Below are 288,358 nucleotides of genomic sequence, written 5' to 3'. Positions count from 1 at the left end.
TCTTCGTGCCTTGGGGAAAAGGACAGGCCTTGGAAAAGGCAGTGTCAGGAGAGGGGAGGTGGGCCTTCTTGGCCACATTTGGCTACTCAGATGACTTCTCCCCAGCTGGCCAGAGAAATCTCTGGTGCTAGGGTGGGGGGCACAGCTGTTAGGGGCAGGAACTTTCCAGAATTTATGTTGCTGGAAAGTGGAATTAGGGACAAGGAGAAAGTGGAATTTAACTCTTCCCCTTTCCCCTACTAGCTTTAGAAAATTTCAATCTGAGTCCCTTAGGCTTGGGATCATTCAATATTTCTAGTCTGAGATCATATGGATTCCTTTCATATAGTCTAATCTCTGTCCAAATGGCCCTTTCCCACATCTATATCCTTAAAAGCTCAGCCTAGGATGTCTTCCCCTCTGCCTCTGTCCATCCTTTGACATCGTCTTTTTCTTTATTTATTAACTCATTCATTTGTTTTTAACATTCATTTGATAATTTTTAGGTTCCACGATCTCTCTCTTCCTCCCTCAAACCTCTTCCTCCACCTATTGAGAAGGCAAGAATTATGTCATCAATTGTACATGTAAAGTCATGCAAATCATTTCCACATCATATATATTGCACAAAAAACAAGAAAAATAAAGCAAGTAGAAAAAAAAGTATATTTTATTCTGCACTCAGAGTTTATCAGTTTTCTCTCTGAAGAGAAAGTCATTGATTGTATCAATATTGCGGTTACTGTTACCTCCTGGTTCTGCTCACTTCACTTTGCATCAGTTCATATAAATTTTCTCAGGTTTTTCTGAAACCACTACCCTTTTCATTTAGTATAACACAATATTATTCCATCACAACCATATACCACAGCTTGTCGAGCCATTCCCCAATTCATAGGAATCTCATTTTCCTTTTTTTTTTGCCACCACAAAAAGAGCTATTGTAAATATATATATATTTTTTGTTTATATGGATATAGGTATAGTTTTTGTTAAAATTGTTTGGAATATAGGTATTATTAGGTCAAAAGGTATATACAATTTTATAATCCTTTTAGCAGAGTTCCAAATTATTCTCCTGAATGTTTGGATCAGTTCAGAACTCTATTAATAATGCATTAGCATCCCTGATTTTCTATGTACTCTCTAGCAATTATCATTTTACTTTTCTTTTATGTTAGCTATTGAAAGTTATGTTGATTTTGTGACTCATTTTTCTCAGCCCTGTGTGTCAATAAGTGTTGGGTGAGGCTTTGTTGGGAAAGGTGACACCATGAAGCTTTTTGCATTACCTGTTCTTTGTCACACACCTCTTCCTGGAATTATGCTGTACTTCTACCTGGAAATTGTCATGCACTTCTTAATCCTACAGAGAAACTGAGGTTCAAGGGCCCAGCCTCTTTTGTTGACATTTGACTTGTCTTTATCTTATTATGAGAGTTCTCTCAAAAAGCTTCCCCCACCATAAAAGCCATTGCTAATCTTCAGTGATTAGCCTGTCAATCCATTGCTACTTTGATGTGATTTTATTATAGCTTCTTTAATTCTGTCTTGAGTTTTGTCTCATTAATCAGAGCAAAAGCTCAAAGGAAGAATTTTACTTTCAACATAGTCAATCTGAAAGGCTTGAGGTGGTTATCTCAGTTATTTTAATTTCATTAATCATTAGTGATTGAGAGCATGTTTTTATGTGACTATTGATAACTTTGATCATTACTCAACTTTCAAGGCTCAAGTCCAATGTGCCCTCTTTCAGGAAGTTTTCTCTCTCTCTCTTTTTCTCCTGCTCCTCATATTCATAATGACTGCTCATTAGACTTTTTTTTTTTTTTTTTTTTTTTTTGGTAAACATTATGGTGCTCTGTGTGAATTTTTTTCGCAGCACCCTACAATTCTCTTATTATTCTAAATTGTACGAAATTTTTCTATCTCCATATTTTATCTTTTCCTACTTTACCATAAGCTCCCTGAGCTTACAGGACTCTCTCATTTATTTTTCTATTTTCCTTAGCAGCAAGGGAAGTAAATTCTTAATAAATGTTTGGGGAAAGAAGAACTAATAATCCGCAAATATTGTAAAAACATTGTAAAATTTATAAAGCACTGTTTTTGAAGACAGAACAGTGAATAGAGGGCAATTCCAGAAAGAGGGAATAGTATGAGAAAAGGATCCATTTGGAAGATGGGAAAGGGCAGGATGAGGTTAAAAAATGACAGATCAGTTGTTTAGCTCTGATGGAGAATAACAAAAGATACAGATGGAAATATAGAGTGGTATCAGACTGTGGAAAATCTTAAATGAAGCTTAAGAAGCTTGGGACTTAATTTGGTGGGTAATGGTGAGTTGTTGAGGGCTGCTTGATAATGTACTCTCCTCCCAAGGTAAATCTTTTATAATGACTTCTTTTTAAAAAGGGAAAAAAAAACTTAAACACTAAATAAAATAAAATAAATATTTCAATATGCATAGTAGAATAGAAAAAGGAAATATGAAACTGAATCTTTTATGTACAGTTTGCTTCTCTTTTTAAGTATAACATTTTGAACCCACCATAAAAGCCATTTGCTGATCTTCAGTGATTTACTTATTTTCTTCCCCCTGTGCCCCTAGTTCTCTGGTACCCTTAAGGGGTTTGGGGTACCTAATCTCTCTGCCATTGGCCCCAGCCTCACTGATGATGGCCCTCCAAGCGGAGGGGGACAGTCACCTGCACACTGGCCATTTAGCCACTAATAAATTAATTTTTACACAGAAATATTGTATATACACAAATACGCAAACTTATTCCCTCAACACATTGGAAGCACAATCCTCCCTTTGCCTCATCTCAGTCTCTGGGGAGGGAAAGGGGATTAGGATCATAATTTAGCTGTTCCTATAGAGGGAAGTTCCAGTTTCAAGTCTAAAATCCCTCTCATGCTCAAGTACTCTGGACTTCTCAGGAATTTCACACTGTGGCTGTCTCCAAAGTCACTGAAGCTCCAACTCCGGGTCCTGTGGGAATCACCCGGGCACAACAATGCAGAACACAAACTATTTTCCAATCTATTTCCTGGAGCCTGGAATAAGTAAAAAAGGGAGCATGAAAGAAATGTCTTTTCATGGCATCTTCACTGATCATTAACTGGGATCTTCACCCTCGGCCTGCAGCCAATAAGAGAGCGGCAGAAAGAGCAGCTGAAAAAGGTCAATTAACTCTGTCTTACCTGTTTTAAAGTGAAAGAAGCAAAGAAGGCTGCTCCCCACCCAGACCATAAGGGATGCAGACCTCTAGGTTGCCTGAACTGGGCATGCCCACATCAATGCGGCTTCCATAAGTATATGATGAATTTAACACTGTAACTTTCAGAGTTATCCTTGTCTCTGATTCTTCCAGACCTGTCTTTCGTTCTCTACTGTGCATTTAAAAAAATGCTTCAATGACCTTCCCCCTCTTTTCTTTCAATTAATGACTAATTCCCCCCTCTCTTTAACCCAATTAGAAAAAAAAGATGAAACATTTGTACCAAATATGCATAGTGAGTCAAACACTTTGTCATGTCCAAAAGTATATGTATCATCTTGCTCTTGGAACTCTTTACCCCTTCATCCTTCATAAGTGGTTCTCTTGATGTATGGTTGGTAATTATATTGATTGGAGTCCTGAAGTCTTTCAAAATTCTTTCCTTTGATTACACTGAGAACATGGCCTTTTCTTTCCCTTTCTACCCTCCTTGGCTTTATCTGCAGCAGAAAAGTTTGTAAAACACTTTACATTAATTATTTCCACTGGGTTGTGCAGTGGAAAGATCTCTGGATCTGGAGTCAGGAAAACCTGAGTTCAAATTCTACCTCAGACATAAACTAACTGTGTAACTCTGATCAGGTCATTTAATGTTTGGAGAAGGAAATGGGAAACTACTCCAGTATCTTTGCCAAGAAAACTCCAAATGGGGTCACAAAGAGTCAGCCTTGGCTGAAAACACTGAATAACAATTATAGGTCCCATCCTTTTTTATTTCCTGTGCCTTGCACTGGCTAAGTCCTTCTTGCCTTTATTCTACTACTTCTTGGAACGCCCAATTCCCAGCAATATTTAATTCAAGCATCAATTACATCAAGAGACTTTTCCTGATTTTCCAATTTTTAATGCCCCTATTTACTTTTGTAGATATTACATATTACTATTTTAGAATTACATAATAATATATGATATATTGTAGATGTTACATATTACTATTTTAGAATTACATAATAATATATGATATATTGTAGATGTTACATATTACTATTTTAGAATTACATAATAATATATGATATATTGTAGATGTTACATATTACTATTTTAGAATTACATAATAATATATGATATATTGTAGATGTTACATATTACTATTTTAGAATTACATAATAATATATGATATATTGTAGATGTTACATGTTACTATTTTAGAATTACACAATAATATATGATATATTGTAGATGTTACATGTTACTATTTTAGAATTACATAATAATATATGATATATTGTAGATGTTACATATTGCTATTTTAGAATTACATAATAATATATGATATATTGTAGATGTTACATATTGCTATTTTAGAATTACATAATAATATATGATATATTGTAGATGTTACATGTTACTATTTTAGAATTACACAATAATATGATATATTAATTAATATTATGTAATATATTACTGTTTACTTTGTATATAGCCTATTTTTACTCATCTATGAACTCCTAAGTAATTAGGAGAGAAAAGTGTATAAAGTGCTGAACCAGAAATGTCAAATTGAAATCTAGTGTCATATGCTGTTTGGGTGATCCTATACAAGCTGCTTGACTTTTTTTTTTTTGATGTGCCTCAGTTTCCTTATCTGTAAAATGGGAATAACATTATGTTATGAGGATTATTATGAGGGCAAAATGAAACAATATCTGCAAAGGATAAATTTTGTAAATTTTAACATGGTATGTAAATATTATTATTCTTTTTTTTTCCTTTTTGTCAAAAGGTAAATTTATTTGAGGAATAGGTTACAGACAAAAACAAAGGGATACAATAGACAGCAGGAATGATAAATATGAAATAGAATGGGAGAGCATATGAAAGACAAGTTCCTCAATGGAACTCTCAATTAACCAGGAGAAAGGAAATACTCCATGAGATCTGGGTATATCATTTACTGGCAGGTTAGATCCATAGAGGAGTTTAACAGACTAAGCAGAGTTGGTTAGTTAGAGTGAGGAGAAAGGTGCCAGTAGAGGGAAACATTATTCCTGAAAAGAACTTAGCCAAATACTATATCATTTTTAAAATTAAAGCTTTTTTATTTTCAAAATAAATGCATAGATAATTTTCAACATTCACCCTTGTAAAACCTTGTCTTCCAATTTTTTCCCTCTCTTTTCTCCACCCCCTTCCTACATGGCAAGTAATCCAATATATATTAAATGTGTGCAATTCTTCTATACATATTTCCACAATTATCATGTTGAACAAGAAAAATCAGATCAAAAAGGAAAAAATGAGAAAGAAAACAAAATGCAAGCAAACAACATTAAAAAAGATGAAAATATTATGTTGTGATCCACACTCAGTCCCCATAAGCTTCTTTCTGGATGGAGATAGCTCTCTCTCCATCATAAGACCAATGGAACTGGTCTGAATCACCTCACAGCTGAAGATGGCCACACCCATCAGAACTGATCATTGTATAATTTTGCTTTTCCTGTGTACAATGTTCTCCTGGTTCTACTCACTTCACTCAGCACCAGTTTATGTAAGAGACTCCAGGCCTCTCTGAAATCATTCTGCTGGTCATTTCTTGCAGAACAATAATATTCCATAATATATCACAATTTGTTTAGCCATTCTCCAACTAATGGGTATCCATTTAGTTTCCAGTTTCTGGCCACCACAAAGAGGGCAGCCACAAACATTCTGGCCCTTTCCCTTCTTTAAAATCTCTTTGGGATATAAGCCCAGTAGTAATGCTGCTGGGTCAAAGGGTATGCCCAGTTTGATGATCCTTTGGGCATAGTTCTAAATTGTTCTCCAGAATGGTTGGATCAGTTCACAACTCCACCAATAATGTAAATATTATATTCCTAACGTGTCTTATTGTTCCTGCCTTGCCCTTTCTCCCTGTATAAGTTTTTTGAGAACAGGGACTATCTCACCTTTCTATCTGTATCTTTAGCATCCAGCACAGGGCTTGGCACATTGCAGGTGCTTAATAAAGGATTGCTGATTGATTTGATATATGAAGAAGCGGAGTCTGAGAGAAGTTAAAGTGTAGCCAGGAAATGTGAAAGGTGGGATTTGGTCTAATTTCAGATTCAGCACTTTATTCATTGCCTCTACATAGCTAGGTGTTCCTCCATGCTTTAGTACACTTTCTGAAACTATGGATTACAATCTCTTATGGGGTTGCGAAACTGAATGTGGGGCTTGCAAAATTACAATTTATTATCAGTAAATGCCTGCATATTGGTTTCATTTATTTATTATATTTGCATACTTATTTTTTATACCTATATACCTGGGATCATGTAAACATTTCTAGGGCAAAAAGGAGTGGCAAGTGGAAGAAGTTTAAGCAACTGTGCTTTAGTAGATGGCTTTTGCATTTTGTCTCTGGGACCAAAATATCAACACCTGGCAACTAATTCCTCTCTACATTTGACCTTAGACAACTGGAGTCAGCAGCTGTTATGTGTTGGAAAGGGTGAAGGTCCAATACCCTCATTTTACAGATGAGAGCCAGAGACATGAAGGTCATACAAAGAGTGAGGGACAGAGTTAGGATTTGGTTCCAAGTCAAACCCAATTTCCTGAATCAGGTATTCATATTTTTTGCTTGCACCATGCTGCTTTGGGTTGTGGGTCACAAGACTTGGATTCAAATTCTGGATGAGCTTGCTCTGTGACTGGATAAGTCACTTCATTTCCTCAGACCTCAGTTTCCTCATCTGTTAAAATGAGCTCTCTAACTTTAAATTCTGTGATCCTCTTTAACCCTTCAATTGCTAACAACATTTCTCTCCCCAGTTGTGGAATCATAAATCTCACGAGACATTTTTTGGTTGTGGACACTTGAAAGTATTTATAATGTTGTTCTAGTTATTTGTGTTCTCTTCAATGGCCTTTCTCCAATACTGTCCCTCAGGATGGAGGTGACCCTGGGCTCTCGGAGGCTGTGCCAGTGTGTTCTGCCAAACTGACAAAGGTTGAGGACAGGCTGCATGACCCACTGCTGACAGATGGGAAATGATGAAAGAAGGAAAGGGTACAAAAGGCATTAGCTTCTCTCTGGCCAGAAGGATGAGTACCCAGCAAGCCATTTCTTTGGCTTGTACACTTAAAGTGTCAGAGAAAGATAGTAGCTAATTTTTTGTGTCTTGTCCTTTTACTAGACAGATCAGGGGACCAGGCTCATCCAGTGGTATCTTCCTAGTCTGTCATAATGATGTTTTGTGGCTGTTACTCTTGTTCAGTCTTATCTGGCTCTTTGTGACCCCACCTAGGGTTTTCTTGGCAAAGATAATGGAGTGGGTGCCATTTCCTTCTCTAGTTCACTTAACAGATGAGGAAACTGAGGTAAGCAGGGTTAACTGGCTTGCCCAAGTTCACACATCTGGCAAGTGTCTGAGGCTGGATTTGAATTGAGATATTCCTGACTGTAGGTCCTGCACTCTATCCACTGCATCTCTTAGCTGCCCTGATGAAGCTTAATAGATGGTTAATAAACTGATATTGTAATACCATGTGATCATGTGTAATACCAATTGTATTACAATGTGATCAGATCCTAGGACTGCAGATATGTGACCTTCAGCGGAGATATTCACTTCCCCATGCTTTAATCAATTATATTCATAAATTGTTTTTCTGTGGCTGGTCTTCTGGCGATCATCCTCTTCACCTTTATGTAGGCTGGTTCTCAGACTACAAATGGTGCCTTTCTGGGGCCTACTGGGACTAGAGATCCCCTTGGATAAGCCATGATCTCCTCCATGTTCTGATGAGACAATAGAGAAGAACAGTGTCTTTAGCTCAGAATATTCCTTGAGTGACTTTTGGGGTTAGAGAATATTGGGGAAAGCATGGTTAGATAAATTTTTTCTTTTTGGAAATTATGCTTTTTAAAATATACTTTTTAAAAATAGTTTTTATTTACCAGATATATGCATGGGTAATTTTACAACATTGACAATTGCCAAACCTTTTGTTCTAATTTTTCCTCCCTCCCCCCAGATGGCAGGTTGACCAATACATGTTCAATATGTTAAAGTATAAATTAAATACAATATCTCATATTTTTTTAATTATAGCTTTTTATTTACCAGATATATGCATAGATAATTTTTCAGCATTGACAATTGCAAATTCTTTTGTTCCAATTTTTCCCCTCCTTCCCCCACCCTCTCCCCCAGATGGCAGGTTGACCAATTCATGTTAAATATGTTAAAGTATAAATTAAATACACTATATGTATACATGACCAAACAGTTATTTTTCTATACAAAAAGAATCGGACTTTGAAATAGTGTACAATTAGCCTGTAAAGGAAATACAATACGCAGGCGGACAAAAACAGAGGGATTGGGAATTCTATGTAGTGGTTCATAGTCATCTCCCAGAGTTCTTTGCTGGGTGTAGCTGGCTCAGTTCATTACTGCTCTATTGGAGCTGATTTGGTTCATTTAGATAGTTATTTGAAAACTGCATGGGGTTTTAGTGGATTGCAAGTTCAATGAACAAATTACCAAAATTCCGATAATACCATTTTGGGTTTCTTGAGAGGTATAATTTCCTGGGATGCAGAGATCAGAGTCCCACTATATTTAACCCCAGGCAGAACACATCTGGAGTATTGTGTTCAGTTCTGGGGATCTATATTTGGAAGAAAATTGATAAGATGGAAAACATGGAGAGGAGGATAATGAGGTTGGTGGAAGACCTCAAAGTCATGCTACATGATTGAAGAAACCAATGTTCCTTGGGGTATTTAACCTAGGAAAGAAAAAGCTTTAATGTGGGTACAAGGCATGATTACTCAGCCCTGAGACAGGCCAAAGTCTTCAAGTACTTGATATAGTCGAAAGATTTCTGATAGAAGAGAGATCAGACCTGTTCTGTTTGGCCCCAGAATTTTGAGCACTTGGGGAGAGGTTGCAAAAAAAATTAGGTTTGGTATTAAAAAACAACAACAACAATTATAGCTATTTCTGGGGCAGCTAGATGGTTGAGTGGATAGAGTACCAGTTCTGGAATCAGGAGGACCCGAGTTCAAATCTGGTCTCAGATACTTTTTTAACACTTCCTAGCTATGTGACCCTGGGCAAGTCACAACCTCAATTGCCTCAGCAAAAAATAAAAATAAAAAAAAAATAAAAAAAAGAACTATCCCAAGTGGAATGAACTACCTCAGGAGGTTGAGACTTTCCCTACATGGAGATCTTATGGCAAATCCTGGATGATTGCTTAGATATGGTAGAGTGGGGATTCTTTTATGTGCATGTAATGGTCAAAATGGCTGCTGAGGTATCTTCAAAATTCTGTAATTTTGTGATCCCGTGGTCCTGCCCAGTGGTTGGCGATTGGAGTCTTCCATTTTCAGGGTGATGACCCAGGGCATGGAGAGCTCCTTATGGGAAAGCAGGGGATATTTACTAGTGTAATGGTAGATTGTGTATACCCAGATGATATATCCTAAATCTTGCCATCACCCTCAAGTACACCTTCTTCATGTTTGAGAATTCCTATTTATGAGACCACAATATATTGCCTTTCCAAATCTTCCTCTGCTTTCCCTTCCAAGCCCTAGCCTTTGTCCATACCATGAACTCCAATGTCTTGATCTCTGTTTCCACTGAGAAAGGAGAATGTGGGGTTAGATTACGAAGAACTTTGAACACTAAACGGGTGATTTTATATTTGATCTTGAAAGTTATAGGAAACTAAAGTGTAGTTTATTGAGAGAGAGAGAGAGAGAGAGAGAGAGAGAGAGAGAGAGACAGAGAGAGAGACAGAGAGAGAGAGAGAGAAGAGAGAAAGAGAGAGACACACAGAGAGACACAGAGAGAGAGACAGAGAGAAAGAGACAGAGAGAGAGAGAGAAAGAGAGGAGAGAGAGAGGAGAGAGACAGAGAGAGAGAAGAGAGAAAGAGAGAAGAGAGAGAGAGAAAGAGAGGAGAGAGGAGAGAGAGAGACAGAGAGAAGAGAGAAAGAGAGAGACAGAGAGAGAGAGAAGAGAGAGAGAGAAGAGAGAGAGACATACACAGAGAGAGAGACAGAGAGAGAGAGACAGAGAGAGACTGAGAGAGAGAGAGAGAAGAGGAGAGAGAGAGACAGAGAGAGAGAGAGAGAGAGAGAGAGAGAGAGAGAGAGAGAGGAAAGAGAGAAGAGGAGAGAGAGAGACAGAGAGAGAGACAGAGAGAGACAGAGAGAGACAGAGAGAGAGAGAGAAGAGAGAGAGAGAGGAGAGAGACAGAGAGAGAGAGAAGAGAGACAGAGAGAGAGAGACAGAGAGAGAGACAGAGAGAGAGAGAGAGAGAAAGAGAAGAAAGAGAGAGAGAGAAAGAGAGAGAGGAGAGAGAGAGAAAAAGAGAGAGAGAAACAGAGAGAGACAGAGAGAGAGACAGAGAGAGACAGAGAGAGAGAGAGAGAGAGAGAGAGAGAGAGAGAGAGAGAGAGAGAGAGAGAGAGAGAGAGAGCGCTAGTCAGAGCTACACTTTAGGAATTAATTTTAGCAGCTGACTGTAGGTTGGATTGGAGTTAGGGGAGGTAGGCAGACCCACCAGCAGACTACTGAAATAGTCTCAGTGAAGTGATAAAAACAAGCACCAAAATGATGGCAGTGTCAGAGGAGAGAAGGATTTAGATTCAAGAGACGGGTCAAAGGTGAAATCAGTAAATCCTGGCAACAGATTAGAGCAGGGACTATTTTTTGTCTCTTTTTGTTTCCTTAGTACTTCAAACAGTGCCTGGTGAAGAGAAGGCACTTAATAAATGTTTATTCACTGACAGACCTGTGGTTCCAATCCCATGACTTTTTCTGCTATATCACGAGCACTGTTATCACTCACAAGGCCCCTTGGTCCCGGCTCTCAGCTCTTCTGACTCCCCACTCCCCACTTTGTTTTTTTACTCATAAGCTGGTTGGCTATGAACCCAAGGCATTATCGGAGACAAGTTCTATGTTCTGTTCGAGTACCAGAACCTACTGCAGGGGCACTCAGTGGATTAAGTTCTTTTTTTCCCCCTATAATTAATTTTGAATTGGACTTTCAAGGCCTGGTTTTCTTTTCTAGGCTTTCATTTAACCCTAGGCAAAATCTGGTCCTACATATTCTTAGACCCCAGTCTCCTCCCAAGTAGCTTCCAGGTTCTTAATATTTCTAGACTGCCTGATTCCACTGAGCAGCCTGGATAGGCCTAAGAGTCTGGAGAGGAAGGGTGGTGTGGAGAATGTTACTAAGATTACTCAGATTCTTCCCCTCTCCATCTTAGGGAGGTTGCAGTTTTATTCTTATTGGGATTTCTAGGTAAATTCTGGATTCAGACCAAGATTCCGTCCAAGCACCATTCCTTGCTAGTTTGGGAAAGTCATTTAACTTAGTTTCCTCATCCATAAAATGAGCTGGACTAAGGGATAACCGACCACTCTTGTACCTCTGCCCCCCAAATCCTCCAAAGGGGTCACAAAGATTCAGAAATGACTGAAATTATTATCTAATTTTATAGATAAGGAAAGGGAGATTCAGTGACTTGCCCAGGATCAATTAGCCAGTAAATGTCTATGGCTAGATTTAAACTCATATCCTCCTGAGGACAGATCAAAGAACTACTTCGCTACCTCTCACTTAACTTTATAATACTTTATAAATACTATATAAAAATCAGTTTATTTTTATTCCTAGTCATGTGATCATTGGCTAGGCATTTAACCTTGATTATCTTGTCCGACCTTGATTGCCCACCTTGATTGCCTTGTCTGTAAAATGGGGATAAAAATATTTGCTTTTCCTGCTTCACACACTTAAGGAAGAGAGCTTCTTTGTAAGTGTCCAAACACCTTGTAGATAGATGAGGAAACTGATTTTCCTGCTTGGTCTTAAAAGTAAGAAACCAAGACCAAATGGGGGTTACTTTGGGGGAGCCACAAGATCATTTCCAGCTTTAAAATAATCCTATGTGGAAATATGTATAGAAGAATTGTACATGTTTAACCTATATTGGATTATTTGCTGGCTAGGAGAGGGGGATGGAGGGAAGGGAGGGAGAAAAATTTGAAATACGAGGTTTTGCAAGGGTAAATATTGAAAACTATTTTTGCATGTATTTTGAAAATAAAAAAAGCTATTATAAAAATAAATAAAATAATCCTGTGGGAAGGCAGATTTTAGCTCCACACAAAGAAAAATTTGCTAACAATTAGAGCTATCCAGCAATGGACTGTCCTGCCTGAACAGGTGTGCCTTTGTTTAGGAGACCCCTTTCAGCTTTATTAGTAGGTGTTTCCCTGAATCCTATGGAGGGGAGTAGATTCATGCTTTTGGCAGGGTTTGAACTGGATGTCTTCTGTCATTCTAGGATCTTGTGACTCTGAATTTGGAGACAGTGGGTGTACATAGTCACAGAGGGATGCACTTGGTCAAGATCTATCAAATGGAACTGAAAGGGCTGGCACCCAAAAATAGAAAAACAGGTATGTGTATTTAATGCTTAAGTAGATTGTGGTCATCATAAAACATCTTTAAACTGTTTCCATCTCTGAGACCCTGGGCAGGTTTTGTTCTTTCTTCAGCTGAGCCAAGGAAAGAAATGATTGATTGTTTTGTCCATCTTTCTCCAGAGGGATATTCCCAGGTAGTCTCAGATCAGGTCTGGCTCCCCAGGAGCTGAGGGCACCTGTCTCTGGGCCCTGTAGAGTCTATGGACTTGGTTCAGTGTATTCTTCCTTCGGCATGATGGAGATCTGCTAAATCCATGAGGGGCAGGTCCCACTCCCTTTCTCACCCTCTTCTCAGAAGCTAGGAGCGATTTAAGAGTGTATTCTGGATGTCTTCCAGGACTTGATGGTAAAGCTCATCTCTGGATTTCAGTCCATCGATATGCACTAGAGTCAGAAAGAAAAGATATAAGGTCACGGGACCTCAGGGGAACAAAATAATAGAAAGGATATTGGATTTGGAACCAGAAGTTCTGAGTTTGAATTCAGACTCTGCTACTTATTAACTGTATAGCTCTGGGGAAAATCTCATAAAGTCCAAATATAAAATGTGAGTGCTAGATTACATGATTTTAAAGATCTCATCTACTTCTAACCCATTTTTTAAAAAAATTAAAATTTAATTAATAAATTCCAATGATCAAACATTGATTTTCTTTTCTCTCTTCTACTTTTTCTCCAATTGTGGAGACAAAAAAAAAAAAAAAAGCAAAATTTTTGGAATAATTAAGTTTAGTCAAGCAAATCAAATTTGCATATTAATCATTACCAAAAATGTGTCTCATTCTGCATCGTGAAGGTCCAGCCCTTCTCTGTCAGATCCCTTCATCATTGGTGCCCTAGAATTATAGCTAATCATTGTATTGATTTTAAACTTAGTTCTTTCTAGTGAAAGGCTCTCCAGATCTACTAGGTATATTAAGGTACCAGAATTTAGTGGGCTAGATTCTGCATTTGAAATCAGGAAGCTCTGGGTTCAACTTCTATTTCAGATAGTCCACATAACACTAGGCAGCTCACACTCTGTAGTTCCCTCATCCAAAAATGAGGAGATTTGGTTGGAGGACTTATAAGGTCTCTTCTAGTTCTAAATTTATGATTAAGCAGGTTGTTGGATTGGGAGGAACATCCTCATGGCATGAGTTTGAGAGAATAGGCTGGTAGTTATTCCTGGAACAGGTGGGCTTTGATGTGACATGGAAAAAAATGCTTCTAATATAGGATGCTGATTCATTAGCTTTACCCAGTGATAGTGGTGGAGCCTCTGTCCATGGAAGCTTTTACACTACCTTTTGGGTGGTGGGGACAGGTTGCCTGGAGGTTGGGGGAGGCTTAACTTAATGACCTCAAAGCCCTTTTAACTCTCAGGTTTTATGGAGTCCTGCTTAGGGGGTGGACCTCATCTAAACTGGGAATGGGAAAGATATGCATTTACTTAGGTTCCCCAAACTCCCCTTGGCTTTATGTGAGTTCAATGATGATTTGGCTGGTCCTTCGAGTCAAGAAGCCTAAACTAGCTTTTCTAATTATGTGATCTTGGGCAAATCCCACCCCCAATCTAGGTCTAGGTTTCCTTATCTAAAAGGGTTGGGTTACACGAACTCTAAGCATTCTAGCTCTGACAAAACAAAGAGTGCCCCTGAGGTTTAGGAGTGTAACTCACCTACATCCACACCATTGTTGTCCATCTCCTGCCTGTATTTCTGGTACATGGGCCAAACATGGCCATCAAAGAGACCAGGAGGGTCAGGAACTTTATAGTTGCGGGTACTGTAGAGCGGAATGAGATGGAGAGAGAGATTGTGACATCCAGATCCTTCCTGCATGTCTTGGTGGAACACTGAGAGGGGCTTAGAGGGGATGTCAGAATGGACCCTGGCCTTGGACTAAACATTTGGTTTAAAAAATGTTTTCCTGACAACAATGAGTGAGAGTAGGATATGTCAGTATTATCAAAGTGAGAAAAGTAAAGTCGAGATATGTTAAGGGATGTGATACACCTAGTAAGTGATAGAGAGCTGTGTTCTGAACTGGAGGCTTTTGAATGATGTTAGAGAGAGAAGGTATAGGATGGACTGGATGATGGAGTCAGAGGGCCTGCATTCAGATCCTGGCTCTGCTACTTACTATCAGTGTGACTTTAGGCAATTCATCTAATCTCTCTGTCAAATAAGGGGGGGGATAGAGTAGATATCTCAAAGGTTCTTTCTATCTTTAAATCAGATCTCATGACTCCTAAGATTCCTTCCAGTGCTGAGATCTTATGAACCATAAGCCAAGACTCTTATCTTTTCCAAAGCACAGCTATTACTGTGAGCCATGAACCCTCCTTCTCTCTCTCCCTAATCCTTGCTCCCTTTCCACAGATTCCCTAAAGTTCCAGATGGGTGGGAATTTGCCTTTGTTTGGTACTTTCCTCTCTTAGTCTCTGGGCAGCACAGGTCAATCATGGGTTGAGGTTCAAGAATTTTTCCATAGTTGGGCATAGGATTTGGGCTTGGATACTAAGAAACTGCATCCTGACTAATAAGTTTTCAATTTCTCTTTGACCACTGCATGGGGTTCTGACCATAGAGAGCAGAAGTTGGGGGAGGTCTGTCTAATGTCTTAGGGCAGTTCAAGCCATATCTTTTGTGCTGAATTCCTACTCTTTGTGTTCCTTTGCCCCTTTATCACAGAAAGATGATTAGATGAGTTGGCTGTGTCTCATCTGTTGCACTGTAAGCATCTTGCTCTGTTTACAACAGGTATTGGCTAATAGATTATAGGGCCTTATACACAGCATCTTTACACATGTTTGCTATATTGGATTGGGTTGACAAAATCAACCTATTCTTGAGCCAAAATCCTCCTTCTACAACATCCTTGACAAGTGCCCATCAACCACAACTTGGAGACTTCAAGAGAAGGGGGACTCATTACCTTATCAGGAAGCCCATTTCACTTTTGGACAATTCTAATTCTAGATAAGTTTTCTCTTATATTAAGCCCAAATATGCTTCTCTGAAATGTCTCTCCATTACTCCCACTTCTGTCTTTTGGGACCTGGCAAAACAAGTCTAATTTTCCCTACTAGTCTTTCAGATGCATGATGATAGCTGTGAATTGATTGCATTACTCTTCTCCCTTTTGTCTTCAGCTACTGAGGTCTCCTAGGTGACTGTAGGAGCCATCAGGCAAAGTCTCAGTTTACCTTCTTCTTCTCTTGCATTCCTCGTATGGAACAGCCAAAAAGTAACGGCGACTGTACAAATCCAGCAAGGGCCTGGGCAATAGGGGAGACAGAGAGATGGACAGTTAGTATTTCTAATGATGATTGTCTATCACTGAAAAAATATTTTGCTTTAATTGGCTTTTTGGGGAACTGAGATTTGGGCTGACAGTTGTCACTTAACCCCTTTAAGTTCATAAAGTTCTTTGTACACATTATTTCAATTAATTCTGACAACAAATCTGAATAAACGTAACAAAGATTTTCTCTATTTTACAGACAGAATAGAGGAAGTTCTTCAAGGTTAAATGACTTGTATACACTTACACATCAGAGTTATGCTTTATTTGCTATATTGTATTGCCTCTGAATCTTTGGTTGGGTTTGACTAACTGGAAATTTTATGACTCATTTAAAATTTGGTGTGTATAAGTCAATATTTTCAGTGGCTAAAGCTTGGAGCTGATGAGACTGGGGACACTGGTTGGAACTTCCTGTGGGAGAGCTTGCTCTTCACTGCCCCTCCTCCATTACCCCTACTAGGTGCCAGTGATTGTGATGGTATTTGGGTGAAGGAATGTGAATGCTGCTCATTGGCTCAATTCTGCCCATTCTAGTGATGGGGATATAGCTTAGAACATGAGTCCTACACTTAGAGGATAGACTTCCCACCTTTTAGGAGAAAACATATGAGCTATGAAGTTACTTATCAAAAGGGTTCATTTTTATTTAAGCCTTGGGCCAGGAAGGAAATATTAAAAATTCAATTTTTAATCTAAGGTAATTAAATATTTTAGTTACTAGGTTATATATAGGAAACATTAAAAAACAAACAAACAAACAAACAACTCAAACCCACCAAAGGAAGGCCTCTTGCAAATTAAGCAAATTCTCTGTACAGAAAAAATTTGTGGGATAATATAAACAGGGATGGCACAGGATGAGAAAATTTGGAAACAGGCTGGATCTGCCTTATGGGGGAGAATAAACACCGTGATGAGATTATGGAATCCACTCAAGCACTGGAACTATTGGATTCTGCCACATACTTCCTGAATGACTTTTGGTAGATTGATTAACGGCTTTGGAGCTCAATTTCCCATCTTTAACTTTGGTTCTGCCAGCTCCCCAGATTGTGAACTTTCAGTGACAATATCCAAAGCCCTTAAAAAAAATTCAAACCCAAGATGTAATTTCACAAAACTTGAATTAGAGTGTTTGAGGAATCAGGCATTCTGGGTAATTGAAATTTCTGATTGACTAAAGGTTAATTAGGAACCTCATTTTAAAAAGATAGTTGTCCAGAAACATTAATTTACTTCTCTCCTTTACAAAGAATGATGTAGTGAACATGTCCAAGCTGTCTTTGAAGGTATTGAAGGGTGTCTTGTTCTGAACCTCGATAGTGATTGTGAGGTTATAGGCATAGGACAGGAATCTCTTGACAGATAATTGGAAATTATCAGAAAGTCTTTTGGGAAGCAATCAGGGTTAAGTGGCTTGCCCAGTGTCATGCCGCTAGTTAGCATTTGAAGCTAAATTTGAATTCAGGTCCTCCTTGCTGGCACCTACCACTTACCTGCCCCTACCAGCCGTCTTGAAGTATTCCATGAAAGAATTTCAAGCAGGTGGCTGCTACCAGTCCCCTCTTCCTTCATTGGCTGGGACCCCCAATAGGGAGGGAACATAGCTTCTAGTGATTCCCCTTCCAACTGATCCTGGGATTTTACTTACAGCATCACTTCCCCCCTTGAGCCATTCCTTTTTATATCTTGGAGAAATGGGAAATAAATTCATAGAATGTCAAAGATAGAAAGACCTTGGACACAATCCAGTCCAATGAGGATTAGGCCCAGAGAGGGAAGGAGCTTTGCTTAAGATCAGAGGTTCCCCTTCAGTCAGAGTTGGAGGCCGCCCCCTGAAGAGAGGATTGGGATCACATCCATATTATGTCAGGCATCTCTGGAAGTTGTTGAGATGGGGGATTTAGTTTTCAGTAAATAAACTGAGTAGGTTTTTGTTCTTTTAAAGTGGTGGTGATATGAAGGTGCTGCTATTTAGTCAAGGTTTTATGGGCTAATTCTTAATCCTGCCTCAACAGGTAGTTCTCCCAGTTGATGAGTCTTTCCTCACTTAGCAAGGCCAGGTCTCAGCTAGCAGGCCATCACCATATCAGGATCTCCAACCTTTCTAGCTCAGTGGGCCCTGAAATAGGCAGCAGATGTTGCCATAGTGCAGAGAGCACAGGCTAGGAGACAATAAGACCTGAGTTCAAATCCAGCCTCCTAGCTGTGAGACTCTGAGCAAGTCACTTAAGTCTCTTTGCCTCAGTTTCCTCATCTATAAAATGATCCAGAGAAGGAAATGATAAACCACTTCAGCATCTTAGCCAAGAAAAACTCCTAAGGGGGTCATGACTAAACAACAACAGAAGGCCTTGCAGTGTCTGTCTTCATTGGCATAATTTCCCCGAACCCAGGTTTATCTCCATATTAGGAAGAAGCATCAGATCACACAAGTAGTAAGTCTTAGAGGCAAGATTTGAACCCAAGTCCTCTGATTCTCCATTGTACTATGTTATCTCACTGAACAAAGAATCACTTACCTTCTACTCTTAATGACACTAACAAGAATATTACATCATCGTAAGATTTGAAGTGAAAGGGATTTTAAAAAGCAGTCCAAACCCCTTGTATTTTAAAATAATAGACATTTATTAAGCACTTACTGTGGAATTTTGCTAGATATGCACTGGCCACACAAACTCAAAAATGAGATAACCTTGCCCTCAAGGAGCTTATCCTCTACTGGGCAACCCCCTCATTTTACAGGGAAGAAGAAAAAGTTATCAGAGAGGAGAAGAGCTTTTTTTATGGTCACATAGCTAGTAAGTAACACAACTGGAATTTGAATTTGAATCCTTCAACTTTGGGTCTATTCTCTTTCTATTACTATACAGCTGACTCTGATCATCATCAAGTGATCCCTTGACAAAACTGTTGGAGGCAATAGGACTTCAAGAAATTTAAATCACTGACTAGTATAACTTTTTTGGGCACCAGACATTATATAAAGGAGACTTTTTGGGGGGAGGAGGGAAGAAGAGATAGATATCTTGAGCAGTTAAGTCCAGCCTCTGCATTTTACACCTGAGGCTCAGACAGGTAGGTCACTTGTCCAAAGCCACAGAGGTAGGGTGTGAAATTTGAACTCGGGGCCTCTTCTTCCAAACCCAGAACTCTTTCCCCTGTACCACCCAACCACCAACTACATTGTTTTAGAGGACTACATGTCATCAGGACTCCTAGATTCCCAAGCATGGCTTTGGTCAAGAAGGATGGAAGGAGAATGCATTCTGGGAAGAGATTCTTACTTGTAACTATAGAGCAAGAAGCCTTCCAGGATGAGGATGTGGGTATCATCGGAGTTGGATTCCTGGGAGTTCTGTTGGATGTTGATCCCATGTGTACGGGCAAACTTTGTGGGGTTGTTTAGCCATGCAAGGACTGTGTTCAGCATGGCCTCCATGTCCAAAGATTCCAGCACTGGTAGGAGAAAGGGAAGACAAATGGAGGAGAGATAAGCGAAGGTTCTTGGCGACATGGGGCACACAGAAATGTAGAATTTATACCGTTAGCTAAAAACATTTCTACACATTAAAGACAGAAAAAAAATATACTTCCTAGAGCAGACACTGTTCTTACCGTCCCATTGCTTAAAGCCGTCTTCCCCGACTTCTATTTGATCTTGTGGCTGAAATATAGTGAGCAATAAAACATTGCTGCAAACTCATAATTATCAGTCTCCTAAAAATCTCAGGATGACCACCATATCATAAGATTTAGAGCTGGAAGGGATTTTAAAAAGCACCTAGTCCAACCCCCTTGTATTTAAAAAAACCCAAAAAAACAAAAAACAAACAAACAAAAAAACCCTGAACATTTATTAAGCACCTGCTGTGTGCCAGGAATTTTGCTAGATACGCACTGGCCACACAAACTCAAAAATGAGATAACCTTACCCTCAAGGTTATTGGACAACCCTCTCATTTTATAGGGAAGAAGAAAGGGTTACCAGAGAGGAGAAGGGATTTCTTTATCTACTACATAGCTAGTAAGTAATACAGCTGGAATTTAAATTAGAATCCTTCAACTTTAGGTCTATTCTCTTTCTATCAATACACAGCTGACTCTAACCATTTCAAATGACTCCCTGACAAAACTGTTGAAAGCAATAGGACTTCAAGAAAACTAAAGCACTGACTAGTGGAATTTTGGGGGCACATTTATATAAAGGAGGCTTTTTGTGGGGAGGAGGGAGGAAGATAGATGCTCTTGGGGATTACACCTTTAAATGTTTGCCTATTTTAGCCTTGTGTCAGCTTAGCCAAATACCATCCCCCAAACAGAGGAAGAGTGTGTATGTGTGTACAGGAGGAGGTGAGATGCTAAAGGTGCTCCAAGCCAGGAATGACAAGATCTGGCAATGAGTTATAGCCACTGCAGATATAGTCATAGAAAACCTCCTCTCCCTCTTGTAAATTCTTTGGTCCTCTCCCACGATCCTTCTCTTTCTTTCCTCTCTATTGCTTCTTGTCTATAGTTCGTCCTGAGATGGTCTGAGAAATGTGTATGTGTGTGTATGTGTGTTTGTGTGTGGGAGGTATTGGGGGACAGGGTGGGATGTAACTAGGTTATTGAAAGAGAGAGGGACCCAGATACAGTTCTCAAGACATAACATATTAAAGTCCCAGACTGCTTGCAGATGGGAAGCTCTCATCAGATAGATCTGTCCAACCTAGGCTATAATCTAGTTCTGATCTTAGAGGTGTTGTTGAGTTTCCTGTTCAGGTACAGTGTTATCTTGGATGATGGAAAGAATGTTGGATTTGGAGTTAGAGCATCTGGGAGACTGGTGGAACTAGTTTTAGACTAGCACATGAACACGGACATTATTCTAGGAAAGTGAACTATTGTCAATTTTATTCTAATCAGGAAATTGTCGTTTTTCCAATCGGAACAATAACAAATGGCAAATGAAATAATCTATGCAAAGGGCTCCACAAACCTTAAAGGGCTGTACAATATTATTATACATATAATAATACATATAACCTTATTACTACTACTACTAATACTGGTGATGTTCTAGGATGGAACACTGACAATGTTCTAACCTGGAACATTGATGCCATTCTAGACTGGAACATCGATGCTGTTCTAGACTGGAATATTGAAAATATTCTAGGCTGGAAAGCTCTAACATGACTATGAATAGCTGTAGTCCCCTGTTCTTGCTTTTTCTGGACTGGCCAGAGAAACTCTTCTACCCTCCTAGGCTAAAGGGTCTCTGTTCTTTCAGTGACATGGTGTCCCTGTCTAGATTTGGGATGATTACCTTGTAAAAGTCATCTTGGTGGATCACACAGCAGTTTGGTAAGGTTTTGATGAGTCTATTGGTCAGTGTAGTTTTTCCTCCATTGGTCATGCTAGGGAAACAGGATCAAAATCAGGTAATCATAAGGCACTCCAAAATTTTAAGCATTAAAGTTTACAGTAGCTTTAAATTGCACCAAAATTTTCAGGACACTTTGTATAATTTACCCTTGGATGACAGTCATAGGTATCAGTTTCTTTCTAGGAACTGACCATTCATTACAGTCCTGATACCATTCATTCAAGGTCTGTTAAGCTATATGCTGGAGGTGAAACAGATAGAAATGGGCTGGTCCCACCCTCAAGGAGCTTTTTTTTGTTTACCTTTATTAAAGTTTTATGGACATCCGGTACATTCAATTTAAAATGTGTTCACTTTCAAAATTAAGTTACATGGCATTCAACAGAATCAGTCAGAAACCTCAGGAAGGAAAGAGGACATATGGATGCAAAAATATGTTGAAATTAAAGAGAAAATAAATGAAGAGGGCTTCTGGTGCAGTGCTTTAAATACAAACTTTGTCAGATGATGGCTATGTGATCCCGAGCAAATAACTTTTTTAACTTCTCCTCTAGGTAATTATATAAAACTACAGATTGCAGTTCAGATGCTGATCTGTATTGGTGTAAAAAAACAAAAAAAAAAAAAACCCAACCAAAAACCTGTTTGTCTCCTGCAACCTCCTTAGACAATGAAATCATAGGTTTAATAAAAAACAAACAAACAAAAAAGGAAAATGAATAGCTAGCTAACACAACAGAATCTTTTTAGAGTCAAGTGTTTTAAGAAAAATGTTTTTCAGAACAACAATCGCACTTAAAAAAAATCAGTTTCTAATTCTGCTTTACAAATTTGATGGAAAAGAGCACCCCTTCCTTGTCCTTTTCTGACATTCTCGCATTCTGCAATAAAAATTAAGATCAGCTCCTTTCCCTCCTGATTTGATTATACTGACTGGGGTGATGTTAGACTGGATAGTGATATCCTGTACAGAAAACCTGCAGATTGTCCTAGGGAGCTCCATAGAGGATTGGGGGAATAGGTTAGCATATTAATAATCCATGCATTCAGCTGAGACAAACTCCCACTCCCTTTACCCTGTTTTTTACCCCCAGCCCCAATCACTGCCCTTCCCTCTCTTCCTTTCTTTCCTTCAGGGTTTCAGAACATTTTATCTTGATTTCCCTGAATCCAGAAGGAACAAACCTCAGTGAGGAGGACTGATAAAGATCCCCCTCCTGGGATGGGGTTGGGCAGACAGATGGGTCTCATCTCTTTAGGTCTTTTCCCTCTCTATCTGTCTAATGTCATCTTGCTAGGAAAACATCCCCTATCTCCAAATCCCTCTGCTGAATCCTATTTCCCACAAAGGACTAAGGGACACTTCCTTTAACCCCATCCCAGAGAGAGATGGAGATCCCATCACTTCATCTGTCCTTTTTTATCCCTCAGCACCCCTGCCTTCCCCACCTATTATCTTTCATATTCTTCCCACTCTACTTCCTACCCTTTCCTCTTTCCTCCTAAATAGCTCTTTTGATCCCACAGGACCCTCACTCCTCTTGGTATTTACTCTCTCCAGAGAGTCTCTATTCACTGTGATTTTCCAAAATTATTATCACCGATCCGTGGTAGCCATCCTTGTGGGGGGAAACCCCCAAACAACCACACAAGACAGACTGTCCCCGGTGGGATTAATACATTATAATGACATCTCTCTGTAGGATCCTGATGGAGCGCTCTGGATCAGTTTGGCAGGTAACCTTAATTCCAGTTCACATTTCTACTGACCTGCAAGCTTCCCCAGTTGCATTCCTTCTTTCCTATGTTCTTTTGAGATTGAGATATTATCCCCTTAATGTGGATGGTGAAATTGAGTCTTAGAGAAATAAAATGATTAGTTTGGAGAATACAGTTTTTAAGATCATTGAATTTTGGAGCTGAGAGGAGCCTTAGATAGCTCCTGGCAGCGAGTAGGGGTGGGGGTCAGTGGAAAGAAGGCCAGATCTGAAATCAGAGGAAGCTGGATTTGAATCTTGCCTTTGCCACTTAAATTTCCCTTTCCTTCTGAGGAAACCTTCTCATTGAGGGGGTTAGACTAAGATTGTCTCTGGGATTCTCTCTAGTTTTAAATCTATAATCTTAGTTCACCCAACCATTTCATTTTATGGATGAGAAAAATGAGACCCAGAGAGGGAAAGGAATTTAAGTTTAAAGTTTAAGGTTCACAATTAACAAAAGGCAGAGCCAGAACTCAAAACCCAGGCGTCCTGACCCAAATGGACTGTGCCCTAAACACCTTACAAGATTCTCTTCTTTTCTCCTTCCCCCTCTGTCCCCATCCCATGAATTTCACTAAGCCACAGTCATGGACAGCACGAAGCAGGGCCCACCTGAGGCAGAAAGCCCAGGTTTTGACCAAACTCACCCTCCAATGCCAATGATGTACTTCATCTTCTGTTCCCTCTGTGGGTGGGGAGTGGTGGTGGAGACGGCCTGGGTCGGTGCCACGGGAAGGGGAGTGGGAGGCGACCTGAACCAAAGAAAAGATTGTCTGGTTCAGTTTTAGGCTCCCCACTTGGCCTCCTCTCCTTCTCCTTGGCTGCTCTGTGGCCCCCCCTTACTACTTCATTGAGAAAACCCAGCCTGACTTTATAGCTCCAGGAATTTCAACTTGGCCCCCTGGGACGAGGAGATAAGGGGGGCTCCCTTTCTCCTCCTGACCAATCGGGAAGGCCGGGCCATTTCTGGGGACCGGGGAGTGTCTTGTGGCAGCTGCACCTGTTCCTCAGCCCCTTCCCTGGTTAGAAATAGCTTCCCTTTGCCTAAATTAGTCACAGGGCATGGGGGAAATGTCACCCTGGCTGGCTCCTGAGGGAGAAAGGGTGGGGGGATTGGAGCAGGGGGCAGGGCCCAACTCAGTCATCACTTAGAGAGTCTCTGGGCTAGAAATAATATTGGCCTTTCTTGTCCCAAGAGCCCATCTGTGACATTAACATAGTTTCTGTTCTGTTTGCTGCTTTAAAGTGTCAACTCTTACACCTCTGAAAATAGAATGCTTGAGTTAGAGGGGAATCTTAGAACATAGGACACAGACTGTCAGACCATGAAACACGGAATGCTAAACTAAGGGGATCTTAAAACAGAATATGGAATATTAGAGCTGGACTTTAAGTAAAGAGCGCTAGAGCGAGGGGGATCTTAGAACATAAAACACTGAATATTAGAGCTAGACTTTAAAGCACGAGTGCCAGAGCGGGGTGGGGGAGAAATCTTAATTTTAATTTTTTATTAAAACTTTTTATTTTCAAAATATATACACGGATAATTTTCAGCCTTCACCCTTATAACATCTTGTGTTGTAAATTTTTTCCCTCCTTTCCCCCGCCCGTCCCCTAGATAGTAAGTAATCCAATAGGTTAAACATGTGCAATTCTTCTATACATACTTCCACAAATATCATGCTGCAAGAAAAGTCAGATCAAAAAGGAAAAAAATGAGAAAAAACAAAATGCAAGCAAAGAACAACAAAAAGAGTGAAAATGCCATGTTGTGATCCACACTCAGTTCCCATAGCCTTTCTCTGAGTGCAGAGGGAGGGGAATCTTAGAAAGTGGTTAAATATTAATTATCTCGCTTGATCCTGACAACCACTCCCCATGGTAGGAACTATGAGAACACTATCCCTTAATCTCAGTTAACCCCTTTTAACCTCAGAGTTTAAATAATTTACCTATGTTCACAATTACCTTCTCTCTATTTCCACACTTGGTATTGTGGATATCATTGGATTTTAAAGTCAGGAAAGTCTGTCAGTTATTATGAACTACAGGGTCCTGGGTGAGGGACTCCTCAGAGAGATCATATGCCATAATTTATTCTTATACTGTAATTTATTTCATCATTCTCCAATTGATGGGCAGCCACTCAGTTTCCAGTTTCTTGCCACTACAAAAAAGGCTGCCACAAACATTTTTTGCACACTTCCTTTAAGATCTCTTTGGGATATAAGCCCAGTAGTAACACTGATGGATCAAATGATGTACACAGTTTGATAACTTTTTGAGCACAGTTCCAAATCGCTCTCCAGAATGGCTGGATGTATTCACAACTCCACCAACAATGCATCAGTGTCCCAGTTTTCCCACATCCCCTCCAACATTCATCGTTATTTGTTTCTGTCATCTTAGCCAATCTGACAGGTGTGTAGTGGTATCTCAGAGTTGTCTTAATTTGCATTTCTCTGATCAATAGTGATTTGGAACACTTTCATATGAGTGGAAATAGTTTTAATTTCATTATCTGAGAATTATCTGTTCATATCCTTTGACCATTTATCAATTGGAGAATGGCTTGAATTCTTATAAATTTGAGTCAATTCTCCTTAGAGAGATCAAGGAGCTAAATATCTCTGTTCCTCAGTTTCCTCATATGGAAAATAAGTTCCCCCCCAAGCTCACCTTCAGTGTTCCATGTTCTAAGGTCTGGGATTTTACATTCTAAGGAACCTCCCAGCTCTGACATCCCTGACTGGGAATATCCCTTTCAGCTTGGATGGTCCACGTTCTGTGTTTTCAGAACTATTCCAGCTCTGATATTCTGTGTGCTCTTTGAGCCAATCCATTACACTAAAGGAGCAGGCTGGGATTCCATTTTCCGACTCTGACCTCTGACACAGTTATGAAGAAGGGAATGGAATATTGACAGGAGTTTTCCCTGAGAGCCTCTTTTCAAGAGCACGAGGTTTGGGCCATGAGAGACTGCTAAAATTCACGGGCAAATGAAGTCACCAGGATTAGTCAGACTGGTGGAAAAGGCTTCCAAATTCAGAGGCCTGAGGCCTTGGCTGACCAGAAAATAGGGTGGTCTTGTGACATATGTATGAAAGCATGTAAAAAAATCAGAAAGTCCTAAGTGGGTGAGGTATTTGTGGGGATACCAGGTACCCTAAAGGATTAATTGGATATATATGTAATGTTTGACTGAGCTGCTATAATTATATATTAGATTTCATTCGCTGTTATGCAAAAAAGTTGAATTGTCAAGAAGGAAAGGGAATATAGGGTATATAATTTTACATATTTAATTATGCTGAATTAAAAGTGTGACCTCCCTGCTCTGAATCACTTGCTCATAGTATAAATGGAGACTAGGAAGAGCAAAAGGGTTAACGGTTTTTATTAACAGGTGAAGAAACTGAGGCACAGGTGGGGGAAGTTGTGCTCAGATCTAGCAGATTTTAATTGGCAAGAATATAAAGTTAAATTGTGAGAAATGCAAAGGTTTTTTCTTGGGAACAAAAAACTAGCTGTGCACATATAGACACACACATGTACATTATCTGTACACAGTAGACATGGCTATTCAGTAGTTTTGTGTAAAAAAAAAAAAGATCTGAGTTAATAAATAGACCATAAGCTCAATGTGAATTTATTGTGCGACCTTGATAGCCAAAAGAGTGATTAGTATTATTGGCTCTATTAGCAAAAACAGAATACCCAGAAAGTTAAGAAGCTCTCTGCCTTATTTAGACCACATTTGAAGTGTTGGGTTCCATGATGGGTACGTCATGTTTAGGAAGGGCATATATATATATATATATTTTTTTTGGAGGTGTATGTTAAATTCAAATGAAAGACACTGTGGCTCCAAGGCAATCCCAATAAACTTAGGATAGAAAATGCCATCAGCATCAAGAAAGAGAACAACGGAAATTGAATGTAAATCAGCACATACTATGTTCTCTTCTTTTTTTCTCTCTGTTGTGATTTTTCCCTTTTTTCCTGATTTTTCTCTCCTAACATGATTTATAAAGAAATGTGAATTTTAAAAGTTAATATGCATGTATAGTCAGAGAAAGGAAATAATTAATAAAAAGAAAAAAAGAAAGGCAGTATGGAAAAGTGGACTCCAGGAAGATCGTAATTCAAAACCTGCTTCTGACAGTACCCCAGGTAAGACACTTAATTTCCCATTGCTCTAGCTAACTCTCTAAGGCTGTAAGATGCTGAAGAAGTGACACATACATGGATAGAAGGAATTTCCTCATCAGAATGTTTCCAATACCAACAAAACCACAGACCCAGTCCCTTTCTCTATCCCGACTAAAATTAACAGGAGAGTAACCAAACTACCTCTCTTCTCTGCTTACATGCCTGGATCGGGTGCCACCTGGGCTCCCTTCCAGCTCTGCAAATAAGCTGCCTGCATTATAGCTGAATCCCTTACCCCCACCCCCAGTGAATAATGTTTTACATATAGGGGCAGCAGAGAAGCAGGAAAAACAGTAAGGAAATCTATTCTCTGGGCTCATGGGTACACTCCTTTTTAAAAGGAGAGTATGCTTTGGCAAACGGTTCTGCCGGTTCAGGTTGATTGCCAGGTTGAGCCCAAAGGTCAAGGCTGAGCAAACCTTTTCCCTTGGCAGCTCTTCCTCACCCCAGACCCTGTGGAAGGACTTGGTCTTTAGCAGCCAGATCGCCTTAGTGTGGAATGGGGATGGGGCCAGTGGTTTTCCTCTATACCTCTGAGAGCTGCACCCTTGACCACTTTACTGCCCCTACCCCCCAGTTCTGATTGTCCTTCCTGCTGCAAACCCCACAATGAGAGCTGGAAGGGAGACACCCTACAGAGGATTTCCAGGAGGACAAGGACAAAACAACTCTTGTCTAGGAGCACAAGAATTGTACGAGGTGAAAAAAATTAATTTTTATTGTCAATCTAAATTTTTCTCTTCCCCTTTACCTTCTCCCCCACTCATTGAGAAGGCAAGAAATATAACACACATTATCATATGCAATCATGCAAGACATATTTAGGAGGATATATGTTTTCACAAAACAATGACTTATTTATTAGGCTTTTTATTTTTCCAACTTTTTTTGTTATGCATTCAAAGTTTTGTTACTTTTTAGGCAGTCCTAATCTAGGCAATACTATTCTTGCAGTTTAAAATTTTTTTTATTTGATTTTCATCATTTCAGGCAGTCACCAAGCATTTATTAAGCATTTACAATATAGTAGATGCTTCATAAATATTTGTTGACTGACTGACAGATGTGTTAAATGCTAGAGATACAATGAAAAGCAAAAAACAAAAAAAACAAAAAAACAAAAAAACCCACAATACCTAACCTCAAGTACTTTCTAATCTAATGAAAGAGACAACTTGTAAATGACTCATTATGGGCAAGATAGAGAGAAGATAATCTCAGAAGTGAAGATATTTTTAGATGTCTTTATATTTCTTATATTTGAAACTTTGAATGTTATAAAGTTGTTCTATTACATTGACAAATTATGAATTTTTCAGTCATTTCTTAATCATTAGCAATAAAGGTGTTTTTTCTCTTCTAATCATTGGGGATACAGAAAGAAGCAAAAGACGATCCCTGTCCTGAAGGAGCTTACAGTTTAATGGAGAAGACAACAAACAAACATATATATGTATACAGAAAATGCATATTCTCTCTTTATATACACATACATATATATGCATATATATGTACATATATATGCATATATATATGCATATATATATATATGTATAAAACTATAGGATAAATAGAAATGACTAACAAAAGGAGACACTAGTCTCAAGAAGGATTAGAATTCTACCTACTGTTACTCCAACCATTGCCCTTTGGATGATCTATAGCTTAAATCTTTGGAGACTGAGGTATTCTGTGCTTTGCAGATAAATCACTGGAATAATATTGAATTTAAAAAATAGATCTTTGTTTTATGGGAAAACTTAGCATTATTAAAAGCCCTGCTTTGAAAAAGTATTCCAAAGGCAATCCAGTCTGTTCTCCCCTTACTGTTCATTTCTGAGCCCATTTTATTGTCCATTCATAGTGTCTGTCTAAGATATATAAACTGGAGAACCAGCTCATTGGGCTGTCTTACCAATCATAATTGTAGCCTTCCCTGTATCTGAGTATTCTTGGGTGGATAGTTAGATCAATATGATATATTTCCTGTTTATTGCTTAATGAATACTAAAGAAAAACAAAGAAAAATTTAAAACCCATGAGATTTGGTAGAGAACTTTAAAGGTTCTCTTTCCATAAGGAGTCTATTATATATATATATGTATGTATGTGTGTGTGTGTGTATATATATATATATATATATGTTAAGCTCATTACATGATAGATGCAATCATCAAGATAATTTTGTTTAATGACCCTTCTGTGTTTAAACATCAAGTGAAGAATCAGACAGGAAGACACATTCACTAATGTCATGGCAGATATCTTGTGCAAAATTAAAACAGAAGATAACTATTTTAATATTGGAGGAATCTTATAGGCTTCTGTTTGAGAATGAATGGACTCAGCCCCAGAACACTACAAAGTTTTTTTTAGTGAGACCCATCATCACTTAAAAGAGCCCATACAAGAAATCCATACAGGAAAAATCAAGCGGATGAAAAATGCATATTATCTAGATTATTTTAGATTAATTGGACAAGCAAGTAATTCAGTCCATTAATATATGTATGTTAGATTGGTTCTGGTGATGGTCAACGACAAGGGTCCAGAGTTCAATGGGAAAAGGATACCTGGATCATACTTGTAAGTTTGCATTGTCTTTCAATGACCCCAAATTTCTTGTTGTCATGAAAATCCCTCTGAAGATGCTCAAAAGATGCAAATAATAGAATCTTAATATAGGGGGCCCAAAGGCCGATAGAAAAAATGAATGAAGCAACTTCTATATATTACCAAAGATGAATTGTGTGGGGGAAATGATTTTAAAAAACCTCAAATGGAAAAAGGGGTGAACTGATGGGTCATACAGCACTAATCACAAATAGTCTAAGTTAGGGACTGTCTGTCTATGACTGTAATGTAAGTATATTGATAATGAAAATATTAAAAGAACCAGAGAAAGACCTTAGCCATGTTGGTAGATGGTCCATGAATCATCTTTGGAAACCAGGGACAAGGATTGCAGAAAATGAAAAATGTGGATAGATTGTAATGCTCACAGATGAAGCAGGACCTGTCTCAATGAAGTTATGGATCTATCGAGGTATTGGAGCAGAAGTTAAATTCAAGTAATAAAAGTGGGCAATCATGCTGTTAAATTTTTTTTTTTCATGAGACTACTTCTAAATTTTTTCCATGTAATATTAATTCTTGGTTTCAGTAGGTAATTAACTTTTTAAGGAAAAAATTATATTCTCATACTTTAAAAATTTTTTTTAGAAATCATAAATGGGTATTACATTATATTTTGCATTTCTGTGTAATGATATAACATTAATAGTTTTTCTTATTGATATGATTTATTATTTTCTTATTTTTCTTAATTTTGAATTATTATTGAATTTCTAGGATAAGTTGAATTTAGCTGTAAGTATATGTATATATATAATTTTGGAACTAATAATATATTTTGCTTGCTTTTTTTAAACATTTAGTATTCTGTATGTTTTCCATTACTTCTCTATTAAAGAATCAAGAAATAGATGACAGCCCAAGTGTTGTAAAAATATTTCTGAGATATTAAAAGCATATAGTATATATGTATATATTTTTGGACCTATTCATTATGGGAATTTATTTTGTTTGACCATATGTGTTTGTAAAACAGGTTTTGTTTTTCTTCCTTTTTTTTTTAGTGATGATGAGGAGGGAGAAAAAGTGGGAAAGAGAGAATTTAGATCTTTAAAAATAAAACTGAGTTTTAAAAAACATATGGATCCCTTGATATTCTTGACCTTTTGTTCTTCCAAATGCATTTTGTTATTTTTTCTAACTCAAAAAAATAATTTTTTAGTAATTTTATTGGATGGTATTAACTATATAAGTTAGTTTAGGTAAAATTGCCCTTCCTATCAGTGAACAATTACAATTTCTCCAACTATTTTAATTTAATTTTATTTGTATAAAATTTTAAAAATAATTTTATTCACTTAGCTCATGGATTTGTTTTGTTTGATTTTATTTTGTTTGTATCATGATTTTCCTTTACTCATTTTCATTTTTGGTAATTTTAGTTTTTGTCTCTTTTGGATTAAATTTGTTAATCATTAAAAAAAAACATGCTCCAAACTTGGTTGTATTTGTCACTTTAATTGTTCTTTTTGTTTTCTATTTAAGGGGGAGGTCTGGAAAAATGAAATCATGCTTACTTTTGATAATTTCATCCTCTAGAAGACTATATGTGAGCTGAGCAAAGCTTTGAATACCCTGTTTGAAAAAAACAACAGAAATTTTGCTGGGGAGAGTGAATCTTGGGTGTTGAGAACTCAGAGCAGGCCAGGGTCAAGTGTGACTGATTGATGGCCAGGGCTTCTGTAATTAGAGATGGGATCAAGCATGGAAATAACCAGCCTGGAGAGAAAACCAAGTGCTGAGCTGGAAAACTTTAGGTCAAGAAGTGGGGCCTGAAGCTATAGGGAAAATGCCCAACTATAAGTGAGTAGCTAATATACAATTTTCCTTCTAAGCTGGAGAGTTCAAGGGGTTCCTTGGGAATGAGACCAGCATCCCCGTATGGAGAGTGGATACAGTGCTGGGCTTGGACTAAGGAAAAACTGGATTCATTTTTTGCCTCTGATATTCACTAGCTTTGAGACGTGGCCAGATCACTCAACCTCCCAGAATCTCAGTTTGTCATCTGTAAAATGAGAGGATTGGACTAAATATACTTTAAGGCTTCTTCTAGCTCTAGGAATGATATAGGATCATAGGCAAGATAGACAGCAACTACTTAAGAATGAGTGGAGACTTTAATAACTGAATCAATATATAGTATTGCTAAGTAGTTTGTTTAATTAAATGCCTTTGCTTTAAATTGCTGTCTTAGACTTGTGACAGAAATTTAAATATCAATGGGAACTCTTAAGCTATAGGTTTAAATATAGGTATAGTGGGAGGGAGGTCATGTTTTATAGTGGGTGGGGCCCAGGGCTATGTTTATTTTTATTAATTTCTCCCCTCATAATAAAAATTTCCTGTCTTCTGCTTTCATTTCATTTATTTAAATGTGGATTCAATTAATTTAATTTCTCTTTTTAAAAAAAATTTCTTGATTTAGGCATTTAGTGTATAACTTTGCCACTAATTATTGGTTTGATCATATGTGTCATGTTGCCATTTATGTAATTTGTTATTATTTTTACAAATTGTTCATTAATATACTCCTTTGTTGGGTAAATTAGTGATTTCTATATAAGCCAATGCCTTTTGTTTATATTATTTTTGTTTCTTTCTAGTGGAATCACAGACAATCACAGATGAACCACAACAGATGATCCAACAGCTACAGAGAAACTTTTCAGTCATTTTTGAGTCATGTCCAACTCTTCATGATCCCTTTTGAGGTTTTCTTGGCAAAAATATTGGAATGGGCCATGTCCTTCTCCAGCTCATTTTATAGATGAGGAAACTGAGGCAAGCAGGATGAAGTGACTTGCTTAGAGTCACTCAAATGGTAAGTATCTGAGGCCAGATTTGAACTCATGAAGATGAATTTTTCTGACTCTAGACCTGGTGCTCTATCCATTGTATCATCTAGTTGACCTCTGTAGCATGTGAATGCAATGGAATTCAGAGACAACTTGATTTGTACAAACTGATGTGGAGAACAATTTACATGATAACAAAATAACGTAAAGAGAAGCAACATTGGAAGACTCCAACGCTCTGCTCAATGGAAGGTCCTGGTGAAGGGAGGATGCTTTGGGGATCATGTTCCTGCCTCTCAGCACACAGGTGCTGGGTTCCACATGTGGAATGACGCTTACATTTTCAGAGGTGGCTAATATATTGATTTGTTTTTATTGATTCAGCAAAGAAGGATTCTATTAAGGTCAGAGATGAGGTGACAATTACGTAGGAAAAGAACACCAATAAAACATTTTTTTAAAAGACAAATGATGGATGCAAGCAGTTTGTGGTCTTATTACTGATCATGACTTAGAGGGAAGAGTGATATCAAGGGCTCCATCAATAACAGGGATGAGGAGAAAAGGATCTGGCTGATTAGGTAGAGAAAGGGAAGGAAACAGTTGAACAGCCTGATGTACTGATGTCCAAAATATTGAAAAACAAAAAAACAGAAAGAATGCCCTGAATATGTTGGTTAGATCCTCTATGGAGGATTTAAGGGGATGAATAAATGGAAAAAACATTTGTTAAGTTTTTACCATGTGTCAATTGTACGAGGTATAGGGAATACAAATAAAAAGTAAAGAAAGTCCTGCCCTCAAGGAGCTTATACTCTCTAATGGGAAAGACAAGAGTGCTGGGCAGGGAAGAGTTCTTTGGTGTGGGGAATCACAGGGATAGTTAAGGAGGTCTTTTCCAGAAGCAATGGTAATATTAATTTAATTTAATACTGTGCCCAGAGCAATGGATGTAAGGGGGTCCCCTCTGAGTAAGAGGTGAGAGAGTATCCACTGTGGCAGAGTGATGGCAAGATGATGGGTGGATGACTAAATATTATGTAGCACAGAGCCTGGGCCCAATTAGGCAGAATGAGTTAGATGAGCTTGTGCTCACTCATCAATCAGGAAGTCAAACCACAGGACCAAGATCCAAAGCTGGATGGATCAATAGGAAGGAGAGAGGGAATCTGGATCAGCTCCAGTTGGGAAGAAGGGGTACAACAGTAGGGCAGATGGAAGACATGTGATGGATAATGGACAAGAATTGCACAGAAAGAGTAAGAACAGATGGGCTCGATCTTCTCTGGTGGGGGTACTAGCCACTAGCCATTGGATCATGGATTCAATGAATGATTAAAGTATTTCCACTTTGATTTCAGAAGTCTGCAATATACTACATGTCTTGCTTTCTAAATTTATCTAGCACTTCTTATGTGCTGAAGAACATGATTTTTGTGAGCCTTTCAGTGTGTTTTTGAGAAATGTATATCTCCCTGCTTTTTAGATTAAATTTTCTGTCTCTTTCTCTTTCTCCCTCCCCCCTCCCTATTTGTCTTTCTCCCCTGTCTCTGTCTCTCTTCCTTTATCCCTCCTTCCTTACCTGCCCCCTCTTTTTTCTCTATTTTAATCCCTCTTTCATCCCTTTCTTTCTTTTTCTCCCTCTTTCCCTCTCTCATTCTTCCTATATCTTTTCCCTTTTCTCCTTTTCTCCTTTCTCTTGTCTTCTTCCCTCTCCATTTTTCTCTCTCAAATCTAGCTAGAGTTAACAATCTGTTCAAGTTAGTAACATTTCTTATCTATTTTTTTTGTTTGGTTATAATATTCTCATAGTTGACTGCTGAAATCTCAGTTGATTACTTTTTTTTAAATCAATTTCAGTATGTGAAGATGTTATGTTTTTCCTTGACCCAATCCCACAAATTGGAATATAACTTGGTATATAACCAATATATAAATGTATATTTATATATGTGAGAATTGCATTCAGTTCAGATTGAGTGCTTCACTGATACCTCCCAAATATGAACCAGAGTGGATGCTCTAGCATTTTGAATCTCAGAGTCTAGTCTGACTTTGAATTCTGGTTCTGCTACTTATTATCTGTGAAACCTTAGAAAAGCCCCTTAACCTTGCTTGGTCCCAGTTTCTTATTTGTAAATTTAAAGAGTTGGATTAGATGCCTCTGAATCCTTGTCCTGGTTGAACAAAGGTCTGATCTTGCTCTTTAATTGAAGAGTCCATTTTTTCATGAATATGCTATCATCTACCCTAACATATACCCTTCCTTACTTCTGCTTTATTGCTTGCTTGGATAAATATATTTGCTTGATATCTGTGATTGTCATTTGATGAGAGAGGGTTGAGATGGCAAAGTAAACTGTTACCCTTCTCTGTTGAATCATCAAGGGAACTGACTTTATCCTGAACTCTGAAAAGAGTATTCTGTCTCTAAACTGTAAACACCTGACATGGAGTAGATAGATATAATTTGAGACCAATATCTCTCTTGGAAATAGGAGAGTTGAGGAGTGAGTGCCCAGCTTTTCTGCTCTGCCCAAAGCTGGAAATCACAGTTTCCCTGGAGACATGGTAGCCAGATTCCAGATCAGATCATATCTGTCTAAATATATACCTGAAACATGGGCCACCTCAGGTCCCTGTGGTTCAGGTCAGATCTATTAAATTATAATACAATGTTATCATTTATGAAAAGACATGAAAGAATGAGAATGACATAAGATGAGAAGGCATGGAGAAGTCTGTACTAGTGAAGGAAATGCTCATACCAATAAAATTCTGGATCTATTAGAGTATCTGATTTCCTCAAAAATAGTGACAAAATTCTTATCTTTTGGGGGTGTGTTCTGGGACACCAATAATATTGGTGCCACTCCTTCTAATCCTGTTCTCCAGGTACGTGACTTTCCCCTCTCTACTTTTGATTTTTTCCCATTTTTGTGATTTTCTGAATTATTTCTGAGCACCACACTCCTGATGGATGAGGATTTTCTTGAGGGATGAGAACTTATCCCATTTAGCTAAAGCCAGATCCATCATGCTGATCTCCTTCCCTTTTCCCAATGTGCTCCAGAATCACATATACTTTCCTCCCCACAAATTTCCTGGCTTTCTAGCACCTCTACCTCTGGGAACTTTTTAAGTGAATACTTCCATTTTTAAAACATCATGTCAATCAATTGCCCTATGAGGTCACTCATCATTCCTGGGATTTCCCAAAATACCTTTCCCTGGCCACTGCTCACCTATATTTGTGTTGTCTATCCCTATTAAAATGTAAACACCTTGCTTTTTGTATGTGTACCTACAGTGCTTAGTGTAGCATTTGGCCTCTAGTAAAAAGTGCTCAATAAATGTTTTTTCAATTCATTCATTTTCTATTTTGGTTGCATTGTCTATCCATATTTCTCTGTGAATTATTTCAACTTTTTAAAGACAATTAGGTGAAATGTTTCAGTTACAGGTCTGCTATATACTAGGATCATAACATTTAAAAGAACTTCAGAGATCATTAAGTCCCACCCCTTTATTACAGACAAGGAAGCTGAAGATTGGGGGAAGTGACTTGTTCAACTTTACCCATTGATAGTAGAGATTTGAATTCTTCTGATGTCAAGTCCAGCATTCTCTGCCCCTTATACCATACCGCCTTTCCTGTACAATGTTGGGCTTGGTGCTTTTTCCATTTTTAGCGGACTCTTTTCATTCTCATCTGAATTTTCTTAGCTACATCTAGTTCTTTCCACTCAGTGTTTATGTTCAACTATCCTATCCTCCTTGAATTCCAGTTCCTTGAGAGATCCAGTGTTCCATCTCAAACAAACCATTTCAGACCTGGAAACTGGGCAAAGATTGAGATGGGATTGGAGTAAAGGGAAGAGAATATGGACTTTACATAGATGTACAGGGGTCACGATAAGTATGTTTTGCAAATATTCTCTGATTTGATCCTCACAATAATTTTGGGTACTATTATTATGCCCACTATACAGTTGAGAAAACTGAGTTAAATAGAGATTATGTGATTTGCCTGGAGTTACACAGTCAATAAGCAACTGAGGTTGGATTTGAACTTAGGTTTTTCTGGCTTTAGGACCAACACTCTCTCCATTTAACCACCAGCTGCCAATGGGACTTAAGACTTTGATTCTTAAATGAAAGAACAGTTCTCTATCTAGAAAGGATTGGGATGTCCATGGTGTTTGGGGTAAGAGGCTAACATCCTGCTAAATACCAAAATGAAGTTTCTGCTTTTTATCATATCCCATTTACCTCCTGGGTTAGGGGAGTGGTGATGGTCTGCTTTACCTCCTGGATTAGGGAGTGATGATGGTCTGCTTTACCTCCTGGGTTAGGGGAGTGGTGATGGTCTGCTTTACCTCCTGGATTAGGGGAGTGATGATGGTCTGCTTTACCTCCTGGGTTAGGGGAGTGGTGATGGTCTGCTCATGTTTGGATAGGCCTTGGGGAGGATGTGAGGAAAGGAGAGATTTAGGTGCTGATCTGAAGGTTGGTTCCTAAAGCTTTCCTCCTAAGCATTAGGTGTGCCATTCAAGTCAGCTCTTACCAGAGAGAGAGCCTAAGTTGTGATTATGTGCTTGAAAAACAGCTAGACATCCCACAGGCCTGATGAACTGTTTCTTCATTTTGTGTATGGGGAGGAAACGTTCAGTGTAGTAAATGCAAGCGCCAGGCCACCCTCTTCCCTATAGGCTTTAAGGGCACTGCTTAGAATGTTCAGCAAATATTTATTAAGATTTTCTTAACTTGTACAGAAGGAGGCATAAGGAAAGGTGTACAAGAGGTCAAGGAAGTGGAGAACTGGGTCAAGGAGAGGGAAGCTGGGGGAAAGGGAATAAAGATATTTTACTCCTTTTTAGTTTTCCTCATTCTCACTCATACTTGCCAAACTTCTATCTGGACATCTGTAAAATGAGGGAGGTTGGACTAAATGACTTCTAAGTTTCTTTCTACTCTTTCGATCCCGTGATCCCAAGCCTATCACCTTGGGTGAGATGTGAGATGTGCAAATGTTAGAGAATCCTCACTAAATGTTCACACGGACCATTTGTACCCAAACTTCTGCACTCATTTTGGTTTGATTGGCCACAGTTGGACACACTGCAACTTGACTCTAACATAGATTATTATTCTGGCCCTTTTCAAGAACTATGGACAATAACCAACCAACCAATCATTTTGGGTCACTCCGTAACTTTCTTTTTTAACCTAAAAACAGGACAGCCCCTAAATACCTCAATAATGGGTCACTGATCTGACCAAATGTGGAATTTCTAGTACACTTTCTAACTGGGCAGCTATGGAGATCTCACCCTCAGTTTCCTCACGTGTAAAACAGACAATGGTAAGGAAAGTGCTTTTAGACCAGAGAATATTAAAGAAATCTGAGCTAATATTATTATTTGCTCATTTTCATCTGTTGTTTGTTAAGGAGAAGTTTAAGGATATTTAAGTTTCACCACCTACTTGAGATCACTGTCACGAAAGGCAACTCTGGTCTCTCCCACAACCTCTAGTCAAATTATGGAATTCTGGACTATCTCAAATAGATCATGGTTACATAAAAACTCTCAGGTCACTTTAAAATGTCACTTACCTCTCTAGGACTCTATCCTTCTTTGTCAAATGGGGATGAGACTTGTATGACCAAAGTCATATTCTTTTTTGTGTGTGGGAGAAGAAAATAAATGCTTTGTAAACCTTAAAGGGCTCTAATTGTGAGCTATTGTGGAGAGAACCGTAGGCTCATGTAAGGAGGGACCTTGGAGGTCATTTAGTCCAATTTCCCCATTGTACAGAGGAAAAAACTGAGATCAGAGAAAGGAAGTGAATTGTCCAGGATCACATAGGGGGTCGACGGCAGAACTTTGTTCTACTTTATTAATTTTGATTTTGCTACATCTAGTGGAGGGCCAGAATTCACAAAACTTGGATTGGAATCTTAGCTAGACCTCTTACATTTGTGAGCGCCTGGAAAATCACTATAACTCTGACCCTCACTACATGGGGACTAATGAACCTGGCAACCCTTACCTCATAGGTCTGTGGAGGCAAAAAGTGCTGTAAACATTGAAGTGATATAAAAAATGGATACTGTTACGTAAGGACACATTTTTAAAAAAATCATAGGCTTAAGCCTTCCCTTACACATTAGACTTTCCAATATACAGTATATACATTATACAATTGATATTTAAATTCCATGCAGTGACCTATCAACAGGAAGGGGCAGCATGTTGGGGTAGGGTGATATAATTGGTTATGTCCCAATCCAGAGCCAGCTGAGGTGGGCGGGCTTTGTGTTTAGGGGGAATAATTCTGAATGTCTATGGTACTGTGAAAACCCTTCCTCAAAAGTATTTCCCTTGAAGAAGAAGAAGAAATATATACCCAACTATGGAAACCATTGTCTGCCAGCAACAAGAAAACAGCTTGTCAGAGCTGGGAGGGCCGTTAGAACACAGAGTGGCAGAATTGGAAGCTACCTTAGAACACAAGGTGTTGGAACAGGGAATATCAGAGCTAGAAGGAATTTTAGGACCTAGAATGTAGAATGTCATAGTTGTAGAAAGACTTAGAACAGAGAATGTGAGATCTGGAAGGGCCCTTAGAACCCAGGAGGTCAGAGCTGGGAGGGCCCTTAGAACCCAGGAGGTCAGAGCTGGGAGGCCCTTAGAACCCGGGATGTCAGATCTGGGAGGGCCCTTAGAACCCAGGAAGTCAGAGCTGGGAGGGCCCTTAGAACCCAGGAGGTCAGGGCTGGGAGGGGCTTTAGAACCCAGGAGGTCAGGGCTGGGAGGGGCTTTAGAACCCAGGAGGTCAGAGCTGGGAGGGCCCTTAGAACCCAGGAGGTCAGAGCTGGGAGGGCCCTTAGAACCCAGGAGGTCAGAGCTGGGAGGGCCCTTAGAACCCAGGAGGTCAGAGCTGGGAGGGCCCTTAGAACCCAGGAGCTGGGAGGGCCCTTAGAACCCAGGAGGTCAGGGCTGGGAGGGCCCTTAGAACCCAGGAGGTCAGAGCTGGGAGGGCCCTTAGAACCCAGGATGTCAGAGCTGGGAGGGCCCTTAGAACCCAGGAAGTCAGAGCTGGGAGGGCCCTTAGAACCCAGGAGGTCAGGGCTGGGAGGGCCCTTAGAACCCAGGAGGTCAGGGCTGGGAGGGCCCTTAGAACCCAGGATGTCAGAGCTGGGAGGGCCTTTAGAACCCGGGAGACCAGAGCTGGGAGGGATCTTAGAACAGAGAATGTCAGAGTTGTGAGGGATCTTAGAATACAAAATGTTAAAACGGGATGTCAGAGCTTGAAAAGATCTTAGAATCTAGAATGTAGGCTGTCATAGCTATAAAAAGCCTTAGAATGGGGGATGCTAGAGGTGGGGAAGACCTCAGAACAAGGATAGAATGTAAGAGAGTCCTTAGAATAGAAAATGTAAGGGCTAGAAAGGATCTTAGAACACAGAATTCAGTATTCAGAGGGATCTTAGAACAGATGATGTCAAATCTGGGAGAGAAGCTAAAATGTTTCCTTAGAATAAAGAATTCAGAAAGTCACAGAACTAGTCTAGTTGATCCTACTAGATCATTTGCACAAATTAACATTAATTACAATACATACAGATGCTCTAAGCCCTATCCCTTTAGTCACTGTAAAGCAGTGTGGTCCAGTGAAAAGAGCTTCAGATGTGGAGGGTTGGTCTATATACCTGTACCTGTATGATGTTGGGCAGCTCACTCCCCATCTCTGGGCATCAGTTTCCCCAACTGTAAAAAGGGGATAGGTTAGACTAGAAGCCTTTGAAGGTCCTTTTGGTCTGGATGTTCTGTGGCTATGTTCTAACTGAATGTCCAATTCTAAGTCCCATGAGTCTGTACAGTATGGATAGCCTCTAGGACCTGACAAGTTTTATCCTCAGGCCTGAAGATTGCAGAGATCTGTGATTTCATTAGGGTGGATACTTTCTATATGGAGGCAAATTCAGCTCCTCTTTACCATAGCAGGTAGTGTCTAGTGATTTCTGTGGCCATAAACCTCAAATCATAGGTTTTAGTTAGTATTTTGATGGTATCTCTGAGGAAAGAGCCTACAAAATATTCCTTCTTCTCCATCTGGGATGCTGATTCCGTAGCCCATTAAAGTTTCCCAAACATTTTCTCCTTGAAAATTCTGTGAGGTTGAACAATGGCGTGGTGGCACTCACCAGGGCTTGGGGCAGAGGCCCAGCCTCTGAGAGCCCAAGGACACTGGCAGCCATGGCAAGGGAAGGCAGCTTTTGTTTCTGAAATCCTTCAGAATCCATCAGTTTACATTTCCATAAAGTTGGTTAAAATAGTTAGATGTAGATATTTTCATTTATACCAGCCCTGCTATACCATTTTGCTTATAGACCACGGAACATAGAGTCATAGAGTTAGCTATTGAATCCAACTTGACTCATCTTACAGATGGGGAAACTGAGGCATAGGGTCATTTCTAGGATTCATAGCTAGTAAGGTCTGAGGAGGAATTTGAATTCTAGTTTCCTGGACAGCAAGTCTGGTACCCTATCTCCCACACAATGCTCCCTCGATCTGTAATCATATGCATCCCTTCTTAGGATATAGTAGCTTGTGGTCACAAGTTGGACAGTTACCCGACACCGCCTTATCTTTTTTTTAGGCATGTGAGTCCAAGAACCTTAATGAATATTGTTGCCTATCTCATTTTTGGAACCCACAAAGGTTTACTTGCTTAGAGAAGATTAGGAAATGATGATTGCTAACTTAGGTTGCATTTCACTTTGAGTGGAGAGCAATGGCATAAAAAAGTGTCTTGGTTAGGCCCAAACCTATCATTTTATTTAATTGGGTAGTTATTTGGGGACTTATTCCCTCAGAGAGTATTGTGGTTTCTTAAGGACTGGATGGATTTTAATGAAAGTGAGAGACAGGGCTGGTGAATGAGGATCAGATCTATTGAACGTCAGAACTGGGGGCCCTTGAACACAGAATGTGAGAGCTGGGAGGGTCCTTAGAACATGAAATCTGGGGGCCCTTAAATATAGAATGTCAGAATTGGGGGGCCCTTAGAACATGAAATGTCAGAACTGGGGCCCTTAGAATACAGAATGTCAGAACTGGGGGCCCTTAGAATACAGAATGTGAGAGGTGGGAGGGTCCTTAGAACATGAAATCTGGGGGCCCTTAAATACAGAATGTCAGAACTGGGGGGCCCTTAGAATACAGAATGTCAGAACTGGGGCCCTTAGAATACAGAATGTCAGAACTGGGGCCCTTAGAATACAGAATGTCAGAACTGGGGCCCTTAGAATACAGAATGTCAGAACTGGGGCCCTTAGAATACAGAATGTCAGAACTGGGGCCCTTAGAATACAGAATGTCAGAACTGGGGCCCTTAGAATACAGAATGTCAGAACTGGGGGGCCCTTAGAATACAGAATGTCAGAACTGGGGGGCCCTTAGAATACAGAATGTCAGAACTGGGGCCCTTAGAATACAGAATGTCAGAACTGGGGCCCTTAGAATACAGAATGTCAGAACTGGAGGCCCTTGAACACAGAATGTGAGAGCTGAAGGCCCTTACATAACACAGGTCAGAACTGGAGGCCCTTGAACACAGAATGTGAGAGCTGAAGGCCCTTACATAACACAGGTCAGAACTGGGGGGCCCTTAGAACATGAAATGTCAGAACTGGGGCCCTTAGAACACAGAATGTGAGAGCTGGGAGGGTCTGTAGAACATGAAATCTGGGGGCCCTTAAATACAGAATGTCAGAACTGGGGGCCCTTAGAATACAGAATGTCAGACCTGGGGGCCCTTAGAATACAGAATGTCAGAACTGGGGGCCCTTGAACACAGAATGTGACAGCTGGAGGCCCTTACATAACACAAGTCAGAACTGGGGGCCTTAGAACATGAAATGTCAGAACTGGGGCCCTTAGAATACAGATTGTCAGAACTGGAGGCCCTTGAACACAGAATGTGAGAGCTGGAGGCCCTTACATAACACAGGTCAGAACTGGGGGGCCCTTAGAACATGAAATGTCAGAACTGGGGCCCTTAGAACACAGAATGTGAGAGCTGGGAGGGTCCTTAGAACATGAAATCTGGGGGCCCTTAAATACAGAATGTCAGAACTGGGGGCCCTTAGAATACAGAATGTCAGAACTGGAGGCCCTTGAACACAGAATGTGAGAGCTGGAGGCCCTTACATAACACAGGTCAGAACTGGGGGGGCCCTTAGAACATGAAATGTCAGAGTTGAGAGATCCTTAAAACACAGAAGGTCAGAGCTAGGAGGAAGGCCCTTAGAACAGATTGTCAGAGCTGAAAGGAATAATAGTAGGATATAAAATATGGAATGTGAAGTCTGAAAGGGACTTCAGAATATAGATTGTCAGAACTATGAGGGCCCTTAGCAATTATCTGCTCTAGTCTCTTTATTTTATAGAAGAGGAGACTGAGACCCAGAGGGGAAAGTAACAAAGTCACACAAATTATTAGTGCTAGAACAGTATAAACCTTGGTCTACTAGGTTCCAGTCCAAGGTTTTCCAACTATACCATGCGGCTGCAATTCATAGTATCAAAAACATGTTTAAAACTGTGAGATTTAACTCAGCCCAGTACTTTCTCTTTTCAGCCTATTAAATCCCAGAGCTCACATGAACTCACAAAGAATCCTTAAAGGACGTGAAAGCCGATCTCCACATTTTACAAGGATGAAGTGACTTATTCAAGTCCATTCAACAAGTCAATAGCAGAGGCAGGACTATTCCACAGATCATGTAGTTCTCAGTTCCACTGCACAATGCTAGTTTTCTGGGATGGACATGGGTGTTTTCCAGAGTTGCTGACTACCTTGACATTGAATGACAACTCTGGGGGTTTGCGATTCAGGGAGACATGTTTGAACGGGATGCAGAGGCAAAGACCATTTGTCCATTTTGGGAGTTTGGCAGAGTTAGGAATGTGGGTAGAAGGGCATGTCTTGATAATTTTGTTTTCATTTTTCCAAGGGCTAGCTATGTCAAACAACGGGAATCAGAGAATTTGTAGTATAGCCCTACATCCCCCCCCCTTTTTTTTTTTCAAAAGGTATCCTGTCCTTGGGGGGTGGGGTAGGTGAGGAGCTATTGGATGAAGCTAGCAGCATCCCAGGGATACGGCTCCTTGTGTGAGGATGCTAGATTGATCTAGAGTCCTCAGCTAAGATTCCTGGAGCTTGAAGAACAGCTTTAGTTAGAGAAAATTCTGAGTTTGGGTCCCAATCAGTCTATGATCCTTTCAATAACTCCAAGGCCTTCCCAGGCTCCTACTTTTCTCCTGATGAAGAAAAGTGGACAGCCACTATCTGGGTTCTTCTGGACCCCGCATCCTTTCCAGTGAGTATAGAGCAAGTGAGATGCTAGAAAAAGACAAGATAAAGATTCACATGTGCTTGGAGCTCATCAATATTATCTAGACTTGAAATCTCTGCAAGTCTCAGTCTTCCTTGTTCCTGGAGAGAACTCCTTAGCTGTAGTCAGTTTAGAAAAACTTCTTTAGGTAACATTGCCATCCTTTGTAGCAAAGGTAGATGGCCTGGGTTCAGTGGCCTTGGAATAGAGTTATAATGACAATAAGAGCTTAGAGCAAGGGAGCTGCTCAAGAGAGTCCAAAGTAGACCACACATCCATTGCTTAAAAGATCCATTGCTCTACCTGCTGATTGTCTGTCTTGTCTGTCTCTCCTTGAGTTTTTCTAAGCTTCTTAGAACCACAGGTTTTGGGGAAAGATCACCAGAATTCATCTAGTCTTACTCAGCAGCCTTTGCTAATTTCTTTCAGTGACCTAGGGAAGAAGACTCTTCCAGTGGACAGCTCCTGTTGTTACAAAGTTCGCTTTTGCAGTTGAGTTGAGATTCGCTTTCCCATGGGCACCTGTCACTTCTCTGTCCTAGTTCAGACCCTTGGAGTCAAACAAGTTGGCCCCTTCTTCCACGTGACAGCCCTTCAGAGGTCTTGTTCTTGGCTGGAAAATGGAAGTTTTTCTGAACTGTAGGACAGGTAGGCACGAACATCCAATAGCATGGTGTCATGTGCTGTCACCTGCATTCCTAGGATGGTGGCCAACGGATCTGCAGAATCCCAGAAGATTGGGAAGGAACCTTGAAGGTCATCTCATGCAATCTTCTCATTGTACAGAGAAGGGGACTGAGGCCAAAAAAGAGGGGAAGGAACTTGTCAGAGGTCATACAGGGAGTGAGTGGAAGGAGCGAGGTTTTACCTCAGGGCTTCGGATTCCAAGTGTTCCACAGCATTAGGAAATCCTGTTATTCTAGAAACAAGCTGTTGGGGCTGGTTTCTGAGCAGCCGACCCCTGGAGGAGGTTCTTTGTGCATGGGGAGAGCTGAGTTTCTCACTGAGGGCAACATCAAAAGAGAGGCAGTTTATCCCTAAGGTAAGAGGTATCCCTTGTGATCAATTGTCCATTGTAGTGGCATCCATAGAAAGGAGAGGTCTAAGTGGTAGTCTGATCTCAAATCTCTTCTTTGGGACCAGTTCAAGGCTTTTTTTTTCTAGTCCTTTCTTTTCCTTTCCTTCCTTGCTTCCTTCCTTCTTTTTCCTTCCTTCCTTCTTTCCTTCATCTTCCTTCCCCTTCCTTCCCCTTCCTTCCTTCCTGCCTTTCTTCTTCTTCCTTCCTTCCTTCCTTCCTTCCTTCCTTCCTTCCTTCCTTCCTTCCTTCCTTCTTTCTTTTCTTCCTTTTCCTTCCTTCCTTCTCCTTCCTGCCTTCCTTCCTTCCTCTTTCTTCCTTCCTTTCTTTCCTTCCTTCTTTCTTTCCTTCCTTCTTCTTCCCTTCCTTCCTTCCTTCTTTTCCTTCCTTCCTTCTTTTCCTTCCTTCCTTCTTTTCCTTCCTTCCTTCCTTCCTTCCTTCCTTCCTTCCTTCCTTCCTTCCTTCCTTCCTTCCTTCCTTCCTTCCTTCCTTCCTTCCTTCCTTCCTTCCTTCCTTCCTTCCTTCCTTCCTTCCTTCCTTCCTAGATTTCTTTTTAGCTTTCTTTACAGTCTTCTTTTCTTTCTATTCTTCTTTCTTTCTTTCTTTTTTTTTTTTCTGTAGGATGAAATTGTGTGGGACTGGAAGGGTCATTTAGTGCAACTTTCTCATTTTATAGATGAGGAAACCAGGGTCCAGAGAATCAAAGTGTCTTGTCCAAGGTGACCAGGCGATAGATCCAGAGCTCTACATAGGAGCCTCTGCTTTCCCCCAGGTAGCGTTCTTGGGGAGAGGCTTATAGAATAAGTTTTCAGGATCAGGTGACTTACAGCTTGGGTAGATCTGGTTCAGCCTGGATTCATGGCCTGGGAGCACTGAAAAATTAAGCGGCTTGACCATGCTTATACAGCTAGTATGTATCAGAGACAGGATTCACTTTAGGTCTTCCTGACTCCAAGACTACGCTGAGCTGAATCCGTCTGGTTATATCCATTTGGGGAGAGAGATCTATGAAACTCAAGATGAGTTTGTGTGTGGAGCTTGTCAGAGCATAGCCACATCTTGGGGGGAGTGTCCATGTTAGAAACTGGTGGGGTACTTGGCTAAGTACTGAGAGGAAAGCCAGGGGGTCACTTGGTGCCTGGGGCACTGGCTACATGATGCTTAAAAAGAAATGGTCATGGACCAAACAATGAAAGGATTTGATGTGCTGATCTGCCCTTTCATACATCATTTAATTTGGGGCTATAATCAGAATAAGGAATGCAGGGCGAAGGCTACTGGAGATGAGGACAGATCCATTCTATCTCCACTTCTTTCTTCTCTGCTCACATTCCTTTGAGGAATGGTGAGTGGGAAAGGAGGGAGGATTGGAGAGTGACCCTGTTTGAAAAGTGCCAATACTGGACTGTTAAAAAAATAAAATATTTTCAAGCAGCTGTAGAATATATGAGATGTTGGAGACAGATGGGAGGTGGTGCCCTTGGTAGGATGGTTTTCAAAATGAGGGGGTGATGAGCTCTGCTGGGCACCAGGAAGGGTGTGTACAGGAAGCAACTGGTAACTGGATTCCTTCTTTGCTTCCATATCTGGGCTCTTGGATTCATGACATGCTAGAGGAAAAAACATAGTTTTGATTAGTTTTAGAAAGAAGTAAATTACATATTAAGGCCTGACTTGTGGTATTTGCTGATTTCCGAGGTATAAAATTAAATTATAAAATTTAAGTGAAATTTATGAAAATGTAACAATTGGCTCTTGAGTGATGATGTAAGCTGGCTTCAGAATACCTCTGCCTAGGATACTTCTCTTCTTTCCATAATAAGTTTATTGCCTGGTTTACAATCTTCCTCTTCATTCAAACTCCTCCTTTTGTAGTAGGGGACTTAAACATACATATTAATACTCCCTCATACAACCTTACTTCCCAGTACCTTAAACTACTAAATCCGCTGTTCTCCTGCAGCCTACACAGAAATAATCATACTTTTGATCTTGATATCATCATTCTATTCCCATGTTTAGAAACTTCAAAATTCCTTTCCCTGATCTCAATATTTTATCATTTTATCTTTTCCTTTGCCATATGACCTCTGAACCTGATCTTCATTTTCATTGTGTTTGCCAATCTCACTTCCATTAGTGCTTTCCCAGACCATCACCCTAGACTGGATATATTATCCTTTCTTCCCAATTTCACTTTGACTCTCCACCCTTCAATAAGCCTCAAGGGTTCCCCATTATCTCTAGGATCAGGTATAAAGTTGTCTGACATACTACATAGTCCCATTCTTCCTCTTCAATCAATCTACAATCCAGCTACATTGTCCTACTCCTTCTTCATAGCACAAAAGCTTCTTCCCAACTGCCTTTTCAGGATTTGTTCTTCATGATTGAAAACTATCTTTCTTTACTTTTTTTTTCTTATTTTCCTTTAAAAACAGAGCTCAAATCCTACCTACTTCAAGAGACTTATCCCAGTTCCTCCCCATCCCTAGGTGTACTTATTGTCTTTTGAGATTATTTTCCATCTAATCTATATTTATCTTATATGTACATAATTATTTACATGCCATCTCCCCAATTAGCATGTGAGAGTAAAGATTGTTTTTGCATTGTATAACATTTAGCATGGTGCCTGGTATGCAACAAGTACTTAATAAATGCTCATTGATCAATTTATAATATCTCCAACAAGAGTTCAACTAGCCTTTACTTGATGATGAGGAGAACCTCCATTCTCACAATGACGAGAAATTTGCTACTTCTTGAGGCAATCCATTCACTTTGGGACAACTTTCCTTATTAGGAAATTTTTCATTATTATCAGCTCATATTTCTCTCTACAAAATATGCCCCAATTTCTCTTGCTTCTGTTGTCTGGAGCTAGTCCTTTAATGTGACTGTCTTTTAGATACTTGAAGAGTGATCACATCCTTTCTAAGTCTTCTCTTCTCCAGGTTAAATGTCTTCAGTTCCATATTAAGTTTAGACTTATGTGCTATACAAATGTTAGTTATTATTATTATTAATAATACTTTTATTATTATTGTTATCTGTGTATTCACTTAACCTTTAGTAGCCACATTTTCCTTAGCTATAAAAATGAGAAGTTGGACTAGAATAGTATTTATATGGTTTTTTAAGATTGGCAGAGCACTTTGAAAATGACTTATTTGATCTTCATAACAACTTTGGGAGATAGATGCTATTATATGTCCATTTTACCTTTGAGGAAACTGAGGCAAATAGAGGTTAAGTAATTTGCCCAGAGTTGCTCAGCTAGTGAGTGTCTGAGGCTGGATTTGAATCAGGTCTTTCTGACTTCAAATCCAGAGCCACTTAGCTCAAAGGTCCCTTTTAGCTCCTCTGATATCCTTAAGGTTCCTTCTCGCTCTGACATCCAAAGAATCTCTAATATAAAGAACTCAGCCCCGAGTTTTTTTTTCCACAGACCTTGTTTCCTGATCCTCTGTGACCACTGAAGACCTGTTGAGGAGGCAAAGAAAATGACAGAGAGGTGATGACTTTATGTATTGCCATTTCTTCAATACAAGGGTCTGAGATCTCCAGGTGAGCCCTCCCTTTGGCACCAACCAAGACGTGATCCCTCTATGCCTTTGTAGGCAATTCTCCTATACTTGTGGTTGACAAAGACCTTCTCTGTGGTCAGAAATGTCCCCATGCCTAGTGAGGAGGGAGGGTTCTTCTAGAGGCAGATACATTATCTCTGATTGGGCTTATACTTACAGCCTGTCATTCCAAGTAGCACTAACCAAAAGCCTGTGCCCCATTGGTAAAACCCAGGGTACCCTCATGCCCTGATGAATGAGGAGAAAGATAGTCAGGGCGGGAGATGCTCGACAAACTCTGCGTTTCAAATCCACAAAGAGTTACTCAACACCTGCTATGTGTATAATTCCAATTAAGACAACTATGTATGTAAGGAAATGTGGATACAAAGGATGAAAACAAAGCATCTTCTGTCTTAAAGGAACTTATATTTTACTGGTGGGGAAGGAGATTCACCATAGACACAGACAAGTAAATATAAGATCATTTGAGGAAAAGAGATCATTAGAGATTAGGAAAAACAAGGAAGTCTTCCTGGAAGAGGCAGTGTCTGAGCTCCTGAAGGAAGAGAAGAATTTTGAGAGGCAATACATTTCATTTCATCCATGGGAAAGACTGATGCTGCAAATGTTTGGAGGTGGGAACTAGATTGGCCAGTTTGGATGGAATGGAATGTGCATAAAGGGAAGCGTTATGAAATAAGACTGAAAAGATAGGTGGGAGCCAGAGTGTAGAAGGTCTTAAATGCTAGGCTGAGGAGCTTGTGTTTTATTCCAGAGGCAATCGGGAGCCACTGAAAGTTTTTGAGCAAAGAAGTGACATGTTCAGATCCATGTCCTAGGAAAACTCCTTTGGCAAATGTGTGAAGAGAGGATTGAGGGACTGGTGGCAGAGAGATGAATGATTGATGAAATAATAAAGAGTTTTTTGAAGAACCGAAGGAAATACAAGCTCAGGTGTATCCTCTCATTCCAGAAAAAGGCTTTAGGTAAAGGTTCAGCAACAGGTTCAGCTAAGCTGAGAGGGACTTAGGATCTTTCTTCAGTCATATCATCTGGTTCCACTACTGATGAACATAGGAATTTTGACTTGCTCTGATACCAATTTGCCCTCCTTCTGCAGCCTAGTGATCCTCTGCTCTGGTGGGGAGGTGTTCACAATATTAATGTGGAACTTAATGTAGATACCCAATTGGCTTAGCCCCCTGAAACACAGAAGTTCTGAGCACAAGTGATCCATTAAACTCAGCTTCCCTTGTAGCAGGGATCACAGGCATTCCCCACCAAACCAAATTCACCTAGGAATTTTCCTGAGAGTTGTCAAGGAAGGAGGAAGTTTTGCAAAAATGTAGTGAACATGCAACTTTTATGGACTAAGTTCATTATATTTTATTTTGGAAAATCACAGAACCTCAATCTCAGAATGGCAAAGGACTTCAGAGCCCATTCCTGGACAAGTGTCCCCTCTACAATATTCACTTTCCTTTTTAAAAAGTTGATTTTATTGAATTTTTGGGGTAATTATATCACCTCCATTTCTGAATATATCCCTCCCTTCTCTTCTGCCCCTCTTCTTAACTTTATAACAAAGAATGAAAAGAAACAGAAAAAGGCAGAAAAATTAACTAAGACACATTCTGAATTTGAAGTAAATGCAATATTCCACACTTATAGTCCCCTACTTCTACAATCAAGGGAAGGAATGATGACATTTTCTCATTGCCAGGATCAAGCTTGGTCATGATAATAATGTAACATTCAATTTCATATTTGGGGGAGTTACAAGATCAATTTTTAATAATCTATTATGTGTAATTACAGAGTTTCTGCCATGCTTTCTGTTTCTCTTCATCCCTTCCCTTGAAGGATCTTACTCTATACTGATCTTCTAGACTGGTAAAGTCATTTACCATCAAGGTGTGACTGAAAGAAACTAGGATGGAAGAAAAGATTTAGAAATGCAACAATGTCCTCATACATCCTTAGACATTCTACAGTTTAAGTAACTCATTCTGAATTGGGGAAACTGAGGCTTAGAAAAGAGAAGTAATTTGTTAAAATTATGCAATAGGTGAATTATAGAGCTGGCTTTGAATGAATGTCTCCTGTCTCTTAAATTCATGGTGCTATTTGTTATGCCATGCTGCTTCTTGTGAATTTGAGGCACAATAATTCTGCCATTTGTGAACTGTGGGACTTTGGGCATATGATTGAACTATCATGAGCCTCAGTTTCCTCATCTATAAAATGGGGAGAATCATTTTTGCCTGACTTACTTCACAGAGCATGTTAGGAAGAAAGTGATTTTTAAACTTCAAAGTGTCATAGAAATGCAAACTATTTACTGTTATCAGATTTTGTACCACAATCAATTATTTACCTTTCCTCCATCACCTCTGGCTTTTCTTCTGATCTGTAAGGAACCAAACACACTTGTCATCTCAGGACTCAGACATTCAGGGATTAAAATGACTTCAGAGGGCATCTAGACTGCAAACTGACTAAGTAAGAATCCCTCTTCCCCTAATAGATATATATCTCCAACATTTGGATATTTAGCCTTCTCCTGAAAGTCTCCACTTGTCATGTTCCCCAGTGCCATAGGATACTCAGAACCACCTGAGCCCCTCTTAAGGGTATTTTCCTTTGAAAAATAAACCAAAAAGAGTTCCTATTCCCACAACCACTATACTGACCCAAACTGGATCTTAGATAATGGCTCACTCCATGCATGCAGTGTGTGTTTGGGATATAACTGACAAGGTCACAGGCTGACTTCATGCACAGTCTCTCTGACCACTGTTCCTCTTAGGATATTCCCCCCAAGTGTCATGGCTTCTCATCCTCTCTCTCTCTCATCCTCCTCTCTCTCTCTCTCTCTCTCTCTCTCTCTCTCTCTCTCTCTCTCTCTCTCTCTCTCTCTCTCTCTCTCTCTCTCTCTCTCTCTCTCTCTCTCTCTCTCTCTTTCTCTCTCTTTTAGATAGAAATAGCTTTATTTTTTCCACTTAAGTTTCATCAAGTAGAGTATTCAAAAAGCATTTACAAAAGCAATAAATTCACAACATGTAGTTCTCATTTTACATTCAATGAAAATGAATACACTCAAGTAACTACCAATTAAAATAGCATTTTCCAATTATTACTATTCCTTTTTTCATTTCAAGTTGACATTAGTTACTTTTAGTTACCTGGAAATTATAGTCATTTTCCTTCTTTATTTATCCTAAAATAATCCACTACCTAAAAATCAAACCTTAATGTTATTCAGATATTCTGAATAGCCCATTTAAGTCATATATTCTACATTAAACATAATACATGTACTTGATATTATATCAAAATAATTATTAAAAATATACTAAACAGTGTTGAAGACTCTTACATTTAGAATAATTCCTCACTTAAATAACTCATGGCTTCTCATTCTCAATAGCATTCATACATACTCTTAAGTAACATCCTATGCTCCCATTCCAAGTCTCAAAAGCATTATTCATGGATTCCAAGCTCCTAATACATATTTACTTGCTCTATTCTTTCACTGTCTAAACCCACATGCACATTCATAACACTTTCCATGCTATGGCTTTCATAGTCCTTCCAATTAATCTATATCTATTTCTTTATAAACAAACATTTACTGATCACCTAATATACACAAATTCTGTACTAAGTAATAGGGATAAAAAAAGAGGCCAAAGATATTCCTTCTCTCAAGGACTTTACAATTCAATGGGGGAAGATAACATGCAAACAACTATATACAAAGCAAGCTATATACAGGATAAATATGAAATAATTTAAAGGCAGAAAGGTGTTAGGAAAGGCTTCCTGTAGAAAGTGGGATTTTAGTGGGGCTTAAAGGAAGCCAAGGACATGTGTAATCAGAATGAAGGAGGAAGAGTATTCCAGGCCTGGGGGCAACTAGAGAAAATACTGAGAGGCCAGTGCCACTGGATGAAAGATTTGAAGAGTAAAGTGTAAGAATATTGGAAAGTTATGAAGAGTTTTGAATGTTAAACAGAGGGTTTTGTATTTGAGCCTAGAGGCAATAGGAAACCATCTGAGTTTATTGAGTAAGGGGGGACATGATCAGACCTGTTGTAAAAAGAACCAAAATCACATCACTATGTTAGAGTCAAGTTAGTGGGTCTGACTGTGGCTGATCAGACCAGTCCAAGCTCTGAATGTTCCACCACAGGTTGGACACACATAGTCCTTATGAACATTGGGGGAGCTTCTCTAACTTTGCTCATTTCATGTTTCTTTTGGACTAACCCAATTCTGCTTTGCTCATAGAACACAGCAACTTCTCTGATAAGGGCACGTCATGCTGGGTGGTCCTGTGCCAGTGTCTCCCATGCCGTACAATCAGTTCTAAAGTTCTTAAGAGACACTTTGAGAGTGAGCTCTCCCTACTCCAATCTATCCTCTGTTCAGCCAATAATATGATTTTCCTAAAGTATAGGTCTGATCAGAAATGGAAAGCAGCCTTGAAAAGGGCTCAGCAGTCCTTGTTCCAGAGGGGCTAGTTCCCTGATCACACCCTACAGTGCAGGCTATTGTAGCAATCATGAGGGCCTACACTGAAGTGGTGGCAGTGTCAGAAGAAAATGGGGTGTATATTTATCTATTGGTTTGTCTACTTAACTATCATCTACCTATCTGTCTATCTATCTGCCTATTTATCTATCCATCCATCTGTCCATATATCCATCCATCTATCTATCTATCCATCCATTTATCTATCATTCTATCTATTTATCATTCCATCATCTCTCTATTATCTATATATTTCTCTGTCATCTATGTCTATTTCTATTTCTATCATCTCTCTCTTTCTCTACATCTATTTATCTATCATCTATCCTATCTGTTCTATCTATCTATCTATGCATTTACCCATCCATCCATTCATCCGTCCGAATATCCATCCGTCTATTTATCTATCATTCTTTCATCTATTTATCATTTCATCATCTCTCTTTTATCTACATTTCTCTATCATCTATCTATGTCTATTTCTATTTCTATCATCTCTCTCTTTCTCTATATCTATCTATCTATCTATCTATCATCTATCCATCATTTATCTGTCTGTTCATCTGTCCATCTAAATATCTAATCTGGTGTCCCAGAGACTTAAGGAAATGTCAACCTTTTAATAATGGAAAACTACACTAAAACTTTTAGGAGACCCTGTGTGTATGTTTGTATAATATATACATGTGTACAAATATATATAATGTAGTATACATGTGTGTTTATATGTGCATGTGCATACACATGTAAAGTCATTGATAAAAATGTTGCTAGCACAGGCCCAGGACAGATCCCTGGGACTCTCAATCAGATCTCCCTCCAATCTGACATTGACTTTTTTCTTGATAACTCTTAAAGTCTGGTCAAATAAGTAGCTCTACATCTTTTTGAATGTATGTGCTCAGCTCCCTGGATCTCTCCATCCTTTTCATAGTTTCCCCAACATACTCTGTCAAACTGCTGAAATTGATACATGTTAAGCCTCTGGCATTTCCTAATGCTGTCAAAAATGGCAGTGAGGTAGGTCTGTCATTAGTCAGTCTGTGCTGATTCTTAGTCATCACTCTTTCTATTTGTAAATCCCCACACACCATCCTTTTAGTGTTGCCAGGATTCCAAGGTGAGTCCACTGGGGAAGACTTTGCTTTTGTCTCTTTCCTAGAAAATTAAGATAGTTTCCTGTCTCCAGTCATTGGCTGTATCTCAGCAATCACTTACTCCACTTTTGGTTTCCTACGATATAGCTTGTGTAATTCTGGTGACTTGAACTCATTGAAGGCAACATAGGCAGGCATGAAGATAATATATGCATACAGCTAATATATGGATGCCTTTGGAGGGCAGTTAGATACTCTCTCTTCATTTATCTTAGGTTTCAATTTTCTATCAACCATTTTTGTTTCATTGTTCCCTGTCTTGAATTGTTTTCTTTGGCAGAGAAAACAGAAGTTAAAAAAAATCAGATTACATTTGTAAATCATGAGGCACATAATCCAATGTGCCTGGCACATCGGAAGTGCTTTAATAAACATTTATTCCTTACATAAACATTGAATGATTCTCTCTTCTTTCTCACTGATTCCTTTACTCCAAATGGGATTTTATCTTTTCTTTGATCTTCTTGACTCTAACAAAACTAAAAATAATAACAACACCTCCCAAAACTGAACACCCCTTTTTGTCTCTAGAGGCATTTCATAATGTCTAGCAATATTTTCAAGATTTCTTCTGATTGTTATTTGTCCTCATATGAATCATTAGAAGTAATGACTGGTCATCTGGTCCCACAAGTCTTGGGAGGCCCTTCTATCATAGGTAAGATATATGCTGACCTTTTTAATTGGTTCATATCAGATCATTAAACATGAATCTCAGTATCTATTAGTAAAATATTATCATCCATTACTGCTTGTCTTTTCTTCCTCTGTCTCTCTTTCCTGATACTACCTATGAATTCATAGCAGAATTCTTTACCATCAAAAGAGATGCTTTCTTTTTAGAACTTCTGGATTTTCCATCTACAGCAGGGATAAAAATGAAATCCTTTAACAATCTGGTGAAACCTATGAATTTCTTTTCAGAATAATATTTTTTTTTAAATTTTATTTTTTAAGAATAGTATTTTTAAGTGCATGAAATAAAATGCAAAGGAAACCAATTCTATTGACATATGATTATTATGTATATGAATGTATATCTCTCTGTGTATGTATGTATGTATGTATGTATGTATGTATGTATGTATGGGTTATTTAAGTGGCTTGGAGTCAGGAAGACTCATCTACATGAATTCAAATTTGACCTCAAATGCTTATTAGTTGTGTGATCCTGGGGAAGTCACTTAACCCTGTTCACCTCATTTCCTCATCTGTAAAAAGAGCTGGAGAAGAAAATCTTGGCCAAGAAGTATCTTTACCAAGAAAACCCCAATGGGGTCACGAAGAGAAGGATACAACTGAAAACCACTGAACAACAATAATATATATATATATATATACATATCTATATCTATATCTATCATCCCCCTCCCTCTCTTCTTTTTCTCCTCCTCCTCCTCTCTCTCTCTTCTGCCTCTCTCCTTTCCTCTCCCTGTGCTTCTCTCTCTCCTTCTCCTTCTCCCTCCTTCCCTTCCTTCCTTCCTTCCTTCCTTCCTTCCTTCCTTCCTTCCTTCCTTCCTTCCTTCCTTCCTTCCTTCCTTCCTTCCTTCCCTCCTTCCTTCCCTCTTTCCCTCCTTCCTTCCTTCCTCCCTCCCTCCCACCCTTCCTTCCTTCCTTCCTTCCTTCCTTCCTTCCTTCCTTCCTTCCTTCCTTCCTTCCTTCCTTCCTTCCTTCCTTCCTTCCTTCCTCTTTCTTTCTTCCTTCCTTCCTTCCTTCCTTCCTTCCTTCCTTCCTTCCTTCCTTCCTTCCTTCCTTCCTTCCTTCCTTCCTTCCTTCCTTCCTTCCTTCCTTCCTTCCTTCCTTCCTTCCTTTCTTTCTTTCTTTTCTTTCTTTCTTTCTTTCTTTCTTTCTTTCTTTCTTTCTTTCTTTCTTTCTTTCTTTCTTTCTTTCTTTCTTTCTTTCTTTCTTTCTTTCTTTTCTTTCTTTCTTTCTTTCTTTCTTTCTTTCTTTCTTTCTTTCTTTCTCTTTCTCTCCCTCTCTCTTCTTTCTCCCCTTCTCTCCCAATTTCATGTACTTGAAGTTAAGAACCCTGATTTACAGGAGACATCTCATCTCAATTATTTAGAGCTAAGTGTTCAGCAGTCCTTTTTTGTGTCATATTTATCCATTGGTCAACTCTTCACGTGGGTTAGAATACCTTGTCTCTTTATATCCTTTTTGTCTTTATTTTTACAGTGAAGAGCTCTTCTATTTCTTTCCCAAGGAACACTTTTCCTGACAACATGGTAGGTTTCAGGATTTTATGAGTCTAATTTGTGCTCATTCCCTTGGGAGTAGAGTGTGTTGGTTACTAGATTCCAATATGGCCACCAACTCTTCCCCAAACCTCTTCTGCTCACATGCACAAAAGTGTTGCATACCTTTCTCTCCTGGCTTTGATTCTTTCTTCTTCATATCTGAAAGAAAGAAAAAGCAAAAGACATAGCTCATAACTATATGCAACAACACGAGAAGTCCTATATCCTTCTGTTCTGGACCACATTAGATACCCCTAGGTTGAGAATATAGAAACAATTTTGTTTTATATCCTAATAAGATTAAGATATACTGTAAAACTTTTGCGTGCAGTATTGCTCATGTTGGTATAGTTGGAGAGGCAGGGCAGCTACCAGTTGCACTAATGTATGGCTAGAATAAACAAAGACAAGGAGATAAACAGAAATTCTGGGTTAGTGTTCCCCAAACAGGGTCCTTTTATAGTGGCCATAGCGATGATTGCCTGGACAAGAGGGAGAGAAAGAAACCCAAATGGGGCATAGGTGCAGCTCCTGGGGGATCTGATTACACGGGAGAAGCTATTTTCCTTGCATAATGTGTGAAGTTGTAGGCATGAAGAATATCACAGAGGATAACATGAAAGCTAGCAATGACGGGGATTTTGACAACTTTTCTGAATGCTTCGTCATTCACTCAGGTACAGAACCCTGGATGTCAGATGTTGACATTCACTTGGAATTGAAATTAATTAATTAATTAAGTCAAAAGGATTGCTTTTGGTCCAATAGCTTTACTATCTTCCAAATACTTTGGAATCCAGCCACACTGAGCTTTTTGGTATTCCTTGCACACGACACTCCATTTTTCAATTCTGTGCATTTTCCCTGGCTGATCTCCATGCCTGGAATGCTCTTCCTTCTCATAGCAGACTCCTGGCTTCCTTCAAGATTTAGCTCAAATTGTACTTTTTGCAGGAGGCCTTTCCTAGTCTCCCCACTGCTAGTGTCTTTCCTGTGAGTTGACCTCCTATTTACAGGATGTATTTCATCTGCAAATAGTTATTTATATTTTGTCTTCCTCACTAGCATGTGAATTTTTAAGCATAAGGACTTTTTCTTTTTTTTTTCCTTTTTTTTTTTTTTTTGTATTCCTAGTGCTTAGGAATGCCTGAAACTTTAAGGATTTAGTAAATGCTTTTTGACTAACTACAGTCTAAATTTATTGAATAGCTTCAACATTCTGAGAGATAGACACAAGTCTTGCTGTTAGAAGGGATTGGAATCATCAAAATATATGGAGCAGAAATGGGACAAAGGGTAACAATCAAATTTTGATATAAGGATAAATATTATAGCAGTGATTGCTATCTAAAAATGGAATGAGCTGCCTCAGGAGGGTTAATCTCCCATCTTTGTGACTCAGGTGGAGGCCAGATGACTACACTGCTGAATATCAGGGCCTTCTGAAGTTTCTTCCAACCCTGTATTCCCATGGTTCCAATTCTGCTTTCTAGGGTTACAAAACTCACACATTCCTTCTGTATGGTGGCCCTTTACATATATCAACAAGAATCATGTGTTTTGCTCTCTCCCTTCAAATAAATCTTCTCTTCTCCATTTAAGTACTTTTTGTTCCCCTAACCATTCCTCATAAGCCATGATTTCCAGATGCTTTTTCATCTATTTCATCTATTTCCTTTGACCACTTACTCGTTCCAAAGAATTTACTTGCATAGACTTCAAAGGATCTGCTATTTTATTGGTATGGGAAATGCCACCATTAGTCTAGATTATAGCCCTCTCCATCCTTTATCAGATAGTTTCATATGTTTCTATGCCCCTCCTCAACCCAAATTCATCAGAGGGCAGCCAGCATCCTGGTGATGACTGTCACTAGTCCTTCTGATGAGAGATACATCAGTCCAATGTGAAATCTTTCTCAGTTGATGGGACCAGTTTCAGCTTCATTTCCATTGAAATAGAAATTGGAATTACCCCCCAGCCTCAGGATGGAATGGGAAGCAGACCTGAATGCAATGTGGTTCCCAGGAGGGGGCACAATGCTTTTGATGTGCTCTGAATATATGGGAGATGGATCCTGGGAGATCCTGCTGGGGTCTAGCAAGGTGGAACACTTCAGGTTGGATGGCAAAACTGACACTTACTGTTGAATGCAGTCGGGAATCTGCACGTGTTCCATGGGGATGAGCTGTTCCAATTCTTCCAGGCTGTGCACATACTGGATCTTACTGATGAACTTCACACTAGGAAGAAAATATGATGGAGATGCAGGTTAATTGGTCACAGTGGGTGTGAGGTGAATGATAAAAGTGACCAAAGATTTTAGAGTTTGTGAGACACTGTAGGGATTATTTATAGTCCAGGAATTCTTAACCTGGAGGTCCCTGAACTTTTTTTTTTTTTTTTTTTTTAAGTTTTGATACTGTATTTTAATATAATTGGTTTCTCTTGTAATTTTATGCATTTTATATCATACATTTAAAATATGATTCTAAGAAAGTATCCATAAATTCTATCAAATTTCCAAAGGGGTACCCAGTTCACATTAAATGTTTACAAATGCCTGGTCTAATCTATCTCCCTCGCTTTATCAATGAGGAAATTTAGAAGTAACTTGTCCCTGCTCATGAAGCTAGTGAAGGGACAGAGAATGAATGAATGGACCTCAGACTGGAAATGACCTTAGAGGTCATCTATATCTTGCAGCATTCCTTCTACAGTTGATAGATGGTCATCCAGCTGTCACTTCTAATCGTCCCTCTCATCTCCAGGGAGGATGATAATTCTCTCTCTCTCTGTCTTGTGTTTTAAGACGTATATTCATTATCTTACAACAGAGGCTGGGGCAGGCCCTCTTTAATACCCAAGGGAGATAATTAATTGAATCAACTCTAGAAGGAAGTTCAGAGACTGTCTAGCCCACAATTTTTTTCCTTTTACATTTGCGAAAGTGAAACTCAGCCAGAAGATGGAAAAAGCACATTACAATGGAAAGAGTCCCATATTTGGAGTCAGGAAACCTGGATTTTGGGTCTACCATTTCTTACCTGTGTAACTTTGTCTCTGTGGGCCTCAGTTTCCTTAATAAATTGGACTTGATGGTTTTTATAGTCCTGTACATCTTTAAATCTATGATTCTAAGAAACTTGCTTAAAATCACACAACCAGTAAGTGGCAGAGCAGGGATTTGTCTCTAGGGCCAATGTTTTTATACTATGCTACACTTCCACTGCTGTTCAATTCAGCTGCTTTTTGGTCCTGTGTGTGGGGAGACCAGGGAGCTCTATTGGAGAGAGTTCTCTTTATTTCACCCTTCTGACCCACACTGGTCAGAAAGTTTCTTGCTTACCTGATGAAGGGCCTGGAAATGGCCAACACTGTTCGAATAAACCAAGATGGGTGAACAATGATTAAGGATTTTAGGTTTTTCCGAAGCCTGTTGGGGAAGGCAAAAAGGAAAAAAAGAAAATTCAATCAACAAACATTTCTTTATCTTCCCCTCCCTTCTCTTCTTCCTTCCTTCCCTCCCTTCCTTCCATCATTCTTTACAATTCTGTCCAGGCTTCAAGTGCAGGATCCATTCACTGCTCCAACCCTACTGATGATCAATAAAGAAGCTTTAAAATACCTTGGTTCTCATGTTGGCCAGTTTGCCCCTCCTTAGGCAGACTAGTGGCCCCTGCTTCTTGTAGATCAATATATTGATGTCAGATTTAGTGCAGACATCCAATCAGCGTAGCCCATTGCAGCTCAGAACTCGAGCTAGCTATACTTCCAGCCTCTTAGGTAGCAGGGATCACAGGTATTTACCAGAAAACCCAGCACTTGACATACAATTTTTTAGTATCTACCATGTGTTAGACATACTGCAGCTATGCATTGAGGAAGTTGGTGCAGTGGATGGAGTGCTGGATTTGCAATTAGGAAGAGTTAAAATTCAGCCTTGGACACTCAGATTCCTCATCTGTAAAATGGGGATAATAATGGCACCTACCTCCCAGGTTATTATGAGGATGAAATAAGAAAACAGTTGCAAAGTGCTTTGCAATTCTTAAAATGCTATATAAATGCTAGGTACTGTTATTATTACAATGCTCTAGGGAATATAAAAGTGAAGAAACATTTAAATTCTGCCCTTGAATATGGGCAAATCACCTAACCTATCTGTCTCTGGAGCAATTCTTTTAGATCTATAGATTATAGACAGATGGTGATCTGAGTTGGTAGAGGGAGTTTCCATAACCAATGAAATCACACAGTCTAGATGTATTGACATAATACCTAATAGTAATGGACAAAAAATGGCAGATCTAGAAGGGTTCTTATAACAAAGAAATGGCAGAACTGGAAAGGCAATTAGGTCTCATGCAAGAGAATTTTGGAGTGGGGTGGACTTTGGAAAATGTCTAACCAGGGGTTATTAACCTTTTCTATGTTATGGACTCTTTTGGCAGTACTGGTGAAGCCAATGGGACCTTCTCAGAATAATGTTTTTAAATGCATAAAATATCATAAAGGGGGAAGAGGTGGGGGGAAGAGTGGGAGAAAAATTTGGAACACAAGATTTTGCAAGTTTAAATGTTGAAAACTATCTTTGCATGTATTTTGAAAATAAAAAGCTAATTTTGTAAAAAAAAAAATGATCATAGAGAAAATTAAGTCAGTGAAGATAAAGCTATTTCCCCATCCAAGTTTAAGCTCTCTCATTTAGATCAAGCCAAATTCTCTCATTTAAAGATGGGGAAACTGAGTCACATAGTAAGTAAATGATTTGTTCAGGGTCACATAATGCCTCAATTGAGCAAGCCTTCCTTGTTGACCTCAAATTCAGTTCTTCCCCCATAACACTATACTACTTCTTCTGATACTCACCTTCTGTCAATCATCTGATAACATTTCTTCAGCCAGCCAATACCCGGCATTCTCCGTCTTGGGGTAGCTCCATTCAGATACACAATCATATAATCTTCAGCTACAAGGAGCTCTAAACTGCTAATGACATACCTGGGAACCAAAGTCAAGAGTCTGAGTATGGGGGCCCTGTTTTCTGTAACCAAATATCCACTTCAGATGCTGTTTCCGGAGACTCTCACGACCACTTTCCACTTTGGGAAGTCATTGTGCCCAGTTCTGCTGAGGGGGATGGTCACCTGTCTTTTGCCTACCCTACAAAGGGCTCATGAGATTAGCCATCATGTACACACATGATTACCTTCATTTTCTAGATAGGGAAACGGAGACAAACAGTATTAAGTGACTTGCTCAGAGTCACAGATTAGAAAAAAAGCCTGAAATAGGATTTGAACTCAGTCCTTCCTGATTCCAAATCCTGTACTCTATTTATTCACTGCATCACCTAGCTCCCTACCTCATCTATATCCATTCTGTCTTATTTGTATACATGCTACATTCCTTCCCACTTCTCATTAGACAATAAGCTCACTGAAGTCAGGAATAGTAGTGGGCTTTTTGATCTCTTTAGCCCTAGAATCAAGCCCAAGACCTTGCATATAGAAGATATTTAATAGAAGTTTATTGTATTTTATTGAATCTTTCTTTCTAAAAAATTTCTCTAGTTTTATGTGTGAGAATAAAGTGTCCCTTTATTGAATCTTTCTTTCTAAAAAAATTCTCTAGTTGTATGTGTGAGAATAATGTGTCCCTTTATTGAATCTTTCTTTCTAAAAAAAATTCTTTAGTTTTGTGTGTGAGAATAACGTGTCCCTTCACCTGAGGATCCGGATTCAGCTGCATGGTTGGTCAATGTGCAGGCCTATCACTTACCAAAGAGCATGGCCATAGCTACCACATCCACCAAAACATCCAAAATGCCAGCAGGGCATGGGGCTTGGTTTATATCAGACTATCTTTAGTAGTGAACGCTATGCAAGATAACAGGTCCTCCTGGTGGCAAAAATTAAATGGCAAAAACGGAGATAATAATACTCTTAGAATGTTAGAGCTGGGAGGGACCCTAGGAACATATAGTCTGACCCTCATTTTCATTGATAAAAAGTAACTAGGTGGGTAGAGGGGTGAGCCTCAAGATAGGAAGGCCTGAGTTCAAATCTAGGGTGAATAAAATATGTTAAGTGTTTTATAAATCTAAAAGTGACATGCAAATCTTTCTTATTCTAGTTATTGTTATCATGAGGCAAATGAGAGTCAACTAAATACAATGAAGAATTTGAGGAGGAAGATATCACTTTCACCTGAGCAGAGATCAGGGAAGGCTCTGTGCCATGTATTAGGCTTTAGGGTAAAGGGGGACACTTCATCAGATGGAAGTTCTTAGAATCTATGCCATATCCCCCAAATACATTTTGCCCTCTATCTCCTCCCTGTCTTAGTTTACAAAGAGTTGGTCCTTTTCACTTCTAAAACTTAGTGATTATGTCATACCCATGTAATCTTGCTGAATTTCATATCTTTAAAAAGAAAGGCTTATACCAGATGACCAAAGTCATTTTCCAGCTCTAAAGCTATGATTGTATGAAAGTCAGAGACCCAAGAATTCAAAATTCTTTATTGTTCTCTTGTTCACAGGGGGAAAAGTTCAGATTCCTTGCTTGACACTCAAGAATCTTTCCAATCTTATCTCATCTGACTTTTTTCCATATACTCTATGACTCAGTTATCAAAACAGTTTTCTGTTCCCTGAACTCACCTTGAGCTTTCCTACCTTCATGCCTTTGTTCATGCTGTTGTCATGTCTGGAATGCTCTCCTTTCCCTTCTTTGCCTGGTGATCTCCTAATTATCCTTCAAAGCCCAACTTTAATAACAATAAGGGATGATTACATAGTATTCTACATATAAGATTCTTTTTGATCCTCTCAACAATCCTGTGATATGTCTTTTATCAGACATTTTAAACCCATTTAACAATTGAGGAAATTCAGACTCAGAGATTAATTTACCTGACTATGATCACCCAGAGAACATCAGAGGTAGACTCAGGTCCCTCCTTTAAATTCAACCAGCTTATTACTACATCACGCTTCCTCCTTTACTTGCCAAAGAAGTCATTTAGACATTCTTCTTAGCTTCCGGAGAGCACTTTGACATCTTTCTATAACAGACTTAAAATATTATAAAATGCAGTTATTTATATTTGTCTTATTTCCCTAGTAGACTGTGACTCCATGAACATAGGGATCAATCAAATTTTGTATTTCCTTCTATACCCAGTTGAGTATTCATCATAAAAGTAACTTCATTCCTAGACAATTCTGCACCCCTGTACCAGAAGGCTTCTACGAGGCTGAAAGCCTCTTCTTCATGACTCAACTTACAAGAAGAGGTTTTCCATTATGTAATGGTAATCTGGAGAGTTACTGTCTGGGAGATAGCAGGCTGCAAAGACGATGATAGCATTCAGACCTTCACCGTAGTATCCTGGGAGAAAAATAGACAGTGAATTACAGAGTGAACACCATTGGCAGATTCAATACCCTTTGTGGTCCTTCCAACTCTTTGATTTTATTATCTCAAGAATTTGAAGCAAACCAGTACTTCCTGCCTTCTTTCCCTCCTCCCCATCTTGTGGCATTCCCCAAATATTTCTTCCCCCTGGAGTTTGCAATGTCTCTTTTACTACTGGAATTTTGAAGGCCCATTGAGCTGAAATAAATCCAAATGCCTTCAGTTAGTGAAATTATTATTATTCCATTTTGTTTTCGTGAATGTTATTTAATGACCAGACTAAGTTCTTCCCATGAATGCTAGTACACAGACATTACCCAGAGTTCCCTAAGATTTGCAAGCTTTTTATCTTGGAAAGAACTTTTATCCTCTGAGAAGCCATGTAGAGAGATGGAAAAACAAGGGGATGGGGAGACTAACTGATGTTGCTTTGACAAAAAGCATGGAAAGCAAGCAAAGTTGAAATTTGGCATTGCAGTTGAAGCTGCATGAAGGGGGTGAGGAGTGATCCAGTAGCTTGAAGTATAAAGCAAATTGAAGTTTTTGAGTCTACTAGAATTCAGTCCACAGCACCTGTCCTTTCTGCTTTTCTGCAGTGATGCTTTCCTTTACTACTTCACTTCCCAGTTTCCCTCAAACTGGTGAAAGGAGAGATAGAGACAAAGAGATTGACCTTGACCCTTTGGCTGCTTTTATCATAGTGTGCAAATAGTGTGAGAGAAATTATTATTAATAAATGAGAGAAAAATCTCCTCATTTTAGGCCCAGTCCCTATTAAAAAATCAATTTTTAAAGGATTTGGGGAAAAAAGGATTTTCAAAAAAAGACTTTGAAGGCTGATTGATGAGATTGCACTAACTCTTAGGGAACATGCTCCTTAATCTTGATAGACCATATCCAATTAGGGGACCTAACTTTGGTTTCGAGTATAAATAGAAACAGACAAGTTGTTGCCCCAAAGAGAACAGTACCTTGTATCTCTTCATTAGAATTTGGAGTGACTTAGATCATGAAGAAGAAAGCCAACCAGACAGTTCTAAATGGAGATTGATTTCCGAATCTAGATTGCTTAAGATGGCTGTCTCACAATCAAACTACATTTTCAACAGGAGGAGCTGAAAACTTCTGACCTACCTCCCCATTAAATATCCACCAATCAAGGTTGATTTTTACTTATCAGGATGCATTTCCTTTCAAAAAATATTTAAGACTTTCAGCATCTCCATGTTTTTGTCTTTGCTTTTCCAAGAGAAACCACTGACCAGCAATTTATTGGTTATTAGCTAGCCTAATTAATAAATTGATTAGTAATTACTCAGAAACTATCTCTTGGGTTGTTTCATTAGTTACAAGTGATCATTTAAATATCTGTTTTACTCAAAGTTTTGATTAAAAATACAGCCATCTAAAATGATTTCTGCCAAATAGGTGATTTCTGAATTATACATAACTGCTTATGAATCCAGAGAAAGATTTAATAAGGAAACAAGTCAGGAAAGAAGCAGTAAGAAGTAGAAGCTATGCGTTTCTTTAGATAACTGCCCTGCACATGATGTTCAGCCAATGTCCCACTGGGCTGTGCTTTGCTAATCCAGCATCTGTTTAGAGCCTTCCAGTGACAAGTAACTCATTAGTTATGAAGACAACCAACTCTACTTGTGGAGAGCTTTAATTATTAGGATGGAGACAGGGAGGTGGCTCATTGAACTGAGCCTTGGGCCTGATGTTAGGAAGCCCTGAGTTCAAATCTGCCCTCAAACACTCACCAGACATATGACTCTAAGTAAACCCACTTAGCCTCTGTTTTTCTTAATTCACTGAAGAAGGAAATGGCAATCCATGCTAGCATTTTTGCCAATAAAACCTTATACCAGCTCATGAAGAATCAAGTATGACTGAACAACAAAATTATTAGGAAGTTTATTTTTTTTAAACTAATGTTGAGCTTCAATCTGCCTCTGTGACTTTTACCCACTAGTCTACTTTCTCCTCATTATAGTCTTGAAAAGGCAAGAATTTTTATCTCTATTTAACTAATGAGGAATCTGAGGATCCGAACAATAAAATAAATAGATTAGGCTCATATACCTAGTAGGTGGCAGAATTGGGATTTGTTCTAAATTTCCTAACTCTCATATTTCTCATATGAAATATCCTAAGAACAGTAAAAAAAGAAAAGGAAAAAAAAAGAGGAAATAAAGGAAGATAAAGATGTGTAATGTATGGGAATTTGTTTCACCATCTCTCTCTTTGGGTCTCCCAAGGACCTAAGTGAATCAGAGAAGGAAATTAGATTCTGAGAAATCTCTGCACTTTAAAATAACACTTTTTTTTTTTTTTTGCATGTGACCTGGCCAAGGTCACACAGCTAGGAATCATTAAGTTTCTGAGGCTGGATTTGAACTCAAGTCCTCTTGACTTTAGGGCTGGCGTTCTATTCTCTGAGCCATCAAGCTGTCCCCATTTCTGGTCATTAAAAGGTTACTAGTGGGGAGGTGGGGAGGACTGTGCTAAATAGAGGACCTCCTGTAACAGGGAACATTATTGATGGAGGTGAGGTCACTGGCCAAGCCTGAAGATACAGATATAGATATATAAGAAATATAGGCAGAGTTTGTAGAGCATGAAGAAGAAAAACGCCACCATGAGCAACTTTGTCCAGAGCTTTGGAACTATGGAACAGCTGCAATGAATTCAGCCTCTGCTTCGATCAGACTAGGTGAGTTAATAAAAATTTCTGCTCTTTTGCTATCCTTTGCCCCTGAGAAATGTTGCCATCCTCCACCATTCCCTCAACCCATATGAGCCACAGAAGTAAATGAGGAGTCTCCAGCATGGAAGAATGAAAGGGGTTGAGAAGCCTATCTCAGCTAAAGTAGCTTACAACTACATGTTGAGGAGAGCATTTCCCAATTTGTACATTAATTTTTTCACAAATTAAACTGTCTTGATTTGTTGGACTAGAGGAGAGAAATTCAGAGAAAGGATGATTCTTAGGGATGGGGGCTGAGCCAAGATAATTGAATCAACGACTGATGATTAAAGTCTGCATCATCCCTTTGACATAATCTTGGAAGGTAGCACTGTGACATGGGAAAGCAGCTTTTGGCTACTGAAAGCCAAAGGCAAATTAGCTCCTTTTTTTTTAAAAGGAACAGTTCAGGTTCTGAGTGTCCTCTAGTGTCCATGGGAGATAATGCACTAGACATTGATGGTTTTGTGCATTAAGCAGATGAGAGAATAGTTCAAGCAGAGCACCACCTTGTGACTATTTTAGACGTTACATTTTAAATCATTCCAAATCCTTTCTGCTCAATTATATGCAAATTATGGATGTTTAAGCCAAAATGTCACAGATGGAAATAAAGGCGTCCAAAGCTTCCTCAGCACTCACCTCCATGAGTCACCACTTTCATATAAGGTTTGATCATCTGGAGATCAATTCTGTGCTCCTGCTCACCGATGATGACCGTTCTCCACAGGCGCCCATTGGCAGCGCCTCCTTCTTCAGCTGCCCCATCCCCAAAGAGGTCTGCACTGTCACCGGGCATGTTCTTAGCAGTGGCCACAGGGGTGTCATCTGAAAGCAAGACAGGAAAAGTCCTTATTTTTGTCTTCCTGGCAGCAGAGGATTAAAGAGTTCTCATTTATCTTCAAATCCATCATTCAGTGAAAATTCATTAATTTCATTTATTAAATTCTATATGCAGAGCACTGTTCGGTGAATAAAAGGTTTGGAGAGACACAATTTCTGTCCTCACAGAATTTAAAATTTATTCGATGCCTATTGTGTGCCTAAGACTGTGAGGGATATAAAGATAATTTCTATCCTGGAAGAACTTGACAGCATTTGGGGAAGATGAGACAATAACAGCAAGGATAGTTCCCATTTCTAATAGCGCTTTTTTCCCCCCTGAGGCTGGGGGTAAGTGACTTGCCCAGGGTCACACAGCTAGGAAGTGCTGAGTGTCTGAGACCAGATTTGAACTTGGGTCCTCCTGAATTCAGGGCTGGTGCTCTATCCACTGCGCCCCCTAGCTGCCCCTCTAATAGCGCTTTAATCATTGTAAAATTCATTTTTTACAACCACCCTATGAGGTAACAAGTGTAGATTTATTTTAAAAAATCTCTATAATACAGATGAAGAAGCTAAGGGTTCTAGTTAGGTGGTTTGCCCAAGATCCCACAAGTATTAGATGGCAGAGCAGTGACTCAAATGCAGCTCTTTTCATTCTGCCCACTGGGATCAGACTGGGTATACTGGAAAGTCTTTGATCTTCTGCCTTCCTTCTTCTTTGGCTAATGGTGTCAGAGCCCTTGCTGCTTCTGTTCTCTTACAAGCCAGGGGAATTGAAAGAATTCTTTCATTGGAGCAAAAACTATAGCCTTTCCCTGCCTCAATATTCAATTCATGAGATTCTGTGATCAAAATACTGATATCTTTGGTGATGAGCATTTTCTGTGCAAATCATTTATCTCTCTGAACCTCAGTTTCCTTCTCTGTGAAATGGAGAGAGGCAATATGGTATGACAGAAAGGTTGCTGTTTTTGGAGTCAAGAGACCTGGGTTTTGAATCCTGGCTCAACTATTCAATACTTGCAAATCCTTTCCCCTCCTTGGGCCTCAGTTTGCTTTTCTGTAGAATGAAGAGGTTGGACTGAATTATTTCTGAGATAATGTGATAGGGATACAGGACTAGATGGTCTATAAAGTCTGTTATAACACTAACTCTAGGATTCTTGAAACAGTTCCTTCTTGGACTTGTGAGGAAAGGGCTTCAGAAACTTGCATACACTTTAGAAATAGGAGTGATTATTTTTCTAGCCTTTTCTAGATTCTTGCACCTTACTCTGAATCATATAGCTTAGAATTCACTTGTGTGCTGTCTTGAGCTATTCAATACTGTGGGTATTAGTGTCACCTCCCAAACCAAGGACAACGTCTCACATCATTTCTTTGTCCCTAATTGTATCTAGTATAAGGCTAAGCATGTTTGGTAAATGCTCGAGGCTGATTATTCCTTAGGCCAACCAAGGGCCTACTGTAATCAGAGGTCAGTCACTTTCTTATGCATAGATTTAGTCATGTTTATTTTCTGCTCAAAAACTTTCAGAGACTTCCTTTTGCCTACTAAGCAAAATTCAAATTACTTTGATTGGGATTCAAGGCTTATGGAATCTTTCATATTATCCTCCTCCACCCTGTGGCCTAGTCAAACTATAGGACTCTTGTCTGTCTCTTGAAACTCTACTGATTGTTCCTAAATAAATCTGGGAAGGAATTTAGAGAAACCACTCCAATATCTCTGCCAAGAAAGTCCCACAATGGGGTTACAAAGGGTTGGATGTGACTGAAAAATGACTGAAAAACAATTTCTGACTCCAAATCCCATGTTTTTTCTACTTTATAATGCTGCCTCCCTATATTGGGCATGTTCTCTATTTCTTTTTCATCTATTGAATCCCCACCCATCATTAAAATCCAACTCAAATGCCATTTCCTTCAGGACTCAGCCAAATTTTGTATCTCTCTCAGCACTGAGCATAGGATTCTGTACACATAAGTGCTTAATAAATGTTTGCTCAACAACTTCAGCTACAATGAATAAATAAAAGGATGAATGTACTTTGTGGTGTGACCAGCTCTTTACCTGAAGGTAGCTTTGTAAATAGCTACTTGTCAAAGACTAAGATTAGCCTGGTTACTGACTTCTTCAGACACTGAAACCAGTATTTTTTAGCTTCAAGGACCCTGGGAGTGGGGCAGAAGCAAAGTCAAGAGGGGCCTGGAAAATCTTTGTCTCTGGGGATTAGTACAGTAAACAGGTCATGAAATGGGGGTGGGGGGGTTTGAGGATAGGCTGAGGCTGAATTCGACTTTAAAATGGACATTGTGGAAATTTCTTCATCCTACTCTTAGCTCAGCCACTTACTAGGTGTGTGAACACATTAATAGCTCATTTAACCTTGCTTTCCTCATCTGTAAAATGGGGATAATTCTCCCTGCTTTATAAGGCAACTATGAGAAAGTGTTATAAAAATAAACCTAGAGAAATGTAATTATTATGACAATTATTAAAGTCATCAGAACTAGTCTTAGAGACCAAAAAAAGATCAGAACTAGGAGTCTTGTTTAGAATATAGAATGTGACAAAACATAGAACATTAGAACCTTGAAAAGTGAAAATCTAGAACCCTAGATTTGGAGAATGAAGAGCTAGATCCTGGCTCTTCTATTTGCTAATTCTGAACAAATAGTGATATTTTTGAGCCTCAGCTTTTTCAAATGCCAGAAATCATCTATGAATATAGAACACCGAGCTGAATGGAATGTTTGAAATCATCTAGTTCAATCCCTTAATATTTTGGATACAGAAACTGAGCCAAACTCAAACCCAGGTTTCTCAACTCCATTGTACCATGCTCTCTCCCAATATTTATTGAGTTTTTACCCTCTGAAATTTCACATTTTTGCCTTTATCTGTCTCAAGTTAGGGACCCAATGAGTCAATACTTGTTACTAGTCATGATGTAGTAGAAGGAACATTGGAGGTGAAATCAAAAGATCTGACTCTACTACTTATTCCTTGTATAAACTTTTGAAATCCTTTCACGTCTTTGGGTCTTAGTTTCTTTATCTGTAAAATGAGGGCGTTGGACTAGATGATATTTAAGGTTCCTTTCAGCTCTGAGATTCTATGTTCTAAGGTTTCTTTCAGCTCTGATAATTGCATTCGATGTTCCAAGAGCCCTTCCTTTCAGCTCAGACATTTTGTGTTTCTTGCTAACAGAGTTGAGCTCCTGATGTTGCTTTAATACATATATGGAGAATTGAGGAGGTCCAAAATGTCACTCAGCCCCCCAAATAAGATAATTTGGTAAAATAATCCACCAAAGAAACCTTGAGAGGCCATGTAAGGATTGAAACAGGTTCCATGACATTATTTTGTTATTGTTGTTTTTACAATGTAGCTAGCAATAAAGAAATGAATTGCTCTTTTAAATCTTCCCCCAAGACCTGGCTTATAATCATTGATGAAAAAAAGGACATTTATGTGGGGTAGTAGTACTTTTAAGTTTTCTAAGTACTTTATACTCATGATCTCTTTTGAATCTTGTAAGAACATTATGAAATAAGCATTAGAATTATTATTCCCATTACATAGATGAAGGGACTGTGATTTAGATATTCTGATTTTTCTAAGGTCAAACAGCTATTATATTTCAGAAGCCCATATAAATACAGATTTTTCTAACTTTAGTACAACATTCTTGGAATTAAAGCCAAAAAAACTGGGCTATTGGCTAGGACAAGACCATTACCTTCCCACTCTAGCTCATTGCCATTTCCGAGGAATTCCAGGGAATCTGTCTCATCTGGGGTTTCAATGTCGTCCACGTTGATGTCCAGGTCATCAGGGGTGTCCAAGAAATCATCAGACAAGACGGAGCCCTCACTTTGGTCCAGTGAAATGTTGATTTCAGGAGCAACGAGTGTCTTTCGTTTACGATGAGCCCCATTGAAGTTTAAAGTGTTTGGAGGAGCTGGAGGTAAATTTAAAAACACAATAAACATTTATTAAGGCCTTATAATGTGCAAGATATTGTATTTAGTGTTAAGAATAAACAAATGGAAAGAACATAGTGCTTGCCCTCATGGAACTTACATTCTTCTGAGGGGCTAGATTGAGATGGATATGCAAATAACTATGTTACAAGTTAGAATAAGAAAAGGGAATGCAAAGTAGCAGAGGCAGGAGAAATTAGAAGAGAGATCCCATCCAGCAAGGGGGTTCAGGGAGGGGCTTGGGAGAAAGGTAGACCTGAGCATGTCATTGAAGAAAGGAAAAATGTTTCATAGGTGGAGATGAGGAGGGAGTGGGTCCCCCGTTCTGGAGGAGAACCTGCACAGATTTACAGAGAGCAGAAGGGAGGGGCAGGACTAAATCCGACAAAAGTTAGTAGTAGTTTGATTAGAATGCCATGTGTCTAATGAACTATCAATGAAGCTGTAATTGTGTTCAACCTTTCTAGAAAGCAATTTGCAATTATGAAAATAAAATGGCTAAAATGTCCATGACCTTTAATCTGCTGCTAGCCCTGTACCAAGGAGGTCTCTGACAAAAAAGAAAGGTTCCATATATGATAAAATATTTATAGCAGCACTTTTTGTAGTAGCAAAGAATTAGAAAGATACCTATTGCTTGGGTATATTATTGTGATGGAAGAAACACTCTAAGAAATGATTAATATGATGCAGACATGGAAAGAGAATTGATGCAAAATGAAATGAGTAGAACAAAGAATACAATATACATGCTGATTAAAACAATGTAAATAGAGAGAACCACATCTACAATTATTATATCAATTACAATTATTATATTAAATTTAAACCTGCCCTTTTATAATTCTTACCTATTACTCTTTGTTCAGTCCTATGGGAACAATTTGAACCAATGCAATCTCTCTTCTATGCTGGAGTGATATACTTGAAGTATTTGAAGAACAAAAGTTACAGACAAATTGCTGATATATATTAGAGAAGGGAGTTTCCACACTAGAAGTTCCCACACACAGATGAAACTATAGATTCAGCAAACAAAAAACTCATAGCATTTATTCTCATTAATTTTTCTGTGCACTTTTCTGTTCTTTTAAAAATAATAATAGTTTTCTAATTTTAAATACATGCAAAGATAGTTTTCAACATTCACTCTTGCAAAACCTTGTGTACCAATTTTTTCTCCTTCCCTCCTCCATTCCCTTCTCCTCTGGACAGCAAATAATCCAATATAGGTTAAACATGTACAATTCTTCTAAATATATTTCTACTTTTATTATGCTGTGCAAGAAAAATCAGATCAAAAGGGGAAAAATGAGAAAGAAAAAACCCCAAGCAAACAAACAGCAACAAAAAAAGATGAAAATGCTATGCTTGTGATCCACATTCAGTTTCCATAGTCTTCTCTTTGGATGTGGATGGCTCTCTTTATCACTAGTCTATTGGGATTGTCTTGAATCAGCTCATTGTTGAAAAGAGCCAAGTCCATCACAGTTTATCATCACATAATCTTATTGCTGTGTACAATGTTCTTTTAAACCTTCTGTTCTTTCTCAGATGAACTTCTAGTATAACTACGCCTCTCCTCTTTTATGCTGATAAAATTGACTTTTTGAAACCACTCTAAGACTTTATATTTTTTCCTATTAAACATCTTTAAATTTTTTTATTAGTGTGTTTTGCTTTAAATTTGCAAAGTTTCAATTACACCTCACTTCAAGGGAGATCTCTTAGAACAAAGTAAAACAAATAAAACCAAGACCTCATCTGAAAGTGCATTCCTCATCTGTAACACATCTGACTTTCTATTTTTAATTTTTCAATGAATAGAAATCTACTTTTTTTCTCTTCTACCTCCCATCCCTTTAGAGAAAAAAGAGAAAAAATAAAACACATTCCTTATAACAAAATATGCATAGTTAAGCAAATAAAATTTCTTCTCTGAGTGTATATAAAAATGTTTATTTCATTCTGCACCCTAAATCCATCACCTTTTTGTAAAAGAAAGTGTATTTCATCCTTAGTCATCTGAATCATGGATGTTCATCATATTGATTATAACTTTTTATAGCTTTCAAAGCTGTTTGCCATTATAATGCTGTTTTTAGTAAACATTGTTTTCCTGGCTCTGCTCACTTCACTTTGCATCAGCTCATAGAAGTCTTTTCATGCTCTTTAGAAATATATTTGAACATTTTGTTTTTTATAATGATAGCTTTATTTTTATTTATTTATTTTTAACAATTTTCAATAGTATTTTATTTCTCCAAATACATGCAAGCAACATTCATCCCTGTAGGACCTTGTGTTTCAAATTCTTCTTCCCTCTCTGCCTCCCTCCCCAACATAGCAAACAATATGATATAGGTTAAATATGTTTAATTAAAAAAAATTTCTATATTTATCATGTTGTGAGGGAAATATCAGATTAAAAGGGAAAAAGCTATAAAAAAACCAAACCAAACCAAAAATATTATGCTTTGATCTGTATTCAGTATCTATAGTTCTCTCTCTGTAGGGGGATGACATTTTCCATCTCAGATCTAATGGAATTTCCTTGAATCACTGCATTGTTGAAAAAAGCCAAGTCCGTCATCACATTATCTTGTTGTTACTGTGTACATTGTTCTCTTGGCTCTGCTTCACTCAATATCAGTTCATGTAGGTCATTTCAGGCTTTTTTGAAATCAGCCTGCTCATAATTTTTAAAAAAACAATAATATTCAATTATATTCATATATTCATTCCATCCATTCATCCATATTCAGCCATTCCCCAAATGATGGGTATCCACTCAATTTTTAGTTCTTTGACACTACAAAAAGGTTGCTAACAGACATTTTTGTTTATGTGGACCCTTTCCCTTATTTTAACACTTCTTATAACATAATAATATTCCAGCATAAATTGTAACTTATGTAGTCTTTCTTCAATTAACGGGCACCTTTTTCATTTTCAAGTTTTTGTATTCCAGAAAGAATAGCTATGAATATTTTTGTATGTCTAGGATCCCTTTCAGCTTTTTGGGGAAATTTAAAAATTATATATTTGTAAATAGTATAGCTGGGTCAAAGGACATGCACTGGTTAAAAATTGGGTGATATCAACTCATTAATTATTAAATTAATTAATGAAAAATTATTGAATAGTTAACCATTAAATTTTGTTATTAGAGTTAGATGAACATACATTCAAGCCTATCAGGATTTTCTTGTATCTCAAATCTGTCATCCAACATGTGAGCTATTCTTTAATATTAACTTTAATATTAGAATTCACTATAATTAAATTAAATAATAAATGTTGATTCATTAATGTAATTAATAATAATAATAATAATTAATCTCTTATCTAGATCCTTCATTTTAAAAAACAGGTCATTCATCAATTTTACTACCAAATATTCTCAATTCAAAGTTCAGCCCAGCTGTTATGTCATGTTGTTGCTATGCTAGAGCTAGCTATCTTACCAGCTCTTTTCTTGTATGTGGTTGTTATGTGTCAGGAAATACTCTGGCCCATTCTGTGTGTGAATCTGTGTAATAGATTATGTTCAAACAGGCTTTTGCTTCACTTTACAAAGATCTATGGAGCCACTTGACAAATGGGAAAGGGTCCAAGATTCTTGCTCATGCAGGTCTTTGGAATTGATCAATGGCAGACATAAAGGTAGAATTGGGTAGGGCTACAGTTATATAATACTAACTGCTAGGGATGCAGTTGCTGACTAGAAATGATATTGTCTATCCACTGTGTTAGCTCTTGTTCCCTTCTACAGTCATACCTTAAGGTACTTTAAGCATGACTGGCCAAGAGAATGACAAGATGATCCTCCTAAAGGTTGGATGACCCTCCTGTGACAGTTTTATAGGAAGACATGAATAAGAGTTCCACCGGATGGGCATTGAATATGGAATTTCCACAATAGCAAATTAATAAAAAAGTTTGCTAAGTGTTTATTAGATTCCAAGCCCTATGTCAAGTGCGAGGGATACAAATAGAAAAAGCAAGACAGTTTCTTTTCTTAAAGGGATTCATACTCTAAACAGGGGAGACAATGCATAGAGGGAAAGTTAGTTGCAGGGTATATAGAAAGCCCCAGTGGTGCCAGTGTAGATGGTTGTTTACAAATCTATTATAGGATAATGGACAGAGTTTCTTAAGAAAATTCATGAGACTAATTAGCACCTGTGGTTCAATGATTGATAGAAATGTTCTATTAATCATGGGGTAGCACCTCTGAGAGGGGGACCTCTTGCTGGTTATAATGGGAAGAGCATGCATTTGGATTCCTCTTCTGATTCTACTCTCAGGAAGGGAAGATACTTGTCTAAGGTTATAGGTGACAGAACCAAGACTCAGATACAAATGTTCTAATATTCAATCTCCTAGGATTACAAATCAACCAAAATCCACTTCCATTACTGATAAAACTCACAAACTGTGTCCCTGAACAAACCCAGATAGGCAAACTCATGTAGCTACTTACAGGATGTGTCTTCAACAGGGCTGCCAAGAGTGTCCATTCCTGTCTCTTCTGGAAGGGGTCTGTCAAACCAATCCAGGAAGCATCCGTCATGGCCAATAGAAGAAGCCAAGGACAGAGCCAGGAAGGTGTGTTGAGCAAAGTGGATTCAGAAAGGTATATCCGGGGAAGGAAAGAAACAACATTTTCTCTCATCAGTCAGTGTTCAACCAGTTAGTTCATTTTTCAACTGGCTTGAAATGTCATGGAAATATAGCACTGCAAGCTGGGAAAAATCTTCTAACTTTAGCTTATTAGTCAAAGCCTGCTGTTATCAAAGAGTGGGCATTTCAGTGTTTGAAAGGCTATCAGGGAGGGTTGGGTACCTAAGCAGGAATTCCCTTTATGACACCCCAAGGGTTGTCCAGCTTTTGCTTGGAGACTTCTAGGCAGAGAGAACTTGGTACCTGTTCTGGGAAGTTTTTCCTCCTATTGAGTAGAAGTCATCTTTCCTGAAACTTTCAACATTAGGAAAAAACTCAGAGGGCAGCTATTCTATCCCACACGTGAACAAAAACTCCCCGCTACAGCATCCTCAGAAAGCAGTCATCTAGCCTCTACTTCAATAGCTCTAGTGACAGGAAACTGCCTAACTTTCCCTTACAGAGAGATAGCTATGATTGTCAGAAAGTTTTTTTCTAGTCAACTTCAAATCTGCCTTCATAATTTTTACCTCTTTCTCCTAGTTCTTTTCTCTTGGGCTGAGCAGAGTCTCATTCCTTTTTCAAGTGATGGGCTTCCAAATATTTGAATACAATTAACATATCTCCCCAGATGGAAGAGGGACTATGTTTGCTTTCTCTTCCATATGTCTGTGTTATGTAAACAAGTGTTTGTTTTCATATACTATCCCCCTGTTCTTTAATTACTTCTTAGGTGTGCATCTTGCCTCTCCAATTGAACTGTCACCTTCTCCAGGGCAGAGACTCAGTGTCGTCTGCTTCTCTTGAACCCCCACTGAGCCTAGCACAGGGTTGGGCATGAAGCTTCTTATTTGGGAAAGATTTGCTGGCAGATATCTCAGTATCATATTCCAGAGTTTTGAAGCTTTGTCTAAACTCTTAAAAGTTCAAGATGGATGCAGCACATAAGTCTAGTGTTCATGAGGAAGTTACAAGAATAGTAGATGCTAAAGAATTGGGCCACAAGGTACCCCTAAACTCACCTGTCCATTCCTGGGAGAGGTCTGTCAACATGGACAGTTGAACAACTGTCAAGTTGTTCATTAACTATGTCTAATAAGGCCTGGATTTTATCACTTCTTAAGGGCCACTGTTCTACCCACACTGGTGAATCAGTCTTCCACTGAATAGGAACTGGTGAAAGTGCAGGGAGGCCTTCAACAGCAGCCCTGCCTAAAAAGCCGAAGTGCTTATTTGTAATCCTATCTGCTGTAAAATGTCTCTTCCCCACAGATTGATGGGGATTTTTCCAACCACAAAAGGAGTAAAAACTCCTGTTTCACCTTCAAATACCCATCTCAAAGGCCTAGCACTAACTTCAGCTGTTATTGATCCTCCTACCCCAGACATGTAGGTGTCTGCCTTAATCTTTGGCCAGTGACTGGGCCAATTGGCACCTCTAAGTGACAGGATCTGGGTTTAAAACTAATTTCTGCATCATGGTTCTTGGGGGAAACATGAGCAAGTTGTTTACTCATCCCCTAATCCCCACCCCTGGACCTCAGTTTCCTTGACTGATAAATAGAGCAAGTTGGTTTTAGATGATTCCTGAGGTTGATCCTCCTAACAATCTTATAAGGGGGGCAGGCGAAGGATTCTCAATCCCCTTGTATAGATAAAGGCTCAGTTAAAGGGAAATGTTTAGAAAGTATTCTGCTATATTTCCTCCCCACCTCAGTTCAGAAGTGGATGCCCAGAAGGTTAAGTACCAGGTTACCAAGCTCCAAATGTATTTAAAAAGATAGGCCATGCTACACAGTGCTACATAGCACAAAACATATCCAGAAAGAGATGCAGATTTGCAAAACATTTTACATATATCATCTCATTGAGTCTTCTCAATAACTCTATGAGGTAGGTTTTCTAAAAAAAATTGTTTTTATTTTACAGATGAGTAGATTCAGGCTGAGAGAGGTTGAATGATTGACCCAGGTTCATACAGTCAGTATTTCAGAGTGAGGTCTTGAAGACAGGCTTTCCTGAGCTCAGGCCCAGAGCTCAACCCGTTGTATTTGTGTGTGTGTGTGTGTGTGTGTGTGTGTGTGTGTGTGTGTGTTTATGTATGTGTGTATATATTTGTAAATTGAGGCAAACAGGAAAAAGTGATTTGCCCAGGATTACACACCAAGTAAGTGTCTGAGGCCATATACTCTATCCACTGCATCACCTAGTTGCCCTGACTGTAATAATAGCTAGCATTTATATAATACTTTCAGGCTCACAAATATCTCATTTTATCCTCACAACAACCCTAGGAGCAAGGTGCTATTAGAATTTCTATTTTGCTTAAGAGGAATCTGAGGCATACAGAGATTAAGTGGCTTGCCCAGGATCACCCAACTAGAAAAATGTCTGAGATCAGATTTGAACTTAGATCCATGGGACACCTTAGTGATTACTAGTCCCCATTTTACAAATGATAAAACTGAAGTTCAGAGAACAGAAATGGTTTGGCTACGGTCACACAGCAAAAGTAACAATAACTTGCATTTCTATAGGGCTTTAAAGTTTATAAAGTCTGTTCCTCACAACTCAATGACACTGCAACAATGGTACCAATATTATCATCCCCATTTTACATGTGAGAAAACTTAGTTGTAGGGAATGTATGATTTGCTTTAGATAATCCAGAACATTATGCTTCAGAAACTAGCATCTTATATGAATCAGTCGGTCAGTCCACAAGCATTTATTAAAGCATTTACTACAAATGAAGATGTTGGGGATGATACAAAAAAAGACAAGAACAGTTCCTGAGTTGAAAGAGCTCACATTCTGATGAAACAAACAAAATTACCCAAAGAATTAGAGCTGTTGTTGACATGAATGGAACAGATTTTCTTACTCCAAAGTTATGAATTTTGGAATCAGAAAACAGAGGTTTATATTTGAATTCTGCTATTGATTTCCTGTGTGACCTTGGGAAAATTATTTTATCTCTCTGGACCTCAGTTTCCTAATCTGTAAAATGAAGGGGACTAGATTAGATGATCTCCAAGGATGCTTTTAGTTCTGCTCCTCTGATGCTATGAGAGAATGCTGCTTCTCCTCCCCCCCCTCTAGTCAGAGCTCCTCTAAATACCCCAGTGATTTGCACAGTGCACCTGAAGGCTGACAATGTATGTCAGAGGGTTTTTTGAACACAGGCTCTATCAAGAAGTAAGAAAAAAAATCTTCCTTACCTTTTAAGAGGATGCTCAGGCAATCCTCCCTTTGGGATCTGGCTCCTCTTGTTTAAATTTTACCTGGATCCTGAGTTTCTCTCCCTTTCTGAATTTCCTGAATCAGGGGAGCTTGTTTAAGGCCCCAACCCCACCATTTTGGTCTGTTCTGGTCAGATGATGCTGAGCTTCACCCTATAAGATACTGGCTCTCTGGCAGTGAATGAGTTCTGACTAGGAAGATGCTGGGGACCCAGTGAGCATGCTCCAGCATCTTACTCCTCCCTCGGGCATCACTACAGCATCGATGCAGAACGGGAGATGCACCAGCACACCAAGCCTTTAGCAGAAGGACACACCTCCAGAGAGGAAAGATGCTTATCTCTCCCTCTCCAATCAGCTCATTGCCTTCTTGGCTTACACTAGTCTAATGCATCCCTCTTTCAGGGCTGGATTCATAAAACCAGCTGCCTTCACTATCCTGTGGCTGTCCCTCATATCTGGAGGTCAAACCATATATGGGCTCGGTTTGATCTCCCTCTGCCCTGCCTGTAGCCCTGGCCTGGGACTGACCAGACCAGTGGATGAAGGACAGTGTGCTGCAGGGGGGTTCAGTGAGGCAATAGCATTGGATTCAAAGGCAAAAGATCTGGGTTCAAGTTTTAATTGTAATTCTTAGTAGCCATAAAGCTAGGATAGGCATCATGTTGCAAAGAAAGGGTGCTGGAGATTGAGTGAGAAGGTTTGCATTCAAGTCCCAGCTCTGACACTTGCTACCTGTATGATGTTTATAACAAGTCACGTGGCCTGTGCATCTCTAGTGAGATTATAGAATCTTTAGACTTTTTCAGCCTTTTCAAGTCTAGCAATCACTTCACTATGCCACTCACTAGATTTGTCCTGTTTTTTTCAAGCCTCTGTACATTTGTGGAGCCCCAAACTCTATGATCCCTAGTAGCGGTGTGGTAGAGCCAGGTTAAATTGGCTTAAAGAGCTGATTGTTAGATTTTCATTGTGAGCATTTATACCTCAGACACTGGCAAATGTTACAAACATTTGATTGATTGATGTATTGTTTTGTAGCTTGTCTAGACTTCAGGAAGTGATGGAGGGAATGCTGATCATGCATATTAGACTTAAATCTGTTACATGCAATTCCCCCTAGAAAGCCAGTTGTTAAATATTTACCAGCACACCAGTGCTCCTATGTCTAATTTCCTTAATTGTAAAATGGAGATAATGTGTTTCCTACTTATCTCTATACCCTTGGTTCATATTACTTCCCTCCATAATAACAACATGATCAGCCAGCAATTATTTGGAGCCTACTATGTGCCAGGCATTGTGCTGTCTTTTGCAAAAATGACCGCATTTGATCTTCACAGCAACTCTGAGAGAGAGGTGATATTATATTATCCCCATTTTACAGATGAGGAAACTGAGGCAGACAGAGGTTAAATTTCTTGTTCAGCTAGTCAAACAGCTAGTAAGTATCTGAGACTAGATTTGAATTCAGGTCCTCTTGATTCGAGGTTCCATGCTCTGTGTATTCTGGTACTCCCTAGTTGTTCCTTATTTTACATATTTTAAAATTTAGTATTTAAACAATAATATTTATGTATTATACATAAATATATCAAATAAAAAGTAATAAAAATTAATATTTAAAATATTGTACTTATTTATGAAGGATATACCTTCATACTTTCCAACCACAAGATCCCAAGTTTAGATTTGGAAATAACCTTGGAGGTTACCATTTTACAGATGAAGAAACTGAGAGTGGGAGAAAGTAAATAACTTGTCTAGGATCATTCAGCTAGTAAATGTCTGAGGCAGGATTTAAATGCAGCTCCTCCTGACTCAATCTAGCACTCAATCACTAAATCATCCACCAAACTTGTCCTGTATTTTCAAGCCTCTGAATTTATGGAGGCCCTCTCTCAGGATTATACTGCCTATTCATTTCAGCCTATTGAAATCCATCTCTTCTTCAAGATCCAGCTCAAGTATGACTTTGTTCTATAAAATTTTCTCTGATTCCCTTAACTTTCCCTGCTCAGATTTTTGTAGGACACTTTGCCTTAATTTCTCCTTTGCTTCTCCCACAAACTACTAATTGTAATTTTTTGTATGTGTTTAGGCCATAACCTCCTATTAGATTAGAAGTTCCTTGAGGGCAGGGACCTCAAGGATTTTTTTCCCCCTCTTTCTATTCTGGGTACTGAGCATGAGGTTTTGACAAAGTAGGTGTTTAATAGATATTTGCTGGATGACTTGAATTTAAAAAACCTGGTTCTAGAAGCCACCTTTGCCACTTATTAGCTACATGATTTTTGAGCAAGATGCCATTTCCTCTGGCTATCTCCTGTGTTGGGAATGCCCACCCTTCCTCATTTCCGTCTCTTTCTTTTTCTGGTTTCCTTCAAATCTCAGCCAGTCTGCAAAAAGCCTTTCCAAGACTTCCTTAATCTTAGTACTTTCTCCCTGACATTTTCTCCAATTTATCCTGTATATATTGTTTATATATAGTGTTTCCTCCATTAAACTATAGGCTCCTTGAGAGCAGAAACTTTTTTTTTTTGGCCTTTATATCCCTACAATCCAGCACAGTGCTTAGCACACAGTAGGCACTTAATAAGCACTAGTTGAACAAGTGACTTAATGGCTCTGTACCTTAGTTTTCTCATCTGTAAAATGGAAAGAATGATAACATTTGCACTATGTCTGTTTAAAGAAGAATTGTGGAAACCAAAAGAGATAATGTGTATAAAACGCTTGAGCTTTATTAAACACTTGGCAAGCTGTGTTTTCAACTGCTATATCAAACCATTACACAGATGTCATTATGAATAGTTCAAGTTTTGAAAAATTGGTGATGGACTTCAAGCCATTTTTCTACTCTTACAATCATGCAAAGAGATAATCACCCAGAAGACTTCCATTCAAATATGAATCTTAATTCAGCTACTTCTTTTATGACCCTGGAAATGTCACTCTATCCCTTTAGTCCTCAGTTTTCATATCTGTGAAATGAGGGGGGTTGGAATAAATGATCTTTCACCTAAACATCCCCTTTGAGTATTCCCAAGAAGGACTAACGAACTAGGTCAAATAGAATTCCTGATCCTGTCAAAGCAGACAGACAGTGATACCAACAACAAGCTTGCAGCTGGAACCTTACTATTAGGAGTTAAGCTCATTTTGGAGAACAGGGAAACAAAAGCTCTTCTTAATTTCAGACTGAATTGGCAAAAAAAGATTCCACTTAGACCACAACTTTACAAGAAGCCCACTGTCCTCCAAACACTGAGTTACTTACATCCAAGGGGCCATTGCTGCAGCTGCCACCAGGCAAATTCACTTGGGCACTATTTTCCCTCCCACCTCCCAAGTGTCACTTCACAATATAAACTTTCTGAACTGGTTCTCAGTGTGCATTTACAGATGATCTTGTTCTATCCAGTTACCATAGAACTAAGGCAAAGTGTTGCCTGGAAACCTGCTTTTGATGGATTTGAATCTGGGCAAATTAATTCTGTTTCCTAATCTGTAAAGATGGGACTAATCATACTTGCCCTACCCTACTTCTGAGGACAATTGTATAGAATGCCTAGAACCTTAGATCTAGACTTTAGACAGCATCTGATCCACTCTCCTCAGTGAATATTTGGAGAAACTGAGGCTCAGAGAGGTTGTGTTTACTGGTGGTCATACAGGAAATAAGTGATAAAACCAAGATCCCTTGACTCCTAATTTAGGATTCTTCACTGCATCATGCTTCATTTTACTTTTAAAATTTCAATTAATTAATTAAAATGATAACAAATTAATAAAAAATAAAAATTTAAATTTTAAAATAAAATTAATACTTTCAAAACACTCCATAAATAAACTTAACAATAATAATAAAAGCAGAGAATCATAGAATTGTAGCATCTCAGAGCTGAAAAACAGCTTGAAACTCATCAGATTTAGTTTCTTTATTTTATAGTTGAAGAAACTCACTTGAAGGAAGGAGGCTAGCCTAAAGTAACACAATTAGGTAGGGTCCGAATGAAACTCACATATGGTGTTTTTATTTGTAATATATTTCATATAATATTTGTTAAATAGAAATTTAATGATGATGATAATAATAAATAATAATAATAATAGCAATAGGTGGAGGGGATTACATTAATCAAAGAGCATCTAAGTGATGATTATGTGCTAACCACTTACTAGATGCAAAAGTTACAAAGAAAAATGCCAAATGGTCCTTGCTTTCAAGAAACTTACAATCTAGTTAGTCTAATGAGAGATCGGAAGATTATAAATTTAGAGCTAAAAGGTTCCTTAGGGGCCTTAAAGTTGCCTGGCTCCCACTGTTATAGATGAGAAAATGGAGACATTGCCATGGTTCATGTAGCTAGTGAGTATCTGAGATAGGATTTGAAAATTGGTTTTTCTGATTTCAATATTTCCTGACTCTATATATCCAATTTCCTGAGCCATTGTATATTTTGGAAAGGATAAGGAAAGGCTTCATGCAGAGTAGCACTTAAACCATCCCTTGAAGAAAACAAGGGATTCTAAGAGTAGAAGTGAAGAAAGAAATATTTCAATTTAATACAAAGGAATGGGAATGGGAATTGGATTACTTTGCATGGGAATCATTTCTTTACTCCAAGCATCTTTTTTTTTTCCCTTGCTCTTTTAAGTCCCATTTAAGACCCTACCTTCTACAGGGAGCTTTTCCCAATTCCTCTAAATTTCTAATGTCTTCCCTCTCTTAATTATTTCCTATTTCTTATATATAGCTTGTTTGTACATTTCTTTTCTTTGTTGTTTCCTCTGTTAGATTGTGAACTCTTTGGGATCAGGCACTGTCTTTTGTCCTTCCTTATATTCACACTGCTATATAATAGGAGCTTAATAAATACTTCTTGATTAACCTAATGATTAACATTTCTAGAAAAGTAAGATAGGGCTGAGTTGTGAAGGTCAAACACAGGAATTTATATTTGAGCCCTTATATAAATGACACACTTAGCAATGTATTCCCTTATCACATTAATATTCATATGTATAGGAAAGATTAAACTCAATGGTATCAAGAAGAAGGAGAATGAATGATGTGAACTTTTGGCATTCAAACACAACCCTAGAAGTCCATGACCGGGATGAAAAATTTAAACTATAGGAAATCAGAAACACCCAAAAGGAGCTCAGAGAAGGGTCTGTGATTTTCCATTGACTTTTGATTTCAGGTTTTCCCTAGAACTTGGAGCTTAAGCATCTCAGGCCAAAGGAATTCTTCCCAGTGTTGGCATAACTCCTACTTCAAAGACATGACTATTATACATTTTCCTTTTATGCCATGAGTATACTGTGCTAAAGGGGATTAAATATTGCTTTTCAAAAACATCTGATTTTACTCAGGGATCTGACTCAGTTTTCTGATATAGATTTTTTCCTCTTAAGGAACTCCTAACTCGCTAGGTGAAAGTAGCTTTCTCTCCCCAAATTTCCCATAGTGCTTTCCCTGGACCTCTTTCTTGCATCATACTGTTTTTGAATCTATTCTTCTTTATTAGATTGTTAAATCCCTTGAAATCCGGATCTATCATGGAGTCAGAAGACCTGAATTTAAATCCTCTGCTAACCTTCTAGTTATCTGATGTTGGGCATAATAATTAATAACAATTAACATTTATATAATGTTTATTATAGGCATGTCATTTAATCTCTCTGGACCAGAAGGAATGGGACCAGTTGACCTCTAAGTTCTCTTCTAGCTCTTTATCTGTGATCTTTTGATTTTTGTATTATAGTACCTTATACAGAGTAGAACTTTATAAAATGCTTCTTGGGTTGAATTGAATTTTCTGACTTTTACTTGTACCATGGAAAGAAGGATTAATGATACAACTAAAGGTTTTAGATGAAAAAAAGATCAACTAAAAAAATTGGTCCAAAGAAAATGTATTTAAAATTTTTTAAAAAATATTATTTTATTTTCTCCAAATTATATATAAAAACACTTTTTTAGCATTCTTTAAAGTTTTGAGTTTCAAATTCTATCCCTCCTTCCCCTGTTTCCAAGATAGTAAGCAATCTGGCATAGATTATACATGTGTAATCATATAAAACATTTCCATATTAGTCATTTTTTTGCAAGAAAATTCAAACAAAAATTAAAGTGAAAAATAGTATGTTTTGGTCTATATTCAGATTTGGTCTATATTTCCTGGAGGCAAGTAGTATTTTTCATCATGAGTTCTTTGGTCTTGCATCATTGTATTGCAGAGAATAGCTGTCACTCAGTTTTTCATTGTACAATATTGCTGTTATTGTATACAATGTTTTCCTGATTCTGCTCACTTCACTTTGTATCAGTTCATATAAGTCTCTTTAGGAGAGATAGCCTGAGTGTGATCAAATTCAAAAATAATGGCAAATGGATTGGAGAAATGTAGACAACTAGTCTTGCCAACTAGGATCATATAGGATATTGGAGCATGGAGAGCTCACATAGGAGCTGTTCCAGGTGCTATTGCTGTTAGATCTAATTTAAGCTCAGAGCCTAGGGTTTGGAAAGCCTGACTTACGAGAGAGATAGTGTAATGTAAGAGAATGAATGGTAGACCCAAAGTCAGGAAACTTGGATTTATATTTTGGTTTCATTATTACTAACTGTGTTACCATGGCCAACTCTCATTCTCTGAGTCTCAGGGAATTTCATAAACCTTAAAATGCTAGAGATTCATGAGCCTCCAAACTATTGTTATTCTCTGGAGAAGTAGTCTACATGGTTGAAATATTACATTTCCTGCCTCTCAACACCTTCAATTCTGAAGCAGAGCTTGGAAGACATACCTGGGGAAGTCTTCATCCTGCCATTCCTCCTTTACATCCACATTTCCCATTCGCAGGGTTGCTTCTGTGGTCCCCATGATGATAAATCAAGGATGAAGAAAGCTTGAGGCAAGGAGGGTTCTGAAATGGAGGATGGAAATGGGGAGAAAATAATTATTATGAGCTTCTGTGGCATCATCATCTCGTCAGTGTTGTAGCATCAGAGAATGTTAGATCTGGAAGGATCCTTAGAGATTTGATGGTTGAATCCCCTTATCCTTTGGAAAATGAAAGAGATCCAGAGTGATTAAATATTATGCTTGAAATAACACAACTAATAAATAATATTTGCCACTCCCCTCTCTCCCTTTCCTTTCGTTTTCGATAGGTCATGTCATGAGTCCTACATTTATCTTCTTTTCTTTAGTTCTACTGACATCACCCTAACATCAGCTCTTGCTACTACTTGATGTATCTATTGCAGTAGCTTGCTCAAATTGCAATGGCCAGGTCAAAATACTTCCTCCCTTAGGAAGTTTTCTCTGATTTCTCCAGTTAGTAATTATCTTCCCCCTCAGATCTGACATAACTTTTTATTTGTGCCTTTCTAATGTATATATCATGTAATATTTTGCATTATTATTTTTGTTTGTGTATTTATTTTATTTTTGGTATTTATTTATTGGTATATTTTATTTTATTTGTTACCCCACAACCATAATGTGAGTACCATGAGCACAGGGAAAAAGTCTTATTTAAGCTTTAAATTTCCTTCACCATCTAGCATAGTAGCACACATCTAGCTCTACCCATAGTAGGTGCTTAATATATATTTGTTAAAACACTGAATAACAGTTGGAGTTTAGAGTTAGGAGGCATTTCAATTAAATTGAACAAATATTGGTTAAATGCCTCCTATGTGTAAAGCACCTCATCTAGCCCATATATTTTAACAGATGAGCAAAACTGAGAGGAAGAAACCTTGTCTAAGGTAGAAAGTAGCAGAGTCAGGATTTGAGCCCAGACCTTTTGACTTCCAAACTAGCATTCTTTCCACTATGCCTTTTCCACAAGGTCATTTTAAAGAAATCATTTATGTTGAGCTAGATATGGACAATCTGTGACTACATTTTGAATGATTTTCAATAGTATTGTTTGTTGAAGAACCATGGACAAAGCTCTCACATCCTTTTCTTTTGAGTCATGTAACCTCCCCCATATAGATTTCAGCACCTTACTATTACTGAAAGCAGTGCTTCAGGAACTCATTCAGCGCCATTCATTCTCAGCCTTCCAGGAAGGCAAGTAGATGTCTCCCCAAAGCCCAAAATTTTTAGCTAAAAAACCTGGGCTCACATCTCACCTCTTATTTTGTTGTTGAGTGACTTTTTAGTTGTATCCCACTCTTCATTGATTCTATTTGGGGTTTAATTGGCTAAGACATTGGCATGGTTTCCTTCTTTTTTCCTTCTCCAGCTCATTTTACAGATAAGAAAACTGAGGCAAACACAGTTAAATGACATGTCCAGAGTCACGTAGCTAATAAGTATTTGAGGCCAGTTTTGAACAGAAAGATGAGTCTTCCTGACTCCAGGTTTTACACTCTACCTACTGTGCTATCTAACTGCCATCATCTCTTATAGTTGCTTATTATATTTGTACCCAATCTGTGATAACGTCTTCTGAACTCATATTGGATTGATCAGCCACAGCCAAATGCACAATACTCTGACTCCAACACTGTGATGTCATTGGTCTTTTTCAAAAATGAAGGATGAACAACATCAATACTAGAAATCTTGGGAAGCCCCTGTCTGGTCCTTGGTTTCTTTTTCTGTAAAAAAAGGTCTCTAGGAAGTTTATCCCTTCTTGTTTACAACCCATGATAATATTTAATGTGAGAACCTCTAAGGAAAAGCCAATCAGCTTCAAATAGACTCTGGTGTGAAAAGAGATCCAAGACTGACTTTTCCTTTTGAGAATCTGATCATTATTTATGAAGAAAGTCTGTGAAGCAGTATAATCTATATATACTACTTGCAATCTGACTACTGCTGGAAGGTAGAAGGAGAATGTAGAGGGGGAAGAAGCATCAAAATAAAAATCAATTATATGATCCCTCTTCTCCTGCAGCTGTTTTTAGGGGAAGGTTTAAATAAATGAAAAATTCATTTCAAGTCATGGGGCAGTAACCTCCATTTCAGCTTCCCTGTAGCAGACACCGTGTTTCTGTCTCTGTTTCTATTTGATATAGTGTCACAGGAAGAAAGTGCTAAACCCTTCCACAAAGAAAGCCTTTCAGTCCCCACATCTGAAGTTGTCTTCACTTCATAGGGACCTGTGTCACCCCAAAGCACAGTGTCAACATAGAATACAGCCAATCACGACATACATCATGTATCTATGGGTGCATTCAGATCCAGACTTCAGGATGCAGTAGTCCAATGTGGGTTTCATCTAAGAAAGGAACATATGGCATTGAATAATTAATATATTTTAACCTCCTCCTATATAACTAATTTTTGGGGCAGTTTCCAAACCCTCTCCCCCTCAGTTTTCTTTGTAAAATGAAGGGGTCCAGCTAAATACTTTCTGAGGTTTCTCTGAACTCCAATAATAGTAATAGTGATAATTCACACTTACATGGTGCTTGAAAATTTGCAAAGTTCTTTATCTAGATCTCATTTGAGCTAACATTCTAACACTGCAAGACAACATGGAGTAGTAAATAGAGGATTGTACTTGGAGTTAGGAACATCTAAGTTGAGATACTATTTCAGACATTTAACCAGTGTGACCCTGAGCAAATCACTGAGCTTTATCCTCATTATATATGTAAAGTGCTTTGCCAACCTTAAAGTATTATATATCTTTATTTACTATACTCTAGTTGTTATCACCTATTTCAAGGATTGTCCATTCAAATGAAATTTTGTATGTAACATGCTTTGTGAACTTTAAGATGCTAGAGAAATATCAGTTATTATTTTAAAGTCCCTTCCCAGTTCTGGTATCCTAGGTTCTCAGGTTTCTTTCAAGTCTAGTATTCTATGTTTTATGTTCTAAGATCCCTCCCAAGGCTAGTATTCTATATTCTAAGCTTCCTTTCAGCTCTGTGATGCATCAGTTAGGCTAACCTGGGTCCCTTCCCCACTTAACCACACACCCTATACAAAGCTGAAAAAACCTGTTTGTATGCTTTTGTGAATGTCCAATTATTTCAGCTTCTGTTGTCCTCTCAATACAATATAGCATTAGGGGAAACCACATTAATCTGCAATCTATTTTGGGGAACACACGTCCTTTCTTTTCTTTTTGTTTTCTCTTTCTGGCTTAATGCACCTCCCCCGTCCTATCCCCACGCTATCCCCACCCCCATCTCTCCACGAATACACTTTCCAGTAAAGGGCTTGTAAACAGTAGGCACTTAATTTACCAAATTGACCAATTTAATTTAAAAGGCAAATAATTATCTCTTTGTGTTTCTTCGGAGGAATCATTCTTTAAACTGCCTCCTCTCTTCCCCTCAACCCTCCCCCTTCCGGGGGGAAAAAAAAATTATCCTCTTAAAATCCGCTTATGATGGCTTTTAAAAAAGACTTCACTTGTTCCAAATAGAAAATGGATGGAGACAGAAGCATCATGTAGGCCTCCCTTTCTAGGGAACGATTCAGGTATTAAGCGAACCCGTAAATCCATCCCCCAAATGCGGCAAATTTCGCTCTCTCTCTTTTTCCCCGTCCCTGATTTTTAGCAGAGAATTGATTTGGGCTAATGGCTTTTCCTTTGGTTCTGCTAGCTGACTGATGTCTGCTCTCCGAGATGCAGAGGATGCGATCCATCTTTGCCAGAGGATGCGATCCATCTTTGCCAGGGTTCCCCGGCCACCCGGGAAGAGGCAGTGGTGGAAAAATAAAAGGGCGGTAGCCAATAAACATCTCCAGACAGCTTTCCTTCCGCAGCCCCGAAAAGCTGGAAGGTGTACTCACCGCCAGGCGATCTCTCCTCCTTAGGAGCAGACAAAGGCAAGTCCTCAGTTGTGCATCCCTCCCTTTCTGCCTCGGGATGGCAGTTCCCTCAGTGGGAATGGGGATGGACGGGAGACATTCCTTCTTCTGTGGCTGGGCTCTGTGTCGTCCAGGAAAACCTGACAACCGAGGGTCCGCTGCTTTTGTCTGCAAAACTGGGGACCCTCAATCATGTTCTCCTAATGTCACTGCTCCTGCCGCCGCTGCTTCCGTAGCCATCGCTGGGGGGCCCTGCCTTCAAGGTATTTGATTATTCTCAGCTCACAGCTGGCTGAGGCTTAGGGCTCTTAAGACAGTTAATTATGCTGCTTGTGTGTGTGTGTGTGTGTGTGTGTGTGTGTGTGTGTGTGTGTGTGTGTGTGTGGTGTGTGTGATGTCTGATACAACAGTACATCCCCCTTCCAGTATCCATTCCTTTCTATTGGTTAGAAGAGGAGTAAATATTGCTGAAGCCTCTTCATAGGCAGAGACAGAAGAAATGATTCTTGGATGGGGTATTGAGAGCTAGAACAGTAGTGGCCTTATTCTTAGAGACTATTTGGGCTGGAAACGGCATGAGGATAAAGAACATTGACTGGCAGAGCAGAAAGAAACTTAGAACACAGTGTTGGGGTTGGAATAGATCTTGAAACACATTGGCAATATCTAAACTGACAGGGAATTTAGAGCATAGAATATAGAATGTCAGGGGTGGAAGGGACCATAGAACAAGGGATGTCTGAGCTGAAAGGGAATTTAGAGAATAGAAAATAGAATGTCAGACCTGAAATGTAGTTTAAAATGTAGCATAGAGAACGTTAGACCTGGAAGAAGACTTTGAGGGGAGAACATAGAATGTCAGAGCTGGAATGTATCTTGGAATATAGAACACACTGACAGAGTAGCAAAGGATCTTAGAACACAGCACACAGAATGTCAGACTCGGAAGGAACATTAGAACAGAGAACAGAATGTCAGAGATCAAAACCTCCTCAGTTTTCAGAGGAGGGATTTGGGACTCAAAGAGAGGTAGTGATTTGTAAAGGTAACACAAATTCAATTCCTCAAACTTTTATAAATTATCTATTATGGTCACAGCATTATGCTAGGCATTAGAGAAACAGACCAAATCCAAACCAAAATCTAAATCAAACAAAAAAGTCCTTATCCTTAAGAAGCTCATATTCTACTTGAGGTGGGGAGTGGAGAAGGATATTGTATATTTACAAATAAATAGTATACAAGATAAATTGAGGAAGTCAACAGTACTTGGGGGAGATGAGAGAGGAAATCAAGACAGGTTTCTCAGAGGAGGTGACATTTGAATTGAAACTTGAAGTCAAGAATGCTGAGAGGCAGAGAAGTAAGAGGTGGGCAAGAATGAGGGTTGTTATACACAAAAATTTGGAGGTGGGAGTGAGATTTGGGAAATAAGATGTTGAGGTCAAGAAAAAGCTAATAGTTCAAATGAGTCGAGAGAGTTTGTGACATGATCTAAACTAGAACACAGGGCTCTTGGGATTTCATCGTACCATGATGCCTCCTAATCGAAGGAGAAACTGATCCCACAGATATATTCTCTAATAGAAATGACTAGCTTCTCTTCCACCTTTCCTAAAGAATCGGTGCCACAAGAAAGATGTTGAGTAATTCAATGAACATTTATTAAGTATTGATTGTGTGCACAGCCTTTTGCTAGAGGTGGGGTGGGGATGAGGAGGGAGATACACAATTTAGACAAGACCCAATTCCTGCCCCTATGGAATCCAAAGTCTAAAAAAGGAGACATCACACATGCAGTTATAACATGAAATGATACATGTGCACATCGGAGATGTATAAGCAGTTTTGTGTTAGTTCCAAGTAGGAAAAGGCTGAAAGGCTTCCTAGAGGAGGTGGCCTTTGGGCTGGACTAAAAGAGGATAATTAGATGTTCAACAGGTAAGGGGAAAAGGTAGAGCACAAAGGCCTAGTCATAGGAAAGAGATATCTGATGGTGCAATGAATTGAGTGCTAGACTGAAAGTTAGGAATATTTGAGTAAAGTTCCTGATACTATATACATGCTTATTTCTCTCCTCCCCACACTGAGCTCTGAATTGAGTCAGAGGACTTTGAATTCACTGTAGTTCACTATGTGATCTTGAGCAAATTAAAACTTCCTCTGGTTTGTTTCCTTTTCTGTAAAAGGAGGGAGGACTTGGACTAGATGGTCTCTTCTGAATCTTGATCTCTGGTTCTAAAATGGTTTGGGTTTAAATCCTGAATTCTTCATATTCTCTCTGTATATGGGAGTAGGGTGAGCATGAGGAGGGAGATGCAAATCCTTTCCCCTTTCTGGGTTTCAATTTCTTCATTTACAAAATGAAGAGATTGATTTATGTAATACATCCTTTAGTGGTACTCCTTTTTTTCCAAATTAAAAAGAGTTAATTATAAAGTACACCAAGGTAACAAGGAGATCAACCATTTAAAGATACTCTACCAATCTCCACTCACACTGGTAAGTTTAGTCCTAAGGATTCTGGTTACTACTTCCCTTTAGGAATCTAAAATTTCCTTGGGGAAGGTGGATAGTGGTGGTGGTGGTGTTAGAATTTGTTAAAAAAAAAAGTGTTCTATTAGCCCCTACTGGTATACTTTTTCTCATGATAATCAATTTATATCAGTTAGCTAGTCTGGATTAGCTTTTAGAAAAGGGTTTACTAAATTGGCATCTTAAGAACATTTGGTATAAATAATTTCTTCCAAAAGTATTTGAACACTGCTATGTACATATATGTATATAGAGAGGAGAGGAGACAGAGAGAAAGGAGAGACAGAGAGATAGAGAGAGATATACAGAGAGAGAGACAGAGGAAGACAGAGAGAGAGAGAGAGAGACAGAGACAGAGAGACAGAGAGACAGAGAGAGACAGAGACAGAGAGAGAGACACAGAGAGAGACAGAGACAGAGAGAGACAGAGACAGAGAGACAGAGACAGAGAGACAGAGAGAGAGAGAGAGAGAGAGAGAGAGAGAGAGAGAGAGAGAGAGAGAGAGAGAGACAAAGAGGGGTGAAGAAGAGGTGGGGAGAAGGAGAGGGAGAAGGAAAGTTCAAACTTAGAGTCCCAGATAACAGGCATATATTTCACTCCTACACCCAGATTAGGTGCCCGATTACTATGGTTATCATCTTTTGGTAACTGGTAAACTCTATCTGTTTCCTAGCTCATAGTGCCCAAATAGCAGGTGGTGATGGGGAGATGACTACTTATGGCCTAAGAATAGAAAGCATAGGATGAGCAAAGGAGCAGTGATTGCTTTTAATGTATTCTAGTTATTTTGCCAGTTGATATTTTTGTGATAAAATGGTGCTTTCTATTTTAAGTTGTTGTTCTCACTGTGATGGGAGGCCTTGTGAATCTTGACTGAATCAAATTAGGTATATTCAGTGAGTAGGTATATATAATAGGGTCAGCTAAACTGTGTCTGCTTATACTGTTGCCTGTAATAGTTTATGGTTATCATATGCCTTTTAACAATATAGATAAAGATGTTTACTAAACAGGACTTTTGTAATTGATATCTTTATCTTTCTGTGGTGAATGTGAATGCATTGGTATGACTTGCTAGAGAATATTACTTCCATGTACACATTTATATGCATCTCTATTGATAAGCTGAGGCCTTTTCTTTCTAAAATTAGGACACTGAAGTTTTTTTCTCTCCTAGGATGTAGGCTAGCATTTATATATGTAATCTCCTCTATAAGATGTAACTCCTTTAACTGGGGGCTCTATTTATTGTCTTTTCACAAAAAATACATGTTTTGAAATCCTGGAAAGATGACAGAATCAAGTGTTTAGTAGCTCTTCCTTCTTCCCACCAGAAAAAAGACATTAAAAGCCCCCAGCAATGGGGGATGCGACAAGCAAAAGTTCATCAAGGAGTAGAATTGGAACTCAAATTTGGGGCATGAAGTATATTTTCTAAACTGCAGAACACTTTCTATCTACATTATTTCCACATAATTTCATGCCTATAGGAAAGACACATCAGGAAACAAGGGAAAATGAACTAAAAGCTATTGGTATCTTAAGTATAGTTAATACAAAAAGGTAATAAAGTAATATTTTGGAGATTTCAAACATTATACTCCAGCTTTAACTGTTTGAGGAATTATTATAGAGATTATAAAGAAATATATAATCATATAGAACACAAATCAGAGAATGTAATTTCAGGACATTTAGGAAGGGAGAATTAATGAAGGGAGTAAAATAAAGAAATGTTTAGAAAAGGAGGCTGAAAAATTCTAGTGAACTAAAAAAACTGGAGGGAAGGAGAAGAGAATGAATTTGAATTTGGGCAAAAGGAAAGGGAAAAAGGGAAAGAAATAGAAAACTAAATAAATCAATAATTTAAGTAATACCCCAAGTTTAGGGAAAGAATTGATTAATAAAGATGGTTGGGAGAAGAGAGCTTGTGGGAATAAGGCTACATTAAAGTAGTTTAAGTAAAAGAGAGTAGCAGAATGCTTATGAAAAAAGAAGTGCTATAGTCTGTTGCTTCCAAGAAATATATCTAAAAAAGCAGAGACTTACATGGAATCAAACTGAGCAAAACAAATCAAAATTAGCTGTGTATTAAGTGAATACAAAAACCAGGAGTTTCAATTATATTTTCAAACAAAATAAAAATAAAAAAAGTTTTTTTAAATTTTTTTTTATTAATTTTTATAATTATAACATTTTCTTTGACAGTACATATGCATAGGTAATTTTTTTTTTTACAACATTATCCCTTGTACTCCCTTCTGTTCCGAGTTTTTCCCCTCCTTCCCTCCACCCCCTCCCCTAGATGGCAGGCATTCCCATACATATTAAATATCTTCTAGTATATCCTGTGCAGAACCGAATTTTGTTGTTGTTGTTGCAAAGGAAGGATTGTATTCGGAAGGTAAAAATAATCTGGGAAGAGAAATAAAACAAAACAAAACAAAAAACAATGCTCACAGTTTACACTCATTTCCCAGTGTTCCTTCTCCGAGTGTAGCTGCTTCTGTCCATCATTGATCAATTGGAACAGGATTAGATCTTCTCTGTGTTGAAGATATCCACTTCCATCAGAATACATCCTCATACAGTATCATTGTTGAAGTGTATAATGATCTCTTGGTTCTGCTCATTTTACTCAGCATCAGTTGATGTAAGTCTCTCCAAGCCTCTCTGTATTCCTCCTGTTGGTCATTTCTTACAGAGCAATAATATTCCATAACCTTCATATACCATAATTTGCCCAACCATTCTCCAATTGATGGACATCCATTCATTTTCCAGTTTCTAGCCACTACAAAAAGAGCTTCCACAAACATTTTGGCACATACAGGTCCCTTTCCCTTCTTTAGTATTTCCTTGGGATATAAGCCTAGTAGTAGCACTGCTGGGTCAAAGGGTATGCACATTGTGATAACTTTTTGGGCATAGTTCTAGATTGTTCTCCAGAATGGTTGGATTCTTTCACAACTCCACCAACAATGCATCAGTGTCCCAGTTTTCCCATATCCCCTCCAACATTCATCGTTATTTGTTCCTGTCATCTTAGCCAATCTGACAGGTGTGTAATGATATCTCAGAGTTGTCTTAATTTGTGTTTCTCTGATCAATAGTGATTTGGAACACTCTTTCATATGAGTGGAAATAGTTTTAATTTCATCATCTGAAAATTGTCTGTTCATATCTTTTGACCATTTGTCAATTGGAGAATGGCTTGATTTCTTATAAATTAAAGTCAATTCTCTATATATTTTGGAGATGAGGCCTTTATCAGAACCTTTAACTGTAAAAATGTTTTCCCAATTTGTTACTTCCCTTCTAATCTTGTTTGCATTAGTTTTGTTTGTGCAGAAACTTTTTAATTTGGTGTAATCAAAATGTTCTATTTTGTGATCAATAATGGTCTCTACTTCTCCCTTGTATACAAACTCCTTCCTCCTCCACAAGTCCGAGAGGTAAACTATCCTATGTTCCTCCAATTTATTTATGATTTCGTTTTTTATGCCTAAATCTTGCACCCATTTTGATCTTATCTTAGTATGTGGTGTTAAATGTGGGTCCATGCCTAGTTTCTGTCATACTAATTTCCAGTTTTCCCAGCAGTTTTTGTCAAATAATGAATTCTTATCCCAAAAGTTGGGATCTTTGGGTTTGTCAAACACTAGATTGCTATTTTTATTCACTATCTTGCCCTGTGAACCTAACCTATGCCACTGATCAACTGGTCTAAAATTTAAAAAGTAGTGGCATTAATAGAAATAAAGAAAGTAGCATTATGCTCAAAATACCATCAACAGTGAACCAATATGAATACTAAATACATATATGTGTACATGTGTGTATGTATGTATCAAGTGACATAGTTCTAAATTCATAAATGAAAAATGAACTATATTAAAAAAAACATAGATTGTAACTCAGTAAGAGTAGAAAGCTTTAATGTTCCTTTTTTTCAAAGCTGGGCAAATCCTGTAGAAAGATAAATGAAAGGGAAAGTATAGAAGTGAACAAACTACTGGAGAAATTTAGAAGTAAAAAAAGCTAATGTTGCTTTCTGAATGGGACAAAAAATATGTTTATTTATCAATACCACATATCACTCTTAAAAAAATACCATGTTTTTGGGACAGAATAATTACCATATCAACTAAATCATAGGTTTAATACCTAACCTAAAATGGCTCTGTTTAGCCTTTCTGATTTTACTTTTTTTTTTTTTTTTTTTTTTGGTCAAACTCCCAGGTGAGAAGGCTACTTCTACCTGTGCAAGTCATCACTTCCTTTGAAACATATATTCTTAGAGATGTGACCAGAATCAAGCATCATGTATGTGGCAGATCTAGGACTTGAACTAGGTCAGCTCTCTGGCCACTTGGCCGTTCTACCTCTTATAGATAATGATACAACAAAAACTGTAGAACCAGATGCTACTCTTAACAATCCATTTCCCATTACCCATTTCTAGGTCACTGTTCTAGGATGGGGAGGAGTGATTTTTAGTTGAAAGGGATCAATGACCCTACCGGGGTACAGGGAGAAAGGGAATTGTAGGGGCCCTGGGTAAGGACCAGAGCACAGACTAAGAGTGAAATGACCACACCTTTTTCCAGATCACATTAATGTGGATCTAATGAAAGCTGACAGGTCCCCTAGAACTAACTATAAAAATTCCACAGTGAAAAAGTCTTACACTCAGGACAATGATCCCCCCACCTTTCTGAGGTAAGCAGAATCTAACTCTACCATAATGTCAAAAGTCAAGAAACAGAACGGAAAAATGAGAAAACAATTACAAAGAACCTGACCACAAAAAATGACTGCAAAGACTGGGAAGCTCAAGATACATATTCAGAAGAAAATAATGGAAAATCATCTGTAATTTAAGCCTCAAGGAAAATTGCAGGTCAGTCGAAAGTATAACAAGAATTCCCATAACAGCTAAAGAGATTAAAAAAAAAGAGCAAAAAAATTTAAAAATCAAGAGTAGTAGAGGAAATATTGATGAAAGAAATGAGAGCAATGCAAGAAAATTATGAAAAGAGAATTAATATCTTTGTAAAAGAGGCATAAAAACACAGGAGAAAATAACTCCTTAAAAATAAAATTGGCCAAATTGTGAAGAGGTACAAAATCTCATTGAAGAAAAGAAACTGAAAAGCAATAGTTGGCCAAGTGGAAAAAGAGGTACAAAACTTCAATGAAGAAAATAATTCCTTAAAAATTAGTATTGATTATATGGAAGCTAATGTCTCCATGAGACATCAAGAAATACTAAAACAGAGTAAAAAATGAAGTATAGAAAAATATGAAATATCTCTTTAGAAAAATAACTGACCTGAAAAATAAATCAAAGAGATATAATTTAAGAATCAATGAACTACCTGAAAATCATGATTAAAAAAGTCTAGACATCACATTTCAATAAATTATTAAAGAAAATGCTCAGATATCTTAGAACCAAAAGGTGATATAAAATTTTAAAAAATTCACCAATTACCTCCTTCAGGAGATCGCAAAATGAAAACTCCTAGAGATATTTAGCTAAATTTCAGGGTTCCTAGGTCAAGCAGAAAATACTGAAGAAAGCAAGAAAGAAACGATTCAAATATTATGTAGCCACAATCAGGACCACACAAGTTTTAGCAGCTACCATGTTAAAGAGAAAAGAATTTAGAATATAATATTCTAGAAGGCAAAAGTGATAGTATTACAACCAAGAAAACCCTATCAAGCAAAAATGAGTATAATCACATAGGGAAAAATATTCACTTAATGAAATAGAGGACTTTTAGGCATTCCTGATGAAAAGACCAAAGCATGATAGAAAATCTAATGTTTAAAAACAAAACCTGAAAGAGCAATAAAGTGGTAAATATAAGAGAGAAATCATGAGGAACTTCCATAAGATTAGATTGTTTATATCACCAAATGGGAAGATGAAAGTAATTTTCAAGAACTTTATCATCATTATGATCAGTTAGAAGGAATGTGCTTAGACAGAAGTCTTATGTATGAGTTTATTAATTGGAATAATTTCAATAAGAAAAATGAAAGCCTGACCTTATGTAAGAGTTTGAGCTGAATTTTGAAGGAAGGTGAGGATTCCAAGAAGTTGAAATGAGGAGGCAGTATTGTCTAGGCTTGATGATAAGCCTATGAGAAGTCATGGAGATAGCAGATAAAATGTTGTGGGTAAAATATAATGGTAAATATTTAACAATGGGGCGCTTTTACATACTTTTAAATTTAATTTACATTATTAACATTTTCTTAAGTCTAGACAGTCAACAAAGCAGTAAGTCAAGCCCTAATTTGTAGTGATTGCCTGTTTCTGAGCTGTCAGTGCTTACACCGAAAATTAATAATCTAGTTCTTGGAAAACCGGAGAGCTGGCTCTAGCATACTTTTGGCTCTCTGTGAGATACAAAGAATATGAAGAATTCAAAAAATTAGGAGCCTTTGTATGAACTGCTACTGAATGAAATAAGCAGAGAACAATATACATAATGACTACAACAATGTAAATAAAAGGTTTACTAAAAAGAAGTCAAACTCAGTAAGTGAAAAATCAATGAATACTCCAGAGAAAAGATAATGAAGTATATCTCTTCCCTCACATCAGAGCTGTGGGAGGATATGAAGGCAGAATATTACATATATTGTCAGACACAATCACTTTATTGAATGTTTTTCATTTTTTTGCAAACGAGTGTTCAATATAGAGATATATATGAAATGACTGATGTAAAGATAAAAGACTTCTTTAAAACATTAAGAAAACTAATGTTGCCACGAGACCATTCCCTGTTGGCAGGATTCAGAGTTATCTGGAGATAAAAAAAAGATTCATTAGAATACTCTGTTAGATTTGAGTAATGCTCTATATTCTTAATTAAAAAATAATGAAGTTGATAAATATTTCTCCATCTTAAAAGAAAAAAAAAAACAACTCCCATACTCTTAACTAATTAACTTATTATCATGTAATTTACTAGTGAGTTTCCCTTCATTTTTTCCTCTAGCATCCCAAGGGCCCTCAACAAAATTTGTATTTCCTTTCTCTGGTGTAAATTATAGGTTGATTAAACTGAATGATATAAAATTTTTTTATAAAGAATATCTTGTTGAATTCAATTTCTCCTGAGAGTTTAATTTCCTGTTTACATGTGCAATTTTTTGTTGATCATTATTTTGATATAAACTCTTAAATTTCTGAGATCTCTCCATTTTTAAAAATTTGGATAATGCTCAACATACCCAATGAAATTTTTGTTTTTGTACTATTGTAGTTTCTATAGATAGTGGTCTCCAAAATGTTATGCATACACTATAGGAGGTACACAAAAAGAGTCACTGAAGTGCTGGGAGAAAATGTTAGTGCTTTGATTCTACTTAATTTTCATCTTTAAAAATCAGAAAGAAATTACACTTTACATATGTATACATACACACACATATATACATATATATTGATTTGAGACTACAGGCCTCTGTGATGAATAAATAGCTGGTAAAGACACAACTTAAGATGCAGTGGAAGCACAGTAGTACCATCTTATCTCCAACTCTCCAAAGAACTCTATTAGTTATAGAGAATACTTTTCTCTAAACTTTATTAATACATATAAATTCTGTGCGTGGTTTGTGCTTTTTTACTCCCAGTAATGGCAGTCACTTTATCATAAAAATTGTTCATTTAGAGCCCAATTACTATTAAATCTAGTTAGCAATATGGACAAGAGAGTCTAATCAATTCACTTCTTAAAGTATTTTCTGTACCTTCCCTTCCTTGATCCCAAATAATATTAATTTAATTCCATCTAGCTATGGGTCACAAAATTAACTTCTTATCATTCAAATCAATTGACTAACATTTATTAATCACTTGCTTTGCCAGACATTATGGAAAGGTGCTGGAAATACAAGTACAAATAAATGAGACAAAATTCTTGGTTTTTTTTTTTTACAGTTATCAAAATATTTTTATTTTTTATGCATGAGTAATTTTAATTTTTTTTACAACATTATCCCTTGTATTCATTTTTCCAAATTTTCCCCTCCCTCCCTGTACTCCCTCCCCTAGATGACAGGCAATCTCATACATTTTACATATGTTACAATATAACCTAGATATAATATATGTGTGTATATACCATTTTCTTGTTGCACATTAAGTATTAGATTCCGAAGGTATAAGTAACCTGGGTAGAAAGACAGTAGTGCAAATAGTTTACATTCACTTCCCAGTGTTCCTTCTCTGGGTGTAGTTATTTCTGTCCATCATTGATCAACTGGAAGTGAGTTGGATCTTCTTTATGTTGAAGATTTCCACTTCAATCAGAATATACCTTCATACAGTATTGTTGTTAAAGTGTATAATGATCTCCCAGTTCTGCTCATTTCACTCAGCATCAGTTCATGTAAGTCTCTCCAAGCCTCTCTGTATTCCTCCTGTTGGTCATTTCTTACAGAACAATAATATTCCATAACATTCATATACCATAATTTACCCAACCATTCTCAAACTGATGGACATCCATTCAGTTTCTAGTTTCTAGCCACTACAAAAAAGAGCTGCCACAAATATTTTGGCACACACAGGTCCCTTTCCGCTCTTTAGTATTTCTTTGGGATATAATCCCAGTAGTAGCACTGCTGGATCAAAGGGTATGCATAGTTTGATAACTTTTTGGGCATAATTCCAAATTGCTCTCCAGAATTTTTGGATTCTTTCACAACTCCACCAGCAATGTATCAATGTCCCAGTTTTCCCACATCCCCTCCAACATTCATCATTATTTGTTCCTGTCATCTTAGCCAATCTGACAGGTGTGTAGTGGTATAATGAGACAAAATTCTTGAGTAACTTATTTCAAATGAATCATTATTGTAAAGTTTTTTTCTTATTTATTTAAAACTTAAACACAAAATTGGAAAAGAAAAAAAAAACATTGTTATATGTATAGCAGAACATAAGAGAGAATTCAAAATATAAAGCAATAAATTTCCACTTCAAGAAAGCCTATATAATAAATAATACACCTTGTACTCATAGCTGTTTTTTTTTTTTTTTTGCTTCCTTGTAGGTTTTCTTTTGTTTTTTGCTGTACACATTTTACTTTATTTTTTCCCCTCTTTTCTCTCCTTTCCCCTAAGAAGACTACAATAAGTATGGTGATACACACTCACATATACATAAATATATATAATATATATACATATATGTATGTATATATACATATATGTATGTATATATATACACACATAATAATAACATATGTACAGAAGGTAACAAATTATAAATCACTATGTGCAAACTAAAGATATAGACAGGACAAATTGGAGATAATCAACAGAAGAAAGAGATGAGTATTAATGGGATTCAGTCCAGTAATCTGGGCAGTAGCGTTTGTGTAATATTTTATATTATACAGAATAGGATATGTCACCAAAGGCACACCATTTGGAAGATGATAGCCAAATATTGTAGCAGCTGCCCACAGGGCAGAACCCATTATCTAATTAAAAGTACAAGCACAGCTTTAGGTAGGCAGTATGCCATTACCCAATTGTACTTCAGCCAGAGCATAGCAGGATATCTACAATGCCAGACCTGCCAGATGACAACCACAAGTGGTCAGAACAATTGCATTGGAAGAATGCCATATTCTAAGTCACTAACATGATTTCATTCAGCACCTATGGTTTCACATAATTTATAGTTAAAGCATTAAGCACTACTCTTGCTTAATATAGGGATGAAGATAAGGGAGAAAAAAGCCAAATAGTTTGTGGCACTCAACATACAACTTCTGGAAGAGTTATTCTGATAAATGAAATAGGTAGTTACTCAGGGAAGAAGGGACAGTGCTTTCAACATAATGGAAAGAACTCTGGATTTGGAGTTGAAAGATTTAAGTTCAAATTTTCCTTCTAACCATTAAAATAAATACAGCTCTGGACAAAGTCAATTACCCTCTTTCCCCTCATTTGGATTATTCAGAGGCTGGGCTAAAAGATCTTTCAAAGTTCAGAGATTTATAATGTCTCAAGAATTGGAAAGGACCTTAGAGTAATTTCATTTACTATGTAGTTAATGGTTTTCTGATAATGTAGGAGTTTTAAAGGGCAGTTAGGTGGTACAATGGATAGAATGCTGGGCCTGAAGTTAGGAAGATTAATTTCAAATTTGGCCTCAGACACTTACTAGATGTGTAATCCTGGGCAAGTCACTTCGCCCTCCTTACCTCAGTTTCCTCATCTGTAAAATGAGCTGGAGAAAGAAATGGCAAATTTGTCCAGTATCTTTGCCAAGAAAACCCCAAATGGGATTATGAAGCGTGAAACATGACAATAACAATGGAATTTTTAAAAGCTCTTTTAAGCATAAGGAAGAAGAGTTGGAGAGAATAGTATCATAGTCGTGACAGGTGGACTCTGCATATTATGAACAGACCAAATTAGGCCTAAAGTCTGTTTTTCAATGGCCCTTGTGCTAAGAATATTACTTACATTTTTCCTTTTTTGGCAAGGCAATTGGGGCCCAGAGTCACACAGTTAGTAAGTGATATTGATATTGCTATTTATTTATTTTTAAGTGTTATTTTTAAAATAAAGTTTTATTTATTAAAAAATGTGAAAACCTTTTTTAGCTCAGTGGTGGTACAAAAACTAATCTTGTTAACTTCAAGCAGAGATAGTTTTATTTAGAAAACTCTAGAGAATCAACAACAAAAAAAAAAACTGGATGAAACAACAACTTCAGTAACATTTCGAGATATAAAATAAACCCACATACATTATCAGCATTTCTTTATACCACCAACAAGACCCAGTAGCAAGAGAAGTTCCACTTAAAATAAATGTAGATAATATCAAATATTTGCTAAGACAAATCCAGGGATTATAAAATACAATTACAAAACAATTATCATAGAAATAAAAACAGTTGAAGAAATATTAATTGTTCATGGGTAGACCAAGACAATATAACAAAAATGACAATTCTACTATGTTAATTTACTTATTCAATATTATACAACTCAAACTACCAAAAATTATTTTTAAGAGTTAGAAAAAGTAGTAATAAAATTCATCTGGAAGGACAAAAGGCCACGACTATCCAAGGAATCAATGAAAAAAATGTGAAGGAAAATGGCCTAAAAAACGATCAGATTTCAAATTGTATTACAAAGTGGTAATCATCATAGCTAAGAAATAGAGTAGCTGATTAATGGAATAGATTAAATACATAATATACAGTGGTAAATGACTATAGTAATCTAGTGTTTGATAAACTCAAAGATCAAGCTTTTTTTTTTTTTTTTGACAAAAAATTTCTGGGAAAACTGAAGAATAATGTATATAGTAACAGAAAAAAGATTTAATTACTCTAATCAAGATAATGACCCAAGATAATTCCAAAGGCCCCACATGAAAAATGGTATCCATTTCCAAAGTAGAGAACTAATGAATTCTGAATGTAGATTGAGACATTTTAACTCTTTGTTTTTATTGTTTTATTCTGTTTGTGTTTTCTTTTGCAACATGGCTAATATGAAAATATATTTTGCATGACTTTACAAGTATAATTGGTATAAAATTACTTGCCTTGTCAAGAAGAGAGAGGGACAGGAGGGAAAAAATCTGGGACTCAAAATTTAAAAAAATATTGCTAAAATTTTTTACATGAAATTGGAAATATTTAACAAAATAAATAAAATAATTTTTGAAGTGTAAAAATATTTTTTGGTTCAGGAGGTGGCACACAACTTGATTTCATTATCTTCAAGCAGGCAAGTAAGACAATCTAGACAAGAGAAGACAAGCTAGACAGCAAGCAAACTAATATATATAATATATAATTTTTAGGATTTCAAATTCAGTGTTTAATTGGGGATTTTAAATTTGTTCTTTTCCTTATTTTAAATTGCATACCTACTTCATTGTTTTGCTCCCTTTTTTGGTTGAAATAAACATTTAGAGATATACATTTCTCTTTGATCATTGCTTTTGCTTTATCACATGGATTTTAATATGTTGCTTCACTATTGCCATTTTCTTTAATGAAATTACTGGTTGTTTTTTTCCTCATTATTGTCCTTCTCAGCTACCTCCCTATTCCACATTCTTTTAAAGAATCTTTCCTTTATCCTCTCCTCTTATCCTCTTTTCCTTGTTTTTTACTCATTCCTCTAAGAATCCTTCCCTTTTCTTATTTCCCCCCTCCTAAATCTTAATCTACACACCCTTCTAAACATCCTTCCTATCTTATTCCCTCACCTTCATATATCTTTATAAATTTAGAATTGTGTATCCTTCTAGATGTATATGTTGTTCCCTATTTAACCCAGACCTGATAGAAGTAGGGTTCCAGCATTACCGGCCCTTCTTGTGGTAGCAAGGAATTAGAAATTGAGTACATGCCTATCAGTTGGGGAAGGGCTAAATAAATTATGGTATTATGGTATATGAATATAATGGAATATTATTGTTTTATAAGAAATGATGAGGAGGATTATTTCAGGAAAGCCTGGAAAGACTTATGAACTGATGCTGAGTAAAGAAAGCAGAATAAGAAAACATTCTACACAGAAACAATATTATGTGATGATCAACTGTAATGGACTTAGTTCTTTTCTTCAATGAGGTGATAAATAAGACAATTCCAATAGACTTGATATGGAAAATACCATGTGCATCCAGAGAGAGAATTATGGAGACTGAATGTGGATCAAAGCATAACATTTTTACCTTTTTGTTTATTTTTTTTCTTTTGGATTTAATTTTTCTTGTGCTGCATGAGGAATATGAAAATATGTTCAGAAGAATTGCACGTGTTTAACTGATATTGGATTGCTTGCTCTCTTGGGGAGGGGATAAGAAAGGAGGGAGGGAGAAAAATTTGGAACATAAAGTTTTGCAGAGGTGAATGTTGAAAACTATTTTTGCACGTATTTGGAAAAATAAAATACTATTTTAAAAAGAATAACATTCTAATTTCTCCCTATGAAGGTTAGGCTAGTTTTGACTCAAAAGCCATTGAGAAATTTCCTTAAGATTAATTGGCTTGGGGCAGCTGGGTGGTGAAGTGGATTGAGCACCAACCCTGAAATCAGGAGGACTTGAGTTCAAATTTGACCTCAGACACTTAACACTTTCTAGCTGTGTGACCCTGGGATAGTCACTTAACCCCAATTGCCTCAGCAAAAATAAACAATAATAATAATAATAATAATAACAATAAAGATTATTTGGCTCTAGAGACTAAGGTCTCAGATTGTTGTCACTTCTTTATCACCTGGGCCCAAATCAGCCACTCTTAGATGCTTGGTTCCTGGCCTTTGCTCAACTTCAGGGATTCTCAATGCCAATTCTAGTTGAGTTTCTTCTGCTATCATTAAATGAAACTCCATTGTTAAGGGCTGAATGACCTATAATATCTCATTTGTTTTAAAATAAAGTCTAAATTACTAGAAGCCTTGGGTGTGTCAGACCCAATCCAGAATAATTCTTTATTTGTATTTATTGAGTGTATAACCTGAAAGAATTTCTTAACTTTCTTTTTCTACAGAGATCTTCTGGGCTGAAGGAAATAATTTGGAGGAAATCCTGAGATTCTGGTCTTGGAAAAGGACTACTTTTCCCTCTTGGAAAGTCATAATGATTTTGGAATAGCACATTAAACTAAAAGTACGCCATCTACCCTTTGGATTGTTTCTCTTCCACACCACTTATTTTCCTATTTGAACCTCTTGGGATGAAATGACAATACCACGGATGAAATATAGGTTCAGGCTTCAAGGAGCATGAGCAGAAATCATGACTGAAGGGTGAAGCAGACAAGTCCCCACGTAGGTAGGTAAGATTCTATGCCATAATAAGCAGTATCCAAAATAAATTCATGATCTGCAAATACTACAAATCTTGTAGCTGAGGAGCTGCTGAGTTTTACTACTTCATTTTGAGTTTGAGATAGGAGATTCTACACTCAGAGAATATTCCCAACTGTATTGAAACTTAGGAAGGAGTAGACATAATGGGAAGAATTTTATATATTTTTTTGCATTTTAATTTCATGTTGTTAAAACTATATGATTATCGCTGTACACTTCAATGCTGTATGAAGGTGTATTCTGATGGAAGTGGATATCTTCAACATAAAGAAGATCCTACTCACTTCCAGTTGATCAATGATGGACAGAAACAACTACACCCAGAGAAGGAACACTGGGAAAATATTAGCACTACTGTCTATCTACCCCGGTTACTTATACCTTCGGAATGTAATATTTAACGTGCAACAAGAAAATGGTATTTACACACATATATTATATCTAGGTTATACTGTAACACATGTAAAATGTATGGGATTGCCTGTCATCTAGGGGAGGGGGTGGAGGGAGGGAGGGGATAATTTGGAAAAATGAATACAAGGGATAATGTTATAAAAAATTACTCATGCATATATACTGTCAAAAATTATAAATAAAATTAAAAAAACTATATGATTATAACATATTTGAATCTCTGAATGTGTAGATATTGAGACCCAAGAAAATAAAATATTGCACAGAATTTTCCAAAGAACTAAAAATATACATTGTAAATTCTATATTTTAACCTTTGAATATTTCATCTTCTATATTAGAACGGATTCTGGCATTTAGAGAGAAATGATGAATTTAGCAAGATGCCAAGGTGGAGGAAAAGGGGGGAACAACCTGATTTGTTTATACTTCATTTGCCCATGTGCAGATGTGAAAGATCTAGAGGAACAGCTTGCATAGAGTCTAATTAAACTTAGACATTGCATTCTGAGAAAATGTAGAACCCTTGGCTGGATTTTTATGCTTCCTCACATATAAGCTACTACTCCTAGTATATACCATACCATTGGTATATACTTATTCTCTCCATGCATTTATCCCAGATTCTTACATCATACACGGAATATAGTAAGAAGGCTACAAGTGTTCACATCATCTGTCTAATCTAGACTCATACAAATGTATATGGTGCATATCTACGCACATACACAAACTTTTAAAGGCCTCTTTCATTTTCTGCTTCAGGTTTGACCACTTCTAGATCATATATATATATATATATATATATATATATATATATATATTTTTTTTTTTTTTTTTTTTTTTTTTTTTTGAGCTTAATGAGCATTTCTTCTCCAAGCCAAGCTAAGAACTGGCCTTGAGAGCTCCTGAGGGGAGGTTCCTGGGCGGTCTTGGTTCCAATAAAGGTCTCTAGGGGGTTCTGAGCAAGGAAGGTCTGGCCAGAGGGTTAAGGGGCTGGCCTGAGGGGGGTATTGAGGAAGCACTAAGGAAAGCCTGGGCCTGAGAAAGACGCATCACAGGGAACTGAAAGGATCTTGGCTTTGAGGAAGAGCACTGAAGAAGGGCCGCCTTGGCATTTTGGATTTCCTTCACAGGCTAATGGTACACTATTTCAAAGTCCGATTCTTTTTGTACAGCAAAACAACTGTCTGGACATGTATACATATATTGTATTTAACATATACTTTAACATATGGAACATGTATTGGTCAGCCTGCCATCTGGGGGGGGGGGGAGGAAGGAGGGGAAAAATTAGAACAAAAGGTTTGGCAATTGTCAGTGCTGGAAAATTACCCATGCATATATCTGGTAAATAAAAACTATTAATTAAAAAAAAAAAAAAAAGAAAGAAAGAAAAAGAAGGGCCGGCATTTGGAAAAGGGCGGCTTGGAGAGCGGAAGCAGAGCCGCGCAGGTATGGATGGCGGGTGTTGAAGAGCTGGCTTTGAAAAGGGGTCATTAAAGGGACCCAGGGATGGGTTAACATGATGAACTCAAGGAAGGTCTGACTTTGACAGGGTCTCCAGAGATGCAGTGATATTCGAAGGGAAAGTTTGCTAGGGGAGGACTAGCCTCACGTGGGGGCTGCTAGGGACGAGGATTTGAGGGATATTTGAGGTCAGTCATATGGTCCTCGAGCGAGCTACGGGCGCGTGCCGCGGACGAGAGGCGCATGCGCGCTCCGGGGTGGGGGAGGGCGAGGGTCACGTGCCGAGCGCCCCTTTCTCTATCTTTCCTCCCCCTCCCGGGCCGGCTAGCTTCTGTGAAGACGCCAAGATGGCGACGAGCAACTATTACGGTTTCGCGCCGGGTGCCGGCCCGCAGTACAGGTACCTCCCCGCCCCGCCGCCCCTTCTCCCCGCGCCTCTCAAGGAGCGCCGGCCTTTTCCAGATCTGGCCTCCTCCGTCTTCGGGTCCCGGCTTCTCAGAATGGAGCGGGACCGGGACTGTGGCGTGTGGCGGGGGGAGCTGGAGGCAGCGCTGCGGGCCCGGGGAGGCTGAGGCGCCGCCTTGTCCGGCCCGGCTTGGCTTAGTCCGGCCCAGTCCCAGCCGTTTGGTCCTCCTCTCCTCGGGGGTCCTGGGCCGGCTTCAATCGCAGCAAAGATGGCGGCGTGGGCGGGGGAATATAAATTGGGGGGGTGAGGTATGAGGGAGGGGAGGGGGTGTGGAAGCAGGAGCAGAGCCTGGGATGGGGGGCGGGGTGCAGATAGAAGGGGTTCTGAAGGCAGAATAGAGGGGGACGTAGAGAGTGGTCAAAGCCCAGGACGGGGGCCGGGGGGGGGGGTTGGGAGAACATGGGGTGGGCAGAGTCCTCGATAGACAAGGTAGATTGAACGGATTCTGGGTCCGGGAGAGATAAAGGGGCAGGATGGAGGAAGACTAAGGAGAAGGCAGGAGGCAGGGGATGGGGAGGCGAAGGGCGAGGGGCCGGGAAGGGCTCTTTAAACGGCCTGGGAGAAGCCGACTTTGGGCCGTGGGAGGCAGCAGGGGTGTGGGGGGGACAGAAGAGGTGTTGGGGGGTGACGGGAGGGGAGCGTGTGGGCGGCAGCTCGGGATGTGGAGGGGAGGGTTTCCAGCGCGGCTCGGGAAGGATGCTGGCTGCAGCGCTGGGGAGGGGGAAGCTTCTGGAGTGGGGCAGCCGCGCTGGTGGGGAAGGAGAGCAGGCGTATGGGTGCTCTGGGGCTCGGGGTTGGCTGCTGAGCTCTGAGAGGGAGGGGTGGCGCTGGGGCTGTAAGGAAGGATGGGGGACCACGTATGTGGGGGGGGGGCAAGCCGGGAGTAGGAGCGCAGCTGAAGGAGAGGTGGGGGAGATTGCGTGGGAAGCAAGTGAAGGATGGGAGGGGCTGGAGTGTGCTGCCCACGGAGCTTTGGGGTTAATTGTTGGTAAGAGGGGGATAGGGAAAAGGCAGTAGAAGAAACTGAGAGTTTGAAATCTTAGGGAATAGAAAAATCTGGGACTAGAGAGATGGGGGCAGGGCATGGGATAGGATAGCTTGCGGATGGGGAAATGAGGGAGAAAAACCCTGAGGTGAGGGAGTTTGTGGAAGGATCGGGGAGGAAATGGGAGAACTAGGTATATATAGGGCTACACCCAGAGGGATGAAAAGTCAGGGACTTGACCGCAGAGGGTAACGAGAGGGCTTATCTGGGTTAGGATGGAGATTTGTCGGGCGGTGATTGTAAACAGTTGAAAGGGGGAAGGCAGGAAACTGAAAACCTGGGCAAAAATGGGCAAAGAATTGTGTAGGGAGAAGGTAACTTGAAGAACCTAATAGGGAGGGAAGGCTCTTCCTAAGGATTAGACATTTTCTGAAGTATTTCTGTACACTCAATTTCCCAGCACTCCCTTAGGAATAGTTGTCATTCTTTCATTTTTAGTACCTGCCTGGGAGAAGAGGGAAGGGTTTGTGTGTCTCTGTCTCTGTGTGTGTGTCTGTCTGTTTGCCTGTCTGTCTTTCTGTCTCTTCCCTCTTTTCCCCTCCCTATTTTTGGTTTCCACTGTTTTTCACAATAAACCATGCCATTTACCTACCCCCCCCCCCCCAGTTTGGATGCTTCTTTTTTGCATTTTTTAGCCTATCACATAAGTATCAAGGGTCAAATCCCAGATCACAGAAATGCCTGGTTAGCTATTGGTTGCCAAATATTTTAGGTTCTTGCTCTTTTCATTATAACCTCCGCAATATTTGCATGTCTCCATCCCCTGTATTTCTGTAATTGGGATAGCAATTAGCAACCCTTGCTTATAACACTCTTAGACTATTTCATTTTTCCAACCTTGGGCTTTTTTTTTGTTTGTTAAGGAAACAAAGGCTAAACTTGGATTTGGGGACAATAATTCAGAAGAATATCAATGTATTTATTTAATGTATACAGCACTTCAGGAATTATATTTTGTTGCAGCTGCTGATAATGGATTTTATAAGGAAAGCCATCCTGGCCTTCTGTTTTCCTTGGAGCAGATTACTTAATTTTTGATGTTTTACTCACTTTTATTGTCATCACAGATCTATGATTGTAGTCAGTGTTTTTTTTTTTTTGTTTTTGTTTTTTTTTTTTAAAGGAAGCCTGATTGTCCATTTATATATCTTGTTAAACAGCAGAGAAATGTACCTGTCTACTCCAATCAGATGATGGGGAGAAGGGAGGAGATGCTTGAATGTTGAACTTTCTTTCACAATTAACTTTTGGAGAAAAATTGAATTGTTTTAAGCTGTTTAAAATGAATGCTGCTCTATATGTAAAATATGATTTCCTGCATTTTTATGTTCTGATATAGTTGATGAAATATACCCCTACCTGTGTATGTGATAGTACTGTGAATGAAGGGGTGCTATGTAAAGCAGGATTTTGGGTGTCTTTTAAGAGCATCTGTAATGTACAGCAATTTGACATTTGAGAAAGGGATGAATTTTATTCAGAGCCAAATATGAAGGGAAAATTGATAAATAGAACTTTGACTTAAAGAGAATTAATTCTAGATTTGAAAGATGTTAAGTATTTTCTTTTAAGTTGTTTCTTGACTTCAATGTCTTTAAAATGTGGGTCTTTCATGTTGTATACTTAGTTTAGAGAAAAATATATATCTAGAGAATTAGGTGACAAATCTTTTTAGCTATTTGCTCTATTGAAGTATTTTAGCTAGTAATATTCACCAAGGACATTCTGTAAATAGTGACAGTATTTTTGATATCCTTAAGATTGTGCCTGTTCAACTTGTTAGAATATTTCACAGATAATTGTATCACTATTAATAAACAGGGTACTGATTTGAAACATTTCAGTCACTGGTCAGCAAGATATTATATTGGAAGTTAGTTAGAAAATCTGAAAATAATTTAGATAACATGGTTTTGATTACCATCTTGATTTCCCCCCTTGTTTCAATTGCATTTTTAAATAAAATATCTCATAAGCTTTAGTATTAATACCATAAGCTTTTATAATTAAAGACCAATTCCACTTTGTAGAATTTAATTTCACACTGTTTTTAATTGACATCAAGCATGTTTTGGGCACCAGTGAGTTGGAGAAAGCTGTCATGGAAGTCATATTACAATTCTGCATATACTTAAATTAGATTGCTGATCAAAATGTTGTAATGCTAGCCTGTCATTTTGGAAGCTTATTCTATTAGAAAACAATAAAGTATTAAAAAATAATTTTTTTAAAAGCCTTGGTGATTTTGGAGATTGCCCCATTCGTTGGCTTTCTAGACATAGATTTAAATTTGTGTATAGCCACTGCTATACTTTTATGTAATATTTTATTTAAGTAAAGATGACATTTAGTTTACAAGTCCTTAGTTTAAGAAACTTTATATCTTTTGTACTGAGAATATTAAAGCTTAATGGTCTACTTTGTAGCTTAGCTGAGTAGTTTAATGCTTTAACCTTTTCTTAACTTTATGTAATACTAGCTAGTTGAAGTCTGAGTATCAGTGCTGAGTAGAAGCAATTGTATGGTATAAGTTTTCACTAGTAGTGATTAGATAATAAATGCCTGTGGTCTAAGGTAGGTTTGTGTAGTATTCTCTCAAATAGGCTTCTACCCTCCCATAATGAAGAGGCCAGTAGCATTTGCAGCCTTGATCACAACTGATGTCAAGGATCATAGCCTTTTCTAATGAAGGAACTTCCTTTAGTTTAAGATTACTGCCGTACTGAATGAACCTGCTTTTGTTTTAGTTTGATTATAGTCTGCTTATAATCTTACAGTCTGCTCACCCAAATTGTGGTTTAATATGGTATTTTCCAAAACTTAAAAATCCTCCCCAGAACTGGGAAACTGAGGAATATATGCTAGGATGCCATTAGCATAGTAATGATAACCCCAGCCATATCTCTCAAAAATCTCTCCCAAAGGCGATATATAGATACTGAAAAGCAACGGAATCAAATCGACCTGTGGGGAGCACCACATGCAATCCCAGTACTGGCAGATGGAAGATCACCTAATATCACCGATTGTGGGAGCGCTCTGTCAGGTATGACTGAAACCTGTTTAAAAACGGTCCTGGTCATACCCAGCCTGGCCTCCAGGTGGTGCATTAAGGTCTGGTGATCCACACTATTTGACACTCTCCCTCTTCCCCCCTCCCCCCCATATTACACTTCTACTCTTTCCTTTGTGGTGAGCTACTCCATAGAAAAACTACTTTTAAGGATAGTTTGGCATTAGGTTGCTTGCAGGGAAAAAAAGCTTCCCTACATGGACTCTTTTCTGCTATTCTTAAAAATGTTGGGGATAAGCACATTTGGTTAAAATATAAGCTGAATTTTAATTAGGTTTAATGAATTAATTTACTAGATTACCCCTGGCTATATACTGTAGAGCAGAATCAGTTTGCATTTGAACTCTGCTTATGTATCCCAAAGGAGGATAATCAGAAAGCTTTTGAGAGAGAATTGAAAAGGAAATTTTCCTTGGTTCAGTAGTTTGTTGCTATTTAATATATTTTTTTGGAGAGTCTTTCCAATGTAGACTAAAGTATTTCAGGATTGAGTCAGCTTGTGTAATTTTTGTCATAATTTCTCCAAAACTAATTCTCTACATTGCACTACCCTGAAAATGAAAGCTTAAAGTTTTTGTTGAACATAAATTTTAAAATGAAAGATCTCTGTGCATTTTGATGACAAACAGAATGGTAAGGCTGAATGGTTTGAAATAATATTTTTTTGAGTTTTCATATTAGTTATAGAATCAAGTAATAAAAGGCAGGCAATGGGAAGCCATTTTTCATGAGGTAAAGACATTTTACTCAAAGAAGCAAATTGTCACGATTTTGTAGTACGTGAATGTTTTCAAAACATAGAATGTACTTTTCATTCAAAGTTTTGTCTTCTTTTAATTTCAGAAGCCAGTTTTTGAATTCTCATCTTTTAAAAAATATTTTACCAGTTTTTTTTTTACTCATGCTATGTTTAGAAAGTTTGTATAACTTAAAATTAATACAACAAATATATTGAAAAGAAGGTTTGAAATTTGGTTTTAATTCTTTTTATATGGGTAAACTTTTCATTTCAGATTAATCTAAGACTTGGGTTACATTCTAGATTGGGCTAGATAGTGTGGGGGGAGGGTTGGAATGATGGGAGAGTCCTAGAAATGTAGAGAAAAGTAATTAAAACTATCATTTTAGTCTGTTTAAACTAGTATGTTTAAAATCTTCAAAATTTCAAAAAATTCACAGATTTTTTTTACATTAAGGTATAATGCAAATTGTATTGTCCCCATACCTATGGAACCCAAGGGTAGAGAACCTTTTTTTTCTCCCAAGGGCCATTTGGATATTTATATCATTCAGGTCATACAAAATTATCAGCTTAAAGAACTAAAGCAGTGGGGGGTTGTTGTCCTGCAGAAGTAGTCTTGGCAGGGCCAAAAATGATTTCTCGGGCCTTACACTGTCCTTGGATTGAATGTTCCCCCCTTTAGAGGAATAAATGCATCATAGCCAATAGAGAACCATAATGATAGTAATAATAATAATGCATTTTATAGGGTTTTAAAATTTCACTTAAACTTCTGATTTAGATAACGTGTTTAAGAGTTTCTTACACAAATGAGAAGTCCTCATATCCAGGATGAAGTAATGTTAAATTAAAAATATTTTTATCATGGTTCTGCTTTATAGGGTCTGTCAAGTATTTTATTCATAGAATCATTAAATGTTAGCGTCTTAGAGTTTACTCCCTTATTTGAGATAATTCTACCTTAATTTGAACTAAAAATGTCTTCTAAAAAAACAAAATAAGATATGTAGTTTATTTGTATGTTAAAAGCTTATTTTAGAAATAATCTGTTATTGAATTCCTTATGTCTCCCACCAACTCATAGTACATACAATGTAATTCAATAAGTTTTAAGAGAACATCATGTACAAAATATTGTGTTAAATACTAGAGATATGAAGACAAAAAGAAATAGTCCTTGACCTCAAGGAGTTTCCATTTGACTGGAAATAGTAATATATCTTTCAGGCAGAGGCAGAAAGATGAAGCGGAATCAGTAGACTTGGGCTCCAGGCTCTGCTGTTCCATTAACTAGCTATGTGAACTTGGGCAAGACATTTTATTCCCTTTCCTAGGCCTTTTCTCCACTCGTATGTAAAAGATGTTATTGGACTTGATGACATCAAAAATTCCCTCTCAGCTTTAAGATTCTGTGTGATAATTTTATTTTTTTAATAGCTTGTAGAATTTTTGTAAAAATAAAGTGTTGGTTGGCAGTGTGCCAAACAAACTAAAGCACCCTCTTTTCTTCCACCCCTTCTTACTCCCCTCCATAAGATATCTTGGAATAGCTCATTTTGAAGATTAGTACAACTCCACTACTTGAGAATATTTTGTATTTGAATATTGTGGTTTGTAAGGGTGCCCGAACTATTCTGTGAAAATTAAAAAAAAAATTACCAAAATATTCAGAGTAAGTAAGTCTATGCTTGGGAATATAGCAGAATTTTCACTTTTTGTAGAGGTAAGCAGTGGGTATGTGTGTTTACATTATTTTTAATTTTTTTTTTAAGGTAAGTTGGATTTGGAGCAAATATTTTTTGTTGCATTATTATAATTGAATTCAAAGGTGTTTTTATCATTGACTGGAAATCCAAAAATTGCAAATTGTCATATTTTGTAACTGAGAAAGTCATTTCAGAAAATCTGAATTAGACATTGACTAATTCAGATTAAATTTTTTGAAGAGAAAAGCTTGGGAGAGGAATTGACATTAGTGTTTTATATCATTTGGAAATTAATCTTTTCAAAATTCTAATGATTTCATCTTAGGTTGATAGAATCTTGTGCTGATTTGATGTTCTTTGTAATTAATAAAAAGCTCCAGTTGTTGTTCTTGGTTTTTATGCCAAGTTTTAGAGGTCAACATATTTATTGGCTTATTGTAGACTTGGCTTTGGAAGTTTTTAGTCCCTTTTGTCATCATGATTAGACTTGAATGTCTGAATGAACCAATTGTACATTTTTATTATCTTGGTTTATAATAATAAAAGGAATGTTTATTGTCAGCTTCAGTCTTTTGAATATTTTCCATTTGTACTGCTTAAAAGAAGAGATACAATGTTTTTTATTCAGAAGAATATGTTCTGTATATGCACTTAATATTTTGCTGGCGTTATCATTAATTCAATTGATTTTGACAGCCTCCTAGTGGCCCAAGATGACACATACTTTTTCATTATGAAAAGGAAGCTGCAATTATTCTTACCACCAAATCTTATAAAGACCCAGCTCTCTCAGTAATGAATGAAACTTCCCTCTTCTGGAAACTGTCCTAAGCCACTCTGCTCATTGTAGATGATGGCTTTGAGCACATTTTCCTTAGAGTTAATATGATCCATTAAGTTATTTGGAGTTACATTGTTGACTGCATTTAAATTAAAATGGATATAAAAAATCCTTATAGAGCCTTATAAAAAGAAGGTAAAAGTTGCGTTTATCTTTCTAGGAGATCAAGCTATTTAATCAGGTTAATTATGCCTCCTAGTACATTGGACTGTTTTCTTAAGGTAACAGATAGATTAATTAGGATTCCCAATTTGAAATTAGCATTTCATAGAAATCATTCCCAATACTTATCCTTTAAAAAAGAATAAATATTCTTATTGCTTTGAGCCTTCCAGAATTGTCAAAATTAACCAAGGTGGAGTCAAGTACTGTTTGAATGGATATATGTGTATATACTGTATATTGTAATTGTAATGTATCTTAACTGCTAATAAAGATTTAAAATATTCTTTCTAATGAATGCCTTCAGTGAATCAAAACATGTTTCATGTCTACATATCTGAAGAGAAATTCATGAAATACTTTTAAGCTATGTATCTCAGTTTTCTACTTTTAAATTAGATATAAATGGTTGAATTAGATGATCACTGTGTCCCTTCCCATTTTTAGGATTTGTGATTCTATAATTATGCAAACTGAATATTAACCTGTATTTGTGATCTCAGAGAAAAATTTTTACTTTTTAGTGAAATTTTCTTGTGGAGATTTTGATTATTTATTGTTGCTATAGCATTAGGAAAATTTTTTTCCTTTCTTGTGCCCTTTAATATTACTACAAATGAACAGGATTTCATTTTCAATGGCGAATGAATTGGATTGTGGGACTAACAATTTTAAACCATTTTTCTCTTGGGGAGAGTCCTCATAGAGATGGATCTTTCTTCATTTATTTGAGAGTTAGTTTTGTGTGTTGGAAAAGTTTTGGATTTCAAGTCAGAAGACCTGGGTTTCCAGTTCTGGATCTGCCTCTTGGTAGCTGTTGAGACTTTGGGCACATGACTTCACCACCCCTTTGAGCCTGTCTCCATATCTCTATAAAGGGGAGAATCTTTGCCCTGCCTACCTCACAGGGTGGTTGTGAGAGAAGTGCTTGACAAATTTTAAAATGCTATATATCAAGGTGAGCTATTGTTATTATTTTAAAAAAGAAGTACTGTCAGAAATTTCAATATTATGGTTTAAGAAATAAATATTATTTGTACTTTTTCTCGATAAAATGTTTTATAATTTTGCATTAATATTCTTTCAATGATTCTGTGAAGATTCCATTCAACATATTAATATTGATTACATGCAAATATAAAGGGGATATTATTATGTCCTTCCTCCTGAATGATTTCTAAGTATTATATTACTTGAAATATTTTTTTCATTGGAATGTGCTTCCAGTTAGAATATAAGCATTTTGTTTCAAGCTTATGACGTGTTCACATAAGTGCTATAATATTTAACATTTAAGATTTTTTTGAAGAGTATTGTGCTTCCGTGGAAAGAACATTAGAGTTAGGAGTCAGAAGATCTGGCCAGATTCTAGTTCTGCTTCTGTCACTAATTTGTTTTGTGACTGTGGACAAAGGGAAATACAGTCTTGATGTCAGTTTTTCAATCTTTAAAATTAGGGGATCAGAATAAATAAGTGTATTAGATCCTGTTCATCTCTAAAATGCCATGATGATTCTCTCGAAATATATAGGTAATGTCATTGTTAAAAGAAGTTGATATCTTGACAAAATGAGCTCAGACAGCAAATTTACCATAACATAAAACTATTAAAGGAACATGTACAGTGCACATGTATTTTAAAGACTGGTTTTAACCCTAATTAATAATAAGTTTTAGTCCAGTTTCTTCACTTGAGGATTTTCCTTCTTTAAGGGCTAGCTTTTGATGGCATGGATGATTAAGTAGCTGTCAGCATTTGCCAGACTTCTGGAAGGAGGAGAATTTTTTGAGTGATAGATGGCTTTAAAGCCATTAATTTTAGGCTTTTAATTATGGAAAGGGTGTTTATTAAATACCACTAGTTTTTTGATTATATGATGCCCTTATAGATTAGTTTTGGAAAATGTCAGAGGAAGGAGGATTCAAAATCATGTTATATTCAACTGGATGAACCCATAAGGTAGTTGTATACTCAGATTCCAAATTATATCTTGCTTTTATCAAAGCTACTTTTTTCTCAGTTTTTCTCTTTTAAAAGATTTCCAATGATTTTAAACAAATGTTTATTAAGTGCCTACTATATGCAGAGCTAAGCTAAATGGTTACAAAGACAATAAAGTACTTGCTCTTAAGAAGTTTATAGTCTGATGAGATACAACATGTACACAAATAATTAAATCTTAAGCACTACATATGTATCTGTATGTATATGTGTATATATATATATACATATACATATATATAACACATATACCCACATTATATATGTATGAAATAAATAAAAATTACACCAGAATTCAAGAGGGAAAATAGCAACTAGAATCAGCAAAGGCTACTTCTTGGAAATAGTATCTGAGTTGTGCTTTGAAGCAGGCTAGGGAGTTAAAAGGTAAAACCAAAGAAGCAGGTAGGTGGTACAATGGATAGCTCATTGGGCCTAGAGTCAGAAATATCTGACTTGGACAAATCATTTAACCTTTGTACCTCAATTTCCTTAATTATGAATATAATAATTGAGAGGATCAAAGGTGGTTATATTTTAAAGCACTTAGCACAATGTCTGACATCTAATAAATAGGTAATTGCTCTTCTTCTGTCCCAAAGAGAGAGATATTTATGTTCCAAGCATGAGGGGTCACTTAATCATGGTGATAAGGAGGTGAAGTATGAGTGGAGAGTAGCTGACAGGCCTATTTAACAAGACCATAAGACATAATAATATGAAACATGTATGGAAATGTAGGTGATGGGATAAATACCAGCTTTGTCGCAGAGACAATAAGGAGCCACCTAAGATTATTGAGTAGGTATTTGGAAAAGTACAATACTTTTTAAAAAGAAAAGAAAAAGTATGTGGGAAAAAAAAGATTTGAATGGGAAAAGTGAAATGCTTATATCTCTTAGGAATATTAATTTGGCAGTTATTTGAAGGATGGGTTGGATGGAGGAAGAATATGTAAGAGTGGAGGCCAATTAAAAAGGTATTGCAACAGTTTAAGAGTGATGAGAGTTGGATTTATAGTAAGGGCTTGGTGAAAATGGTGAGAAGGGGACAGACAAATTGTGAAAGAAGATGTGACTGCATTTGGCAACTGATTAGATCTGGAGACAAAATCTTAGGGGAGAGAAATAGTTAAGGATGATTTCAAGGATGTACATTGGGAAATAGGCCTTTCATATGAATAGGAAAGTTTGTAAGAAAGGATGGATGGATTTGTGGGGAAATGAATTGTTTTGGATGTAGTTTGAGATACTGAAGAGGCATACAATTAGAGATGTCCTAAACATAATTGTTTATAATGATATGGAGTTCAGAAGGGATTAGGATGGGATATATAAATTCCGGAGTTATCTGCAATATACATAATGGTGGTGAGATTTTCAAGAAGAACATGTAAAGCAAGAAGATGTCCCAGGATAGAGCATAATGAATGGTCACATGTAATGGCTGATAATCAGTGAGGATGACTGAAAATGAATGCTTAGCTAGGAGTACCAAGAGAGAAGTGTTAATAAAAGGCAAGGGAGAAAAGTATTCAAGAGGAGAAGATTATCAACAATGTCAAAGTCTGTAGATCTTAAGTAAATTCATTACAAACTTAATAAGAGAGAAGCTTAAGATGGGAAGTCAGACTCCAAATTTAGAAAAGAAAATGGCAAATGGGGAAATGAAGATAGTAACTCTAGATGACTCATTCTAGATATTTAACTTGGATAAAGGAAAAAGAAACTTTAGGATGTTAGTTTAAGGAAATGACATGGTTAAGTGAAGGGTTTTCTTTTTTCTTTCTTTCTTTTTTTAAGGATAGGAAGATCTGGCTGTGTTTGTAGTTCTTGGGAAAGAACCAGGAAGTAGAGTTTAAAAAAACAGGGGGACAAACTCCTGAAGGAAATAAAAAGAAATAGAATCAAGAGCACAAATCAAGAGTTGGCTGTGGCAAGAAGGGTCACCCCTGCAGCAAAGATAGAAACAAGGAAGAAAATGGTAGCTGATGATGAAGCTTTTTGAGCTATGGAGTGGGATAGAAGGTTTTTAGGGTAGATGGTCTCTATAATCTTAGCTAAGTAGACTTGAGAGGGTTTGGGAATAGTCACTTTAGAAAGTGCTGAGAGTTAAATCAGGGAAGAAATAAAGGATTGCTGTGCAAAAGTGAGGACCTACTTGAAATTATCACAAATCTGTAATAATTCCATTTGACATAATGGAGTGACTTTTCATCAGATGTGGGGTGGGGAAAGTGAGTGAGGGAGAGAACACAGACTTTAGTGTGCTTGGGGCAAAGGTTTCTAAAGTAACTGATAGTGTATGGTTGAATTTGTCAGCCATAGGTTCATGATTGAAAAAGGAAATGATGTCAGAGCAAAGATGATGAACTGTGAGAACAGGGAAAGATGGGGAAATTGGAGATAATGGTGAGGATAAAAGATAGGTTTAGAAAGGAGTAAGATAGGAAAAGATTGAGAAGTAGGTATATAATGCAAAGGTAGTAAAGTCAGAACCAAACAACAGTTTGGTGGGTTATTTTATATCAAAACAATTGTTTGAAACCACATTATATAAAATGACTAGAATGTTTTTTCTTTGTCATTTTGTCCTTTCAACAATAGCAGTGCTTGTATTCAAAGGCTTGATTTTTTATTTTTTAGTCATTCTTTACCACTAAATACATTTCAAAATCATAAATATATATTTAGTGGTGGCCTCTCAGTAGTTATTTCCTTTTTTATATATATGTGTAAAATGTTTCATAAAGCTAGAATTCTTAAATTGTGTGAAGATAAATTTTTATTATCCTCCAAGAAATTTATTAATTCTTTTTTAAAGAAAAATTCTGCACTTAGAAATAGATGTCTTCAACTAAAAAAAAAATTGCATACAAAGTTAAAAGTTTGAAAAGTTACTCTTAAGTAATCTTATTACACTTGTGATCAAGCTGATTGTCAGGAAAGTTCTTGAATTTTCTTTAAAGTATAATCTTTAAATTCCTTTGTTGCAGATTTGTCTATTTTTCTTACTATTTTGGAAAATTAATTTTGTTCCTATATTAAAAAGCTTTAGAATATAATTTTCGTGACTGATTATTTACTGAAATTTGTTTTATAATTTGTCTCTTTAAAGAAGATACATAAAAATTTGTTGGCACTTTAGGTGGTTTGTTTATGGATTCTACCTTTGTCAGTGCTAACTATATTGGACAAATCATTTAATTCCCCTTAAGTCTTAGTTTGTTGATCTGTGAATGAGTGTAAATTTTATTTATACTCTTTTACTTTACATAGTCATAATTGACTTTATCTTGTTGTCAGAACATTAGCAAATTAATTCTAGCTACACATCATCAGGTGTTTTAGAAGTCTTTGGATTACCTAGCATTCCCTTTTATTGGGAGTTTAAAAGTAGATCTGGCTTTATGAATTTAGAAAATTTCAGTAGAGGGGTAGCTAAGTAACACAGTGGATACTAGCCCTAAAGTCAGGAGGACCTGAGTTCAAACCTGATCAGACACTTAACACTTCCTAGCTGTGTGATCTTGGGCAAGTTTCTTAACTCCAATTGCCTTGGGGGGGGGGGGGAAGAAAATTTCAGTAGTAAAGTTGTCCATTAGCAAGAAAGTAGCATTTATAGTATTTTCTAAAATAAAACAAAACCACAAACTCTCAATGTACTGTGTTAGTTTACCTATATCTATATCTATATCTATAACCTGGGTAGAATTATTACGTTAGTTATACATTAATAATATAATACACCAATAGATCACTTTTAAATTTTGACAGTTTTCCAGTAGTGATAGGTAAAACTATGTAACCACAATGCATTTGTGAATGATTCCATTATCTACTCATTTTTCTTAAGAACCAGTGTTCTTTAAGATAACTTAGAGTTGTGTTTTACTTTCAACAAGGGGTCAAAATAGATTCCAGACTGAGCCTGGAGTCAGAAAGTCCTCAAATACTAGCTGTGTGACCCTGGGCAAGTCACTTAACTTTTATTGCCTTAGATTTTTTAGCTGTAAAATAGGGATAATAAAAATAATATGTCCCAGGACTTTTGTAAGATTGTATGATATAATATTTGTAGAATGCTTAACCCAGTATCAGGTACGTAGTTGGCATTTGACAAATCTCTTCCCTCCCTCCCTTTCTCCCTTCCTTCCTTCCTCCCTCCCTCCCTCTTTCCTTTCCTTCCTCCCTCCCTTCCTTCCTTTTTCTCTCCCTCCCTCTATTCCATCCTTCCTTCCTCCTTTCTTTCTTTCCTTCCTTCTTTCTTTCCATCCTTCATTCCTTCCATCTCTCCCTCCCTCTTTTCTCTTTCCCCTTCTTCCCTCCTTCCTTCCATCCCTCTCTCCCTCCCTCCATTCTTTCCTTCCTTCTTCTCTTTCCCACTCCCTCCTTTCCTCCCTCCCTCTCCTTTCCTCCCTCCCTCTCCTTTCCTCCCTCCCTCTCCTTCCTTCCTTCCTTCCTTCCTTCCTTCCTTCCTTCCTTCCTTCCTTCCTTCCTTCCTTCCTTCCTTCTCTCCTTTCCTTCCTTCCTTTCCTTCCTTCCTTCCTTCCTTCCTTCCTTCCTTCCTTCCTTCCTTCCTTCCTTCCTTCCTTCCTTCCTTCCTTCCTTCCTTCCTTCCTTTCCTTCCTTCCTTCCTTCCTTCCTTCCTTCCTTCCTTCCTTCCTTCCTTCCTTCCTTCCTTCCTTCCTTCCTTCCTTCCTTCCTTCCTTCCTTCCTTCCTTCCTTCCTTCCTTCCTTCCTTCCTTCTCTCCTTTCCTTCCTTCCTTCCTTCTCTCCTTTCCTTCCTTCCTTCTCTCCTTTCCTTCCTTCCTTCCTTCCTTCTCTCCTTTCCTTCCTTCTCTCCCTCCCTCCATTCTTTCCTTCCTTCCTCCCTCCCTCCAGCTGGTCTCTTTCAATACCTTACGTTTATCATTTATGTATTATAAATGAGTTTATATATATATATATATATGTATACATTATATACTTTTATATATATTGTCTGATGTTAGGTTCTTACTAAGTGCTAATGAGATAATAAGATGATAGGTTCTTACTAAGTGCTAAGTCGATACTTAACAATTCTCTAGTTCCGTCCTTTAAGGAGAGTTTAAACCCTTTGAACTTCTGGGGAGGAGCTTAATGTTTAAAAGGAGCAAGTTCATTGGTAGAAGTAATTTTCCCACAAGCCCTTGCATTATCCCACACCCATTCTCTGGGAGGATAAAAGAGGGCGGCACTCTGGAGGAGGAGGAGTCTTTATTCTAGGTCAGAGTTGGTGGCTATATAGGAAGACGAATCTGGCGGAGAGATTGAGTTGAGACAGCAGCTCTCCTCCCAGAGAGCGATGGGCAGTTTCTGGAGACAACAGAACATTATAGTCTGATGGAAAATAAATTCCTTGAGAGCAGAAATTGGTTTATTCATCATATACACATAATGCCTGGCACATAATAGGCACTTAATAAATGTTAATTATGTTTAACTCTTCAGTCTTCTGCCTATCATTATATGTTACAAAATGATAGCAGTTCTTCTGCCCATTGATTCTTTTTGTACTTCTTCACTGTTAGAACCAAACCAGTCTTAGTCTCTTGCTCTCCCTTTCTCTCACTCTCTCTTAAAAGAGATACTTCTTGTTTAATACCACTGACCATGCCTTCTCCATTCACTACTTAGGTATCACTTTAGAAAGATCATCAATTCTTTGGATTTTAATTAGTAAGCCTTCAATAAGCAATTAATATGTGCCACTGTGCCAATTGCATGGCATCCTTAAAATCCTTCAGATACTCTTTTTGTGTCTGGGACTAGGCATTTAAGTTTAGTCTTTAAACCTTTTTACCAAACATCTGTACACTGTCCTAATATCTCTTCTTTCCAGCTCCTAAACAATTCTGAGAAATTTACTGTATTTCTACAATTTTTATACTTGTCTTATGCCACTCTCTATATTGGCTATATATTCTCCCTTTAATCAAAAATTAAGATTTAACTACACCATCCATGAAGCCTTGTTGGACCAACATGAAATCAAGGTGACTGTTAGCTTTCTTCATTTGCCAAGTTGAGCTTCTGCTAATTAAACTGTGAGCACTCAGCTTATAAGTGTAAATATTTTTCATTCATAACTTATGTTCTTGTTGTAATCTTAATATAAATTGTGTTTACTTTTTTGGGTTTGCAGGTATTAAAGTCCAACTGTCTACAATATAGATCTCCATATTAATTGGTTGTAAATTTATAGAGCATAAGAAATAACTATGTTTTAAGTTAAAAGAATAACTATGTTTTATAATGACATTAATGGTTATGTTATTTCCTGGGCCATAAACTCACATTTACATAAAAATTTGTGGTTGACAAAGCACATTTAGGGCAAATATGGCCTAATGGGAATCTGATTAGAGTTTGAAAGGGACTTCAGAGGTGCTCAAAGAAGGAATCCTCTATAATATCCCTAACAAATAATTTTCTATCTCCCTTTTTCAGTTCTAGAGAACTGAAAACATTATGTTACAATGAGAGCCCATTCTGTTTTTAGATTGATTATTAGGAAGTTTTCTCTTATATTGAGTCCAAATCTGCCTCTGCACTTTCCCTCTATTATTTATAATTCTGCCTTTTAAGACCAAGCTAAGCAATTTTACTCTTAATTTAATAATGATAGCAGTTAGATACTTGAAGGCAACTGTCATGTATCTTTTGAGTCTTTTTTAAAATAAATATTCCCAATGGTGTCACCTTTTCTTCATGTAGGAAAGACTTCAAATTCCTTCACCATTCTAAGATCCCTTTTCTATATGAGTTCCTGCTTATTATCCTTATATTAACATTATGTTAAAAATGAAGGCTAGTCTCCTTAAAACATAAGGTGGAGAGTTCAAAGGGCTATGTCTTCACATTCTAGTATTATGAGGAGCAATCAAGGATGTACTAGAACCAATTTGAACTGGCTCAAGCCCGTTGTTAAATTTTCAGTGTGATCAAATTATACCTCTGAAATTAGCAAGTGCTACAAATCAGAGCTTGAAGTTGTTTTATTATCTAATTTAAAAAAATGATGAAGAAAATGTTAATGCAGATTAAACTTGAGTGTATTATATGTACTTCCCCCCCTCACCCCAATACACCAATACACATTATACTATACCAGTGGAATGAAATATATTCCTTTAAAAAATGGAAATAGGACTGGATGAAACTGATATGTCAAAGGGAAAGTTTGACTTGTGTCAAAAAAAAAGTAGAAGAATATAAGAATATCATAAGTGAATAAAAAGAAGAACTATACATTTGAAGATAAAAATCAAAAATTATATATTTTTCTAGTTAGGAAAAAAATGATGCACTTGAAAAGGAAATAGCTGCCTTTATTTTAATAAATAAAATAGACCTATCGATGCTTTCAGGAAAGACTTCATCCAAAGGATCAAAGAAAGAAAAGTAGTGGTGGTTGGTGACTACATGCCCAAGGGCCTGCTGAGGTTGTTTTTTTTTTTTAATTGATCAATAATAATAAACATTTTCTCTCTATGGCATATGTTCAAGACAAAACAGAGAACCTTCCAAGATTTGTCAAAATATATGACTGGGCATTCATATGGAGGACAATTGATACTTCCAGAAGGAACCTGGAAAGCATTACCAGAAGTTATGACATTTTGATCAGGAAACTGAAGATAACAGGGACTTTTCATTATTTTTTTCATATTGACAACAATTAGATGAAAAACTAATTTGAAAAGTGACCAGATGGATGTGATCATAAGATCATAGCTCTAGACTTAAAAGGAACTTAAAATGGCAACTAATACAACTTCATTTCACAGATCATGAAACTGAGGGCCAAGGTATGTTGAATCACTAGCTCAAGGTGATAATTGTCATAGGTGTAACAGTAGATTCTAATATCTGAATAACAGAATCCTGATTAGGGACAGAGTACACGTAAAAATGACTGGTAAAAATGTGCTAGTGTCTTGCAAGTCTAATTTTAAAAAGACCTTAAATCAAAAAGGATGGAGGGAGAAAACTTGACATATATATCCACCAAGTTAAGTACCATAGAGAATAGTTTCAGAAGAAAAAAGGCTGAGAACTGGACTTGTAGTAAAACCCATGATCGCAAATATATTTTACACAGATGCCTAGAATATAAACAGGAAGAACTAGAAGTCCTAATGCAGAAACTCGAATTTGACCTCATAAAACATACCTCCAGTATGAAGACTGGAATATCGCTTTGGATGAGTATATCTTAATTAGAAGTACAGGTTACAGGTCAAAGATTGAGAAAGTTCCTATGTATACAAAAAATTTCTAGAGGCAATTTTTGTTGTGGGAATGAATGAGAAATAGTGGATGCAGTGGCAACAATGGATTTGGGCAGTAGCTAAACAAATTATAGTACGTGATGTATTGAATATTATTGTGTCATGAGAAATTACAAAAGATGCATTCAGAGTAACCTGGGAAGACTTATATGAACAGAACCAAAATAAAATTAACATAACTATAATAATGTAAAGGAAATGAACTTTGAAAGAACTAAGAACCAATAAACTCCAGAGCAGTAATGATGAAGCATGTGTGATAGATTAAATGCTGAATAAGGCTTATGTTTTTAGACATGACCAATGTGTGAAATTGTTTTGCTTGACTCTACTTACTTGTCAACAAAGAGAAGTTTCATTAGAGAAGGGGTGGGAAGTAGGGATTAATGATATTGATGCAGAAAATAAAATGTATCAACAAAATATGAAAAATATATTCAGAAGAGAACTGAAGGTGGTTCACAGATCAGCAGGGCAATGTTGGTATTGTTAGGTTAAATCTGAATTGTATTTAAAAAAATACTGTGTGTAATAGAATCTCAACACTATCATATATAATCCTCTTTAATGATGGAAATGTATATTTGTTAAATTCATAATGCCAAAATTATTTTTAAAAACCCTAAGAAACAATAGATAAAAGTTGGGAGGTAGGATTTTCTGTTAAGACATACTCAAATTCTTTAGTCAAGGCTCTCTGAGACTTGCCAGGGGCAGGGGAGAGAGGGTTTGGAAAGACATGAGGAAATAAATGTAGGTTATATAAGAACAAAACATACTAGAATTTTTTTTGGAAAAGAATATATATTTGTAAGGAAATCCAAGAGCCAAAAAGGGAAACATGGTAGAAAGTATTAGTGTGAAGATATGTGGAAGGAGAAAGAAGCGATTTTGTTACCATAATAAGTTAACAAAGGCCAGCTACACAGGAAGAAGAAATAGGTGAAAAATTTGAAAATTAGATATGACCAGCAAAAGTAATTCTGAAGGCAGCAAAACTTCCAAAGAGAAGGAAAAATAGGATTTATTTGAAGAGTACAATGCTACATAAGGAATGCTACACTCAAGCCAGATTAAAAAAAAATGTATAGAAGATGGAATCAAGGCCAGGTGACAGAGAATGAAGGTGAGACAGTCCTACAAAAATGCTAACATTCAGAATGAGTGTAGGCTGGTAAAGGAAGCTAAGTTCAACATAAAAACTACACTGAAGAAAGAGGAGAAACCTCAAAAAACTAGGATATATGATGAGGTGATGATAATTGACACCAGAGATGGGACCAGCTGCTTAATTCTTACTTGCTTCTATTTTCATTGCATTGGTCTTTTAACCTGGAAAGGACAGAACCAAAATAACTTTGTTAGGAAATTGATACCCAATATGCATAAAAGATGGTAAGAATAGTACCTATTATAAGATAGTACCCTTACAGAATTCAAGTCACTTGATATAGAACTGTAAGCCCCAAATACTAAAGAATTGGAAGATGTGATTGCTGAAACACTAACAGTGATATTTAAATGATTGTTGAAAAGAAGAAAGAGATTGTAAGATTAGGAAAGGAGAAAAAGTTATCATGATATGTGTAAAATGCTTAGCCCAGTATTAGGTACATTGTTGGCATTTGATAAATCCTTTTCCCCTCTTCCTTCTTTCCTTCCCCCTCCTTCCTTTCTTTCCTCCTTCACTTCCTCCTTTTTTCTTCTCTTCTCCCTCTTTCCCTTCCTTTCTCTGTACCTCCCTCCTTTCCACTTCCTCCCTCTTTTTCTCCTTATCTCCTCCTTTCTCTCTTTACTTACCTCCCTCCCTCTTTTCTTCTCTTCCTTCCTCCTTCTTTCTTTCTTTTTCTTCTTCCCTACCTTCATGTCCAAAAGCCATAAGAAACACAGTTACATGGGACATTTAATCTTGCTCATAATTGTGCTTCAGCACACTTAAAAATTTTTTTAAATAGTTTTTATTTACCAGATATATGCATGGGTAATTTTACAACATTGACAGTTGCCAAACCTTTTGTTCTAATTTTTCCCTTCCTTCTTTCCCCCCCACCCCTCGATGGCAGGTTGACCAATACATGTTAAATATGTTAGAGTATAAATTAAATACAACATATGTATACATGTCCAAACAGTTGTTTTTCAGCACGCTTTAAAAATAAATTTTGCAAAATACTATACAGACTTTATTTGATCCTCACAATACAGGTATTTATTATTGACTCCCATATTATTTTTAACTAAATTTATTTTTTCAGTGAACAAATATCCATTTTTCTTCTTCCCTCTCCTGTTAGGAAAAAAAAGAAAACAAATCCTTATAATAAATATGCATAGTCAATGAAAACAAATTCCCACTTTGTTCAGATCCAAAAAATGTGTCTCATTATATACTTGGAGTCCATCAAATCTTTGTCAGAGTGTGAGAATAACTTTTATCATTAAGTTGTCTGGATTTCTGATTAGTCATTGCATTGATCAGGACAGAGTTCTTAAGACTTTGAAAATTGTTCGCTTTTAAAATTTAATTATTGCACAAATAGTTCTGGCTTCTGCTCAGTTTCCCTTATATTAGTTCATACAACTCTTTTATCAGATTATTCTGAAAGTATATCATTTCTTGTAGTTCAGTAGTAATTATATTCATACACTATAATTTGTTCAGCCACTCCTTAATTAATAGGCATTCTCTTAATTTCCAGTTCTTTGCTACTATCAAAAAAGTAGTTTTATTTTTGTGTTGTACATATGTATCCATTTTCTTTTTTAAAAATCTCTTTTAGATCTAAGTTTAATGGTGGTCTTGCTGAATATGTGTGGTTTAGTAACTTTTTTGGACACAGCAAATGACTACACTTTACCAACAACATATTAATGTTTGTATTTTCCTGATACCCTTTCAATATATGTCTTTTTCCCTTTTCCTCATCTTTACTCACATCTCATCAGTCTGAAGGATGAGATACTAGAATATTGTTGCTGTTCAGTCATTTAGTCTTTTTTGACTCTTTGTGACCTCATCCTCCACTATCTCTCTTCTCCTAAGTAGATAGCCTCCCTTATAATCCTAATTTTCCTACACACACAAAATATGTGTGTATGAATATATACAGGAACCCATGTGTGACTATATATATGTGTGCACACATATATATATACACAGAGTTCAAGGTATTAGATACCACTTTTTTCTACCCTTAACTTGATTGTCGGATCATTCCTTCATCTTTTCTGATTCTTCATCTGTGTCGGGCTCACAAATCATGTGTTAGTAATCAAGGTTTGGCCCCTCTTCTCTTTGTTGTATATTATTTCACTTCATGATCTCATCAGTTTCTATAAGTTCAGGGGGTTTACTAGTTAGATTTCTTTCTTAAGGACCATGCCTTAAGCCAAAACCAATCTGATTTCTCATTAGCCATCAACAGGTCCTTGGCCAAGCCCTATTTGGTAATTATTTGGGTTCTGGTTGACTCAGATTGAATATAAAAACCAGTCATTTCTGCTTTGAGCAGAAACCCCGAGGTCTTCCCCTCCCAGGTTCATTCATTCATATATATAATATGTGTGTGTGTGTGTATGTGTGTATATATATATGTATATATATATATATATATATTTTTTTTTTTTTTTTGGACTAGGTGAAAGAGGAGATTCTTTGCTTCTATTGCTACCTAGCCTTAATCACTGAATGGCTGTGGCTTCAGTCAAATTTGAGACCTGTTGAAGACCTTAGTTTAAAAAAGCCCAGGTTTTCTATTTCATCCAGGACCCTATCCAGTGGAACTGATCTATATCTGGCTACTGGACCCAGATGGCTCTGGAGGAGGAAATGAGGCCAGTGATCTTGCCCAACCTTCCCTTCATTAAATCCAATTCACTTGTATGTCATGGCATCCCCCTCCCTGATGTTGTGGTCCTCTTCCAGAATGATGGACAAACATCAACATCTGTATGCAGATGATTCAGGGGGTCAAGATATCCCCTTGATAGTGTCTCTGCTTAGCTACATTCATGTATCATCAGCTACCTTTTGGACTTTAAGAACTGGCTTTCCCATAGGCATCTCATATGTATTATCTGTACCTTCTTATTTCTGAATTACTGTCAAGGGCCCACTATATTTTGAGTCACCAAGGCCTGAAACCTAAGTATCATCCTCAATTCCTTACTTGCTCTCACCCCACATATGCAGCCCACTGCCAGATCTTGTTTCTCCTTTTGCAGCATCTCTCCTATGTGTCCGTTTCTTTTTACTTACCTATTTACCCCTTTAGTTCTGGCTCTCATCATCTTTCACATGGATTTGCAATGGCCTGAAGATAGGTGGTCTTTCTTCAACTTTCTCACCATTCTATTCCATCTTCCATTCAAGTTGCTAAGGTGAAATCTCCCTCCTTTCCTCCAGTGAGTACAGTAACTCACTTTTTCCTCCAGAATAAAATTTAAGAATCCTATTTGGCATGTAAATCTCCTCAAAACCTAGTCCTTTTTATACTTTTCTAATTTTCCTACATTTATTCTTCTCCACATGCACAATAGGCCAGCTACAGAGCTATTCTTGAAATCTCCCTCCTTTCCTCCAGTGAGTACAGTAACTCACTTTTTCCTCCAGAATAAAATTTAAGAATCCTATTTGGCATGTTTGTTTTTTTCAAATCCAGAATTCTTTTCATTATATATATTATGCTATCTTTTGAGAAATAAAATAAATAATCCAACTTCCCTCATCTAAAAACTGGTAGAAAATTTTATGCAAATAATATTTTAAGTAATTCATTGGTCTCACCAGTCAGATTTCATACCAGGGGAAATTGATACATCAACAAAAATCTCAAAGGCTGACTCACATATTGGCCAATGCCCTACCCCAAATACCAGAGCATTCTTCAGTGGTTGATTTGAGATGGATCCTAACTCTTTCTGGGCTCTCTCTGCCCGTACTAAGTGACCCCAAAGCTCTGAACTGTATGTCAGATATGCCAGGATTGGTTTAAAAAATCTAACTTAGTTCCAGACTAGTTCTAGAGATGCCAATAAGTCTCTGAATTTAGATTGATGATCCCAGCAAGATGATTCATAAATACATGTTCTTAATTAGAATTTTTTTTAAGTTCCATATTTCTAGTCATCTGGAGGGCTGTAAATACATCTACTGTCACTTGAAGACTTCTAAGGAGGGAGACTGCAATCATATCTCCTATCTATATCATATCCATATATTGCCTAGACCTTGCCAAGGTCTTTCACTTTATTATCCTCCATGAAAATAAATAAGAAAAAGCCTCAGATCCCAAAGAGGAAAAAAGATGGGGGAGGGGAGGAGAAAGGGAGATAGAAATGGATAATCATGAAGAGAGAACATTGCTCTCAGAAGTTAAGACATAATCAAAGGTGAGAAGAATAAAACTTTCTCTCCGTGTTGTAGTTTAAGAACTAAAATAATGTTTTTTGTTACCTTGAAAAAGGATGAATTACTATTATAATTAAATATACATTTATTAAGCATCAATTATGTGTAAGATGCTGTGTTAGAAACTAGGGACATAAAGCAAACAAACAAACAAAAAAATCTGTCCTTAAGAGGCTTACCTTCTAATAAACAAGTTATATAAGTAGTAGGAATCCATCACAATTAATTTATTAAATTCCTATGTGCAAGATACTTTATTATATTCCATGAATACAAAAAAAAAATTAGAATAGTCCCTGTGCTCAAGGAGGTCACTTTCTAATGAGATAACATTTAAATACCTAGGTATATGCAAAATTTGTACAGAGTGTATATAAGATGATTTTGGAAGGTAAGACTCTAGCAGCTGGAGACAATGGAAAAAATTTCCTGCAGAATGTAGAATTTGAGCTGAATCTTGAAAATCAGTATATTTCAATCAGTCAAACAATTATTAAGTATTTACTTTGTGTAGGACACTTTACTAAAACCTGGGGATACATCCTTTTGAATGTGATCAGTGCAAAAATTTATATTGCTTAACTGACTTGTAACTTGTTTTTCTTTCATTCACAACTAGGAGGGTGAGGAAGAGAAGGCGTATTTTTACTGAATGAAAAAAACCTAATTAAAAATAAAGTAACAGACAAAATTAATATGTATGTACACACACATACACACACAAATATATGTATATGTGTATTTTTGCTTATACTCTGAGGCTTTCACTTGTCTAAGAGAAGTAGACAGCATGTTTGATCACTAATCTTCTGGGCTTGTGGTTGGTTCATACAATAATCAGTATTCCAAATTCTTTCAGAATCATTTGACTTAACTGTATTGTCACTGCTTCAGTTCACTTGATTTATACATCCTTAGATCAAGCTCTCAATCTCAATCTCATTCTCTGTCTCTCGCTCTCTCTTTCTTCCACTGTCTCTGTGCCTCTCCATCTGTCTGTATCTTTCTTTCTCTCTCCCCCTTTTTTCCTTTCTCCTTCCTTCCTTTTTCTAAGACCATCAGGGCATAACAGAATCATTCCCAGTCTTCCAGTCCTTCTGCCTAATTAATTAGACTTCTTCTGTGCTCCTGATAAAGATGAATGATAGAGGGGACACCTCCTCATATTGTACTATATCCTTGTTCCTTATGATTGTTCTTTTTGTATTTTCCTTTTTTGTATTTCTCCAGTGTTACAATTTCAAAGTTTCTATGTCCTGTTTTTTTTATTCAGGAATGCTTAGAGGCCCTTTATTTTTTTCCCCTGTAACAAACGATATTCTTAGTTTTGCTGGGTAAGCTATTTTTGGTTATAATCTTATATACTTTGCCTTCTGGAATATTGGCTTCCTTTATCCAACTAAAATGACTGCTAAAATTATGTGTGATCTTGACTGTGGATTCTTGATATTAGAACCTTTTTTTTTTCTTCTGGCTGTTTGCAGTATTATTCTTTGATCTAGAAGCTCTGGTTTCTAGATACAATGTTCCTTGGAATTTTCATTTTGAGATTCCTTTAAATACATTGGACTGAACAGATATTGAATGGACAATCTAATATAATGATCTATATATAATGATAATATAAATGAGAGATTTCATTTGATTATTCAGTATATGTTTATTTAGTACTTGCAATGTGTAGGGAGGGCATCAGATTAAATCCTATGAGAAAATACAAATAGGAATTTCTAAAAAGGAAGAGTGACTTCTGGAAACTCTGATATAAACTGCTTTTATTGTTTACTTTGGGATATGAATTGAGCCAAAGTAAGACAGGATAGCTGTCTTAAAGTATTTGAAAGGCTATATGTGAAAGAAGGATTGTGCCCATGGGGCAACAAGGAGCAGTTTTTTTAAGTTAACAGAGGCAGATTTAGATTTAATGTCAAGAAAAATTTCCTGACATTTAGATCTGTACAAAAGTAGAATGGGCTTTCTCAAAAAATGCTTGGTCCTCCTTTATCCTACATTGGAAGTCATCAAGGAGAGTGGATCATCAAGTGAATGACTACTTATTAGGTATGTCATAATTATGATAGGAGTAAATGGCCAAAGAGATCCTTTGCAACTCTAAATTCTATAGTTCTTGTATTTGTGACCACTCAAAACATATATTTTTAAAAGATAATAAACTCATACTTCACTTTTATGTCATTCCTTCTCTCTTTCAGGACTGGATGAAGGTAATTATTAATTTAACTTTGGGTAGGTATTTGGCATTTATAAAGTACCAAATTCTGTGCTATGCCCTGGGGATACAAAGATAAAAATGGTGCAATTCCTCCTTCAAGGAGCATATATTCTTTTAAAGAAAAAAAAAAAAAAACAAAAAACCCACTTACATAATGAAATAGATATACAAAATAAATACAAAGTCATTTCGTGGGAGTGGTGGGGAGGGGAAGTGCAGTTTGGGAGGAATGCCTTTTTGGGGGAGTGGGGGAGGAGAAGAACTGGATGGGGAAGGGGAGATAAGAACTTTTGCTTGGGCTGAGTTTTGAGGAAAACAAGGGATTCTGAGAAGCAAAGAAGAGAGTGTGTTCCCCACAGGAAAAAGAAAATGTAGGTGAAGAAGTGGTGGATTAGAAAGAAGCCATAAGGTTATGTTAATTAATCAATAAATATTTATTTATCACTTCTTGTGTAGCAGGTATAGAGGTAGGGAAAAAGTGTTTATTAAACATTTACTGTGTGCCAGGCATTGTGGTAAGAGCTAGGGATACAAAATAAGCATGGAGAAGCTACATTTTAATGGGGGAAGATCTCTCTCTCCCTTGTCTTTGTCTCTGTCTCTCCTGTCTATCTTTTTTCTTCTCTCTGTCTTTTCTCTCTCTCTCTCTCTCTCTCTCTCTCTCTCTCTCTCTCTCTCTCTCTCTTTCTCTCTCTCTCTGTCTCTCCTTTGTTTCTCTCTTCTCTGTCTCTCTGTCACTCTCTCCTTCTCTCTTCCTCTCCCCCCTCCATCCCTCTCTCTTTCCTTCCTTCCCTCCCTCCCTATTTCCCTCTCTCTCTCTCTCTCTCTCTCTCTCTCTCTCTCTCTCTCTCTCTCTCTCTCTCTCTCTCTCACACACACACACACACACACACACACACACACACACACACACACACAGGAATGGGGGTTGGGCAGGGAGAGTGTACACAGATGAAGGTTTACATAGTAGTTAAGTCCAGATGGAAGAAGCATAGCTGACAGAGGAATGAAGCATGGCTGGCTTGGACCATTCCCAAAATGGAGGACGGTGGAAAGGACTTAGCCAGTGGGAAGAGATGGCCAGCATGAGTGAGAGTCCGTGGAAGTGAGGGAAGAACCAGAGTGAAATGGCTGCTGGTGGTGAAATCTAGAGTCAAAAGATTACAGGTACTATATTTAATACTGAGTATATAAAGACAAAAATGAAGCACTTCATATTAACAAGCTTATCTGGTAAGAGACAAGACTAACAAAAGGCATAGAAGATTGCAGAATTTAGATTAGAAGGGACTTCAAATTGTATATATTTAACCTATATTGGATTACTTGCTGTCTAGGGGAGGGAGGAAGAAAAATATGGAACCAGATTTTGCATGAGTGAATGGTGAAAATTGCATGTATTTTGAAAAATAAAAAGCTATTATAAAAAAAAGAAATAAAAAGGGACTTCAGAGGTTATCTAATGCAAGCTCCTTATTTTATATATAGTACAGGTTCTGGCTACCATCTCAATCCTCCATTCTCATTGCAAGGTTGGATCCTCAAAGGTTACATCTCAATCCTTGAGGGATTGGGAATGTCTAATGTTCTTGCTTTTATGAGCACCCCACCTTTATTTATTAGTTGATATCAATTAGCCAGACAGCCTTGATTGGCTTTTAGAAGAAATTCTTTTTTTGAGAAAAATTTATCAATCAGCTCTAATATATTTCCTATTTAGAATCATTTAATACAACAACTAGAAGCAATTTGCTTCTTATAAATTGATGAAGAAATTGTAGTACCTAGTTCAATGCCACTAATTTATTGATACACTAACAATCATACATTTATATACTGATGAGGCCTAGAGAGATGAGGTGATTGACACAGTCACACATAGTAAGTGGCAAAATTAAGACTTAAAACCTATGTGTTTTGACTAAAATTCTCTTTTTATTGTACTGTATATTCTTTTTTTCCACAAGCTTTCCCACTTTACAAGATTTAAAATATCAGGAATTACAGTGCAGAGCAGAGATGTCAAATTTGAGCTGCAGAACTCCCAAGGGTATCTACAAAATTTTACATTCATCCATCCATCCATCCATCCATCCATAGAATATACTATGGCTAATGTTAATTTAGGTCAGTATGTAATATCAGGAGTCCCTTTCTATTTGACACTTCTCCTTTAGATTCTAGATCTGGAAGTGATCTTAGATATTATCTAACTCAACTTTCTCATTTAACATATGAGAAAATTCAGGCCCAGAGAAGTAAGGGATTTTATACAAAGTCACATAAGTTTTAAGTAGCAGAGCTAAAGTGAAACCTACCTCCAGTGTTCTTTCCACTACAACAATTTGAAGGATTTGACTTTAGGATTAAAAGATGGTTAAAAGTGAGAACTTGTATCTTCATTTTCTTCTTCTTTGATGATACTGTTTTATGACAAATTATTTTCTTTTTACAGAGTAATTCCTTGCATTCCTTTCTAGATGACTGGCCTTCAAAAAGAAATTTATAAACACATGAAAAAGGTGCTTACAAATATTCATGATAAATACAATATAGTAAAATGTAATTAAAATCCAAGGACCTGGGAAAATTGATTTATGATAGCTTTATTTGGTACATTTATTAAATAAGAATAGAATAGCTACTTAGCTGGATGAGGAATAGCAGCTCATAGGATTAGAGAATCATAAATCATAGGTTTAAAAAGGATGTGTGAGTTACAGAGAAGTTAAGTGACTTGTTCAAGGTTATATGGTTGGTAAGTGTCTGAGGCAAGATTTGAACCCAAAGCTTATTGACTTCAAATTCAGTTCTCTATCTAGTTACTCACAAATAAATTAGATTCTAAGGTTTTGCACCTTAACAGTACTAGACCTGTGCGTCTGTTTTTCTTTTAATACATGACTTTTTGATAGTCATTTATATTCAAATTGAGGAATCCCTTGACTAAAGCATTAATATAGAGGAGACAATATTCTACAATGAACTTCATCTTACTATTTTGCAACTGACTAAAAGATTTAGAGAATATAAAACCCCACTGCTTATTGTTTGCTAATTATGAAAAAGCTTTTGGTTTACCTTAAAAATTATAAAAGAATGAAGAAAGATTAAAAGAGAACATATACAAGTAGGGTAATACAGGAACTTCTTTGTAAATTTGGAATTTAACCCCCACTTCCCCACAAGTTCTATGAATTATATTAAAAAAATCCAAATGTACATAATGGAAATTCACAGTTTTAAATAATATATGCATATTATATACAATATATATACATACATATGTATATATGCATTTTTCTTTTGTAATATACATGTATTAATATCCCATAGAAGACAATGAAAAGCAACATGTTGGGTATGATCAGTGAGAAATATTAAAAATACCATGCACACATGTTATATACACACACTTGAAGACTCTCCTTTGACAAAGTGTCTCCTATCTTTATATAAAAATAATTAATGAGAGCAGGAATAGCCCTTTCAGTGATTCTCTGTTTGTAAATCTAAAAGATAAGGCATAAAAAGGGGTGATATTTACTTGCCAAAGATGGCTGATAATGTGAAAGCGATCCAGTAGAGTCCAAACTTAAAAGGGATTCTCTGTGGATGATGAGGAACTCCTAATTATTGTTCTTGTGGATGACATCCTGCCAATTGTATAATGCCCTGGTGTTGAAGTCTCTTTCAAGAGATCATATACCGGTGAAAGAAAAAATGAATGAATGAAGAATGTCTGTTGCATTAATAATGATAAGCTATTTCCTGGACGACCTGTAGAGCCACAAGTATGTATGTTTGACACGGTTAGTATAAAAGAACAATTATTTGGGCTGGACCCAGAATTAAATTGGAGAAGGTCAGGCTGGAATGCCTTCAGGAAATGATAAAATTGCTTTAAAGATCCCATCCTTCTGAAAACAAAGACCTATATTTTTAATATTTATATTCTAGTAGTATTGTTATATGGCTAAACAACTTGGAAAACATTGATCTCCAAACAATTGATAATTAATATATGAAGAAAATGGAGAGGCACATGATGAGAATAAAAGATGTCATTACTGAAATGAATAAGGAGGAAGAAAATATAGATTGGTTATAGGGAGGGATGATAGATGGGAAGTTGAAGTAGTTCTATAACAAATTTGGTAGACTCCCTTTGATGAACTTATAGGAGAACATGGGCAATAGTTACACAGGTTGCATAGGCATAGAAATATTGCAAATTATATTTGAGAGAACATCCAAATTAATAAAATTATGAAACTATTTTGAGTGTTGCAGTAATCTACTTTTATTTTTCCTTCAAAAAAAAATCTGAGGGGGCAACTAGTTGGATTGAACACTCTGGAGTCAGGAGTATCTGAGTCCAAATATGGTTTCAGATGCTTGACTCTTAATAGCTGTTATGATCCTAGGCATGTCACTTAACTCTGATTGCCTCTCAAAAAAAAAAAATCTGAATTTAACTTACACCAATCAAAATGAGTACTTCCATATACACAGTAGACCTGAAAAAGGGTATTGTACATGAAACTATAAATTTTTGTGTACAGTTTGTGGGATTATTCTTTTCAAAAAGCAGTGGAAGATCATATCTTTACATTTTTGAAGGGCTATTATATGAAATTCAATTTAGTTCAACAAACATTTATTAGGGACCTACTTTCAGGTACAATGCTAGAACAAAATAGTTCCTGCTCTCAAGGAGTTTGCATTGTCCTGGGGTGAAACATGCATGCAAATAAGTTCAAAGTATGTATCAAATAATACACCCTGTAATATAGCATCCCAATCTCTGGGCTTACCTAGACCAAGTTCTGTACTTGGAATTTAAAGCCCAAATCACATTTCTTTGGCTCATTTACCTTCTTGCAGAGTTTCCCTCGGGAATTTCAAAATATAGTTCTTGTCTGCATTGCTATAAATATGGGTTAAAAACCCAGTTCCTGTCCAAGTAATAGTATATATTAGCTATAAATAGTATATTTATACTGACTCCAAATTCAGTTCAGGGAAATAGTATATATTAGCTTTAAATAGTCTTTGTTATCCCACAGAAAATGCAGGTAATGCAAAGGGTCTCCTAAGAGCCTCTAAACCTAATACATACACACATACATATATGATGGAGAGATATAGGATTCTCCCTCTCTGATTAATAACACTTTGTCATCAGGGACCTATATAGCACTCAGGCTCATGATAGCACTATGTGTTTTGGATTCCCTTTGGATAACAAGATAAATATGAGATTGTTAGGTTCTTCCCAATACCCTTAGACTCTTACCCTGGCCAGTTCTGATGAGTTCCACCTTCACCCCAAGGACTTATTTAGGCTTCCATTATTTAGATTAAAGGTTAAAAATTTCCCATTAAAATTTGGGTTTGCTACAGAGGTAATCTTCATATTTCAACTCCCTTTTTAGTTCCATATGCCCTATCTCTCTCCTTTTTTTTCTCTCTTTCTCACTACTTGACCACATAGTTGCTCTCTCCATAACTGCCATCTCTCTCAAATTGAGATGCCTGTGCCTATGCCTCTCCATAGGTGGGAACAAGAATTAAATATCCAGAAATTTTGTTGGGACCACAATTGGGGCTATAATACTGCTTCTTACTGCCATCTTTCAGGCCTTATGGAAAGGGGATAAAGGGTTAGACTTGTTCTATTTGGCCCCAGAAGGTAGTAGTAGGGCTTGTTGGTTGAACAAGAAATTGAAGAGGATTGTATTTTCACTCAATAAAAGGAAATAGTCCTAAGAAATAGTATAGTCTGGAAGAAGAATGGGCTGCCTTGTAAAGTATTAAGGTCTTTATCATTTCAGATTTTCTTGTAATAACTGATTTCTTGTCAAAGTTATAAAAGATATTCATCCTCAGTGACAGGTGAGACTACTTAAGCCTGAGATCTCTTCTGATTCTGCATTAAAGAATATTAATAGTACTTGAATAGGCATCTTCCTATATCTTCCTATATATTTTGTGATACAGAACCCCCTCCCTTTGGCAGTTTTATCAAAATTATCAACTTCTTTTAAGAATAATGTTTTTAAATGCTTTTAATAAAATACATATGATTACAAAGAAAACTAAAGGTTTGTGAAAATAAAGATGTAATTTTTTTTTTCCATCCCAACTTTGGAAGGATTCTCAGTCCCCTGGACTTCTCTTTCTGATCAGATGGCTTCTCTTGGAATTTCCATTTAAGGAGGGTGCCCAAGTCAACCATGTCTTTATTCCTCTCCAAGCTGCAATCCAGACTTTACCTACTTTACCTCCACAAGCACCTTTCTTCCCTTACTCATTCTATCATCCTCCACATTTTATGCATTGTCTTCTCATGCTTATATTGGTATTCCCAGTGCTTAGTACACTATTTGGCACGCAATAAGCTCTTAATAAATACTTATTGACTGTAATTTACTAATTCCTTGATATCTTTTCACTGTGGACCCTAGATTGTAGCATTAGTCTTAGTGATTTCCTTTTGGAATGTTCACTTTACTTGCCTAAGCTATAATTATTAGTATAGAATTAAAAAAAGTTCTCAGCCATTGTTACTGGATGCATTACAGTGATTAATGCTAGTTGTCCTCTAGAAATTCATTTTAGCATGAAAGATAATATTGACCTAATATTTAATAAAACTCTAGATCAGTGGATGAGTTTGTGTGTGTGTATGTATGTTTATATTTTAATGTAGGCAAATGTGTGCCACATGGTATTTATTGCTTTTTGGGATAATTTTATATCCAAACTTCTTAAGTAATTAAAAAAAAAATGAAATGCACTAAAGAAACCAGCAGAACAAGATCATAAAGGGAACAATTTTTATGAATCATTCTATTTTTGGAGGCCCAAATATTCTCTCTCATTCCTTCCCAATAGTTTGTAGAGGTGCTTCTTTTTTGATAGAGGTGAAAGCATCATAAAATATCATAGATAAGAGCTTGTTTTGCTTCATTGGATAATTCTGTTTCACTGTACAATGACATATTTAGTGTTGTCTTGGCACCATAACTTTATTTAAGGGCTAGAATGGGTGTACTTGTGAGGGATAGAAAATAGCATCTTAATAAGTCAATGTGTTATATATTTGAGAATACTAATTTTTAAAAAGTGAATCAAAATAGAATAAAAATTTACTGATTGGAGTCATCTTTGATTCTTAATTCTCTATTATTCTATGTGTCCATTTAGCTGTCAAGGTCTATCCTTCCTACCTTTGTAATATTTATCAAGTCTAGTGGCTTTCTAAACTTAATATGGGGGCAGCTAGTTGGTGAAGTGGATAGAGCCCTGAAATTAGGAAGACCTGAGTTCAAATCTGGTCTCAGACCACTTAGCACTTCCTGACTGTGTGACCCTGGGCAAGTCACTTAATCCCAATCGCCTCAGCAAAACAAACAAATAAATAAATAAACAAAATAAACTTAATATGACAGCTCTAATATTTTTGCTGTTCAGTTGTTTCAGTTGCATCTGATTCTTCATGGCTTCATTTGGGGTTTTCTTGGCAAAAAATACTGGTGTAGTTTTCCATTTCCTTTTCCAACTCATTTTACTGAGGCAACTCAGTAAGAGAAACTGAGGCAAAATAGGGTTAAGTGACTTGCAAAGGCTCACATAGCAAGTAAGTATATGAGGCTATATTTCAACTCAGATCTTCCTGACTCCAGCCCCCAGCACTCTATATATTATAATCCTTAACTGCTCCAACCCTAATATAGGACTAATTTTTTAGCACTGTTAGAAATTGGTCTAATTGGTTTTCTTATTTCCCTGCCTGAGTAATATTCTGTTTAAAAAAATTAAAGTAAGAATAGTTATAATGTGTGTATTTCACAGTAACAATTTTTGCACAATCAAACAACTAAATAAATAAATAGACCAATTCTGGCATATATTCCTTGGCCTTGGTTGTCTTTTGAGTGATTGATAAACTTAAATTAATATTCCATTTTTTCTCAATAGTATTTTATTTTTTTCCAAATACATGTAAAGATATAGTTTTCAACATTCATTTTTGTAAGACTTTGTGTTCCAAATTTTTTCTCCTCTGTTTCTTTATATCCTTTCTTCCCAAGATAGCAATCTGATACAGGTTATACATATACAATATTTAAAAACATATTTCCATATTTGTCGTATTTAACAAGAAAAATCAAATCAAATGGGAAAAAAGCATGAGAAAGAAAAAGCAAGCAAGCATACAAAAAATAGATGAAAACACTATGCTTCAATTCACATTCAGTCTCTATAGTTCTTTGTAATATTCTCTCCAAAATGTAATGTTCTCTGTTGAGGTTTTCTTGGGGTCTCTGGAGGCAGCCTTCGTTTCTGTTCAGTTATCACCACAAGTGCAAAGTCGAAATCCTTTATTATCTCTTTCAAAGTCCTATCTTCTTCACCTGGGGCTCAGCTAGTTTTCTGGAGACCTTCTGGAGTCTTGGTTTCAGTGGAGAAGCAAAGGAGGAGAGCTTGCCACCAAGATGGTGTGAGATGGGATGAATCTGTCTCAGTCCAAGGGTTTGTGCTCCAGCCTTCAGCCTTCAGCCTCCAGCCTTCTGTCCACTTGTCTCTAAATCTCTTAATCTGCCTGCCTGAGGCTTCTAGTTTATATGCTACATACAGAGTACAAACCAATCATTATATTACTAGGAAACCATTATTTGTTGTGGGATTAAATCAACGCTAAACTAGATTTAACTATTGTCTCTTGAATACCACTTAGTACCTTGTTTCAAGTTCTGGCCCATAACATCTTCTTGTAGGATTAAATCAATCATATTAGATAACTATTGTCTCTATCAATTCCACTGATTTAGTATCTTGTAAGAATCCTTTGTTCCAAGTTCAGAGTTCTGGCCCATAACAGTTCTTTCTTAGAATGTGGATAGCATTTTCCACACCAAGTCTATTGGAATTGTTTTGAATCACCAACATTGCTGAGAAGAGCCAAGTTTATCATGGTTGATCATCACATAATCCTGCCGTTATTGTATTGTATTGTATTGTTCTCCTAGTTCTGCTTACTTCCTAAATAATATTCCTAATGAAATAAATTATTGTTACCTCTTTACTAATAATCCTTCAGCAGCTCTTCTTTGGCTCTTAAATAAAGTATTAAGACCTGACTCAAAGCCTTCCATTGTCTGACTCCATTCTACTTGTTCTTCCTTATATCATATTCTCTTTCACATATTTGATATTTTAGCCAAATTTAGCTTTGTTGCCCATTTGTATCCCACCTTCTCTCTTCTCCATGCTAATACTCAAATCTTCCTTTATCCTTTTCTGCTCCTCCAGTTTTCATCTCAATACAGATGTTACCTTTTTCCTAGGTGAAACTGCTCTTTCCTTCTTCAAATTTTTTTTTATAGCATTTTGTCTAGATTTCTCTTTTGTATTTATCTCACTCTCTAATATATCATTTTGTGTGTGTGTGTGTGTGTGTGTGTGTGTGTGTGTGTGTGTGTGTGTGTGTGTGTGTGTTTATACTTGTCCATATCACCATTAGATTGTAAGCTTCTGAGCAGGCCCTTTGTCATACTTATTTTCACATCTTTAGCACTAGTGTCTTGTACAAAAGTGCTTAATAAATGTTGTTGAACTGAATACTGAGGGAGAATAGTCTGCTACTGATCTTTTGCAGGCTTTCTTCTAAGGGCTTAAATATTTTAATCCATGCAAGCACTGTTTTTATTGCTATGATTATATTTTTAGTTCTCATAATATGATATAATCTTTTTTAGTAAATATGTTCTGATAGTTTTTGCTTTTACTACTCTATTTCAGTTTAAAATGTTATGTAAATAATAGGTTAGATCAAGTTGCTCTTTCTGTAAACTAGTATATCCTATTATAACATCTCTTTGTATGGTCCCAGATCTTTGAGGGGACTACTTAACTGGAGTGGGCAGAGGGGTTATATTATTAAAGTTAAGCTTTCTGTGCAAAGAAAAGTGCCTCAATTTTCAAGAAAACTATGTTAACTTCTAACTCGATTTGAGCTTAAATGATACAGCCAAGGTGCAATGTGAATGGATTTTGTGTATTGAACGGAATTCATATTTAAGCTAACCTGGTGGATTCTTTTGTGTTTATTTTGGTTTCTAGTACCCAACCTGCTACTGCTTATTCTCACTCAAGCACTGCAACAAATTATTCAGTCCAGCCAAGTCCTGGAGTATCCCAGGCTGTGACCCCATCATATGTTCCTACAACCCCAGTACCCCGGCAAATCTCCTCAGTGGGTTTTGGTGGATACCAGGCCCACACAGGTCAGGATTACAGTTACAGTCCTCGTCAGCAGGAACCAACCTCACAGCCTTCCACAGCATTGAATTACCAGGTATTACTCTCAAAAGGGCTTCTGATACCTTTCTTTGACAACTAACTTATTATATTGATATGAATACATGCTGCCTTCAAATATAGATCATACCTCTACAATAAGAACTTTTTAAAAGGAAAAGATAAGTAGATATACCTGAAAAACTATGTAAAACAATTACATGAAATGATCATATTCAAAATTTTATTAATTACTAAGGAGATTTTTTTTTTTAACACTTAAAACTTTTTTTTTTTTTCAATGCAAATATATGAGATGTTATACCTGGAGGAGATCTTGGTCCAGCTGTCTTTTATTTTCTGGTTAAGGAAACTATAACTTATAAATGTAAAATGAGTAGAGGGCCAGGCGGAGAGAGTTTTGAATATGAACTCTTCAAAGTTTATTGATCAGAGAGACAAATATATATACCTCCTGTACTTATAGACTTGATATAAAATCTAACAAGCACAATCTACTGAGATGTAAATGATTAAGCCCTAATCTTGGTTACTTAGACAGAGATGTAAATAGTTGAGATAGATACACATCAAAGTAAACTTATCATATCAATGTCCTCAAGTACCTTTCTCCCAAATGCCTTTAGTCTCCATTGTGAGCTGCTTTTCTTGTCCTAAAATCAAAGCTAAGCCTTTGATCCATTATATTGTAGTTTTACGTTTTGCTTCAGTCACTAGATTTCTAATCTCATAATAACAAACATTTCTCTGCTATTTCAGTCAGAAAAGGGAGTTTTGGTGAGCCATGTTAATGTAAGATTCAAGACCTGGAATAGATTCTTACCTCTTGCCCTTTACAGCTTCAGGCTCCTCTAGCAAATTAAATATGAAGCACAGACTACAATGCTGGACTCAAGTCTCTCCAGCCTTATGCTTCTTCCCTTACTTTATGTTGATGTTTGTCATGACTTTTTGTCACTGATAGAGCAGTGAAGATAAAAATGAACAGTAAATTAGTATAGATAGGTGCTACAGTTGAGTTTTAGAATAGCCCAATCTGGAGGGAAACTTTTGTGATTTACATTGGGCTAATATAGTACATTGAAGAAATTTTAGGTTTTTTCTTTTTTTGCAAAATCAGTAAAATCATGTAACAGCAGAGAAGATAGTATATGGGAGATTCAAACCTCTTGACTCCTAAATTCAGAGTTCTTTCCACTCCTCTCATGCTCTTTGTGGTTGTGGAACTTTTATTTTATGCCAGGGGTTGACAACTTATTACACTCAAGCAAGTACACTGAGCCTGGTCTGTGGGTTTTGTAATGCCAGAGAAACTGAGGCAGAGAAAGATTAGAGAGTTTTTAATTTTTATTTGAATCTCTGAGAGGGAGAGATTGTCTGGGGGCAGATCAGAATCCATTTTTCCCCCAGGGCTGAATTGGACTTTCATCTCAAAGAATTCAGCATCGAATGTGAGATTCCAATGATTTTTATATGGCTCTAGTAATCACGGGAGGCAAAGGCAAGGGATAGAGTCTGAATACTGGTGAGTGGGAATTTCCATGAATGGACCATAAATATGGTTCTGACAGGTTTGGGAGGGTAAGGACCATAATTTCTGATACATTGGGAGTGAAGGGGGTAATCAAACTAGAGACAGGAAGTCTGGAATAAAAGATATGCTTACATATCTCTAAGTAACTTATCTGCAATTTATGCTCTGTGGAATGCTCCCAGCCCTACTTATCTCAGTCCTAATGGTTAGGAAGGGAGGTTGCAACCAGGGAGATCCAGGCAGAACAATTCAAAGGAAACTGAGGCAGGACAATAAAGGGAAACTGAGGCAGGACAATTTAGGGAAACTGTGGCACAATAGGTTTTATGGCTAGACTTAAGAATTGAGGCTTAAGGAAGAAGGAAGAGAGAGAAATGACTATTGATTTTTGAGTCTCTCTGATTAGCTTCAAATTGCTCCTTTCTTTATAAAAAAAATTTTTTTTTTTGGGGGGGAGGAGGGTGATATATGTATATATGTTTGCTAGTAGCCTATGATCAATTACCAAGCATATATGAAGCACCTACTATGCGATACCCCAGGAATACAAATGCCAAGAATGAAATTTTATTTGTTCACAAGGAGCTTACAAGTTTAACAGTGTACTTTAGTCTTCAACTACCTATCAGTCCTCTCCCTTTTCCCCCTAATAAAACCTCATCAGAGTCCATCCAAGGACGTTTTTAATCCCAGGAAGTAAGGTTCTCTCCTCTGGGATCCAACCATTCACTTTCATTTGCTAAAGTTTGATTGGAAGAATTGGACAGTTTATCTCTAGCTACTATTAAACTCAAGGTTTCTGCCTCACAAACATTCTGACCACTATTTAAGTTTATTTAGAGGAGAGTGATTTAGGGAAAACAAGTGTGGCATGCCTTAGAACCAATATGGCATATCAACATAAGTAACTGCTATAATCTACTTCAAAAAATTAGGAAACTTTTGTAGTTTTTTTTTTTTTTTTTTTTTTTTTTTTGGGTTTTGTTTTATTTATTTATTTTTTTGACCAAGATGATTGAATTTATCAGTTAATCAAAAACGTTTATTGAACTATATGCAAGACACCATGCTAAATTATATGGAAGATTTGAAAAAGTATAGGGTGAGCTCACTTCCCTTAATCCTAATGTCAGGTATCATCCGAAAAGCTCCATCCCAGCCCTATTGGTTATTTTGTTATAGTGGAATGAATATTGAATTTTGACTGGGCCCAGAACCTGGTTGTATGGCTTACCACCTTTGTGACTGTGGATAAGTTTATTCCCCACTGGGCCTTTCTCTGTAAAATAAAAAGGTAGACAATATGATCATTAAGGTTCTAGATCTAATGTTAGGCTCTTGATAATGGGCTAGTTCTCAAACTATATTATAATTATAGAGCCTTCTGCAATGATTTTGATACCCTTGGACTTTTCCTCCTAGTATGGTATGGAAACAAACATATAAAAGAGATAACAAATTAATCCTACTTTTTGTTACCACCTTTTAATAAAAGTTATAGAGATCTTTTGTAGAATCTTAGGGTTGTTTTGGACACAGTTTGTAGACTTCTGCTCAAAATAAACTGTTTGTAGCTTATTTGAGAAGTGGAGTTCCCAAAGTGTACTGATCACTAGTGAAGGTTGGTAAAGATTGGAGACTGAAGGAGAGATGCTGGGAATTCAATTCCTGAGCAAGGGAGAGAATATGGTGGCAACTGCACTCTGTTATCAACCAAGAAGTTAAGGGGCACAGTAAATAAAATTCTGGGGCTGAAACCCTGAGTTCAGTTCAAATTAGACTCTTCCTAACTTACTATCTTAGTTAAGTCATTTAACTTCTGTTTGACTCATTTTCCTCAACTGTAAAGTAGAAATAATAATGCACCTAACTCCTAGTATGGTTGTGAGGATCAAGTGAGATAATATTTTAAAACATTGTTAGCACAATAGGTACTCTATAAATGTTATTATTAAATTATCATTAATCACTCTTTTTCTATGGATAATCATGGTTTACCAACAAGAGAGCTTCAATTAGTATTAGTGATGTTTTTTTCACAGTACTCTTTAAAGGATATTTATATTCACCTCATGTAGTTGGTATAGCCTAATTGAGCAACTCCTCTGGTATTTTGTTGTTTTCTAGGTTGATATTTGAGAAGATGCTGAACATATATATCTGTGAAGTTTCATTTTCTTTAGAAATTCATTGATCACTTCCTGGAGATATCTTGAAAGGGAATTCTGTTCTAATGTGGATTCATGCAATCACTTATTTAGACCTTTAGAGTTAAAAAAAAAACTTTCATCCCTTCACTTGATATTTGATTTGGCTGAGGTCCAGAAATGTTAAGGGACTCAAGATCAGAGAGAAAATCAGTGACCATGTGTGACTCTGGTCCTCTGGATTCTAGACCCAGTATTCTTCTATTGTATCATACTGCAACATTCTGTGCAAATGACTTGTCTCTCCAACCAGATTGATAGTTCCTTAAGTTAGAAACCCTGTCTTATACCCAGAACTAAAATAAGGAATACATGCCCCTGAGAGAAGATTTGAAAATTATGTTCTCTATGTTGTTGTCTAGCATAATTAAGCCTTCCTTGTAATACATGATTTAACTTACCACAAAATCTGTCACAGTATTGTGCACATAGATGCTTAATAAGTATACATTGATGGGGCAGCTAGATGGTGCAGTGGTTAGAGCACCAGCCCTGAAATCAGGAGGACCTGAGTTCAAATCTAGTCTCAGACACTTAACACTTATAGCTATGTCACACTGGGCAAGTCACTTAACCCCAAATGCCTCCTCAGCAAAAAAAAAACAAACAAAAACAAAACAAAACAAAACAAAAAAACAACAAGTATTCATTGCTGTCAGTAGAATGTATGCAGTGTGGTGCTTTTTTATAATAAATAATTAAAATATCTAGCTACATGCCTTTTAATCAGTGTTTTTTTTCTGACATTTTATAAAAAGTAACATTAAAATATCTAAAGTACTATACTTGTGTATATTATACTCCAAGTTATAATAATAACTAATATTTATATAGTACTTTAAGGTTTGCTGAATACTTTACATATATAATTTAATCTTCAGGACAACCTTGCAAAGTAGCTGCTACTATTATGCCCATTTTATAGATGAGCCTGTTAAGTGTCTGAGTTAAGATTTGAATTTCCTAATTTGCTTACAGCTACTTCTAGTTTTGCTTATATCTTTTTGCCTTTCCCATGGTACTTTGTATGAGAGGCAGTATGACATAATGGAAAGAACATTAGACTTGGAATCAAAAGACCTTGTTCTAAATCCTAGATTACTAGCCAAATCAGTTAATTTTTTAGTTTCCTTATTTATAAATGGGCAAAAATAACACATCTATCAAAAAGTATTGTTGTGAGGATTAAATGAGCTCATATATGTAAAGTACCATATGAAGTATTATTTAACATAAAGGCAATCTATCATACAAAAAGTTGATTATATATACACATACATTTACATACATAAATGGATTAATTTTAGTCTGAATTGATCATTATTGAACTATATATTCAACTGACATTTGCATCTGTTCTCTGAAATATCTTATACAGGATAGTTACTGTTATGGACGATCCACACCTATTAGCAGTTATGAGAATAAACCATATTATCAGCTTACTGCTACCCAAGCTCAGCACACTGCCACAGATTCTTACTACCAATCAGGTGGGTGGTTCTAGTACCAAGTATATGTGAATGTAAAAACATATTGAGTGCAAAGGATGATAGAGGGATGAATTCATTTTTGCTATTTGAAAATAAATTCCAGTTACACATTGAAAACAGATGATATGAATTTTAGATATTGTATATTATCTCCTAATAGCACAAAGTTTGTAGACATAGGATATTAGATAAAATAAAAGACTGACAACTGGACTTATTAAGAAAGTTGCCTCAATATGTAATCAAATGATGCAATTCTCTTTATCTGGCCATTACCCACAAATGTGCTGCTTTCATACTTCAGAATTCTGAAATCCCTTTGTTTCACATAATCTATTTCTTTCTCTGCCTTCTCTAACCAAACCCTACCGCTCATCTGCACCATAACTTCCAATCCCTTGACTTCTCAATGTTTTCTAAGATCATCTCTGCATTAGTCATTATTTTCTCTTCTCCCTATCTTGAACCTTTGATGAACCAATTTAACTTTCTACTGTCTTCTTCTTTTGATTCATTAGCCTTCTTATTTCACTGATTATGCCCAGCTAAGCCTCTGCCTTGGATTACCCCCATCATTTGCCACTTTTACTCCTACACATATGCTCCTGAAAGAAGATAGATAAAATCAGGCAACTCTTCTGACTGTCCACTAGAAATTTGTTTTACAACCTGAAATAACCATCACTACTGCTAGGAAATTCTTTTATACCATCCTTGTTAACTCACTATTCCTCTCTTCACAGCAACTCTTCCAAACCTTTTCATTCCTCCTCAAACTTCCCATAATTCCCCTTTCCTCTATACTCTCAGCTGAGTGTCTTGCATCATTTTATAAAAAAAAAAAAGGCCATTCAGCAGGAGCTCCTCCTCTCCTCTTCCTAGTCTCTTATCATTCAAGTGTGGTCTGCCATCTTCTCTTTTATCCTTATCTCACACAAAGTAGTGACCTTACTCCTTACTCAGAGACTAACTCTTTTATTATAACTCCTTTGTTATCTCTACTCTCTTACAGTCTTCAATTTCTTCCTGTCTACTGGCTCCTTTCCTACTGCCTCCAAACATACCCATGTCCCTCTCGCCCCATTCTGAAAAATCCTTATTTGATCCTTCCATTCCACTTAACTGTAGTCTTATATTTCTTCTTCCATTTGTAGATAAATTTCCTTGAAAAGGCTTTCTAACTAGGGGTTAAGAAGAGAATGTAAAGAGAGAAAGTGGAGATACTTACTTATTGTAGATAGCCTTTTCTGACCTCATCATTCTCTGAAGCTTCTCTCAAGTTACTAATGATCTCTTTCTTGCCAAATCCAATGACCTTTTCTCAGTCCTCATTTTTCTTGATCCCTCTGCAGTCTCTTACACTGATGATCACTTTTTTCTCTGGGTTTTCATGACATCACTCTCTCCTGATTCTTCTCCCACCTATCTGACCACTCTTCTTTCTCCTTTGTTGTTTGCTCATCAAGGTGATGTCCTCTAATAGTAGATGTCAAGGTTCTGTCCTGGGTCCTCTTCTCTTCTTCCTATATACTACTTTACTTGGTGATCTCTTCAGCTCCTATAGATTTAATTATCATCTTTCTGATGATGACCCTTAAATTTATTTTCCCTGCCCCCATCTCTCTGCTGATCTCCAATTTCACATCACCAACTACCTTTTGAGTTCTTCAAACTGTATATTCATAGATCAATAAAATCAATATTGATAAAAACAGTATGTCTGAAATAGAAGTCATTTCTTTCTCCCTAAATCATTTCTCTCTCCTCTTCTCTTCTGGCCTTCTCTGTTACTGTAGAGGGCAACACTAGGAGTCTCTGGACTCATCACTATCTCTTAACCCTCATATCCAAGCTGTTTTCAAGGCCTCTTGATTTTACCTTTGTAAAATCTCATGAATATGTCCTCTTCACCTCATGTCTGGATTATTCCATTTCAATTTAGCTCCCAATTATCCACTAAAGAGATTTTCCAAAAACACAGACCTGACCATTCCTCCCTTTGCTCTGAATAAACTTCAGCAGCTCCCTGTAGCTTCCAGAATTAGAAAGTTCTGTTTGGCATTTCTTTGTAAACTAACCCCCTCCTACCACTATTCTCTTCTTATAATTCATTCCATAACAAGTTCTCTTTAATCAGTGATACTGGATTCCTAGCTGTTCCATGAACAAGACAATCCATCTCTCAACTCTGGGCATTTTTTCTGGCTATTCCCCATGTCTGAAATACTTTCCCTTCACTCTGACTACTAACCTCCCTGGTTTCCTTATAAGTCCCACTTAAAATCTCATCTTCCACAGAAAGCCTTCTCCAATCCCCCTTAATTCTCACTCAATTATTTCCTGTTTATCTGGTAGATAGTTTGCTCTGTAATATTTGTTTGTATGCAGCCTCCCTCATTGGATTGTAAGTTCCTTGAAAAAGGGACTATCTTTAGCCTGCTTTTGTATCCCTTTTCTTAGCACAGTGCCTATCACATGGTAGGTGCTTAATGAATATTTTTTGATTGTTATCTTGGTAATGACTACACTTAGAGCTGGAAAGAATAATTAAGCTTCATTCAGTCCAAATCCTTCATTTCAGAGGCTTTTGTTTTTTATCTTGATACTAAAGGAAACTTTGATCAGCAAAGCAGAGGTTATAATCAAACTCAGCCCTCCAAACAAGTAGCCTGCCCCTTACTCAAAATTTTCTAGCCTGGTAGGATCTTTCACCATTTATAGTCTACAGCTTAGCCTTTGTGAATCTAGGGTCCTCTCTATAGCATAAGAGTGACTTAGAATAATAGAATTATAGAATGTTAGAACTGGAAGAACTATAAAGTTTGATAGTAGAAAGGAACCTTAGAGGTATTCTGGTTCAATCCCTTCATTTTATTGATGAGGAAAATGAGTAAATGATTTTGCCCCCAGATGAATTGATTTGGGTCAGGGACATTTGGCCATGATAAATATAAAAGGAGTATTTTAGAAGTTTGGTGGTTTTTCATTTTTATCTTTTGGACTGCTTTTAAACTGCCTAAAAGCAGTTTTCAGTGGGAAGATTGAATTTAATAAAAGGACTTTTAACTTGAACCTTTGGGTTATATGATCCATTGTACTAGACGCCTAATAGTAACTGGGGACAACATTGCAAAGGCTTGTATTTGTTTCCTAGGTACTAAAGGAGGCTACAGTCAGTCTAGCAGTGGTTACAGTCAAACTCAGCCCCAAAGACAAGTGACCACAATTAAGCCAGTTCAGACAGTGAGTACCACATCTTCAAGCTATAACTATCCAGCTGTGACAACTGTTCAGCCAAATGTACCTGGTTCCTCTATTCCTTCATACACCCCCTCTTCCTCTTACAGTTCCAATTTGGCATCATATACTGGTAAGGAAAATTGTATGCATGGAGATAATATTATGAGCTGTGACTTAGTTTTTATCAAAGATGAATTTCATAAAAATTGTTCTTTTTTTTCTCTTGTTTTCTAGGATCCAGTTATTCTAGTTATGATGCTTCAGTATATTCTGGAGCTGACACGTACTATCCAACATCACAACAGCTCCAGCAGCCGCTTCAGGCCCTGCCTCAACCTCAGCCCATTACACCTCAGCAACAGCATCCACAACCTCCACCACAGCCTCTGCAACCTCCTCCCCTGCCAAAGCCCACGGGGCCATCTCCATGGGCCAACATGGGGTGTGGAACAAATACCAGCTCTGTCAGTAGCTTCCCCAAGAAACCAACTTTTCAGAACAAGCAGCTAAAACCCAAAGGCCCTCTGAAACAACCCCAGTTATACTACTGTGACATCTGTAAGATCAGCTGTGCTGGTCCCCAGGTCAGCAGAAGTTTCCTTTGCTACATATTCATTCATTCTTTCATGAAATCCCGGAGTTCAAAGGGCTTTCAGTGGTCATCTCATCCAAACCCTGCCTTTGCAGGAATCTCCACTATATTCCCAACAAGTGTTCGTCTATTCTCTGCTTCATTACTTCTGGGTAACAGGATATTAACATTTTTTGACAGTACATATGCATAGGTAATTTTTTTTACAACATTATCCCTTGTACTCAGTTCTGTTCCGAATATTTCCCCTCCTTCCCTCCACCCCCTCCCCTAGATGGCAGGCATTCCCAAACATATTAAATATGTTATAGTATATCCTAGGTACAATATATATATATATATATATATATATATATATATATATATATATATATATATATATATATATATTTTCATATATATATGCAGAACCGAAGCTTGTTGTTGTTGTTGTTGTTGTTGTTGCAAAGGAAGAATTGGATTCGGAAGGTAAAAATAAGAAGAGCTTATTTTCAAGGACTAAATCTGGTAAATTTTTTGGCAGATTTGGATGAGTGATAAGTACATAGTAGAGCTCATAATTTAAATATTATCTTCAGTTCCTCCATTTTTCTCACCCCCATCTATAATCTATTGTCAAGGCTTGCCAATTTAACTTTTGAAACATTTTTAAAATATGTTCCCTTCTCTTCTCTAATATTGCAATAACCCTAGTATAGGCCCTCATTACCTTATGCCTGGACTATCTTAATAGTCTCTTGATGATTCTGCCCACTGCAAATTTCTGCCCACTCTAGGCCATCCTCCATTCAGCTGTAAAGTAATTTACCTAAAGCTGCAGTTCACCTATGTCATTTCCCAACTCAGTAATCTCTAAATGCTCTCTATTACCTCCAGAATCAAATGTCTCTTGTTTGGTATTCTTGACTTTCATAACCTGTTTTCCTCTTTACCTTTCTAGTCTTTTTACATGTTATAGCTGCCACATACTTTTTGATCCATTAATACCGACCTCCTTGCTGTTTCCTGAATAAGACAATACACATATCCACTCCAGACATTTTCCCTAGCTGTTTCCTATGCCTAGAATGTTCTTGTAGCTCATTTTGGTTTCCTTATTTCCCTGACTTCTTTTAAGTCCTAGTTAATGTCCTATCTATTTTCCCAATCCATTAATTGTGTTGCCCTTTATAAATTATTTCTCATTTATCCTGTATATAGCTTGTTTGTATATATCTGTTTGCTGTTATCTCCCCCAATAAACAGTAGTTCTTGAAGGCAGGGACTTGTCTTTTGCCCTTTTTGTATCCCAGTACCTAACAAGGTGCCTGGCATATAGTAGGTGCTTAATAAATGCTTATTGATTGACTGACTGTATGTAGCAACTAACAATTAGTTGGTCAGGTAACTTGTTTTACTTTAGTGATTCATGTCTGAGATACATATGCCATAAAGAATCTTGGCTTACGATTACTCCTTGAGCTTTGGTCAGTAAATCTCTGCAGTACTTGTTTAAAAGCTGAGGCTCTGATAGTTTCCTGCTTAGTGAATCCAGAGAAACAGAGAAAATATATGAGAGGGAAAAGTGTAGCTACAGTTTGACAATGACAAATAACTTTAAAACTTTTTGAAGTTTAAGTGATACTCTTTTGTTTATATACTATACAAAAGAATTTCCAGTAGCTGGTTATGGCCTGATAGGGCTTCATTAATGAATTTGAAAATCATAAGATGATGACAAGTGATTATGTTAAGGATTGGAATAGTGTGGGACAAGAGAATTAATAACTCATTATAGTTTTCCTTGGCAGTGAATAGTCCTTCCATTCATTAGCAGCTAAAAAAGGGAAACATACTTCATGTTATTTCAGAAGATATAGGCTGCCTTTTTGTCTATGGACAAGTTTTGAAAAGACTGTAGTGGTTTAAATCCTAAGTAAATTTTCTTAAGTTGTTGCCTTCTTAAAAAGTAAGACTATTTTTGAGAATGAAAGGAAACTGATTTTCATCTACCTATATCTACATCTACATCTATATATTTGTCTGTCCATTCATTTATCTATTATTTTGTCTGGTGATACTGAGTCTGTTAGTTGTGGTTAATCGGGTTATACATACACATGGAAACTCACAGATAATGAATGGAATAGACAGTTCCTAGGTGTTAGTTATCAAGCTAATGATGAATGGATGATCAATGAATTGTGTTGAAAAGGTGATATTTGGCTGATCTCTATGCAAACCTTGAGATAAGCTTTATTTTGTTCTTTGATTGCAGACTTACCGGGAACATTTGGAAGGACAAAAGCACAAAAAGAAAGAGGCAGTTCAGAAGTTGGGTAACCAATCAAACATTGGCCTGCGTGGAGCTCAAACACAGCTGCATTGTGAGCTCTGTGATGTGTCTTGTACAGGAGCAGATGCATATGCAGCACATATCAGGGGATCCAAACATCAGAAGGTATGAGCTGCTTCTCTGTGCCCTATTTCTCCTGCTTACACTGATTTTCCATTGACCCTTTGTTTCTTTTATCTCAAGATCTCTGCCCTTTGAATATCTATTCTGAGTGACCTTAAGCTATAAAGCAGCATATCACTTTGATTCTTTCATTATTTAATTTTTTTAGTCCCTTGATTAGAAGATGTGAAAATGAAACTAAATAAACTAATTGGAATGGCACATTAGATTTGAGATTGATTTCATATATATATATATATATATACATATATATATGTGTGTGTGTGTGATATATATATATATATATATATATATATATATATATATATATATATATATATGTATATGTATAACAGGTTATAAGAAAAGAATGCCAAACAAGAGTTGGGAAATGACATAGGTGAACTGCAGCTTTAGGTAAATCACTTTACAGCTGAATGAAAGATGGCCTAGAGTGGGTATGTGTGTGTGTGTGTGTATATATATATATATATATATATATATATATAATAGAAAGTTAAAAGATTAGGTGTGCATTTTGATGCCCTACTAATTGGTGTGGCACATGAATTTGAGACTTATTGTAATATATTATCTTTGAACAGGATATTAAAAGAGTGTGTGTGTACATTTTTGATGCCCTCCAAATATACATTCACAGAGAGAGACATATTCTTAAGTGTGGGTGGGTAGGGAAGTATGTGTGTGTGTGTATATATATATATATATATATATATATATATATATATATATATATATATATATATATATATATATATATATCCTAGCTGTGTCAAGCACAATATCAGTGACTAAATTTAACCTCTGGATTATTAATTTATATCTGTGGGACAGAAGTGAATTATAGCATTCTCATTAATTTTCAGGGCCAGGGAAGATTTCCCCTACTTTTCCGAAAGGACAATTGGAAACATGACTGTCTTTTAAATTGCCACAGGTTTTGCTAATATATAACATACTGTTGTATCTTTACTTAGCCCCATAGTTTGCTTTTAAACTGTTGGTCCTCATCTTTCATTTTCCAGTCTCTCTTGAAGTCAGGAAGATCTGGGTTCAAGACCTGCCTCTGACATATACTGGATGTGTGACTCTGGGCAAATCACTTAACCTCTCAGTATCTCAGGCAACTCTCTAAAACTGTATGTTGCCAGTCTGCATTGCTGACGGGCATTGCCTCCCTGAAGTTCCCTATATAAATGAAATTACAGATCCGTTCCCCCCCCTAAAAAAAGGTAAATTATGGTAATCATCCTGCCATTCACTCAACTTCAGTTAAGTGAGCACCTATTAAGTGAAAAGCACTTTATGGTATTAAATGATGAGATAAAATATAAAAAACACTTTTCAAAATTAAGATACTGTAAATATCAATTAAAATTATTAGGACATGCCCCCTTCACTCATGAAGCTTATGATTTAGCAGGAAAATAACTAAAGCTGTAGCTTGAATTGCTTCTTAAGTATATTCTTTTAGAAATATTTTCCTTCCTAGGTATTTATTAGGAGTAGCTGTGCGTAGTGGTCTTGAACATGTTCTCCTTGACAGTTGTTATATGGTGTATTTCAGGTTATTAAATTACATACAAAGTTGGGGAAACCCATCCCTTCCGCAGAGCCAGCATTAGTGAACTCTGTTCCTACCAACATAGTGAATAATCTGGCTCCCCATATCACTACTACTGCCACAACTTCTGTCACACCAGCTAAAGCAGCAAATGTAGCCATCACCAACAGCACAAGCTACCCAAGAAGGCCAGTACTGACCAAGAAACCATTTACCTCAAAGATAACATATGTGGGTATGTCTCTTTAAACTTCATTTTAAAGTCAGTTAATTGTTATTGAAACAATGCTTCATTTCTCTGCATTATTACCTACTTCTTTTTTTGAAATGCCTATTGAAGGGATGCTTGCAGGTCTCCTACACTTTCAGACTCAGGAATATTATATAGATTTCAGAAGCAGTTTTTAATTTTTAATTCAATTCAGATAACTTTTGTTTTCATGGTTTCACTGACTTAATGAGAAGTTAATTTTAGTTGATATTTTTGTTTATAAACATTCTAAGAAATAAAATAAAATCTCCTGGGAAGAGTTTGAAATAAGAATGTGAGGAACTGAGTTATTTTTCCTCCTTTGCTACTGACTTAAAGAACATTGGTATTTCCCCTACCAGGAACTAAGTGATTCTAATAGTCTGCTTCAAGGAGTTCTTGGAAGAAATAGACAACAGATTCATTTCTCCCCTTTAATCTTAGGAAGGATGCAGTGCCTCTATCTCATGGGTCCTAGAAAAATGGTTACCATTCTAGCTGTATGTTCAGCATCCCTATTACTGAGAAAAACTTCCTTCTGATACTGTTTTAGAATGAACCATTTTGGCTTCTGAGATGTTGTAGGGGAAGTGGTGCGCTAAGGCATTTCTATAGTTATACATTTCTTGCCCTGGCTATCTATATGCCCTTTCTCTCAGGCCTAGGAAACATATAGAAAGAATAACTATAGATCCAGAAGAAAGAAACATGCCAAAAAGTCTTTTTCCTCTATTATCTGTATTAACAAATATTTATTGAGCAAACATGTAGTACAGTTATCCCTTCCACATTGCAGGGGTTAGGGATGTAACACCTCTGGGATCTAGAAAATCTTTGTAAAAATTTTTGGCCCTCCTTTTGTACCACAGAAGGAGTTTAAATTATTATGGTATTAAAAGAAGAATATATTGATATTAGACAATACTATACATATACTTTATGCATTTCTGACTTCATAAACTTTTTCTGTGTCATCTTCTGGCATATGTGTCATTTGTGGTTTCCATAAAACTCTCCCAAATTTCCCAGTTAATTTCTTAAGCTGACTTGTGATATGTTGAAATTGTTATGAGGAAGGTTGTGATATGGAAGGGATAACTATAAAAGCTTTAAGTGATTTTAATAATATCATACTCTTTATGTGTATATTTCCTAAAGCAAAATCCTATATTCTTCAGTTATTGGGTAAAAACAGTAATTATTAAAGAACTTCATTGGTGAGTAATTGATAGCTTTTGAGTTACTGATTTATGATAACTTATTATACCTCTTTTTGTGAGAATTGATTGCTTAAAATAACTATGGGCTTGGCATTTCTTTGGGCATATTCAGAATCTTAGCTTAGAAAGCTAGAAAAGTTGTAGGATTGCCCATCTGGGAGTTGTTGTTTGATAATGTTAGAAGGAGAATTAATGCTATAATGGATTTGTAACATAGTCCCTGATGATGGGATAAAGATGATTTTTAGTGGGGCAGCTAGGTGGTGTAGTAGATAGAGCACCAGCCTTGAATTCAGAAAGACCAGAGTTCAAATCTGGTCTCAGACACTTCCTAGCTGTGTGGCCCTGGGCAAGTCACTTAACCCCAGCCTCAGGGGGGAAAAAAGAAAAAAAAAAGATGATTTTTTAGTTTTAGACTTGGAGGAGGTTATAAGTAATTCAGTTTTTCTCATTCAGGAACAAATAAGCCACAAGCAGCTGGCAACAGACTTGAAGAGGGAATAATGGTCCAGTCAAAATCAGAGCTACCTAGTGAACGGTCCACACATGAGAATTCTGGGGATGCTTCTGTAGGCTTGTTTGATGTGCAGCCAGTAGGACATGACTATGTGGAAGAGGTATTATTAAATAGTGTTATTATTTGAATCAATACAATATCAACCATATACCATGAGACTTTCAATGATCATAACCAAGAAATAAAAATAGATTTTTTTAAACTAGGAAGACTTGTTTTCATGAGAAGTTTTAAAATTAACCTATCATTAATTTTACTAACACAACTTTATTTTAAAAGCATAGAATATCCCTTAGAAGAAATTTTTAAAATCTTAGAAAATGGAGCTGGAATATTGGAAATTGACAGCAGGGAGACCATGCAATGAGAAGGGAAGGTCGCTGAGTGTTTTTCTGCAGGGTAACTTTACTTCTTTCACCTCTATTTTCAAGATAAAACAATGGAGAGAGCATTCATAGGATATTAGAGCTAGAAAGGATATCTTAGATCATTGAATCTTTCCCTCTCCTTTTACAGTTAGCTAAACTGGGATTCCAAAATCTTATCCCTTCATTTTATACTAAAATAACTTATTCCTAGAGAGCTGAAGTTACTAACCCATGATCAAATAGAAAGCTAGGATTTTAATCAAGTTTTCTTATTTCTTCTAATTTTTTTTGGCTTAGTGTTACATGTTACAATTAGTGGCAGAGCCAAGACTAGAACACAGGTCTTCTGATGCCTAGGGTAGGACTAATTTCTGCTTTACTACATTACTTCAGTTCAGTATTATTTTTATGTAAAACATGTAATTTCTGAACCTTCATATGAAACTATTAATAGTTTGAACATGCCAAGTAAAGTTTTCCACTGATAATATGTAAAATTGTAAGCTTGGACAGACCTTTTTGTCTAATAATAATAATAATATGTTTATATATTAATTAGCATTTATGTATTTAAGGTTTAAAAAGCGTTTTCCAAGTATAATCCCACTTAATCCTTATAACAACCCTGGGAGGAAAGTGTGTAATGGCTGGGCTAGCTTTCTGGAAGTCTTTAGGACCAGCCTTGATTTTAGTGCAGGAATGCAGAAGGCAGGACAGCCACCGCAAGGCTGGTCAAAGATGGAATGTCTCATTTCCAGTCCTTCTCAGTCCTTATATGCCTTAGTACAATTACATCATTACAGCATACTATGTATGTGTGAACTAGAGAACCATTATATCACCACACTAACTACTAAGTATATATGTGAACTAGAGAAATATTGTTTTAAATGTTGACAATAATTGTAAAGGCCTTTGGATTTTTAAAATTCTACTTGTTTTAATTTTAATTTTGGTGTTTTTTATTGAATCTATCTATCTAGCTATGGTTTTATTGCATTGGTACCTACTATGTTCTACAAAATTAAGAAGCTATAAGATAGTCCCTTTCCCTGAAAAGTCTGAAATCCTAACAATAATATCTTGTTTCCACACTTGAAAAATCAAAGAACATCATGACATAGTACTGAGTGAAGGGCCAAAATTTATATTATGTATTATTGTTAGGCCCAGAACAAAAAGGGAGAAGATGTGTCCAGTTTTGGTGGGGAATGAAAATGTGATTGGCATGGGTCCAGAGAAAGGCCCATCAATAGACTGTGACTCTTCAGATTCCAAATTAAGAAATTTTGCCATCATGTCACATTGCCTTTCTTTACTTTGCCTATATTCCATATGAACAGAATGTGAGAAGTCCTTTTGGTGATAGTTATATTGCTGAAAACTGTTAAAGTTCTAGATCAGATACTAAATGAGAAGGAAAGCCCCAATTTTTATTCAATATTTAATCTATAGTTATTTTTAGAGTGTCTGTTGAATTGGTAGATGAACAGCATTCTATGGTGACTTTAGAGTCAAGAGGATCTGGGTTCAAGTCTCCTCTGTCACATACTGACATTATGACCCTGGACTAATCATTTAACTTCTCAGTGCCCCAAGGCAACTGTCCAAGACAATACTTTGCCAAGCAGAAGCCATTATGCAGTAGTAGAGGGAATTTTTCACTGAGTGTTCTCTATGCTGTCAAAAACAAAAAGCTGGTTTAACAAATAGCAGCAGAGCTAAGTCAATACTTAGTTGACAGATTTAAATTTTTCCTTTATGGGATTATATGTAGTAAAACATTATGCTAATCAGTAGGACGAGAGAAAATTTAGAAGAAACATGGCCATTTCTATCATGGAGCTTATGGTCAGGTAAAGGAATCAGATGCAAAAGAGATCATTATTACAACATAAAAGACTAGACAAACTCTTTTGAAATAGGTAAAATAAGTGCCAATTTTAAAAGTTTGCTACTAATCTTGGTCACACATGAAATAACCACCATTTTGGACCTTCCAGGAGTATTGTGATGCCATTAAAAAACGAACAAACAGTGAATAAGGCTCTAGAAATGATATAGTAAATGTAATCGTTAGCTTTTTTTTTTCTTTTTTTTTTTTGTTAAAAAAAAGGCACAGTATCTGAAATTTAAGTAGTTTAGGAATTCTTATTATTTTTCAAGCTAAATGTAATTATTAAACTTTGATGTCTCAGGTGCACAATGATGAAGGAAAAATGATTCGCTTTCACTGCAAGCTGTGTGAATGCAGTTTCAATGATCCTAATGCCAAGGATATGCACCTGAAGGGACGTCGGCACCGACTACAGTACAAGGTTCGATATTAGCTATTCTTTAACAGTTGTACTCCCTCAGAATAAATGCTGTTAGATGAAGGTGACAATTGCGATGGTCCGGCCTAGCTCCTCTGAAAGGCTCAGAATAAGTCCTTGTCAGGATAAGCAAAAGTCCTTGCCCCACGTTGTGGACGCCAATTTGTAACGTGCTGTTGTCTCCAGAAGCTGCTGATCACTCTTTGGGAGGAGATCTGCTGTGTCAACTCAAATCTCTCGAACACCGTTGTCTCCAGACAATTACCGCCAACTCTGGTCCAGAGAAGACTCTCCATCTCTCAAGTGTCACCCTCTTTTATCCTCCCAGAGAATGGGCGTGGGATAATGCAAGGGCTTCTGGGAAAAATTATTTCAACCAATGAACTTGCTCCTCTTATTGCATGCAAGCTCTTCCCCAGAAATTCACAAGTAAAACTCCAGTCATGGCTGGAACTAAAGAATTGTCAAGTACCAACTTAGCACTTAGTAAGAACCTAATATCTCATTATCTCATTAGCACTTAGTAAGAACCTAACAGGTGACCATTTCAATAAATTGAGAGAGTGAAAATGCCTTGGTTTATTTAGTCTATTAGTGCTAAAGCTTTTTTGTTTTGTTTTGTTTTTTTAATTATTTTTAAATAGTATTTTATTTTTCCAAATACATGTAAAGATAGTTTTCAACATTCATTTTTGTAAAACTTTGGGTTCTAATTTTTTCTCCTTTCCTTCTTTGTCTTTTCCCTCCTCAAGATAGCAAGCAATCTGATATATCTCAAATATATGCAACCTTTAAAAATATATTTCCATATTTGTCATGTTATACAAGAAAAATCAGACCAAAAGGGAAAAAAAAAACATGAGATGTAAACAAACAAACAACCAAAAAGGTGAAAAATACTATGCTTCAATATATTTTCAGTCTCCATAGTTCTCTTTCTGGATGAGACTGATATTTCCATCCCCAGTCTTTTGGAATTGCTTTGAATCACTACAGAAGAGTCAAATCCATTATAGTTGATCATCACATAATCTTGTTGTTACTGGTTCTTCTACTGATTACAGTGTTCTCTTGGTTTTACTCACTTCACTCAGCATCAGTTCATGTAGGTCTTTCTAGCCTTTTCTGATAATCATTTCTTATGGAACAATAATATTCCATTACCTTCATATAACCATAACTTATTTTATTCAGATATTCCCCAACTGATGAGCATCCTCTCAATTTCCAGTTCCTTGTCATTACAAAAAGAGCTATTACAAATATTTTAGTGCTAAAGCTTTTTGTAATTTGAATGGCTTACTAAAAATGTGGTCCTTAAAAAAATCTTCTCCCATTCTGTTCTAAGAAGGAAATTCAGTTCAACAAGTGTATAGTAAATACCTACTACATGCAAGGCTGTCCTGTGCTTGAAGCTAGAGACAGAAGATAAAAACAAAGCAATACCACTCTCAAGCAGCTTCCATTTCTACTGGGATAATGGACCGTTTATGTGTATTAGTAAATGTAGATTATATATAGAATAACATAAAATAATTTCAGGAGGGAGATAGGGTTAAATATCCAGAGATAATTAAAAAAAGACTTCATGTAGGAGGTGGCACATTAAAAGAAATTAGAAATTCTAGGAAGACAAAGTGATGAGGAAGAACATTCCAGACAGGAGAAATGCCCTGTGCAAAAGCATTGAAATAGTTCTCTGTCTTCATTCTGGATGTGGTAGGGAAGAAGAGGTCTGACTCATACCTGAGTCCGCTGTGGTGGTTGGTTAGTCCTGGTCACTGAGGAGAGGAATGTAGATCTAGTTATGATTTTGGTCTTCTAAGGGATAGAAAGATTGCTTTTGTAGTGGATAAACCTTACAGTGGGCTAATCCACAAAATGACACCCCAAAATGTACTGTTATGTCAGGTATAAACCCAGAAGAAAAGAATATTTCCAAAATTTCTATATGAAGAGCCTCTACAAAAACCACAACTTGGCTACAGAATCAATTACAATTCCTAGAAGAAATTATGCAAGAGCTTTAAAAAATAATTTAAATTTTCACATAAATGAAATGAGAACAATAAAGGAAAAAAAGTGGGGGAAAAGGAAAGCTATTTAAGAGAGACTTTAAAATAGAATTAGTGGCTTAGCACAAAAGGTTCATTTCTCAAGTAATGAATTCCCTGAAAATTAGAATGGACAAAACAGAAGCTAAATATTCCATGAGAAAAAAATATTAAAAGAAAGTCAGAAAATGAAAAATTGGAGGAAATGTAAGGTACTTTATTTAAAAAAAAACTAATCTGGAAAATAAATTAAGGAGAGTTAGCTTAAGAATCATAGGACAAAAAAGAAAAGAAAAGAGAAAAAAAAATAATTGGACTTCCTAAAAGCCCTGACTAGAAAAAGAACCTGGATATCATATTTCAAAAAGTCATGAAAGAAAAATTACCAGATATATTTTTTAAAAAGAGGACAAAGTAAAAATAAAAATAAAATCTACTAATCACTTCATGAAAGAAACCTTAAAATGAAAATTCTCAGGAATGTCATAGCCAAAATCAAGAGCTTTTAAGTCAAATTAAAAATGATGATTGTTTGGTTGTTGTCCTTTGTTTTTGATAAAAACCAAAATGACATCATTATGTTAGAGTCAAGTTACAGTATGTCCTACTGTGGCTGATCAGACTAATATGAGCTTGGAATGCTCTGCCATAGGTTGGACACAAATAGTCCCTATGAATATTGGGGTAGCTTCTCTGACTTTGTGCATCTCTCATTTCTTCTGAGCTAATTCAATTCTGCTTTGCTCATAAAGCACAGCACTTTTTCTGATGAGGACACACCATGCTGGGTAGTCCTGTTCCAGTGTCTCCAATGTCATACGATGAGTTCTAAAGTTCTTAAGAAAGATCTCGAGAGTATCCTTGTTTCACTTTTGCTGACTACATTGTGAGTGTTGGTCCTGTGTGAGTTCTCCATAAAACATTCTTTTTGGCAAGCATAAGTTTGGCATTTGAACAATGTGACCAGCCCAACAGAGTTGCATTCTCTGCAGCAGAATGGGAATGCTTGGCAATTTAGTTCAAGAAAGGAACTCAGCATCTGATATCTTATCCTACTTAGTGATCATCAGAATTTTTGTAAGATAATTCAAGTGGAAGTGATTCAGTTTCCTGGCCTGGCACTGGGAGGTTTTAGGATTAGGTTTAGGTTTCATAGGCATACAACAATAAAGTCAGCACAATGGCTTTGTAGACCTTCAGTTTGGTAGCCATACTTTCTTTTCTGACACTTTCCTTTGGAGCCTCCAAAGTACTGAGCCAGCTCTGGCAAGGCCTGTGTCAACCTCATTATCAGTGTGTGCATCCCTGAAAAATAAAGTGCCAAGGTAAGTGAACTTATCCACACCATTCAGAATTGCTCTATCTGCTGTAACCAGTGATTTCACATATGGATGGTGTGGTGCTGACTGCTAGAGCATCTGTGTTTTCTTGGTGTTGATTGTTAGGACAGAAGTAGTGCAAGCAGCAAAAAATGAATCCATACTTTGTTGCATCTCAGCTTCAGAGACTCCATTGAGTGCACAATCATCTGCAATCATGCACCAATATCCCTCCACTTTTAGTCTTGGCTTGTAGCTTTTTCAAGTGGAATTTCCTATCAGTATGGTAACTGACCTTGATGCTGTGTTCATCCTCATTGAAAGCGTCTTGACAATATGGCTGAAAACATTATGCTAAGAAGTATGGGAGCAAGCACACAGCCTTGTTTCACTCCATTGGTGACTAGGAAAGCTCAAGAGCATTTTCTATTATCTAGAGCCCAGGTAAGTATGCTGTCATGAAACTGATGGACAATACCAATGAACTACTTCATACAATCAGATTTTGCCATGATTTCCCTCAAGCTTTCATGACTGTAGGTCAGATTGACAAACATTGTCTACAGACTTCTACTTTGATTTGCTCCTGGCATTTCTCCTGGAATTGTTGGGCAGCAAACACCATATCGTCCATTCTTCAGCCCTGACTCTCAGATAGATGACTATCTTCCAAGTGAAGGATTAGCCTATTGAGGAGGACTCTGGCAAGAATTTTTCCAGCAATAACTATGAGAGAGATTTCCTTGTGATTGTACTTTTATAAAAACGAAAAGTAAAGGCATCTTTGAATGTTACCATGATTTACCATTTTTTGAGGGGTGAGGGACAGAAGGGTGACCAGTTTTATAATTTCATTTATATAGGGAAGCTCCAGGGAAGAAGTGCCCTTCAGCATTGCAGATTGGCATGTGCTTTGCAACATATAGTCTTAGATGGTTGCCTGGGTCACTGAGAGAGGTTAAGTGTCTATATATCAGAGGCAGGTCTAGAACCCAGGTTTTCCTGACTTCAAGGGAGACTGGAAATGAAAGATGAGGATTAAGAGTTTAAAAGCAATTTATGGGGATAAGTATAATAGTCTCTTATATTTTAGCAAATATGTAGCAACCTAAGAATCAGTTTAACAATGTAAGTTTCTCTCCTCAAATCCCAGCTTCTAGTTTTATTCTGGGCTTCACTGCTTTGTCATTGCCCTTTCTCCACCAACCCTAATATTTTTACCTCCATTTTATAGATGAGAAAACTGAAACAAACAGGTGTTAAATGATTTGCCCAAGATCGCATAATAAGTGTCTGATGCTGAATTTATACTCAAGATTTCCCAACCCCAGGGGTCTTGTTCTATTCATTGCATCATCTGGGCAGAGAAGAAGAAATCCTACTAAATTTCTTCTATTATACAAACTTGATCTTGATACCTGAATTAGGAAAAAAGAAAACAATGAAAGACCAGTATTCCTTATGAACAAATTAAAAAAATATATTTTTAGTTATAAGCAGACTTTTGATAAAGCAAAATATAATCTTAGACACTTTCCTTCCACAGGAAATCTTTTGTGCATGTTTTAAGATCATGTAATATTTATTTGATAATAAATAATAAAATTTGTGATAATAAATCACAAAAATAATTGCTTAAAATCTTCTGAATAAATATAAGCAAATAATATTTATTTATATATTGTTTTATGTATAATTTTAATATATAAATATATGCTATATTTCCTACATAATAATATAAATATTGTTAATAAATGTGAATAAATCATAAAACATGCCAACCAAAGATATTCACAATGTATAGCATAGAGAGGGATCTTTTTTGACATAATTAAAAAACGTCTATTTAAGACAAAAACCAAGTATCATTTGTAACTGGGATATAGTAGAATCTTTTTCAATAGTCCTGGGGACAAAACAAGGATGCTCACTCTCCCCAGAATTATTTGATATAGCTCTGGAAATACTAGCAATAGCTATAAAACAAGAGAAATAAATTAAAGGAATAAAGATACATAAAGAAGTGATAAAATGATCTCTGCTGACCATATAATTAATCAGCATATACACTGACAAGAAATTCAACAAAGTTTCAGCCTACAACGCAAATTCTCAAATTCACTAGCATTTCTGCAAATTAAGAATATACAAGAAGTAATAGATAAATCTCAATCCAAATAACTACATAAAATGCAAAATATCTGGAGATCAGTTTCCCAAATTTCACAAAAAAGACTTGTATAGATTTAATTACAAAATATTCCTTAAAGAAATAGAGAACCATTTAAAGAACTGGAGGAATAGTCACTGCTAATGTTGAGGCCATGCAAATGTAATAAAAATAAGAATATACCAACATTAATTTATAATTTTAATGTTATAGCAATTAGATACTTTGTTTTTACAAATGAGTTTTGTTATTATTTAACAAGTTCCATAAAATATCATCTTGATAATTTAACATATCAAGAGAAATAATGAAAAATAAGTATGATGGGGAAATAATAGTTTCATATTTTAAATTACATTATAAAGCTGAGTTTATCAGGTCATCTGATTTGGTCAATGGAATAGAATAGACAGAAACAATAACACTCCATAATCTAGTGTTTGATTAAGTAGAAAATATAAATTACCTAGAGAAAACCTCTCTATTTGATAAAAAATTGCTGAGAACACTGGAAAAGAATCTGGTAGAAATTAGACTCATCCCAACACTTTATATATTCTAAAAAGATAAATGACTTTAAAATGAAATATTATAGTATATAAAAAATAGGACAGAAAAAGATCATATATCTATCACAACCATAGGTAGGAAATGTATTCCTATTCAAACAAGAGATAGAGGCAAGTTATAAATGATAAAACAGATACCTTTGGTCACTTGAAACTGAAAAACTTCTGCAAGACAACATTAGTATATCTAGAAGAAAGAAAATAGTTGAACGGAAAAAAATCTTTTTATCATATTTTTATGATAAGAGTTTGGTATCCAAAATTTGAAACTCTGTATGTGTGTGTGTGTATGATTGGAGGAATTGTAGAAGAATAGGCACAGTTACATATTGTTGGTAGAGCTGTGAAATGTTACAATAATTTTGGAAAGCAATTAAGAATTATGTAAATAAATGCTAATCTGTATCCTTTGAATCAGAAATTCCATTACTGGACTTATACCCAAAAGAAGCTATTGATAAAAGGAAAGTCTCAATATATATCAAAATATTTATAGCAATACTTTTTGGAATAGACAATTAGACACCAAGTAGATACATATCACTGGGGAATGGCTAAACAAATTGTGGTACACAAATTTAATAAAATGTTATTGTACTATAAAATGATGTGTATGATGAATACAGAGAAGCAAAGAAAGATCTATATGAACTTATATTGAACCAAGTAGAGCTAAGAAAATAACATATCCAGTGACCTAACAATATAAATGGAAAAAACAACTATACATCAAAAAATCAAAAGTAAATGTAACAAAATTATAAAGATCATGCCAAATTCAGTGAAGAGAGATGAGAATACATCCCCAAAAAGCCTTGCTTGGAGGTGGGAGACCTATAGATAATATACATTGCACTTATTTTTGGAGTTTTCCAGTGTATTAATTAGTTACCCTGATTTTTTTCTTTTCTTTTTTATTTTGAATAGATACTTGGGCAATTGGGGTTAAGTGACTTGTCCAAGGTTACAAGCTAGAAATGTTAAGTGCCTGAGGTCATATTTGAACTCAGGTCTTCCTGACTTCAGGGCTGGTGCTCTATCCACTGCACCACCTAGCTGCCCCAATTTTTTTTCTTTTCTAAAAAGAAATACTATTTATCATATATGATGCCATTCTGAGAAGAAAAGAGGAAAGAAAACTTGAGATAACTAAAGGATTTAAGAAACAGAAAATATCACTAAAAAGTTACATGACACACAAAATTTATAATTCAGTTACTAAGCATTCTTTACAGAGATAAAAAAAAAAACTTAAAAAAATTAGAGAAATGTATTGCTCTTGTTTGGGTCATGGCAATATAGTAAAAAATATTACATTACTTAAACTGTTTTCCCTGAATCAATGGTATTCCAATAAAACTATCAAAAGGTTACTTTTATGGATTAGGAAAAGAATAATATTCCTTAAAACTATGTCAAGAATCTCATGGGAAACAATGAAAAAAGGAAGATTGCTTAGAACTGTCCACTCTTAAATACTATTTTAAGACATCAGACATTAAAACTATTTGGTGCTGTTTTAGGGAAAAAAATAGAAAAGTTGATCAGTAGGACAGATAATATACCTAGGATTCAGAAGCAAATAAATCTAGTAGTACAGTGTTCAGTAAATCCAAAGATTCCAAATACCGAGGTAGTGACTCATTACTTAAAAACTACTGGCAAAACTGAAAGGCAATCTGGTAGAAATTAGGTTCTAAAACCAACATCTCAACATTCTAATGAGAGAAAAAAGTACATATAAAAATATATGTACAACAAATATAAAGTTAATAAATGCACAAACAGGCATGTACACACACATACACTACTTAGATATAGTGAAAGTTGTTTGGGAAGGAGATCACTAGCAGTTGGAGCACCAGGAAAGACTTCATGCTGAAGATGATGCTTGAGCTATATCTTAAAGGAAGATATTAATTTTTAACAGAGATAAGGAGGGAATGCCTTTTGGACATGAGGAACAGCCAGCATAAAGGCATGGAGATGGAAAATGGAATAACATGTGTAAAGAAAGAGAGAGTTTGATTTTATGCTGAGTATAAATGGAGGAGATTGGGTGGGGGTAGTAATATCTAATGAAGCTGAAAAGATAGATAGGGTCAGGTTGTATAGGTTTTAAAAACTGAGTAGTTTATATTTTATCCTAGAAGCAATAGGAAGCCGTTGGAGTAATGTAGTCAGCTGTATGCTTAAGGGAAAGTACTTTGATAGCAGGAATGATGAGATACTTAAGGTAGCAAGAGATTAAGAAGATATGCATACCAGGTATTGGGATATAGAATGTTATATGAAACAGAATAGTTTTTCTTAATTGTAGTGTGTGGAAAATAATTTGTAGTAAGCTTGGTAGATTGGAATCCAAGAAGACTAAATAATGAACTCTGAAAGCCAAAAGGTTCAGCTTTTAAATAATATACTTGTCATCTAATAAGAGCAGAGTACAACAATTCTGTCACCTCCCTGTTTTCACACATTGTTAGCCATTTTAACCTGCTTTTTCTAGGCCAAAGATCATTTTCCTTGATATAGAAAACGAGCAAAATTAGAATTTAGTTTTGCTTATGTCCAGTCCATCATCTCATCCACCCTGTCTACTTACTTACTTTAGTCTCCTCTTTTCTCCATTATGCCTTCAAAACAAAAACAAAAATAAAACCTTTTTATTCTCTTTTCTTTCCTTCTGAACCTCTTTCTGAGTTATAATATTCTTGATAAAGTTTTTAGGGGACTGTGTCATGCTTTTAAATTCATTTGTTCTGTTGGCTAGCCTTTCTTGCATCTTCTTTTCGTTTCTTTAAAAATCAAGTTTGTTGGTGAGTTCTCAAAGCATGTATATTGGTATTTTTAGACAATATCTATTAGGTTCTTACTAAGTGCTAAGTCGGTACTTAACAATCTCTAGTTCCGGCCTTTAAGGAGAGTTTTAACCCTTTGAACTTCTGGGGAGGAGCTTAATGTTAAAAGGAGCAAGTTTATTGGTAGAAGTAATCTTCCACAAGCCCTTGCATTATCCCACGCCCATTCTCTGGGAGGATAAAAGAGGGCAGCACTCTGGAAGAGGAGGAGTCTCTATTCTAGGTCAGAGTTGGCGGCTCTCTACAGGAAGAAGAATCTGGCCGAGATATTGAGTTGAGACAGCAGATCTCCTCCCAAAGAAGGATTATAATTGAGCAGACGACCAGACCCTCACAATTCAAGAACTTTACATATTGGTGCCCACAACGTGGGGTAAAGACTTTTGCTTATCCTGACAAGGACTTATTCTTAGCCCTTCAGAGGATCTAGCCCGGACCTTCACAATTTGGTGCCCTAACAGGGACAGACACGATTCAGATTCCAGTGGAAAAGCTCCTCCCTAGAAGTTCAAAGGGGTAAAACTCCCAGTAAAGGCCAGAACTAGAGAATTGTTAAGTACCGACTTAGCACTTTAGTAAGAACCTAATATCTCATTATCTCATTAGCACTTCATAAGAACTTAACAAATACCTTTCTTCATACTGTTTGAATCCTTTCTCTTTTTCTCTTCAGAATTAGATTTAAGTTTTCTCATCAAGAAAACAAGTAGATTATTAATTTTTTCCATGCGAATTTTTAAAAACTGTTTTTATCCTTTTGCAGAAGAAAGTGAATCCTGATCTCCCAGTTGAGATTAAGCCCAGCAACAGAGCTCGGAAACACCATGAAGAGAAAATAAAGAAACAGAAACAGAAAGACATGTTGAAGCGATGGCAAGAGGAACAACAGCGTCGTCATAAAGAAATGAGGTAAAATGGGAAGAAATTTTCAAAAGTATGGACAGTTTTTTCCCTCTGAAAGAATATTAATCATTTTCAGTGTCTTCATTTAGAAAGCGGTTATAAAAGAAACATTTTTTCTTTATGTTTGGATTGCTTATTTGACAAATATTTTGAATGGTTGAAGATTTTCTAAATTTTAAATAATTTTGTGTAGTTAGCATAATGAAATCAGTGTTGATTCAATTATAAGAGAATTTCATTTAAGTTCTAGGAATATTGATCTCATTTCTTTCAAAGGATCTAGAGCTAAAAGGACTCATCTAATCCAACCTCTTAATTTTATAGATGAGGAAATAGTCTCCTTGCTGAAGGTTATACAGATAGTAAGAGAGCTGGCCTGTGACTCCCACATTCATCACTCTTTCCACTTACCAGGTGCTTTTGTTAATTCCTGATGAACTTTTGATCAATCAAATAATAGTAATGACAGATAACATAATAATAGAAATGATATTGAGATGGCTTCAGGAGCAATGAATTTGAGTCTCATTTCTACTTATTGGCCATTTGGCCGTGGACAAGTTAGTAAATTCAATGATTTCTTCATCTATAAAAGGAGAAATCTGGATCTGAAGGAGTTTTAATGTGTCTTCCAGTTCCATGATCTTTGCTCTAATAATAACAATGGTTGTTATCTATTTACATTGCCATATCACTTTACAGTTACAAAGTACTTTACAGCAATTAATTATCTTAAACGAGCCTCCGAGAAACCTTGTGAAGTGGGTAGTATATTTATTTACATTTTGTAGATGAGGAAACTAAGGATCAAAAAAGTAGTTTTTGTACAAGTTCCCAAAATAGTAAGTGGCATAGTTGGTTTCAAAGCCAAGTCTCCTGTTTTCTAAACCATTGCCTTTTCTTTATCATAGAATGCATTCAGTTTTTGATTCAACATCAGTTTATTAGCTGTTTGTCATAGGCACTGGGGAAATGGTAGAAATTGGGGAGATGGACAAATCTAATTAAAATATAGTCTGTCCAAACAGAAAACAAATTATTTCTTTGGGGCCAAACTTGGTTATTATGCAGCATTTGATTTCAATTTTGTTGTTGTCATCCTTTTAATTTGTTGCAATACAGTTGTATAATTGTTATAATACATTTACATTGTAATAATTTACATTATTGTAGTCTTGTATGTTATTTTCTGGTTCTGCTTACTTCATTTTGCATCATGTAAATCTTCCTGTTCTTCTTGTTTTCTTCTTATTCATCATTTCTTATGATGCAGTAATATTCTCCACATTCACACACACCCATTTAACCATTCCCAATCAATCTGTATGTTCATGTCCAAACAGAGCTTACAATATTGCATGAGGAATGCTGTAAATCCAACAAAAATAGGTTGTAACCATACAATAAATATAATGCAGAATAGAATATGATAGAAGCACAGGTTATATCCAGACTACTACAGAAGACTCAAGAAAGGAAAGATAATAATAGTAATAATAATATTTATTTATCACTTTATGATTTTCAAAAGTTTCCCTTAAAATCCTATGAGGAAAGAAGATAATTTCTGACTGGGGTTGAAAGGATTGGACAAAGCTTTTGTATAGGAGTTGATTTTGAGCTTATTCCTGAAGGATGATGGGGAGGATCTCATTTAAGAGAGTTCTAGTAATAATGAATTATAACAAGATAGCCACCATGCTCAAATCCAGAAACAGATATAGAGGTGCCTCTGGTTTGTTTCCATGTTCTTAGGGTGGTATTGACATCATCTATTTCTGATTCATGAAGTCTAGGGATTCAGACAGTTAGTTGACAGTTTCTGGTCTCATAGTGTCTTTTTTCTCTATAGCCTCTATGAAGAAGAAATATATTGGAGGCGAGTAGGAAAAGAACATCTGTATTGGAAAGAGCATCAACGCCGAATAGTAACTGATTGGAATCCACCTCCCCTCATGGGCAGACCAGGGGTACCTGTTCCTTCACTTTTGGTAAGTCTTTATATTATCTTCAATTTATATGATTTTGTCTTGATGTATATTAAGATGCCTGACTTTTGTGATAGAGTTAAGAAATAAAGTTCTTTTATTTTTTTCTGAGATGGCTTCCATGTTGTCTTTTTTGTAATAAGTAGGATGTGGCTTATCTGACTTAGTGGATGTTATGTTTCTGACATGGCTATATATTTTCATTTAATGACATTATCCCGTTGACTTCTTAGTATCATTACCTTTCTTGGAAAATCTTAGTCATCCAACTTTATTCTTGAGAATATGATTTTTACTAGATCTTCTTAGAACTAATTTGTCTATGCAGGTTGGGCTCCTGATGTTGAATGGGAATCTTAAATATGAGCCATCTCATGTGAGCCTTGCTGAAGGAAAGAGGCCAATCCATTTGATTTTAAAATCTCTAGATGGGAAATGTAAGAGTTTTGTCAATGGGGAACCAACTAGAAATCAGATCTGTGCTTCCTGCAGTCATCAGGAATCTACTAGAAGTGTCTGGAAAGACAAAGGTACAAAATTAGTTCATCAAAATTTTGGATTTTTTCCCTTCTTTTCCACTTTCTATGTAAGCTATAAATTTATGTGTTAATTCTAATCGATTTTAATTCAGGCAGCTTCTGTCTCCCTCTCTCTTTTTAAAGCATCCCAAACCAAACTTATTAAAATGACTCCAATTTGGTTTTGGCCAGGCTGCCTTTGACTTTCTTTTAATGCTGTTTGTAACATTAAGAGTATTATAGCACTGTTTGCAGTGGCTTTGTTGGTCCAGTAGTTTTGAAGAGTTGTGAGAACTTGGTTATTTTATCCTTTTTTTCTCCTTATTTCCTCTCATCATCTCTATTTGTTTAAATGTGTGTCCTTCCCTCCAGCAGGGTTCAAGGCGTCCTAACACATCTGATGACCGGCATATCATGTCCAAGCACTCTACTATTTATCCCACTGAAGCAGAGCTACAGGCCATCCAGAAAGTGGTTTCTCATTCAGAACGAGCCCTCAAACTGGTCTCAGATATCCTGGCAGAAGAAAAATCAGAACAAGATGAAGAGGGTGGTGAAAAAGGGTAATTTGAGATCATGGGATATTTGAACTGGAAGGGAATTTAGAATATAGGAAGAATATCAGAATATCTATTCCACCCCTCTTTCCTCTCATGTTATAGATGAAAGAACAAGATCTAGATCTCCTGCTTTTCACTCTACTAGTGAACACTCTAGTGTTTTTCCCACTATTACACATACTTGATACCCATACTTTCTTTTGATTATTAGTGATTATTATAGAAAGAAATTTCTTTAATGTAGTGTTTCAAAATCTATCCTTTCCACAGTATGGTTGGTTGTTCCACCAACACAGCTATAGCACATGGATTTTATGAATTGCTGTGTCCATCCCAATGATAATTAGAATCTCCAAACAAATTGGTGCCATACATTAAAACTGCAGAATGGCTAAATAATAAAACTTTCCATTATAAAAACTCTGCCAAATCAGAAGCAAGACTAAACCACTATTTCTGAGCACTATATTAACTAAGAGTTGAATTATAAGCTTTTTAGGAAGAGATGTATATTTTTGTATGTAGAGATGGACAAAAATTTGATGTGTAACATATAAGCTGAAAGAGTCCTTAGAGACCATCTTGATGAACTTTAAATATAATTTAGCCTAATCCCTGTAGGTTAAGGAACTGAAATACATGTAAGTTATGTGATACATGTTTATGGTCACACAACTGTAAATGGCAGAAATGGAACTTGGACAGAGGTCTTCTGACTTCAAGTCTAGAGCTCTTTCCATCATCCTATACTGCCTTGCATTACTCTTTCCTATCAGCCTTTATTGTCTTCTGCTATTTTTGGTATTTTCAAACTGTTTTCTTTTCCTTATTTCTGACCCCATTTTAATTTTTCAATTAGCATTCAATTAACAAGTACTTATTACATTTTTACAACATGTTTTGCAAAATAATTTCAAGTCTGTAAAAGCACATCTAACATGATTTTTTTGATCACATGGGTATAATTGGGGAGGCAATTGTCAGGAAATAACAATGCTCGATACACTACTTTTATTAACTGAGGACAATACATAGCTTTTGTTAACTTTTGTTAACTGAATGCTAATATTATGCCTTAGCATCAGGAAGAACATTTTGAATTTTTCTTGCTGTTGCTTTTCAGAATCTCAGTATTTTTTTTACATCCCCTCCTGTGATTGTCTCCTTAACAGCAAAATAGATTCTTCATCAAGAATACTGAAAGGTGTGATGCGAGTTGGAATCCTAGCAAAAGGCCTTCTGCTCCGAGGAGATAGGAATGTGCACCTCATCCTTCTGTCAGCTGAGAAGCCCACACAATCTCTCCTCCAAAAAATCACTGAGCAGCTACCCAAGCAACTTTTGGTAAGGTCTTTTTTCATCTATTTCCCTTGTAGAAACAGTCTAAAAATGTTTGTTAATATATTTTGTTACATCACCATAATTTCCCAATATATTCCTCTTTTCCTCCCCTACCCAGAGAATGATCCCTTATAACAAAAGGATAAAAAAGAAAGAGAAAAAAAATTCAGCAAAACTAACTGATGCATCAATCAAGTCCCAAAGTATATGCAGTGTTCTACGTACATAGTCCTCTGCCTCTGCAAAGAAGGGAGGGAAGTACATATTGCTTCTTTGGGGCCAAGTTTGGTCTTTATAATTTTGCAGCATTCAGTTTCAATTTTCTTGTGTATTTGTTTACATTGTTTTAGTCATTGTGTATAGTGTTTTTCTGATTCTGCTAACTTCCTTTTTTTTCTCCTTATTTCCTCTCATCATCTCTATTTGTTCATGTAAACCTTTTCATGTCTGCTTATATTCTTCATATTCATCATTTCTATGGTACAATGATATTCCACAGCATTTATATACCACAGTTTGTTTAACCATTCCCTAATCATCTGACACTTTTTTATATACAAATATTTATTAAATTTATACTATGAGTCAAGTACTATGCTAGCCACTAGGGATATAAAAATAGGAAAAAATATACATGATACCCGTCTTCAAGGAGTTTGTAGTCTTTATATATGTCACTGATAAAAAGTAGAATGTGATAGAGGCAAAGGAAAGATTTAAGAAAATTTGAGAACTATTTTCAATTAAATGGTATCAAGAAGACTTCATTGAGAGAAGATAACAGTTTGTCCTTGAAGAATAGAAAGAATTTCAATAATTAGTGAAAAAATAGAATCTCAGTTAAATCTCTTGAAACCCTTACAACTTTCAGGGCCTTCCAGAAATAATGACCTACTGGAATAACCTTCAAAATTTCATGGTCAACATACTATCCCATGAGATTGGTCCTCTTGAAAATCCAACACACAAAGCAAACATTTTGGGGGGGACACAAGTCAAGAGGTAGAATGAATTGGCCTTAATAAAAGCAAGTAGTAAATCTAATGGTACAGTATAGATTTAGGTCCCTCTTTATCCTAAATCATACTGCTTCCTTCATGAATTTATGATATATGGGATTAAGGCCCCTCTGAGGGACCAAAAACCAAAACCAAAACATGAGTAGGAGAAGAATGGATGAGATCTATAATATTAATAACATAATCTGGATATAGGATCTATATTTCTGAATCATAGAACATAGAATAAAGACCATTTGAGTGCTTTAATCTATAAATGGGGTATTAATATTTCAAAATAACCTTGAAGAGAAAAGGCATAAGGAAAAAACCCAAATTAACACTTCTTAGAAAAGAGTTATATAAATTAGTGTTACTTGCATTAAGAGAGTAGATGGGTAGGGGTGGGAAAGGAAAGAATCTGAGCTATACTTTTATCTGGATAGGAAATGGAAGAGTAAGAATTTAGAAAATAATAAAAAAAGAAGAGAAATTAATCATTAAAGTAATCTCAAAGAACTTGGAATAGGACAGGGTAGTGAGAGGGAAAGTAAAGCTGGAAGTGGGCTAGGATCAAATTAGTTATAAGCAAAAGTAATAGAGAATAATTGTTTATTTACAATAAGATAAAAAGTTAAGAGTAAGGCATAAACTTATGTTATAAGCTTTAATATGAATGGATTAAACTCTCAAATGAAAGAGAATCAAAGGATAGATTAAAAAAATAAAGCCTTAACAACCTACTGTGTATAAGAAGCATGTTTTAAAATACTGATTACCTGCCAATTAAGGCAACGAAGTGGCTCAGTGGATAGAACACAGGTCCTAGAATCAGGAACACCTGAATGAAAATCTGGCCTCATACACTAGTTATGTGGCCCTGAGCAAGGCAGTATATACCCTTGCCTACTTCAGTTTCTTCAACTGTAAAATGGAGATAATAGCACCTAATTTCCAGAGTTGTTGTGAGGATCATATGAAATAATATTTGTTAAACTTTTACTATAGTATCTGGCACATAGTAGACGCTTAATAAATATTTAATTCTTTCATTCCTTACTTTCATAATTAATTAAGTACTTAATTTATGGGCCAGGCATGTTAGGAGCACGTGATATAGAGGCAAAAATATAATAGTTTCTACCTTTGAGGAGCTTATATTCTTTTGAGGGATATATATGCATATATATATACATACATATATACATATAGATATATATACATATATCTATATGTATATAAAAACAAACATTTTTATATAAAATAAATGCATGGTAAATTTTTACCTTGGAAGGGCACTAAGAGTTGTAAAATTTGGAAAGTTTTAATATACTTATTAAGCAAAGTTTTGAAAGAAATAAAAGATTTCTTGAGGATGGAGCATATGAATTTCAGGTATGGGGAAGACCTAATGAAATGGCATGAAAATGGGAGATAGGCTATCATGTGTGGAAAAAAAAAAAAAAAAGTAGTTTGGCTAAACCAGAGAATGTGTGAACATGGGTAATATACTATACAATTGGAAAGGTAGATTGAAACCAGATTGTGAAATATTTTAAAGTCCATACAAAGGAACTTTATTTGTCAATAAGGAGCCATTGGAGCTCGTTTGAGTAAAGGAGTTTAGGAAAATCAGCTCTAGTGGCTATGTGGAGAATGGATTAGAGAGAGAAGAGACTTGAGACTGCTCAGAAGGTTATCGCTGTAGAGTCATCAAGGAGAGCCTGAACTAGAGTGGTGACCCCATGAACAGAGATAAGGGAACAGAGTGTTAAAATGTTGTAGAAAGACAATGTTTGGCAATTAATTGGATATATAAGGAAAGGGAGAATGATGAGTGAAGGATAACGCTGAGGTTGTGAATAATGGTGGTGCCCTTAACGAAAAAAAAGGAAAAATGTTAAGAGTTTAAAGGAAAGAAAATTAGCTAAATTTTGGACATGTAGAATTTCAGATGCCTATGAAACATATATTTTGAAATATCCAATAGACTATTGAAGATATATTGCTAGAACTGAGGAAAGACACTAGGACTGGGTATATAGATTTCATAGTCATTTTTCACTGAGATGATCAAATTCATGGATGTTGATAAGAAAGATCATAGAGAGAGAATAGGAAGAGGTCCAGAACATAGCCTTAGGGAACACTGAGAGTTAGGGGCATGATATATGGATGATGAATCAGCAGTGTGTAGGGAGAAGTGTTTAGATAGGTTGGAGGTGAACAGAGAGAAATCATGAAAACAAAGAAAAGATAGTCAACAGGAGTTAACTTCAAGAGGAGAAGACAGAGTAAAATACTGCAGAGTGGCTAAGAAGTATGGAAAAATGATAAAATTTAGACTTTAGTAATGTTGTAGAAAGCAGTTTCAATTGAATTAAAGATATGTAGAGTAAAATACAGAGATAAATACAAATATAGAAAGAAAATAAGGGACTAGAAGAAAATGTATTTTGCAACAGGCAGTTTAATCAATTAAGTAGTATTTATTAAATATGTATTTACTAAGGTCTAGGCATTATACAAAGCATTGAGGATACCAAAACAAACAAATTAATTAATCAAAGCTATTCCTGCCCTCAAATAATTTATATTCTTTTTTCCTATTCCTTGTCTTTATTTTTTATATTATTAAATTTTATTTTATTTTTCCCCAATTACATGTAAAAAATTTTTAAACATGTGTTTTTTAAAACTTTTGAGTTCCAAATTTTCTACTTTCTTCCTTCTCAATCCCCTTATTGAGAAGGCAAGCAATTCAATATAGGTTATACATGTGAAATCATGTAAAATATGTTTTCATATTAGTCATATTGTGAAAGAAAACATAGAAAAAATCCCTCAAGAAAAATAAAATAAAATATGCTTCAATCAGTATTCCGACACCATAAGTTCTTTTCTGGAGATGGATTGCATTTTCTTCAGAGTTGTCTTGGATTATTGTATTGTTGAGGATAGCTAAATAATTCACAATTGATCATCTTACAATATTGATATTACTTTAAGACCTTACATTTTAATGAGGAAAACAATATGTGTATAAATAGGAACATACAAGATAGATACAGAGTAGCCTTAAGTTAACTCTTGAAGGGAAGGCATTCTCTCCTCCTTTTTCTTAGTTCAAGAGTATCAGAAAAGGCCTCTATAGATGAAGCAATTGATTTGTCTTGAAGAAAACTGGTGATTTTTAGAGGTAGAGATGAGAAGGAAGAGCAGATCAAATATTGGTTACAATCTGTGTAGGAGACTAGGAGATGAGTATTGGATGAGAGCAATAGCAAAAAAAAAAACAAAACAAAAACAAAGCAGAGTATGCTTGGTGAAGTTTAATAGGTAAGAAAGTAAAGGGCCTGATTATGAAGAGCTTTAAGTATTTAACAGACAAGTTTATATTTGCATAACTTTAAAAAGCAGAAATTACAGTTATCATTTCATATAAATCAATGATATAAATTCATTATATTGAGAGAGATAAACATGAAAACTACCACGAATAATGAAAGTTGCAAAGATTCAGGTAACTCTGTGATTGCATTCAAATATATATTCTCTCTATTGATGAAGATCACAATGCATCCTGTGTTTGTCTACTCATAAAGCCACAACAGAGAGTTATACTTATTCTAGGGACTTTTATGACTGCTCTTGATATTGTGAGGTTTTATTTAGCACCTTACTACTAGTGCTGTCAATTAATTACCTTGTTTTTGTCACATGACAATAAAACTCATATTTGGCTGAACAGCTAAATGCATAAAGGAAAAATATAATTGAATTATAGAAAGACAAATAGTGACACCTTATTTGTAAGGGACTTTAATGCTTCTCTTTTAGAACTACATAAGTCTAAAAGATTAAAAATAGACTTTAATACTATTGGAAAAATTATTTTTGAACAGCTTCTGGTGTCCTCTCTGATCATGTTAAAGAATATTCATATTATCAATACCATAATAACTTTATAAAAGCACATCATAAATCAGGGCAAAAATAAAAGTTGTAAATAAATGAATCATGTAGAAATAATAAACATAACATTTATTGATTATAATGTAATCAAGTTGGCATTGATACTGAGAAAATAAACAAATGATACAGATCTAAATAAAGATTAAATAAATACACTTTGAATAATAAGTTAGTCAAAGGACAAATCATAGAAGTGGTAAGTAACTGTTACCAAGAATGATGATAAGACAGCTTATCAAATAATTTTAATGCAACTTGAGCATTACAGAGAAAAAAATATATCTCTGAAACCATATATGACAAAATAGAAAGATATTGATGAATTATGTGATTTAAAAAGAAATTTTAGACAATAAGTTGAAAAATCCAGAAGCAAAAGAAGAAACCTTAAAACTAAGGCAGAATATGTTTAACCTATATGGATAGCTTGTTGTCTATAGAAGGGGGAGGGAGGTAGAAGGAAGAAGAAAAATTTGGAACACAAGGTTTTGCAAAGGTGAATGTTGAAAACTAATTTTGCATGTAGTTGGAAAAATAAAAGGTATTTAATTAAAAAAAAAACTAAGGCAGAAATAGAAAAATGAAAAATGAAAAGACCATAGGTGTGATAGAGCTAAACTTTTTTCAAGACTTAACAAAATCAGTAGACTTTATCCAAAACTGAACTCATCATCCCTTCCCTTAAATCCACTCCTTTTCTTTACTTCCCTGTTTCTTTTAACACTACCATATTTTCAGTCATCTGGATGTGTAATCTAGAAGTCCTTTCCCCCCAATCATATCTAATTATTTCCCATATCTTGTTTATTCTGTCTCCTCAGGATCTGATTGCATCTTTTCTATATTCTTCATGATTAGCCTAATTAAAGCTCTCATCATCTCTTATCTGGATAATAACCTCCTTAATTGTTTTTTTAGCATACCTGAAGTGAATTTTTGTAGTCTTCCAAACCCCTTTCCATTCTATTCTTCACACAGTTGCCAAAACGATACTACTAAAAAACCAGCTTTGTCCATATTACTCCCCTGCTGAACAATCCTCAGTGGCTCCCTATTTTCTTTATAATAGAATAGACACTTCTCTTTTTGGTGTTTAAACCATTCAACAATTTGGCTCTAGCTTATTTTTCCAGACTAACTTTACTTTATTTTTATTTATTTATTTATTTATTTTTAGCATTTTATGTTGTAACTAAACTGGTTTATTTACTTTTACAGCATTCACTTTTCTACTCCTATGCTTCTGAATGTTCTATATCTAGAATAGTCTCCTTCACTGTTACTTATTAGAAACTGTACTTTCTTTCAGTTCTAGGTACCATCATCATTTTCTGATTCCCTTAAGTTTTTGATACTCCACAGAAAGACATTTTACACGATATATGTGTTTATATTGTCCATATAGCTAAATACGTATATATGTATGTATGTTTGTATGTATGTATTGTATATCTTTTTTTTTTCCCTCCTGAGGCTGGGGTTAAGTGACTTGCCCAGGGTCACACAGCTAGGAAGTGTTAAGTGTCTGAGACCAGATTTGAACTGGAGTCCTCCTGAATTCAAGGCTGGTACTCTATCCATTGCGCCACTTAGCTGCCCCCTGTATATCTATATAGTGTTAATTTGAAAATTTGTCCCCAAGTAGAATGTAAGCTCTTTGAGGGCAGGGATTTGTATTTGTGTCTCCAGTGTCTAATAAGTATTCAGCATTTAATAAATACTTATTGATTGATGAGCTGACTTGATTAAGAAAGAAAAACAAGATTATCAAGATAAAAAAGTAGAATGAATTCACAGTGACTAGAAAAGAAATAAAAAATTATCAGAAACTACTAAAAAATATAAGCCAACAAACAAAAATCAGCAACCCATCTATACTGCACTAATGAAATCCAATAGGGAATAATGGAAAGAGGAGTCCAAATAATACCAAAAGTTAAACATACCTTAAAGTGAATTTACCAAAGCATGCTCTAGATGTGTGTGAATACAATTATAAAATTTAGTAAACGAAATTAAAAACAAGTCAAGGACCTCTTCTTCTTTTTCTCTATAGTATCTCACTTGGTGATCTCATCAGCTCCTATGGATTCACTTATCATTTCCATGCAAATTACCTTCTATATCTGGAGATCCAGCCCTTGGCTTTTCCTGAGCAGTAGTCACATATTATCTTGAACTCAAGGTTCCATAGGCTTCTCAAACTTAGAAAGAAGCAACTTGAGAGGTATAGTGAGCAGAGAGTGCTGTGGCCTGAGATTCAGAGAGTGACCTTGGGCAAGCCTTTTAACTTCTTTGGGCTTCAATTTCCTCAGATGAAAAATGAGGAGATTGGTTTTACTTTGGCAAAGGTAACAAAAAAAATAAAATGGAAGTTGTTTAAGAACTTTGGAAAAAAATGTACATTCATGTACAATTGTAGAGCTGTGAATTAGTATAGTCTTTCTGGAAGCAATTTAGAAGTATGCTGAAAAAGTTACCAAACTTTGCATCGCTCATACTACTACTAGGCCTCAAAGAGATCAAATGAAAAAGAAAGGGACCCTTGTGCACAAAAATATTTATACCTCTTTTGTAGTAGCAAAGAACTAATAACTAAAGAGATGCTCATCAGTTGGGAAGTGACTGCTAAATGATATATGAATGCAAGTGAATTCTACTTTGCCATAAGAAATCATTAAGGAAATGGTTTCAGTGAAACTTGTGAAAACATACATGAACTGCTACAGAGTAAGATGAGCAAGTCAGTTGAACAATAACATTATAAAAGATAAACAACTTTGAAAGCTTTAAAAACTCTAATCATCCCATGATTCTAAAGGACCAATAATGAATCATGTTATTCACCTCTTGACAGAGAGAAAATATGTCCAGGAACAAAATGTTAATGTTTTTGACAAGGACATTATGGGAATTTATTTCACTTGACTGAATTTCCTGTTCAAAAGGATTTTCTTTCTTTTTTTTTTTTTTTTTAAGTGGTAAGGGTGAAGGAGGAGAAAAAGATTTTTGTTAAGTGAAAAGAATTAATAAAAAAGAAAATGAAGGCCTGGACTTGATGGTTTCTATAGTCTTTTCCTGCTTTAAATCTATGATACCATGTCCAAAACAACTCATTATCTTCTTCCCAGACTCTTTATTATGATCGAGGGCACCATTATCTTCTCAATCACTCAGGGCCACAACTTTGGTGTCAATCTTGATTCCTCAGTTTGGGAAGATCTTGGAAGAAAATGAGGAAAGACTCATTAAAGGATTGGATTAGCTGAAGGAAAATGATCTCAATATTTTCAATGGATTAAATGCCAGTTTTGTAGAGATTTAGTTAAGTTTATAGATCACACTACTTTTCAATAAGGTTTGAGCACTGACTCAAAGAGAAGCAGTCCTAACTTAACATGTATGAAAAAGTTTAGTTTGAATGGAAATAAAAAAGAATATACTTATTTCTTAGCTATGTGTGGCACCTTTACAAAAACTGACATGTATTAAGGAATTAAAAACCTTCTCAACAAATACTGAAAAGCAGAAATATTAAATACTCCTTTTTGTACCATAAGGCATAACAATATATTTAATGTAGGGATTTTGAAGCATAGGTTAAAAATTAATTGGAAACTAAAACTAATCCTAAAGAATGTTTGAGTCAAAACACAAATCATAGGAAGTCATTTGTAAAAGATAATGACAACAAGGACACAGCAAAATTTGTTGGATGTAACCAAGGCAGAATTTTAGCAAGAATTTTAATGATTTAAAATCTTTTATAGGATTTGGAACATTATTATTGAGCATTTTTAAGATTATGCTACTGTTGTTAAGTTATTGAATAACATTACTTAAGCATATCAGTTTGAAGAAGCAGAAGGATAGAAAATACAAAATTATTTTAAAATCAATCTTTTGTAGACTAATAGGCAATGAACAAGTTTTCAAGAACTTGATCAACTGCCTCATACATACAGTAATGTTAGCCCATGCAGACCCACGTAAGCCTCTTGCCATGCGTTTAGATGCCACCTTGCAGAATTTGAAAGGAGTCCTGTACCAAAAAGGTATTAAATATATGAAATTAGTTGCATTACCAGTATAGTCTTGACTAACAGCAAGATCTACATTACATCTATTTGCTGGTGTTTCTATCTTTGAAGTGGAAAGTAACCGAGAAATTCAAGAACTATGAAGTTGCAAGTGTGGATTGACACAATATACTGATATCTTCTGACCTATGTCAAGTTTGATCCTATCCTCCAGAGATGTATATATAACAGCACCAGCCAACTATACTTTCAATGTACTTTACTAACCAGAAGGACTAATTTGGATGTGGATACTCCATTCCCAAATCAAATGATACTGAAAATGTATTCATATTTAAAGAAGTAGTAATAACTATATGTGATATTCATGGCTTTAAATTATAAGCAAATGATAATACCACTAAAAGTTTATAATTTACATACTAGCAGTTTTTGTGAATGTTGCTGCATTAAAATACAGTCTTTTTTCCTTTCTGCCTGTGGATTATTGACAAAGAGAAAAAATGGCTGATAAGGATTGTGTGCAATGATGTAAGTGAAGAAGGAGACATTCCTGGTGAAGAACTCAAGTGGCAGTCACCTGAAGGCACTTTCCTATAGAGGCAATGACAGAAATTGGACTTGATCTATGCCTATCTATTAACTTATGTTTTAGTATCTGTGAAGCTAGAGAGACTTTAGGCACTTAGAGAGCTAGTATATGAAGGAAGCTTCTTGTTGTTCAGTCATTTCCATCTCATGTGACTCTTCATGACCTTATTTGGGGTTTTCTTGGCAGAAATTCTTGAGTGGTTTTTACATTTTCTTCCTTAACTCATTTAAAAACAATAAATAAAGAAAAACAGTAAAGGAAACTCAAATAAAACAAAACAGGACATTGTCATGTTCTCAGCAGAATATCAGGGAGGATTCAAAATATATAACAATAAATTACTAGTTCAAAAAAGGATACATAATAGTAGAAGAATTTATACTCATGAGTGTCCATCTTTGTTTTGCTTCCTTGTAGGTTTGTTCAGTGCTGTATACTTTTTTTTTTTTACTTTATTCTTTTTTTCCTCGTTCATTTCCCTATCACATTCCCCCCAAAACAGGCTATAGTTAAGCTAGATTATATTTATGTATTTATGTACACACACACACACACACACACACACACACACACACATCCACATCTTTCCTATCCCTGCTAACTCTTTGCTTTAATTCTGCTTCTTAATTTGTCTTGCTATTACTTAACCTTCCCCAACTCAGGATTCTTCCCTTGTCTTTTTTCCTTACCCTTTGCTTTCCCCTGGGCCCCATCCCTCCTCCTTCACCGCCAATTTTTCAAATAAGGAAACTGAGGCAAGCAGGGTTAAGTGACTTGCCCAGGTTCAACCAGTTAGTTTGAGGCCAGATTTGAACTCAGGTAGATAAGTCATCCTGACGCTAGAGGCGCACTATATTCACTGTACCACCTAATTACCTTGAAGGAAACTAATCTCCTAACTATGACTTAAGCCCACAAAAATACTGAAGGAAATAAATAATAGCATGATTTCCAAATTCCCTGCTAAGACATTGAGAAAGTAACAGAGTTTTGTTGAGAAATCTTAGAGTTCATCATATAAAAGTCAGCTGACTGATGGAAATTTATTCCTTAGTTTTTGTGTAAAGACCAGGCAGTTTATCTATTTACAAAATAGTTCAGAATGCTGGAGAGATTGAGAAGTACTTTAAAGACAACTAACCACAATCATTTATTGTCAATCAGTGGGTTAGTTGTATTCCCTAATGACTGAGTAGAAACTGACTCCTCTTAGGCTCCCCAGTTTCTAGAATATGAGAATTATATCAGTGACTCTCTGCATATGTTTGTAAGAATTGGATTCATTGACCAGTCTACCATTGCAATCAGAAAACAGCATTTTGAATCATATCAACAAATACGTAATGATATTACTTAATAGATAAAAAAGTTTTGAAATTATATTCTATTTAAACTCTATTAAAACTCTAAAAATCACTGGCAAGAAAGGATCTTTCTTTACAGTGATAAAAAGTATTAATCTAAAATCAAAATTTTAACATTGTTTGCAATGGAGAAACATGAGAAGCTTTTTCAGTAAATATAAGGTTAAGAATTTTCTTCTTAACTATGACTGTGAAAAGAATTGAGATTATTAATAGCTTCAGTAAAGCAACAGGATACAAAATAAAACCACATACCCACATCTACACCCACACACATAAATTAACATTTCTGTAGCGTACTAACAAAACTAGGAAAAAAAGGTAGAAAAATTCCATTCAAAATAACAAGAAAATGTATAAAATATTTGAACATTAACCATTAATATACACTCAAAACTTAAAATGTTAATATATACTTATATAATTTGATGTAGCATTGTCATGTTGCATATATTAATTTTCTTTATTTCTGTAAGAAGTATTTTATAATCATATAATACATATGACATGATATTAAAACATTACAGAAATAAAGCAAGATTTAATTAGGCAATGTCAATGTAATAAAAATGCTTCCTACATTAATTTATAGATTTAGCCGAAATTGGGCACACACATAAAACTATATAAAATAAGAACATTCATTTGGAGAAAGAAATGAACTAAATCTCATGATAAAATAATGAAAAATAATGAGAATGGATAAAGCATAGCATTATCAGGTCTCAAATTATATTTTGAAGTAATGATTGAAACTACTTGTTATGGTTTTAAAAAAACCCACTAAAATATATCAATGGAACAGACTAAATAAAATCCAAAAGCAACTGAGTGTAGCACAATCCATGAAATGAAACTATAGGGGGACGGTATTTCTTTAGTTAAAAACTATTGGAAAAACTGGAAAGGAACAAAAAACTGTATAAGTCAGCATTTTATGCCATATTCGAAAAATACTACAAATGAATATGCTGTCTAAAAATGGGAGTCATAAAAAATTAGAGGAGAGTGGAAGAAGGCGTCTTTCATAACTATGACAAATTTTTTAATAGTTTTTATTTATCAGATATATGCATGGGCAATTATACAACATTGACAATTGCAAAACCTTTTGTTCTAATTTTTCCCTTCCTTTCCCCCTCACCAGATGGCAGGTTGATCAATACATGTTCAATATGTTAAAGTATAAATTAAATACATATATGTATACATGTCCAAACAATTGTTTTGCTGTACAAAAAAAAATCAGACTTTGAAATAGTGTACAATTAGCTTGTAAAGGAAATCCAAAATGTAGGCAGACAAAATTAGAGGGATTGGGAATTCTATGTATTGGTTTATAGTAATCTCCCAGAGTTCTTTTGCTGGGTGTAGCTGGTTCAGTTCATTACTGATCTATTGGAACTGACTTGGTTCATTTCATTGTTGAAAATGGCCACGTTTCATCAGAATTGATCATCATGTAGTATAGTTGTTGAAGTATACAATGATCTCCTGGTCCTACTCATTTCACTTAGCATCAGTTCATGTAAGTCTCTCCAGGCCTTTCTGAAATTATCCTGTTGGTCATTTCTTACAGAAGAATAATATTCCATAATATTCATATACAACAATTTATTCAACCATTCTCCACATAGTTTCCAGTTTCTGGCCTCTACAAAGTGGGCTGAACTATGGCAAATTTTTAACAAGAAATAGAGGTGATCTTAAAAGAAAATATGTTCCTTTCAATTTACTAAATCTGCCTTGTTCATCTTGGTTATGTAAAATTACTAAACTTTTGCACAAATGAGATAATTGTGCAAATTATTGAGTGGGAGAAATTTCAAATCTTTCTGAAAATGTTTTTTATATTAAAGACTTTTAGACAATTGACACAGAGAAGACCATGAGCTATTTTTTAAGATAAGAAGAAACAGTTTGGGGAGAGCTAGGTGGCACAGTGGATAGGGCAGCAGCCCTGAAGACAAGAAGACCTGAGTTCAAATGTGGCCTCCGACAGGTAACACTTTCTAGCTGTGTGATCCTGGGCAAGTCAGAAAAAAAAAAGAAGAAGAAGAAGGAAAAAAAAGAAAGTTTGTAAAAGAAGACATTCAAGTAATCATCAGCTATATTAAAAAAGTGTTCTAAATCACTAATAAGGGAAATGCAAATTAAAATAATTGTGAAGTTTCACTTTACACTCAACAAATTAATAGAGATGATAAAAGATGGAAATAACCAATGTTGGAAGAACTCTAGGAAGTTATATATGCTAATACATTGTTGATGAATATTAGTTGGTCTGCCTGTTTTAGGAAATAATTCAAACATGCAAGAAGAATCATCAGAGCATTCATACCCTATTGGGAATATACTCCAATGAAATTAAATAAAGGAAAAAAAGATTTTAAAAAAAGAAAAAAAAAGATATATCAAAATATTACTGTCACATTTCAGAGTAGCAAGAAATTAAAATACCAATATCAATATCCATTGATGAGTAATTGAATAAATTGTAATCTGTGGATATGATGACATTATTGTGCTGTAAGAAACTATAAATATGAAGAATTTAAAGAAATACATAAGTTCTTCTATTGTGGTACAGAAAGCAGAACAATAATTGCTATAATAATATAAATGAAAACATTACCAAAAGATAGCTGAGCTCAGATTATATATGATGATGATCACTCTTGGGCCCAGAGAACAGAAAATGAAATAAACTTCTTTTTTGGTAGAGAAGGAAATAGCAAGTATGGAATGTTGCATGAATGACATATGTGATATTTTGTCAGTTGATATTACTTAACTCTTTTTCTCTATTATAAGTCAGTCAATGGATATTAAGTATCTATGGTATGCTAATACTTGTGGGTAGAAATACAAAAAATTAAACACTTTTTTCTCAAGAAGCTTGCATACTAACTAACAAGGGAGACTTTTTTACTCTGTGTGTGTGTGTGTGTGTGTATAAAACCTATACTGGTATACTTGTATGTTTATACATATATAACATTTTGTAGACATATGTTTGTGAATGCAGATTAAATATAAAAAATAAATACAAGGTAATTAGATAAGGATAGCCCTAACAAATAGGGAATTAGGAAAGGTTTCATGTAGGAGGTGATAACTTAAACTCTTGAAGGAAATGAAAAATTCTATGAATCAGAGGTGAAGAGGGAGTATATTCCAAGCATTATAGATCCAATTCAAAAGGACAAAGACAGAAATAAACAGAAGTGTGAAGAGCAATGCCAGATTAGTTTGAATGGATCAGAGTGTGCAGGTGGCAAGGGACTAGAGTGGCATGGAATAATATATAAAGATACTGGAGAGAAAGATTGAATTTGGTTTTGAAGGACTTTAAAAGCTAATCAGTTGGTGAAGTCAAGTGGCAGAATAACAGAAAATATAGCCAGGCTCTTCCAATAGTATTCCAGAAAGACCTAGAAAACAAACTGAGTCCTGATCAGGTAATTCAGGGTGAGAAAGATCAGTGAATCTTATTTAAGTCCAGGCTGGCATAGGAGACAGAAAGGTCTTCAGATATTGGGGATGGGCCAGAAATATCTTGTGGGAAGCACTTTAGCATGAAGGAATAGAAAAAAGGACCAAAACAATGTACCAGGGCAAGAAGAGGTCCTAAACTCATCCTGGAAGACCTCAACTATGAGTGAAATGCAGGAAGAGGTACCACCTTCTGTGGTTTACTACCTATTTCTGGGTCACAGATCAGGAACAGATTGAGGACAAGACCTGTGCCTAAGGGAGCATTCTAGGCTCAGCAAATATTGAGTATTCAGTTCTCTTAAATTATTCTTGCTTTGTAAAATATTGTACTTGTAACTTCTCTATCTAGTGGTAGCTAATAAATTCTGTGTGATCCCTCCTTTCCCCTCCTTTTCCCTTCCCATCTTGTGGGTTCTTGGTACTTGAATTCCTTTTTTTTTTTTTTTCTTAAGGTACTAGCAATGTTTTTTTTCTTTGACCTCTAGTTCAAAGTTTTGGATGTTCACTAATCTGTATACTGAGCCAGGTAGAAGTTCAGAAGCAAGCAGCAATTATGGGGCTTTGACCACGAGTCACGTGGAGTTTTAGTTCCAAACTACATCCCTGTCTGAAACCTCCAGTGAAATAACCAAGGCAGGAATTTATACCATATGAGAGTCTGCAGGTCTATCACAGTAAACTTGTAGGACTTTCCAGGTGACTAATAGTGGCTGAGTCCAGCACTAGTCTTATTGGGACTTTCAGACAGATGTAAGCCAAAAGAAGTGTTTCACAGATCCAAATTAGGATCAGGAAGTTGCAGAGCTTAGACCAGAGGAAGCAGCAATCAGACTTTGTCTTGGATCAGACTACTTTGGGAGCAGTGAAAACCTATTAATCTACAACTTGAGCTCTCCTTGAAATTCCGGAATAATACAACATTCTGTACCTTAAGAAGTCAACAGTGACCTTGGGCAAATCACTTAACCCCAATTGCCTCAGCAAAAAAAAAAAAAAAAAAAAAAAAAAAAAAAAAAAGACAGAAAGAAAGAGAACCCCAAAAGATAAAAACTAATTCAGTATTCTCCTCAGAAGTGTATAAAGCCCAGTCCTAAAGTGAAGTCTCATGTCAACAAGTAGACTGGAGCAAGCAAATAAATAATTTTCCCATAAAGAACTATTGTGGTGATAGGAATGCTCAAGACACAATCCCAAAATATCTGTAAGCAAAGCATCAAAGAATAACAAAGAATAATCAAAGAATAACACAACTTGGGCAGAAATTAATTTATAATTCCTGGAAAAGATGAAGAGTGTTTTTTTAAGAGTTTAAATGTTTTTATAAATGAAATGAAAGCATTCGAAGGGAATATTAGGGGGGAAGTGAGAATTATGGAAGAAAGAATGGGAAAGGGAATTAAATGAATATACCTTGCACAAGAAATTCAAAATTTTATACAAGCAACAAACTCCCTAAAAGTTAGAATATGTCAAATAAAAGAGTAACTTCATGAAACCAGAAATATTAAAACAAAACCAAAAGACTTGGGGGAAGAATAAAATGTATCTCTTAGCAAAAAAATAAAAAATAAGAAATAAATTTTAAAAAAAGAAACTGACTTGGAAACTAGATTGAGGAAGAGAGAGAATTTGAGACTCAGACCATTTTAAAGCCATGGCCAGAAAAAAATAGCCCAGGTATCACATTTTAAGAAATCATAAAATTATCCACATCTCTTGGAATGAAGAAATAGAAATAGAATCTTCTGGTCACCTACTAAAGGAAACCTCAAAATGAAAACTTCCAGGAAGATCATAGAAGTCACAGGAAAGGAAAAATCCTTCAGTCAGAAAGAAATAATTCAAATACCAATGAGTCACAGTCAGGATTACAATGATTTAACAGGCAAAGGAGATAGCCTTATATTCAAAAATAAGTTATCTGGCAAAAACTGGGTTTATTTCTATAGGATAGAAAATGGATTATTAATGAAGTAGAAGATTCCTAATTAATTCCTGATTAAAAGACCAGAGCTGAATAGAGATTTTGAAATACAAACACAGGATTGAAATAATTAAAAGAATGAATAAGGAATTATAAACAAAGATAAACTGGTTATATTCTAGTATGGGGAGATGATAATGTGAACTCTATTATCAATAGGCATAGAAGGATTCTAATTAGAGTGTCTGGGAATGGTTCTGGTATGTTTTGAGGATCTTAAGAAAATTAATGGAAAAGGAGAGGAAAAATAATATGTGGGAGGGGGGAGGAATAAGAATTGATTCTAAAGAAAATTATCTTACATAATCCAAGTGTGCAGATAGAGGTCTATACAAACAAGGAGTAAGGGCTAATTGGAAAGTGGATGACACTTGAAGCTTACTCTCATCTAAACTGGTCAACACATAGAAATGAATATAAAAATACATTTTACTCAGATAAATGGGAGAGAAAGGAAATGGGGGACTTAAGGGGAAGATGGATTAAATGAGATGTTATCTTAAGTAAAGTAGACTCTAAAGCAGATAAATTTCAAAGAGGAACTTAAAGGATAATAACTTGTTATAAGTCTCTAAGTAAGGGAAATGGAATAGAAGCAGATGATCCCAAAACTAAGCACTCAGTCTAAATACTGAGTTCATTCCTTTCTCACCACCCTCTTCTTTTTGTTAAAGAGGGGGCAGAAAACAAAAGGAAAAATATAAGAGACTATGAATGTGAAAGGGATGAACATTCTCATAAAATGGAAGAGAAAAGCAGACTGGATTAGAAAGAAAATCCAACAATAATACTTTATTTACAAGAAATACACTTGAAACATAAAGATGCACATACAGCATAGACAATGAGCTGGAACAAAATCTGTTATCTTTCAGTTCAAATAAAAGACAGTTGCAACAATCATAAACTCAGAGAACAGCAAAAAATAGACCTAGTTAAAAAAGATAAACGTGAGATGAATGAAAAGGCCAAGATATAGGGTTTCTGGGTAATTTATTAATTAAATTAGGTGATAATAAATTGATGGTCTGTGGTTTTGTTAACCAAGACAAAACCAAGAGAAAAGGGAGATGACTAGTGCCTTTTGAACTACTACTAAGTTCTATCATCATATTTATAGCCAAATAGGTTGCTAATCCTTGTTATTAGAAGACCTAAATCACCTAGACTGTCTGCACATGCTCAGACCTCTCTGTAGCACTTCCATTACATGTCATCATACCTTCCATGTGGGGAATTGCTTCTGCTTCATTTTGTTCATGCTTATGGGGACTGAACTCAGTGGCCTTTATTGCAAAAATAAATACTAAAAATATATATCTTGTCTTTAATGAAGTCACAATTTAATGGTGACATGGAACAAACTGTATATATTAATATAACATATACAATACAAAAAGAAGGTAATCCCAGAAGGAAGACACTAGCAGTGGAGTAGAGGGAGAGACAGTAAGAAAGAACTATAGAAAATTGGGGTTTAAACTAAATATTGAAAACAGGCAGCAAATCCAAGAGATAGAGGTGAGAAGAGAAACAATTCAAGGCATGAGAGTTAGCCAGCAAAAAGGCACAATCAGAACACAGTGTTGAATCTGGAAGAAGAACAGGTTGCTAGATTATAGAATATTTGGAAGGGAAAAAGTCTAGGAAGTCTGGAAAGGTAGGAAAGAGTCAGCTTGTAAAAGGATTTAAAAGCCAAATAGGAGATATTATATTTGATCCTAGAGGTAATAAGTGCCTGGAGGGGTGTGTGTGTGTGTGGGGGGGTATAATGATCATACCTATACATTAGGAAGATCACTAGATAGTCAAATGAAGGCTATAACAGGAAAAAAAAGAAAAGAGAAACTGCAATAATACAATAAGATGGTTGTAAGTAAAAAGAAGGGGGCATGTTAAAAAGAAGTGAAGGTAGAAACTATTAAGACTTGATAAGAGGTTTGATTCATGGGGTAAATGGGTGAAGAAAATGAAACAAGCCCTGTCCTCAAAGAGCTTACCTTCTGTTTGGTGGTAAGGAGAGGGATACAACATGTATATAGGTAAATAATAACAGCTAAATTTTATATAGCACTTTAAGGTTTTCAGAATGGTTTATGTAATCTTAGTTAATCCTCACAGCAAATTTATGAGGTAAGTACCATTATTAACCCCTTTTTGTTGATGAAAAAACTGAGGCTAAGAGAAATTAAATGACTTGCCCAGGGTTACATAGCTACTTAACATGTCTGAAGGAGAAGTGGAACTCAGGTCTTCTTGATTCCAAGTATGCTTTAGTACACCACTAAGTTCTATTGATTTCAAGAGGGAAAGAGGGTACTAACATTTGCGGGATTAGAAAAGACCTCATATGGGAGAAGTTACCTGAATTGTACTTTGAAGAAAATTAATGATTTGAAATTAAAGATTAATTAAGGATCTGATGAGTAGACTAAGTTTGTTCCTGAGAGAGAACTGGAAAAAATTGAGGGACTTTAAAGAATAGTGAAAGAAGATATGTTTTATTTTCTTCTGCAAAATAAGTGAGTTGGCTTAGATCATCTCTGAGTGTCACTTCAACTCTGATGCTGAATGTTTTCAGGTCCTTGCTAGGTCTTATATTGTATATTCCAGCTCTAATATATTGTGATCTATGTTGTAATCATAGCATTGGTTTAGTGAATACAAAAGGGACCCTCAGATTTGATTAAGGAGGGAGAAGTATATTTTAAATTGAGGGACTGCTTGTGGAAAGACATGGAGGTAAGAGATGGAATATCATTTATAGGAAATAGCTAGTTCCAGTTTACTTAGAAAAGCAGTTGAAGGGAACTAATAAGAAATAAGACTAATAGATATGAGCTAGATTCTGGAAAGTTTGAAGCATAAGATTGAAAATTTTATTTATCTTAGATGCATTAAAATGCCACTAAAATTTTTTGAGTAGGAGAGTGATATGGTAATACTGTGTTCTAAATTTGTCTGTTATAAATAGGATGGATTATAGAAGGAAGAAAATAGAAGAAGGGATACAAATTAGAAGGCTATGCAATAATGCAGGTGAGAAATGATGAGAATTTGAATTAAGATGGTGGCTATGTGTATGGAGAGAAGGGGTCTGATATGAGAAATGTTGTGAAGGTAGAATTGATCAGACTTGATAACTAATTAGATATTGGTTATTGAGTTAACATATGAAGAGTTTAGGAAGATTGAGATTGCAAACCTGCGTAATTGGAAGAATGGTTTTCCCCTCAATAGAAATAGAAAATTGGGAGAATAAATAGGTATAGGGAAAATACATGGTATGATGAACTCCATTTTGGAAATGTTGTAATTAGAGATATCTATAATGCATTTAGGTGAAAATGTCTAGTAGGGAGTTGGCAAGAGAAATAGTAGAATTGGATTTAGCAGCTATTTGTAGAAAGATGATAACCAAATCCACTGGAAATAATGGATTCACCAGACACATGTGAAAAGGGAAGTGTACCTAAGATAGAGCTTTTTGGCTTAGAGTTAGAAGGTCTATAGAAGATCCAACAAGAGATTGAGAAGGAATTATAAAGACAATCAGGAGAAGTCATTGTCATGAAAACCAAAGAAGGGTAGTTTTATCCAAAATTAGATGGTGGTTTACAGTGTGAAAAGTTGGGGATAGATTAATGGCAGATTCACAAATCCACTAAAAGAGACATTTCTGATTTTAGATGCTGTCATTATTAACTTGAGTCCCTTCCTTATATAGTATTATTTTCCCCTTTGTAATTTACATGTTCTGAGTTTATACGAGAATACAAAATAATTTTGGAGGGTAGAAAAAGTTGTCATATTAAGCCTTTTTTGTGACAATTGTCTATATCACTGAAGTCATGGAATATTTTGACCTTTTAACTACTTTATTTGCTATTCTTCACTTGATGAAATCCTGGTTCAAGGGACAAACTGTTTTACATTTAGAATCTCTTGTGAGTAGAACTATACTCTTCATGGAATCATCAGGGTCCTGGGCTGTTGTTGGTGAAAGAGAAAATTGGATGAAGTAGAGCTTTAAAAGGTGATGATGAATAAGAGCAGATCAAGAAGAAAACATAATAGTATATGAGCAGACTAGGTTTGTTCCTGAGAAAGAATTGGAAGACATTGAGAGACTTTAAAGAATAGTGAAAGAAGATAATCGCTTTATTTTCTTCTTCTGCAAAATAAATGGGTTCTCTTAGATCATCTCTGAGTGTCACTTCAGCTCTGATGCCATATGTTTTCAGGTCCTTGCCAGGTCTGACATTATGTATTCCAGCTCTAATATGTTGTAATCTATGTTGTAATCATAGCATTGGTTTTGTGAATATGAGCCTTTCTGGTGGGATAAGACAGTCTTCTTATATTTTATTTCAAACTTATAGACAGTAACCGAGGATAAGTATGAGGTTTCATCTGACACAGAAGAAGCAAATATAGTTATTGCCTCATGCAAGGAACCAAAAATGCAGGTTACGATTTCTGTCACATCGCCCCTGATGCGAGAGGATACTTCCACAGACAAAGGTGAGGCATATGCTATTTCATTCATAAAAATCACACCATCTTTCCCTTAAAATTCTTTATTATGTAATTTTTCAGAATACTAAAATAATTCATAGTATTAATTGAAAGAGATGTGAAGTCATGACTCAGTTTGAAACTTATTAGCTATATGACCCTAGACAAGTCACTCAATTAGCGTCTCACTTTCCTTATCTGTAAAAAGAGGACACTAATAATATTTGTATTATTTCAGAGGATTGTTGTGAGGAAAACATCTTGTATGTCTTAGGAATCATATTTACTGTGTCCAGTGAGAGGAAGGAAATATGATGTAGTGGAAAGAACTCCTGGAGTCAGAAGATTTGAGTTTGAGTTCCAGCTGTACTATTTATTGCCTGGTTGAGTTTGGACAAGTCATTTAACCTCTTAATCTCAGTTTCCTCATCTGTAAAATGGGAATAATACTTTGTGAGAAATCAAATAGTGTTTCAATGTATTAATGGATCTATGTTCTCATGACTAAGATATTCCCTCTAGTTGTGCAGGTTGTACAAGGCCATTACATTTTTTATATTTGTAAAAAAGCACGAATATATTTATTGTATACATACTTCCAAAGGGGATAAAGGTGGTATATACAATGTACTGGAAGCCTTTTTGAAGGCTTTTGAGAATATGTTGGTACCAGTATAGCATGTGCAGGCTGCCCAAGTGCTATTGCTTGTGTGCTCTCTTGTTTGTTCTCTCTCCCTCCGTGTGTGTGCTATGTACTGTATATATTCCCATCGCTCTTTGGGTTTTGTTCTGATGCTTTTTAAAAGTTTAAAATTTTTATTGAGAAATTTTGTTTCAACACATCACATAGATCTTGAATTTCTCTCAATTGTATATACCTCACAAAATACATTCCTCTAAAACTCTGAAGTAAAATAACATAAGGATAATTTCAACTGATAGTACTTGTAACCTTATACATAGTTACCCATTTATTAAAATAAAGAACTGGTGTATACTTTATAAGTTAGTACCAATGTTGTCCAATACTTTATAATCTCAGTTTTATTTCCAATTAAAATTGCCCTTGTTTTTATAGTTATAATGACTATGTATATTTTAGTGCCTTTTTGTTCACTTTGAATGAAATTTTATCCTTTGGAGATTGTAATATTTCATAATTCACAACTATACTGGAACAACAGAAATGATGTTAAAAAAGAGCTGTTAGAGATGTGAACTGGTCCAACTATTCTGGAAAACAATTTAAAACTATGCCCCCAAATCTATTAAATTAGTCTTGCCTTTTGACCTAAAAACTGCTTACTAGAGTGATATCCCAAAGTGATCAAAGAAAAAAGGAAAGGACTCTTGTTTAAAATATTTGAGCAGCTATTTTTGTGGCAACAAAATTGGAAACTAAGATGGTATTTCATCAGTTGGATAATGGTAAATGAATGTGATAGAATGATGTTGCACTGTAAGAATTGATGAAGGGGATGCTTTCAGAGAATCTTAGGGAAGATTTATATGCTTTCATTGAAACTTAGAGAATAAGTAGAACCAGGAGGGCAATTTATAAGGTAACAATAACATTGTAAAGTTAAACAACTTTGAAAAATTTAGGAACTCTAATCAATACAATGAGTAACCATAATTCTAGAGGACTCATGATGAAACATGCTTCCTGTCTTCAGAAAGGTAGTTGATTGACTCAGAGGGCAGGTTGAGTTTTTTTTCTTTTTGGACATGGCCAATCAAGGAATTTATTTTGCTTGATTATAAATGTTTGTACTGGGTTTGTTTTTCTTGTTTTTCAATGAGAGAAATAGGAAGTAGGAAAGAGAGACTACAAACCTAAAAATAATATTTTTAAAAAATAAAAAGCAAAAAAAAAAATGCCAAATAAATTAAAGGGCAGCCTTTTGGGTTTCAGGAAATATATTTGATAAGCTATGCAATTCCTTAAAAGCAAATGAGCCTGTGACTTGTCTGCTTTCTAATTTTCAGACCCAACTTAGTGTCCATTTTTAGACTGTTCAAAAGACACATATTGATGCCTTATCAGCATCTCAACTGGATGTTCATGTAACTATATAACAATCTAGTCAATGGACTGTCTTCATTTAAGAACTTTTTCTGTCTGGATTATTAGGTTAAGTTCTGTTAAAGTATTGGAGTTTTCATTGAGGAGTCATTGATATTTGACAGCTTAATACAATCATCACAGTGATATCCTAAAATAGGAGATTCTGGAAGACCTCATTAGTTATAAGAAATCCCCCCTCCCTTTTTTTTATTCTGGGCTGAATGTTTCCCTAGACAGTAGCAGATACCTTTGGAGAGCACTTTACCTTTTTTATGCCTTTCTTGATATTATAGAGAAAAAAAAAAGTTTTATCTATTATTACATTTATGAGAAAATCCCATATGTTTTAAACATATACATGGTGGAGATACAATTTTGGAAAAGAATATATAAAGTTGAATTTTGTTTTACTAACTCAAATATTTTGTCATAAGCAGTAAGCAAAATAGGATCTTTGTGCAAAGTATTCTTTGCCCCCTCAATCATTTATGTAGTTGAGAATGAAGTCTGCTATAGCCCACCATTGCTTAAAAAAAAAAACATGTGATTCTATGTACGTTTTATATTTTCATCAAGGATACCCTGGGTACAGGCTAGACCATTCTCATAAAGATTTTATAGAAATATGAGATTGGCTTTTAAATTGTTAGTTACTAACAACCTCTTTCTGGCTTTTTTCCTATTCAGTCAACCATAAGGCTCTATGTAAAATAGGTACTATTATCTTTTGATAATATTAGAATCTCATAAAACTCTACTCTTTTTTTTTATTTTTATTTTATTTTATAATTATAACATTTTTTGACAGTACATATGCATGGGTAATTTTTTACAACATTATCCCTTGCATTTACTTCTATTCAGATTTTTTCCTTTCCTCCCCCAACCCCCTCCCCCAGATGGCAAGCAGTCTTATATATGTTAAATATATTACAGTATATTCTAGATACAATATATGTGTGTAGAACCGAATTTTTTGTTGCACAGGAAGAATTGGATTCAGAAGGTAAAAATAACAGTTTACATTCATTTCCCAGTGTTCCTTTTCTGGATGTAGCTGGTTCTGTCCATCATTAATCAATTGGAATTGGATTAGCTCTTCTCTATGTTGAAGAAATCCACTTCCATCAGCATACATCCTCGTACAGTATCATTGTTGAAGTGTATAATGATCTTCTGGTTCTGCTCGTTTCACTCAGCATCAGTTGATGTAAGTCTCTCCAAGTCTCTCTGTATTTCTCCTGTTGGTCATTTCTTATAGAACAATAATATTCCATAACATTCATATACCATAGTTTACCCAACCATTCTCCAATTGATGGACATCCATTCATCTTCCAGCTTCTAGCCACTATGAAAAGGGCTGCCACAAACATTTTGGCACATACAGGTCCCTTTCCCTTCTTTAGTAGTTCCTTGGGGTATAAGCCCAGTAGTAGTATGGCTGGGTCAAAGGGTATGCACATTTTGATAACTTTTTGGGCATAATTCCAGATTGCTCTCCAGAATGGTTGGATTCTTTCACAACTCCACCAACAATGCATCAGTGTCCCAGTTTTCCCACAGCCCCTCCAACATTCATCGTTATTTGTTCCTGTCATCTTAGCCAATCTGACAGGTGTGTAATGATACCTCAGATACCTTAATTTGCATTTCTCTGATCAATAGTGATTTGGAACACTCTTTCATATGAGTGGAAATAGTTTTAATTTCATCATCTGAATATTGTCTGTTCATATCCTTTGACCATTTATCAATTGGAGAATGGCTTGATTTCTTATAAATTAAAGTCAATTCTCTGTATATTTTGGAGATGAGGCCTTTATCAGAACCTTTAACTGTAAAATTTTTTTCCCAATTTGTTACTTCCCTTCTAATCTTGTTTGCATTAGTTTTGTTTCTGCAGAAACTTTTTAATTTGGTGTAATCAAAATGTTCTATTTTGTGATCAATAATGGTCTCTAGTTCTCCCTTGGACACAAACTCCTTCCTCCTCCACAAGTCTGAGAGGTAAACCATCCCATGTTCCTCCAATTTATTTATGATTTCATTCTTTATGCCTAAATCTTGGACCCATTTTGTTCGTATCTTAGTATGTGGTGTTAAACGTGGGTCCATGCCTAGTTTCTGCCATACTAATTTCCAGTTTTCCCAGCAGTTTTTGTCAAATAATGAATTCTTATCCCAAAATTTGGGATCTTTGGGTTTGTCAAACACTAGATTGCTATTTTTATTCACTATCTTGCCCTGTGAACCTAACCTATGCCACTGATCAACTAGTCTATTTCTTAGCCAATACCAAATGGTTTTGGTGACTGTTGCTTTATAATATAGCTTTAAATCAGGTACACTTAGACCACCTTCCTCTGACTTTTTTTTCATTAGTTCCCTTGCAATTCTCGACCTTTTATTCTTCCATATGAATTTTGTTGTTATTTTTTCTAGGTCATTAAAATAGTTTCTTGGGAGTCTGATTGGTATTGCACTAAATAAATAGATTAGTTTGGGGAGTATTGTCATCTTTATTATATTCGCTCGGCCTATCCAAGAACACTGAATGTCTTTCCAATTATTTAAATCTGACTTTATTTTTGTGGCAAGTGTTTTGTAATTTTGCTCATATAATTCCTGACTCTCCTTTGGTAGATATATTCCCAAATATTTTATACTATCGACTGTTATTTTGAATGGAATTTCTCTTTGTATCTCTTGCTGTTGGATTATGTTGGTAATGTATAAAAATCCTGAGGATTTATGTGGATTTATTTTGTATCCTGCGACTTTGCTAAAATTCTGAATTATTTCTAAAAAACTCTACTCTTATATGTGTTTAAAACACTATTTATGTGGCATAGTGAATAGACCACTGGACTTGGAATCAGGAATACCATATTTAAATCCCACTTCACACATGGATTTGAATCCTATGTGACTCTAGGCAAATTATTTAATTTCTTTGTTTCAATTTTGTCATCTGTAAAACTAGAGGATGGGATTTGATAGTGTCTAAGATTCTTCACTTCTAATACTATAACTCTTCTTCAAAATCATGATGCTACATTCTGTCAGAAAGGATTATTTCTATTGTTTCCAGTTCATGATGAAAAAGTAACCCATTTCTAAGGCTTGTACTAATGGATTGTGGTGATAGTGGCACCTGATGATTAGGTGTATGGATGTTATTTATATGATCATATATATAAGCAAAAGAATATCTATAAGTGACTGAAAACTAGGATGGGGTTTGAAACTTAGGAGTTTATATTTTTTGCCCTGAGGAAAATTTGTTATGTCAACATGTAATAATCACAGGGTCATTATAGGGATTTTAGCAATCATCTAACCTAATTACCTAAGGTGGAGAAACTGAGGCCCAGAGAAGTGATAACCTGTTTAAGATCTCATAGCTAGTAAGTAACATAATTAGATTTTGAATCTAAGCCTTCTGAATTGTATCTTCACAATGTGTGACCTTCCATAGGTATAAAGAAAAAAGCCTAGGATATTTCAAAGACTTGAGATGAAAACTCAGCAGGAAATAATGTGTTCATTTTTGTACCTTTTAATCTTGAAATATCTATGGAACATCCATTTCAAAACACCTACTATACCATTGATCATACAAGACTGGAACTTAGAAGAGCCAGGGATAACCATACAGATTTAGGAATAATTACATAGAGATGATAGTTCAATCCATGATTGATAAGATCATTGAGAGAAAGAGAGAATGTGTGTGTAAAGGCACATGGAAAGAGAAGAGGATCTAGGGCAGAGCCACTGAGTACACCATAGTTATTGAATGTGACATGTATGATGAACTAGCAAAAGAAATTGAGAAGAAATAGTTGAACATGTACTTTAAGGTGCTTTAAAGTTTGCAACAAATATAATATCATTCTGTCCTTTTAATATTATGAAATGATGCAATCATCACCCACAAAGAGAAATATATGAAGGATCTCTCCATCTATCATTCACTTGGACCATGAGCCAAAAATTTGGTCTGTTGTAGAAAATCACCTATGATGGAGTTGTGAACAGATCCAACCATTCTGGAGAGCAATTTGGAACTATGCCCAAAGGACTACAAAATTGTGTATACATTTGATTCATCAATCTCACTACTTAGGTTTATATCCCAAAAAGGTCATAAAAAGGGAAAAGGATCTACATGTGCAAAAATGTTTGTAACAGACCTTTTTTGTAATGCAAGGAACTAAAAAATGAGTATACCCATCAGTTGGGGAATGGCTGAATAAGTTATGGTGTATGAATGCTATGGAATATTATTGTTCTATAAGAAACGATCATCAGAATGATTTCAGAGAGGCCTGGAGAGACTTACATGAATTGATGCTAAGTGAAGTGAGTAGAACCAAGTAGAACATTGTATACAATGGCAACAATATTATATGATAATCAACTGTAATAGACATGACTGTATTCAATAATGAGATGATTCAGACCAATTTCAATGGACTTGTGATAAAGAGCCATCTGCATGGACTGTGGAGTATTTTCATCTTTTTGTTGTTTGCTTGCTTTTTTTCCTCTCTTTCTCATTTTTCCCCTTTTTGATTAATTTTTTGTACAGCCTGATAAATATGGAAATATGTATAGAAGAATTGGATATGTTTAACATATATTGAATTATTGTCTAGAGGAGTGGGGGGAAAAGGAGGGAGAACACAAGAGTTTTGTAAGGGTGAATGTTGAAAACTATCTTTGCATGTACTTTGAAAATTAAAATTTTTTTAAAAAGAAAAAAGAATATCACCTGTGAAAATATGCATTTCCTTTGTCCTGTCTTTATCAATGATATGCTTGATATATTTGTGGATAATTGTTTCAAACATTTATGAAGAAAAGAAGTATATGAGTCTGGGAAAATGAAAGACTGCTTTGTTTGAATAGTGATATTCATTATTTTTTTTCCATTCAACCTTCCTAAATTTGTGCTATTTTTAATTCCTTATATGATAAATTAATGAATTATTAATGAGGTAGTTACTGATATTTATTATCAAAAATTATAGAAATGCTAAAAAACATTTGTTCTATTTTCCATCTTCTTGTTGTCATACTATTTTCATCTAGGAATGTGCTATAGGCAAAATGCTTTAGTTACATCTTTTTTTTTTTTTTCCTGAGGCAATTGGGGTTAAGTGACTTGCCCAGGCTTCACACAGCTAGGATGTGTTAAGTGTCTAAGATCATATTTGAACTCAGGTCCTCCTGACTTCAGGGCTGGTGCACTATCCACTGCACCAACTAGCTGCCCTTAGTTATGTCACATTGTTGGATTGTTGTTGGATTTTTTTTTACTCCACTGGTTTTTGTTGCTTTATTAGACAACATTACTCAGAAACTTCTGCATATCTCTGAAGTGTCTTATGAATAGGTTGATGTGAGGGGTCCCTGCAAATCTGGGAATGAATGAACAAATTATGAAATATGACATAATGGAATACTATTGTACTATAAGAAAACAGGAAAAGGATTCAGGTTTCAGAAACCTAAGAAAACATGTATGAAATGAAGCAGAGTATATTGAGCAGAATTAGGACTCTAAAACTCTGTAAAAAAAAACAGCTTTGGAAAATTCTAAGAAATCTGCTAGGTGCAGTGTGATCAACCATGATTTCAGCAAAAGTATGCCTTCTCTCTCTGCAACCCTTCCCTCAGTGAAAAAGAAAGAAAATTAAGACCCCCTATTATACCTAACATGTTTAGTCAAAGAAAACAAATTTCTTCATTACCATTCCTCTGGAATCATGGTTTATCATTATATTGTTAAAAGTTCCCAAATCTTTCAGAGCTTGCTTATGTTTACAGTATTGTTGTCATTGTATAAATTCTTCTCTTGGTTCTGCTCTACATTGCCTCATATGAATTTTCCAAATTTCTCTTAGCCCAACTCCTTCATCATTTCTTGCAGAACAATAATATTCTCTCATATTTGTACACTGTAACTTACTTAGCCATTCCCCCAATTGATGAGTACCACTGCAGTTTCCAATTCCTCTTAACAATTCTTTCTTCCAAAGCTCTCCTTTCTTTTTTCTTTTTTCTTCTATTTTTTCTTCTTTTTTCTTATTTTATTTATAAAAATTTTTTAGCTTAAAAAAATTCTTACATCATCTCAGGAATTCTAGTTGAATTTCCCAAACTATGTTTTACTTTGTGTTTTGGGGTCACTCTCTTCTAATGGATTTGTATCTTGGGCAGTTTTGTCACTATAAAAATTCTTTATTGTGAGACTCTTTTTGTTTGATCATACTCTCAGTGTCCTTCCTGACTTTGGGCTTCATGTTAGAGTTGGTCTGTATTCATTTCTGGAGGAAATGTCTGGGCTGGTTCTGCTACTGCTTTTGGTGGGTATTGAGCATTATGTTATTTCAATTGTTGTATACAGCTTAGGCTGGGACTTGAAAGCTTTTATTGCTCTCACAGTTCTAAGATCTAGGGCATAGTCCAATTGAGATCTCCCCTTCTCTGATATATGCAAATTCCTGTTGTGGATTTAGGTTTGAGTAATAGGCCTTCCTTGCTTGGAGTTTCAGTAAATTACTGCTAGCCTCCCATACTATCAACCAACTGGCAAGGTTTGTTGTTTTACAATTATAGAATGGGGCATTTCCTTTTGGGCTGGATTCTTTCCCTGGTTATTCCCCTTACTGTTACAGACCAAGTTATAGGTTAGAACTGAAATTCCATTCTGTTTCTGGAGTCACAGCCACATAGTTGCAGTCTGTCTCTGAGCTTGTTTCTTATACACAGCCTACTGATCACAACTACTTCTCATTATGAAAGGCCACCCCCAAGCAGAAGTTCCCATTTCAGTCTGCACTGGATCTATGGCTCAGAAATGGACAATGAGTGGCAGAATTGGTAACTTGAACTTATTACTTTGCACTGCACATGTTTAAGCCCCTCTATTATATGTATTAATATGGCAAAAAAAGGGAAAATGTAGGATGTTGAAGGGGATGTAGGAAAACAGGAATACCATTGTTGGTGGAGTTGTGAACTGATCCAACCATTCTGGAGAACAATTTTAAACTATGCCTAAAAGATTATAAAACTGTATATACCACTGTTAAGTCTATAATCCAAGATATCCAATAAAAGGCAAAAGGACCTTTTTGTACAAAAATATTTGTAGCAGAAGATGGTGGAGAAGATACACGCGACTATGTAAGCTCCTTTCTTCCCTCACAACCAACTAGATTTAATCAGCCTCAGAAATAGCGTTGGACTGATAGAATCCACAAGGACTGGAAGCACGACTTACCAGCTGAAGAGAATCTGGAGTTTCAGCAGGAAAGGTCAGCTCCCAGGGGAGGAAGAAGAGAGGCCAGTGCAGACGGTGGGGTAGTGGCACACTGCGCCAGTCGCGCTGGAGAGGGCTCTGGGATCAGAGAATCCACTGAGATAAAAGAATCTGGCACAGGCTGTTAGCTCTTCTCTGCTTATAAAACAGCAGTTCAGAAGAGAAATATAAGCCACTTTAAAATTTAAAACCAGATTGGATCTTCTGGGATCCGGGGGGTGACTCAGCAGATCTCGGCACTGGTGGGTGTGGCCGACATAGGCAACCCAGGCTTTTACCTCGGGGTAGTTAAGAGATTGAAGAGTGGGCGGGGTGGTAACTCATAGTGCCTGGCTCGGCTGGAGGGGGTGGAACGGAAGTCCTAGAGAAGCGGAACCTTTGAACTAGGGACCGCGATTTCTGGCAGACACTTCCAGTTTGAGCGCAGGGGCTTTTCACATCACCTGCTGCAGACATCCACGTCCCGTCCCACCGGGACGCATAGGCTAGACTTTGAGTTGCCTTTACTGTTCAGTCTCGAACCTCAGGGAAGCCGCTAAAACACAGTGCCCTCAAAGCACAGCAGTGCTGATCACCTCTGAGGCACTTCCAGGGAGGGGGTGGGGAACTCTCTCCCAGAGCTCTCTCTTAGCTCAGGCGCAGGGGCCGCTGCATCCATCCAGTCTGGGAGGAAGCTGGTAAAGAAATAAATAAATAATTTCCTACCCCAGGGACAGACCCCAAAAGATTTTTTAAGTATGAGCAAGAAGCCCCAAAAAACCATAGATTCCTTCTACACAGAGAAAGAGCGGGTATCCAACCCCAAGGAAGTTAACAGCAGAGAGTCAGCAGATAACAACCTAAAGGGGAACGATTCCTGCCCCCCATCACATAACTCTCTTCATGAAGAGACTATTAAAAAGTTAAGAGAGTTTGGAGAAAAATGGGGAAAGGAAAGAGAAGCTATGATAGAGAATAACAACGTTCTGAAATTGGAGTTGGAAAAAATAAAGAATTCACAGGAGATGCAGGGAAACAAAATTAATGAATTGGAAAAGGTAAAAAAATCACAGGAAAGTAGGATTTCTGAATTGGAGAAGATAAAAAAGTCTCAAGAAAATAGGATTTCTGAATTGGAAAAAGAAAATAATTCTCAAAAAAAAATTTAGGGAAATGGAAAAAAATTCAATAGAGCAAAATAACTCATTTAAAAATGAAATTGGGCATTTACAAAAAGAACTAAAAACTGTGAATGAAGAAAATAACTCCTTAAAAGTCAGGATGGAACAAATAGAAATGAATGACTCACAGAGAACCCAAGAATCAGTCAAACAAAACAAAAAAAAAATGAGAAGCTGGAGAACAACGTCAAATACTTACTGGGAAAATCTATAGACCTGGAAAATAGATCTAGGAGAGATAATCTGCGGATCATTGGACTTCCCAAAAACTATGACCAAAAAAGGAGCCTAGATTGTATTTTACAGGAAATTATCAAAGAGAACTGTCCAGAGATAATAGAAACAGAGGGGAAAGTAGATGTGAAAGAATTCATCGAACTCCTTCTGAAATAGACCCTAAAAAAAAGAACACCACGGAATATTGTGGCTAAGCTGCAGAATTACCACACAAAGGAGAAAATCCTGAAAGCAGCTAGAAAAAAACAATTTAAATACCAAGATGCCACAATAAGGGTCACACAAGATCTGGCTGCCTCCACATTAAAAGATAGAAGGGCCTGGAACCTGATATTCCGAAAGGCAAAAGATCAAGGATTGCAACCAAGAATAAACTACCCAGCTAAGTTTAGCATCTTTTTCCATGGAAGAAGATGGTCATTCAATGAAATAGAGGAATTCCATATGTTTCTAAGAAAAAAACCAGACTTAAACAAAAAATTTGATCTACATCCACAAGACTGAAGAGAAACAGAAAAAGGTACACAGAACCCTTGAGAACTATATCTCTGTTGTGGGTATATAGAAAGTACGCATGGATAATTTGATTTTACTGATATAAAAGAAAAAAAAGGAGGGGGTGTAGTAAAGGGAAGGGGGTAGTATCAGAAAAAGGGGAGGGAGTGATAAAAAGAGGGAAACTACATCCCAGGAAGAGGCATAGAAAATACACCATATCTGAGGGAATTTAGAGAGGGGGAGAATCATTGTGTAAATCTTACTCTCATCAGAAGAGGCTCAAAGAGTAAATAATTGTCATATTTGTTTTTCAGAGAATTCTCTCTCACCTCATTAAAAGGGGGGAAAGGAAAAGGGAAAAGGAAAAGGAGAATAAGGGAAGGGACGTGGAGGGAGGGGGGAGGGATACTAAAAAAAAAAGGGAGGGCTGCGCGTCACAAGGGGGGTCTATAAATTGAATATTGGGGAAGGGGTTCAGGGGGGTCAAGGGAAAAAGCATAATCTGGGGATAATATGATGGCAGGAAATACAGAATTAGTAATTTTAACTGTAAATGTGAATGGGATGAACGCTCCCATCAAACGGAGACGGATAGCAGACTGGATCAAAAATCAGAACCCTACAATATGTTGTTACAGGAAACACACTTAAAGCAGGGAGATACATATAGAGTAAAGGTAAAAGGTTGGAGCAGAATCTATTATGCTTCAGGTAAAGCCAAAAAAGCAGGGGTAGCTATCCTTATCTCAGATCAAGCAAAAGCAGAAGTTGATCTAATTAAAAGAGATAAGGAAGGAAACTATATCCTGCTGAAAGGTAGCATAAATACTGAAGCCATATCGATACTAAACATATATGCACCAAGTGGTATAGCATCTAACTTTCTAAAGGAAAAATTAAGAGAGTTGCAAGAAGAAATAGACAGTAAAACTATAATAGTGGGAGATCTCAACCTTGCACTCTCAGATTTAGACAAATCAAACCACAAAACAAACAAGAAAGAAATTTAAAAAGTAAATAGAACATTAGAAAAACTAGGTATGATAGACCTTTGAAGAAAACTGAATGGCAATAGAAAGGAATATACTTTCTTCTCAGCAGTTCATGGATCCTATACAAAAATTGACCACATATTAGGACATAAAGATCTCAAAATTAAATGTAGGAAGGCAGAAATAATAAATGCCTTCTTCTCAGACCACAATGCAATAAAAGTTATATTCAGTAAAAAGTTAGGGATAAATAGACCAAAAAGTAATTGGAAACTGAATAATCTCATCTTAAAGAGTGACTGGGTGAAAGAGCAAATTATAGAAACAATAATTTCACCCAAGATAATGACAATGATGAGACATCATACCAAAATCTGTGGGATGCAGCTAAAGCAGTAATAAGGGGAAATTTTATATCTTTAGAGACTTATTTGAAGAAAATAGAGAAAGAGAAGATTAACGAATTGGGCTTGCAACTTAAAAGGCTAGAAAAAGACCAAATTAAAAACCCCCAACCAAAAATTAAACTTGAAATAAAAAAATTAAAAGGAAAAATCAATAATATTGAAAGTAAAAAAACTATTGAATTAATAAATAAAACCAAGAGTTGGTTTTATGAAAAAGCCAATAAAATAGATAAACCTTTGGTAAATCTGATCAGAAAAAAGAAAGAGGAAAATCAAATTGTTAGTCTTACAAATGAAAAGGGGGATCTTTCCACCAATGAAGAGGAAATTAGAGAAATAATGAGTTACTTTGCCCAACTTTATGCCAATAAATTTGATAACTTAAGTGAAATGGATGACTTCCTCCAAAAATATAGGCTTCCTAGATTAACAGAGGAGGAAATAAATTGCTTAACTAGTCCCATTTCAGAAAAAGAAATAGAACAAGCTATTAATCAACTCCCCAGGAAAAAATCCCCTGGACCAGATGGATTTACATGTGAATTCTACCAAACATTTAAAGAACAATTAGCCCCAATGCTATATAAACTATTTGAAAAAATAGGGAATGAAGGAGTCCTACCAAACTCCTTTTATGACACAGACATGGTACTGATACCTAAACCAGGTCGATCGAAAACTGAGAAAGAAAATTATAGACCATCTTCCAGAGGAGGCCATCCCTGGTCTCATGAGCTATAAAGTACCTTCTCCTTTGAGATTTACCTTCAGGAAAGGGACCTGTATGTGCCAAAATGTTTGTGGCAGCCCTTTTCGTAGTGGCTAGAAACTGGAAGATGAATGGATGTCCATCAGTTGGAGAATGGTTGGGTAAATTATGGTATATGAAGGTTATGGAATATTATTGCTCTGTAAGAAATGACCAGCAGAAGGAATACAGAGAGGCCTGGAGAGACTTACATGAACTGATGCTGAGTGAAATGAGCAGAACCAGGAGATCATTATACACTTCAACAACAATACTGTACGAAGACATATTCTGATTGAAGTGGATACCTTCAACATAAAGAAGATCCAATTCATTTCCAGTTGATCAATGATGGACAGAAATAACTACACCCAGAGAAGGAACACTGGGAAGTGAATGTAAATTGTTAGCACTACTGTCTATCTATCCAGGTTACTTATACATTCGGAATCTAATAATTAATGTGCAACAAGAAAATGGTATTTACACACATATATTGTATCTAGGTTATACTATAACACATTTAATATGTATGGGATTGCCTGTCATCTAGGGGAGGGAGTACTGGGAGGGAGGGAAAAATTTGGAAAAATGAATTCAAGGGATAATGTTGTAAAAAAATATTCATGCATATGTACTGTCAAAAATTATAATTATAAAATTAATAATAAAAAAAGAGATTTAAAAAAAAAAAAAGAAAATTATAGACCAATTTCCTTAATGAATATTGATGCTAAAATCTTAAGTAAGATATTAGCAAATAGACTTCACAAAATCATCCCCAGGATAATACACTATGACCAAGTGGGATTTATACCAGGAATGCAGGGCTGGTTTAATATTAGGAAAACTATTAGTATAGTTGACCATATTAATAATCAAATTAATAAAAACCATATGATCATCTCAATAGATGCAGAAAAAGCATTTGATAAAATCCAACATCCATTCCTACTAAAAACTCTTGAGAGTATAGGAATAAATGGATTATTCCTTAGAATAATCAGGAGCATATATTTAAGACCGTCAGTAAGCATAATATGCAATAGAAATAAACTGCAACCTTTCCCAGTAAGATCAGGAGTGAAACAAGGTTGCCCACTATCACCATTACTATTCAATATAGTACTAGAAACTCTAGCCTCGGCAATAAGAGCCGAGAAAGAGATTCAAGGAATTAGAGTAGGAAATGAGGAAATCAAACTATCACTCTTTGCAGATGACATGATGGTATACTTAGAGAACCCCAAAGACTCTGCTAAAAAGCTATTAGAAATAATTCAGAACTTTAGCAAAGTGGCAGGATACAAAATAAATCCACATAAATCCTCAGCATTCTTATATATCACCAACAAAATGCAACAGCAAGAGATACAAAGAGAAATTCCATTCCAAACAAATGTTGAGAGTATAAAGTATTTGGGAATCCATCTACCAAAGAATAGTCAGGAATTATATGAGAAAAATTACAAAACACTTGCCACAAAAATAAAGTCAGATTTAAATAATTGGAAAGACATTCAGTGTTCTTGGATAGGCCGAGCGAATATAATAAAGATGACAATACTCCCCAAACTAATCTATTTATTTAGTGCTATACCAATCAGACTCCCAAGAAACTATTTTAATGACCTAGAAAAAATAACAACAAAATTCATATGGAAGAATAAAAGGTCGAGAATTGCAAGGGAACTAATGAAAAAAAAAAAGTCAGAGGAGGGTGGTCTAAGTGTACCTGATCTAAAGCTATATTATATAGCAGCAGTCACCAAAACCATTTGGTACTGGCTAAGAAATAGAACGGTAGATCAGTGGAACAGATTAGATACAAAGGACAAAAAAGGGTACATCTATAGCAATCTAATCTTTGACAAAACCAAAGATACCAACACTAGGGACAAAAATTCATTATTCGGAAGAAACTGTTGGGAAAACTGGAAATTAGTATGGCAGAAATTAGATATGGATCCACACTTAACACCATATACCAAGATAAGATCAAAATGGGTCCATGATTTAGGCATAAAGAATGAGATCATAAATAGATTAGAGGAACAGAGAATAGTCTACCTATCAGACCTGTGGAGGAGGAAGGACTTTATGACCAGAGGAGAATTAGAGATCATCATCACAAAATAGAAGATTTTGATTACATCATACTAAAAAGTTTATGTACAAACAATACTAATGCAAACAAGATTAGAAGGGAAGTAACAAATTGGGAAAATATTTTTAAAAGTAAAGGTTCTGACAAAGGTCTCATTTCCAAAATATATAGAGAACTGACCCTGATTTATAGGAAACCAAACCATTCTCCAATTGATAAATGGTCAAAGGATATGAACAGACAATTCTCAGATGATGAAAGTGAAACTATTTCCACTCATATGAAAGAGTGTTCCAAATCACTACTGATCAGAGAAATTCAAATTAAGACAACTCTGAGATACCACTACACACCTGTCAGATTGGCTAAGATGACAGGAACAAATAATGATGAATGTTGGAGGGGATGTGGGAAAACTGGGACACTGATACATTGTTGGTGGAGTTGTGAAAGAATCCAGCCATTCTGGAGAGCAATTTGGAACTACGCCCAAAAAGTTGTCAAACTGTGCATACCCTTTGACCCAGCATTGCTGTTATTGGGATTATATCCCAAAGATTAGCTAAAGAGGGGAAAGGGACCTGTGTGTGCCAAAATGTTTGTGGCAGCTCTTTTTGTTGTAGCTAGAAACTGGAAGTTGAATGGATGTCCATCAATTGGAGAATGGTTGGGTAAATTGTGGTATATGAAGGTTATGGAATATTATTGCTCTGTAAGAAATGACCAGCAGGAGGAATACAGAGAGGCTTGGAGAGACTTAAATCAACTGTTGCTGAGTGAAATGAGCAGAACCAGAAGATCACTATACACTTCAACAACCATACTGTATGAGGATGTATTCTGATGGAAGTGGAAATCTTCAACATAAAGAAGATCCAACTCACTTCCAGTTGATCAATGATGGACAGAAATAACCATACCCAGAGAAGGAACACTGGGAAGCGAATGTAAATTGTTAGCACTACTGTCTATCTACCCAGGTTACTTATACCTTCGGAAGCTAATAATTAATGTGCAACAAGAAAATGGTATTTACACACATATATTGTATCTAGGTTATATTGTAACACATGTAAAATGTATGGGATTACCTGCCATCAGGGGGAGGGAGTGGAGGGAGGGAGGGGATAATTTGGAAAAATGAATTTAAAAAATTGTCTTTATATGTAATTAGAAAAAAATAAAGTGATTGTCTCAAAAAAATATTTGTAGCACCTCTTTTTGTGGTATCTAAGAATTGGAAATCAAAGGGATGCCCATCATTTGGGGAGTGACTAAACAAACATGATTGTAATGGAATATTATTGTGCTATAATAAATGACTAGCAGGGCAATTTCAGAAAAATCTGGAAAGATCTGGATAGAGAACTGATACTGATTGAATTTAGACTGAATCAGCATGCTATTTTTCACATCCTTTCATTTTTTCTTAATTTGAGTCTTTTTTTACAAAATGACTACAATGGAAATGTATCTCAAAGAGAGAGCAAGTGAAGAAGTGAGGAGGGATAGAATTTCAAAACTTTAAATAATATGCTTAAAAATGGGAAAAAATAAATTTACCCATTCTCATCCATTTAAGTTCACTGACATCCAACATATTGATGTTTAATCTTTCCATCTCTTGTTTGACCACATCCAGGTGCTTTGGTTCATATTCTAGGTTCTCAATTCTACGTTCCTATGCAATATTAATTTTTATAACATCACACTTTTCTTTTGTCACCAGTTGCTACTTGGAATTGTCTCCCACTCTTCCCTAGTAGTGTGTTGAACACCTTCTGACCCAAGGGGCTCATCTTCTGATGTTATATCTTTTATCATTTTAATACTATCCATGAGGTTTTCTTGGTAAAGACACTGGAGTGCGTTGTCATTTCCTTCTCTAGTGTATAACCTTTTGTCAGAATTCTCCACTATGACCTGTCTATCTTGGGTAACCTTGCACAGGATGGTTTGTAGTTTCATTGAGCTAGACAAGCCTCTCTGACATGACAAGGCAGTGATCCAGAAGAAGTTATAGTGAAGTTATCAAATATCAAAGTGTACTTTGATTTAGTTTTGAGAAACTTGTCCAATTCTTTGTAGTATTCCTCTTCATTCTCTTAGGACAGATGCTAGTTGATAAATTACTATTATCTTCATGATGATCTTAAATGAATAAATGAAAAATCTTTTAGTATGTGTTTATTATATATCAGGGATACAGTGTGGAGATGCAAATAGAAAAGTGAGTTGGATTCTTGCTTGTAATTTTTTTTAATTGGAAGAGACAGTACATGTAGGAGAGTTCAAAGGATTAGAGGCAATGTTAAGAGGTTGAATAGCGTTAGGGCAGGTGGTAAGGCCCAGGAGCTGGAGGATGTTATAGAAGGACAAATGTAAAGCCTTGTAGTCTTCCATCTTACCAGAGGGATTGTAGTTGTAGATCCAACCTTGTCCAAGTAGGATGAGCAGCATTGCCCATCCTTCAATGTGGGATGTGAAAGGGTAGAGATTGTGAGGTGTGTGACCCATGTCTATTGGGAAGAGTAGAGGGAGGAGAGTAGCCCTGAAGGCTGCAGTATGGCAGCCTTTGTGGGTTTCTTCCCATAGGAATGGGGTTGAGAAATCAGAATTTACCCCTTCCCTCACTCAGGACAAAAAAAGGAAAAAGGAAGCATTGCCCAAAAGATTTGTGGAAAGAGCTTCCCACAACATTAGCACTTCTATGTTTTCTGGCACCCATTGGGAAATAAAGATTGTTTGGGATGAGGAATGGTTCCTAATGGTATTTTCTTATGTTTGTCATAAACACTTTAAACAAGTTGAGCAAGAAGCCTTTCGTGACATGATTTTTATTATTGCCTTTAAGTTCACAATGAGACCAATTCTGTCAACCTTATTATGGGTTTCTCCAACTTAGTTGTAACTTCCTTTTGGTTTCTGGTTTCCATTTTTTAAAGGATATTAATAGTAATATGGTTCAGTTCTAATAATATATTGATTGGACAAAAGTCTCATTTACAGTAGTAAGAGTTAAGTTAATATTTATTTACAGTCTTAAATTATCCACTTTCTGCTTCATCATTTTCATCCTGGATCCAAAACAGGGTAAACCATTCTGATGCCTGGTTTCAAATTTTTTTTTGTTTTAATAGGTGACATTTTTAGTAGCAAAATTCTTTTCCTTTCTTTCCTAATTCTGATAAGCTATATAGATGTTAGAATTTCTTTCAGCAGAATTCAGGTGTCATCAAAATATTTGAAGACCTGGAAGCAAAATAGGTACTTATGCCTTGGGGAATGATTAGACATGAACTTAGTGGAATCTTATCACTCCAGAAAAAGTGATGAATATGAAGAATAAAGAAGCATGAGAAGACTTAGGTGAACTGATGCTTAACAAAGTGATCAAAACCAAGAAAAAATATACACAGTGGATTACATCCATGTAAATGAAAAAAAGTAGCACTGTGTAATTATAATGACTGAGTCTGATCCCTAAATAGAGATGGGAAACTGCACTTTCCTTGTTTTTAGTAGTGTGGACCAAAGATGTGGAACATTCTTGCCAGACTTGTTTGCTATGCCTATTAGTTTTGCTGAATTGCTTCTCCCACTCTTTTAAAAAAATTTTCGTTATAAGGGATGGCTTCCTAGGAATGGACTAAAGTAGGGATATATTTGGAAATGAATGTGATTTAAAGACAAAAGATATCAATACATTTTTAAGCCCTCAATAGAAGTTAATTTGAGATTACCCAGTCAGTGCCTTAAAGGTGACATGGAAAAAGTCCATCAGTAGTAATGAAGACCTGGATTTAAATCCTTCCTCTTTAACTTCATAGCTTTGTGATCATGAACAGGTCATTTAATTTTTCTGAACCTCTCACCTATAAAATAAGAATAATGATTTCCTGTACCAAAATAAAAAAGCTGCATGAGTAGTAGGTAGAAAGCTGGCCTTGAAAATATGAAGACTTGGGTTCAAATCTTGCCTCTGTCATATATTAGCTCTGTAACCCTGGCATTATTCTCCAGATGAGTCAAACTTGAGCCCCCAAAACTCCCAAGTACTACCAAAATAGATTAAAACATAATTGAAAAGTGTTTAATATAATAACTAAAAAATATAATAAAACAATGTTCATTTGTAGTTTTCTAAATCAATATGCTACCGCAGGGATTTGTTTCTATTTGAATTAGACATCACTGGTAGACAACTCTCTAAGACCAAGTTGCATAAATGGTGCTAATTTGCCTTGGTAAAGTTTCCTCCCCCAGAATTCCCTCTTTCAATGAAGCCATAGGTCTGGTCCCTTTACCAGCCACTTTCCCTAACAACAAGAGTTCTTGTTATGCCCAAATGAGATGATTATCGTAAAGTATTTTATGAGTTGTAAACAATTTCACAAATGTCATTTTTTTGATGGATTGTTGGTTTGGTATTTTAATACCATTGGGTATTATTTCCTGTGAAACCAAATATTAAAAAAATGTTCAGCATTTTGTCCAGCAAACAGTTCTTGTGAGCTAGTAAGACAGTATAGATATTTGGATTGGAAAAAAAATATTAGAACCACTTATTTAGAATATTTGGATTACTAAGTTTGGATGTATTTGGATGAAATTTACATTTGTACTATTTATTCTGTTCCTAACACCTTTGCCCCTAAAAAGGAGGTATCTAAAATGATTAACCTTGTAATTTAAGAAACTATTTAGTCACAAAACAGTAAAGACTAATGGACAAGAAAACCACTGGTACCTGCATTTACAAATGCAAGTGTATATTACAAATGATTTTTTGCTATTCTATTACACTAATAGAGTCTATATTGTAAATAGCTAAGTGTAATGAGACTATATTTCCTCAAATTTGTTTTAGCTCAGACTGAGCCCCACTAATCTTTTCTGGGTTAGAGAGGTTTTATTGTTGTGCCCTTGTCTAGAATGTTCTCCCTACACTTTCCTATCTATTAGACTTCCTAGTTTCCTCAGAAGAGTGTCAACTCTTAATAAGAAACTTTTCTTGATCTCTTTGGCTAAGTCTCCCTTTCTCCTCAAAATATTTTGTATTTCATTATTTGTATTATGTATTTTTTATCTCCCATCCTCTCCTCAATACCACTTAAGCAGCTTTTTGAGGGCAGGATCATTTTGTTTGTTTCAGATCTTTTCCATTTTTTGCCAGGTTATCATGTGTAAAATAAGTGCATTGAGTCTCTGAGGTTTCTTCTAATTCTAGGTCAATGATCTTGATTCGGTGCTAGTGGTAGTGAAGAGATGTGAGAATTGAGGTGGGGAATCTCCTCTGGTCTGCACAGGTCCATTGTGAAAGAATTTGCAAACCTGAAAAGTCTGAATGGCAGAAAAGGGAAGTTAATTGTTCACTAAGAAGAAGGCTTTCTTAGTGAACAAAATTCCTAATGAAGAATTTGGCAAAGGTGTGTTAACAGACCCCTGGTTATATGGGCAAAATATTGGCCTGGGGCTGGGAGCTGTCTGGACTAATCAATAAAGGACCATCAGACAGAAATCTCCAATTGAATAAAATCGAAGGCTTTTCCCAGAGTCCGGGAACCCCCTGAAAAGGATCGGGACCACCCCCAAAAGATTTCAGTTTCAATGGAGGGTGATTTGACCAAGATCTCCAATTGAATGAAGCCACTTAACTTGGGAAGGGCTTGCCTGGGAAGGGAAACTTTTCTCAGGGGAGATCCTGAGACCCCAATCTTGCTTCTTTTACAGATTAAAGGGGACACTGTTTCAGGGTTCACCCCCATCAATCTTAAGTGTTGAGTCTGGCTATGTAACAATGTCTGACCCTGAAATGACTTCCACACCCATGACTAGTCATTTCTTATATGTTAAAATGTTTAATCTCTTGTGATATTTAATGCTTACCATATCTATATCCTCCCAGCTCTCTTCTCAAAGAAAATGTTTATAGGACTTGGGTCAATTTTGGTCACTCTTTTTTCTTACCAGAGTCAGAAATAGAAGATGAACTGTTCAGGAATGAGGTCTCATGTTTTTGTTTTTTTGTTTTTATTTGTTGCCATGGCCAAAGAATTCATCTTTGATTGCCAGCCTATTTAGTGATGAGCTTCTTTGAATTTTACCAAGCAGATACTACTAGCAAAACAGATATAGTCTTTTTCTGACTCTATTTAGAGCCTTTCTGTCATGCTGCAAGTCTGTGTGCCAATCTGTATAACCTTCAAGAACACAAGGTTACTTCCATACCATATTGAGTCATTTTCATAAGATTTTAATGCTTTATGGATTATTAACTTGAGGTCTAAGCTAAAGAAGTCCAGCATAAGTTTGTGATAAAGATGGAAATTATCACTGTTCTTCCAAAAAAAAAATCTGTCTGCTAATACATGATTTTGTTTTTGTTTTTCTTTTGTGAAAAACAGAAGAGTCTCGGCCTGATCCTATAGATGTCTTGAGTCAACAAAAATGTCTGGAGTCATTGGCTGCTCTTCGCCATGCCAAGTGGTTCCAGGTAAATGTTTTCTAAGTAGCTGTGAATAATGAATAGGTTAATTCACAACTTTTATTTCTGCTTGAAAGAAGAAAGAAAAGGGAGGAAGGTGATAGTCTTGCTGTCCTGTTGGACAGGTAAGTTCCCTGCTGCAATTATTTGGAAGAGTGATTAGACTTGTCTGAGCTTCAAAACAAGGATTATTAAGATGAAATTATATGAAGGCATATTTTGTCTCATTGTATTAATGTCATTCTAACAAAATTAGCTGGACACTTTCTTTAAAAAATAGAATGAACTCCCACTTAGGAATAATGGATTCCCTTGCCCTTGGGCTCTTCAAGTAGTATCTGAGTAATGCACTTGGAAGGGCTACTATAGAAGTGTTCCAGCTCAATTTTGATTCAGGCTTGGTGGACCTATTTTACCTTCATTTATCATCTCTGGGTCTAAGTTTTTTCATTTGTAAAAGGAAAAGGTTTGGACTCAAAGACTTTCAGTGTCCCTTTGATCAATGAAATTCTTTGTTGGTGGTGGTGCAGTGTTCAGAGAGCTGGCCTGGAGTCAGAAAGATTTCTCTCCCTGGACTCAGATCCAACCTCAGACACTCACTAGCTGGGTGACCCTGGGCAAGTCACTCTACTTGTTTGCTTTGGTTTTCTCTTTTGTAAAATGAGCTGGAGAAGGAAATGGCGATCCATTTTACTATCTTCACCAAGAAAACTCCACATGGGATCATAAAGAGCCACACATGACTGAAAAGACTAATATTCCTTTCATTTCTGAAATTCTATGGTAGCTTCTAGCAGTATGGCCATTAGGAATTCAGAAATGCCTATTTTTAACACTATGCATTGATTTAAATTTATCATACAGTCTTAAACATTAAGAAATAAGTCTTATTTCTATAAATGTACCACTAGAGATCTCCTTTTTAGGAGGATAGTGTACTATTGTCTGACCTAAGAGCACAGACAAGGAATCAAGAAAGCAGAGTTTGTGTTCTGGCCTTTCTTCTTAATAGCCTTGTGATCTGGGGAAAGTCACTTCACTTCTATAAGGCTGTTTTTTTCTCCTTGGTAGACAGAGGTAGTTGGGTTAGAAATACTTTTAATGTTTCTTCGAAATCTAACAGGCAATGAACCATTGAGCAAATGATTTACTTAACATTAATACAATGATCCAAAATGTGTCTTCATATAATTTCATCTTAATAAATACATCTCTCTTAGCCTTGGTTTCCTTATCAGAGAATGTGGTAAGAATTGTGTGAGGTACATGTGAAAGGGCTTTTCACAATGAAGGATCATCCATAACATATCATCAGTCCATCAACAAGTATTCCTTAAGCTTTGTGCTAGATATTATACAGTATGAAGTGAACCTAGAGCTAGTTTTGGAGTCAGAAGGATCCTAGAAGGTGGGGTAGGTTCGGCTTTCAGTCCACTTGTAAAACAGTTTAGTTTAATGTTTGGAGTACTGGATTGGAATCAGGGAGACCTGAGACACATCCTTCGTCATTTACTACTTTATTACCTCTATAACTCTGGGTAAGACATTTAACCTCTTAGCCTCAATCTTTTCATTTGTAAAATGATAATAATAATAGCAACTTCAGGGTTAATGTGAGAATCAAATGAAATAATACCAAAAAGTGCTTTTGCGGAGTTTAAGCATGAGTGATACTGATGATGGTAGTGGTGGTGGTGATGGATTGGGCTTCTTGATAGTCACTTTCTGTGTCTTAAGAAACTAAGACTATAAGTTGCAAAGCAGATGCTGATATGTTCTGGGAAAAGAAGTTTTCTTAATGAGAACTCATTATACCAATGAAATCACAGATCTGGTCCAGAGGTTCTGTTCTAACAGATGTTTAGGACTGCTTTTCAGAGGCTCTTTTTTCATGCACATTAAAGTTTAACAAATGGGAAGTTTCTTATAAGATCATTTAGGAAATGTTTTCTTTTATGGGTTTGTTTTCTATAAGCAAACATTATTGTTTCTTTCCCCAAAGGCCAGAGCTAATGGTCTGCAGTCATGTGTGATTGTTATCAGGGTTCTTCGAGATCTGTGTCAGCGTGTGCCAACATGGGGGGCCCTATCAGACTGGGTAAGGAAATTAAAACTGAAATTCATTTTAAATTCTGTTGTCATTCTAAAGTTAATTTATTCCACTGACAAGAACTCCCCAATATCAGCATAAGAGTCTAGATTTCTATTGGAACAGAAATTTTCTTCTTACTTTTTACTTCAAGTAAATATTATTGTGTCTTTATCAGTTTCTTTATGTTTTTTCTTGTTATTTTGCTCTCTCTTTACCTCTAGGGTGCTTTTAAAAACATGGCTGTGTCTGCCTTAGTATTTCTATATTTCTTAGACCAAGCTAGTAACCAACTTCCTAAGAAAAAGTCCCCAGGACCAGATGGATTTACATGTGAATTCTACCAAACATTTAAAGAACAACTAACTCCAATGCTATGTAAACTATGTGAAAAAATAGGGATTGAAGGAGTCCTACCAAATTCCTTCTATGACACAGACATGGTACTGATACCTAAACCAGGTAGATCGAAAACTGAGAAAGAAAACTATAGACCAATTTCCTTAATGAATATAGATGCTAAAATTTTAAATAAGATATTAGCAAATAGACTTCAGAAAATCATCCCCAGGATAATACACTATGACCAAGTGGGATTTATACCAGGAATGCAGGGCTGGTTTAATATTAGGAAAACTATTAGTATAGTTGACCATATTAATAATCAAATTAATAAAAACCATATGATCATCTCAATAGATGCAGAAAAAGCATTTGATAAAATCCAACATCCATTCCTACTAAAAACGCTTGAGAGTATAGGAATAAATGGACTATTCCTTAAAATAATAAGGAGCATATATTTTAAACCTTCAGTAAACATCATATGTAATGGCGATAAACTAGAACCTTTCCCTATAAGATCAGGAGTGAAACAAGGTTGTCCACTATCACCATTACTTTTCAATATAGTACTAGAAACTCTAGCCTCAGCAATAAGAGCCGAGAAAGAGATTCAAGGAATTAGAGTAGGAAATGAGGAAATCAAACTATCACTCTTTGCAGATGACATGATGGTATACTTAGAGAACCCCAAAGATTCTGCTAAAAAGCTAATAGAAATAATTCAGAATTTTAGCAAAGTTGCAGGATACAAAATAAATCCACATAAATCCACAGCATTTTTATACATTACCAACATAATCCAACAGCAAGAGATACAAAGAGAAATTCCATTCAAAATAACGGTCGATAGTATAAAATATTTGGGAATATATCTACCAAAGGAGAGTCAGGAATTATATGAGCAAAATTACAAAACACTTGCCACAAAAATAAAGTCTAGATTTAAATAATTGGAAAGATATTCAGTGCTCTTGGATAGGCCGAGCAAATATAATTAAGATGACAATACTCCCTAAACTAATCTATTTATTTAATGCTATACCAATCAGACTTCCAAGAAACTATTTTGATAACCTAGAAAAAATAACAACAGAATTCATATGGAACAACAAAAGGTCGAGAATTTCAAGGGAAGTAATGAAAAAAAAAATTAAGTGAAGGTGGTCTAGCTGTACCTGATCTAGAACTGTATTATAAAGCAACAGTCACCAAAGCCATTTGGTATTGGCTAAGAAATAGACTAGTTGATCAGTGGCATAGGTTAGGTTCACAGGGCAAGATAGTGAATAAAAATAGCAATCTAGTGTTTGACAAACCTAAAGATCCCAAATTTTGGGATAAGAATTCATTATTTGACAAAAACTGCTGGGAAAACTGGAAATTAGTATGGCAGAAACTAGGCATGGATCCACATTTAACACCACATACTAAGATTAGATCAAAATGGGTCCAAGATTTAGGCATAAAGAATGAAATCATAAATAAATTGGAGGAACATGGGATGGTTTACCTCTCAGACTTGTGGAGGAGGAAGGAGTTTGTGTCCAAGGGAGAACTAGAGACCATTATTGATCACAAAATAGAAAATTTTGATTACACCAAATTAAAAAGTTTCTGCAGAAACAAAACTAATGCAAACAAGATTAGAAGGGAAGTAACAAATTGGGAAAAAATTTTTACAGTTAAAGGTTCTGATAAACGCCTCATCTCCAAAATATACAGAGAATTGACTTTAATTTATAAGAAATCAAGCCATTCTCCAATTGATAAATGGTCAAAGGATATGAACAGACAATTCTCAGATGATGAAATTAAACTATTTCCGCTCATATGAAAGAGTGTTCCAAATCACTACTGATCAGAGAAATGCAAATTAAGACAAGTCTGAGATACCACTACACACCTGTCAGATTGGCTAAGATGACAGGAACAAATAATGATGAATGTTGGAAGGGCTGTGGGAAAACTGGGACACTGATGCATTGTTGGTGGAGTTGTGAAAGAATCCAACCATTCTGGAGAGCAATCTGGAATTATGCCCAAAAAGTTATCAAAATGTGCATACCCTTTGACCCAGCCATACTACTACTGGGCTTATATCCCAAGGAAATACTAAAGAAGGGAAAGGGACCTATATGTGCCAAAATGTTTGTGGCAGCCCTTTTCATAGTGGCTAGAAGCTGGAAGATGAATGGATGCCCATCAATTGGAGAATGGTTGGGTAAATTACGGTATATGAATGTTATGGAATATTATTGTTCTGTAAGAAATGACTAATAGGAGAAATACAGAGAGGCTTGGAGAGACTTACATCAACTGATGCTGAGTGAAACGAGCAGAACCAGAAGATCATTATACACTTCAACAATGATACTGTACGAGGATGTATGCTGATGGAAGTGGATTTCTTCAACATAGAGAAGAGCTAATCCAATTCCAATTGATTAATGATGGACAGAATCAGCTACATCCAGAAAAGGAACACTGAGCAATGAGTTTAAACTGTTATTTTTACCTTCTGAATCCAATTCTTCCTGTGCAACAAGAAATTCGGTTCTACACACATATATTGTATCTAGAATATATTGTAATATATTTAACATGTATAAGACTGCCTGCCATCTGGGGGAGGGGGTTGGGGGAGGAAGGGAAAAAATCTGAATAGAAGTAAGTGCAAGGGATAATGTAAAAAATTACCCATGCATATGTACTGTCAAAAAAAAGTTATAATTATAAAATTAAATAAAAAAACCCAAAAAAAGTGTTTCTATATTTCTGTTGCAATCTAGGATGTAGTTAATTTGATTAATTTTTATGTTTTATGGTCTTTTTATATATTTTTTATGTTTCATGGATTTTTCTGTTAGTTTCTTAGTATAGTTACAAAAGATGGCTCCAAACAATCATTGGTTTTTAAAAAATTTTTTGTTGGAGATAGGGTATTTTGAATTCAATAGGAAAATAAGTAATTCCCTTTTGATTCTTGGTAGTTCTAAAATAAGATTGGAACATGTTTGCTTAATAGTTTGTTTAAACTGTTATAATAAAGATAATACTTTTTATTTCCATCAGGAAATATTATCTGGAGTTTAGGATGGAGGGAAAGTGCTCTTTGAACTCGGAATTTTTATTTTTTATAACTATATTTTAATATCCAGCCTTTTACACAGACTGGACCATGTAAGTCACTTAACTTCTTAATATCTTTTAGTGGGAAACTCTCTAAAGCTTTAAGTGGTTGAGGTTTTGACCTGCATTGGTAATAAAAATTTCTTCTCCAGGAAGAGAACATTTCCTTCCTCTAGAGAAATCAGAGGTCTAATACCTCTCCTTCCTGTCTTTAGCATTTACAAGGCTCTTTGCATCTGTTGGACAATGCTAGTAACTTTTCACAACAACCCTGTGAGATTGGTAGCACCAATATCATTATGCCAATTTTGTAAATGAGGAAACTGAGACTCAGAGAGATGAAATAATTGTTAGAAATTACAGGGGTGATAGAGCCTCCTTTTCTTGGGTTTTGGAATCAATGCCTTTTTTTTTTTTTTTTTTTTTTTTTTGCTAAGGCAATTGGGGTTAAGTGACTTGCCCAGTCAGGGCAAGGAAGTATTAAGTGTAAATGACTGAAGCCAAATTTGAACTCAGGTTCTTCTGACTCCAAGGCTGGTGCTCTCTTTATTACACCAATTAGCTGCCCTTTGGATCCAGTACTTTTATTCCTAAGTCACAACTGCATCTTCTGTTCATGAGGATTACCTCAGAAACTAGGGTTGTCTATGAATGATCTCATGGCCATAGTCATGATTGTTTGACTATATGGTACTTATAGTCATAGCTCTGACTGCTTCTGGCTACTGTTTAAAGGAGAATACTAGTAGTCACTGAGAAATAATTTTGTTGGTGGCTATCTACCAAGACCTGTATTACTGCTGAAATTCCATTTCAGCATTGGCCATTTTATACCAGGGCCAGCAAAAAACCCTTTCAAACTTTCATCTCATTGTAAACAGAATTGTTAAATTCCTGGGTTCATTTTTTTTCTGTGCAGAAAGAGTTCAAAGTGAATTGAAGCAAAGAAGTATAGAGTCTAAGGCAGTAGCAAAATACCCCAATTAATGGAGGGGTTTGTTGATGCTCTCTCTCTTCAACCGTAATTAGCATTTTTATATTCTCTCCTGTTCTTTCTCTCCCTTCCTCTCTCTCTATAGGCAATAGAGCTTCTGGTGGAAAAGGCTTTGAGCAGTGCATCAGGGCCTCTACGTCCAGGAGATGCCATGAGACGTGTGCTGGAATGTGTAGCCACAGGAACACTACTGATAGGTCAGTGTGTGGTTGGGCTGAAGCCTTATAGTCAGTCACCCCCCCTAGTATGGATGAGGAGCATCTGCTGGATATTGAGGGGTTATAGAGAAATATAACAGGGTCTCACTTTTCAGATGTTTTTGGGGAACAAACCCTCCCACATAAAGTTACTTTCCATTAAAAAAATTGTTTCTAAGGATGTGCAATAATTTTCCTGAAGTGTTCTCTTTATTTCCCTCCACTTTTAAAATAAACCATATTGAACAGAGAGGCAAATAGTGTATTAGAAAGATCTCTGGATTTGGAGTCAGAGGACTTGAGTTTGAATCTCAGCTGTGCTACATACCCTTAATTTATACAAACTTGGGCAAGGAATTTCTCTCTGTGACCCTCCACACATAGCTGCTAAAGTGAATTTTTCTAAAATCCAAGTCTTACAATGCAGTTCACCTTCCCAGTAAGCTACACTGACTCCTTATTGTCTCTAGAATAAAACTCCTCTGTTTGGCATTTAAAGCCCTTCTATCCAAACCATCCTTTCCAGACTTATTACATATTCCTTCCCTTCACAAATCCTTTGATCTGACCAAACTGGCCATCTTATTGAAGGACAGATGAAATGTGACATTTCATTTCTCATTTGCTTGCATTTGTCCCATCCCTGAAGTGTACTCCCTTCTTACTCCTAAGTTTAGAATTCGTAGATTTATTTAAGCCAACAGGGACTATTTCATCAAATGAGATAATATTGGTAAAGTTCTTAGCACAGTGCTTGGCTCATGTAGGCATTATGTAAATGTTTCTTTCCTTTTCCTTATTTTCTTCATCTTTATTTTTGTGTCCCTAATACTGTCACATATAACACACTTATTTATTTATTAAGAAACATAGAGCCATTCACTACTTCTGTGCCAAAGGTTGTATCCTGTAGAACTTTTTGAGTTTTTAATGGCTGCTTTAAAAAAATGTTTTCTGTTTACTTTTCTCACTCTTAGGCCATTATCAGTTGTCAAGGAAGTTGCTACTGTCAGTGGGCCTTTTTGGCAGAAGTATTTTCCCACTCCTTGCATAAAATGCAGAAGTGGAAATACACACACATACACACACACACACACACACACACACACACACACACTTCTAATTCTTTATTCTTAGTGGCTATTGGCTAGGAAGCCAGGCAACCAAACTTGTTAGAATTGTATTAAGAGAGTTTATTCTTGTTTGATATTGTGAATAGGGATTTGAAGGGACATTGTTGAAGTACTATTAGCTTTGTTGAATAGATTCTACCTATTCTGCAAATATTTTTGCTCTTCAAATCAGCTTCTCAGATCCCTTTTGTTGGATTCTTTGTTTACTTTAGTTATTACCTAGTTAGTTGAATTTGCTAGAAAGATGGCTTTGAAATTTTGTAATATTTTGTGGATTAATAATATCATTGTTGTGAGTATTGTTTACCTAATCACAGATAGCTAATGTCCCTCTATACCTCATTCTGTGTAATTTTTGTCCGTGCCATTCTATAAATCCTACAACCATTAAAACTCAAAAAGTCTTACAGGTTGGGACCATTCAACATACAAATAAATAGTCCTTTGTACCTCAGTCATTCAGTCAGTAAGCAAGACCTTGCAATTTCTGAGAGGTTCTAAGAATTACTTTTGTCTATCCTCTTTTTTAGCAATAAGTTAAACTTTTCAAAACCTAGTGAAACATTGTTTTTTTTTAGTAGCAATTGTGAATGAGTTAGAAACTTTAATATCTACCTTTTAAAACAATAACAACAAAATATCTCACAGTGTAAACAATGATAGCAGGTACCTCCAAAGATTAACATTAAAAACAATTCTCAGTGATTTTAGGGAAAGTCAATCGATGTCAATACTTCTTGACCCTTTAGCTGAAAGATTCTTTATACACCAACCATTTGTATGGGGGTTGGAGGAATTTGTTATTTATGTTTGCCCCATTATGTCTCTCAACAATTTCCTTTTTCAGATGGACCAGGACTTCAAGATCCATGTGAGAAAAACCAGATAGATGTGCTGGATGCTATGACAAATCAAGAACGAGAGGATGTCACAGCTAGTGCCCAGGTAGGAGGAAGCAATGCTTCAACATATTTTCTTTGAGAGTCAGCTTATTCATGGCTCAGAGCTTGTAATGTAAATGATTGTATCTGAGATTTGGTTTCTAGAATAGATTCAACATGTAATCTTTTGTTAAGTGCCACTCTTGCACTCAACTACCAATAATCAATCCTGGTTCCTATGTCTAAACAGAGAAACTCTGGTAAATATAATATCAATCTTACCTCTGTTTTAAGGTCTTCAGAAGTCCTCCAGCTGCTATCTTAATACAGATGCGGTTTGAGCACAACAGAGCACCTGAGAGTTTTGGAAAACAAGCTTAGACTTTATTCACATGATTTACACCTCACTCTATGACCTCCTGCACTATCTTGGTATCTTTCCCCAAGACTGAGCTCTAGGTGAAGAAGGTGGAAAAAAAGGTCAAGTCCCTCCTCCTCTGAGCTTATAAAAGGTCTATGAGATGATAGGCACAAGCCAATCGATGATGGAGATTTTAAATCCTGTCCCTGACGCAATTTCAGAGTGATTAGGATTCCCACCATGGCTGGAGGTCCCATCCACGAAGGAAGTTCCTATGTACTCCAATCACATCTTGGGACCTCAAGACCATTGGCCTACTACATCCCAATTGCACTTGCCTGACCTCTCTAATGGACCCTTTTAATCTTTATTGGATTATCATTTAAAACATATATATAGCATTTGTTTCTAATGAATGTTGTTAAATTCTTAGGGATAACTTAGTATATAGGAGGATGCGAGTAGTTTGAAGGATGATTTGCTACAGAGATACGTGGTCAATAAATAAAATATTAAGATCTATTGTCCCTTTCTCCTCCCACTTAGAAAATCAGCTTGGCTTAATAGAAGGGAGTTTTAGGATCAGAAGTCAGAAGCTTAACTCCTGATCCTGAATTTGTTGTGTGACCTTTCTAAACCTGTTTTCTCATCTGTACAGTGAGGTTGGTAATAGTTGGTAATAATAAACTATATATCTTAAAAAGTTGGTATTAGAATAGCATTTTACAAATCTTCAAACTTGAGTATGAGCTTTTATTGGGATTTTATTGTCATCAGCAGGCAAGTATGCCATTGTTTCTTTCAATCACAATCACAAAGATACCATCTAGTGTTTGTCAGGTGACCTGTACTCAGAATGGCAAAGATAATAATTTTTAAAAAATGATTCCCTTTCTTAATGTATTCACCTGTTCCTATTTCTCTCTTGATAAAGAATTTCTCATAGGCTCTCATTTGTGGTTTTAAAGACTAAATTAAAGATTTAGTTCATTCTTATTGTGTAGTTTTGGGGAAGAGAATTAATGCTTTCAAAAAGCTGCCTAGGAAGTCATCAGCACTTGCAATTTAATGAAAAAGAGTACCCTAAATGTTCTTTCTCACCAAAAAAGTCTTTGCTTTAGCCAAGACATCATTGTACTAGGTGCTGGATCCAGTGCCATGTGTAATAAGATGCCCCAGATATGCTCCTTCCCTTCCTGAACTCACAGCTTTGATCACAGATATATATGGGTTATATCATATACTCTTTTTATCTCTACTACATATCTGTTTTTAGGGGAGCAGCTCTTGTAGTACTTATGGCTGGCCAGTGTCATGGCAAAAAGAAAAAAAATTCACTTGTAAATAGGCTAGTAGATCTTTTTTAAAGGAATGTAGAAAATATAGATAGGTGGTCATGGAAGATGCCTGTAAAAATTGCCACCCTCCTCCTCTCCAACAGGGCCTAAAGGAGTCCTATGTACTCCTCAGGATTATAGTATTAGTCTATTAATGTTTAAATTAATAGTATGATTCAGTTAGTTCTAATAGTACTTCTGTCACTATTAGACTTGCAGACATGTTAATTTGCATCTCAGTATTGATGCAGAGCTTATCATTATTGGCCAGAAATAGGAGTGTCTGTTTTTATCAGATTAGAAACAAGGATAGAAGTGAGGAGAGTTCATAAGAACAAGACAAAAGAAAATGTGATTCCTTACTTTTAATTAAAATGGAAGTCAGTTTCTAAAATGGAGTTATTCCTGTTAAAAAAGGTTTTTTTTTACAGGTTTTTTATCTTTTTACCTCCATACTGGGAAATGTGTTTTCTTAGCTTGATGATGTAGTTAGCAAAGTGCCTTGGCCTTAAAATCAGAACATCCAGATTCCATTCTCGGCAATGCAGTTATCTAGGTGACCTTGGACAAAACACTTAGCCTTTTAAATTCAGTGAGCCCATTTATAAAAACATGAGAGGGAGGGAAGGTTGGACTAGATTAGGTTTGAATCTAGGAGTCTTCCCAGCTTTCTCTGAATCTATAAGTAACAACTTGAGTCAAGTCATTTCAGATTTTGCTTGCTGAATAAAATTATAGTGGCCAACTGAAAACTCAGAAAACCAATGTGTAAAGCATGTTCGTAGTCATTTATTTATTTATTTTTGTTTCTTCTTGTTTTTCTCCCAGCATGCTTTACGGATGTTAGCTTTCAGACAAATCCACAAAGTACTAGGAATGGACCCTTTGCCACCACCCAAAAGCAGAGTTGGTTCACGCAGCAAGAAACGGCGAAGAGACGTCAGTGATGCAGTGGAAGGAGAGAGTGAAAGGAAGAAAGAGAGGAAGGAGGATGAAGATGATGCCTGAGCACTTACAACTAAGATAATGTTCATATACAACTTTAATTTTATATGTACATACACATGTGTGCACACGTACTCCTCTACAAATGTGTGTATGTATATATAAGTTGTTGTTTAGTCTATGACATTTGATAATTTTAGTGTTTTCCCCTTGAATAACGTATTATAGATTTGTTTCTCAAATTGTGCTTAAATCATTTTAAAAATTGCATCATTCCAAGATTGCCTTTGGGCAATAGCCCCATTTCATGTTGTCCCTTTCTACTTCTTCCCTGATTCCTGAGGAAACCCTCCCCACAGAAAAATAGATAGAAAGATGCAGGCATATTTTTAAATTCTTGTATTTCTTGAAAGCTTTAAAGATGCATCACAACATTTATAGAGGGAAATACCAGATATTGGTTTTGAACCTTAAAATCATTTCCTTTGGCTGTTCCATCCTCAAACTAGAATGAATGTAGATATACCCGTCTTGGGGTCTGGACAGCAGGAAGAGTGGTTTAGAAGAATCAGGGAGATCATTTAACTCTTCTAAAAGAGAAGAAGAAGAAGAATTAGAAGAAGAAGAAGAAGAATTAGAATTAGAAGAAGGAGAAGGAGAAGGAGAAGGAGGACGACAAAAACAAAACAAACAAAAAACAAAAACAAACTTGTGACAGGTATAGAGCTTTGAGCCAAGAGTCATATAAGGCAAACAAGCCAGTGAAGTATTAACATTTACTTGACATGGGCATTTCTTGCTCTTCATTCAATAAAGTCAACATAAAAAGGAAAACAACTGAAAACATCCAACTTACTTGTTCCTCTTAACTTGTTATCATCTTCACAAGTTATAATGGTCTCTGTTATTGAACTTTGTGAGTGAGAATTTATGAGTTTCTTTTTTGAGAGTACTAAGTGTGTTCCATTAATGGCAGTGATGGTAAAGATCAATGTTACTCTATGAATGGGGGTTGATGATTAAGTGAAAGAGTACATAGTCAGCACTCACTTTAAAAATACCTGTTATTTACTTGAGAACCATTTAACCATAGAAATTTTCCATATACCAATGAGTGCCTTCTAGAGAGAGGTGGCCAAGACTCACATAATGAACAACTTATTTTTAATTTTGATTTGAGGTGAGTTTTTCTTCTATTTTGTTCATTTTATTTATGTTGTACTAACTTCATTCTCATTTTTAATATCATCCAATTCTGAAGCTTTTTTTTTTTCACCGCTCTGAAATAGAAAGGCCAGAGAATTCAGTACTTAGTTGGGCAGCTACCCAGGAAGGCCTTTAAATATGTGTATGTGACAAAATGTCTTTCTGACTTGGTAGAAAGTGGGAAGAAGATTGCAGGTGCTAGTGTTGAGGTGGAACCAAAATAGCAAGGTCAGTGAACTGGGGAGGCCTGTAGCCCCACCCTAATCAGTTTAACCTCTTTCTTTGCAGAGGATTTCTCAATTGGTTGCCTTATGGCACTTACCAAGAAAAAGAACACATTTTATTTAGACAGATGTGCTTTATGGTCACTTGAAAAAATTGTTTTATTTTTCAATGTCTTAAAAGGAGAGCCAATTATGGCTTTAATATTTGAATGTCTTTGTAGTGCTACCTGAAAATTTAAAAATGGAAAAAAATAAAATGAAAATTATGCTTCCATTTTTTTTATATGTTGTCCAGTCTTTTAATTGAAGATATTACATAGAAGAAAAAGTTCTATACCTACATATTATAAGTATGATTTATGCAATATTGCTCTGATCAACATTATTTTTCAGTAATACCATTAATACATTATAATATTTGTGCTGAATCATATATTCTCTCTCTACAACTCTTTCTTGTCGACCTTATCTACTTCCAAAGGTTAAATAATTACCTCTATGAAGCTGACTCCCTAATTTACAATATCCAACCTTATTCTCTTTTTTGAACTATTGTTTCTCACATCAACAACTACCTACTGTATGCCACCACCTGGATACCCTATTATCTCTCAAATTCTTCTTTTCCAAAACTGAATTTGTTATTTTCTTCTCTGATTCATCCTTCAAATCTCCCTGTTTCGGGTAAAGGAACTACAATCAAACATCCAAATAAAAAATCCTGGAGTCATTTTTTACTCTTCTTTCTCATCTCCACATTTAATTGTCAAATTCTATCAATTTTTCAAATTAGATTCTTTTACTAATCACAAAGCCTCCACTGAAGTTCAGACCCTCATTTTTCCTAATTGGTCTTCCTGCTTTTATTATTTCTTCTTTCCATCACTGATACAACTACCAACATAGTTTTCCATGATATTTGTCTGCTAAAAAAATTCAAATGGCTTCTGTTTTGACACTTTGTATTTAATATTTTTGCCTTCCTCAATCAGGTTCAAGCTTATTCTGCTTTATTTCATATTACTTCCACATAATATCTACTTTCCAGCTAAAATGAGTTTCTAATTCTGAGTCACATGAACAAGAGACATTGTCTCTTATTCCCATAACTTCTCAACCTCTCCAAAACAGAAATTATGTACCAATAATAAGCAACTTCAGCTGTTTCTATGGTCTAGAACATACAGAATCTCAAAAAAGACTGTTTAAAAAGGCAACTATCCCAAACCCAGAAACTAACAGTGATTGTGAACTTATTCTGCATATCTCCTTGCCTCCCATGCTACCAGCAGCTAAGTTGTACTAGCAGACACAAAAACATGACTGAGGCTTACTCAAAACCTGTTCCTGCAGCCCAGTCCCTAATCTCCTTTCTAAAGTTGTGAAGACCCAGGCTGAAGGCTGTGAAAGTATTTTCAGGCCTTAACAATCAACTTGGCCACAGTCTTTCAAGAGGAAAAGCCAACTGAGGACTGCAATTCAGAAGCACCAGTGCTTTAAAGAGCTGAATTGCTGAGATCAGAAAAACAGACCAGAGAAGGAATAGTAAGGGTGGGACAGGTCATCAACATAGGACACTATGCATATACGGGGCTGGGCCACATTCCACTAAGCATGAAAAAAGAGTACAGGATTACAGTACCTAGCTGGGGTCAGTTCTAACCACATAAAAGTCACTTGGCTTGGAACCCGTCAGTATGGAGCTTGGGAACCATGAATTGTCCAAGGTGAGAGGAGTCTGAGACACTTTGAGATCCAATCCCTAAGGGGATTACCATCAGAGGGGAGGGAGTCAGGAAGTGAGTGATGAGGAAAATGGGGAGGAGGACTGGGAGGGAAGACTTGAAAGTACCTAAGATTTTAGGAAGAAGAAAACTCAAAGATCTTGAACAGATATATAGGAAAAATAGTAACAGAAGGAAATATGGCCTCAAGATCTAGTAAATGAATTCAGGCATTTGAATATATACTGCAAAATAAAGGAAAATGATTCAACACGATGAAACAGAGAATTCTGTGGAATTTGAAAACATAAAACCACAACATATTGTTTCTGAGTGTTTTAAAAGGAAAATAGAATTATGAGAGCAGAAATAATGAACAAAATAGTAAAACTTGACTCTGCAATAGAAGACTTGTCAAAGAAACAAAAGAGAATAGATTGAGAATGCAAATATAGAGGTGAAGAACAATTGAGGAGAAACAAAAAAAACCCCAATAAAATTAAAAGAAAACGTGCTCACTATGTAAGCAAAAGATACTGTTCTCAAAGGCAGGATACATAGAGTCAACCTAAGGATCATAGATGTCCCAGGACATGAGAAGAGAAAACATCATAATGAAGGAAATGATAGAAAAGAATTGTCTGGAACTTCTGAAAATATAAAATTAAATTCCAGTTGAAAAAGTTCACAGATAGCTTCTAGAAAAAAAAAAAGAAGAAAACAAAACCAACAAGGCCACAAATTCCAAGACACATAGTGATTAAATTTATTTTTATTATTATATATTATTTTTCTCAATTTTATTTTATTTTTCCAAATATATGTAAAGACAGTTTTCAACATCCATTTTTGTAAGATTTTTGAGTTCCAAATTTTTTTCTCCTTCCCTCTCTTCCCTCCCCAAGACAGCAAGCAATCCAATATAGGTTATACATGTATAATCATTTTAAACATATTTCCATATTTGTCATATTGTGAAAGAAAAATCAGAACAAAATGAGGGAAATGGTTAAACTTAACATTTCAATTCAGAAACAAGTTCTGCAAGCTATCAGAACATACTTCAAATATAAAGGAAAGAACAATTGAATAATACAACTGTTCAGTACCCACTAAAAAGGGAGGAATGAAATAATATATTCTGAAAAGCAACAGAACTCAAGACACAGCCTAGGGTGACCTGTCCTGAAAATCTGAATTATATGGGACAGAAGACGGACATTCAATAATAGAGAAGAATTTAAAATAATTTTAGAAATAAAAGCAGAATATAAGAGATTATTTGTTTCTTGAACATCCTGAATATCATAAATTGCAGGAGTGAATAAATGTAGACAGTTATAGCAGCAGAAGGACAACAAAAAGATCACTATTTTTCTAAATATATACAACCAGACGGGAAAGTGGAAATTTGGTAGAGGTAACAGTGGAGAAAGGAATAGGGACCATTACAGACAACCTGGTGACACCCTGCCTACAGATGAATGATGCTTTTGTGGGACTACATTATAACATGGGAAGGTAGGTGAAAAGGGGGATGAGAGCAAAGGGATACAGAGGAGGATATCATATGCTAAGGTGAAATCAAGAGTTAAAAATAAGAGAAGGTGACCTTTGTGGTCTCAAGAGAAGAGATGACAGGGCAGTGAATGAGGTGGAGGGAAAAAAGATGGAAAAGAGGGAAAGGAAAGAGGGGTTACTTTGGAAGTATTCTGATGAATACTTTGGATGAAGAGAAATGGTCTGTGAAGGGAAATGAGGATCTTACATGAGGTGAGGGGAAAAGGGAAGGTTCTTGAAAAGTTCACTTGCCTTTGGAGAAATGGAGGAGTTGGAACCCTTGGGGGCACCTAGTGGTAAGGCATAGATGTTTGGAAATTTCCAGGCAAATATAGAAAAGTAAGAGAGGTATATAATCCATGGAGGCGGAGGAACTCTTCCAAGAAAGGGTGTCGTCTGTGACACCTACAATATTTGGCATTGTTCTGAAAATGAGGCACAACGAATAAGAGAAATCTATAGGGGATTTGTTACAAGCATTGTCCTACAAGTCAGTGAAAGCACCTAGAGGGGTTTCACTAGAATAATTGTATTGTGAACTTTGCAGGAAAAATACAGAAGAAAAAATAGAGAACAGATAATTTTAGAAGTCATAAATCAGAGAATAAGGGTGAAAGATAAAGAGATTGAGAAATCTTTGGGAAGGGGCACAAAAAATGAAATGTAAAAAATTAATGAATAAGATTAGTTGAAAGAGAGAAGAAGAAGGGTGAATCTACTGGACTGAGAGGAAAACAGGGGAAAGAAATATATAATTATATTAAAGCAAGAGAGAAGAATTAATAGAGAAAACTCTAAAGAGAAAGGAATAAAAAATGAGATCTTATAAAATAAAGCCAAGAGAAATCATTTGATAATCTCAATAGATGCAGAAAACGATTTTGACAAAATATAGCACCCATTCCTATTAAAAACATTAGAGAGCACAGGGATAAAGGGAGCTTTCCTTAAAAGATTAAGCAGTATCTATTAAAAACCTACAATAAGCATTATTTATAATGGAGATAAGCTGGACACATTCCCAATCAGATTGGGGGTGAAACAAAGATGCCCATTATCACCACTATTATTCAACATTGTATTATAAATGTTGGCTTTAGAAATAAGAAAATAAAAATAAAGGAATTAAAATAGGCAATGAAGAAATAAAACTCATACTTTGCGGATGACATGATGATATACTTGGAGAATCCAAAAATTTACTGGAAACAATTCACACCTTTAGCAAAGTTGTACGATATAAAATAAACCCACACAAATCATAAGCATTTCTATATATTACTGGCAAAGCTCATCAGCAAGAAATAGAGAAATTCCATTTAAAATTACGGTAGACAAAATAAAGTACTCTGGATCTACCTGCCAAGACAAATCCAAGGACTATATGAATTACAAAACATTTCTCACATAAATAAAAAATCTAAGCAATTGGGAAAATATAAATTGTTCATGGCTAGGCTAAGTTAATATAATAAAAAAGACAATTCTTTCTCAATTGGTCTACTTGGTCAGTGCTATGCCAATCAAACTGCCAAAACATTATTTTATAAAACTAGAAAAAATAATACCAAAATTCATCTGGAAGAATGAAAGGTCAAAAATATCAAGGGAATTAATGAAAAAAAAAATACAAAGGATGGTGGCTTAGCAGTACCAAATCTAAAACTATATTATATAGTAGCAGTAATCAAAACTATTTGGTATTGGCTAAGAAATACAGTGGCGGAGCAGTGGGATAGATTAGATATATATGACACAAGAAGCAAGGCTTATAGCAATCTAGTATTTGATAAACCTCCAAACTCTAGATTCTGGGATAAGAACTCACTATTTGACAAAAATTGCTGGAAAAACTGGAAAGTAATATGTCAGAAAATCAGCATAGACCTACATCTCATACTCCATACTGAAATAAGGTCAAAATTGATACACAATTTGGGCATAAGGGATGATACCATAAACAAATTAGGAGAACAAGGGATAATTTACCTATCAGATCTTTGGAGAAGGTAGGAATTTATGACCAAAGAAGAACTAGAGAACATTATGAAGAGCAAAATGGACAACTTTGATTACATTAAATTTAAAAAGTTTTTGCACAAAACCAACAGAAACAAGATTAAAAGAGAAGTACAAAACTGGAAAAAAATCTGTATAGCCAGTATTTCTGATAAAGGTCTCATTTCTTAAAAAGAACTGTGTCAAATTTATAAAAATACACTTCATTCCCCAACTGATAGTCAAAGGATATGAACAGACAATTTTCAGATGACGAAATTAAAGCCTCTTATAGCTATATAAGACAATACTCTAGAGTCTAAATCACTATTGATTAGAAAAATGCAAATTAAAACAACTCTAAGGTACCACCTCACATCTCTCAGATTGGCTAAGATGAGAGGAAAGGATGATGATAAATGTTTGAGGGGATGTGGGAAAACTAGGACAAATAATATATTGTTGGTGGAGTTGTCAAATGATTCAATCATTCTGGAGAACAATCTGGAATTATGCCCAAAGGGCTATAACACTTGTGCATGCCCTTTCATCCAGCAGTACCATTACTGGGTCTGTACCCCATGGAAATCATAAAGGAGAGAAAAGGACCCACATGTGCAAAATGCTTGTAGCGCTCTTTTTGTGGTAACAAAGAATTGGAAAAGGAGTGGATGCCCATCAACTGGGGAATGGCTGAACAAATTGTGGTACATGAAGGTAATAAAATATTATTCTACAAAAAATTATGAACAAATTGATTATAGAAAGGTCTGGAAAGATTTACATGAACTGATGCTAAGCAAAACAAGCAGAACCAGGAATACATTGCACATATTAACAGCAAGAATATGTGATAATCAACCATGAAAGGTTTGTTTCTTCTCAGTAGTTTAATGATCCAAAGGAATCCCAATAGACTTTGGACACAAAATGCCATCTGCAATTAAAGAAAGAACTAAGGAGATTGGATGTAAATCAACACGTGCTATGTTCATTTCTTTTTTCTGTTTTTTAAATATTTCCCATTTGCTCTGATTTTTGTCTCCTAACATAATTCATAAAACAATGTGTATTAAAAATAAATAAACTTTAAAAAAAATGAAAAACAAAAAATAGGGAGGAAGAAGAATGAAATTCAAAATCTTTTAAGGTAAATTAGTTGAAAGCTAATAATTTAAAAAATGAACGCTTCAATTTTGTAAAGAAAATAATTTTATATGCTCCAAATGCATTTGTATCCAAATTGCTAAGCAAAACATCCGAACTTTAAGAAGACATACATAGTGACAATATCCCTCTCTCAGTTTTTTATAAATCTAACAGGGGCAGCTAGGTGGCACAATAGATAGAGCACCAGCCCTGAGATCAGGAGGACCTGAGTTCAAATTTGACCTCAAACACTTAACACTTCCTAGCTGTGTGACCTTGGGCAAGTCACTTAGCTCCAATTGACTCAGCAAAGGAAAACAAAATCTAACAGAAAGATAAGAAAGAGAATAAATAACTGAAGAAATTGCTGGAGAAACTAGTTAGAAGATTTGTGGCATCTTTTAAATGGTATACAAAAGAATATACATATTTTTAAGACCACAAAGAATGTTTGCAAAAATTGATGATGAAATAGGACAAAGATATTGCAAACAAATGCAAAAAGGTTGAAATAATTAATGCATCTGTTTAATGCAATAAAAATAGAAATTGGTCCAGGGAGCAGAAACAAAAGATACAGTTCTGAATAGAAACTTAACTATTAAATTAAAATAATCATAGAAACTACAACTATTTACAAGAAAATAATAATGATGAAACAACATACCAAAATTTCTGGGATGCAATTAAAGCAATCCTCAGAGGGGAAATTATTCTTACAACCACACATTATAGGGGGAAAAAAAAGATCAGTGAATTGAATTTTTTTAAATTAGGAAAATCACCAAATAATATAAGCACAAAAATAAGAGACATTAAAATTAAAGGGAAATAAATAAGTTGGAAACAAAAATTAGAAATTCTAAAATTAAAAGCTGGTTCTTTGAAAAGCTTAATATTAGCAAACTCTTAGTTAATCTGACAAAAAAAGAGAAGAAATTAGAAAAATCAAACCAATAAAACAGCAAATGAACAAGAAGTTGAAGCAAAATAGAATAGAAGAAATAGAATAATAAGAACATATGTTCAACTGTATGCTAACAAAATTGAAGCACAAAAGAAATAGAGAACTACCTTCAGAAATACAGAATATCCAAAGCATCAGAAGACCCAGATAGAGACCTTAAATAATTCAATCTTAGAGTAGGATATAGATGAAGCTGAAAAGGAATTACCAAAGAAAAAACTCCTGAAACCAAATGATTCACAGGAGAATTTTGCCAAAGTTTAAAGAATAGTATCTATATTTCACAAATTATTCTCAAAAATTGAGAAAGCATACTACCCTAATCCTCTTTTGAGACAAATATATTCCTAATACACAAACCAAGAAAAGATAAAACAAAGAAAATTTTGGCCAATATTATTAGTGAACATTGTTTACTCAAACTTATAAACAAAATCCCATCAAACATATGATAATTTATTCAAGTCATTTATCATGATCATATGGGATTTATATCATGGATGCTTGCAAGGATGATTCAACATGAAAACCAATCAATATAATTAATCATATTAAATATCAAAATATCCAAAATCACATTATTATCTCAATTGATGCAGAAAAAGATTTTGATAAAGTACCACACTTTATGCTAAAATTCTACAAATTATTGGCAGAAACGGACCTTTTAAAAATATCATAAAAAACTTGTATCTAAACAAAAAAGCAAACATCTTATGCAATAGAAATAAATTAAAACCTTTTCCAATAGAGGAATGAAGCAAGGGTGACCACTCTGCCTATTATTATTTGACACACTTCTGAAAATGCTAACAACAGCAATAAGACAAGAGAAATGAATTACGTGAATAAAGATAAATAGACTATAAAATTATCCCTATCTGCTCATGATATGATAGTTTACTTTGAAAACTGTAGAGAAATGGCAAAAAATACTAATTAAGACAATGGCTTCAGCAAAGTTTTAAGTACAATATAAATTCTTTAAAAAAAACAACCACCAATATTTCTACATAAAAATATCAAAACACAGGGGCAGCTAGGTGGCACAGTGGATAGAGCACCAGCCTTGAATTCAGGAGGACCCGAGTTCAAATCTGATCTCAGACACTTAACACTTCCTAGCTGTGTGACCCTGGGCAAGTCACTTAACCCCCAGCCTCCAAAAAAAAAAAAAAATACCAAAACACAAGAAGCAATAATATAAAGAGAAGTCTCATTGCAAATAACTATACAATAATAATTTCTATAGCACTTGCCATATGCCAGGCATTCTGTCAAATGTTTTACAATTATTATCTCATTTAATTTTCACAACCATCATGGGAAGTAGATAATATTGTTATCCCCATTTTACAGATGAAATTGAGGTAAACAAAAGTCAAGTGACTTGCATAGGATCACACAGCTAGTAAGTATCTGAGACTGGTTTTGAATTCAGGTGTTCCTGACTCCAGGCTCAGCCCTCTATTTACTATGCCATCTATTTGCCTATAAATGCGTCAACTTCTTGAGAGAATAAACCTCCTGAAGCACACAAAAGGACTTACAAAGTGTTCCTTGAAGAAATAAGTCACCTAAATAGCAGGAGAAATATTTAGTGTTCATAGCTAGGTCATGCCAATATAACATAAATGATAATTCTTCCAAAATATTTTATACTTTTACCATAATATCAATCATATTACTAATGTGATATTTAATAGAATTTGTTAAAATAATAATAAAATTAATTTGAAGAAATAAAGGTTCTAGAATACTAAGGGAAGTGATGAAAAAAAATAAGAATAAAAAAGGAATTGCACAGAATTCTAGAGCTAAAGTGACAATTATCAAAACCATTTGATATTGGTTAAAGAATAGAGAGATATATGAATGGAGCAAACTAGATAAGTGAGTCAAAAACAATAGAACCCAATAACACAGTGTTTGATAAAGTTTGATGTTACCTAGAGAAAAACTCTCTATCTGATAAAATCTGATAAAAACTTCTGGAAAATTAATCTGGAAGAAATTAGGCTTAAACCATCACCTTATACCACATTTTACAATGCATTCTAAATAGATTATTGATTTTGTTGAGTTGTTTCATTTGTATATGCCTTTTCATGACTCCTATTTGGGATTATCTTAATAAAGATACTGGAGTAGTTTGTAATTTCTTCTTTGGCTCAGATGAGGAACTGAAGCAAAGTAATTTAACCAGTGTCACACAGCTAGTAAGTGTCTAGTAAGGTCAGATTTGAATTCAAGTCCTTCTGACTTCAGGGCCAGCATGCTATTTACTAGGCTACCTCATTTCCCCTTAAATGGATATATGACTTTAAAATCAAATATTTTATTATTTACAAAACTAGAAGAGAAACAGATCATTTACCTTCCACAGTTGTGGTAGGATGTATATTCTTAAAGAAGAGATGGAAGCAATTACAAAAGATAAAAATAGATGATTTTGATTACTTGAAACTGGAAAGCTTCTGCAAAGACAACATTAATACATCTAGGATAAGAAAGAAAGTGGTTGAATGGAGAAAATCTTTGCATCAGATTTCTCTGTGAAGAGTTTGGTAACACTGGTAGATCTATATTCCAAAGACATCCCAAAAAAGGGAGGGAGAGGAAAGGATTTATTTGTACAAAAATACTTATAGCAGCTCTGAAATTGAAAGGATGCCCGTCAATCGGGGAATGGCTAAACAATCTGTGGTGTATGATTGTAATGTAATATTATTGTGCTACAAGAAATGACAAGTAGGATGATGTAAAAAAAACAAAATAAAACCTGGAAAGACTTTCAGGAACTGATGCATAATGAAGTGAATAGAACCAGGAGAATGTTGTATACAGTAACAGCAATATTGTTCGATGAAGAACTGTGAATAACTTAGCTTTTCTTAGCGATACAATGATCTAAGATAATCCCAAAGGATTAATGATAAAGCATACTGTTTCCTTTAAAAAAACCTGATATTATTTGAATACAGACTGAAGCGTTCTTATTTTTACTTTCTTTCATTTTTTAATTTTATTTGAGTTTTGTACAAACTAACAAACTGCAAATGTTTTTCATAATTGCATATATATAACTAATATCTGATTGCTTATCATCTCAGAGAGGAAGAAAGGCAAAGGGAATAGAAGAAAGAATTTGGAAACTTTTAATAAAAATGTTTTAGAATTTAAAAAAAAAAAAGAATTTGAAACAGAACCAGCAACACCCAGAGAAAGAAGACTGGGAAATGAGTATGGACCACAATATAACATTTCCACTCTTTCTGTTACTGTTTGCTTTCATTTTTTTTCTTCTCAGGTTATTTTACCTTTTTTCTAAATCCAATCTTTCCTGTGCAACAAGATAATTGTATAAATATGTATACATATATTGTATTTAACTTATACTTTAACATATTTAACATGTATGGGATTACCTTCCATTTAGAGGAGGGGGTGGGGGGAAAGAGGGGAAAAGTTTTTGCAAGGATCAATGTTCAAAATTTATCCATGCATATGTTTTGTATATAAAAAGCTATAATAAAAAATAAAAAAGAATTTGATATCCAATATATATATATATGTATATATATATATATATATATATATATGTAAAAACTAATCAATATATATAAGAATCATAGCCATATAAGACAGCTAGGTGGTACAGTATGTAGAGGACAAGATCTAGAATCATCAAGATTCATTTTCCTGATTTCAAACCTATTCTCAGACACTAAATGGGCTGGTCATATAACCTATTTACCTCATTTTCCTCATCTGTAAAATGAGCCAGAGAAAGAAATGGCAAGCCACTTTAGTATTATAATCTCATGAAGAGTTGGAGATGATTGAAAATGACTGAACAACAACAAATAAGCCACTCCCCAATAGATAAATGGTCAAAGGATATGAGGAAATATTTTTTAAAAGAATTGCCAAGTATTCACAGCCACATGGGGGGAAAATGCTCTATATCACTAGTAAATGAAAAAAATACAAATCAAAACCATCCTGAGGTTTCGCTACATACTCTGAAACTGAGCAAAAATGACCAAAAAAAAAAAAAAAAGGCAAAAGTCAATGTTGGAGGAGTTATGGAAATACAGGCATACTAACACATTGTGATGGAAATACAAAGTGGCGCAATCATTTTTGGAAACAATTTGGAATTCTGCAAATAAAGTGACTAAAAAATTCATACCCTTTGAACTAGAGGCTCCATGACTGGACTTATACTCAAAGGAAATCATTGATAAAACTTCATATGTTCTCTAATATTTGTAGCAACACTTTTGTGATAGCTAAAAGCTGGAAACAAAACAGGTATCCATCAATTGGGGAATGGCTAAACAGATTGTGATACATGATGTAATGAAATATTACTGTGCTGTGAGAAATAATGTGTGATAAATACACAGAAGTATGGAATAATCTCTATGAACTGATGTAGAACTGCTTACTTCATTCATTCAGAAAATAATATATCTAATAACTACAACAACATAAATGGAAAGGATATGATGAGACACCAAAAAATCAAAAGCAACTATAACAAAATTACAAAGATAAAGTAAGACTTGAAATAATGATAAGACATCTCCAATTTACATCTTTGTGGAAGTGGATTGTCCACAGATGTTATACATTTCACATGTCTGTGGACTTTTTCCAATGTGCCAATCAATTGTGCTGACACTTTTTTTTCCCTCTTTAAAAAATACTACTTGTCATATGAAATGTCTCTGTAGTAGAGGAAAGGGAAGTGATTCATGGGATATTATGGCAATGTAAAATCAGCAAAATAGCAGTAAAAACTTACTTAAAAATTAAATGTATGATTAACTGTTCTCTGAAAAGTGCCATCTCCTCCCTCTGTACATTTGCATAGATTCTCCTCCATGACCATAATGCATTTACTCTTCATCTATGTCTAACAAAATCTTAATCTTTATTTAATGTCCAATTCAGGTACTACTTCCTCCACAAAGCCTTCCCTTGATTCGAATTTCTTATTCATTTATTTCTAGAGGGAGGATATGGAAAGTGGTGATTTATTCCCTTGCAAACACTTCAGTAAAACTTTTTAAATTGTGCCAAAATGAACAATGATAAAACTATAGAGAATTACTCATAGACTCTTCTATCTAGTCTAGCACTGTTCAAAAAGACTGCTAAAATGTTGAAGAAGCCCTGAATGGAGATTAGGATAGATGGAAGGCCAGTTATGAAACAGTCCAATTTTAGCCCTGGAAACTTAAGAGGAGATGGTCTTTAAGCAACACCAAGGACAGAGAAGTCCAGGAGCCCAGGAGAAAGATCCAGAGGAGCATTTAGCTAGGCCATACTCTATCCCTGTATTCAGCCAGTGAAAACCAAGCATGTTGAGACAGACTAGGACTAGGACAGCCCAAGAAAGGCCAGAAAATTCCTGAAATGGGTGGGACCTAGTTTTGGCCACTCCCACTGTCACATCATCATTGTTACTGGAGCAGAGTTTAAGCACAAGTTTCCAAAAAAAAAAAAATTTTAAAAAAATAGAAATATGAGTAAACATAGAAGAATGCTGAACATAATGTACAAATGAGTTGGGCTGGGAGACACTCAAGGGAAAAACCCAGCAGAAAATAATTCCACAAGTCTAAAGAGGATTTTCAGAGAGAAAAAAAAGGTCTGGCCCATTAGTATTACAAGAGATTATGAAAAGTAACAAAACAAGTCATACAAAATGGAATGGTTAGAGAAAAAAAATAATGACAAAGAAAATTGGAACATTGATATTCATACTTGAGAATTTAAAGAATTGAAAATTAAAATGGGCCAAATAGAAACTAATGACTCAATTATTAAATTGATAATTAAACAAATATTATAATCAGATAACTGAAAAAAAACCAAACAAGCCTCCCATAATATAAAAAAGACCTAGGAAACAATTCAAACGTGAGATAATTTAAGAATTGTTATACTACCTGAAAATCATGACAAAAAAAAGAGGCTTCCAAAAAGAAATAAAAAATGAATACTTCTAAGATCTCTTAAAATAAGAGTTAAAATAAAAACATAAAAAATCTACTGGTTAGCTCCTGAAATAAACCTCACAGTGAAATCTCTTAGACACATCATAGTCCAAATACACAACTTTAGATCAATTTTTAAAATGCTGAAAACTAAAAAGAAAGCATTCAAATACCAAGAAAATGGTCAGTATCACAAAATAACTTGGCAACTGCCATTTTAAAGAACAGGAAAACTTGTAATACATTATCCCAAAAAAGTTTTCAACCAAAAATAGTCATTCAGCAAAAGTGAGCATAATCCTACAAAGGAACAAGAAGATATTTAGTGAAATAGAAGTTTTTCAAGCATTCTTGATCAAAAGTCCAAAACTAAGTAGACACTTTGAAATGAAAATACAAGATTCAAGAAAAATACAAAGATGCATATATTTGATTAGTTGGAAGTGGTTTTGTGGGAATAAGTTGCTTATAAAGTAATAAGGAAAGAAGAAATAAGGGTTTCTCCAGAACTCCAATGTCTTCATTAATAAATTCTTCATAAAATTAAATAATTAAATAAGACAGAGAAGAGAGTCCAAGGATAGGTTTTGCTCTGTTTTAATGTAAAAAGATGGAAATGGTAGAGATAAAGGACTATGCTAAAGAGGAAAGGAAAGAAGTGTATTATCTCTTATATTAGAGGTGCAAGAGATAAAGCTATTCATACTTGGAGAAAGGAATAAGACCATTGTGTGTCCTATGAATCTCACTTTCATCTGAATAAGGAAAGTTGGACATATGATGTATGTGTATGAATTTAATTGAACTTAAGAGAAAAATAGGTGGGGACAGTAAATGTGAGAAGGTGGAGGTGTTAGAATTCTTACAAGGTGCCGAGTCAGTTATCTAATTTAGCATGGTACTTAACAGTTCTCTAGCTCACTAATGTACTTAGTGTAAAGTTCTTAAATTGTGAGGGACTGGTCATCTGCTCAATTATAATCCTTCTCTGGGAGGAGATCTGTAAAATTTTTTCCTCTGTGCGCAGGTTTCTTGGGAGCTCTGAATCTCCTCCAACTCTTGTCCTTCCTCAAATCAGACTTGTTTCCTTTCAGCCTGCCTGGAGTCAAAAGTCTATCCCAGAGTAGATTCTCTCAGACCCAATGCACCCCTTCTTTTATCCTCCCAGAGAATAGGCATGTGAGAACTCAGTGGGGCATGGGGAAATACTTCCACCAATGAACTTGCTCCTCTTAGAATTCCTAAGGTGTAAACTCCCTTTAAAGGCCCCAACCAAAGGTCTGAGCCAGAGAACTGTCAAGTCAACCTGAGTTCTCACCTTGTAATTGTCCAGACAACCTGAATTCTCACCTTGTCACTGTCCAGATAACCTGAGTTCTCACCTGGTAATCCTAACAACTTAGTACTTATTAGAATTCCACAAGATTCATACCTTTAAGAGAGCATATATAAGGAGAAGCTCCCACAAGCCCACTAACACACAAGTCCACTCTCAGAGGCAGAGTCACATTCATTCCATATTCCACCTTGTGCTGGCTGGAGATTCGGAGGGAGCAGAGACTGAAGCTGGTAGAGGCAAAAGGACTAGCGGCAGGAACCAAGGAGAGAGCTAAGAAAGCTAACCAGGCCCAAGGAAGGAGACAAGACTTAAAAGGAAACAATAAAGGATTTGGACCTTAACTCCTGGCTGAATTTGAGGTGATTATTACACTGAACTGAAACAAAGGCTGCTCCCAGAAGCCCCTCAAGAAACCTGCTCCCAGAGAACATTACAATTTAGAGAAGAACATTACATGGAGGGAGAGAATTTAAGAGGAAAGGAAAAATTAATCAAATTGCTGGAAGAAACATTGTAAAACTAACCCTTTCACATCTAGATTAAGCTTAACAAAAAGATAAACAAAAAAGAAACTAAAGATCTGAATCGAATTTTAGAAAAATTAAATGGGATCAATTTCTAGCAATTACTGAGTGGAAACAAACAAAAGTTTATTTGCTTCTCAGCTGCCATCACCTTTACAAAAATTGATCACATATTGGGGCATAACTTCTGCCTAATGTAGAAAAGCATAAATGCAAAATATCCTCTATTGATCATGATGCTATAGAAATTATGATTCTTAAAGTGTTTTTGAAGGAAGAATTAAAAATTACTTGAAGACTAAAAATTCTAAATAATTGGTGGGTCAAAGAAGAGATCATAAAAGCAATATAATATTTCAATAAAGATAACAATGAAAGCATGCCAAAATTTGGGAGATAAAGATAAAGCAGAGCTTAGGGGAAAATGTATATCTCTAAATGGCTTCATCCACAAGAAAGAAAAAAAAAATCAATGAATTGGGCATAAAATATTAGAAAACATGAGAAATCAACCTCCTCTACTCAACAAAATATCAAAATAGAAATTCTGAAAATCAATTAATGGATTTACAAAATTGAAAGCAAAAAAAATTGAATTAGTAAATAAAACTAGGGTGCTTTTTTAGGACTCACAAACTAGATAAAAAGCTAACCTGATTTTTAAAAATAAGATGAAAACTAAACTGTTCACATAAGACTGAAAAACAATTCAGAAAAAACTATTTGTATTTCAATAAAACTAATAACTTAGATGACATGGATGAATACTTATAAAAATACAAAACATTCAGTTTAACAAAAGAACAGATAGATTATTTAAATGACCCAATGTCAGAAAAACAAATTGAAGAAGCCATAAATTAACTTCCAAAGGGAAATAATTAAGATCAAATGAATTTACAAGTGAATTCTATCAAACATTCAAAGAAAATTAATTACAAAATTACATAAATTATTTGTGCAAATAGGAAAATAACAGATGCTTCCAAATTTTCTCTATGCTGTAAATATGGTCTTGATGTCTAAATAATAAAGAGACTGAGCAAAAAAAAGAAAATTATATGCCAAAGGTGCATAACTTTCAGAAAGTACATGAATGTGGGCAAGAAAATAAATTATATCTTTATTTTTATTAATCTCTGTCTAAAACTTAGCATTCCTTTAATTAGAAATATTTCAGATATTATTTTGATAAGTAGTCCATAAGATTAATAGAATGTCAGAGGAGTTTATGACACTCTGCTTTGGACCAATATATTTAATGAACATTGTTGCAATAATTTGAAATATTAGCAAATAAACTACAACAACTTATTAAAGTGATTATAGGGAGAATCAAGATGCTGAAATAGGAGGAAATAGTATATCTAAGTTCCCCCCTCATAATAATAATACTAATGATATTGATGATGTTACAACAATAATAGCTAATATTTGTGTTAGTACTTTGCAAATAATTCATTTTGTCTTCACAAACACCTTGAGAAAGATGTTATTATTATCCTAATTTTACAGATAAGGAAAACAGAAACAGGTTAAGTGACTTGCCCACATTTATATAACTAATAAGTGTCTGAGCCTCAGATCTTTGTCACTCCAGATCTGTCTATTGTGCCACCCAACTGCTTGTAGTATTACAACTAATGTAACTATTCCAACAATGATTTAAAATAATGATAGACTAAGTAGTGATTGAGAAATTGAAAGAGAAACTACAATGGATCATCTTCAACTAGTGCCTTTGCAAGCTAGTGCCCCAAATTTAGATTCATAGCCAATAAAAAAAGCTCCTCTTTGCCATGTAGTTAGAAGAACAGAAAACACTTACCAAATGTCTATGTATGCTCCAAAGCCCATATGGAGTCAGCCAAGCACTCTATGTAATCTCATAAGGTGTTTATTGACCCTTCTTCAGTAATGTTTGAAGGGGCAGGTCAATTCTCTGAGAGCCTCCACAGCTGTAAATCATAACACTTGAAGGAGTTACAAAGCAGCCTTTACTGACGCAGATGTTCCTTGTGGATTGAGAATGAAATAAATTGGAGGTAGGAGGAAAGAGGAGAGAGGTCAGAGAATGCAACTGCCTTCAGTCTCCTTGTATCATCATCATCATCCTCTCATACGAAGAGATCCATTCTACATGTCTGAGTTAGACTTCCAGCAGCCACTGGCAAGTGGTTCCCATATTATAACATATGGTGTTCCAACGTGGGATATAAGAAACATAAGAAATAAAGAAGCGGCAGTGCTTGAGAGGTGTTAGTGAGTAGGATCTTCCCAGAGTTCCTTCAGTAACCCACGGGGAAGGAAAGGGAGAAGAGACCCTGGAAGACTTTTTAGATGGGGTAATTAAAGGGGCCAACACATCAAAGGGCTGATCCAGGAGACTGATGAGAGACTTATGAAAAAAGCCTGTTATGACTATAGTTCTCTTCTCCATTTGAAAGTTTGCCTCCATGACAGCTCACAAGCTTCAACACCTGCTATAGTGCTCTTTGCATTCCCTAATATGTGGACTCAGATACCTTAGCATGTGGACTTAGATAACAGTCAATGAATAAAATTACTGACCATGCTGTGGGGGAAAAATAATCACAGTCTCATAAAACAAAAAAGGGGGAATTGTTATGGACCATATCTAAGTGAAGGGGCAGATCAATTCTTCAAGAGCCTCCACCGCTATGAATCACCACACTTGAAGGAGTTGCAAAGCAGCCTTTACTTATGCAGGTGTTCCTTGTGGAGTGGGAATGAACTAAATTGGAGGCAAGAGGGAAGAAGAGTGAGGTTGGAGAACTGCAACTGCCTTCAGTCTCCTCTTCATCATCCTCTCACATCACATCTCACATGAGATCCATTCTTTAGGTCTGAGTTAGACCTCCAGCAGCAGCCACAACATAATAAATTCCAAGGGCTCCCTCTTTTTTCTAGGATCAAAAACAAACCATTTTCTTTGAAAGTTTTTCAAACTTGGCCATAATCTATTTTTCCAGCTTTGTTATTCCCCTTCCTACATTTCAAAGTTCCACCAATTTGACTTCCTCACATGTGGTACTCCATCTGCTAGGTCATTCCCCATTCCAGTAACATACTCCCTCCTTGTCCCCACTTTACAGAATACTTCACTTCTTCAAGACTAATGATGAGGAAATCAACTTCATGGAATCTTTCCTGACCTCTTCCCCCAACTGCTAGTATCCTTCTTCTTCAATTATTTTATATTTATTTTCTTCTATCTATGCTTATATTTGCATGACTTCCTTGATTAAATGTAAAATGCCTTGAGAGACCAGGCATTATTTCATTTTCCACCCTTGTATTCTTAGTATAGAACCTGTTATATATAATAAGCACTCAATAAATGCTTACTGACTGATTCATTGATGAAGGTGGAAATTTGGAACCCAATAATTAAGTGGAGTCAAACCTAAATTAGAATGGATTTCTGTGGGTCATAGGTCAACTTAGAAAACCCATTTTGAGTCTGATCCACAGGGTCAAACCTAATTTTACCACTGGCAAAAGAATTAAAATAAAACTCCCAGAAAATCTGGGGAAAAGACAACCCTTGTGATGGAGTACCAAGAGTTCATGATTTTCCTTCCCACCTTGATAGCTAAATAAGCCCATTGATCTAGCAAAAATTTTAACCAAAAAGTTGGTAATAAATTAAAAAGTTAAAAAAGGTGGGATAGAAGAGAAATTAGATTGACTTCAGAACTGAAAATCTACATATCCATTGTGCAGATGGCTCATTATTGTATAGACCTCATTGTTGTATGCCTGTGAAACCTGGACAGTCTACCAGCACCATGCCAGGAAATGAAATCATTTGCATTTGAATTGTCTTAGGAAGATTCTGAAGATCACCTGGAATGAATAGATATGGGAAACTGAGATCCTTTCTTGAACTAAACTGCCATGTACTCAAACTCTACTGCAGAGGGCACAACTCTGTTGGGCTGGTCACATTGTTTGAATGCCAAATATACTCTTGCACTCACAAGGTGGTCAGAAAAAGTGATACAAGGACCATCTTAAGGTCTCTCTTAAGAACTTTAATCAATTGATTGTTTGACATGGGAGACACTGGCACAGAACTATCCAGTATGGCATGCCCTCATCCATCTCAAATGTTCACATGGACTATTTCTGTCTAACCTGTGTTAGAGCATTCCAAACTTGTTCTGATCTTATCAGTCATAGTCGAACATACTGTAATATAATATTAATAATACATATAATAACTTATATATAATAATACTGACTCTAATATAGTGATGTCATTTTGGTTTTCTTCAAAAACCAACCAACCAACCAACCATACTATTATGTTGGAATGTAAAATGAAGAAAGCAGAGTTAAGAAGACTGCCCATAATGACTACAATAACATAAATGGAATGAATAATAATTATAAAAAAACAAAAATGAAAGTAATTGTGAAATTGAAACAGGAAATATGGCCCCAAAAAAGAGATATGAAAAGACACTTCTCCCCATTTCCATTCCTTTATAGATGTAGGAGGTCCACAGATATGCTATATTGCATATACTTCAGACATTTTTTAAATGCAGTGATTAGTTTTGCTGATTTCTCCCTCTTTATCCTCTTTATTTTTCCTTTAAAAATTCCTTGTTATACATATTTGATATTCGGATGTGTTTTATGGAAAGATACAAAGGGAGAGAGAAATTGAGATGATTTTAAAATAAAAGATGTTGTCGAGGAATTTCATAGCTACGTTAGAATTACGCCAATTAGTGGGTTTATAAGACTGGAGGTTAAATAAAAGGAAGGGATGGAAAGGAAAAGTTGAATTTGAGAATGAAGAAGAGTCCTTCACTCACACACATAAATTTCTCACCTCAATGAAGACCATTTTTCCATGAGAGAGGTGTCTAGGTTGTTATCTTTTCTGTTCATCATATCGAGTCTAGATTTAAGGAGTGGAGTCTCTAATTTGGCCCAGGCGTACCAACCTTGCTAATCTGCAACAAATATATACTGTTAAGCAAAATCAAATCCAACATTGGTCATATTCAAAATGTATATATTCTGGAAAGATGGTAGAGTAGGTCAGAAAGCTTTCAGTTCCAAATTTCCCCCATACACATAAAAAGACAGAATTAACTCTTCCCTCCCTAGGAAGAAATACAAGTTCTAAGGGTTTTACTGATTTAAGCCCTCTTTCAAGACAACCAAAGAAAATCACATTCAAGCCTGACCCGAATGATTGTTCCATAGTGAACATCATTGCAATATAATCTTGTCTCTTAATCTTATTTCTACTGGGAATTTTGTGTGAGTGATTTCTTGAAAAATAGTGTTTAGACTACACTTTTAATTTTTTTCGTGTATCCTAATGATTTTAATTATCTTTTTAGCTCTGGGATTTCTATCATCGTTACTCAAAATTTTTTAACTTTTTTCTAGTTGAAATGACCTTTAATCTTCCTTGATGCATGTTGTATAGCTCCTGCTATTTTAGAGACCAGCATGAGAATTTTATTTCCTATTGATTTTAAGCTTTCAGTCAAATTTTTCATTACTTTCACTATATTGTTGATTTCAATGGTTGAACTACATTATTTCCTTTTTGTAGATGGTGAATGAATCTCTCATGACAAATATCAGATTTTTTTTTATCCAAAGCAAATCCTCCTTAATTTCCTTTGACATCTTTTTAATCCAATTTGATATGTTTAGATTTAATTTTGTTTCTGAAATTAATTTACTTTTTTTCTTTCTGATTTATTTCTCTTCCATGTTTTTTAATTTAATAATATCTCTCCTTATCTTTGCCTCCTAGACTTTTTCCTTTAAAAGGTAGCTATATCATCACTTTCTACATGAAGCTTTTTCTGATTCTCCCCAACTCCAAGTGCCATTCCTCTCATACTACCTTGTGTTAAACTACTTTTTATATTGTTGAACTAATTTTTTAATATTGGTATTTTATGTTATGTATACAGCACATGCCATTTATTCTCATTTATGACTGTGGGTCTCCAGAGTATGGTTTCTACTGGGTCACCCCAGGGTTCTGGACTTGTCTTGGAGGGTTGTGAGAAAAATTTTTTTATCACGATAATTCGTGAGTCCCCACTAATATATGTTTCTTAACATGATTGCTTATTGTCTATTACTTAATAAGCCAGGCTTAATTAGCTTCTTGAAAAACATATTTACTAAGGTCATACAGTAAAAATATTTGGTACAAAACATGGTCCCAAAAGTTGGTGACATAATCTCCTCTTTGTATGTGATAACTACTACTATCCAAAGGTGATGATGATAGGTTAGGAAAATGGGTGATCCAAAATTCTCTTTGAAGCTTGGAAGGACCTTTTCCAGCAAAGGGATGGAGAAGGAGAAAAGAAAGGGACAATTTCTTCTCTCTCTCTTCTTTCACCAAGTCTTTTTTAAAGGCTCTTCAGTCTCCCCTTTGCTGCCAAATATTTGATGTACTCTGATTTTCTATCTGAGATCTCAGTTTATCAAACCACCAGAGTACCCTGAAGTCAGGAGGACCTGAGTTCAAATCTGGTCTCAGACACTTAAAACTTTCTAGCTGTGTGACCCTGGGCAAGTCACTTAACCCCAATTGCCTCAGGGGAAAAAATCCATATTGCCCCTTTATGTCTGTCCATTCCATAATCATAATTATGCCCTCAGCCAAACCATTTTACCTAAACAAATCTACATCCTTAAAAATAGTACTATCTCATTATTTTGACATAAAACAGAGAAAGGACAAAAGCAGTGAAATTAATTTAAAAGTGAAATTAATTTGGCAGAGATCTTTGGCCTTTTTCTTGATATTTGTATATGCAGAAGGATTCTATATGAATTACCTGGGGCTGATGTAGGTAAAGTGGAATTGGGGTTTCATTAGATTAAATGATATCTGAAATACTGCTCAGTGTCATTTACTCAATTAGTTGCAGTGCTTATTTTCCTCAGCTCAAGGCAAGTCATATTTGTCTGCATATCTTGAGTTCTTGTCTAGTGTGTTGCAGACAGTACTTGGGTGACAGAAACATATATATTACTAGAATGTTACATATGAAAATTTACAGAAATGCTGAACCAACCTTGTGCCATGTCAGCAAATGCCAATGTTTAGGGAATAGAAGCAAATCAACAAGAGACTCAAAGTTTTCTTTTGGGTCAAAAAGGATTTAAAGGTGGGGAGTGAGATTAGGAATGACCTTTTCTTCCAGTGATAGCTCTTAAGTATCATGATTCAATATTAAGAGTTTTTTTTTTCTTAAACATAAATCTGGTTAAAGATAGAAAAAAGAATTAAGTGAGGAGTTCAAGTTATGTTTTTCCCCCTGGTGAAACTCAAATAACAAAAACAAATAAGAGTTGGGGCAGAACAGAGGTCCTCCTGGGACAACCAGAGAAGATCTGAAGACCCCAGGATGAAGGTTTGGCTAGTGTGAAGAGTAAATGTCTTCAAGGTAGCTCCACTGAAACAGCAAATAGGAGGCCCTGGAACTAGCTGGGTTTGGAGGTGGTCTCACCCTGAACCACAGGACCTTTCACCTCTGGGACAGTGTAGGGAGTTGTGGATCTGAGTCCTACTGAGCAGCAGAGTTTCTCTTGGTCATAATGAATGCCAGACCCATCTATGCTGTTGAGATACTGCCCTGGTCAAAAAGGAACTAGCACACATAGGGTGCAGAAGGAGTGTTGGCTGTGGGAACTTACAGGAAGAAGGAGTTCTCAGTTTTGGGTTCCATGACAGAGGGGAGATTTGAAGGAAACTTGAAACCACTCCCACTCCAGAACTAGAGGTGATTACACTCACAAGCACTTATTAAACAAAACAAAACAAACAAACAAAAACAACAACAACAACAAACAAACAAACAAACAAACAAACAAAAAAACCCCAGCAGGCAAGAGAGAAAAATCCAACCATAGAAAGTTACTATGGGAATAGAGAAGACCAGAATTTATCTTGCCCTAGGATGCTATATATCAACAAGCAAAAGAATCAGAATTGAAATATTATATCCAGCAAATTAAGTATAATGCTGAATGGAAAAGAAAAGTGAATTGTAAGATTTTCAGGATTTTATTGTAAACAAACCTAAGCTCAATAGAAAATCTGACCTATAAGAGCCAACATCAAGGACTAATTTTAAGGGACTCAAAAAGGACAAACAATTTGTGTTTTATATGTGGAAATATAAACTATATATCTAAGATTGTCATTAGTAATTGGATAGTCCAAAAGAAAAATGGAGATAGAGCTGAGTATGGTGTAATTCTAAAAAATAAAACCATGTAGAAAAAGATAAAAATGGTAATTATACTTATATAAATGAAGTGTGAGAGCAAGAGATCAACACAGAGGAATTAAATGGGGAAGATCTGATAGTTCTGAAATCCTATTCACTTTGGGAATAGATTCAAGAAGGAATAATAATACATATGTATTGTTGTTGTATTATGTCCTTAGAAAGACATAATACCTTTCAAAATCTGTAAAGAAATAGAGGGGGAGAAAATAAGATAAGGTTGGGTATAAAAGGATATGTTGATTAATGGGAGTGGGATATATAAATGTATAGATTGAGGGAAAATTAATAAAAAGGGAGGAAATAGGTGTGTGAGAGGATATAGAAAGGATTCTTGTGTGGATGGAGATTAAGTAATAGCAAACTAGTAGGTAGAAGTAAAGAAGAAAAGTTAATGTGTCTAGGAAGTGAGATAGTGTGTATATATGTGTGTATATATGTATGTATACATATATATATTTTATTTATATGTGTTTGTGTTGATTATGTGTGACTGTATATGTATATATGTGTATATATAAACATAAAAATATCCATACTTAACAGTAGCTTGTTTGGGACAGGTGGGGGAAAGAAAGAGGAATAAAAGGAACAAAGTAAAAAAGGAATAGACAATAGAAAGAAATAAGAAATCAATATCAGGACAAATATCAATATAATTATAAATTAGAAAAAAAATAAAATGATAAATATATGCTAGTTTTTAAAGAACCAACATAATGAATAATTAGCAAGTATAAATTTAAAATAAAATAAAATTAATTTTTTCTGGTTAGCAAGGATTTTTTTCTTTTTTTCAATCTTTCTGCCCTCCCTCTGGAAAAAGAATAAGAAAAACAAAATCTTTGTAACAAGAAAACATAGTCAAGCAAAATTACTATATTTATCGTGTCTAAGGATGTATGACACATTTTTCATTTTCTCTTTCAGGAAGTGGGTAGAATTTGTTTTCTGTAATCACAGGTGATCATTGCTGTCTCCTTAAAGTCCTTAAATCTTTCAAAATTGTTCATTTTTACACTGTGTATTGTAGGATTCTGATTTTTAATCCATTCTGCTATAAATTTTTGGTTTATGGGTTAATCCATCCCATTCATATTCAAAGTTATAATTATTCATTGTATATTTTCCTCCATCCTATCTTTCTTCACTATTGTCTTTACCAGCCAGCCTTTTTTTTTCACCCTATTCCTCTTCTAGTTTATTTCTAATCACTACTTCCCTATTCCACATCCTTTTGAAGAATTTCTCCCTTATCCTCTCCCATTACCTTTTTTCCCCTTTGTACTACCCATTCCTCTAAGAATTCCTCTTTTCTTCTTCTCTCACCCTCCTAAATCTTAATTTACACATTCTTCTACACTCTCACTTTATCCTGTTCCCTCACTGTCATATTTCTTTACAAATTTAGAAGACTTTTTTATAACTATACACACACACACACACACACACACACACACACACACACACACACACACACACATATATATATATATATCTACACATATATATTTCCTTCTTTAACCCAGATCTGATGAGAATAGGGTTCCAGCACTACCCATTCTGCATTCTGCCACCATTCCATTGAATCAGTTTTTCCTTTTGTGCCTCATTTATGTGAGATAATTTCTCTTTTTATCTTTTCCTACACTTTTGCTTTTTAGAATCATAAAACATACTCAACTCTTCCTCAATCTTTCTTTCAAACAACCCAATTACAAATGACAATCTTAAGCATATGGTTTACATTTCAAGATATAAAAAGTTTAAAATTTGTCCTGATTGAATCCCTTGAAATTAGTTTTTGATATTTATATTTCTTCTGGATCTTGTATGTCAATTCACTGTATATCCTTTTTTTTTTTTTTCATTCAAGATTACACTCAGCTTTTCTGGGTAAGTTATTTTTGGCCATAACTCCAATTCTTTCCCACTTCCACATATAGTATTTCAAGACCTGTGATCTTTTAGTGTAGCAGCTGTCAGGATTGTGCAATTCTAATTGTGGTTCTGTAGTATTTGAATTTTTTTTTTCTTATTTTTTTATTCTTATATACTTCTCATTTTTTCCTTAACCTGGAGATTTTGAAATTTAATTATTAAATTCCTGTAGGTTTTCATTCTGAGATCTTTCAGGGGCAATTGGTGAATTTTTTTTTCTATTTCTACTTTCTCCTCCTTTTTTTCCCCCAATAGTAGCTTGGTAGTCCAATGACTCTCATTTTCTTTTCTTGATCTATTCTCTAGAACAGTTGTTTTTCTTATGAGATGTTTCACATTCTCATCTATTTTTTCATTCTTTTTATTTTGTTGTAGTATTGCTTGATAGCTAGTGTCATTCACTTTTCCTTGCCTAATTTTAGTTTTCAAGGAGTTGTTTTCTTCCTTAAGATTCTGGATTTCCTAGTATGGTATAGAGCCATACACCACCATATACCAAGATAAGATCAAAATGGGTCCATGATTTAGGCATAAAGAAGGAGATCATAAATAGATTAGAGGAACAGAGAATAGTCTACCTCTCAGACCTGTGGAGGAGGAAGGAATTTATGACTAGAGGAGAACTAGAGATCATTATTGATCAGAAAATAGAAGATTTTGATTCCATCAAACTAAAAAGTCTCTGTACAAACAATACTAATGCAAACAAGATTAGAAGGGAAGTAACAAATTGGGAAAATATTTTTACAGTTAAAAGTTCTGATAAAGGTCTCATTTCCAAAATATATAGAGAACTGACCCTAATTTATAAGAAATCAAACCATTCTCCAATTGATAAATGGTCAAAAGATATGAAAGACAATTTTCAGATGATGAAATTGAAATTATATCCACTCATATGAAAGTGTTCCAAATCACTACTGATCAGAGAAATGCAAATTAAGACAATTCTGAGATACCACTACATACCTGTCAGATTGGCTAAGATGACAGGAACAAATAATGATGAATGTTGGAGGGGATGTGGGAAAACTGGGACACTAATACATTGTTGGTGGAGTTGTGAAAGAATCCAACCATTCTGGAGAGCAATCTGGAACTATGCCCAAAAAGTTATCAAACTGTGCATACCCTTTGATCCAGCATTGCTGCTATCGGGCTTATATCCCAAAGAAATACTAAAGAGGGGAAAGGGATCTGTATGTGCCAAAATGTTTGTGGCAGCTCTTTTCGTAGTTGCTAGAAACTGGAAGATGAATGGATGTCCATCAATTGGAGAATGGTTGGGTAAATTATGGTATATGAAGGTTATGGAATATTACTGCTCTGTAAGAAATGACCAGCAGGACGAATACAGAGAGGTTTGGAAAGACTTACATCAACTGATGCTGAGTGAAATGAATAGAACCAGAAGATCGCTGTACACTTCAATGCTATATGAAGACGTATTCTGATGGAAGTGGATATCTTCAACATAAAGAAGATCCAACTCACTTCCAGTTGATCAATGATGAACAGAAACAACTACACCCAGAGAAGGAACACTGGGAAGTGAATGTAAATTGTTAGCACTACTGTCTATCTACCCAGGTTACTTATACCTTCGGAATCTAATACTTAACGTGTAATAAGAAAATTGGATTTACACACATATATTGTATCTAGGTTATACTGTGACATGTGTAAAATGTATTGGATTGCCTGTCATCTAGGGGAGGGAGTAGAGGGAGGGAGGGGATAATTTAGAAAAATGATTACAAGGGATAATGTTATAAAAAAAAATTACTCATGCATATATGCTGTCAAAAAATTTTATAATAAAGTGACTTTGTTTTCAATAAAAAAAAAAAGGAAAAAAAAGATTCTGGATTTCCTTTTCCATTTAGTTGATTTTCTTTTCATAGTTTTCTTACATTATACTATGTTTTTTCCCCTAATTTTCTCAATCTCTTTAATTTTTAAAGTCCTTTTCAAGTTCTTCCAAGATCAATTGACATTGCTCTTTGGGGTAGAACAGGCTTTTTTTTTTTTTTTTTCTTCAGTATCTCCCTCTGAACATGAACCTTAGTTTACTCTAACTCTAGTTACTCATAGTAACTGTCTATGATTGGGTTCTTTCTCCTTTGCTTGTTCATTTTAATTTTAATTGTTTTATTTTTGTAGCTTATTCTTATTAATATCTCCAGTCTTGGGGTATAAGCTATGGTATCTCTGGCCTCAGGTTCTTTTCATTGTTATTTGTTGAGCCAACCCTGCCCATATTGCCACTCCTTTCCCCCTCCCTGCCACAACTAGAGCCTCCAGGTACACTATGTTGGAAAATGCTCTTCCTCCCTGAAAAGCCTCCAGTGTCTGTAACTTTCAGTTCTCACCTATGTCCTGGAACTGAAACCAAGAACTCAGCTCTCTTGTTAAGTGCTCACAGTTGGCAGCATCCCTATCCCATGGCTTCTGTACTCATGAGGTGTGTGCTGGTTCCTTCTCAACTTAAGCCCCACTCCCAACCAAGTCTCAGCAACATGACTGGACCTAGCATCTCTCCTCAGAAGAAGGTCCTTCACTGTTCTCCATTCAAATTTCTGATCCCTCACAGTCTATAAGAGAAGATTTTCTTGGCTGTGGCTGTAGCTGAGGCTACCTTCCCATCCCCATGCCCATGTTTCAGTGGAGGTGTTTGCACTTTATCCAGGCTGAGCCTCTGTCCTGAGATCTTTCCTCTGATGTTTTGTAGTTGTCCCAAAAAGACCAACTCTTGTTTATTTTTGCTTCTCTAAGTTCGTCCTGAGGCACTAGCTTGTTTTGTTTATGGAGGAAATTTGGAGAGCTTAAAATTTTCTGATCTACTCTGTCATCTTTCCAAAATCCTCTTTCTAGGAGACCAGTTTTCTAAAAAATATGTTTTAATTTATTATGTATTTTCAAACATTCTTTTCTTTTAAAATTTTGAGATCCAAATTCTTTTTAAATTATTATGTATTTTTAACATTATTTTCTTTTAGAATCCAGCCATTCTGGAGAGCAATCTGGAATTATGCCCAAAAAGTTATCAAACTGTGCATACCCTTTGACCCAGCAGCGCTACTACTGGGATTATATCCCAAAGAAATACTAAAGAGCGGAAAGAGACATATATGTGCCAAAATGTTTGTGGCAGCTCTTTTTGTTGTAGCTAGAAACTGGAAGATGAATGGATGTCCATCAGTTGGAGAATGGTTGGGTAAATTGTGGTATATGAAGGTTATGGAATATTATTGCTCGGTAAGAAATGACCAGCAGGAGGAATACAGAGAGGCTTGGAGAGACTTAAATCAACTGATGCTGAGTGAAATGAGCAGAACCAGAAGATCACTGTACACTTCAACAACAATACTGTATGAGGATGTATTCTGATGGAAGTGGAAATCTTCAACATAAAGAAGATCCAACTCACTTCCAGTTGATCAATGATGGACAGAGGTAGCTACACCCAGAGAAGAAACTCTGGGAAGTGAATGTAAATTGTTAGCACTAATATCTGTCTGCCCAGGTTGCATGTACCTTCGGATTCTAATGTTTATTGTGCAACAAGAAAATGATATTCACACACATGTATTGTACCTAGACTATATTGTAACACATGTAAAATGTATGGGATTGCCTGTCATCGGGGGGAGGGAATAGAGGGAGGGGGGGATAATTTGGAAAAATGAATACAAGGGATAATATTATAAAAATATATATATAATAAAAAATTTTTAAAAAAAGTTTTACAAAAAAAAACAACATTATTTTCTTTTAAAATTTTGAGATCCAAATTCTTTTAAAATTATTATGTATTTTTTAACATTATTTTCTTTTAAAATTTTGAGATCCAAATTCTCTCCCTTTCTCCCTTTGCCTCGCCCTTCCCTATCACCTGAGAAGGCAAGCAATATGATATTCATTATACATCTGAAATACAAAACATATTTTCATATTGCCACATTTTTTAAAAAGTAAGAAAAATAAAGTGAAAAAATTATATTCAATTTGCACTGAGTTTATCGGTTCTCTCTCTAAAGGTAGATAGCATTTTTTTTTTTCGTCATGAGGCCTTTGCAATTATTTTGGATTATTACATTTGATCTGAATAATCAAGTCTTCCACTGTTGACCATCATTACAACATTGTTATTTCTAAATAAAATGAACTTTTTATCCTTGCTTCATTTTACAACAATTCACAAAGGTATTACTATACTGTTTATTAAAACATTCCCTCATCATTTCGCAGTATTCCATCACAATCATATGCCATAACTCATTTAGTCATTCCCAGCTGAAGAGCAGTCTCTTGATTTCTAACTCTGTCACCACAAAAAGAACTACTATAATATTTTTGAACATATAGGTTTTCTTCCTTTTTCTTTGATCTCTTTAGGATACAGACCTATTAGGTATTACTAGGTCAAAGGGTGTTCCCAATTTTTATAGTACTTTGAGCCTAATTACAATTGTTCTCCAGAATGGTTGGACTAGTTTACTAATCCACCAATAGTTCATTAGTGTGCCTATTTTTCCCTCATCCCATCCAGCATTTGTTACCTTTGATAGATATGAATAATTTTAATGCGCCTTTCTCTAATCAATAGTGATTGAAAACAGTTTTTTTTTTCATATAACTATAGATGGCTTTGATTTCTTTTTCTGAAAACTGCCTGTTTATATCTTTTGATCATTTATCAGTTGGAAAATGGCTCTTATTTTTTATAAATTTGATTCATTTTAAACAATATGTATTTGAAAACAAGGCCTTTATCAGAGAAACTTGATGTAAAAATTTTATTATTACTTTATTGTCTATGGAATCTTTTAGCAAAATGTAGTTTCCTTGATTAGCCTACTTCTAATTAAGTCTATTTTTACTTTTGTTTTGTCTGAGATGCTTGCTATCCTAATGGTTTTTTTTTAGTTCAGCTGAAACAGATTAGATTCTGCTCCATCCTCTATTTTACCATGTTTTAACTGTCTCTTGTAAATAACATATTGTTGAATTCTGATTCATATTCCATTATTCTCTTTTATTTTATGAGTGAGCTCAACCCATTCACATTCACAATTATGATTACTAACTGTGTGTTCCCCTCCATCTCATTTTCTTCTGTTTCTTCTTCTCACTCTCTTTTTATTCTGTCCCTCTTCAAAAATTTATTTTGCTTTTAACTACTGCCTTCCTTACCCTAACTGTTGTCCCTTTAATCATCTCCACCTCTTTCTCTTTTCCCTTCCATTTCCTTATTGGGTATGTTACATTTCTATCTATTCCTGAGTGTGTGTATATAATATATCCAATTCCAGTGAGAACAAGGTTCAAGCATTGCCTGCCATTCCCCTATTTTCTCCTTCATTATAAAATTTCTTCCTTGAACACCTCTTTTATGTGAGAAAATTTCCCCATTCTACTTCTCCTTTCTCCTTTCTTCAGTGCATCCTTTTTTCTTGCCTCTTCTTTTTTTTTTTTAGATCTTTCCAACATAATTGATTCATATCCATGTCCTCTGTGTTTGTAAATTCTTTTTAACTGCCCTAGTAATGATAATGTTTTTACAAAATTACAGGTATCATATTTTCATATAGGAATTTAGTTTAAATTTATGTCACTCTTTCATGTTTGCCTTTTTATATTTCTCTTGACTCTTCTGATTGAATGTCAGATTTTTTATTTGGTTCTGATATTTTCATAAGGGATCTTTAAAAATATTTCATCAAATATCCATTTCTTACCCTGAAAGATTTAACTCATTTTTACTTGGTAAGTGATTTTTGGTTATTATCCCACCTTCTCTGCCTTCTGGAACATCATATTCCAATTCTTCACTCCTTTAATGCGAAGGTTGCTAAATCTTGTATAACCCTGACCATGGCTCTCAGATATTTCAATTGTTTGTTTCTGGATGCTTAAAGTATTTTCTTTTTGACCTGGGAGCTCTGAAATTTGGCTATAATATTCCCAGGAATTTTCATTTTGGGATCTTTTTCAGAAAGTGATTAGTTTGTGCATACCCTTTGACCCAGCAGTGTTTCTACTGGGCTTATATCTTAAAGGAGGGAAAGGGACTCACAAATGCAAAAATGTTTGTGGCAGCTCTTTTTGTAGTGGCAAGAAACTGGAAAATGAATGGGTGCCCATCAATTGGAGAATGGCTGAATAAGTTATGGTATATGAATGTTATAGAATATTATTGTTCTGTAAGAAATGATCAACAGGATGATTCCAAAGAGGTCTGGAGACTTACATGAACTGAAACTAAGTGAAATGAGCACAACAGGAAATCAATATACATGGCAACAACAAGACTATATGACTATCAATTCTGATGGATGTGGCTCTCTTTAACAATGAGATGATTCAAAACAATTCCACTTGTTCAGTGATGAAGAGAGCCATCTACACCCAGAGAGAGGATTTGGGGGAACCAAGTGTGAATACAGCATAGCATTCTCACTCTTTCTATTATTGTTTGCTTGCACTTTGTTTTCTTTCTCCTTTTTTTTTCTTCTTGATCTGATTATTCTTGTTCAATAAGATAACCGTATAAATAAATAAATATATATATATACATACATAAATATATTGGATTTAACATATATTTTAACATCTTTAACCTGTATTGTACTACCTGCCATCTAGGGTAGGTGGGGGGGAAGAAGGGTATAATTTAGAACAGAAGGCTTTGCAAAGGTCAATGTTGACTATGCATATGTTTTGTAAATAAAAAGCTTTAATAAAAAAAAAGGAAAGTGATCAGTTTTTCAATTTCTATTGTACCATCTAAATTTAAGATATTGGGTAAGTTTTTCTGGATTATTTCTTGAAATATGATGTGGCTTGATTGTGGCTTTCAGGTAGTCCAATAATTCTTAAAATTTCCCTCCTTAATCCATTTTCCAGGTTATTTGTTTTTTACAATGAAATATTTCATATTTTCTTCTTCTTTTTTTCATTCTTTTACTTTGCTTTGTTGTTTGTTAATGACTCATGGAATCATTAGCTTCTATTTGTCCAATTCTGTTTTTTAAAGTGCTAATTTCTTCAGTATTTTTTTTTTGTGTGTGTGTGTATGTGCCTCTTTTACCAAGCTGTTAATTCTCTTTTCATAATTTTCTTACATTGCTCTCATTTCTTTCCTCAATTTTTCTTCTAGCACTCTTACTTTTTTATTTGACTCTTCTAGGAATTCTTGCTGGGCTTGGGTCCAATTAACATTTTTCTTTGAGGCTTTTTTGGAAATTGTTTTCACATTGTTTCCTTATGAATATATGTCTTGATCTTCCCTGACAGCATAGTAGCTTTTAATGGTTAAAATCTTTGTTGTTTTTTCATTTTCCATACTATTTATTGACTTTTAACTTTATGTTAAAATTGGGCCTACTCACTTGGGGGAAAGCACTATCTTAAGCTCTATTGTCTTTTCATAGTTAGTTTTATGGGTCTTCGTATTTATAGAGTTTCCATGGTTGTATAATTTTGGAAGGGGTATGGTTACTGGTCTTCTGGTCTGCACTCTGATCTTTAACCAAGCAGGGCTCCTGGTACTTTGCAGCCACAAGTATTAGTACTGTCTTTGCCTTGGGACTGTGACTAGGGTATCTGCTCCCTTATGACTACATTCATTGTTTTTCTCTGTCCTGGCACTGTGACCCAGAACTGTGTATGGACAATAGAGATGCCAATCAGAGACAGTTGTACCCAGCGCTAGACTCTATAATCTTTTTCTGGCCAATTGTCTGACTCCCTTATTATCTCTGGGTTTAGAGCTCCCAAAGTTGCTACTGTTGCTGCTGCTGTGCATGTAGGCTCTGGACTGTTTCCATCAGAACTGATCATTGCATAATCTTGCTGTTGTTGTATACAATGTTTTCTTGGTTCCACTCACTTCACTAGCATCAATCAGTTCATGTAAGCCTCTCTAGGCCTCTCTGAAATCATCCTGCTGATCGTTTCTTATAAAACAATAATATTCCATAGCATTCATATACCATAACTTATACAACATTTCTCAAGTAATAGGCATCCATTCAGTTTCCAATTCCTTGCCATTACAAAAAGGGCTGCTACAAACATTTTTGTACATGTGGATGCTTTTCCCTTTTTTATGATCTCTTTGGGATACAGGTCCAGTCGAGATACCACTGGATCAAAAAGTATGCACATTTTGATAGCCCTTTGGGCTATGCCTTTTTGGGCATAGATCCACATTGCTCTCCAGATCAGTTCACAACTCCACCAACAATGGATTAGTATCCTAGTTTTCCCACATCCTCTCCAATATTCGTCATTATATTTTCCTGTCATATTAGCCAATCTGAGCGGTGTGTAATATTCTCTTTTTTGATTCGGTTTCCTTGGAGGTCTCTGGGAGCAGCTTTCATTTTCAGTTCAGTAATCACCACAAGTGTAGCCAGGTGTTAAAGTCCAAATCCTTTATTATGTCTTTCAAAGTCTTGTCTCCTTTCCTGGGGCCCTGTTAGCTTTCTTAAAGGCCTGTCTCTCTCCTTAGTTCCAAGAGCTTGAGCTCCTGCTGCTAGTCCTTTGTAGTCTCTGCTTCTGCCAGCTTCTTGAGGCCCTCCTGAATGTGTCTTGGTTTCTGTAGGGAAGGCAAGAGGAACACCACCATGGTCTCTGTCTTCCTGTTTTGATTCTGGCTGAGTTTATCTGAGATTATATGCTATCTTATCAAAGGAGTGATTCTTGTTGAACTATAGTATGTACTAAGAACATGTACTGAACTAGAGAACTGCTAAATAACCATTGTCTCTATCAAGTCCTCTGACTTAGCACCTTGTTTCAAGTTCTGGCCCATAACAGTGGTACCTCAAAGTCTGTCTTCATTTACATTTCTCTGATCAATAGTGATTTAGAGTGTTTTTTATATGACTAGAAATTGTTTTAATTTCTTCATCTGAAAATTGTCTGTTCATATCCTTTGATTTATCAATTGGAGATTTTGTTGTTGTTTGAGGCAATTGGGATTAAATGACTTGCTCAATCACAGAGCTAGGATGTGTTAAGTGTCTGAGTCCAGATTTGAACTCAGGTCCTTCTGACTTCAGGGTTGGTGCTCTATCCACTGTGTCACCTAGCTGCCCTAAATGTCTTGTATTTTTATACATTTGAGTCTATATATTCTATTTTCTATTCTCTATATATTTTAGAAATGAGGCCTTTATCAGAACCCTTGGATATAAGATTCCCCCCCACCAGTTTTCTGCTTCCCTTATAGTCTTGTCTGCATTAGTTTTGTTGGTTCAAAAAATTTTAATTTAATATAATCAAAATTATTCATTTTGCATTTCATAATGTACTCAAATTCTTCTTTGGCCATAAATTCCTTTCTTTTCCACTGATCTGAGAGATAAAGTATCCTTTGTTTTTCTAATTTGCTTATAGTATCATTCTTTATTTCTAAATCATGAGCCCATTTCTACCTATACTTGGTATAAGGTACTGATCAAGGCCTAGTTCCTGTCATACTATTTTCCAATTTTCCTAGCAATTTTTATCAAATAATAAGTTCTTATCCCAGAATCTGGGGTCTTTGGGTTTTATCAAAATAGATTATTATATTCATTGACTGATGTGTCTTATAATCTTTACCTATTGTGAGAAGGACCAGTTTTGAGATAAACAGGAGTAAAGGAGAAAAAAATGACATAAATCACCTAAATTACATAAAATGAGGAGGAAGTTAGAAGAGAAAGCTTAAAATGAAAACAGTTTAGACTGATAAAACTGTTTGCCTGTCTTCAGCAAATAAGATGTGATGCAACTAATATATTTGTTCATATCCTCAACCTAGAAACATCTCTAGATTCCTAGAGGAAATTAAATATTGTCCTTTCATGTGTTTCTTTAATGGCTTGAACTAAAGAATCAAGATAAAGTCCACATAGATAAATTATGATTGACCACTGAATTGCCAAACAAAAATCCAACCAATTCCCAAATAAATCAACAAACAAAACTCAAATGACTCCTTCATCACAAGTGTTATATAATCCTAAAATTCCAGGAATCCACCTTGCTTTGCATTCTGTCCTGGTTGGGGACTCCACTCTGGTTCAACCTGGGAAATTGGTCCTTACCTGAACCAGTCATCTCATAACTCTCAGGTTCACTATTCAGCCTCCTACAAACTTTCATTGGTTTCCGGGCAAAGTACCTTCTTCCCCCTTTCCAACTTTTTACTAACAAACCACTGTCTAAGACCTAGAACGATGCCATCCTGATGGTGTTTCATTGATTCCAGTCCCAACTTGAAGCCTCTATATCATGACAATATTGGCTCATCCTCCAGCCTACCCCATCTCATTACCCACTGCCTGATCCCTCAGGCAATAATAACCTGTCTGAAATTCATTCCTCAATTAACATATTTCTACCCTCTTTTAGCCTCTCTATCCCTATGATTCTATGCCCTTGCCTATCATTGTACAAACTTGATCCTAATACCTACTGTATATATTCTTATTCCTACCATCTCTAGCCAAATCCCTTTAAAACCTCAGTCAAAATCTACCTACCAATAACTGGGACACTGATATATTCTTGGCGGAACTGTGAATGGATCCAACCATCTTGGAGAGCAATTTGGAATTATGATCAAAAAGTTATCAAACTGTACATACCCTTTGACCCAGCAGTGTTTCTACTGGGCTTATATTCCAAAGAGATCTTAAAAGAGGGAAAGGGACCCACACATGCAAAAATTTGTGGCAGCCCTTTTTGTAGTGGCCAGAAACTGGAAACTGAATGAATATCCCATCAATTGGAGAATGGTTGGGTAAATTATTGTATATGAATGCTATGGAATATTATTGTTCTGTAATAAACAACCAGCAGAATGATTTCAGAGACACCTGGAGAGACTTACATGAACTAATATTAAGTGAAATGAGAAGAACCAGGAGATCATTATACACAGCAACAACAAGGCTATATGAGGATCAATTCTGATCAAATCCTTCAACAATGAGATGGTTTAAAACAATTCCACTTGTTCAGTGATGAAGAGAGCCATCTACACCTAGAAAGAGGATTGGGGGAACTGAGTCTCATAACATAACATTCTCACTCTCTTTGTTGTTGTTTGCTTGCATTTTGTTTTCTTTCTGTTGTTTTTTCTTCCTTCTTGATCTGATTTTTCTTGTGCAGCAAGATAATTGTATAAATATGTATACATATATTGGATTTAACATATATTTTGACATATTCAACATGTATTGGACTACCTGCCATCTGCAGGAGGGGGTGGGGGAAAGGAGGGGAAAATTTGGAACAGAAGGTTTTGCAAGGGTCAATGTTGGAAAATTATCCATGCATATGTTTTGTAAATAAAAAAAAAAACTTTAATAAAAAACAAAACAAAACAAAATCTACCTATCTTTCTTCCATTGTATTCTTTGTAATGCCTGCTCAGTAGGGACTAAGTTTTGCCTTTTTTTGGTATCCTCAAGTATTCTAAATTCCTTTATTAACTTTTATCATAATCTTTTGTCATTTTTCCCTTTCCTCTGCCTCATAACCTAAAACCCTGTTCTTCATTCCCAACATGACCTCTGATCCCTCCATGCCTCAGTTCCCTCACCCCCCCCTTCAGCCATCACCCCTACACAGGCTATACTCCTCCTTTCCCAATTTAGTGATACTCTACACTGTCTTCTCTAAAGTCCCCTTTCTTCTCATTTTATCACCATTTTTGCCCTGCCAAACCTCAGCCTTGGATTATTCCTACCATCTTCAGCCTTTTCACATGCTGCTGCTATCACACAATCATTCTGGGTCTACTACAAATTTATGTTACATAATCTCAATTGGACTCTTATGTCTGCAAATCAGTTTTTCATTTCTCCATGATCAATTCATTATCCCCTTTACCACAGCACTTTTTTAAAAAATACTTCTTATGGTTCTTCTCCCCCCCCCCACCTCCCAATCCTTTCAGATGAAAATTTTTTTTCTCTGTCTCTATCCCTCTCTTTCTTTATAATTTCTAATCAATCAGTTAACACCTATTAAATTCCTTTTTCTCTGATTCCTGCTAATTCTGTTAGAAGGTAATTCTACTCTTTGTGCTGAGGCAAAACAATGATTCTACTGGAGTCTGGGCTTTTCTGGGCTTTTCTGCCCCATGCTATGACAATATTATTAAAGGCCTGAGCACTATTGTACTGCCACTACTGGAACTTGCTTCTACTCCCCAAAATAGGTCTGATTCTGCTCCATCATGCAGGGAATTGCTGGGGTTCTGGACTGCCTGTATTTAGCAGAAGTGCTGGGGGCAGTGCTACTGCTGAGAAGGTGCTGCAGACCAGAATTTCAGTATCCTAGTTGGTCTGTTATAATGGCAGGAAAAAACAAGAAGATAACCTATAATAGCTACCAAAAAAGCCTCAAAGAAAACTTGAATTTGTCCTAAGCCCAACAAGAAGCCCTAGAAGAGGTAAAGAAAGAGATAAGAATGCTAGAGGAAAAATTGGGGAAAGAAATGAGAATGATGCAAGGAAACAGGACCCAGTGTCTCAAGATGGAGGCAGTGAGTCAACACATGGGTCTCTATGGCAATGAAGTAACACCAAGCAGTGAGCTGATATGTGGGCCCAAGTAGCAATAGCAGCTTTTTGCCCAAAGAGTTAATATTACTGTAGGCAATACAGAGGCAGATCCATTTTAGTTAGTTTCTTAATGTAATCCTGAACTGATTGCCACTCCCACTGAATATCCCATTATTGACACTTGATGATTTTTATATAATTTCCCCCTCATTAAGGCAGGCTTGGAGGACCAAGAAGTAGCATGGTTGGGAGCTGACTTGCCTTCTGGCAACAAGGGAAAAATGAAAGAGTCAACCAAGCCCCTGCAGAAAGGAAGTAATCCTTCAAAGGACTTTCATGGAGGGCAATGATTTGGTATCTTCAACATACCCCTATACCCCATAGGGATCCTAGGAAGGAGAAAGTCCAGGTTGGTGGGCCAAAAACATTGAGTAAGTGGTGGCAGTACAGTATAATTCTTCCTGACCCATGACAAGGATTTATATTTCTTTACGAAATATCATTTTTGCTGTAGTCCTAATATTCCTGAAACTACTCTTGTTTATGTTTACCTTTTAACATTGAGATGCCCACTGTGAATTGCAAAGATTTGGCATTGTTCATCCCATGGACCAATAATTCCAGGATATTTTCATATTTAGTCACTCCTTCAAGGGGTTGTTACATTGTTAGTGGAAGGTCTTTTGGAAGACCTTAAGGAACTTAACCCAAAGGGTTATGGTATATCTAAATACTCTTCCCCATAAAAGTTAGGTTAATTTTTTCCTTGAAAAAATATTGAAATCGCCCTCAAGACTTGATTGGCTCAAGGTACGAGAGGCTTAGACCATAAACATCCCCTTCCAGTCACTTGAGTACCAAATAGTCTTGAGGAATACCAGGTGCTACTAATAGGCAAAGGAATTTTGCTTATTCGAGTCAGCTCGGAGAATCTTAAATGCATAACCTTGTTGAATATCCTTGCCCTGTTGTAATTAAATAAATCTCTAAAAACAGCAACAACAACAACAACAAAAACAAACCAACCCATAGCTGAATGAACATAATTGTCTCATTAGGGTCCATTATTGAGTATAAACTATTAGGGCACTGTCAGGCCAGCCCAGCCCATAACTGGTGCTCTAAAAAGTAATCCCAGGACTCAAAATATAGATTGACACTTCTCTCTGGGAGAGAGGGGGATGGCCAATTCTGAAATTTGTTTTGTATTGCTTGATACTATATGTTTGTAATGACTTTTGGGTTTTTTGTATTCTGAATTGGAAGAAGGCAGATAAGAGTGAAAAATAGAAGGTAGACCTGAAAATTAAACAAAATTTAATTAACGAAAAAAGATCCCGGGCCTAGATGAATTCACAAGTGAATTCTACCAAATTTCAAATAATAATTAGCTCCTATACTACATAGAGAGTTGAAAAATATAGAGTGGGGCAGCTAGGTGGCGAAGTGGATAGAGCACCAGCCTTGAATTCAGGAGGACCTGAGTTCAAATCTGGTCTCAGACACTTGACACTTCCTAGCTGTGTGACCCTGGGCAAGTCACTTAACCCCAGCCTCAAAAAAAAAAAAAAAAAAAAAAGACAAAGCTGAGAAAGAAAAGTATAGTGTATCAATGCTATTAATTAGTATTGATACAAATATTTGCAGTAGAATACAGTAGTAGGCTGAAAAATAATTTATCATAACCAAGGAGGATTTATAACTGAAAGACAATATCAGAAAAAAATCAACGTAATCATATTAATGATAAAAATTACAAGAACTTAACCATATATTTAGATACAAAAAAAAGATTTTTATAAAATATCATATTCATTTATATTTTTTTTTAAATTAACATAGGACCAAAAAGATATTTATTTTACCACAAATATATAAAAATATATGTTCAAAACCATGAGTTTAAAATATTACATATAATTACTAAAAATCACATATAAACACTAGAAATATTCCCATGAAAAAAGCTGCAAAATAGAATTGCTCATTTTTGCTATTCCCACTCAATGTACTTTTAAAAATAGTAGCAATAGCAATGATGCATGAAAAAGAATTTAAAGGCATAAGCTTTGCCAGTGAATGAATTTATAGATAAATAGGCTATTTACCTAGAAAACTCAAGACTATCACAACAACAATAATGACAATTTTAAAATGACTTCTGTTATTAAGTCATTTTTCAGTTGTGTCTGACTCTGTGACTCCATTTGGGATTTTCTTGGCAGAGGTACTAGAGTGATTTGCCATTTTCTGCTGTCATTTTACAGATGAAGAAACTGAGGCTAAATGACTTGTCTAGGGTCACACAGTGTCTGAGGCCAAATTTGAACTCAGCTGTCCTGACTTCAGGTCCAGTGCTCTATTCATTACACCACTTAGTTACCCATAAATTACTTTTGGGAAATAATAATAGCCAATGGCTAAGATTTATATTGCACTGTATGTGTCAGGGAATGTTCTAAGTACTTTACAATTACTATCTCATTTGATTTTTACAACAACCCTTTGAAGTAGGTGCCATTATTCTTCTCATTTTACAGATAAGAAAATTGGGGCATATAGAATTGAAGTTATTTGCTCCTGGACTCATAGCTAATAATCATCTGAGGCTAGATTTTAATTCAGAACTTCTTAATTTCAGGCCTGGCGATTTATTGACTGTGCCACTTAGTTACCAAATATAAGCAGATACAACTAGTAGAAAATTACACAGATACAATGTCCCTATTCCTCTCCCCCCCCCCACTACCAGCTGCATTTCTATATATTTCCAATGATAATAAATAAAAAGACAGAAAAATACTCTTTACAGTAATGACAAATTCCACCAAATACCTGGATGTGAACTTATAAGATACTCAAAATGCCATACAAAAACAACTTTGAAATGATGGTGAAAAGTAGGGAAGAGCTAAACACCAATAACTATAACAATCATAATGACTCATATTTGTAAACAAATACTTTAAGATTAGTGAAGTGCTTCCCTTTGATATCATTTGATCCTTATGATATCCCCTTCTTAGAAAAGGTTGAGTAAATACATTTAAAATGTTTTCTCAGATAAGTTTAACTTTATGTTAAAGTCAATTAAAATATTAATATTCTTTTTCATAGAATTAAATATATCAAAATATCATATAAAAAGTACACAGGCAGGAATATCAAGAATTAGAAAAAAAGAGGAAACTAATGAAAGGTAACTTAGCTCTGCCATATTTGATTTGTAATTAATAATTATACCTAATCAAATGTAATTAATAACTCAAAACTGATTTGGCATTACGAAAAAAGCAAATAAACAAAGAAAATCCCAAACCAAAAGATTTCAATGTAACAGAATAGAGAACCCAGAAAACCCAGAAATAGAGCCCAAACTGTATGAAAAGTTAGTTTTTGTAAGCTAAACATGAAAAACATGGGGGAATAGAATAATTTTTTGATGAATAAATAGGAAAGATTTGATGATCTAGGGTAAAAACCGGGTTTGGACCCATACCTTATAATATTCTATCACCAAAAAAACAAACAAACAAACAAAAAAACCACAAAACCTCAAATTGGATCAGATCTAAATATTTTAAAATCATTTATTTAACTAGAAGAAAGAAGGAGAACCTCTTTGATTCAACTACAGTGAGGAAGCTTTTTTTTTTTTTATAAGCAAAGTAAGTAAAAGAAATTATGAGATAAAATGGACTGGTTTCTCTCTTCCCTCTAAAAAAATAAAATAGTCTATACTATTTCACTTGGTTATGCCAGAAGTTCCCATGGATTCAGTTATCATCTCAGCAGATGATTCCTTTTTCTTATTGAATTTATTTTATTTCTAATAGCATTTATTTCCAATTACATATAAATGCAATTTTTAACATTCATTTAAAATTCTTTTTGACTTTCCAAATATTCTTCTTCCTTCCATCACCTCCCCCTTCCTTAGACAGCAAGCAATTTTATATAGGTTACATATGTGCAATCATGTAAAACATATTTCCATTTTAGTCATGTTGTAAAAGAAGAAACAGACCAAAAGGAAAAAAAAATATGGAAAAAAGTAAAGTGAAAAATAGTATTCAGCAGATGATTCTTATATTTGTCCATCTCTACTCTCTCTCCTTACACAGTCTTGCATCTTCAACTGCCTATTTGACATCTTAAACTAGATTTTCCATAAAAATATCAAGCTTAGCATCATTAACAAAATTGAACTTTTCTCTCTCTTCCCTCCCCCATGCCCTGCCCTCTAATTAACTTCCTATTATTATTGAGGGTACCACCATCCTCTTAGACTATCCCTCCTAGATTTACTATCTAAATGTTATTTTGACTCCCCATACCCAATCAATGGTCAAGTTATATTGCTTTTATCCTCCTAACATCTCTGGTTTACTTTCCTTTCTTTTGGCATAATCACTACCCTAGAAAGTCCTTTATCACCTCATATCTGGGGTAATATAATAATAATAGTCTATTGGTTGCTTTCTGCCATAGGATTCTCTCCAATCCAGTCCATCCTCCATTCAACTATAATATTGATCTTCCTAGAGCAAGCTGATCTGACCATGTTACTTACTCTCATCTTTCTAAACTCTTCCCATTCAATCAACTTTAGTTACTCCCCCTCATCTCCAGGATCAAAATACAAAATCCTCTCTTCAGTTTTTTTTAAAACCTTCATAACCAGCTCCCTTCCTACACTTTTAACCTTCATACATTTACTCTCCTAGTTTAGCTAGATTTGCAATAGCTTCCTCTCTCTTTCCATCCTTCCCCCAGAATCCATCCTTCAAAAAACTGCCAAAATAATCTTTCTCATGCATAGCTCTATGTCATTTCCTATCCCCAAAATTTTGGGGAGGTTTCCTTTCAACTATAAGTTAAAATGCGTTGTTGAAGGCTCTGTAAAATTTGGCTTCAATCTATTTTTTCAACCTGATTTCATATATTGGATGTTCCAGCCAAACTGAACAATATCATTTCCTAGACATCATGTTCATGCTATAATACTATACATCACCACAGACATACTCCAGCTATCTTCCTGTATCCCTCCCTCTTCCTCCCAATCATAATATTCTGCCTCTGGCACATGGAACTTTGATAGATGAGTTTTGATTTTGAAGGAATTTCCCCAAATACTTGAAGTTTTCTGACCCTGAAATGTCCCTTCACCTCTGAAGTTCCTTCTGTCACTGGTGAGTTCTTCCTGGGTTCTCCTTTTGGGAAAAGGGACCTTGGCTGGCAGTGTTTTATTTTCATTTTCAGGAAAGCTGAGGCAGAGCTTCTGACTCTCTGAACTTTGCCCTAATCCTCCCATGTGAGTACCTTTCTCCTTTTTAAGCTATCCAGAAATAATGTGAAATTCAAATGAGATGATAGAAGTAAAGTACTTGACAAACCCTAAAGTTCGATACAAATTCCAATTATTGTTATTATTGTTGTGGTGGTGGTTGTTTCCCTACCATTACTAAATCTCCAGTCTGGTGATTTCATTCCTTGAGCCTTCTTGTCCTGTTGCTACACTCATGTAATGTTTATACAACAACAGAGAAGTGTCTATAGGTAAATGTTTAACAACTATCCTCATCTATATCTATATACATCTCCACATATTTCAAACTTTAATCAACACTATTAACACTATGTTAAATCTAAACAATCTAAAGAATAATAAATCAAGCCATCATTTGCAGATAGCCAATTTTTGAGTACTCTCACTGAAAAATTAACCATGTATTGTTACAAACTCTTACAATTTGCTTCAGCACAACCTTAATCACCCTCTCTTCCACTTCCCCTTAAATTCTTAGGTCTAGTGTGTAGCGAGCTGTCGTCTCTAAAAGCTGCCGGATCACTCTCTGGGAAGAGATCTGCTGTGTCTTCTACTCAAATCTCTCCGAACAGATTCTTCTTCCTGTAACGAACCTTTGTCTCCAGGCAGTTGCTGTTAACTCTTGTCCAGAGAAGTGACTTCCCTTCCTGCAGAGAGCCCCGTCAAGCCTGATGCAATGCAGAGTCTTCTTCTATCTCTGGGAGTCCTCTCTTTTATTCTCCCAGAGACTGGGCGTGGGATAATGCAAGGGCTTCTGGGAAGAACCACCTCAGCCAATGAGCCTGCTCCTTCCATCAAGTCAACCTGAGTTCTCACCTTGTAATTGTCCAACCTGAATTCTCACCTTGTCACTATCCAGACAACCCGAGTTCTCACCTAGTAATCCCAACACTAGTGTTCTGGTTGGTTTTCTGGAGATCTTTGGACCAGCCTTCATTTCAGCACAGTAATCACCACGAGAATAGCCAGGGATAAAGTCCAAATTCTTTATTATCTTCTTCAAAGTCTTGTCTCCTTGCCTAGGCTTGGCTAGCTTTCTTGAGGTCCTCTGTCTTGGTTTCTGTGGGGGAGGCAGGAGGACCACCATGATGGTCTCTGTCTTGAAGTCTATCTCAATCTGAGAGTTTGTGCTCCAGCCTCCAGCCACTGTCTTCCCCCAGTCTGTTCCAGTTCTCATCTGAGTCTGTTATAAGCCAATCACTATATCACTAAGAAACCATTATTTGTTGTAAGATTAAATCAATCATACTGAACTAGAGAACTATTAATCACCATGCTAAACTAGATAACCATTGTCTTATCAATTCCTCTCAGTTAGCACCTTGTAAGAATCCATGTTTCAAATACAGAATTCTGACCATAACAGAAAGGGAAGAAGTTGTTTGTTTTGGTTTGGTTTTTTTGCTTGTATTTATATTCTTAGCCCTTAGCACAGTTTTTAGCATATAGCAAGTGCTTAACAGGACCAAGAAACAAGCCTTACTCATCTTAATCTTAATATACTAAAATAAATTATTGCTGTTGACTACCCTAGAATATCCTCTTTTATTTCTTGAACCTGAATTATATTTACCACTGTAGTTCCATCAAATTCATACTCACCTTTGCACTGATGTCACTAAGTAGAAAGGCATATATTGATTTAGAAAGGCTGAAAGAATTTCTCTTCCTTTTTTTTCTAAATGGAAATTATTTGCTTTAAAGATACTCATACATCTGTTCTGTTTTATATGTTTGTTTTCCCCCACCCCACTTCTATTTCAATTTCATCTGCAAGTGTTCTTGGAATAATCTGGTTTATCTGAGTTTCACCTCCAGTTTTCTACAGGTTCAATTCCTTTTAGCTGGTTTTAACTCTTTTCTGAAGTAACACTTCAAAAATTCATGCTCTATTCTCTTCCTCTTTTACAATGTTTTGTCAGTGAACTGGCATCTAAAAACTGTGTTGCTCTTGGCTACTAGAATTTCTTTGTTTTTTCTTTCCTAGCTAGGACAGCTTCTGGACTTTTTTCATTGTGACAACCATATTGTATTGTCTTAAATTTCTCTAAGAAATTATAATAAAATCAATAATTATTTTCATCTATTTTTTATTTTTTCAGCACCTACAGCTTGTTGAAATAGAATGCTATTATAATTATATTCAATGTCTCTCTTCTTACTTAATATTTATTTTGCTTCTGTCAACAAACTCAATCTGAAGTGATTGCTATAAATAGCACATTCACTTCCTCAGAGTTAGGCAACAAATAATTTTTAAGTACTTATTTTGTGCCAGGTACTTTATTCAGTACTTAAAACACAAATACAAGTCATTGTCTTCAAGAAGCTTACATTCTAATGGGAAAAGACTACATATAAAAGGATTTCTTCCTATCTATTAAAATTTAGTCAGTTTCTTTTTTTAAAAAGTCATTTGGTTTTCTCAACATCCAGGACCTTCAAACATGCTTGAAGAAAGTAGCATTTGTGGTAAACAAGTTTGGTTGCTTTTTTGTAACCAGAAGGAGTGACTGCCTTTCTAGAATGAAACTACCAAGCATTCAGTTTCTACTGCAGAGAGCACAACTTGGGCTGGCCACCTTTTTTGAATGCCAAATGTATGCAATTTTATACAATTTTATGGAGAACTCACACAGGGCAAATGCTCATGTGGCAGGCAAAAAAACCAATTTAAGAATAGTCAAAGTCTCTCTTAAGAACCTTAGGAAATGATTGCATGACATTTATGAGGTATAGATTTGGGGTACCCAAATTAAATTGAGGTCTAGTGACAGATTTGGGGTACAGGGAGTCAAATAGAGCTCCACTGCAACCCCTTTCCCCTGTAAAGGAATTTACAGGCCCGAAAACCTAGATTGATAAAACAGGTTTATTATGAGGTTTAGAAGTAAGGTTAAAGTCTAGTTAGTAAAAGGTGTTAGGGAAAGAGAAGAGGACACCGGAAACAGTGTTCCAATGGGTAGAGATCCTTGACATGCCAGGCTTGTAAGGCTGCCATGTTTGGAACCTCTGAAAAGAGAGGGTTCCAGCTTGCCTCTTTTATAATGAGAGATTTAGCTAAAGGGGCCTGTGTGTGGTGTCCCAAATTGGCTCAGATCGGATGGGGGCTGGGAGAGCCCAATCTCCTATTGGAATGCAAAGGGATGCTTTTGATGAGGATTTGTGAATCAAAGGTCCTAGCTTCTTGAATTGATAATGCATCAGCCAGGAGAGGTTGGGGATCAGAAAGGAATAAGTCAATCTGAAAGGACTAGTTTCTTAAAGGAACCACAACCTGTACCAACATGGGAAATACTGGCATGCAAGGCAGTGTTGTGCTCTATGAGCAAACCAGGACTGAAACAGTTCAGAAAAAACACATGATGTGCAAAGTTAGAAAATCCACTCCCAGACTATTTGTGCCTGACCTGTGACAGAGCATTCCAAACTTATATTGGTTTGATCGGCTTCAGCTATACATATTGTAACATGGCTCTAATATAGTGATGTCATTCTAGTCCTCTTCGAGAATGAAGAATGACAATCAACCACGTTCATGGTCATGTGGATTCTGAATACCCTAGAAGCTTCTATTCTCTTTTATTTATTTATAAAGCTTACCTTTACATTGATGTATAAATTGTATATATAAAGACATAAATTGAATTGGGAAGACTTTGTCAACTTTCTTATAGTTCTCTTTATCCTCTGCTGCTATAGATTTTGGAACACATTTCAATATTTTCATGGTGAAAAAATAAAAATTGAGCAAAATTGTCTGATATAGTGTCAACATCCAACAATATAGATAATGTTTTATAGTAGTAGACCCCCTGTCTAGTACTATCTATCTATTCTCAGGGGTCTTAATTGATTTTTCAGTCACTTGCACTTTTTGGGTGATTTCTGCTAATTTCTTGATACATAAATTGAAGAAATCTTAAAAATGTTTTGTTCCTAGCTTAGGAGTTCTACAAAGCAAAATGATCCAGTCAACTAAGTAGCTATTTTGCACAAGACACTAAATTTAGATAGTGGGGAATAAAAGAGACTCAGGGTACTTTTATTATCACCACCACCATCATCATCTCAATAATAGCTAGCATTTATATTGTATCTTAGGATTTGTAAAACATTTTTATAAATTTTATCCTCACAATCTAGGAGGTAAGTAATTTTTTTCTGTTGATTATCCTGAATCCATACATCTGGTAAATTTCTGATGCCAGATGTGAACTCAGGTTTTCCTGTATCCAAATTTTATCCTCTATCCAGTGTTCCAACTTGTTGCTTCTATGTTCTAATGAGAGCTGACAATAGATTCAGAGATAAGTGGGTACAAGATAATTTGAAGAAGGAGAAACTGCCACCAACTGGAGAGATGAAAGGAGATATCCTGGAAAAGGGTTCACTCACATTAGCTGAAACTTGGAACAAGAGAAGTATTCAAGAGAGATGGCAATGAGGAGGGAATTAAATCCAGGCAGATGACACACATAAATGCAGACTTGTAAGACAGAAGAAATTAAACAAAAAGCTAGTAGTCTAAGTTAACCAAAAGATTGAGTGTGTGAAAGGGAGGAATGTGAGATAAGGTTCAAAAGTCAGGTTGGAGGAAGACTAGGGGGGCTTAAATTCAAGGTTGGAGAGATTTCATTTTAAGAAGTTACATGGTATGGGGCAGCTAGGTGGTGTAGTGGATAGAGCACCAGCTCTGAAGTCAGGAGGACATGAGTTCAAATTTGATCTCAGACACTTAACACTTCCTAGATGTGTGACCCTGGGCAAGTCACTTAATCCCAAATGCCTCAGCAAAAAAAAAGAGAGGAGAGAGAGAGAGAGAGAGAGAGAGAGAGAGAGAGAGAGAGAGAGAGAGAGAGAGAGAGAGAGAGAGAGAGAGAGAGAGAGAAATGATGAAGTCACTAAATGAAGAGGCCCAGTAGGAAGGAGAAAGTGCCAACAACTGGGGGAATGAAAGAAGACATCCTGAAAAAGGGGTCACCCACATTAGCTGAAACTTGGAAGAAGATAAGTATTCAAGAGGGATGGCAATGAAGGGGGAATGAAATCCAGGCAGATGGCTCACATAAATGCAAACTTGTTACATGGTTTGATTGTATTTTTATTTTTTTGATGAATAAAATATATATTTTCTCTTTCTCTTTCCTGTCATTAAAAAAGAAAGAAAAAAGGGGCAGTGGTGGCACAGTGGATAGAGTACCAGTCCTAAAGTCAGGAGGACCTGAATTCAAATTTGGCTTCAGACACTTAATATTTCCCAACTGTGTGAGCCTGGGTAAGTCACTTAATCCCAATCACCTCAGCAAAAAAAAGGAAAAAAAAAAGAAAGAAAAACAAAACCTTTGTAACAAATATGCATAATCAAGCACAACAAATTCCCATATCAGCCATGTCTCCCTAAATAGGTCGGTCTCAATCTTGAGCGATGTCATCTGTCAGGTGATGGGCAGAATGTTTTATCATGAGTCCTCTGGAATTGTGGTTCATCATTGATCAGAATTCTTAAGTCTTTTTAGCTTATTATTTTAAAATTTTGCCTCCTAGTTCTGCTCATGTTATTGTACATCAGTTCACACAAATTTTCTCAGGCTTCTCTGAAATTGTCTCCTTTATCATAGTCATGGATGCATACGATGATACCAATTCTGCTAATTCCAGAATCCTTGAAAGCTATCTTTTCATTTGTGTTTTATTATTTATTTCATAGCCAGAATATCACTATAGATGTGGTTTGGTTCATTTCAAGCCTGGCTTCTCTGGATTCCTTCAACATCTCATCTTCTGTAGGAAACCTTTAAGTGTCCTTCATAATTCTTTCCTCTATTGATTAGTTCCAAATCATCTCCATATAACTTGTTTCTACAGGGTTATATGTTGTTGTTTCCCTCATTAGATTTTTCTAACTACCTACTTATGCAGAACCCTGTTCTAGGCCCTGTGTATACAAAAATAGAAAAGATGGTCAATGCCCTTAGAGAGTTTCTCTTTCTTGGGAAAGTATTACATGTTCAGAAGTGATTCACACATCAATTTGCTGGTTGTTTAAATAAGTGGTTTTGGATTATCTAAGAGTTTTATGACTTGCAGCTCCCCTCAGCCTTTCCACTATTACTTCTGAGGAAGCATAAAGGCATATTGTAGGTTAAAGGACATTTTTATACTATTGTCTGTTTCACTACCAGTGGGTGTGAAAGCAAAATAACCCCCAAAAGTATCTGCTTAGTGTTTATTCTTATGGTGAAATGTTTATTCATCAATTAGGAATTAAAACAAAAACAAAAACAAAAACAAACAAAAAAACACAGTTCTGGGCTCTATAAGCAAACCTTTACAGACCCATAAGATGAGCAGCACATTGACGTCAAGGGCCTAGGGTCAATTTCCATACAGTCATTACAGGAAGGTTTTGGTAAGAATAAATGACTCAAATTCTTATCTCCCTTTATTGCTTTCTTTGTAAGAGGGTCATAGTTCAGTGGAAGGGATATGACTTAAGGAGAACTTTAGTTTAAATCTGAGTCTGCCATTTATTAGCTACTTGACCTTGGCAAAGACATTTACTTTCTGTACTCCTCAGTTTCCTTTGTATATCATTGAGACAGAATGAGGGCAGTCACCTACTTGCCAACTTTCAAGAATAAACTATGGGGTGAAGGTAAGGGGGGGGGGAGACAGAGACATACAGAGACAAAGATGCACAGAGAGAGAGAGACAGAGAGAGACACACAGAGGCAAGAAACACAGAGATATAGAGAGACACAGGGAGGAAGACACACAGAAAGAAACAAAAAGAGCAATTTTCTGAAACTGAGATGAATACACTGTTTAAGAAGATAAAAAATGCTAGATAGCTAAAACTTTCCCATCCCATGTAAATAAACAAAAGAAAGTTTCTATAGCTAAAACATGACTCTTCCCAAAGAAAGTATTTCTAGGATGCCCATTTGGGCTTACTGACTGGAGGAGGAGATCCAGATCTTTTGAGTAGACAGAGTGTTTACTTTAATGCTTTGCTTGATATTATCTCAATATTCATTCATTAGTTAATACTAATCCAATTAGTATTTCAAAGGATATTCTCAATATAGTCTGCTAAATTCACATGAATAGGGGCCAAATGAGTATGAAGAATCCTAGCTCCATTTGGGATGGGGGCTTCAACATTACTGATACATTAATTTTCAAAACATATTGGGTCACGTAGGAATTTATTTTGTTTGGCTAAACATATTTCTTACAAAGGATTTATTTTTCTTTTGTCCCAATGAGGGAAGAAGGAAGGAAAAAATGCTTGTCCACTGAAAAGATTAAAAATTAATTTTAAAAATTCACATAAGACCCAGTGATCTGTAGGAACTATTTTGTGGAGTAAAAATTAGGTCACATTTAAGGGGAGAAATCATGCAGGATAATTTTTATAGGATTTCAGACAAGCTAAAGATGTCTGTCTTGAGGCTTTGGGAATACTAGATAAAAAAGATACCTGGAAATAAGCTAATAAGCTTTTACCATTGCTGCCTAGTTAAATAAATTACTTTGTCACTAGTACAGTGAGAAAGATGTCAATATGAAAAGCTATGATATTTTCATTGGGCATTCCTTACCTTAGGACTTGCCATGAAGACAATCTCTAAGACATAACTGGTGAGGAGAGTAACTTTGACTGGCATTAGTAAGCATGACTGTACTGACAAAAATTTAGGGACTAAGCTTAAAAAGTCTTCATGACAGAACAAAAGGTCAAAAATTTCAAGGGAATTAATTTTTAAAAATGCAAATAATGGTGGCCTAACTGTATTAAATCTAAAATTATATTATAATTCAGTGGTCATCAAAACCATTTGGTATTGGCTAAGAAAAAGAGTAGTTGATCAATAGAATTGGTTAGGTACACAAGATACAATAGCTAATGACTATAATGATCAAGTTTTTGATAAACCTAAAGACCCCAGCTTCTAGGATAAGAACTCACTATTTGACAAAAATTGCTGGGAAAAACTGGATAATAGTATGCTAGAAACTAGGCATTGACCAATACCTAATATCCTATATCAAGATATGATGGAAATGGGTTCAATAGACATAATGAGTGGTACTCTAAGCAAATTAAGAGAACAAAGGATAGTCTATCTCTCAGATCTGTGGAGAAGGAAAGAATTTATGGCCAAAGAAGAACTAAAGTACATTATGAAATACAAAATAAATAATTTTGATTATATTTAATTTAAACATTTTTGAACCAACAAAACCAATGTAGATAAGATTAGAAAGGAAGCAGGAATTCCAATAGAGTAGTAATGAACTGAACCAGCTATACCTAGCAAAAGAATTCTGGGAGATGACTATGAACCACTACATAGAATTCCCAATCCCTCTATTTTTGTCTGCCTGCAGTTTTGATTTCCTTCACAGGCTAATTGTACACTATTTCAAAGTCTGATTCTTTTTGTACATCAAAACAACTGTTTGGACATGTACACATATATTGTATTTAATTTACACTTTATCATATTTAACATGTATTGGTCAACCTGCCATCTGGAGGGGGTGGGGGCGAAGGAGGGGAAAAATTAAAACAAAAGGTTTGACAATTGTCAATGTGTCAATGCTGTAAAATTACCCATGCATATATCTGGTAAATAAAAACTATTAAAAAAAAAAAAAAAAGGAAGCAGGAAACTGTGTATGTGGGGGAGGTTTACATCCAAGGGTTTTGCTACAGATCTCATTTCTAAAATATGTAGAGAATTGATTCAAATTTATAAAATACAAGCCATTCTCCAATTGATAAATGGTCAAAGAATATGAACAATTTTCAGATAAAGAAATTAAAACCATTTCTAGTCATATGAAAAAATGCTCTAAAGCATAATTGATCAGAGAAATGCAAGTGAAGACAACTCTGAGGTACTACTACACACCTCTCAGATTGGCTAAGATGACAGGAAAATATAATAATAAATGTTGGAGAGGATATGGGAAAACTAGGACACTAATATATTGTTGGTGGAGTTGGAAACTGATCTGGAGAGATCTCTGGAGAGATATGGAACTATACCCAAAGGGCTATCAAACTTGAATACCCTTTAATCCAGCAGTGTCTCTATCCCAAAGATAGTCTATATCCCAAAGAGATCATTAAAAAGGGGAAAATATTTTATCTGATTTTTCTTGTGCAGCAAGATAACTGTATAAATATGTATGCCTATATTGGATTTACATATATTTTTACCATGTTTAACATATATTGGATTACTTGCCATTTAGGGGAGGGGGTAAGAGGAAGTGGGAAAAATTGGTACACAAGGCTTTGCAAGGGTCACTGGTGAAAAATTATCCTTGTATATGTTTTGGCAATAAAAGCTTCCATAAAAAATTTTTTTTAAAAAGGGAAAAATACCCCCATGTGCAAAAATGTTTGTAGCAAGGAATTGAAGTGGCAAGGAATTGAAAACTGAGTGGAAAATGGCTAGATAAGTTATGGTATATGAATATTATGGAATATTATTATTTTTCTACAAGAAACGATCAACAGGATGATTTCAGAAAGGCCTGGAGAGACCTAAATAAAGTGAGTAGAGCATTGTACACAGCAACAATAATATTAATCAATGATCAATTCTGCTGGCTGTTGCTCTTTTCAACAATGACGTGATTCTGCATCCAGAAAAATGACTGTGGGGACTAAACATGCATCACAACATAGTATTTCCCTTTTTTGTTATTGTTTGCTTGCTTTTTGTTTTCTTTCTCATTTTTTCCTTTTTGATCTAATTGTTCTTGTATAGCATGATAAATATGGAAATATGTATAGAAGAATTGCACATGTTTAACATGTATTGGATTGCTTGCTGTCTAGGGGAGGGGGTGAAGGAAAGGGAAGGAGAAAAATTTGGAACACAAGGTTTGCAAGGAGAATGTTGAAAACTATCTATGCATATATTTTGAAAATAAAAAGCTATTTTTTTTAAATTCTTCATGGCAGGGGTAAGATAGACTAATATCAGAGGTTTATTGAGACAGGGGATAATCTCCTCCATATGGCAGTGAACCTATACCCTCCACAGCAACGATCCCATCTCAACAAAAGCAAGGGCAACTCCAAAGAAACCAGCTATTGGACAAATAGCACCAGATGCTCAATATAGAAAGTTATGGTATTTTTCATCATCAGACTTTGCATGGATCTGATGCAGGAGTGGCAGGGAACTAGTTCAGAAAAACAAAGAAACTAAAGCCCCAGGGCATCTTGTTTTTAATGCAGAGGGCAGAACATGAGTTTGGCAACAATGAGAAATGATAAGGCAGCTACAAGAAGTTCTTGATACCCTCCAACAGAAGGGATAAAAGACCTTCAATGCTTTGTTAAAGTTGTAGATCCAGAGCCTAATCAAGGGACAATGTTTGTAGAGTCCATGGACTATACTAGACTGCTCCCAGTAATCAGAAAATTAGTACATGAGGAAATGCAATGGATGTAACTATCAATGTCTACCTGTCAAGGGTGGCTCATTATGGTTGACCAGAAAAATAGAAATGACAAGACCACAGGACCAGGCTTATGTCCATTTCAATTGTGGGACTTTCAGCTCCCTAACTGGCTAAGTGATCCAGTGGATAGAGTATTAGATCTGGAGTCAGGAAGAAATTAGTTTAAATTTTACCTCAGAATTTACTCACTTTGTGATCTTGGACAAGTCACAATCTCAGTTTTTACCTTAGGATTGTTGCAAAGGTAATAAAATGAGATAATATTTGTAAAGCACTTTATAAATCTTGAAATGCTATGCAAATGGTAGTTATTATTCTAATTATTAGGTAGCCTATGTTAGTTTTTTGTATGTGTTAGAGAGAAATGAGACCTGATATGGATCACAGAACAAACAGCTTCAGTTTATCTCAACCTTGGAGGGAGAACTCCTTTATACAGTGTTTAAAAGAATCAGGCCCAGAAGCAAGAAAGTCTCTCAGACATGCCTCTGTGGGCTTAGTTGAAGATTGATCTCTAAAAGAGACATTGGGGAGGGCAATTTTCTGGTACCATGAGAATAGAAAAGCCTTCTGAGCAAGAAATTCAATTTAAAACTTTGTACATGCTATGTGGGTTGTGGTCAAGGAGTGACAAATACAATTCACTTCAGAGTTTCCTGACACTGCTGAGAACAAGATCAGAAATTTGCTCTGAGACAGTACCAGAAGTAATTATTAGCCAATGATCTCATCACTAGAGGCATCATCCTCAATGATGGTACAAAGGAATTTGGGAATGTTTGTCTGGAGATATTTTTTGATGGCCAAAGCAATGAGGCTTTGCTGTTGATAAAAGTGGATAATAAATATGGGAACTAAGGTTGGTTGGGTGAAAAAGACTTATCTTGCCATCTATGTACATGCCTAACTCTAGACATCCACTTAAATATGCCTGGACTTAGGAAAGGTTAGATCTTAGCTTAGAGGCTTGCTTTGAGATTTTCCTTTGCAAGGTGTAGTGACAGACTAAAAAAATTTAATTAAAGAGCAGCCAGGACTAAAGCCTCTAGATTGGTTTTACTGCCTCAGCTCTCTCCCCTCTACTTGCTACTTTTAAAGCTTTGGACTAAGTGATTTTCCTAAGGTGCAGGTCTGACCATACTACACTACTCACCTCCAGTGATCTCCTGTTACCTCTAAGATCCAGTATCAATTTCTCTGTTTGACATGACATTTCTTTACAACCTTGCTTCTTCCATTTCCTTCTGATTCTTCTATATTACTTGTGCACTCCCTTCTTCAGCCATAATGGCTCTACCTCCAATCTCTGTTTTTGTACTGGCTACTACCAGGTCTGGAATGCTCTTCCTCCTGACCTCTGTGTCTTAGAATCTCTAGTTTCCTGGTATCTTGAGCTCAGCTATCATTACTTTTTAAATTACTATCTACCT

General features: G+C 35.9%; 2 protein-coding genes and 1 long non-coding RNA gene across 10 annotated transcripts in view; 2 read left to right on the top strand and 1 right to left on the bottom strand.

Annotated features, from left to right (window-relative positions):
• Positions 1 to 33,249, top strand: part of LOC141564962 (uncharacterized) — a 38,814-nt gene extending 5,565 nt beyond the window's left edge. Inside the window, exons 2-3 of the long non-coding RNA XR_012488823.1 lie at positions 12,573 to 12,687; positions 32,589 to 33,249. This is a non-coding gene — a long non-coding RNA (uncharacterized LOC141564962). The remainder of the gene's footprint in view (positions 1 to 12,572; positions 12,688 to 32,588) is intronic.
• ATCAY (ATCAY kinesin light chain interacting caytaxin) lies at positions 12,677 to 90,834 on the bottom strand. Of its 3 annotated transcripts, XM_074307827.1 has the most exons (18): positions 90,456 to 90,834; positions 86,488 to 86,607; positions 76,248 to 76,306; positions 71,518 to 71,739; positions 67,589 to 67,774; positions 64,065 to 64,167; positions 61,643 to 61,774; positions 60,120 to 60,206; positions 58,915 to 59,013; positions 56,894 to 56,929; positions 51,215 to 51,247; positions 23,787 to 23,891; positions 21,320 to 21,410; positions 19,627 to 19,675; positions 19,296 to 19,467; positions 15,905 to 15,976; positions 14,375 to 14,481; positions 12,677 to 13,098 (listed from the first exon to the last, which is right to left on the bottom strand). In XM_074307827.1, exons 2-18 carry the CDS (start codon positions 86,562 to 86,564, stop codon positions 13,013 to 13,015), a joined length of 1,716 nt encoding a protein of 571 aa, XP_074163928.1. In that variant the 5' UTR covers positions 86,565 to 86,607; positions 90,456 to 90,834; the 3' UTR covers positions 12,677 to 13,012. The 3 variants fall into 3 exon arrangements, with proteins under 3 accessions (XP_074163928.1, XP_074163937.1, XP_074163945.1); XM_074307836.1 differs by lacking the exons at positions 12,677 to 13,098; positions 14,375 to 14,481; positions 15,905 to 15,976; positions 19,627 to 19,675 and having other exon boundaries at positions 19,332 to 19,467; XM_074307844.1 differs by lacking the exons at positions 12,677 to 13,098; positions 14,375 to 14,481; positions 15,905 to 15,976; ... (2 more) ...; positions 21,320 to 21,410; positions 23,787 to 23,891 and adding exons at positions 45,731 to 46,875; positions 48,719 to 48,751.
• An 18,251-nt stretch (positions 90,835 to 109,085) lies between these two features.
• On the top strand, positions 109,086 to 233,243 carry ZFR2 (zinc finger RNA binding protein 2). Of its 6 annotated transcripts, none has more exons than XM_074307778.1 (19): positions 109,086 to 109,188; positions 144,917 to 145,151; positions 150,234 to 150,348; positions 153,503 to 153,718; positions 153,823 to 154,172; positions 156,438 to 156,620; positions 158,206 to 158,437; positions 160,129 to 160,289; positions 162,756 to 162,875; positions 172,606 to 172,751; positions 174,598 to 174,736; positions 175,627 to 175,814; positions 176,984 to 177,155; positions 197,986 to 198,127; positions 220,082 to 220,170; positions 222,164 to 222,259; positions 226,804 to 226,915; positions 228,896 to 228,993; positions 231,456 to 233,243. In XM_074307778.1, exons 1-19 carry the CDS (start codon positions 109,136 to 109,138, stop codon positions 231,633 to 231,635), a joined length of 3,027 nt encoding a protein of 1,008 aa, XP_074163879.1. In that variant the 5' UTR covers positions 109,086 to 109,135; the 3' UTR covers positions 231,636 to 233,243. The 6 variants fall into 6 exon arrangements, with proteins under 6 accessions (XP_074163879.1, XP_074163872.1, XP_074163890.1 ...); XM_074307771.1 differs by having other exon boundaries at positions 175,624 to 175,814; XM_074307789.1 differs by lacking the exon at positions 153,503 to 153,718 and having other exon boundaries at positions 175,624 to 175,814.
• The last annotated feature ends 55,115 nt before the right edge of the window (positions 233,244 to 288,358 follow it).

The sequence above is a fragment of the Sminthopsis crassicaudata genome, chromosome 1 (genome assembly GCF_048593235.1).
Source record: "Sminthopsis crassicaudata isolate SCR6 chromosome 1, ASM4859323v1, whole genome shotgun sequence".
NCBI lineage: Eukaryota > Metazoa > Chordata > Mammalia > Dasyuromorphia > Dasyuridae > Sminthopsis > Sminthopsis crassicaudata.
This window is presented reverse-complemented; position numbering and strand designations above follow the sequence as displayed.

Excerpts from the sequence above, each read along its gene's own strand:
- ATCAY (XM_074307827.1), bottom strand. The coding sequence starts at position 86,564 with ATGGGGACCACAGAAGCAACCCTGCGAATGGGAAATGTGGATGTAAAG. Across the intron at positions 64,168-67,588 it reads GAAAGTGGTGACTCATGGAG|GATACTACGGTGAAGGTCTG; the intron begins GTGAGTGCTGAG and ends TTTTTCTCCCAG. Across the intron at positions 51,248-56,893 it reads ATCAAAGCCAGGAGAGAAAG|ATCAGAAGAAAAGCCAGAGG; the intron begins GTATGCAACACT and ends GGTTCCTTACAG.
- ZFR2 (XM_074307771.1), top strand. The coding sequence starts at position 109,136 with ATGGCGACGAGCAACTATTACGGTTTCGCGCCGGGTGCCGGCCCGCAG. Across the intron at positions 226,916-228,895 it reads CACAGGAACACTACTGATAG|ATGGACCAGGACTTCAAGAT; the intron begins GTCAGTGTGTGG and ends TTCCTTTTTCAG. Across the intron at positions 228,994-231,455 it reads ATGTCACAGCTAGTGCCCAG|CATGCTTTACGGATGTTAGC; the intron begins GTAGGAGGAAGC and ends TTTTTCTCCCAG.